Genomic DNA, 268,227 nt, shown 5'->3' on the forward strand with positions numbered 1-268,227 from the left:
GTTTGGCTGCTCATTGGGGCTGCCTTCAATTCTACTAGTCAGAAAAAAGGGATAAACATTATTTAACTATATTAAGGAATTTTGCAGCTTTGCGAGTCCACGGTTTCCCTGCACCCGTGTGAATGGATGTTTTGCATAAACATCCATTCACAGCTTGCATGCAGGGAGGAAATCATTGGATGACTTCCACAGCGCTCGCAGATGTGAGACACGCGCCCTGTGCAGGAAACATCATCGGCCCATTTACATGGGAACGCCCAGCATTTTCATGGGAATGGCCATAAAAAGCTGGGGGTTCCCATGGGCGCAGCCCATCGCCGCCACCCCACGCATGCATGGAGATGTGTTAGCCTACACATTCACTCGCAATCTCGCATGCTACCGACGGGATTCCAGCGAGCATGTGTGGAGGGGGGCACATTCGGCCAGGCAGTGGGCGGCGTTTACCTGTTCGCTAGGCTGCAATTACATGGAGCCTAGCAGACAGATCTGAATCAGGCCCTTTGTTCTAAGCAGTTATTTTACCATGCATGTAGTTTGGGGCAATGACACATGGAGCAAACTCGTGTCACGGTGCCCCTTACAAGGAAGAGTTATGGCCACACAATAGTACCCCCATTTTAAATGACTCCACACAGTAGCACAATCTTATTCACATCGCACAGCAAGTTGTGCCCCTTATTCACATTACCCTAAACAGTAGTGCCCCTTACACATATTGCCCACACTAGTAGAGTTGTTTATACATATACCCACAGTAGTAATGCCCCTTACACACATAATACCCACAGTAGTAGCGCTCCTTACACACATAATGCCAACAGACATAATGCCCACATTAGCAGCAGCGCTTATAAAAAATGTGCCCACAGTTGCAGTGCTGATTACACATATAATGCCCACAGTAGCAGCAGCCCTTACACACATACAGTAGTAGCTCAGCTTACACATATTGGGCACAGTAGTAGCGCCACTTACACATAAAATGCCCACAGTAGTTATGCTGCTTATATACATAATGCCCACAGTAGTAGAGCCCTTTATATACATAATGGCGATAGTAGTAGTGCTGCTTACAAACAATGTCCATGGCTGTCCACAGCAGATGCGCTGATTATGCATAATGGCCACAGATGCCGTAGTAGTAGCGGTGCTTATATATTATGCCCATGATTGCTGACACTAGAAGTGCTGCCTATATAGAACAACCACGGCTACTGAGAGCAGTACTCTCTCACACTATTTACCTCATTCTGGCTGACAGCTCATCCTCTCCTTACTTTCCTCAACCTGCTCCCCTGTAGCTCAGCCCCCTCCATCACGTGTAGCCCTGCCTCATCCGATATGTGTAGCATTTTGATCAGTGCATCCCGCCTCTTTATGGGCCTGAAAAATGTGACTGATGACAGGTGACAGGTAGTTGGGAGCGGGAGGTCTTTTCATGCACCCTCTACAGTTTTTGGCTCCTGGAGCTCGTGCTCCAGTGGGGAGCACTGTATAGTAGAGCAGTATGTGAATAGGTGCCTTATGTAACGCGATCAGCACATACTTGCCTACTTTTGAAAACTAGAATCAGGGAGATTCACAGGGCACCATCAAGGATGTCTGTCATACTTTTCCCAAATGGTTTGCTAGAGCCACATATGGGTGTGTCTATGCTTAAATGCTTGTTGCAAAATATTTCTATGTAACATTAATAAAACAACTATATTTTGGGAAGTTTTGCAAGGATTGATACTAACATTGCTGATACTATTGCAATATGGGTACCTCATTTGCAAATATTTGCTGTGATATTTATTATCTTCTCACTCAGCACAATATCTACAGGGCCTGCTCAAGGCCTACTAGCACCCTGAGTGAGACTTTTTGAAGACCCCCCCCTTCCCCAAACGCTGCGTCCATGCTCCATTACACAAATGCCACACCCCGTGACAGCCATTATACATATGTCACACCGTGATGCCCAGTATACATATGCCACACACTGTGACGCCCATTATACATATGCCACACACCGTGATGCTCCATTATACATATGCCACACACCGTGATGCCCAATATAAATATGCAACACACCGTGATGCTCCATTATACATATGCCGCACACTGTGATGCCCATTATACATATGCGACACACCGTGATGCTCCATTATAAATATGCCACACACCGTGATGCTCCATTATACATATGCCACACACCGTGATGCTCCATTATACATATGCCACACACTGTGATGCCCATTATACATATGCCACACACCGTGATGCTCCATTATACATATGCCACACACCGTGATGCTCCATTATACATATGCCACACACACCTGATGCCCATTATACATATGCCACACACCGTGATGCTCCATTATACATATGCCACACACCGTGACGCCCATTATACATATGCCACACACCGTGACGCCCATTATACATATGCCACACACCGTGACGCCCATTATACATATGCCACACACCGTGACGCCCATTATACATATGCCACACACCGTGACGCCCATTATACATATGCCACACACCGTGACGCCCATTATACATATGCCACACAACATGACGCCCATTATACATATGCCACACACCGTGACGCCCATTATACATATGCCACACACCGTGACGCCCATTATACATATGCCACACACCGTGATGCCCATTATACATATGCCACACAACATGATGCCCATTATACATATGCCACACTGTAATGCCCATTATACAGATATACCACACACTGAGATACCCATTACATATTATGTCACATAAGGGCCGCTTACCTACAGTACATGCTGATTGCTAAGGGATTCTTTCTCAATGCCAGCAGTTACATGCTCGATTCCAGAAGTTACGTGCTCAATGCGAGAGGTTTCCTGCTTGATGGCAAGGGAATTTGTGCCAAGCAGCTAAGATATTAGACCCCTTGCTGCTTCGCAGCTCCACACAATGCTGGCAGGTGGGACGTTGTCCGGCCCCAGCACACTGTGCAATACGCATGATGTAATAAGTGGAGTGGCGCCGCATCTTGACGGCATTACACATGCATACAGCCGCCCACATCCACATCACCATGGAACTGGTGGGTGGGAGGGCTGAGCGGCACTGTGCACAGGTAGGCAGGCCAGTCTGGTTCACCCGTAAAAGCAAATTCTCTCTCGAATGGACAAAACCATGTGCACTGCAGGGGTTGGGATCGTTTGGACTACAGCAAGTTGATCGACAAGCATTGGGTCAACACTGTTAGATCGTAATGGATCTAGGTCGACATGGGACAAGGTCGACATGGGTCTAGGTTGACAGGTCAATAGGTCGACACTGTTGTTTTTTTTTTAACCCAAATGTCGAAACAGTCGACATGAACACAGTTTCCAGTGCACCGCATGCCCTCGCATCGCTCGATTAATTCGCAATTCTTCGGGCACACTATTTTATTCTCCCACTATGCCCTAGTGGATGGTAGGGCATGAAATACTGCCTGTCAGCACATGTCGGCTCAGAAAACCGTGAAAATCCCCATGTCGACCTTTAGACTGTCGACCTAATGCTTTTATTGACCTAAACCCATGTTGACCAAGACCCATGTTGACCAGCTTGCTGTAGACCCAATGACCGTATACCCACTGCAGGGGGGCAGATGTAACATGTGCAGAGAGTTAGATTTGCATACCTCCCAAATTAGCTGCAGCCGGAGTAGGGACGGTGGCTGAAAATTTGGGGGCATGGTCTATACTCGCTCCGCTCCTGTGAGGCCACGCCCCCTATTTTACCACTGTTGGGCATGAATAGACGCTGTGCGCGTCCATTTACCGGCAGTATGGGGGGACTCCCAACTGCCCCCAGACACTGCTGGCCCCGGGAATGTCCCAAAATACTGGGACATTCCCGCAGTAACCGGGACAGTTGGGAGGTATGGATTTGGGTGAGTTATTTTGTTTCTGTGCAGAATAAATACTGGCTGCTTTATTTTTACACTGCTATATATATATATATATGGTACTCTTTACCTAGAAGGGCGCCAGCGATTGAAATCGCGGGCGTCGGGGGTAAAAATCGCGGTCATCGCGGGTAAATCGGGATGCCCGCGATGACCGCGATTTTTCCATAGGGAACAATGATTGACCGCGATTTTACTGTTAAATGCCTCAATGGACCCGATTTGGCCATAGGAATCAATGTTAAATGGGCCACAGAGCCCAAATAGGCACAATTAACCCTTCAATGTCCCCCCCAATTTTCAACGCCACCCCACGATCCACGCCAACCCGAAGCGTGGCGAGCGCAGCGAGCCCGCGAGGGGCGGCGGTACGCGTCCTCCGACCTTTTCATGCCCTACTATCCACTAGGGCGTGGAGTGAGAATAGAATAGTGTGGCGAGCGCAGCGAGCCACGAGCCCGAAGCGTGGCGAGCGCAGCGAGCCCCGCGAGGGGACGCGGATACCTTCACAGGTAGACGCGTCCCCTCGCGGGCTTCACAGGTGTCGGCGTCGCCACGGACACCTGTGAAGCCCGCGAGGGGACGCGTATAACTGTGAAGGTATCCGCGTCCCCTCGCGGGGCTCGCTGCGCTCGCCACACTATTATATTCTCACTCCACGCCCTAGTGGATAGTAGGGCATGAAAAGGTCGGAGGACGCGTACCGCCGCCCCTCGCGGGCTCGCTGCGCTCGCCACGCTTCGGGTTGGCGTGGATCGTGGGGTGCCGTTAAAAATTTGGGGGGACATTTAAGGGTTAATGGGCTCTGTGGCCCATTTAACATTGATTTCTATGGCCAAATCGGGTCCATTGAGCCATTTAACAGTAAAATCGGGTCCATTGCGCCTTTTAACATTGATTCCTATGGTAAATCGGGAGCATCGCGTCGCGGGCATCGCGGGTACATTTATGGCCGGCCGCGACGCGACCGACACGATTTACATGTTTAACATGGGTTTCAATGGGAAATCGCGGGCATCGCGTCGGTCGCGTCGCGGCCAGACATAAATGTACCCGCGATGACCGCCCTACTAAGTAAAGAGTACCATATATATATATATATAATCAGTTTGAAGTACATATCTATATATATATACAGGAAATGTTGTTCGAGCTTAATAATATCAATGGCCCTATTAGATTGACCCATGTGATCGACTCTAAATCAATAAATTTCCTGGACATCACTGTGACCCTCTCCAATGGCACTTTACAGACGAGTGTGTTTCGGAAATCGACAGATCGCAACACTTTGCTTTCTGTAGAAAGTCAGCATCCTCCTACTTTGAAAGAAAATCTCCCCATATCGCAGTATATGAGGGTGATTAGAAATAACACTGTGCCCATAATAATGGAAAGACAACTGGCAGAAATGACGGATAGATTTATCGAACGAGGCTACGCCGAAACCACATTGAAAAGATGTTTACGCAAAGCCAGACATAATATAATGGCAAAACAACTTGCTCCAACACAAATTGAGCAGCAGAAAGCGCCACCCAGGATGATCTATGTGAATAAGTATGACCACACTTCAGCTAACATCCAAAAGAGCATTAAGAAGCATTGGCCAATTGTAGCCACGGATCACACTCTAAAACTCCAAAGATTTGGACCCCCAATGATGGCCTATAAGAAAGGTCCAAACCTAAAAGAGCTTCTCATGCGACCAATGGCCACTCCGAATTTGGAGCAAAACACCACTTGGCTACATTCCAGAAGACCAGGCTGTTTTCGCTGCACAGGGTGCACCACCTGTAACAGTCTGATCTCAGGGACAACATTTCCTCATCCACACTCTGGTAAAGCCATAAAGATTAGACACCGACTCCATTGCCAGATGGACTATGTCGTATATTTATTAAATTGCCCATGCGGACTGGCATATGTCGGGATGACATCTAGGAAATTCCGTGAACGCATGGCCAATCACCGAAAATCAGTGAGAGCAGCTTTAGAGACAGGTAAAGCTGACCTTCCGATACCCCGTCACTTCTTACAAGCCGGCCACCAAGTATCTACACTTCGTTGCCGATTGATAGATTGGATACCACCACCTATCCGCGGAGGGGACCGTGGCTTGCTACTCAAGAAGAGAGAAAGCAGGTGGATCCATCAACTTGGGACACTTGCTCCGAGGGGCCTTAACGAGAACAATCCTTACAATATTTTCTTAAAATAATACCATCATACTATGGACTTTTTTTCAGTGTTGTTCTGCTTTTTTTGTGTGTATATATATATTTTTGTATGTATGTGTATATATGTTTCTTTGTTCCTTTTTTCCCCCCCTTTTTCTCCAGTCTAAACTAAACTAAACTTATCCATATGTATATACTAAATCCTCTTTAGGTTCAATACTGAGGAATTCTCTCATCATTCTTTTTTTTGCAAATATCCCACTTTCCATTTATCTTTGATATATAAAAAAATATTTTTTCTGTCATAGACAGGTTACTAGATCATAGGAAGGTTCTTTTTGAGAATAACTGTCCTTTTCTTATGAATTGTTCCAAAACAAACTAATTATTTATCTTGATTATACCCTTGTAGTGATTGGTTCACAAGAATTCCCTTATTGGGTCTTTTTGAGCTAAAGGAAGAAAGGGGGATAAAAGATATATGTATATGAAGATATATGCAGGAATGTATATATATATACAAATAGTTTCTTATTATAGAAACATGTTCTTTGTGTGTGTATATATATGCGAAAAATATATTTTTTTATTTTTTTACAGCTTACACTGGGATACTAATAACTCTCCCTCTGTAATTAAGATAATAAAGCCAATAAAATAAAATAAAAAATAAATAATAAATAAAAAATGACATAAACAATAAATACATTAATATTATCTTTATTTAAAATAACGTATTTCTCCAGCAATAGTTCAACTAAATATTAGCCAGTAAATTGTCTATAATTATTAAATCTCTAATGAGAGTATTTTCACATTGTTTGAATGATAATACTAGGCTCTTATTTTAATACCGCCCCCAGCTTTTTACTCTGTTATATTAGTCCATTGCTTTAAGGACACTAATATACCCCTTTTTGACATAAAGACCCACAGCGCATATCCAAAACCGTAGTGCTCCTTATATCACCTATATTGTTTAGAGCCACCTAAATATCGTTGCTGAGAAACTTGCTCTCAGAGCGTACACACGGCCCCCGTCAGTGACAGGTAGCCGTGCGTTCCAGCAGTGCGGGTCACCGCACGTCAACTTCCGGTCCCGAACTTCCGGTCCCGGAAGTAGCGCTGTCAGCACGCGGACGCTGCGTCCGTGTGCTGCATTAACACACAGAGTGAATAAATAGCTGGGCCCGGGCAGCATCATGTAGCAGCTGCTCCGGTCACCCAGGGTTTTCCCCTTGACTCCACGTTGATTTCATTGTACCACTGAACTTAAAGTAAGATACCTTTTGTTCTTTTGCATTATTGTGACTATGTGTATATTTATATTTTTTTCTTTTGAAAAAATGTTTCTATGATAAAATTTACTGATAAGTTACCTTCACTGTGTATTGTAGGCCTCTTGAGAAAGATCCCCTCTAGTGGGATCGAAACGTCGGGGCATGTTCTATAAAACACTTGTGAACTTATCTACGTGACACCGTGTGCAAATTGAATAAACTTCAGCTATTTGGATTTTACCAACTTGTTTGGAATTCATATTTTGGAGAGTGCTGGATATTCTACACCTATATAGGTGTAGATACACCCCGGATTATATATATATATATATATATATATATATATATATATAATCAGTTTGAAGTACACACCCCACCCAAATCTAACGCTCTCTGCATGTTACATCTGCCCCAGCTGCAGTGCACATGGTTTTGGCCATTAGAGAGAGAATTTGTGTTTGCAAGTGAACCGGAATCTGGCCTAATATATGTATACATTTATTGCAACAGGTTGCCGATGGGCGCTCCCGTCCCCATTTAAGTAGCATTTTAACTATTTTATGAACCCAGAGCTGGTTTATGAGTTATGTCTGATATTGCGACTGTAGTATACAAACTGCACCCCTGCCATACAGTGTTATTGCAGTTTGTTTTAAAAGTAACATTAAATATATCTAATTATTTAACAGGTATTAAGATTCTTACATATTTCACACAATATCACTTTTCTTTGCAACATTTGGCTGATAGTGTCTGTGTTCATAAATAAAAGGAGATACTAAGCATTCTGTGAGATAACAGCAAAGGTGCAAAATGAGGATGATAGAGACATTTCTCCCATCAATACATCAATAGGAAATACTAAAAGGATTCTGTGCGGGAGAGATTACAGAGCGAAGCCTACGGATGCATGTATAAAAACATGACAGATCAATCTAACTGATTCCTCTTGCTGCCACAGGGATGTGATTTCAGTTAAAAGGAAACAGCCTTATTTCATTTCTTCCTGATACACTTTTAAAGCGACGTATTCATTCAAACAACATAATAAATTGTAAAAAAAAGTATCATCCTGATTTCAACCCATATGGTCGGGCCAAATTTTCCGATGGTGAGCTGTGATTGGCTCACGAGCCAGTGTTGCATTTCAAATGTCTAAGGACCACCAGAGCCCCTGTAGCTGACGCACTGTAGCGGTAGGGGGTATAGGCAGTGGACTCAGCGCACCACACAGGCAGCACAGTGGCTGCTCCCCAAAGGCAGCAACACAGGAAGCCCGCCGTGGCTGCTTTCAGTGAGTGGTCAGCCAGGAGACAGGAGTTTATCAATAAGCACCAACAAAATGTGAATCATGAAGTTTATGCCACACATAGTGATTCTTTAGCAAGGTAGCAGTTTCATTGGTACCAGCAGGGTAACAATGATAGTACATGGGTTACTGCAGCAATGGGTATTTGAAGCAGTACCAGCCTTGAGCGAGCAGCGCCATGCACCATACCAAGATGCACCATTAGGCACTGTTCTCACTGTGGGGCAGCAACGTGCTTCGTCACCTAAATGGTGGCAGTCAGATTTTAAATTCCAAGTGGAAGAGGTGGTGGCTGACCACAATGAGTATGCTCAACTATTGCCCATTTGGCCGATTGACTGGTAGAACCCATATTGGACAGTGATGCTGTCATTTATTTGTGCCTCGAGACAATCTGTTTATACACACACACCTTTATGCATATATTCCAAGAAGATCACCCAGGATTCATTGTGCATGGTGAGCAAGCCTTAGAAATGCCTCCTGCATTCTACAGATATGTGACTGTAAAGGTGCGTACAGACGCATCGATTTGCTTTCGAATCGATTTCTCCTCTCCACCACCTTGCGATTTTGCCTTTGATTTTCACATTCGATCTGCACTTTTGTATTCGATTGGATTTCGATATAGAATTCGATTTCAATTCAAGGTGCAGTGTACACATTTGATTTAGTGGATTGTATTCCATATTTCCTTGCCTGCACAGTCTAGTTTTCTGTTCGATATGGAGAAAATGAGTGCGCATCAAATCGATATCAGTCAAAAAGTGTCCTCAAAAACCATTCGATTTTGATTAGGTTTCAATTCTATTTTGCTTCTATAAGCAAAATCGAATCAAAAACAGGGAAAAATCGAAGCGTGTGTGCACAGCTTAAAGTGGATAATCCTCATCACTCAGTTTATAGTATTGCTGGTCTGGATGGAATGTAATTTACAGGAAAATGTATCCCATAAATTTTCACTTCATTTATTTGTATTAGAAATGTTTAGTTAAAATTGTTGAAATAAGTCGCTCTGCATGAACAAATCTTTCTCCACAATTATGAGTATAAGCAGACCCTGCCATAAAGGGTAATACGTTGGAAATTGTGGACTTTTGAAAATAACCACTTTAAATCAAAATGAGTGATTAAAGAATTCACTGAATACAGAAGTCATTTATCAGCTTCACGCAATCTATCCATTAGAAATAAAGATGGTAATCTATCTAGTGTGAGCTGTTAAATGAACATTTACCATACTGCAGCAATAAGACATTCTGTATTGGCCAGATGTCTTGTCACATCCAGGGACAGCAGCAACAACAGTAACTACCAATATACGAATTAGCATGTATCAATGAGAACACACATATTAATACTAGTAAGCCCGCTCGAAGCAAATGCTTCAAAAGCTAGCCTGCGACCTTGTGATTGCCTCTGTGTTAGTGCATGTGTGAGAGAAAGTGATGTAGTTTCACTTGCTGCCGACAGATGGCAGTGTTTCAGAGACACACAATCAGACACTAGACCTAGAATATATATTTAATATACAAGTGGACAATGTATTTATACTATAATGGGTAAAAACAGGATACATGCATATTGAAGCTGAATGGGCACAAATGACATAATATCCTAAACTTGTTCTATGAACTTTCTAAATAAGGCTGAATCAGGAGCGTTTCGGTAACATGATGATCCAAGTGATAGGTCCAAAGATGTAGGGGGAGAAAGTAGTGTCCAAGTAGTGTAATGAGAAGCTAGAAGGAAAACGCAGGACAACAGTTTTGTTATTAACCCTTTCAGTGGTGGGTTTTCTTTTAGGGAGCCCTCCCCAGTGGGCGAGTTTTTTATGGGGAGCACTCCCTAAAAAAAAAACACCACGGTCTCCCCAGGGTCAGGGCAGCGACGCCCCGGCTCCCCGTTCCTACATGCTGCGACCCGGCTGGTCATAAGCCAGCGCTGCAGGCTGCAATGTAAAAGCCAGGGGGGGTGAGCCAGGGGCGTGACGGAGGGGAGGGAGCCAGGCAGCGCTGAAGCTGCCTGAGTTCAGCAGCGCTGCCCGATGCTAATCACTGGCAATCCCGAGAATTTTCCGGGCTTGCCAGCCTGGGCATTAAGGCATAGCCCAGAAAATTCTCAGGATTGCCAGTGAAGGGGTTAAACCAGGGTGCCTCACTTGAGTGCAAGAGGAGGTACTATAACACTTCAATACAAAAAGATACAATAGTAATATAATAGTATTACATTTAGAATGCAGATCCTGCAGAGAGGACAAATAGTGGGTACACACAGTACAGTTTTGCTTGTGATTCTATCCCATTTCGATTGGTATCAAATGGAATGGTATGCAAAATGCATTCTATTTGACTATATAGTACAGATGTGTAAGATATAGGGGGAGATTCTCTAAGAATCTCCACCCCCCTTCGCAATTATAATTATCGCATATGTTCTAACATATGCGATAATTATAGCAAAGGACAGCTCTTGCGTTAAGAGCTGTCCTTTGCAGTGAGAGTCGCCGGGTCCCAGCAGGTCCCGGCGGCTCCACCCTCCCTCCCACACAGCGCCGGGCTCTCCTCCTCCCTGCACCTGGAAGAGGATCAGTGCAGGGAGGAGGTCACAGGTCCGGGCAGCACAGCTCTGTGCTGTTCGGACACAGGTGAGAGGGGGGCACGATAAGGGGCGGCGGGGGTCCGTGCGGGGCGGCGGGGGGTCGTTGCGGGGTGGCAGTGGGATGCGGTAGAAGCCCATTGGCTTCTATGGGGCATCGCCAGATATTTCTGGCGATGCCCCCCGCCGCGGTATCCCAAAATGCGGTAAAAACCCAGATAACTGGGTTTTTACCGCATTTCTAGCTTAGAGAATCTCCCCCATTGTCTTGCCTGACAAGGCTATATTTCTATTCGATTTACACTACACAGGAGCGCACATTGTGATCGAATCTGCATTGACTGTAGAAAACCCATTCAATACCCATTGGATTTTCTATTTGATTTTCTTCTGTATATACCCTCTAAAACAATTATAAATACAGCCAGCATCTCTGTGTCCCGGCTGGGAGAAGAAATACAGTAGTAGCCATCCTAGCTACAAAACAGGTCGTAGTTAAAAGTTGCAGCTAATTCCCAGTAAGGAATTCACTAGTTAGTACATATCTAAAAAGCAATGTGGTATAATGCTTCCACAATTACAATATGAAGGGGGAAATTTACTAAGATGTGTGCTATACTTCATATGTAATGTTGCTATGGGCAATCAATCAGATCCTGTCTTTCATCTTCTAGAGGGTGCTAAATAAAAAGTAGATTCTGATTGGTTGCCCATAGCAACATCACATGTGAAGTAGAATACACATCTTAGTAAATTTCCCCCAAAGTCTCAAAGGAATCTGTGAAGATTGAGGGCCAAATGTATCAAGATACAAAAAGTGATACAATTGAGAGTGATAAACAGCCATCCAATCTGCTGCTGTCATGTTACAGGCTGGTTTTGAAAAATGACAGGTAGGAGTTGATTGGCCGGGATATATATTATATTGATATTTAATTCATGAACTAAAACCCCATTATTTATTTAATTATTTGTATATTAAGGTGAGTTTGTGTATTATGGTGAGTGCTGGGCCCCCTGTATTTGTATTTACTAGAGTGTGTGGTCACAGGCCACTGCACCCCAACCTTGGAAGTGTGGGAGCTGTTTGCACCCCATTCTTAGGAATGGCGAGTGCGGTGGTACATCTGTATCGCTATATATATATTACACACACACACACACATATACACACATGCATATACTGTAGCTATATATATATATATATATATATATATATATATATACACACACACACACACACACACACACACACACTTAGATTTGGGTTAGTTATTTTGTTTCTGTGCAGGTTAAATACTGGCTGCTTTATTCTTAGACTGCAATATAGATCTCACTTTGAAGTAAAACCCCACCCAAATCTAATTCTCTCTGCACAAATTACATCTGCCCCACCTGCAGTGTACATGGTTTTGTCCATCTAAGAAGGATTTTGTCAGAAAGAGTGAACTAGAATAAGGCCCTTCATTTGACCTTAATTGTAAGAATATATTTTTTTCTGGCACTGTGCTGCATGCCTTTTGTCCACTCCTGCACTTTACTAGCTGCGTCTTTGTGGTGCCCATACACAGGTCCAGGGCCGGTGCTAGGGTGTCTGGCGCCCTCCTGCAAACCATACATTTTGCGCCCTTTCACATTGCCATTGCAAAAAGCTGCAGCCCGATTGTGGGAGCGAATGAAACATGCAATCCTATGCAGGATCTCGGGTGCATGTACATGTATGCATACACCATCTTAGTGCTGTGTCCGCAAAATGTTGCAGGCGATCCGAAAGCAGTACAAAAAGTATATGCAGCACACGCTACTGAGGGGGAAAGGAGGAGAGAGAAGGAGGAGATGAAAGAAGAGGGGCAGAGATAGAGGGGGCGGAGTGTTGAGGGACTGGCAACTGCACTGGCACACCACACCGAGAAGAGGGAAGGAAGGGGAGGCGGTGCTGCTGACTGTTTGTCATTTGATTGACAGCTGACAGGAGCAGGGAGCAATGGGTAGGGGGCGGATCCGGACATGACATGTCATCCAGACATTCACAGACAGCCCTACATGCCTTAGCGCAAGTGTCCGTGAGGAAGAGGGGGCAGGTCGCAGGAGGAGGGCAGTGTGTGCGCGGTGCAGGGAGCTGCTCAGCCTCTTCATACTGCCGTTTGCTGTCAGACAGGCGCTGCGGGCAGCATGCAGGAGGCAGTGACAGTGAGGGCTGAGGCAGCTTTAGCAGAGCAGGGAGGGAGACAGCGCCTTTTCAACATGGCGCCTCCCTGCTTTGCAGGAGCTGCTGAGTGGGTAGCGCCGGCCCTGCACAGGTCCACTTTGGGCAGATTTCACCAGATCCAACGGGTCAGAATAAAATCTTGGGTGAAATCGACCCAAATTAGAGAGGTTTGAGGTCAGGTATCCTATGCACGTTCCCTTGCACATTGGATCAGAGCCTGGAGATCTTATGTGCAGTACGTGAGATGAATCGGAATCGAACAATCAGTGGCACGTGTTAAAAAGCACCCGCAATGTATCACATCCAATTTCCTTTGAACTCCCACCAGCAGCTCCCTGGCAGTATTTTTACATGCGAATTATCGCATGTAAGAAATGGCACCTCAAGTGCCAAGTTGTATGTAGCCCACCCCGGGAGCTGCCAGGGGAGTCAAAGGGAAAAACAGGTCTGACTTGTGCCTCCAACAAGTCGGACCTGTGTATGGCCACCTTTAGACTGACTCTGCAATGGTCCATGGTAGTTAAAGCTGAGCTGGCACCTAGGCATTGCAAATTTGTAGGCAAATCCCTCAAGTATCCCCAAACGTTCTGTTTTCCATATCACACGGCAGGTGCACAGGTGAACTTATCATTCACGGACATATTTTAAAAGATGCACAGGTGAAGCTAATTCACTGGTGACCTGCAAAACGTGCACTGTTGGGAACACTGGAGGATCAGGGTTGGGAACCAATGCTCTATAGCAAACAACGCAAGCAAAACAATCATAATATTATGCAAATTAGGTAACATTGTTATCAAACATAAATGAAAGAGTAAAGAGGTTAGCAACAGTTATTTGACATGGTGTGACTTCAGAACCCCAGCTATCGAAAAACTTCCCCATAACGAAAGTACACTGGCATAAATAAATGTGTAGGATCAGTGCCCACTTGCTGTTCTGGGTTCAGATTGATGTATTATGCACTGAGCTGGATTCCTCCTTTAGCCCATTTGACCATATATAGTCCAGTGGTGTACTCCAGCCATCCGAAGCACAGGTGTTTGTGCTGTCCTAGAGCGCCTTTGCCAAGGGTAATCCCCAGATTATATTTATCAGAAGTGAATTATTGACCCTTGGAGATCCTTTAATTCTAAGCAATGATATCTCAATATAAAGGGCACCCACAAAACATGGTGGTGGTACTTCGAGACTGGAGATGAGAAGTCCTCGTTCATACTATTTATATTACACAAAGTATACACAATAAATCAACTAAACACCAAATGTGGGTCAGTGCTCTGAATAAATATATAAATGTGATTTACATTAATGTAATTATGCAGTTCTCTGCAAGTCATGTCACCTTCACATTTTCTTTAAAATACTACCAAAATCTTTATCATCTCTTTCCAGAACTACTGCAATGTTCTGCTTTCTACCAAATTATCCCCACATCAATCTATTAGAAATATTGCACTAAATGGTGCCAGAAATTTGTGGGTGTAAAATCGGGCTTTACTGGGATTTTTTTTGCCCGATATTGTTTTTTGAAGCAATTCATTGGCAGTATTTTTATATGTCTGGAAATAAAAAAAATGTCATGATCACCAATAGGGTAATTTATGGAATATTTTTTAATCACCTGCCTCTGGGCAATTGTGCTGTCTTTTTTTTTTTTTAAGGGTATTGGATAGCCCATGTGGGATAAATCCTGACAGATCACAAATCACAAAAATGTAAAGTTCTACACATCAAAAAGTTGACACAAGCAAAAGGTCACCATAAATTGGTAACTTTTTTGGGTGTCAGTCCACATGAACATCATATTAGTGTACACTATTGTATTCTCCCTCTATGCCCACTGGGAAGGTAATATACAGTATGAACAAGTTGTTTTGTTTTTAAATCATGAAAAACTCACGTCAACCTTGTTCAAGTAGATCTTTTGCATGTGTCAACATTTTGACCATTTTTGAGGTGTCAAACTTTTGACTGTTGACCCAATGACCACACCCCCACTCATGTGCCCAACCAGTTATGCTGGCAGCCTCTGCAGAAAGTGCATGTGTAGACACAGCATGATGCACCAATATATTTGCAGAAATATTGGATATCAGCTGCGCTGCAAGGCAGACGTAGCTGTTCACAAACATATTGGGGGTACATACATACCTGCTGGCGATACATCAGCTATTCAATTGAACGGATGATATATCGGCTATTGTGTACCCAGCATAAGAGGCATTTTATTGTGCCAAGATACATGGACAGTCGTATCAAACCTTGAAGATATATAAAGTATAAACCAGTCACCACCATTTTACAGGCTATGGCTAAAAAGTGACAGGAGCATCGACTGGTACTTTATCTCTCTTTTTCAAGCTTTTAATACATCTTCCCCACAATTGAAATGGTCAAATGGTCTCCTTGGGATTATTAAAACAGAATCACAAAGCAGGAGCGGAATTGACTACAGCACAGACTAAAGGGAGAAATGTAACAAACAAGGGGAGAAATGGACACATTTCCTATTACACTCAATCAGATTCTAGCTAGCTTTATCAAGTACATTATATAAAGATATGGAGAAGCTGATAGGCTGCTTTTTAGAAACGTTGATGCATCTTGCCAAATAGTGATTAATAGCCCTAAATAAGCTAGAAATCTCATTATCATAGTATTGCCCATTTAATTGCAGGGATCATCTTTCTTCTCTGAACTCCACACATCGGAATTTACACTTCATCTGGAGATTTGTGCAGATTAAGATTTCATAATATTCCATAAAAAAATTGGTGATGCTTCCTGGATCCTTGAGCTATGTAGCCGGTCCTATTTAAGTGGCATTTATTACGTTTTTTTTTTTTTTTTTTAACATAGCACATATATATTATTCCACAGTATTTTACAGAGAATATTTCAGTCATTCAAATCAGTCCCTGTCCCAGTGGGCACACATATCCATAAGGGTTGATTTGTTTGCCAGAAGCCAATTAACCTACCAGTATGGATTTAAAGCTTTGGAAGGAGGGGAGGCTGGAGAAGCCAGATGAAACCCACAAGAAGTCAGAACATATGGGTCATGACTGGGAGTTGAACTCATGACCTCATTGCTGTGAAGAAAGAATAGGTCTCCTTTTGGCTCAGCTGTTATGCGGATTTGTTACGCTACACCAGACCTGACAACTTTCTTTGGACACTTACATCGATGTGCTGTGCCGGGTCAGGGAATCCCTGTTGGCACCAAACACTTCTACAATCCATTGTTACATTATTTAAATAACATTGCCTGTAAATAAATGTTTGTCGAAAGGGGAATAGTATCTAATAGGAACCACTTATACACAAACTTGTAGAGCCAACCTGCCCATACTACACCTGTGTGGATTGCCTTACTGCAATGCAATGCAATGTAATGTGTCTAGATATTTCAAGTTTTTGCCCAATGTTCTGTATATTGAAGTTGATCAAATGTTCTCAGAAAGGAGTTTATTTAAGATGATGTAATAGTATTTGGCGGTGTAATAACATGCCATGTATTTCTTTAGCATCATTAGGGATTCAACAGCAGAACCGCTTTCCTGCAATACAGAGAATCATGAAAATCTATTTGTAGGAAACAAAGCAAGGAGGAGGTTTCACATTCTGCCCGAGAGCCACAGAGGAATGTATTCCAGGACATAAATTAGATTAAATAAGGGCTATTTATATGGTGATGAGGGGACCCCGTTACTTTGGGAGAGTGGGCATTGAACGTCTCTCCTTCAAAGCTCCCTCACACATAGTCACCGGCTCGTGCTCTCTCTCCTGTAACTACATGTTCAGCCTGCAGATTAAATAACCGACAAATGTCCCCATGAGGACATTTTAAGGTTAACTCCCTCCCATCCAGAATGAGACATAAAGGTTTTCTTTATTCTTCAACCTTTTACAAGTGCTAGAGCCAGAACAAGGATATACTGTAGGTCCTCTATGCTCGGTTGAATAGCACAGTACCAGACAACTAATTTCAATATTCAACAGACCATTTATTATTAACTCAATTATAAATTGTTACTGTGGTTTAAACTCTGTAATGGAATTATGATTAGGTGGGAAATGATATGGATATAGCCATTAGGCTGCTAAATAAGATGGCTAGTGTTGCATCTGTGTTTTTGGGATGCAACAGTATGTGATTTGTTACATTATCACAATGATGCTGCTGCAAACTGGGACATTATTAGTTACTTGCAAAGTAGACATTTCCATTTGCTATCACTATATAAATCCACATTAATCGGCTATGCCACAAATCAATAGCATCGCTTACAGTAGGTCAAAAACCAAATTGTTAGAGAACATACTGAAAATGAGTTCTAGTAAAATCATAATATAGGTTTGTTTTGAAAAGCTTTGTTGAATAAAGCCATTTTAATGCAGTAATTATTGTATGGTAAATTCAATGAAGGAAGGTTCTAATCACTACCCATAAAAATACCTATATTGTGTTACCCAGATGTCGCAGATATTACTACTTTGCTTTAATTGATCTCCTTTACCTCCTGACAGCCCTCCCTGATGCCAATTGCATTGTATGCAGATGGAGAGACCATCAGAGGGTATTCTAACCAGAAGATGCTCCATTACACTGGCACAGTGACCTTGTGAAGCCCTTTCTATCTGTAATGCACATCAATCTGTGATGATGTAATGGATTGTTCATGCTCTGTGTATTAGGAAATCCAGAAAACTGTCTGGTGTCATTTCTGCACCGATATAGATCAATTAAAAGCTGGATTCAATTAGCTGCGTTAATTAACCACAAGCTAACTGCTCTGCTAGGGCTATTTAATTACAGCCGACAGGCTATACTTAGGGGGTTATTCAGACCTGATCGCATGACTGCGAATTTGCAGACCAGGCTATTATCAATAAACTGCGCATGCGTACGGATCATAGCGCTCATGTATGAAGCCATCCTGCGTTAAAGTAAAGAGTCTTTGTTAAAAATTGCTGGCCGTATGCAAGTTGATTGAAAGAAAGACGTTTAAGGGTGGTAAACGGCTGTTTTCTGGCAGCGAAAAGGAAAATGCAGGTATGCCCAGGAGACGTGTGAGGTCAGCTCCGGCCCCAATCCAATGGTTTCTATCGCAGCCGCCAAGTCCTGGGCTACACACAGCCTGCACACAGTGGGTAAAAATCATTAGATGACGAGCGGCTTTGCAGCTAAACACTGATTCAGCTAATTTTCACAAGCCCTGCTAAGCTATTCACAGGCTTGCACAGGGCGGAATTTCCCTCGCAGGGGCTTGCCGATCTGAATAACCCATTCAATGCAGGTTTCCATTCAAGCTTGAGTGAAGACTCCAAACGAAAATTCACGTATGTACCCATATTGCAGGTGCTGTAAATGCGTTATTCCATAGCTCAGGGTGCTCTTCCCAGAACCGATCAGTTTGCAGCATATTTGCCATACAAGAAAATTGTAATTGAATAGCAACAGGTGTAAAAAGCCAGCAAATTTGATTCAGCCCATATTAGTTTACCGGCATCAGACATTTGAACTTTGCCTTGATCCTAATCACAGAGTATATTAAAATCTGCATGTATATTCATTGATCCCAATATCATACAGCCATTATGTAATGATTTGCTATAAACAGTATTCTTGTGTGAGCAGTAATTTCACATGCACAGAGGTAAAGCATAAAAGTTCTTAGGTATTACGATGCCTTTATATTTATTGCCTATATCATACATTTTACATTTTAGACAACAGGTTTATACAATTTTGTATAAAAGATGTGACACATCTGTACAAGTTCTGTGAATTATATTAATCAGTGCAGTCAGACAACGGTTTTGTTACCATTTGATTGTAGAATTTGTACGACTAATGCTGGGTACACACCAGGACGACTAGGGCCCGATCCCCTCAATCTAGATCCAATTCCGACCAATTGGATGTAGATTGTGTGGTGATTGGGCCCTTTTCTGTCCTGGTGTGGACCGATACCGATCCGATGCGCGGTCCCGCGGGTCGGTCGGTCGTTATTGAGATCCTACCTGCTGCAGGTAGGATCTCAATGACGACCATACAGCCGGGTGCGGGTCGCCATCAGATCGGACCCGCTCACGGTGCACATCGAGAGCGGGTCGTGCCCCCCCGCGTCACCGTGAGCGGGTCGGACGAGACACTGACGACCCGCTCACGATGTGCATCGTGAGCGGGTCGTCCTGGTGTGTACCCTACATAAGATGCACATTCAAGAAATGAAGATGCTCGATGCAAGCTAAGACATACAGGGCTTAAGTGTGGCGAAGGGCAGCTTGGCATGACTGCCGCAGCAGTGTATGAGGACACATCTGTATCAGCCACTCTGTGTTACATAAAGTGCTTATAGACAACCTACGAAACACAGAGGAGGTGATCATGAAGATCCACTGACTGCACACCCCTAACACCTAGAGGGTTAAACTAGTTACTGCTTGTAATTTCATTTTCCTGCCATTTTAATTTGTCCTTTCCAGATAATATATAATTTTCCTGACTGGCTCCCTAAAACATTAATCCTTCATTTCATGCTTCATGCCACCCCAACCTCAGGTTTAAACTTATATTTTACATTTATTTGCATACTTGCTTTAATTATGCTGTATATATATGTGGTAAGATGGTTTTTTAATTCAAGCATGTTATTTTGTGGCTCCAGAATTATGCTGCTACTAAATCACCTCATATTTGCTATATTCACTTACTTCTCCCTCTGCTGACAGATTAATCATCCACCGCCGTGCTGATCACGTCCCACCTGTTACACGTTTATGGTGATTACCCGGTACTGTAAGATTGATAAAGCAATGGCATTTGCTCAATCACTTTCAGTGTAACCTCTTCCTTTCATTCCACTTTATGAATTCTTTAAGGATCATTTTCCATATATACTAAAGTTTTCCATAATTCACAGGTTTTAGTTTCTGAGGTAAAACGTTATCTTTCTAAGATGCGCTCAGAATACAGTATGCTCAGCCTCCTGTGGATCGTTCTTAAACATGTTTCCCAGACGCGCTAGCCTCTATATGTCAATGTATTAATAGTCACACATGGTTTTTCAGTTGTTTTTTTTTTTTTATTAAAATCAACACGTCTTTGTTTTAACAAAACAATACTGCAACGCTTCCCGCGTCAGCCCCACAACTTTAAGACTGGCAGGATGAAAAAGGGAATATATAAAATATACATATAAAAATACTGCAGTTTCGTTTTTAAAAACCATCAGCACAAACTGAATTAGGTCAGTACAATTTCATGGCAGCATCCTCTCTTCAAACAACTCCCTCCCTTCCCTTCAGTCCCCTGCCTCACTTGCAATGTCACAGATTTAGAAAATGTTAAACATGCGAAGTGTGTAAGGCTGGGGAAGAAGCAGAATAAACAGGAATTTGCAAACAAAGAGAGACACTTGTCAGTCATGTAGGAGCAAAGCCAGAAGTAACAGGTAGCGACGGTTCTGCTTTGGCCCTTTATACCGTTTACAGAATAACTGAGTAAATAGAAGGTTCCTCTTTTATACAATACCATGTTTTGCAACAGTCACATTAGTGTCCATAAGCAATTAAGGGGGGTATTTAAACCCGGGTGAAATTTTCGACAGGCAAAAAAATGGCAGAGGTTCACCTTTTTCAGTATTCAATCACGCGCCTGTTTTGGAGTACATTTTCACCCATGCCTTTTCTTTTTTTGGGGGAGGGGTGGGGGCATAAAAACAGCATGGGTGAAAATAGCCATGAATTCGCCAAAACCTCATGAATTTGCGGAATATCATCGATACGTGCGGTTTTCGCCAATGCTGGGTTTTTCGCCCAGGTGAAAAATCAGCACTGGGATTATGCGAATTGAATTCCTTTGTACTATGTGACCGTCCTCCAAAAATGCTGCATTTCAGAAAAATAAAGTCAGACAGACCAACAAACTAAATCAATGGCAATGCACCTTTCAGTGGTAACAGTGCATATGTAGCAAGAGTAATACACAGAGTTGAACTGTTAGAATAAAATAAGGTAGTTATTCATGGACCACCCTTGGTTACACTTGTGTTCCTATCTCCGTACTTCATTGTAATTCCCGTGGATATCTCAAACAAGTGGTGTCCGCAGCCGACAGGTAATGGATCACAATTCCTCAAAGAAGGCTACTCTGCACTGTGTGCTCTGCAGCGTGAGCTGTTGGGAAACAGAGAACATTAGGAGTTCATAGACATGAATACATTATCTCAGAAGACCAACAGAGAGCGAGTACAGAACCAAACACATTTTGTGACATACAGACCAGGAACCATAATGCCAAGTGTGGACAGTAGCCTTGTAGATTGGTGGCGATAATAGTTCTATAACAGCGTGTGTTAACTAATGTAAATGCCTAACAATGACCTTACACTCTTAAAAGGTGCAGTAATAAATCACTTGTCTCAGAAGTGAGATACATGGGGAATGCTAATGCCAGGACTGTCTGCTAGTGGTGGCATTATAACTGCACTACAAGCCTGTGCTAGTTCTACATCATACAAGTTATACAAGTCTTTACCAGCCTCATCGCTTCTGATTTGTGTTAATCCACCTGCAAGTCAGTATTTACTAGTCCTTCCTTTGTTAGCCAGACAGCGCCACTGATGATAGATCACTGCTATCCATTTATATGGTACTGCATATGCAAGGAATACCACTCTATTGTCTGTCTGAAGATGACAAGGTTAAGTAATATTTGTCAGACTCGATCAAGATTTAGAGAGATTTGAATACAGTTTTGGGCATCGGATGTTAGCCTTGCACAGAATACCAGTAGACAAATAAATAAGGTTTATTTTAGATTTTTCTCTTTTATGTCTGGGCTTGCAAATGCTCACAGACAGTTCCCAATAAATAGTCTGTATAGATCTGTCTCTTGCCAAGTGCTTCTCTGTAGTAAGGTGCTGCAGAACAGACTGGTGCTGAATAAGACAATGCTACTGAGAAGTACAGAGTGGCTGGCTACGATGTCACTCGGAACGACTGTGTGTTTGTTTCTATGGCTATGTATTGAATTATTGACTCAACTAACAAATTAAAAACATCAGGAAACATAACTATGCTCTTACAATAAGAGGCACAAACAGGGCTTTACGGATGGAAAGCAGCGAGAATATAGGAGAGTTACTTTTTTAACAGAAAAACGTGACATTTTAGTTTTGTACAACAAGCAGTCAATATTCCGCTAAAGCACATGCACTAAACACAGAGGACTTTCATGTATAACCCACCCCTATGTTCCTAAAGGCAAACAAATGCATTGATCCTACAAATAAAAATACTAATTTTACCTATACAAGAAACATGTGTTGCTTCATGCACGAAAGAGAATATATATATGTAGCAATGGTAGACACCTGCGCCTTCAGTGTTTACAGAATATATACAATATGTGTATCCTTAAATAATAAAGTGATATGCGTACCATATGATACACTTTGAAATGCTTATAGCAGTATCTATAAGTGTGTGTGTATGTGTGTGTATATATATATATATATATATATATATATATATATATATATATAAATAAATAAATAAAATAAAAAGTGGCACTGAAATTTTAAACATTTGTAAATTAAATTATTTATGTATAGATGAAGTGAAACTAGTCAGCTTTAGGATTTCAGGTTATGAAACAAAATGAATGATTACGGATACAATAAGGGATGGCAGTATTCAAGTTCTTTTTATGACCTAGTGTAAACCCTGGGTATATGCATTATTTATGTGGTAAAGGTTCATGGTGACCTTTGCACGTGTATTGTACTGTACGCAACAAGGACAGAAAACATTTCACACAGCACAAACATTACAGGCATTATGTGGTCTAGGTAAGATGTTTTGTTTTTTTTCTATGACAGAAAATGGATCAGTTGGGATGAATAAGCCTGTATATCAAGCTTACGTTGTCGCAAAATAGAATATGTACAGTGCAACTGAGCTCAATTACAGATTGTACCGGCCTTAAAAAAAAAAAAAAAACAGCAACAAAAAAGAAGGTCAATTGACAGTGCTTACTGGTTTTAGACTTCATAAAATACCCCATTTCTCTATGTGCATTATTTTTAAAAGTTCACCTACAGGACAATATAGGATGCAAAGTTTTCTCTATTCCGATAGAAGATACATTGTTTTGCTTTCCCTTGTAAAAAAAAATGTAATTCAATATATTTTGTCTGTATATAAATGGATTGATTAGACAAAAAAAGACTAATGAAAATGTAATAGCAGTCACCATGTAGCAAATGCAGAGCATTACCACTGAGCAGGTTATGTCACGTTATACTGAAGGTTTCAAAACGAAAAATGATGAATGCAACTTGTCCAAGTTATAGACATTACAAGGAGAGGACATCCACAGAAATTGACAGCTTCCATGCCTTCCTACGTTGTCCATTTACCAATGCCTTCCTTGACCTCAATTAATCTCTGCACATGCCAGATCGGATTAACAGAGACTCCCCCTATGACCTTCATTATACAGGTAATGAAAACATGCTCTGTATTACTAGACTTTGTCATTCTGTAGTCTTCATCATTCTTACATACGCAGTAAGCAATTCGCTGCTTATTTGTCTAATAATGAAAAAGTGGCTATTTTCATCTACTAACTACAGCAACAAATGTGTACTATGGTGACAGGTATACTGCCATTGTCTGTGGCATTCCTCAAGGCACAACAAATCTACCTAATGGACAGACAGCACAGTGTTTCCCTGTGTTCCGATTTGTTAACCTTTACAAACGATTCACATTTACAATTATAAATCGTAGGCTACATTCACAAAAAAATTATATAATATACATTACAAGGTAAAAAAATCTGTGGACAACTGAAGACCATGATGTGTGATAATCAAATAATCAAAGTCGGCACTTCTTGTGCCAATAGCCAGCAGCGGTGAGGAGTTTTAGCACCGATACATACTGATCCCCCAGGAGACCCATTCAGTACAGTGAAGAAAAGAAATAAGACCATCGGCTCTACATAGGGTTTGAATGGGACCCAGGTTATTCACACTGCCCTGTAACCCGGGTCATTCCCAGACAAATCTGGTTAACAACCTGGGTTGAATTCCCGGGTCAGTGGACCTGGGTTAACCCTTTGACACTAAGCCACAACCAGACAAACTTCCAATAACCTGGGATTTTGTGGCGGTGTGTAGGAGAATAAGGCAGTATGTCTGGATATACTATTAACACAAAATATCTAGACTAATGTGGACTTGTTTCAGACTGATATAAAAAACATGTCTAGCGTTGTGGGACAAGATATTACCAGTGTCCACAGGGCAGAGTCTAATTAGCAAATGTACCTGTAGTAACAGAGAGCAGTCTCCAGTCAGCTTTAAACTTTGTAGGTAAAATGTCCTGAGTAAAGCTGGATGAAATAAGTAGATGGTTCCTAAAAAAGTGCTTTTGTAAACACACCCATATGTTCTGGTTGAACATTCACTACAAAAGCAAGGTCATAAATAAGGACTGGTTTTGCCCTGTGGCATTATAACAGCCTACACTCTTCTAGGAAGCCTTTTCACAAGATTTGGTATCCTTTAGACCGCAAGGGATTAGTGAGAATGGAGCTGGTGTTTGGTGGTGAGGCCTGGATGGCAGTCAATGTTCCAATTCATACCAAACGGTGTTGCATGAGGTTGAGGTCAGGGCCCTGTGTAGACAAGCAAAGTTCTTTTATACCAAACACAGCATTCTTGGTGGACCTCACTTTGTGCACGGGAGCATTAACTGATTTTGGAAATGACCTTACTAAATTGTGGCTAAAGTTGGAAGCGCATCATTCTACATAATGTCACTGTATACAGTAGCATTAAGAATTCCCTTAGCTGGAACTATGAACAATAATGGTCTGTGGCTGTATTTCATCCACCAAACTTTATAGTTATCTGTAGCAATCAAACAGTAAGAGTTCTCCTGGCAGGCATTAAATCCAGATGCATCTGTCAGACTACTAGATGCAGAAACCAAATACGTTAACTAATAACCAGTTCTTTTGATAAAGTTGCTTTCAGAAACCCTTTGTAATGCGGTCATGAGTGTTGCAAATGAAAATAATATTTTTCAGCACTCAGCAGTAGTGTTCAGTGAGCTTGCATGGCCTAACATATTGCTTCTTTGCTCAAGCCAGTGATTGTAATAAATACAGGTGGCCAGGGGCATCTCACATAGATTGGAGGTCAGGGAAACCATGCAGTGTATAAGTACTACTTAACACAAGTCTGCCTTCACACATATTGTATTAGCTGAATCTTATACTTAGCCAGAGAAGCGGTTTCTCAGCTGTGCAGAATCTTTGCAACCATGGAAAACGCATACGTTGCAAAAGGAAAATTAATGTTGAAACAAGCAAGTTAGAAATGAAAAAGTATGCATTTTATCTATATCATATCTATTTTCTTGGACAAAAACATAGTTCAACTGAATATACTTAACAAGTATACAGGACCCTGGCATACGTCGGGTTTCTGCGATCTGCCTCCCTTTTTGAACCCAGTCCCACCTAAGACTGTATACTTACATGGGCCCTCTCTAGTTATGGTCTTTCTCAGCACTTTAGCAGTGAGAGCCAATGGTGGGATGAGTGTCCACAGCTCTTAAGGCCCCCAGACAAGTCGGACCTAATTCTCCTGTGAGTCGCCCTGCAGCTCACATACAATTTGGCACTTGATGGGCCATTTTTTACATGTGATAAATAGCTTGTGATTTATCACATGTAACGGGGAGCTGCAGCGGGCGGTGAAAAGCAGGGCACGGGCAGTGGATGCCAGGGCGGGTGGTCATCAACATCTGCAGGACACCGGGGCGTGCAGCGAGTCCTGACCTGGCCAGGCAGTGAATGCAGATATCATCAGGGGGACGGGCAGTGCAGTGGTGGGCATTCGATTTTTAAAATACCCTGTCGAATGACTGGCCACTCTCTGATTGGCTGAGAGCTCTCTCAGTCAGAGAACGGTCAGTCATTTGACAAGTTATTTTAAAAATCGAATGCCCGCCACTGCACTGCCCGTCACGCTGATGATATCTGTGTTCACTGCACGGCCAGGTCATGACTTGGCGCCCGCTGCACGCCCCAGTGTCCTGCAAATAATGATGACCACCCACCCAACAAACTGCTCCCCCAGTCAGGCATATATGCAGGGATAGTGTTGACTGGTTGCCTGGGGAGATATGCAAAGCCATGACACTTTGTGACAAAGGGTATACCTACAAAGAAATTACGAAGAGGTTGGGCAATGAAGTGAGGTGTAAGGGAACTCTGCATAAGGGTTGCAAGCAGTGGATTAATGAAATTAGCCTCAAAAACTGGGAGAAAGATGAATGTAGAACATGTTGACTGGCCCCGCAGGACTGTCAAAGGTCTGCAAGTCATCAAAAAACATAATGAAAACATTTGGTGTCCAAGTTTGTGACCAAACTATAAGAAAAAAAAAAAACTGACAATGGTTTGGCAAGCTAGGACCCAGAGAAAGAAGTTGTAACTAAACCAGAAACAGAAATTTATAGATTGGGCTTTGGCACATATGGAGTGGACAGATTAATCGGACAAGATTATTTGGAGAAACAAGACCATGGGTCCTCAAACTGCGGCCCTCCAGATGTTGTGAAACTACACATCCCAGCATGCCTTGCCACAGTTTTGCTATAAGGGAGTGTTAAAACTGTGGCAAGGCATGCTGGGATTTGTAGTTTCACAACATCTGGAGGGCCGCAGTTTGAGGACCCATGCACAAGACCAAAATCAGCATCTTCAGGAGTGAAACTTGTTTGGCATCCTCCTTGGGAATTGCTTTTGCCTGAGTGTACCACGGCAACTATAAAGCACCTAGTCAGTGTGATGGTGTGGGGCAGCATGGCCAGCCATGGCTGTTGTTGATGGCAATATCCATGCCAAAAACTCAAGGAGTGCTGGGGGCAAAACTGTTGCCGAAAATTCGAGGATTTGTTTGAAAGTGACCCACGGAAGTGTACCTTTCAGCAGGATGGAGCGCAATGGCACACTGCCAAGAGTTCCATGAAGTGGTTATTTGATTACCAAATCACTGTCCTGCCTTGGCCAGGAAACAGTCTGGATTTAAATCTTTGGTCAAGGGTTAAAGTGATGGTATGCCCAAAATATCCAAGTAACCAGAGAGCTAATCGAAGCCATCATCCAGGCCTGGTACCACATGTTTTCACCTGGAGATCTGGGACGTCTGGTTAACTTGATGCCTTGATGAATCAAAGCAGTTCTTAAAATAGAGGCTATCCAACAAAATATACATTTTGTGAAATGCTGAAATTGCATTTTTATTTTTCACCCATAATAAAACCATGGTTTTACTAAAATTTTCGCTGGAAATTTGACAAATGACAAGTAATGATTATACTCGCATATACTGCGAATGGAATAGAAGTGATTAGAATGTAAAAATAATGAATAAAACACAAAATTTCCTAGAAGTGTCCAGAATAAATTCCACTACTGTATATACAGGTATAAATATACACATTGTGCCTGCTTGTCTAAGTTATAGAAGGAACCACAATCACCATTTAAACCAGGCATGTCCAACGCTGGCCCTCCAGATGTTTTGAAACTACACATCCCAGCATGCTTTGCAATAGGTTTTACTATTCTCTAATAGCAACACTGTGGCAAAGCATGCTGGGATGTGTAGTTTCAAAACATCTGGAGGGCCAACGTTGGACATGCCTGATTTAAACTATATTATCTCAATATATTGCTTAATTTAATATTCAGAAGGCATACTGGTAGCAGGCTCAATTTTACACCTTGGGAAAACAATAGGGATGGGGTGTGGGGGGTTGGGTTCTCCTATTTCAGTTCTAAAATACAGTGTTAAATGTCTGCTACTCATGTTCATTTGCAGAATGGTTTGCCCTGGTATAAATGGGTATAACAGTCAGCCCCTTCTCTCTGCACTGTGACAGATCAGCCATGTCACAGCGGGACGGATAAAGGACTGTAAAACGGTCACTGCATACACAACGGACTAGAATCAAGTATAATCAGCAGGTAATGTTACATAATATTGCTGTTGTGAGAACTGATCGCACTGCATACATCCACATCACAGCATGTGGTTATTACACTACAGCGCCTTCTTTAATACGTGCTTTCCCCATTTACTTTCTGTAACATTAACCTCCCATCAAAGGGATTCCCTTAATCTATGCAACTAAAACATCAAGCGAAGTGGTTAACCAATTCTACGGCACATTGGCTGCACTACAGATGTATTATACACGAGCCAAAAATAAATATTTAAGTGGCCAAAACACAGACATGATACATATTTTAGGCAGCTTCTCTGCTCGGGAGCTGAGGTCCATGTGACAGAAATGTGTTACGGATTCTGGAGTGGTTCTTGCAGGCAGCTGGAGCACACACTAGAATCTCAGAGTTTCCACTCTGGTGCACATTGCAATGTGAGCAGGGAAAGCAGGAGAGGGGAGGGGGATTCCCTAGGGGCACCTCCAGCTGCCCCCATTCTCTCTGTCGGCTAGCTTTTGCTCTCGCATCCAATTAGGAGTGATGTGGGGCGGCTGGCTTTCCCTGGAATATGGAACACCTCGTGTGTGAGAAGATGAGGGCGGCGTGATGAGACAGAGCCGTGGTACAGAGGAAAGCCCTGTGAATAAGGGGAGGGGAGTGCACAGATTTATAATGCAGCTCTCGGTACTTCCAGTGCAATGTATAATCCACAGAACCGCTAAATGTGTACATTGGAATCATACTCTAGTACATAATTAATCCTGCATTTATTCAAGCGTAGGATAGGAGCCTCGCTATTTTAGCTAATAATGTACAAATATATGCCGCAACAAAGAAGAAAAAAAAAAAAAAGATAATTAGGAACAGCATTATTTTCTAGGAAGCATCTGAGAGCCCGGAGGGGAAGAGAAGCAGATCAGCGGATTAGAAAGGAGAGAAGCAATGTTAGGACGTGGAAACTTTAGAGGTAACAGATAAAAGAAAATTAGATTAATATGGAAAATATAATGAGATAGGAAACAAGCTCTGTGCTAAATTGTGACAAGCCACCGTAGCAGTGACTGAGCAACAAACAACTAGAACCGTACGAGTATGGACAGAAATACACAGAACAATTAACCAAGACTCAATGAGGGCTGATCTTGGAGCTGCGGAAACAAGTGTTATTAATACAGCAGTGTCTAGGTACAAACAGCAATGCAGAGCCAAAGAAAACAAATCTCTCAGCAGTACTAAGACAAGAGATGCAGGAACACACCGAGAGGGATATTTACAACCCAAAATGATCTTTTATTATATAATGGAGGAATCAGTGGTGTCACTGTAGGGGCTGGGTTTTCCGCAAAGGCTAGCTGCTGCTTCTGCAGTGCAGACACTGCAGGAAATGTGCAGAGAATTGGTCTTGTAAGGACCAGAACTGGCACCGCAGGGAACAGTCTTTAACAAAAGAACAGATGCAGACAGCAGTGCTCATTCCGCAGAGAGCAGGGTAGGTACTGACAACATAGATCACACAAGCTTTAGGAAAAGGGGATGAGTGCAGAGGACACAAGCACATGAACGTAGCAGTGCTAGAATTCAGCGTTAAAACACAGAAGATAACGTGAAGATGTATGCGGCAGTTCTGCCAGGACAGGGGGGTGGGCTGTTGGGAAACAGAGGGAATGCAGCAGTACTGATATGGCAGGGGCTGCAAACAGGTGCAGAGAACACAGTCTGATGACTGCTCGGTGCTGGACCAGTAGCACCATATGTTTTCATACAGCACAAATTTCAACTGTACCTCAGATGTCACTAAAGTCAGGATTGCACATTAAAAACCCTTGACAATAAACTGCAGCTGGTAGAGCGGTCACACCACTTGTAATTCTCATTGCTCTCTAAGTACATTTGAAAAGGTAGGATTCTGCAGAGAAAAGAGTAGATAGAGGGAGCAGTGCTGACAAAGCAGAATAAGGGCTTAGAGGAAGTATATGATGGAAAACTCCTGTGTGGACACCGCATGAAATAATCGAACACAAAAACAAACACTCCAAAAAAAAAAATGAAACCCAAAATAAATGTAAACCAGGTGGCTCATAATATTGCAGGTGTGTGCACATAAAGGAGGTATAAAATCAGGTATCACATAACACCAAATAGTTTGTTAAGATAGGACAAATACTAAATACAACGAAAAAAACCCCACTGACCTTAACTCTAATGGGGGGTACACACTGAGATTTCCACTATCTTTCTATTTGATTTTGCTTATAGAAGTGAAATCGAATGGGCACACAAATGGGTTTTCCACATTCGATCTTGATACACGTTCACGTTTAGTGGAAATCGAAAAGAAAAATAGTCTTGGCAGGCAAGACTAAATAGTAGAAATAGAATCAAATGCCAGATCAGATTGAACGGCATATCGAATCAAAATCGAATCGAATTTCACATCTAACCTTGTGTACCCACTATAAAGCATCATCAATTGCAGTCTGTCTTTTGACTACAGTCATAATAATAATAATAAAGCAAAACAAAAATAGTCTCTAAAGCTGAACACACACTATATGATATCCTCCCTTAGCAACATCGTGAGTGATGTACCACAAACTCCCGGGCAAACGGCACTCTGAACAATACCATTAATTATATCGTCCAGTGACGTCACCCGGCCCCTGCTCAGAACATGAAGTCTTGGTTGATAAAGTAAGATTTTGACTGCATATTCAGACGATGGAGGACATTGTTAACAACATATTGCGTACACATTAGACAATGTTAACAATATAGTTATAGTTCATATAGGTAATTATATATCGCATGGTGAGTACACACCTTTAAGCAAGTTATACCCACGCGGGTAATACCCTTCAGGCCAGCTGCTCTTTCTAGTGTCCCTTACTGGTGACCTGGATAATAATGATCAGTGTCCTTCCATACCATCGAAATGCAACAACATATAGCTGGTCCAACCATGTTTCTTCCACCTACAACTGCTGCTTAACTTTTTATGAAGTTAAAGAAATATACAGTATGGCCTAATTTAGTGGCGACACATTGGCAGACACATTTTCTACGACTTCATCCAAATGCCAACATAAATCCCTTCCCATGGTGTACATCCATGTGTATGAATGTGCATGGACACACTCTCTGACCACTTGTAGACCTTGTAATATCCCCGGTGCTTCTTCAGATGCACCAACCCTATGGAAGGTGTAGAATATTCATCTGAATGTAGCCGCCTACACGAATGATTCAGCATTGCTGTATGCAGTTACTACCTGTATTAGACAGACCATATCCATGTATCAGCTGGTCCACCTCACAGTCACTGCACAGCACTTCTCCAAAGCATTTCTGATACCATGAATTTTAATAGCAACTGTGCCACACTGTATAACAAGTGTCATAGGAGATTTTAGGTACTTTCACTTGTGTGCAGTAGCAAAAACCTGATTCCACACTGAGAACATCAGCAATGCGTGCAACTCTTAACAAGTTTTATTGAATTTGTCTTGTTCATCCTCAAAACCATATGATCTGTCTGGAACGGTTTGTTTCCCTCCCCCCGATTGTAAATGCCCCTCGTAGCGGTTGTAGAAAAAAGGTTGATGCTGAAAGTGTTGTCAGCACATCGCATATAAGCTAAAGGATTCCCGCAGCAAGGACCACCATCTAATCTGTATGATCTAGCTTCCCATACTGTTGGATACTTGCCTTCACATGCACACACAGGTTAGTAACTGTGGGGTTATTTACAGGACAGGCACACACACGTACACAATACCTGCCACACACTATGGATCACGCTCAGATGCAGACAGCTCTCCTCCCCTGACAGGAAAAAAGACAAATGCCAGAGCATGTGAAGATGAATAGATGAGCGTAGATGAGAGAAGCATGGCAGATGTTTTGTTGCAATGTTCTATTCATATCAAGTTACTCTTCATGGGTCTGTCCTAATAGTCAATACATCAACATTGCACATCTATATTCTCTCTCTGTGACATGCAAGCATATTAACAAATATAGGCACTGACCCCCAAACTAAACTTGCCTGTTCAATAATTGAACCCATTTTACCACGGCCAGCTCAGATACCACCACTAACAGTGTTCCTCCACGGAAAGCCCCAGTATGCCTAGGATCACACTCTACAGGTTTAATAACTGTGCAATCTGTTGCACTTTAGACGCTCACCTTTTTGATTGTATTTTGTTTGCTGCCTGCGTTCTCGTGCATTATATCCATCGCACTCTCACGCTCTTTTAACTTAAGGGATTCGATTTCTGTTTTGAGCTCATTCAGCTGCTCTTGCAGGTGGCGGCTCTTTTCCATGTACTCTACCCTGTGGAAACAGAACAGGTACACACATGTAAAATCTCTATCAGTACATAGAAATAGAACAAATACCAATTCCACCAAGCACATGCCGGGTGCCACCAAAATAACTCCATGGTCTAAATTTACCAAAAGAAAAAATATTTATTTTAACAAGTGCTATATTTCACCTATGGAAGTCACATGCCAGCCACACGCGGTGTTCTGAATGGAGAGCTAATGGTTAGTCCAGTCATTTTCTACCTAAACACTGTGCAGTTTACTTTGAAATACGTATCCGGTCGATAGGGTCAACATCATATTGTTGACATGCACAAAGCTCAACAAGAGTTTGGTGCATGCGGTGTCCTATGACGAATGGTAAAGTGAGCTGAAGAAAGCAAGCCATACAGCAGTAGGGACGTGGTATATTAAACAGCCCTATACAGTGTATTTATAATTCATGTTACTATACCAGTTCCAAATATTGATGTGGTAATGTGATGGTGATTAAGATATATAGGTCATCTTGTGTCTCTGTACATGGGCCAGTCATTACAGGAGATCAACGTAGACAGATTACATTAGACTGTATGCAAAAGATAGAAATTATTTAGATATACACCATACTTCTCCACTGTATTGAAGGGAATATATACATATATATGGAGAGATGCGGTCAGGATGCCAGCATTCAATATAAAGAAGCTGGCATCCCGTCTGCCATCAAGACCAACACTAGTACCTTGAAAAGGATCAGGAGGCAGACGCCGGAATACAGACCGGTAAGTATGTGCGGTGGGCTAATGTGCTGCTGTGGAAAGGGGGGGACTTGGGGTTAGGAGGGGAAGGTTAGACTGCAGAGTGGGAGGGTTAGGTGTAGGCACTAGTGGGGAGACTCATGGTTAGGCTGCGGAGAGGGAGGGTAAGATTTAGGCACTGAGAAGTGGGGGTTAGGGTTAAGCTGAGGGTTGCGGGGGTTTAAGGAGGTAGGACTGGGGAGTTATAGTTAGGGGGTGGGGTATGGGGAGGGGGGGCTGGGGTCAGGCTGTGGGGAGTGAGGGTTTTGAGAGGGGAGGGGACGAAGCCTCTTTTGGAACTCTCCATATCAGAGACGCAGGGTCAGTCTTTTGACCGCAAGGATATCGTATGTATCATATATATTGGTGTGACATCCAAAAATAAATGTCTGCTACCTGTGCTGTTATATTACAACATAAAACATGTTTGAAACAATGGGCAATACCACATTAGTAGTTGACATTTTTTTTATAAAAATGCTAACTTTTAATTTAGGCTAAAAAAAAAAGTCTGAAGTTGCCTCATTAACCCTTTGGCTGCCGGGTTGCAGTATATTGTCATTTATCTGAGGAAATACAAGGTGCTAGATGGTGCATGTGCTTTAAATAGTTTAGTTTTTGGTAAGAATGAGGGGACATTTTACATCATTATGATGATACTGTAGCTTCAGAGTATGTGGACTGTTTGGGGTATAAAAGGTATTAAAATGCAGTGCTAGTGAAGTTTTAAGTCTCAGATTAGTTTAGACAAGGGGTCAAACTATTTTGCTCTAGGACCCGATCAGACAATAAAACTAATGACAGGACCCCAGCAAGTGACTGCAGAAGGTCATCACATCACATGTGTAGTCAGCAGACAGCACATACATGGCAGAATTGTGGAGGCACAAAATTATGTGAGGAGTCTAAAATAACAGACAGTCCTTGAATCACTGACTGAGATTAGAAAAGTCATCAGCCTGATTGTCACAACAACATGGAGTCGCAACCCCATGCTGATATGGTCCGGACCCACAGTTTGAGAACCGTTGGTTTAGACTAACATGACAATCCCGACAAGTACTATAAAATAAAAGACCACTGCTAATGTCAAACCTAAGGATATTCCATCTTAACCAAATGCCATTATTGCACATAATCATATGATAGACATACTGTAGTTCATATCTTCATGTGATATGCTATTTATACCCTCACCTCATTCTACAAAAAAAAAAAAATGAAAAAATGTGCCTCCGTTTAGGTCCTATAACAAAAAAGATGGAGTACGGCCAGTCACACACAACACCCTATGGGCACACATACTATGCAAAAGACTACTGTGCTAACCCCGTGTACTGTACAACTTAAACACACGGCACACTAAAATTCTAATAAAAAGCGATTTGCCGAACTTCTGTTCACACACTTACTTTTCTTTCTCAATTTCCATGGATAGGCGTTTCATATCGGTGTCCTTGAAATCATAGGGCAGGCTATCACTGAACATGCTGAAGCTTGGCACATCTACAGGGGGCACAGAACTGCTGCTGGTTCCTGCCGCTTGCTGAAAAGTAATTTTTTTGCTTTAGAACAATTCCATATTTTAGAAAAGAAGAAAACTGTAACAAACCAAAAATGATAAAACAACCCGGACAACAATGATGTTCTGGCCAAAACAATGCTATTCTCACAGCTGTTGAGCAGATGGATGCTTGGTCTAGAAAGGTTTGGCAAAAAGATCATGACCTTTGTAGATCACTGCCATTCTCATATGCCAGGAGATCATGTTATAAACTACCCCTTACTCGCACAGCATCCCTGACATGTATTTAGCACGCGTTGTAAAAAATATTTCTAGGCACAGGGGACATCAGGTTCAGATTCTGGACATAATCATAGGAACGGAACAGGTTTAATGTTATTTGTCAGCGGCCAATAATACCTGGAGAAGAAAGCTTATATTTCCATAACTTGGCACAACTATAATTATCTGGATGTATCCTTTTCATCAATACATTAGTATTCACTTCTATGAACTATCTGTTTCAATTATCCTCACACCTTGACTATTGCTTCATAAAAATAATTTGCAGAATTGTAGAAATGTCTAGGCCTACACCATCTAAACAGTGGCCGGCTATCGAAGGTCACTCGGTGGGAATGTCCCCAAAGGTAATCCCATGGCTCCGGAAGATCCCTGTGGTGAGACATCCCACCCTGACCCCAACACTTTCTTGTTGGGGTAGATACAGATCCCTGCGCTATTTTGACCCGGGTGTGACGCTCCTTACTCCGCTTATTAATAATCCTGAATTCCCTCCAGGATTTGAATTACGAAATCTCTATAGTCGCTTTTCAGTGGAGGTGTCACACCTGGGACAATTGGTGGCTAGATCTGGCCTACGCTCCTTTGAGGAATTGCATAAAGATATTGGTCTCCCGACGGGCCTCTTTTGGTTCTACCTCCAGATTAGACATTATGTCTCCTCCCTTCCGAAACGAAATCAAGGCTGGGATCCAACCCCCTTTGAGTCGCTAATACTCTCTAAGGAGGCCCCGAACCACCTGATTTCTAAATTTTATCAAGTATGCCTTAGTAACCTACCAGACCCAACGCCTGCATACACGAGGGCGTGGCACAAGGAGCTGGGTCAGGATCTGTCGGGAGATCAATGGAGTCAAATATTTAAATTTGTTTTTGCATCCTCCTCCTCAATCCAAACTCTAGAAACCCAATATAAGATACTATCTAGATGGTATAGATGCCCCTCCATACTACACAAAATGAACAGCGCCCTACCCGACCTCTGCTGGAGATGCAACCAACATATTGGCACTCCCCTACATATCTGGTGGGCCTGCCCAGTTATCCAAGACTATTGGCACCAGATTCATACCGTCTCAGAAAAGATAATCAATTCCTCTCTTCCATTTACTCCTGAATTCTGGTTGCTTAATCTTATGGATATGCCCATCTCCCGATACAAGAAATCTCTAATTAGACACCTAATGAATGCGGCTAGGGCAGTCATTCCCTGTCATTGGAGAACTAACAGGGCCCCTCCCATCACGCACTGGTTCCGCAGAATAGACTTATATATGTCCATGGAAGATCTGTCATCCTTTCTGAAAGGTTCTCCCCAGACCTTTACAGCTACTTGGTTGAGCTGGCTCACCTATAAAGAATCATCAGATTACTCTCATCATATGAGACAGGTCGCTGGGTCGTAGAGATCCCTGGGTACAAATCTCCCCCCCCCCCTCCCCTCTATTCTTTACTCTCTTTTTGACACTCTACTCCCTTTTATAAACGGTACATCTTATTATGGGTACCAATTACATTGTCAATGTTTGATTGTTGAACACTACCACATCATACCCTGAAAGACGGACTCAGCACCCTACGCCTGTATTTGTCTGTATTGTTCACTTGAGTGCATTACATTACATTGTTTTATTTCTGAGATGTATTGTGATTTTCTTTAATAAAAATTGATTGCACAAAAAAAAAAAAAATTTGCAAAGTTGAATTACTGCTTTAAAAGACCATTTGAGAGCAGAGCATAAAATACACTTTTGATTGGGAGTGGTATGCGGGCCCAACAGTCAGGATTATCACAGTAAAGATCAGAATCTCGACCGACAATACTCTAAAGGGAGTAGAAGGGCGAGCGCTAAGAAGCCCCTTGCAGGGACTGCACATGCCACAGGTTCTATTCTCCCTCTATGGTGGTCGTGGAACCCCATGGGGAAAAAAAGCCCCTGTCAGATAGGAACCAGACTGTCTGCCTTTAAACAAACAGTTGGGACTCCGATGTCCAGGGCCGGTGCTAGGGTGTCCGGCGCCCTCCTGCAAACGCTATATTTGCGCCCCCCCATATTTAATAAAAGGACAGAACACACAACTAAAGGATGTGGTATCATAAGGAAGGGGCATAATTGGTGGTACAATAGTACCACCAATTCAATTACACCATTAAGTATCACAAAGATGGGGCAGATGGGCATATGCTGGGAAGAGAGGGGAACAGATGTGGGGAGAGAGGGGGGGGGGATAAATGCTGGGGAGTCAGCGGGGAGTGGAGATGCTGTGAAGAGTGAGGGTGGTACATATGTGGGGAGAGGGGGCAGATGGAGGGGAGACTGAGACAGGTGTTGGGAGATGGGGGACAGATAATGGGCAGGGAGAGTGGGGATGGATGATAGGCAGGGAGAGGAGGGGGATAGATACTGGGCAGTGAGAAGAGGGAATAGATACTGAGCAGGGAGAGGGGGGCAGGTACTGGGCAGGGAGATTAGGGGATAGATACTGCCAGGAGGGGGGATATATGCTGGGTAGGGAGAGGGGGGGGGGGGGGGGGGATAGATACTGGACAGGAGGGAGGGGCATATACTGGGCAGGGAGATGAGGGGATAGGTATTGGGCAGGAGGGGGGGGGGCAGATAATGGGCAGAGAAAGGGGCGGGTACTGGGCAGAGAGATGAGGGGATATATACTGGGCAGGAGAGGTGGCAGGTATAGGGCAGGGAAAGGGGGGCAGGTACTGGGTAGGGAGAGATGGGGATAGATACTGCCAGAAGAGGGGGACTCAGATGCTGGACAGTAGAGGGGGGCAGGTACTGGGCAGGGGGATGAGGGGATAGATAATGCCAGGAGGGGGGGTATATGCTGGGATATAAGCACTGGGCAGGGAGATGAAGGGATAGGTACTGGGCAAGGGGGGGGGGGGTAAAGGACAGGGAGAGGGGGTAGGGACTGGGTAGGGAGATGAAGGGATAGATACAGGGCAGGGAGAGGGTGGTACAGATGATGGGCTGAGAGAGAGAGATAGAGAAGCTGCAAAGAGGCAGGAGGTGAAGAGACAGAGGTGGCTAGGGTGCCTACTCACAGAGTCAGAGGGTGCCATGCTGTCAGGTTGATCCTCGATGTTCCAGGGGTCAGGGGAGCATGTGATAGGCTCCTCCAATCAGGGCTCTGCTAATCAGCATGTGCCGAGCTCCTCCAATCACAGCTCGGCACATGCTGTCCTGACACTGATGCAGAGTTCAGGGGGGAGGGGCTCAGCACCGTGCACTGTGGTAGCCTGGAAGGTGAAGGGATACCCCTGCTGATGCTCTCTGATGATGTAAGCCCTCCTGTCCCTACTGCTGCTGCTGTCATCTCTCCCTCTCCTCTGCTGCCAGCGCTGCTGCCTGTCACACACCGTGACAGGTGCAGCAGCAACAGCACCAGCAGTGCACCACATACCCCTGCGCACAGTTGCAGAGTCGCAGAGCAGGGACAGCGCCGCCTACACAGCCTGACGCCTTCCTGCTTTGCAGGCTCTGCTGAGCGGGTAGCGCCGGCCCTGCCGATGTCCGTATACTGAGCGTCGAAATCCAGACTGTCGGGACGTCAACGGCACCCCTTTTTCTTCCCCATTTCCCTTTAGCATTGCATTTGCAAATTCACCAGACATACTGGAATAAGAGACAAACTAAAAAGACAAAATACAAAACTTTCTGGCAAACACTACCAGGAATACCTTATTAGATCGTGATATCAGAGTCCACGGGTAATAACTCAATCTGGGCTACTAAAAGGCCAGTTGTGTCGTTGCTTATCGGGAATATAATTTTGCCTACTTCAGGCAGGCGAAGCAAAATCCCTGAAAGCAGTCCCGTTCTCTAGTTAAAACAGGGCTGCCGCGGTCGAAAACATACAGGTTTCAATAAACATATGTTTTCGGGAGAAGTCATGCTTTCTATTTAGCGATGTAATTTGGATACCCCATTAAAAAACATTGGGAGAAAAGTGTGGAAAACTCCATATTTTTAATCGGGGATCATAGGATAATCCTGTACGCATGGGTCTTCAACCTGTGGCCCTCCAGATGTTGTGAAACTACATGTTCCAACACGCATTGCCACATTTTTTCCTATAAGAGCATGCTAAAATGGTCAGGGCATGTGGAGGGCCACAGGTTGAAGACCTGTGACATAAAGCAATGATATCTAGTCTATAATGATTTATATAAGGTGTACTCTGCTTAGAGGCTTCTACAGATGCAAATAAGGACATGAATGCAAAAGATAGAAAAGTGAAGGAATGGAAAAAAATGATTCCTAACATAATGGGGAATTCAATTCAGCATTATGTTGAATAGTGCTTGGAATAAGTGCCCCTCATTGCACCTAGCACTTACATCAGGAGATACCACACCTAAAGCCAGGGTATTAGTGGTGGCAAAAGCCATTCTTGGTGTCAAGTTCTCAGCACAATATTGTTCGTGTACACAGTAAAGCTGGCCATACATCTACAGATCGATTGTCAGATTGAGCTGGTTGGAACAAAAACCTGGTAATATCTGAATGACAGTTTTTGGCAGTTTTCCAGCATTTCAAAGCAAATGGTCAACCGTCATTTGTTCCCATCCATTACCAAGATTTTGTTCCAACCAGCCAGATCTGACAATCAATCTGTAGATGTATGGCCAGCTTTAGGCCGCAACTAGAAGTGCAACACTAGTTAGTCAGATTAGGCTGCGAGCAGAAACTCACTATTATCGGGTTTATAGCCCGGCTTATTGAAAAGCGTCGGCACTCATCCCAGTCTATTCAACATCACGCGCATCGGGCTGCCCTCATGGGCTCAAGGAAAATCAGTCAAAATCATACACAGCCAATCTCAACGTGTGTATGCACTTTTATAATGCAGTACAGATATTATGGTAAAAATAAATAAATAAAAGAGTTTGAAAGCACTTGTAATTGTCCGGCCTTAGAAAACAAACTGACATTACGAGTTGAGCTCACACATTAAGGTTCCCTATGCAACAAAGTACCGTAAAGGCTGTTTTGTTGGAGATGTCCAGAAGCTTTTGTTTGGCTCTACGTTCAGAGTCACGGGCCTCTTGCAGATCTTGTTTCAGCTGTTCTGCTTCTTTGGATCTTAGGTGGAGAAGGGGAGGGAGACGGGCATTAAAACTACTAAACGCTAATGCAGAACTTTAAGTTCAAAAGTCATCCACACTGAAACTTGCATAGACATGTGCAGGAAAGTGAGCAACGTTTGGCTAGCATAAATCTCGGTGTGCACAGCTCAATATTATGGGCACACATTGCTGAGCATTAAATATCTCCCAACGGGCATATTTATCACAATCTGCACCTCAAACGGGGATGGGGTGTGATAAATTCACAGAGAGATACTTTTGTCTACATTGCAAGAATGTGTAGAAATATTTCATGCAAATTCTCTTACCACACTAATCAGGGTTTTCTTCACTGCCTTTTTTTATGCACCACCGTCAGCTACCCCCTCTCCACTTACCTGCAGCCAGAACTGGTGAGTGTGATAAAGGAGGGTAGCTTGTCATCCGATCCTGTGCTCTGTTGTGACCCTTGGTGTGGTAAAATGAGATGTGGTTTCACAACATCTGAGTTCACTTTTACTGCGATCACAACAGGAGCATAGTGATCAACTGACCGTCTGCTTTGATCTCTAGTCCCTGGATGGTTTTTTTTTGTTAGTAATCACATTGTAGTTTATCAGACACACACATGGCTGATTAAAGCGGCTGGATCCCAACTCGGCCTCAGGGTGGGGTGTGCAGGAGTTGGGTAACCGTAAGGCAGCCCTATTAATGCTATCTGGGAATAGTGTTAGTATCACAGGTTGCTCTATGGTGTGTTTCTACAATTACATTTTTGTAAATTCAGGTAGATCTAATTTCTTATTACAAGTATGGAAAATGCAAACTGGTTATTAAAAATTATCAATTTAAGGGCTTGGAGCAGAATATTAAAAATTTTTTTTTACAATTGCCCAATAATACAAACTGGTGTGGTATATGACCCCGACAGTCAAGATCCCAACGTCGGGATACCGACTGCCCGGACTCAGAGAGCAGAGGAAGTGCAACGAAGCCCCTTGCGGGCTTTCTGCGCACGCCACGCTGTGGGCACAGTGGCTTGCTACACTCTCCACCTATTCTATTCTCCCTCTATGAGGGTCGTGGACCCCCATGAGGGTGAATAGCCGGTGGCAGTTGGGAGCCTGAGTGTCTGGGTTTTAAACAGTCGAGATTCCGACGTCTGTGTAATAACTGTCGGAATCCAGACGGTCTGTCAACCATCCAGCACCCATACAAACAGGTAATAAGAAAACAATGTGAAAAGTGAGTGAAGACAGACTCAAATTTTAGAAAAATAGTTTTGATAAATATGCCCATTAATATCCTCATCGTCCGTGTAAGTCTAATAAAAACAAGAAATATTGGGTGGGAATTCAATTGTTAGCCCGGGTAGTTGTCTCTGCTGCTCACCGGATAGAGCTAGTCAATTTTTGCTCCAATTGGGCACAACCACCTGCTGGCGCCAGCATTTCAGATCGCACTCACTGGGGATGGTGAGCTGAAATGTGTGAAAATGTAACCATTTCAGTGCTCAAACTGGACTTTTTGTGCTGCACCTACTAGTTTTGTCAGGTTTAGCTGCTTTATGCGGCAACAGAGGAAATGTACTTAGGAGCAATATTATCAGATGGCAAAACTTGGAATTTAATGGGGAATTATAATCAAGTGTGATTTGACAAAATCCCAGGTTTTCAATGATTTTTTTGTATGAAGACAAAGTATATATAATGCACCTTGAAATCCCACATTACAAATAAAGAAAAGCTCCAATCGTAACACATTGCACTGCATTCCATCTCTCTCTACAATACCTATTTTTTCTGATGTTATTACTCCTAGGTTCCTTTACTCTGTTTCAGTATTAACACCAACTATCGGGACCAACTCAGGTCAACACACAATACAAGAGGATAATGGTTTAGTTTTCAAGAGAAAATTACCTTCGTTCTGACTCTTCTGCCATCTTTAGCGCTAACATCTCAGTCTCCAGTACCTTCTGCTCCATTAGCCGCTTTTCCTCCTCACCGCGAATGGCTGTGGCTTTAATTCTCTGAATCTCCTGCTCGGCCTCAGCAGCTTTCTGGGCCAGCAGTTTCGCTTCCTCCTCTGTGATTTGTGCTTTCTCTGCGAGAAGGTCAGCAGTTTCTTCCGATCTCATCTGGGCAGTGAATTATATCATGGTCAATAAGGACATGGCATTTCTTTACTAAAAACTTTATTAACATACCAATTTTTAAGTTTAGAACACCACCAGGTTTAAAATGTGCTCATCTAATTTAACACACTCACCAGAGCATCATTGGCCATTTGTGCCTCCTCCTTCAACTGTAACAACCTCCTTTCCATCTCATCTCGCGTCCGTTCTGCTTCCTCTCGCAACTGTTTTTCCCGGGCCAGCCTCTGCCGCTCCATCTGTAAAGGATTCAGTTAAAAGAAACTATATAGAAAGCTATAAATACATTGAACATATTTTTAGATCTATATATAGAGATGATATATCTTGACAGCCCCTGTAGAGCATAATATAGCTCCATTTCGGACACACCGATATCTACACTGCACCCCACACCTTATACTGCCCCTATATTCAATGTACCCCCCACCATATACTGCCCCTATATACACTCACTACACCCCCATAAGCCTCCATATAGTGCTCCCTATACACAGGGCATCCCTCTACGTGAATATACTATGATGCAACCCCAGTTCACTTGCCATCCCAGGACTTGGCCACCAGTACTAGCTACGGTAACCAGGAAATGGATGCTGGAACCCCCACAATGCTTGCAGCAGAGGAATCGGTGACACATGTAGCCTCTTACTAGCAGATGGGGAAAAGGTGTATAAGCCAAGCAAGAAGGGGTGAGACCCTGTGTGGGGTGATCAGTATGGTGAACAGGAGAAGGGGGGGGGGGGGTCAGTGCTGGGGCTGCAGATGATAGGGTGAGGAGCAAGCAGATAACCAGCCCAGCTGCTTTACGTATACTTTGCGCTGTTGGAGCAGTAAGGTCTTGTGCTTCCCCCTCCCACACAGACCATGGCCAGACCCCTAAGGCCAGCTGCTGGTGGGTGTGGTATAACACACGGACAGTCGGAATCCTGACTGCACATCGGGGGGAGTGCAACAAAGCCCCTTGCGGGCTCGTTGTACTCGCCGCCTATTTTAGTCTCCCCACGAGGGAGCAGTCGGGATTCCGACGTCGGGGTAATAACTGTCGGAATCCCGACTGACTGAGTTGTCCGGCACCCCTGCTGGTGGCTACTGTTCTCCTCTACCCCCAGACTGGCCTGGAGCTGTGTAGGGACTGGTGAGCTTACATGTGCCAGTACTGGTGTAAGTAGTGCAGCATATAAATGTTACATTACTCCTCACCTCTATGGTGCGCACCTACACAAACAAACACACACACACACACACCTTCCTGCTCAGCATAAGTGCCCCAGCAGCTTCAGTATGAGTAGCGATGCGTATGTGATCGCATACAGGAGTTTGAGCCAGCCTTTACATACACTGCAACAAGTAGTAAAGGTTGCTTTGAAGACAATTATATGGCAATTACTTTTTTAGATACATTATTTACACTAAAAAGGTGTTATATTTCCCATTTTCCTGTATGAATGAATGGATTTGGATGTGCTCGGCAGGCATGTATTGCTGGATTCCCTGTCTTATGGTACGCAAAATACCAAATCTTTTGTGAGATTATCATCTTTATTCAGTAGGCATACAATTATTGTTCTCCCTTGAATGTATTATTTAACTGTAATTTAATTATAAATAATAGACATACAGTATGCACAAGATTTATTTTACACCAGACAAAAAGTTATTTGCTTATAGAACCATTTCTTCTATTATTCAGCATATATTCCATACACATTGCGGTATGTGTGTGTTACATTTAGACACATACCTAATTATATGATTAATAACTATACTTTTCTCCAGTTAATATAACAGTTTTTTTTCCCCTCAATAAAACTTTACTTGCTTAACCATTTGAGTGCCAAGTGAATTTGTCAAAATAGGTGAGAAAATTGACAAGCAAACATTTTTATTCATCAGAATGACCTGTAATGTTTACCTTCTATAGGAAATATCTTTTTTTTACAAATAATTTTTTATTTGAATTTATATAACAAATGTGGAGGACACTGGCATTTTGAGTGGATATTTTGAACATCTCACAGAGAAGTTGGCGCTCAAAGGGTTAAACCCTATTAAAATACACACAATTCCCTAGTCCTGACAGTTTTGTCCTGATAGTGAAAGAAGGGTGTAAAATGCCACAAAACACAATGCGCCACTAGCTTGGGTGTGCCATTCTGATGTAGAAACACATTTATCTTTCCCTCTCTCTATTGTGTTCAATGACTAAAGGTGCCCAAACACGCTACAATTATTGTACACAATATAGCATCTCAGTCTTGCGATGAGATGAGATCATCTAGTACAAAAAGTATGTGCAGCACAGTTCTTAAATTGCTCACTGGCCTGGTTGAATGCTACAGAGGTTTTACCACCTGAATGAAAACAAAAGTGATCCATCTATTGGGAAGCAGGACCTCTCATAAAGTAACAAAAAGATCATCCATTTTCTAATTTGCCATGTATTTGATGCAGCTCTTAAATGCACCCAATATACGAAGTGATCACACTTGCTCTGATGGTGTATTGTGACAAAACGCCAGAGAATTTTTCTAGCCACTGAAGCATCACCACCAGAGAACACATAATTCACTTGCAAATCCCACATAAAAATCTGCAAGGTATCGACAATACATGCTGGTGGACTATTGGTGCTTAAGACAATTTGTTCCATTGTTTGCTTTAACCAAGGTGACATTATGCCCATACCCAGATGCAGGCATACCTCCACAATTTGCTAGATCATGTCTGGATAAAGGGACCACTGTTTGGAATGCAGTATGTGCTTGTTTAGGTAACTGGACACTGGAATGAATATTGTATTCTGCCCAGTGCCTGGGAGCTCTTGTGTCTCCCTGATGACTGGTGTATACCACAACTGTGGCTTTAAGCTTTTCTTGCACCAGGCAGTATCCCTGAACTATTGTCTACAACAGTGATGGCTAAGCTTGACACGCCAGTTGTTGTTGAACTACACAATCCAGCATACCCTACATCAGTTTTAGCATGGCCAAATAGTAAAACTGTAGCAGGGCATGCTGGGATGTGTAGTTCAACAACAGCTGGAGTGTCAGGGTTAGCCATCACTGGTCTACAACATTGATGAGCAGCTGCTGTGGACCATCAAGAGCAAATAACTACCATTAATCCTGTGAGCGACGCTGTCATTTTTTGGGGATATTTTGAGGATTTCTCACAGCAACATTGGTACTCAAAGGGTTAAGGAAACCATTAATTTATTCTGTTCTATACAACGTAAAATAAGTTTTGAGGGCATTGAGATTAGAAACACTTGGGGAGGGATGTAATAAAATACATCGCCGCCACGATGCTAGCGCATATATAAGCGCATATATATTAACATATGCTCCTAGCATCACAGCACGGTGACAGAGCCCCCCCGCGATACCTGTGATGTAGTGTGCGGGAGGGGGGTCTCAGGGCAGCTTTCCCTGGCGCCTCCTCCCCTGCAGCCAGAAGCGGCTGTGACATACTGCTAGGGGGAGGAGGAGTTTCACGGAGGACGGGGAGGGGGGTAGGTATCTGCGGCAGGCTGTGATAGAAGCAGTGGCCGGGTATTCGTACATTTGAAAATGCGGTAAAACCCCCCCCCAATAAAAAATGGGGTTTTACCGCATTTTTCCCGTAGTACATACCACCCTTGGCCTTTTGAAACAAAAATAGATTTGATAAGGCCCATTCCTTTTGTTTTCCTTGCACTGGGGAGATTACACTCACTAGGAGCCTGGAATGGAAACCACTTGAAATGAAAAGATATTTTCCAGTATGCAAATGTTGCTCTCAACACTTTTCCACAGCCTTGCTTACTTATCATAAAACCAAAATGGCTCTCAGAGACACCAGCTACTCTATATACAGACTTGAGTCTTTATTTTCCTAACCTTGATGCTTAAATGTTGTGGCATAAAACAATTCCATATTAAAAGTATCCACCTTATGTGACAATTTCCATTCATCCTTTGGCAATAGATAGAGTTCATAATGTGGGTGTAACTGAAGGTTTAGTCTATGCATCACAAAGCAAATTACTGTATTGCAGAGATGGATAAACTCTTCTGCTTCTCTTTCACAATGTATTTTGTTACAACGTTAAACAGCATGTTGCCTGTAAAATAAAACAGCCCTGGCAGGATTGCGGGAATGCGTCAGACTTCTGAGGAATCTGATCGTTTTGATGAAGTGCAGATAATGAGTTTTCGGTGATATTAAGGTCTATCTTATGGAGACAAAATAATAAGTACTTAATGGTAAGATCATGATACAAAACCACAGCAAAGGGTGATCCACACTGGCGCTGCCCAGATTATCCAAGCAGCTGTAAAAGGAGACTGTCTCCTAGAAACAAAGCTATAGGGAAAGATGTATGAATAAAAAACCAAGCTGCTGGCAATAACCTGTTTGTGCAAAAACGTATCTGTATACAGAGATGCTCCTCTCTTCTGGACCTACCTTTTTATCAACTGCTAGGACTTCCAACCAGCTCTCCTACCAGCTGGAAATGGAAATGCAGTGTCTCAGCATTGAGTAAGGCAGCATGGCATATGTACATTATACAGCATGGCATTGCAGCAGTGCAGGTATGCAAGGTAATTGCTTATAGACCTAGTCCGAGCAATGGAACTCTACATAAGGAGCATCTACATATCAAATGACATTAAACAAATACTGTACAATGGTGCGGCTGCTAAGAACAATATGCAACCTTTACTAAAATGGTGGGTTAGAGAGAAATGTTGTACATTTTTCAACTACAGATTATGGCAAGTAGTCATGTGTGATAATTTTGTCCCATTTGGATTTTGTCCCCCCAAAAATTAAAATAAATAAATAAATAAAACTGTGCTACCGTGTATTAAGGGGTAAAAAAAAAAAGGCAAGTTTTTCAGTCCTTACAATAATATCAGTGCATCAAGTAGTTTCTATTCAGCAACGATCTAGTTCAAATACTTTATTTTAATCACTGACTATAGCTATACAAATGGCTTGAAAAAGGCCAAAGTAGTGGTTGCACCCTGCTTAATGGCCCACTGTACCCTGAATCCAGAGACCACAGGCCTGCACTTGTCCGCAGCTGAATATTGATGCAGGAACTCTGTGTCAGTCTGCTGTGTCTTTCCAGGGCTCTTCACCATTGTGGGAACCCTGCAGCAGCTGCACCAGTTGACCACAGGATCCTTGTATGATCTGACAACTTTGTGCTGGGAGCCACTTGGAGCTGCTGCTGGCTGCAACTCCCAGACTGAGACCAAGTACAGCCTATCACACAGCAAGATATAGAGCTCCCATTCATTTCAAACAGGTGCCTGAACTATATAGTAACACGTAAAGGGTAGAGGGAGTGGGGCAATCACTTCACAAACCTATTGCAAGTACTACATACTGTTAAAAGAGCCTTGATGTTTTACAATATTATTCAATCTTTTATCATATTTAAGGGTGCTGCCATAGACAGTAGTAATGATCCAATAATAGAAAGAAGGAAAAAGGTCTGTCTATTTGCTGGTGCACCAATTAGATTATTAAAACAGAACTTTTATTATATCTGTTTATAAACTGCAATTCACCTGTACAATGTGGAGAAAAAAAAACACTGATAAGGTAATAAAAATAATGATTAAAACCTTGTTTGTATGTGTATTATTGCTCTGGATTAATAGTTTAATTGCTAAACCCTATAGTAGGGGTCTATATGTTAAACACACTTGTATTATTTGTAGGTTCTGAGGGAGAATTTAGTATAGGTGGTTTTGTATATTTCACTCATATTAACACTGAGAATTTCCTAATTTAAGTAAGGATGATAAAACAAGAAATTCACTGGAGTTCATCTGGAGCTGCTGCTGCTGCTGCTGGCTGTGACTGCCAGACTGTACCGAAGACAGCAGAGTGCAGGCTATGAAACTGCAGCATACGGTATAGAGCACCCATCTGTTTGAAAGGGAGACATTATTCAGAAGGTGCCTGGACTATATAAAAAGAGTCTGCACTCTGTCTGTTACAGCAGTTTACCAAAATACTATACCAGCTGTCTAAGGCCGATAATGAATTACCCGCGATCATTGGTAATGGTGTCGCGGGGGGGCTGGTCAATTAGTCCAGGTAATCCATGGGCCTCAAGCAGGCCAAAAATGGGTCTGTTTCTAGAGAAAAACACAGGTTTCACTGAACTTTTGGAGCAAAAAAATGTTGTGGAAAGTTTTGTTCCTGATATTTCTTTGGAGCTTACTGAATACCTGCCTAAGGATCTATCTTACCTTGTGTGGCTGTGGCCAGGAACATTATACCAGTAGGTCTTACATATGATATTTCTATAAGATTTTATATCGTACCATATAGAATACATAGTTTTGTAAAGGGACTATTCTCTAATTGATGGGAACTGTGTATATCTATATTCAGTGACTGAAATAAAGTATTTGAATTATATTGTTGTTTAAAATAAACTTTTATACAGTTCCTGTGCGACTTGTATACATTTATTGTATTATTGGAATAATTTTAGTGCTGAAAAACTTTGTTACCCCAATAGGAAACGGAAGCACAGGATTTTTTTTTACGTATCGTGGGGAGGGCAGTTTTTGCTTTATTACTACTGAAGCTGTGCCCTTAAGCTATAGATTTGTAAGCTTGCGAGCAGGGCCCTCCTACATTTTGACTGTCTGTAAATACCCTGTTTGTTGTATGACTGTCTCCTTTGTAAAGCGCAACGGAATATGCTGCGCTATATAAGAAACGGTACTTCTTGACTTTCACGGCGCCACTCTAGATAGGACAGATAGGATACTAGATAGGATACGATTTGTATGCGATTTGACATAAGATATCGCATAAGATATAGGATAGGTCAGATAGGACAGATAGGACAGATAGGACAGATAGGATACTAGATAGGATACGATCTGTATGCGATTTGACATAAGATATCGCATAAGATATAGGATAGGATTTACTATCCATTTCATTACCCCACTATCCACTAGGGCGTGGAGTTGATTTTATATAGCGTGGCGAGCGCAGCGAGCCACCGAGCCCGAAGCGTGGCGAGCGCAGCGAGCCCGCGAGGGGCGGCGGTACGCGTCCTCCGACCTTTTCATGCCCTACTATCCACGTCGGCGTGGAGTTGAGAATAGAATAGTGTGGCGAGCGCAGCGAGCCACCGAGGCCCGAAGCGTGGCGAGCGCAGCGAGCCCCGCGAGGGGACGCGTATAACTGTGAAGGTATCCGCGTCCCCTCGCGGGGCTCGCTGCGCTCGCCACGCTTCGGGCCTCGGTGGCTCGCTGCGCTCGCCACACTATTCTATTCTCAACTCCACGCCGACGTGGATAGTAGGGCATGAAAAGGTCGGAGGACGCGTACCGCCGCCCCTCGCGGGCTCGCTGCGCTCGCCACGCTTCGGGCTCGGTGGCTCGCTGCGCTCGCCACGCTATATAAAATCAACTCCACGCCCTAGTGGATAGTGGGGTAATGAAATGGATAGTAAATCTTATCCTATATCTTATGCGATATCTTATGTCAAATCGCATACAAATCGGATCCTATCTAGTATCCTATCTGTCCTATCTGTCCTATCTGTCCTATCTGTCCGATCTGTCCGATCTGTCCGATCTGTCCGATCTGTCCGATCTGTCCGATCTGTCCGATCTGTCCGATCTGTCCGATCTGTCCGATCTGTCCGATCTGTCCGATCTGTCCGATCTGTCCGATCTGTCCGATCTGTCCTATCTTCCTATCTGTCCTATCTAGTGGCGCCGTGAAAGTAAAGAAGTACCTAAGAAACTGTTAATAAATAAATAAACCCTCTGCTATAATGAGATGCTGGCTCTTTCCAGTTTATGTGAAAGGGTAATTATGTGCGTCACCTGCCACTAAGTAAGAATGACCAGATTATAAAATGCACAGTATGATACACAATGCAGATTTCTAAACTCACATTTTCAATGGACATAATTAAAAAAGAAAAAGATTAAAATCAATAGTTTTAAAAACACATGTGCCTTCTATACTTATTCCGGTGCACATAACATGTTACCTCACCTTTTTGCACTCTCCAATCCTCCCACTTTTGCTTAGTTACCTCTTATGTCGCCCATACACGCTGCGATCCCGGCGGTACGATGTGTGCTTTGAGGTGCGCGCTCCCGCGGCACCTCATCGCACAGTACAAAAAGTATGTGCTGCACATAATTTTTGTACTTGCTTTTTATCACATCGCATTGCATGCACAAGGCATGCAATGCGATGTGATGGATGCTATTTAAGCCCACAACGCACGCCGGGATCGCAGCGTGTATGGGCAGCTTTACACTGGCTAAAGTCCCTTCCCTATGTCTTGCGTTAGTCTCCCCAATTTCCAGTACACTGTAAAATCTATGGGCAGGACCCTCCTTCCTCCTGTGCTCTTTACTTAATTCATATTATTTATTAACAGTTTCTTATATAGCCTACACACATATTCCGCAGCACTTTACAGAGAATATTTAAACATTCACATCAGTCCCAGCTTACCATCTACATTCCCTACCACATGTACACGCACACAGATATTGTAATGTTAATTTTGTTGGAAGCAAATTAACCTAACTGTATATTTTTGGATTGTGGGAGGAACCCGGAGGAAACCCACGCAAGCACGGGGAGAATATACAAACCACACACAGTTAGGGCCATGATGGGAATCAAACCCATGACCTTAGTGCTGTGAGGCAGTAATGCTAGCCATTACACCATCCGTGATGCCCCAAATAATTCTTATACAAACTAGTTACTCGCTACACCTCCTTCTTTGACTGTCTGCCCTCTGACTCCATTCTTTTGGTTTCCTCAGATAACCTACAGTAGACCCATTTTCTGCTCCCTCACTAGTAGGTGTCAGATTATGCTGAGTATTTTCATTACAACCCTCGCATCAGTGGCTGCATTGAGGTATCACTAATTTTTCTACTTGTTAACTGTATGGTTTTACCCTTTATGGTCTTATTGTTTTGTCCTGTGTACTGCGCTGCAGACAACTTGAGGTGCCCTACTATTTAAGTTTATTCATAATCATTTAAAAAGATAATAGACATAACATACTTAAATCTAGCAGAAGCTTAACACAGTCCTATAATCTGGTATATTCTTGACTTTGAGCTCAATGGTCATGCATTGCAAGCACCTCATAGCTTAACCATTGTCAAAATATCGTGCCAAGGTGATACATTACACACTATTACAACACTTTTATTTACAAAGATATATATATATCTTAAATGAGTGTTCGTTCTTAGACGAACCCTGGAAATGGCTTCCAGCACTTGCGGCAGGCAGTGGTTGGAGGGGTATTGGTCAACAGTAATTAGGTCGACGGTCAATTGGTCAACCACTATTGAGGGCCAGGCAAAACTGTGATGCCTGAAAAAGGTTGACATGGTCAATATGTTGACAAAGGCAATAGTTCGACATGGGAAAGGTCGACATGAAAAAGGTCGATGTGAAGAAGCTCGACGAGAAAAGGTCGACATGCAAAATGTCGACATGCATTTTTGTGTTTTTTTTTTTTTTTTATATTTTTGGGGGTCTATGCCAACATGGACGCCATATAAGTGTACCGCTTAAAAAAAAAAATGAGACGTTGACCTTTGCCATGTCGACCTATTGCTTGTGTCAACCTTTTAACCATGTCAGCCTAATGCATGTCGAACTTTAGCCTATCGGCCAATAGTGGTCAACCTATCTACCACATACCGGTTGAATTGCAGTCTAGCCAGTGATGGAACGCTGCTGCACAAGTGGTACCATAGCTACATGGCCAGTATTAAACATCCGTTTGGCCATGCTGTACTCCCATTGGAACTTCTGTAGTGGCACACCTCTATATGTGGTTCGCTGAGCAGACTGGTCTTTGGATTGAAACTGTAGATCTGCACAAGATCTGCGTCTCTCTCCTGCACTGATCACTAGCTCCCATTCACTATTACAGGACTTTCATCGGGCTGCTCCCACCCTATGGAATGCCCTTCCACACACAATAAGACTCTCCACTAGCCTCCAAACTTTCAAGCGTTCCCTGAAAACTCACCTCTTCAGGCAAGCCTATTATATTTAAGTTCTATACGCATAACCCTCTAAGGCACTTATGTATTATATATCTTCCCTTCTGGACTTGTAACTTGGTCGGACAGCTATGCTATTACTGGTACCTGTCTTTGTGTCTCCCTCCTATATCCCTATAGATTGTAAGCTTGCAGTAGGGCCCTCTAACCCCCAAATCTGTCTGTTACCCAGTTTGTTGTATTACTGTCTACTATTGTAAAGCGCAACGGAATCTGCTGCGCTATATAAAAGGCCCCCATACATTAGTCCGACTTGTCCTAAGGACAAGTCGGACCTGATTTCCCCGGGAGGGGGACACACGATTAGGCACTGATGTGCCAAGTTTTGCAAAATATTACATTGCATGCGATGTATCATTTGCAACTCCCAGGGAGCTGCAGGAGGAGGGAGCAGGGGGGCAAGGGACATCCAGGTGGGGGGTGGAGGACGCTGCAAGGTGGCTGGGGGGCGCTGCTAGTAGCCCAGAGGCAGCGGACGCTGCGGGGCACACAGGCGGCAGTAACGTAGAGGCAGGCAGGGGGAGCGGGAGCTGTCAGCGCTGGAAAAAAAAAGCCCATACAATGAATGGGCGGCCTATGATTGGCTGAGCGCTCTCTCAGCCAATTGCTGACTGGCTGAGAGAGCGCTCAGCCAGTCACAGTCTGCCCATACAATTGTATGGGCTTTTTTTTTCTCCAGCGCTGACAGCTCCCGGCTCCCCCTGCCTGCCTCTACGTTACTGACGCCTGTGTCCCCCGCAGCGTCAGCTGCCTCTGCGCTACTAGAAGCGTCCCCCACCCCCCCACCGGACGGAGCATTGACAGCTCCCTGCTCTGGTTCCCCCTGCCCATCTCGCTCGCCAGCATCCGCCGCCTCTGTGTCCCCTGCCCGGCTGCACAAAAGATTTAGCAAATCTTATGTGCAGCCGGTCCGACCTCCTGACTCTGACCCGATGCACACGGGACCGCGCATTGGGTCGGACTGGGTGTCTACCTGCGATTTTGCCCGATTTCACTGCCCGATCCATCTGAATCGGGTGAAATCGGGACCAAATCGCATAGTGTATGGGGGCCTTAAGAAACTGTAAATAATTAAATAGATACAGGATTCACTGCGACTAACGGTCACCCAAACAGAAGTTGGGCAACTGACATCAATCCTGGCCAGCATGTTGCTGCATCAAGTCACCCTAGCTTCCCCTCCACCCTCCAGTTATCAAATGGGGCCCTCAACATGCAGAAACCTTGCTCAGACCAAGCTTTTTATTAATAAGTATTAAGTGGATAGATCCTGCGGGATGCCTATTTACTTCTTTAACTGGGCCATGGACACCCTAGTGTCCACCTCCACTACGGCAGGCATGGCAGCAACGCTGTCCTCAGGGATGGGGGAACAAAGGTTGGCCATAGTGGGGCAGATGTATTAAGCCTTAACAAGAGATAAATGCAAGGGTGATAAGGAGAGATAAACGTCCAGCCAATCACCCGCTAACTGCCATGTTACAGGCTGTGTTTGAAAAAAGTCAGTAAGGAGCTGATTGGCTGGACGTTTATCTCTCCTTATCACCCTTGCATTTATCTCTTGTTAAGGCTTAATACATCTGCACCATTGTTCCTTGTCTTCCAGGAACCATCTGGAAGGCAGAAATTCTGCAAACTACTCGCACACAGTGGTTCAGGCCAGTGCTTCCACCTGAAAAGTTGTCCAAAACTCTCCTGTGGTAACAGACCCCTTTTTCTCTAATGGTAGAAGATCATGGTTCTCCAGTGGCCTCTGTTGAGCTCCATAGCATGTCAAAGAAGCAAACACGGTCACTTCTTAGTGCTGCTTATATATTGTTTTGTGCCTTGAAATTTCACCAGACTTTAAAAAGAGAGATTACAGTCCACAAGCAGACAGTCAGATTGTGTCTACATCTGCACTGCCCTCATATTTAGGGGTACATTTATTAAGCAAAGCTTTTCAAATTAGCAGGGCATGATTGAAGGTTCAAGGCACAATAGGCCACTACACATTCCCCATGTAATGTTCATAAACACAAGTGTAAGGGATCTCATGGACTTGCCATCCATACTGCCCATGTGCATGTAACAAAGCTTATACAACTGGCATGTAGGATCTAATGCCTGTGACGTGTGGAGGAGACTTTGGCTTTAGGCAGTCCAGCTGGCACTGTAGCACAATGTACATAAAGTAATAGTTCCACCAGTCAGTTACATTGGCACAGCCATCTGGCAGTCACCTGAAGAACTTCACCCTCACAGTACATCGGATGGGTGACAGGTAAGGAGCAATGATACAAAACACACCTGCTTCTGCTGTACATATTATTGACCTTTTAAATCCAGTGCTTGAAATGCCCAAAACACGGCTTATTAAATATACCCCTTAGTGGTTATCGATAAGGATTACACACACGGGGGCGATAGGGGCTGAAATCGCTGGAAATATGGTCGCCAGCGATGGGAGTGTGCTCCTGTTATCAGCTCCGTTCTAATCGCTGGTCGCAGGAGCTTTCTCCTGCGACCAGCTGATTACCTCTGCGGTACCCTTTCACCAGCGACCATCTCTGGTCGCTGATGAATAGGAGAAACTGATGCTGTGTACACACGGGGGCGATAATCGCTGGGAATATGGTCGTAGGCGACCATATTGCCAGTGATTGGAGTGCGCACCAGCGATAAATCTCCGGGTGCGCACTCACGTTTTCTGCCCCATTGTAATCGCTGGTCGCAGGAGCTAATTACCTCTGCGGCTCCCCCAGCAGAGGTTCCTTTTCATCAGCGACTATCTCTCTGGTCGCTGATGAAAAGGAGACACTGAGCAATATATTGCTCAGCAATCTATTGCAAGCAATATATTGCTAGCAATTTATCTCCCCCGTGTGCACACACCTTAACAGCTGAAAGGTTGAGGAGTACAGTGGTTGTAAGACAATAAATATGGGAAGAGTCTCCAAAATAGGAATATGGGGAATAGATTTTCTACTTGCAGAATAAGCAAATGGAAAATAAACTCAGAAATGTAGTTTTCACCAATTAAATCTGCTTGCGCCCCATGTAAAAAGGTAAATGAGAAACATCTCTGTTCTCCACTTACATGTTAATGAGTAGAGAGATGCAAAGTGCACTTCTCTCCTGATTAGCTGCCAGCTGGTGTGTGAGAAAGATAAACTCTGTAGCCTCCTGCTGTAACAGTGCAAGTAAAGACACATTGTAAAATGAAATCTTAGCAGGTAATCTCTAGGGCTATAATCTTCACCCAAAACATTCTGTCTAAATCGGTTCCTACTGTGCATCCGATAAAAACACATAAGTAACTATGCCATGCAACTTCAAGTGAACACCAGACAATGCTACGTACTAAACTATTTTAGGGCATATTAGGTTGACCCTATTAAGGTGCATTGGGTCGACCACTTAAGGTTGGCAGGCCTTAGGTAGACACCTGAAATAGGTCGACATGGCTAAGGTAGACAGGGTTGGAAGGTTGACACAAGCATTAGGTCGACAATGGCAAGGGCGACATGAGTTTTTCACTTTCTTTTTAGCCAACATGTGCCGACAGGTGGTATTTCATGCCCTACCATCCACAAGGGCATCGAGGGAGAGTGGAAGTGTCCCCAAAGCATAAAGAGTGCCAGGAGACATGCGTGGGGATGCGGAACACTTTGACCGTGTCCATGTTGACCTTTTGACTGTTGTGTTACAAACAAGCTGACAGTGGTCGACCCAATGCCTGTCGACTTTAATGACCCATACACAATTTTAGAAGGTAAAAAAAGGAGCCAGAGAACACACTGTTTTAAAAAGGTACGCACTACAGAACTATCAACTGGAGAAGACTCCCGTCATTGTGGTTTAAACAAATGCCCAAAAGGGAGACGCTTTAACCTAAACTTCAGTATCCGCAATAACCAGATGCTACGAATTGTTTTGGGCCGACCACTGGTTACAGGTCAAGCCAAATGCCAGACAGACAGTCGGTGCCAGTCAGGTTAGAGATTGGCAGAAGTTTTACAACACAGTAAAATAAAATATTTTCCCATTCTCTTTCTACACCCTAGCATACCTCCCAACATGACCCTCTCCTGCTCTGTTTCTGTACTTCCCTTTTAATGCAGGATTGCCATCACGTGTGGTGAACAGGTTAAGCCAGGCATGTCCAAACTATGGTCCTCCAGCTGTTGTGAAACTACAAGTCCCATCATGCCTTGCCACAGTTTTGCTATTAGGGAATGTTAAAACTATGGCATGGCATGCTGGGATGTGTAGTTTTACAATGTAGTTTTACAATTGTAGCTTGATAATTCGTCGACTGTCTTCGACTGTCTTCACTATTGCATAGCCATAAAATAATAATGACAAATGGATATAATCACAGAAAGGCTGTGTTAAAATAGTGCATTATTGAAAGCGATTATTGTAATCCTTGCTGACTGCAAAGATACATAGAACCCACTTAGGCAATGACCATAATGGGTTAAAAACTTTTAAAAACCAGAGCGTTACGAGATACAGGAGATTAGCCACTTAGTATTACTATGTAACAAGAGAGTGTCTAATTACATAAAAATGAGCATTCCCTCTGAAGTAACTCAGGTCATCACACACAGGAAGCCACAATCACATAGGCTCCAGTAGCAATCAATCAAAGGTACAACCAATAGCGGAACTCCATGTCAGGAATAAGAAGTGGGCACAAGCCCACAAGCAAGATGGCGGACTGAGGAAGCCAATGGGCGAAACGCGTACCCGCCACCGCCAGCCACACACGCCTGGTCCTATCTCCTGCTCAGCACTTAGCCAGTGTGAGCACACGCCGCACTATTCAGCCGCCGCATCTCGAACTGCTGTCCCCGGCTGGGGAACAACACGCGGACGCTGTCAGGTAACCACTGCCGCAGCTCAGCTGAGCGTGCGTGCACCTGACTCTACAGAGTCACATTCGGTGGGAGCTTACAGCTCCCTTCCATTTACTTCAGTGATTCACGCTGCAACAAACTATCGGCATTAGCACAACAGTTACAGCTGCATGTGGAGTTCTGTTATTTTGAATTCTTACTGTCAGAACAAATTTCATGTGATTAATGGTGTGGACCTAGTTTACACTGCAGTTGAAGATCTATTAACAGTTGTCCAAACCCCAGTGACACTGCAGTTTTCAAACAGACTTTGATAACTTATGGATATAACCTAAATGTCTGTAGTTATTTCTCATCTCTGCGCAGTGTCCTGATATATATATATATATTGTTGATAGCATTTCTTATGTGTTGAAATCCCAGTGTTAGGACCAATTTCGTGAGATTACATGTACTGATCTATTTTACACTGCAGCTGTGATTTATTAACAGTTGTCCAAGCCCCAGTTACACTATACTGTCCAAGCGGAGCTTGGATAACTTAAGGATATAATTTTAATGTCTATAGCTATTTGTTCATCTCTGTGCAGCGTCCTGATTTATATGTTTGTGAGCAATTAGCTCTATATATGCTCATTCTTTGTGGACAGATTCCACAGTACATAATATATGCATGTATAACCATTGGGCATTATAACGGCAGGTGGATTTAAAGATACAGTGACCTAGACTCCGTTGAAAGTTTCACTGCAATCATCTGTGGACAATAGGAGTAATTAGCTCTCCAAAGGCTTCAATTGTGTGGTTACAGTGGACATTAATGCAGGATATTTATATGTAGACTTACTGTAAACATTTGTATATAATTAGAGCAATTAGCTCTCTAAAGGTTTGGTTTGTGTGGTTACAGTGGATACCAGTGCATGAGACACACGGGGGTATAATCACTGGACACGACCGCAGGGTGTACCTGCAGGCCTCAGTGGGAGTGGCCAGCACTACTCTCACTACACCGCATTTCAATATCTCATTATTCAGTGTGTATATCTCTTATATATTTAGCCAGATCTGTCACTCAACCCCTGTGGAGAACGTTCCTGTGTAGAACAGTTTCACTTTCATGTGTCTGACGTTCCACCCCCTTGACATCACCTCCCCCCGCCCAGCCAGGGCTACAGTACACGCCCACCATCCACCATTACTCCACAGCCACCATCCACCATTACTCCTGCACATCCCTACCCTCTGCCAGGACCCCCGTGACCCCCCCTCCCGCGAATCGCGGGACCCCCGCGACCCCCCCTCCCGCGAATCGCGGGACCCCCGCGAATCGCGGGACCCCCGCGACCCCCCCTCCCGCGAATCGCGGGACCCCCCCTCCCGCGAATCGCGGAACCCCCGTGACCCCCCTCCCGCCATTCGCAGGACCCCGCACCCCCCCTCCCGCGATTCGCGGGACCCCCGCTTTCCACCCTCCCGCGATTCGCGGGACCCCCGCGACCCTCCCTCCCGCGATTCGCGGGACCCCCGCGACCCTCCCTCCCGCGATTCGCGGGACCCCCGCGACCCTCCCTCCCGCGATTCGCGGGACCCCCGCGACCCTCCCTCCCGCGATTCGCGGGACCCCCGCGACCCTCCCTCCCGCGATTCGCGGAACCCCCGTGACCCCCCCTCCCGCCATTCGCAGGACCCCGCACCCCCCCTCCCGCGATTCGCGGGACCCCCGCTTTCCACCCTCCCGCAAGTCGCGGGACTCCCGCGACCCCCCCTCCCGCGATTCGCGGGACCCCCGCGACCACCCCGGTATCCGGACTATTGTTAGACAGCACTTACATCGACAGCCATTACATCGACACCATTAGTTCGACACCTCAATAGGTCGACATGGTTTTAGGTCGACATACCATTAGGTCGACATGTCATTATGTCGACTGCTCATTAGGTCGACAGCTCATTAGGTCGACATGTTTTAGGTCGACACTGCCATTAGGTCGACAGTGTCTATGTCGACAGTCAAAAGGTCGACATGGGTTTTTTCACTGTTTATTGAGCCGACATGTGCCGACAGGCGGTATTTCATGCCCTACTATCCACTAGGGCGTGGTGGGAGAATAAAATAGTGTGCCGAGCGCAGCGAGGCACCGTGCCCAAAGCATAGCGAGCGGCTGCGGTACACTTCAAACTGTGTCCATGTCGACTGTGTCGACATTTCGGCCAAAAAACAGTGAAAAAACCCATGTCGACCTTTTGACTGTCGACATAGACTCTGTCGACCTAATGGCAGTGTCGACCTAAAAACATGTCGACCTAATGAGCTGTCGACCTAATGAGCTGTCGACATAATGACATGTCGACCTAATGGTATGTCGACCTAAAACCATGTCGACCTATTGAGCTGTCGAACTAATGGTGTCGATGTAATGGCTGTCGATGTAAGTGCTGTCTAATATCCGTCCCAGACCCGACCACCCCCTCCCGCGATTCGCTGGACCCCCGCGACCCTCCCGCAAATCGCGGGACCCCAGCGACCCCTCCCTCCCGCGAGCCCCCTCCCGCGATTCGCAGGACCCCTGCATCCTCCCCTCCCGCGATTCGCGGGACCCCTGCGACCCCCCCTCCCGGCATTAAAAGGGCCCCTCGCGACCCCCCCTCCCGCGATTCACGGCACCCCCCCCCCTACTGTGATTTGCAACCCCCCTCCCGCAATTCGCGCCGCCCCCTCCCGCGATTCACGGAACCCTCCGTAGCGCCCCCTCCCGCGATTTGCGGGCCCCCTCGGCACTTCTCGCGATTTGCGACCGCCCCCTAATTCACACATTCGGGGACCCCACCTCCCGCGATTCATGCCCCCCTCACGCAATTCACGGCACCCCCCACACCCCCCTTCCTGCGATTCGCAACCCCCCACGACCCCCCCTTCCGCGATTCACGAAACCCCCCGTAGCGCCCCCTCCCGCGATTTGCGGGCCCCCTCGGCACCTCTCGCGATTTGCGACCGCCCCGTAATTCACACATTCGGGGACCCCCCCTCCCGCGATTCATGCCCCCCTCACGCAATTCACGGCACCCCCCATACCCCCCTTCCTGCGATTCGGAACCCCCCACGACCCCCCCTCCCGCGATTCATGCCCCCTCCCGCGATTCACGGACCCCCGCACCACGCCACTGCGCCCACCCTCCCTTGATTCACGCCCCCCTCATGCAATTCACGGCAACCCCCCACAGCCCCCCTCCTGCGATTCGCAGCCCCCCCACGACCCCCGCCTCCTGCAATTCATGACCCCTCCCGTGATTCACGGACCCCCGCACCACCCCCCCTTGACTCACGGCACCCCACGCGCCCCTCCCGCAATTCACGGACCTCCGCAACCCCCCCTCCCGCAATTCACTAACCCCGACAACCCCCCTCCCGCAATTTGCGGACCCCCCTTCCCACGATTCAAGCCCCCCCCGCGCCCCCCGCCCACGATTTGCGGACCCCCGCCCCCTCCCGCTAACCGCGCATCCCCACACACCACCCCCCCTCCCGCAATTTGCAGACCCCCCAGACCCCCTTCCGGCAATTCCACCCCCCAGCGGACCACCGCGGCCCCCGCTCCCGCATTTCACGTACCCCCGTGACAATGGGGGATCCTGTACCACCACAAGCAGGTACCGCCCCTAGGTGGGAAATCCGGCCCTGGCTGCCGCACTGCAGGTTTCCCCACTGCCCTCTGCAACAGCGCCACAACTTTTATCAATGTCTTGCCCACATACCACTATTATACAGCCTCCTGCTCTCATGCACGCTCACTCCCTCCCAGTGGGAGGAGACGCTCACCCACTGCCGGGAGCTGCATACTGTCCCCCACCCTCCTCCAGTTCTAGGGATGCCCATCGACCATCAATGATTTTCAAATAATCGATGGTTTATGGCCGATGTTGAATACTTTTGCCATCAATGTGGGAGGACACTGCCCTGCCTCCTGTTCTCCTGCCCCGTAACTTCCGCCAGTGGAGACCCGCTCACCCTGTGTTGCCCACATTCCCCTATCATGCTTTACCGCCCAGCCTCCTGCTCTCATGCACCCTAACTCCCACCCAGTCGGAGGAGACACTGACTCCTGTATTTCTGTGCTGCCACGCTGGACCCTCACCCACTGGCAGAAGCTGCACAGTGTCCACCACCCTCTTTAGTCCCCCGTATGCCCACACACCCCTATCACTACCCAGCTTCCTGCTCTCCTGAACCGTAACTTCCACCACTGGGTAATCGCTGACGCTGTGTTGCCCACATACCCCTATCATGCCTCATATCCCAGCCTCCTGCTCTCATGCACCCTAACTCCCACCCAGTAGGAGGAGACACTGACTCAGGGCCACCGTCCGGTACTCCTGTGCTGCCACGCTGGACCCTCACCCACTGCCAGAAGCTGCAATACAGGGCATCTTTCATACAATTCTAACCATATTTCTCACAATACAAATGTTCACAAATTAAGGGGCGTAGCCCCTTACGCCGGTGTGAAGAGCGCCCGTAGGGCGCGATGAATCACCTAGTGTGTGTATATATATATATATATATATATATATATATATATATACATATATACATATATACATACATACATACATATATACATACATACATATACATACATATACATAGAAATCCGCACTCCAGATAATAGTTCATCCAGGTAGTGCTCACTCCAAGGCACTGGACCATCACATAGAATATTTGTAAGGAGGGCACTCACCAATTCGCAATTAAAACTTCATATTTAATCAAACCTTTAAAATATTGAACATCAGGTTGTTGTCAACGTTTCGGTCCGCATTTCAGACCTTCTTCAAGACAGACAAATGCAGAAAGAGATCTTACTCCAATAGAGACCTCATTGGAGTAAGATCTCTTGCTGCATTTGTCTGTCTTGAAGAAGGTCTGAAATGCGGACCGAAACGTTGACAACAACCTGATGTTCAATATTTTAAAGGTTTGATTAAATATGAAGTTTTAATTGCGAATTGGTGAGTGCCCTCCTTACAAATATTCTATATATATATATATATATATATATATATATATATATATATAGAAAAACAGAATATCCAGAGGATATAAATGGCAGCACTCCTGGTAATACTTGTAAAAAAGAGTTTTATTTCACATGTCACCTGACATGAAGTTTAGCATATAATGCTGGGGTACATCTGCAACTGATGGAACTAAGTAGGTACAATAAGACATGGGTCTCAATTCAATGAATGGAACATATTCACCATTATGGCAGTCAAAAAAGAGTTTTATTTCACATGTCACCTGACATGAAGTTTAGCATATAATGCTGGGGTACATCTGCAACTGATGGAACTAAGTAGGTACAATAAGACATGGGTCTCAATTCAATGAATGGAACATATTCACCATTATGGCAGTCAACGGAGCCCGTTTCGGCTTATCCAGCCTTCATCCTGGACTGACCCACACTAAATCAGTGTCCCAGACTCGTATATATAGCAAACAACAATTAGGTTAATTCACACCACACTGTGTAATTTACTCGGACCAATTGCGCTGCTCCGTTACCATGCACATGCACATCGCCACCCACCGGATCTCCAAATATGGAGTATCCGGTTTTCATCCAATCAGAGAGTGCAGGACGTACACACCTCCGTACGTATCACGGAGTTCAATCAGAGAGACAGGGGCGTGCGTCCGATGCGTCCTAGCGTCATCGCGCATCCGCCCAGTCAGCTGTAAGCCGGGACAGCCTCCGTAATGAGGAAGGTTACTCCTCCCATCCGGCCGTGTCCTCCTGACGTACTGTCAGTACAACTCAGCAGCGTTGCCCTGGTAACCCGCTGTCACCAATGTACGCTGCAAAAAGCAAAGCCATCGGGGCCGGGTTGTATCAGGTGTATACTTGCTGCAAGAGGACAACGGTTCAAGTACACATTGAATAACTATAGCCTGGTATCTCGTCGCAGCAGTCAGTCAACACCAGACAGTGTCGACCACCGTGCCGAGTCTCATCAGGAAACAGGACCGCGGTCTGTAACCTATAGGGACCACCTCAGGATCCTCTACATGGGCGTCAAGTGTACATAAAGAAGGGTAGGGGTAATTTGGGAGGCATATGCATTACAATAGTTAAGGAGCCACGCAATTTATATCCAAGAAAACATACATATAAATAATCAAGTGCAAACCAGAAAAAAAGGGGAAAAGAAAGGAGAACAATCAACAGATATTACTGGATATATTTCAAAAAAATGTAGATATCTGTATAGAGGCAATATATCTCATCGCCATATCTCTTAAAGGAGAGACAAGAAATGTATGACAACCGACTTGTGCTACATCATTCATTACTGCACACCAATTTAATGATGTCTTTGGCTCAGGGGAAATGATTTTAAACATATAGACTGAGGACCATCTGTAGTATGAGAGTAAGTGGAGGGACTATAGGAAGGATGACAATGGGAACTCTTCATTTAGGCCAGATGGTGATAGAGATGCAAGTTTCTTTATCCATTGGCATTCTCTTTGGAGAAGAATTTTATGTCTATCACCCCCCCTCCGCAACGGCGGTATATGATCTACCGGGATGTAGAAAAAATCGCGTAGAGAGTGTCCTGCTTCATGGTAGTGACGGGCCACTGGTGGGGTGGCCTGGTCAATACTAATTAAAGCTTTTTTAATTGAGGACCTATGCATTGAGATCCTCTCTGACCATTCTGATGGTCTTGCCGATGTAGATCTTCTTACACGGGCATACAATGGCGTAAATAACGAACTTGGATTCACAATTCAACCGGTGAAATATTTTATATTGTACACCCGTATTTGGATGTGTAAAATGTACTCCCGTGATGACAAAGGGACAGTTCGCACATCCAGTACACTTGTATGATCCGGTTGGTCTTCTTAGCCATGTAGTATTAGAGCTCACCGAAGGGCTAATATCGGAATATGTGATCCGTTGTTTGAGATTAGGACTGCGTCTGAAGCTAAAGAGCGGTAACTGGGTACAGTCAGGTCCAATGACTGGGTCTGTACTTATGATATGCCAGTATTTAGTGACTGCCGCTTTGATCAATTTAGATTTTGTAGAATAGGTTGTTGGAAACACAACTCTGTTGACATTTTTAGGATTTGACCCAGGGTGTAGTAGAGTCTCTCTGTCAAGGTCCAAACACTTTTCTACAGCCGCCGACACTTCCATCTCATTATACCCACGGTCTAGAAATTTTTTAGCCATCAGTTGCAGGTCTTTTTGAAGATCATCTCTCTCGGATGTGATCCGGGTTACTCGGACAAGTTGGGAGAAGGGTAGACCCCTCTTAAGGGGTGCCGGGTGAAAACTTGAAAAATCTAATAAAGTATTTTTGTCCGTCTTTTTTGTAAACACTTTTGTTACATATTTATCATCTTGTACTGACACCGTCACATCGAGGAAGTCCATTGTCATGGGGTGCCAGTTGTATGTAAAACGGATTCGTCCTGGGATGTTGTTTAGAAATTCGACAAATTGTTGCAAAAGGGAGTGGCTACCCGACCAAATCAAAAATAAATCGTCAATATACCTGCAATAAAAAATTATGAATTTGGAAAAGATGGGATTTGACATAATATGTTGCCTTTCATAGCTGTACATAAATAAATTAGCGTAAGATGGGGCCATGTTAGACCCCATCGCTGTCCCAGAAAGCTGCAAATAAAAGGCGTTGTTAAACATAAAGTAATTTTTCCGTAAAATGATGTTCATAAGCAAAATCAGGTAATCGATGGGGGGGCCCATATAGTGTGGGCTTTCGGTTAAAATGGTCCGCACGGCAGCTGTACCTTCCTCGTTAGAGATGTTGGTGTACAGACTGCCGACGTCCATTGTAACTAGGAGACTGTTTTTGGGGGGTTTTCCCACTCCTTTTAGTTTAAGGAGAAAATCAGTTGTATCACGAGTAAAGTATGGTGTTTCAACCACCACCGGTTGTAAATGAAAATCTACATATTGCGACAGTGGTTGACCCAGTGACCCCCTAGCAGAGATAATAGGTCTGCCTGGGGGTGCCACTGGGTCTTTATGAATCTTTGGCAATATGTAGATTAAAGGGATTTTAGGATAATCCTGCGTAAGGAATTTACTGGTGTCCTCATTGATCCATCTATTGGACAATCCCATTTTGATTACAGAATCAATTTCCAATTTATAAGCAGACGTAGGGTCAAATGTTAAACGTTTGTAACAATCCTGTACATTTAACTGTTTCATCACCTCAGTTATATACTGATCCTTATCCAAGATAACAATACCCCCGCCTTTGTCGGCGGGGCGGATTATTATACTGGTGTTATCATGGAGTGAGCGGATTGCCTGGGATTCAGATTTTGAAAGATTATTCCTGACATACTCGTTCTTGGAATTGGCAATTTCATGTTTCACCATCCTAAAAAAGGTGTCAATAGAGGAATTCGTGGTTGGGGGATCAAATGTACTCTCCCCTCGGAAAGGACCTCTCTCACAGGTACCTCCCGTTTTATGCTTTTTAAAAAAATCCATGATATTAAGCTTCCGCTGGAACCTGTAAAGCTCTATTTCAGTATCTATAGGCTTAGGTGAATGTGTCTGCACAAATGTCAAACCCTTTGATAAAATGGTCATTTCGGCGGGAGTGGGTGTATATTTAGAAAGGTTGAATACCACTAGTTCCGTGGTTTGGGATTTAACCCCTTTCCTCTTGTGTCTCCTACCCCCTCGTCTAGTGGGACGTCGCCCTTTCGATTCCGGCTCCGTGTATGTACACGCTCCCGAAAAAAAGGACGCCGTCTACCTCTAGAGGGTTGGTCCGAGTCGCTTTGGGAGGTGTGGGATTCAACGTCCGTATAGTCCCTCCCACCCCCTCGTTTTCTAGTGCCCTCTGCTGTCCGCCAGGGGCGTCTGTTACTTTGGGAATTGAGCCAGGGATAGACCCTAAGCTCTTTGTAATCCTCCTTCACTTTTTTGTATTTTGTTTTCTTGAAGGATAACAATTCGGTCTTAAATTTCTCAACGTCGTCAGTAATTTTAGTCACCCAGTTCCCACCTTCGTCAGCCCTCAGAATATCCAACCCACTTCTCTCACAGTCCTCAATATCGGTCTTAATGACTTCAATCTCGGTGTTTACTTGTTGTACTACCAGTACCAGTAGATCCAAACTGCACTGGTTCAGGATCATACACCACTGTTTGCAAAAGTCGACACTACCCCTGCCAATAGTGGGCTGATTCTTGATGCGGAACCCCCTGGGGATTAGTTTATCCTTGTGATATTGGGAGAGAGTTCTCCCATGGAGTTCCAACTCTACCAATCTTTTGTTAAGTTTCAGGAGGTCTGTGTAGATCTCTTCGGGGTTGTCGACATCAAATGCGAGCGATGATGTGTCTGTGAAGAGGATTTTGGAAATATCCTTTTCCAGGAATCTTTTGGTGCCTGTAAGGTCACCAATGCTTGCCTCCATAACAACACACAGTATTTACAGTGAATCACCAACCAAGTTATACAGCTATATAACGTTTAAGGTTAAGCAGTGAGAAAAAGAAGAAAAAATTGAAAAAATTAAAAAACAAAAAACACAGAAAAAGCAACAAGAAGTGAGAATTTGATCTCACATAGACAATTGGTACGGTGCCACTCCAAAAAATCCAGCGAGAAGATTTTTATATAGAGAAACCTTGAGGGAACAAGCACTCATTACATTTGGTGATATAGTGGGTGCAAATCAGCCTGAAGTATTTATAGAAAAACAGAATATCCAGAGGATATAAATGGCAGCACTCCTGGTAATACTTGTAAAAAAGAGTTTTATTTCACATGTCACCTGACATGAAGTTTAGCATATAATGCTGGGGTACATCTGCAACTGATGGAACTAAGTAGGTACAATAAGACATGGGTCTCAATTCAATGAATGGAACATATTCACCATTATGGCAGTCAAAAAAGAGTTTTATTTCACATGTCACCTGACATGAAGTTTAGCATATAATGCTGGGGTACATCTGCAACTGATGGAACTAAGTAGGTACAATAAGACATGGGTCTCAATTCAATGAATGGAACATATTCACCATTATGGCAGTCAACGGAGCCCGTTTCGGCTTATCCAGCCTTCATCCTGGACTGACCCACACTAAATCAGTGTCCCAGACTCGTATATATAGCAAACAACAATTAGGTTAATTCACACCACACTGTGTAATTTACTCGGACCAATTGCGCTGCTCCGTTACCATGCACATGCACATCGCCACCCACCGGATCTCCAAATATGGAGTATCCGGTTTTCATCCAATCAGAGAGTGCAGGACGTACACACCTCCGTACGTATCACGGAGTTCAATCAGAGAGACAGGGGCGTGCGTCCGATGCGTCCTAGCGTCATCGCGCATCCGCCCAGTCAGCTGTAAGCCGGGACAGCCTCCGTAATGAGGAAGGTTACTCCTCCCATCCGGCCGTGTCCTCCTGACGTACTGTCAGTACAACTCAGCAGCGTTGCCCTGGTAACCCGCTGTCACCAATGTACGCTGCAAAAAGCAAAGCCATCGGGGCCGGGTTGTATCAGGTGTATACTTGCTGCAAGAGGACAACGGTTCAAGTACACATTGAATAACTATAGCCTGGTATCTCGTCGCAGCAGTCAGTCAACACCAGACAGTGTCGACCACCGTGCCGAGTCTCATCAGGAAACAGGACCGCGGTCTGTAACCTATAGGGACCACCTCAGGATCCTCTACATGGGCGTCAAGTGTACATAAAGAAGGGTAGGGGTAATTTGGGAGGCATATGCATTACAATAGTTAAGGAGCCACGCAATTTATATCCAAGAAAACATACATATAAATAATCAAGTGCAAACCAGAAAAAAAGGGGAAAAGAAAGGAGAACAATCAACAGATATTACTGGATATATTTCAAAAAAATGTAGATATCTGTATAGAGGCAATATATCTCATCGCCATATCTCTTAAAGGAGAGACAAGAAATGTATGACAACCGACTTGTGCTACATCATTCATTACTGCACACCAATTTAATGATGTCTTTGGCTCAGGGGAAATGATTTTAAACATATAGACTGAGGACCATCTGTAGTATGAGAGTAAGTGGAGGGACTATAGGAAGGATGACAATGGGAACTCTTCATTTAGGCCAGATGGTGATAGAGATGCAAGTTTCTTTATCCATTGGCATTCTCTTTGGAGAAGAATTTTATGTCTATCACCCCCCCTCCGCAACGGCGGTATATGATCTACCGGGATGTAGAAAAAATCGCGTAGAGAGTGTCCTGCTTCATGGTAGTGACGGGCCACTGGTGGGGTGGCCTGGTCAATACTAATTAAAGCTTTTTTAATTGAGGACCTATGCATTGAGATCCTCTCTTTGACCATTCTGATGGTCTTGCCGATGTAGATCTTCTTACACGGGCATACAATGGCGTAAATAACGAACTTGGATTCACAATTCAACCGGTGAAATATTTTATATTGTACACCCGTATTTGGATGTGTAAAATGTACTCCCGTGATGACAAAGGGACAGTTCGCACATCCAGTACACTTGTATGATCCGGTTGGTCTTCTTAGCCATGTAGTATTAGAGCTCACCGAAGGGCTAATATCGGAATATGTGATCCGTTGTTTGAGATTAGGACTGCGTCTGAAGCTAAAGAGCGGTAACTGGGTACAGTCAGGTCCAATGACTGGGTCTGTACTTATGATATGCCAGTATTTAGTGACTGCCGCTTTGATCAATTTAGATTTTGTAGAATAGGTTGTTGGAAACACAACTCTGTTGACATTTTTAGGATTTGACCCAGGGTGTAGTAGAGTCTCTCTGTCAAGGTCCAAACACTTTTCTACAGCCGCCGACACTTCCATCTCATTATACCCACGGTCTAGAAATTTTTTAGCCATCAGTTGCAGGTCTTTTTGAAGATCATCTCTCTCGGATGTGATCCGGGTTACTCGGACAAGTTGGGAGAAGGGTAGACCCCTCTTAAGGGGTGCCGGGTGAAAACTTGAAAAATCTAATAAAGTATTTTTGTCCGTCTTTTTTGTAAACACTTTTGTTACATATTTATCATCTTGTACTGACACCGTCACATCGAGGAAGTCCATTGTCATGGGGTGCCAGTTGTATGTAAAACGGATTCGTCCTGGGATGTTGTTTAGAAATTCGACAAATTGTTGCAAAAGGGAGTGGCTACCCGACCAAATCAAAAATAAATCGTCAATATACCTGCAATAAAAAATTATGAATTTGGAAAAGATGGGATTTGACATAATATGTTGCCTTTCATAGCTGTACATAAATAAATTAGCGTAAGATGGGGCCATGTTAGACCCCATCGCTGTCCCAGAAAGCTGCAAATAAAAGGCGTTGTTAAACATAAAGTAATTTTTCCGTAAAATGATGTTCATAAGCAAAATCAGGTAATCGATGGGGGGGCCCATATAGTGTGGGCTTTCGGTTAAAATGGTCCGCACGGCAGCTGTACCTTCCTCGTTAGAGATGTTGGTGTACAGACTGCCGACGTCCATTGTAACTAGGAGACTGTTTTTGGGGGGTTTTCCCACTCCTTTTAGTTTAAGGAGAAAATCAGTTGTATCACGAGTAAAGTATGGTGTTTCAACCACCACCGGTTGTAAATGAAAATCTACATATTGCGACAGTGGTTGACCCAGTGACCCCCTAGCAGAGATAATAGGTCTGCCTGGGGGTGCCACTGGGTCTTTATGAATCTTTGGCAATATGTAGATTAAAGGGATTTTAGGATAATCCTGCGTAAGGAATTTACTGGTGTCCTCATTGATCCATCTATTGGACAATCCCATTTTGATTACAGAATCAATTTCCAATTTATAAGCAGACGTAGGGTCAAATGTTAAACGTTTGTAACAATCCTGTACATTTAACTGTTTCATCACCTCAGTTATATACTGATCCTTATCCAAGATAACAATACCCCCGCCTTTGTCGGCGGGGCGGATTATTATACTGGTGTTATCATGGAGTGAGCGGATTGCCTGGGATTCAGATTTTGAAAGATTATTCCTGACATACTCGTTCTTGGAATTGGCAATTTCATGTTTCACCATCCTAAAAAAGGTGTCAATAGAGGAATTCGTGGTTGGGGGATCAAATGTACTCTCCCCTCGGAAAGGACCTCTCTCACAGGTACCTCCCGTTTTATGCTTTTTAAAAAAATCCATGATATTAAGCTTCCGCTGGAACCTGTAAAGCTCTATTTCAGTATCTATAGGCTTAGGTGAATGTGTCTGCACAAATGTCAAACCCTTTGATAAAATGGTCATTTCGGCGGGAGTGGGTGTATATTTAGAAAGGTTGAATACCACTAGTTCCGTGGTTTGGGATTTAACCCCTTTCCTCTTGTGTCTCCTACCCCCTCGTCTAGTGGGACGTCGCCCTTTCGATTCCGGCTCCGTGTATGTACACGCTCCCGAAAAAAAGGACGCCGTCTACCTCTAGAGGGTTGGTCCGAGTCGCTTTGGGAGGTGTGGGATTCAACGTCCGTATAGTCCCTCCCACCCCCTCGTTTTCTAGTGCCCTCTGCTGTCCGCCAGGGGCGTCTGTTACTTTGGGAATTGAGCCAGGGATAGACCCTAAGCTCTTTGTAATCCTCCTTCACTTTTTTGTATTTTGTTTTCTTGAAGGATAACAATTCGGTCTTAAATTTCTCAACGTCGTCAGTAATTTTAGTCACCCAGTTCCCACCTTCGTCAGCCCTCAGAATATCCAACCCACTTCTCTCACAGTCCTCAATATCGGTCTTAATGACTTCAATCTCGGTGTTTACTTGTTGTACTACCAGTACCAGTAGATCCAAACTGCACTGGTTCAGGATCATACACCACTGTTTGCAAAAGTCGACACTACCCCTGCCAATAGTGGGCTGATTCTTGATGCGGAACCCCCTGGGGATTAGTTTATCCTTGTGATATTGGGAGAGAGTTCTCCCATGGAGTTCCAACTCTACCAATCTTTTGTTAAGTTTCAGGAGGTCTGTGTAGATCTCTTCGGGGTTGTCGACATCAAATGCGAGCGATGATGTGTCTGTGAAGAGGATTTTGGAAATATCCTTTTCCAGGAATCTTTTGGTGCCTGTAAGGTCACCAATGCTTGCCTCCATAACAACACACAGTATTTACAGTGAATCACCAACCAAGTTATACAGCTATATAACGTTTAAGGTTAAGCAGTGAGAAAAAGAAGAAAAAATTGAAAAAATTAAAAAACAAAAAACACAGAAAAAGCAACAAGAAGTGAGAATTTGATCTCACATAGACAATTGGTACGGTGCCACTCCAAAAAATCCAGCGAGAAGATTTTTATATAGAGAAACCTTGAGGGAACAAGCACTCATTACATTTGGTGATATAGTGGGTGCAAATCAGCCTGAAGTATTTATAGAAAAACAGAATATCCAGAGGATATAAATGGCAGCACTCCTGGTAATACTTGTAAAAAAGAGTTTTATTTCACATGTCACCTGACATGAAGTTTAGCATATAATGCTGGGGTACATCTGCAACTGATGGAACTAAGTAGGTACAATAAGACATGGGTCTCAATTCAATGAATGGAACATATTCACCATTATGGCAGTCAAAAAAGAGTTTTATTTCACATGTCACCTGACATGAAGTTTAGCATATAATGCTGGGGTACATCTGCAACTGATGGAACTAAGTAGGTACAATAAGACATGGGTCTCAATTCAATGAATGGAACATATTCACCATTATGGCAGTCAACGGAGCCCGTTTCGGCTTATCCAGCCTTCATCCTGGACTGACCCACACTAAATCAGTGTCCCAGACTCGTATATATAGCAAACAACAATTAGGTTAATTCACACCACACTGTGTAATTTACTCGGACCAATTGCGCTGCTCCGTTACCATGCACATGCACATCGCCACCCACCGGATCTCCAAATATGGAGTATCCGGTTTTCATCCAATCAGAGAGTGCAGGACGTACACACCTCCGTACGTATCACGGAGTTCAATCAGAGAGACAGGGGCGTGCGTCCGATGCGTCCTAGCGTCATCGCGCATCCGCCCAGTCAGCTGTAAGCCGGGACAGCCTCCGTAATGAGGAAGGTTACTCCTCCCATCCGGCCGTGTCCTCCTGACGTACTGTCAGTACAACTCAGCAGCGTTGCCCTGGTAACCCGCTGTCACCAATGTACGCTGCAAAAAGCAAAGCCATCGGGGCCGGGTTGTATCAGGTGTATACTTGCTGCAAGAGGACAACGGTTCAAGTACACATTGAATAACTATAGCCTGGTATCTCGTCGCAGCAGTCAGTCAACACCAGACAGTGTCGACCACCGTGCCGAGTCTCATCAGGAAACAGGACCGCGGTCTGTAACCTATAGGGACCACCTCAGGATCCTCTACATGGGCGTCAAGTGTACATAAAGAAGGGTAGGGGTAATTTGGGAGGCATATGCATTACAATAGTTAAGGAGCCACGCAATTTATATCCAAGAAAACATACATATAAATAATCAAGTGCAAACCAGAAAAAAAGGGGAAAAGAAAGGAGAACAATCAACAGATATTACTGGATATATTTCAAAAAAATGTAGATATCTGTATAGAGGCAATATATCTCATCGCCATATCTCTTAAAGGAGAGACAAGAAATGTATGACAACCGACTTGTGCTACATCATTCATTACTGCACACCAATTTAATGATGTCTTTGGCTCAGGGGAAATGATTTTAAACATATAGACTGAGGACCATCTGTAGTATGAGAGTAAGTGGAGGGACTATAGGAAGGATGACAATGGGAACTCTTCATTTAGGCCAGATGGTGATAGAGATGCAAGTTTCTTTATCCATTGGCATTCTCTTTGGAGAAGAATTTTATGTCTATCACCCCCCCTCCGCAACGGCGGTATATGATCTACCGGGATGTAGAAAAAATCGCGTAGAGAGTGTCCTGCTTCATGGTAGTGACGGGCCACTGGTGGGGTGGCCTGGTCAATACTAATTAAAGCTTTTTTAATTGAGGACCTATGCATTGAGATCCTCTCTTTGACCATTCTGATGGTCTTGCCGATGTAGATCTTCTTACACGGGCATACAATGGCGTAAATAACGAACTTGGATTCACAATTCAACCGGTGAAATATTTTATATTGTACACCCGTATTTGGATGTGTAAAATGTACTCCCGTGATGACAAAGGGACAGTTCGCACATCCAGTACACTTGTATGATCCGGTTGGTCTTCTTAGCCATGTAGTATTAGAGCTCACCGAAGGGCTAATATCGGAATATGTGATCCGTTGTTTGAGATTAGGACTGCGTCTGAAGCTAAAGAGCGGTAACTGGGTACAGTCAGGTCCAATGACTGGGTCTGTACTTATGATATGCCAGTATTTAGTGACTGCCGCTTTGATCAATTTAGATTTTGTAGAATAGGTTGTTGGAAACACAACTCTGTTGACATTTTTAGGATTTGACCCAGGGTGTAGTAGAGTCTCTCTGTCAAGGTCCAAACACTTTTCTACAGCCGCCGACACTTCCATCTCATTATACCCACGGTCTAGAAATTTTTTAGCCATCAGTTGCAGGTCTTTTTGAAGATCATCTCTCTCGGATGTGATCCGGGTTACTCGGACAAGTTGGGAGAAGGGTAGACCCCTCTTAAGGGGGTTGTCGACAACCCCGAAGAGATCTACACAGACCTCCTGAAACTTAACAAAAGATTGGTAGAGTTGGAACTCCATGGGAGAACTCTCTCCCAATATCACAAGGATAAACTAATCCCCAGGGGGTTCCGCATCAAGAATCAGCCCACTATTGGCAGGGGTAGTGTCGACTTTTGCAAACAGTGGTGTATGATCCTGAACCAGTGCAGTTTGGATCTACTGGTACTGGTAGTACAACAAGTAAACACCGAGATTGAAGTCATTAAGACCGATATTGAGGACTGTGAGAGAAGTGGGTTGGATATTCTGAGGGCTGACGAAGGTGGGAACTGGGTGACTAAAATTACTGACGACGTTGAGAAATTTAAGACCGAATTGTTATCCTTCAAGAAAACAAAATACAAAAAAGTGAAGGAGGATTACAAAGAGCTTAGGGTCTATCCCTGGCTCAATTCCCAAAGTAACAGACGCCCCTGGCGGACAGCAGAGGGCACTAGAAAACGAGGGGGTGGGAGGGACTATACGGACGTTGAATCCCACACCTCCCAAAGCGACTCGGACCAACCCTCTAGAGGTAGACGGCGTCCTTTTTTTCGGGAGCGTGTACATACACGGAGCCGGAATCGAAAGGGCGACGTCCCACTAGACGAGGGGGTAGGAGACACAAGAGGAAAGGGGTTAAATCCCAAACCACGGAACTAGTGGTATTCAACCTTTCTAAATATACACCCACTCCCGCCGAAATGACCATTTTATCAAAGGGTTTGACATTTGTGCAGACACATTCACCTAAGCCTATAGATACTGAAATAGAGCTTTACAGGTTCCAGCGGAAGCTTAATATCATGGATTTTTTTAAAAAGCATAAAACGGGAGGTACCTGTGAGAGAGGTCCTTTCCGAGGGGAGAGTACATTTGATCCCCCAACCACGAATTCCTCTATTGACACCTTTTTTAGGATGGTGAAACATGAAATTGCCAATTCCAAGAACGAGTATGTCAGGAATAATCTTTCAAAATCTGAATCCCAGGCAATCCGCTCACTCCATGATAACACCAGTATAATAATCCGCCCCGCCGACAAAGGCGGGGGTATTGTTATCTTGGATAAGGATCAGTATATAACTGAGGTGATGAAACAGTTAAATGTACAGGATTGTTACAAACGTTTAACATTTGACCCTACGTCTGCTTATAAATTGGAAATTGATTCTGTAATCAAAATGGGATTGTCCAATAGATGGATCAATGAGGACACCAGTAAATTCCTTACGCAGGATTATCCTAAAATCCCTTTAATCTACATATTGCCAAAGATTCATAAAGACCCAGTGGCACCCCCAGGCAGACCTATTATCTCTGCTAGGGGGTCACTGGGTCAACCACTGTCGCAATATGTAGATTTTCATTTACAACCGGTGGTGGTTGAAACACCATACTTTACTCGTGATACAACTGATTTTCTCCTTAAACTAAAAGGAGTGGGAAAACCCCCCAAAAACAGTCTCCTAGTTACAATGGACGTCGGCAGTCTGTACACCAACATCTCTAACGAGGAAGGTACAGCTGCCGTGCGGACCATTTTAACCGAAAGCCCACACTATATGGGCCCCCCCATCGATTACCTGATTTTGCTTATGAACATCATTTTACGGAAAAATTACTTTATGTTTAACAACGCCTTTTATTTGCAGCTTTCTGGGACAGCGATGGGGTCTAACATGGCCCCATCTTACGCTAATTTATTTATGTACAGCTATGAAAGGCAACATATTATGTCAAATCCCATCTTTTCCAAATTCATAATTTTTTATTGCAGGTATATTGACGATTTATTTTTGATTTGGTCGGGTAGCCACTCCCTTTTGCAACAATTTGTCGAATTTCTAAACAACATCCCAGGACGAATCCGTTTTACATACAACTGGCACCCCATGACAATGGACTTCCTCGATGTGACGGTGTCAGTACAAGATGATAAATATGTAACAAAAGTGTTTACAAAAAAGACGGACAAAAATACTTTATTAGATTTTTCAAGTTTTCACCCGGCACCCCTTAAGAGGGGTCTACCCTTCTCCCAACTTGTCCGAGTAACCCGGATCACATCCGAGAGAGATGATCTTCAAAAAGACCTGCAACTGATGGCTAAAAAATTTCTAGACCGTGGGTATAATGAGATGGAAGTGTCGGCGGCTGTAGAAAAGTGTTTGGACCTTGACAGAGAGACTCTACTACACCCTGGGTCAAATCCTAAAAATGTCAACAGAGTTGTGTTTCCAACAACCTATTCTACAAAATCTAAATTGATCAAAGCGGCAGTCACTAAATACTGGCATATCATAAGTACAGACCCAGTCATTGGACCTGACTGTACCCAGTTACCGCTCTTTAGCTTCAGACGCAGTCCTAATCTCAAACAACGGATCACATATTCCGATATTAGCCCTTCGGTGAGCTCTAATACTACATGGCTAAGAAGACCAACCGGATCATGCAAGTGTACTGGATGTGCGAACTGTCCCTTTGTCATCACGGGAGTACATTTTACACATCCAAATACGGGTGTACAATATAAAATATTTCACCGGTTGAATTGTGAATCCAAGTTCGTTATTTACGCCATTGTATGCCCGTGTAAGAAGATCTACATCGGCAAGACCATCAGAATGGTCAAAGAGAGGATCTCAATGCATAGGTCCTCAATTAAAAAAGCTTTAATTAGTATTGACCAGGCCACCCCACCAGTGGCCCGTCACTACCATGAAGCAGGACACTCTCTACGCGATTTTTTCTACATCCCGGTAGATCATATACCGCCGTTGCGGAGGGGGGGTGATAGACATAAAATTCTTCTCCAAAGAGAATGCCAATGGATAAAGAAACTTGCATCTCTATCACCATCTGGCCTAAATGAAGAGTTCCCATTGTCATCCTTCCTATAGTCCCTCCACTTACTCTCATACTACAGATGGTCCTCAGTCTATATGTTTAAAATCATTTCCCCTGAGCCAAAGACATCATTAAATTGGTGTGCAGTAATGAATGATGTAGCACAAGTCGGTTGTCATACATTTCTTGTCTCTCCTTTAAGAGATATGGCGATGAGATATATTGCCTCTATACAGATATCTACATTTTTTTGAAATATATCCAGTAATATCTGTTGATTGTTCTCCTTTCTTTTCCCCTTTTTTTCTGGTTTGCACTTGATTATTTATATGTATGTTTTCTTGGATATAAATTGCGTGGCTCCTTAACTATTGTAATGCATATGCCTCCCAAATTACCCCTACCCTTCTTTATGTACACTTGACGCCCATGTAGAGGATCCTGAGGTGGTCCCTATAGGTTACAGACCGCGGTCCTGTTTCCTGATGAGACTCGGCACGGTGGTCGACACTGTCTGGTGTTGACTGACTGCTGCGACGAGATACCAGGCTATAGTTATTCAATGTGTACTTGAACCGTTGTCCTCTTGCAGCAAGTATACACCTGATACAACCCGGCCCCGATGGCTTTGCTTTTTGCAGCGTACATTGGTGACAGCGGGTTACCAGGGCAACGCTGCTGAGTTGTACTGACAGTACGTCAGGAGGACACGGCCGGATGGGAGGAGTAACCTTCCTCATTACGGAGGCTGTCCCGGCTTACAGCTGACTGGGCGGATGCGCGATGACGCTAGGACGCATCGGACGCACGCCCCTGTCTCTCTGATTGAACTCCGTGATACGTACGGAGGTGTGTACGTCCTGCACTCTCTGATTGGATGAAAACCGGATACTCCATATTTGGAGATCCGGTGGGTGGCGATGTGCATGTGCATGGTAACGGAGCAGCGCAATTGGTCCGAGTAAATTACACAGTGTGGTGTGAATTAACCTAATTGTTGTTTGCTATATATACGAGTCTGGGACACTGATTTAGTGTGGGTCAGTCCAGGATGAAGGCTGGATAAGCCGAAACGGGCTCCGTTGACTGCCATAATGGTGAATATGTTCCATTCATTGAATTGAGACCCATGTCTTATTGTACCTACTTAGTTCCATCAGTTGCAGATGTACCCCAGCATTATATGCTAAACTTCATGTCAGGTGACATGTGAAATAAAACTCTTTTTTGACTGCCATAATGGTGAATATGTTCCATTCATTGAATTGAGACCCATGTCTTATTGTACCTACTTAGTTCCATCAGTTGCAGATGTACCCCAGCATTATATGCTAAACTTCATGTCAGGTGACATGTGAAATAAAACTCTTTTTTACAAGTATTACCAGGAGTGCTGCCATTTATATCCTCTGGATATTCTGTTTTTCTATAAATACTTCAGGCTGATTTGCACCCACTATATCACCAAATGTAATGAGTGCTTGTTCCCTCAAGGTTTCTCTATATATATATATATATATATATATATATATATATATATATATATATATATATATATATATATATATATATATATATATATATATATATATATATATATATATATTTTAGATAAAATCCAGGAGCTGCAATAGATTATGAGATAATCCGCCATTGTTTCCTATATAAGATTTAACCCATTTGAGGCGTATTGGGGTGAGGTCTACCTGTATAGAGGTTTGGACGTTAACAGGCGTACATCTGGATGTCCAGGGGATGTGATTTTTATATTCCACTTAATATCCAAGCTTTATTAAAGTTCAGCATTTCCATGCCGGTTGAATGTGTCACCCATTCATCTTCCATCTCTCTTTTTCTACCTTTCTTAAAACTCTCTATTCATGTCGGTAGGATATCCATGTGATTGGGACTCTCTCATTAGAGATTCGATGCTTGCAGATCTCTGAAAGCAGAAGTGCCAACCCATGGTAAAACTGACAAACTGTCACTTACCCACCAATTTCATAACACTCTCTCATCCATCCAGCCCAGTGTGTCTCCCTGCAATACTGAAAAGCACCAGGGTGACTCACCGAGCTGTATTGGAAAGCAGAAGTGTATCCCATCATAACTCCCACGGTACAACCAACCAGGCACTCTCATTCGACACTAAGTCTAAGAGGTTACCTATATACCCCACCATAGGCCTGATATCAGCAGCACCCACAAGGGGCCGGTCTAGTAGCCATAGAGGAGACTCCTGGCGAACAAACTGGGTGGTAACTTAGACGGGTGATTGAACAGCAGATGCTTAGGAGCAACCGGTTGTTGGAGTACTTTTCACGGGTGATTATACGTACCTCCTTTAGGTCCACCCACTGGGCTGGGTTACCTTCCTCTTCTAAATAATAGTGACAACAACCCAATGATATTAAGACTGAAGAGCATAAGAGATTGACTGAGCGTGTGTGGCTGAGCGAGCCGTTACTATATTTTTTGCCGAGGCAATTTGAAATAATATAAAATAACAAAATTGTTCTATAAAAATCAAAAAATATATATTGTTTTCAAAAAACAAACTTTAAATAACCAAAAATTAATAACCTGATTATTGTGAAAGGTCACACGAATTAGATGGCCACGTATGATGACAAGCTAGAAGCCTAGCATGTCTTTAAATGTCTGTTGATGTCTTGTCCAAATGTTGTATGTGACCTGTGTCGTATTGAAGGTCAATGACCATGCATTAAATGGCCAACAAACAATGAATGCTCCTAACTTTTTAGAATAAGAAGCCAATAAAAGCTATGTTTTAATAAACTAATCATATCAAATTATTGAACAAAGAGTGCGCCCAAAAAGGCACATTTGTCCTTTTCTGTATGCCTCTTGCATACAACCTCCCCTTTACACAGTTACAAATACTGATGTGTTGGGCGCACCACCAATCCAAGACTACCACTATACAACGGAGTAGTCCAGCATATTAGTTCTCCTAATGGTTCTAGTATATAAAAAATCTAATATGTATTAAGTCTGTGCGGATCCATACCTCCTCTTTTGTGCAATGTGTAGTTTTACAACAGCTGGAGGGCCACAGTTTGTACTTGCCTGGGTTAAGCGATAAGAAAGGTGTTTCATCACAGGTGATGGTAATCCTACATTAAGAGTCCAGAAACAGAGCATTCTGGGAGGTATGCCCTAATCCTCATAGCCACCACTACACCCCACCCTGAATTTCTGGTTATGGTGTAAAACATAGACTGACTCATGATAGACAGTCATATGGTCGACCACTAATGGTAGACAGTCAGAAGGTCAAAAAGTCGCCATGGTTAAAAGGTCGCCATGGTTAAAAGGTCGCCATGGTTAAAAGGTCGCCATGGTTAAAAGGTCGCCATGGTTAAAAGGTCGCCATGGTTAAAAGGTCGCCATGGTTAAAAGGTCGCCATGGTTAAAAGGTCGCCATGAGTTTTTTTATGTTTTTAGGGTGTCTATGTTGACATAGGTCGACATGGACACTGTCTAAGTGTACCGCGCCCACCTGCCATGCTTTGGGCTCGGCACATGTCGGCTGAAAATTTTGTAAAAAAATGCGTCTAACTTTTTCATGTCGACCTTTTGACTATGTTGACCTATTGTGTGTTGACCTTTAAACCCTGTCGTTCTTTTGACTGTCATCCTTGTGACTGTTGACCATTAGTGGTTGACCACATGACTGACTGTCTATCATAAGTCAGTCTATGATCAGTCCGGATACCGAGTTTCTTTGCCAAAAGCTGCCTTGTGTTTGAGTTAGATGATATCCGATAGATCTTGCATATAGGAGGTCAAAGAACATTTTTACTTAAGATAAACCTTGTGAAAATTATGAACAATGTTGACACATGATTCCCCAAGATGCCTTAAGTAGTTATCATTAAACATGATTTTTAAGAACCAAGGGTAAATAAGGTGAGGTGACTAGGGTCAGTAAGTGGAGATTTGCTTTTGTTTTTGAGAATTTGAATTAGGTCTTAAGGTGCCCAGACACGTACCAATTACCCGGTACTTTGTGCTAAAATAGCATCATTGTGCATGCGATGCAATGCTATTTTAGCACAAAAAGTACCGGGTAATTGGTACTTGTATGGGCACCTTTAAACATTGTAATGGTTAAATATTACCTAAATAAGACATCAAGACATGAGCTTGTAATTATTGTAGGGAGATTCAAATAGTGATATTCCATCAGAATTGGGGCGGTGAGCACATAACTAGTGATACAACTTGGAGAATCTTGCTTGCTAAGTTTTGCGAGCAAAAAAAAGCAAGGGTTTTCTGTAAATCTGCCGCTACTGTAATTAAAACTCCTCAGACTATTTTTAAGGTTATAATTTGCAAAACGCCTCCACCTGAGTTTCTCATATTGGTTTTAAGTGCAAGAACTGGAGGAACTTTTTTTTGCCATCTATTGACTACATGACATTGTTGTAACCTCACTGCAGCCAGCCAGAATCCACACCCTAATCAGTAATTGCTCTGGATAAATACAGTAATGCTACAAATAGAATTATAATGGCTCTTAGTACAACAAGGTTAAAAAGTTTGAGCATCTATAAATAATTCCTTTTAAGCACAAAGAAAGAAAAAAAGAAAGCATGAGGTGAAGTATACGGTTAATAAATAGTGACCTCTTGTGGGCAGAGTCAGAATTGCTGAAAAATGCAGTGAAACTTATCTGTATGCTAGTCATGCAGAGTCAAATGGATGAGCGAGCGGAAGGAGATGAGTCAATGGCTCAGGCCGTGCGTGCGTTTGAATGCTAAGTGCTGCAGAGGCGTCACACTGCAACAGCCCGTTCCCTCAGATGGCATTAACATTCTTGTCCGGCTGTATCAACACTTAGTGCAGCTGTCATCACGGGATTGGGTAATTGCGGAGCACATTAAGACGCAGTATACGGAAAGGACTGGACCAGCCATCTAATTGTGAATGTGTGATACCCTGCCGTTAACAAAAGACAGATCGGAGCAAGGGTTAAATGCAGCTACATTATGGAAAGGTGTCTAGAAATCCATCAAATTCCTGAACGGGAAATGCCACAATTTCCTTTTAATGGAGAAATGATGGATCACAAACACAGCATTTCGGTCTCTGCGTGGGTTTTTCATAAGGATCACTGGGTGTTATGAGCTGGAAATATTCTGTCATTCGACTTGATTATGTTAATATTTTTAATGTGAAACATATGGAACCCTGATTCCACTATCTGGAGAATAAGGCCACACAGTTCTTATAAAATCTTCCAAGAGGAAAAAACAAAGTAACCTTATATTACGGTCAAATTACTCTGTAAGCAATTGCTACAATTTTGTCTCTGCGGTTATAGCCACCACTGACAGCAATAGTTGAAAATCAATAACTATTACTCAGAAAGCTCTTCACAACACTGTCACACCTTAAATAAAGCCGAAATATGCCACAAATAGCCCTTCTGCTCTGTATGGGGCTGGTGGCTATCTTCTCCCTTAGCAAAAAGCATTCTGTTGGGTCACCCATTTTAAAAATCTACTGTACATAAGTTACAAATAACCTGTCCTTGCCCAGTGTGCGTCTGCAAACTTCAATTCTTAACCCCTAGACAACGTGTGCGTCCACTTTTTTTTTTGTAACTGCTAAAGCAGGGGTGTGGGTTTTTTGTTATCGAGCCTTGTCCATGGCACAGTTTCTTTCTGGAAATAATGAATACTTTTTTGTGTATGGTCGCTATTTCACTTTTTTTATCAAACGTAGGCAAGAAAAATCGGTTCTGGATTGTGGGCATGAGGGACCTTATATGTAAATGCGTCAGCCGCATTTCTCACCGACATAGAAGTGTGGCGGTGAGATGATATAAATGCATGCAATGCTTTCACCTATTACTCCCTTTCCAGGCCAATTTAAAAAACTTGTCGTCAATGGCTCATTCCCTTCATATGAAAATGGTGTAAACCTGCATTGTTGCAGCTGACAGGTTTCTTAGTACATGAAACATTTTCTTGAGCCCCCTGATGTAGTCATGGAACCTTTACTAGATTAGATCATGGAGATGACCAACCCCAAGCTAGGGATGGACATCAGAAGCCCACCATCAAATGATGGATGGGCAGCCGCCATCTAATCTTTTGATGTGATGGTCACCAACCCAACCATCACATCAAAAGAAATAAATTGCGCAGTGTTACTGGCTGGGGGGTGGGACAATCGGAACATCAAATGTTTATCATTTGATGGCAGCAAACATCGGAATAGTGCATTCAAATTGGAAAAAAAATACCATTGAAACAAAATATTGATGTCCATGCATACCCCAAACTTTGTTTCCTCAACTCCTCCATGGCAGCATACACAATAGTGTTACTCTATCCCTCCTCCACAGTGAGGGAAGGAGAGGACACACACCTGGAGGTGTTGTACAGAACTACAGCTCCCTCCTTCCACATATCTTCAGGTTCTCTACACATTTTAAGATATCTTCTATTAGTAATAAGAGCAGTTATGGATACTACCACAGATGAGTCAAGGAAATATAGTAAACCCCACTTCCATGGGACCATGCACAATATGGATATGCAAACACAGAACTTTCTTAGGATGGGTATAATATATATATATATATATATAGGAACAGGGGAAGAACTGTCACTCAGGTCTTATCTTAGCTGCAAACAGCTGTAGCTTGCTCCGTTGCCATAAGCTAGGAGACTGCACCAGGTACAGCCAACAATGTAGAGAATGGGGAGACAAAGGCACTCTGAGACTTCCAAGGTGAAGCAAACATGGACCACTTTAATCCATATAGAGCAAAGCCTGTCCACGTTTCGGGGGTCAAGCCCCTGTCGTCAGGACAATAAGGCTGGTATATAACCAGCCTTTATCTCCTGACGACAGGGGCTTGACCCCCGAAACGTAGACAGGCTTTGCTCTATATGGATTAAACTGGTCCATGTCTGCTTCACCTAAGAAGTCTCAGAGTGCCTTTGTCTCCTCCCTCGCTCTCTCTCTATATACTTGTGTACAATCACGGCTCCCACAATGTCCATCGCATAGTAAAAAAAAAATCGCATTGCATGCGATTTTTAACAGAAATGCATCCAAATGCATTGAAATTAGTACCAAACATGTTCAATGGCCCCCAAATGTCATTTTTCAGGCTGTACCACCCTAACTATCAACGCAAACCCGAAGCGAGGGGCGGCGGTACGCGTCCTACGACCTTTTCATACCCCCACTATCCACGTCGGCGTGGAGTTGAGAATAGAAAGTGCATACGAGTCCCCTCGCGGGCTTCACAGGTGTCCGCGTCCCCTCGCCACGCTTCGGGCTAGGTGACTCGCTGCGCTCGCCACACTTTCTATTCTCAACTCCACGCCGTCGTGGATAGTGGGGGTATGAAAAGGTCGTAGGACGCGTACCGCCGCCGCTCGCCACGCTTCGGGTTCGCGTTGATAGTGGGGGTGGTACAGCCTGAAAAATAACATTTGGGGGCCATTGAACATGTTTGATACTAATTTCAATGCATTTGGATGCATTTCTGTTAAAAATCGCATGCGATTTTTTTAAAAAAATGCTTAAAAACTGCAAAAATCGCATCCCATCGCATGCCACTACATATGGCATGCGATGGGAGCCGTGAAAGTACACAAGTACCTATATAATTTTGGAAAGGATTTTCAATTAAGTTTTAGTCTTCATCACTTTCTTAACATTTTACTAAATTATCACACAAGTGCCCCTAGGTACGTGTCCAATGGGAAAACTCTGTTCTCAGGACCCCTGACACTCTCAGTTCATGATTTGCAGGTTGCCAATGGATAGTTAAAATGTGACAATTAGTGATACCAGGGCTATTTTTCAGTAGGCTCCAGCAGGAACTGAGGTCCTTATTCTAGATCACTCTTTCTGACAAAATATTTCTTAGATGGACAAAACCATGTGCACTGCAGGTGAGGCAGGTGTTACTTGTGCAGAGGTAATTAGATTTGGGTGGGGTTTTACACCTGCCTCACCTGCAGTGCACATGGTTTTGTCCATCTAAGAAATATTTTGTCAGAAAGAGTGAACTAGAATAAGGGCCTCAGTTCCTGCTGGAGCCTGCTGAAAAATAGCCCTGAGTGATACACAGCGCACCTGCTGGTGACCTGGAAAGCGTGAACTGTGTGGAGTCCTGAGAACAGAGTTCGAGAACCACTGTGCTAGTCAACAGCCCCTTGTGTGCAGTCTCCTACACAGCCTGCTAACAAAGCGGCTGTCATTGGCTGTCACCATAAAATGTTACAGGCTGTATCATTCATACGTACTCACATGTTCTAGGTTATGTATGTAATGTAGCTGCCAGGTCACATACTTATTTTTAACAGTTGGTCTCTTATCCTGTGCCCACTAAGGTGATACTGAATGAGAAGCATCATTCACGCCAGTATAAGCTAGTTTTACACTGCGGTCCAAGTCTGGATTACAACTCATACTCAGAGGCTGACAATTTAGATCTGGTTGAATTGCAATTCCTTAAAAAGCCACGCTCTGCGGGTCAAAAAGGTTTGATATTTTAAAGACTTTTAAAGTCATTAGTAACCAAAATTTTAATCAAAAAAGAGTTCTACAGTTTCAGATCTACCCAATGTTTGAACAATCTCCAGGAATATTGACTGTTCAGTGCCCCCTCTGCTGGGTGTAACATATTGCGGTCATTTTACCTGCAGCTAATCCCACATTTACAGTAGCCCATCGATCAAGTATTTTGATGCAATAATTAATTAAAATGATTTGTATACAGTTTCCGGCATTCCAATGCCTTTGCACATGTATATTTGATTATGGCAATTTGCTCCTAATTGAACTGACCCCATCGTGGCTAATAATGATTTTGGCTAATCTGCACAACCCAGTGATCAGTTAATCGCCGCCCACTCAGAGTGAAATCCTGCCATGTGCAAGCCTGCAAATTGATGTGCAATGCTTGCGAAAAACTTGCGAAAATATCGCAACCCTGCAATTAGCAGAAAGCCCATAAGCAAGCCACTCACCATTGAATTATTTTTCCAGTGTGTGCAGTCTGTGTGTAACCCAGGTCTTGCTTGGCAAGTGAGATTGGAAAGGGAGGATCGAGGCTGGAGCTGACATTTTAGCACTTCCCTTCAAACGCATACGCACATTTGCATTTTCCCCTGACACTCCCAGAAAACGGTCGGTTATCACCCCACAAAAGCCGTCTTTCTGTCAATCAACTTGTGTACAGCCAGCGATGAAACAAGCAGCATGAATTGTATTGCAAGGGGGCCTTATGCATGAGTATTACAAGCTGTATGAATGCACAGATGTTCGATTAAAACAGTGGCTGTGAATTTGCAGTCATGCGATCAGGTCTGAATAACCCCCCTTTGCTTGTTCTGGCAGACGGCATGTACAGTACTTCTCCCACCATGCTGTGGGACTCAACAATTGATATCAGATTATAATTTTTTTTTATTTTAAACATGTTCAAAAAGACCAACAGCATTGCACACTGATTTCATCTCCCTTACATTTAAAGGCAAGGTTGCTATATCTTTTTGCCGCTGACATTATACGATTGAATATTTGCAAGTAAAACTAAATCCTTGTATTTGGCATCTCACATGAGAATGATGTATTCGTTATCTGCATGTGACATCTTGTCAAATTTTGGACTGTTCGTCACCCATAAAAGGTTTTCTTGCTTCTTTTGTTCGTGAAATCAGTTGACTTTGATCTTCTTTATCCTTGTTTGTTGTTAGAAAATTTGCTTCTCATATGCAGTCTGACTGGCACACGGGATGACTTCTATATTGGCCACCATAAGGATGAACGCTGAAGCACATCTCTGCTACTGCCCACAGTGCAAAAATTACTTGGAACTTCAGTTGTCTTTAAGGAACAGTATCCCCATGTACCGTGCTCTAAACACAGCCATATTAAATCTAACCTTGAGTTGGACATGAATGGCTTTTCTTTGAATTTAATTTTCATCCCGCAATCTCTCACCTATTGCAGAATACGATAGCATTCTTGGGCTGAGTAGCCCATTTTTCCTTTTCGGTAAATTACGCCATGTAATAGGATGCCGCCTTAAATCGGGTCCTGAAAACATGACCTGTTATAGGTACATGAGGACTGCAGTTGAAAACTACTGTTCTAGACCACTGCCACATATATTTAGAGATAGGACTGCTCTCACAGCTGACTTTCTTGTTACCTCTTTACAGCTTCTATCCACACCATTGTTATGTAAATCTACATCTTCAAGAGGGATTGCTGTTCCACTTTTGGCTGTATGTTCCAGATCTCAAGCCGCATAATAAGAGAACTAGCACATGAGGGTTAGCCTGCTGTTCCTCAATGATTCCTTTAATAACTCTATTAAGAAGAGATTGCAGAGTCTTCCCGTGACCCCTGAAACAGTACTTCTTCTAATGACTTTGTTTCTCTAGACTCATCAATATCCATTACTTTATAAGATAGCTTTTAACAGATTGTCTATTAAATTCTCAGTGAAATGACACTCCTCTGATGCTGGAACAAAGCCGACATCTTACAATTCAGAAGGAACCTGCTGCACACTGGATCCACACTCCTCAGTCAGCGCTGACTAATGACTGTGACCTTTTGGATTTTAATGGATGCAAATCTTCCTTAGTAGCAAAAGTATCAGCAAAACCCCTTCTGCCGTTTAATAAGTTCAGCCACGTGAGCAGATGGCTAAATCTGCTCTTCAGAACTACAGAAATTCCCTTAAAATCCTACAGGCCATCAGGCAGAATTCAAAGTTTATAACATAACAGCCTCTTCATTTGTGTCAAATGAAGTCGTGTCTTTAGCCTCAGATCTACAATCAATGAATAAAACCGCACAATAGAAATAACTAAATAAAAACAAGGCACTAAAATTCTGCTTTTGGTTAGGGCAGCTATAGATAGTCGACATTCTGCGTGAACTATGTCCGCTGATTTCACTGTAATAGCTTACCGGGTTGTCAGGAAACCCCTTAAGCTTCTTAACTGCCATAGAAACTAGTTGTAGTCATTCCAAAATACTCCCAGCATTCTATGGGCTGACCTATGAATCATAATGCATACTCTTAGAAGTGGAAATTTAGCAGAAGCTTTTAGATAACCCTATCCTAAAAATGCTCTTAATAGATGTCTGAATGATTTAACTATTGAACTTGCACTTTGTTTTGTTAAGGTGCCCATACATGGTTGTATACAATTTGGACTAGATGGCATTGCATAGGTTTTGCAATGCAATGAGATGAGAGGAGATGAGATCTAGTTCAAAAAGTATGTGCAGCACATAATTTTTGAGCTGTGCGATGAGATGTGTGAAGGGAGCGCGCATCTCGTCGCACCCAACAATTGTACCATGTATGGGCACCTGTAAGCAGGGTATCCAACCATCAAAAAACAAACAAAAGACAGCTTTTCACAAGTTAGTAATACATAGCAATAAAAGTCAAAACTCAGATAGCATACCAATGCCATTAGACTACAGGGAGTGTATATACTGAATATATAGGTGCCTTCCCTATTATCCCAGAGACTTGCCTATTTTTCACTATCAGACAAAAAAAGTCAATACATTTGTCTCAAAATTTAGAAATGAAAAAAGGTTGGTAATCCGGAGTTCAATTTTATTTTATCTGTAAACTCTTGGAAGCACTGCTCTGGTTTGAAACCGCGGCAAAATTCTGTTGAACCACTTGCTCTTGCACAGCATTGAGGAATATGTATAATCTGCTTGTTATATCACAAATAGATTATGCTTGACAATGATTATATTTGCCTTTCCAGCCTACAACCCAAGCACTGTTAAAACCATGGTCAAGGAGAAAATTAGTACAACACAGAGTAAACCAGCCAGAGACACCCTTCACCATCATTGCTATACTGGGTATACACTAAATGGTGGGTGTACAGCAAAACGCAACGACAATACATTGTGATGTCTGTGCAAACTACATTGGCTAAGCAGGTCAAAACAAGGTGACCCAAGTACACAATGAGCAATGTGGCCGATACAAGCTTTATCACATTAATCTTCTAAGGCCCCCTATGCGAGGTATCACATGCCTCCCTCGCATGCGATACCCCACCAACTGCCCACTGGGGTCCTGGGTGGCAGGATCGCATACGCATTCCTTTAGCAAACAACGTTTCATATGTAATCCCAGCATTGGCTGCGGGATCTGACAAATCAGAGTTGCAGCTCTTGTGATCTCCGGCTTTGAAACGGAATTGGACGTTAGGAACATATGATTTGGGCACTTTTCACCAGATTTCTCAGCCCGATGAGTTGGAATCAGGTGAAAAGTGTATGGTCACCACAGGCATGCACCCGGCATAAGCCACACTTATTTAACATTGGGGCAGATGTATTAAGCCTGGGGAAGCGATAAAGTGTCCGGTGATGAAGCAGCAGCCAATCAGCTCCCAAGTGAAAATTACAGGCTGGGTTTGAAAAAGAACAGTTACTGTAGGAGGTGATTGGCTGGTGCATTATCACCTTCCACTTTATCAGGCTTAAAACATCTGCACCAATGATACACACCAGGTTATACTGTTATTTGTAACATTAGTGCTTCCTTGCAAGAGTTTACAGGGGTGTGGAACCTCAGGCCAGGGGGCTGTATGCTGCCCCCATAGCTGGTCTGAGTGGCCCTCCCACCCGCCTGGCAGCTTTGCCGGGAGTCAAGTACAGGGGAATTCTCGCGAGAGGTTGGTAGTTCTCGCGAGATTCCTCTCAATCAACAGCAACCGGAGACTGTGAGACCTAGTCAGCGGCAGCCGCCGGAGCGTGGGACGGCTGCAGCAGGGGAATTTATAAGATAAATTTTTACATATGGCCCCCGAAGGATTTTTTCCCCATACAAAACGGCCCTTGGCATAAAAAAGGTTCCCCACCCCTGGTTTACAATCTCACATGACCTATAGTATCTAGGTGACAGAAATAACTCATGATTCACCTGCTTTCTGGCCTTCTCCTCCCGGGCCTGTGCTTTCATTTGCTGCACCTCAAGGGAGTCTGCTTTTCTTCTGCGCATAAACAAGTCATGGTTCCCTATGCAGAGCTGTAGAATCTGGAAACAAAAATCTACAATATAACAGATATCATGAAAAAAGGACATAAACTGAGCAATTTCCACAAGGATTAATTTCATCCTCATACCAGTTCCAATACATAAGGATTTTTATTTTACTCCGATATTGAAGTGTATGTGAGCCCAGAAGCAAATGCAGTGTACTATAATGATCCTAAAGATTTTTGGTTACAGATCTGCAGATAGAAGGTAACTGCTTTCTATGAGTACAGAACAATGGGATCACGCTGCATTAGCCACCTGTGTGGGTGTGGTCAAACTGAACATTGAGGATAATTCAGGCCTGATTGCATGGCCACTAATAGGGACATCCCGCCTATCGAATTTATGTGCATTAACCATGCAAATGGATGAGTTTGACTTGCGAAGACTAGGCAGCCAAGCATATATGTTCAAAACCCCATGTAAGAGGCCCGCCATCCATTGATTTTTCCACTGGGCCCCAGTCATTGCAAGCTAGGCGTGGCACAGACTTACTTGGCGGCTGCAATGAAAACAGGCGTTCATCGATGTCCAGCTTCGCGCCTGCAATAAACAGGCTGCTGTGCGTATTCGCAGCCGTGTGATCAGGTCTGAATCAGGCTCATTGTTTCTGTAGCCCAATGTTAGGACTTTCATTAGGGACACTACTATGATAAAAGTTACCCAATTATACAAAGGCCCTTTAAATTAGGGGCAAACCTTTAAACCAATACAATGTCCAGCAATAAGTTACAAGGGTAGAACCATGAGTAGGAGCCCAATGTTAGGACTTTCATTAGGGACACTACTATGATAAAAGTTACCCAATTATACAAAGGCCCTTTAAATTAGGGGCAAACCTTTAAACCAATACAATGTCCAGCAATAAGTTACAAGGGTAGAACCATGAGTAGGACATCTGCAGGAATAAAGTTCTTGGATAATTGATGTATTGTATTACTGTTATAATTATTATTTATTTGTAACACTGTTTTATGTTCACAAGCGCCACTGGATTATACTATTAGCTACTTCCTTTTCTGCAATGTATTATTTGAGATGTGGTGACATCTCTTTTGGGTTTTTAGTTTTCCTGGGCAGCTTTGCTGCCTATAGAAACCAATACCAACATTCTTTCATGGTTCAGGTCTTTATAGTCCTTGCTTTGTGCACTGGGGCACAGTTACACTGGAATAGAACAGGGCCTTCCCTAAACTGTTGCCACAAAGTTGGAAGCATAGCATTCTTCAAAATGTCTTGGTATGCTGAAGTATTAAGTTTGCCCAAAGCCAGAAAAACAGCCCCATTCCATTACCCCTCCTCCACCAAACTTCACAGTTGGCATAATGCAGTCAGTCATTCTCCCGGGCATCAGCCAAACTCAGACTTGTTTATCGGACTGCCAAACAGAGAACAGCGATTTGTCACTTCAAAGAACATGTTACCACTGCTCCACAGTCTAGTGTTGGTGTGGTGCGCTGTACACCACTCCTTCAGACGGTTGGCATTGAACTTGGTGATGTGAGGCTAGCATGCAGCTGCTCAGTCATGGAAACCCATTCCATTTAAGTTCCCAATGCATATTAATGCAAGTGGAATTTTAGCTATGGAATCAGCATTGGTGATTTTTATGTGCCATACGCATTAGCAGTTGACTCGGCTCTGATTTTACATGGTCTTCCACTTTGTAGCGAAGATGCCGTTTATAACCACTTCCACTTTATAATAATATAATTACTTGCAGTTGTCCATGAAATACCCTGCAGGAATGAAATTTCACAAAACGTTTTATTGCAAAGATGGCATCCTATCACAGTACCACACTTGAAGTTACTGCGCTCTTCAGAATGACCGATTTTCTATCACAAATGGAAACTACATGATGACTAGGTGATTGATATTATACACCTGTGGCAATGAGTGATTGAAACACCTGAATCCAATACTTAACAGATGTGGCCAAATATTATTGTCCATATAGTGTACACCAACACACACACACACACATCTATCTATTTGTCTATGATAGTGCATACACACTAGACCACAGGTTCTCAAACTCAATCCTCAGGACCCCACACAGTGCATGTTTTGCAGGTCTAATAGACTCACAAATAATTAGCTCCACCTGCGGATCTTTTAAAATGTGTCAATGAGTAATGAATGCACCTATTGGGTGACTTGGAAAATGTGAACTGTGTGGGGTCCGAGTTTGAGAACCCCTGCACTAGACATTTTGGACAAAATTGCTGTTAAAGAGGAGAAGATGTGGCAAATGGATCACAGGAGCACGCAATAGTGTGTACACCCTGAATAATGTAGACAATAGGTCATTCCAATTAAGTCTCTCGTAACCAGCTTTTAAGATGGATTTACATTCAATTCTGCATCGGCCACAATGTAGCTTATTTTTAAGAAAGTATAACAAAGCCATTTCCTCTTAAAGAGGCCTCAAGTTAGATAAGGAACACTGAAGGGGCTAGCCAGAATACTAATACTGCTTTCACACTGCAAAACCTGCTTTGACCCGGTTCTTGAAACGTTTCTTTAACCGGGTCAGAGCAAGTTTTACCCCTTTCACATTGCATGTTTTAAACGGTATATTACTGGCTAATTAACATTTTTGTACCCTTTACATTGAACCCGTCGTGAAAGGTACAAAAACGGTAATCCAGTAATATACCCCCTCCTCAGATAGTTTTGCTTTTTGGCCATGGGTAATGTGCTGATATTAGCACTGTGTCCCACTGTCCCCCTTTCCTTCCTCCCTTAAAGCCCAAAACATGCTTTATTGGAACAACTATGGAACAGACTTTGAATGAAAGTATGTAACAATAGGTTTTATGCTCTTCTACGCTCACTAAAGGCCAGTGCTTGGTTTCCTCTGGAACATGCAAACATTTACAAACTAATGCCGTTTGTGAACGGTGCAGCAAAAATACCATAGAATCTGGGGCGCTGACTTATTACATGAATCTGTCCCCGAATGCTCCATAACTTTTTTTATTCAATTTTTCCATTGTGCTTAGCCTTGCATGCCACACCTACATTATCATCCCTGTCTGCAGATGCTTCATGGTATTTTACTTATTTTATTGATCTCTTTAATTCTTATCTACCATTCTGTTTTAATCACCCATGTGTATTGACCCTATATTTACTTTACAAAGTATTTTTGGTACTTGTGTAGTTTCACGGCGGCACTTCCCTGTGGATTGCATTGTATGCAAATATTGCATGTGATTTGCATATGATGCGATTCCTTTCTTACTTTATTCTTAAGAGTCAGGCCATATATTCCATGAAAGGCTGCAACCAAACTTGCAACATTTATAAAATTCTAACAGGGCATATTGTAACAATATACTGAACTCCTATTCACTACCAGCGTGGCCTAACACACAGGGCATATTCAGGGTCCGTCGTTAGCTGATGTAGTTCCGCCTGTTCTAGCTTTTACATCAGCTAGACAAGCGTATTTGGTTTCAGCTTTTCACCAATTAGTGTATTCACAATGAGTACAGGGCGGAACGCCTCCAGGCGTTAAAACACCTATGAGGCGAAAGGGGGCATGTCCAATTCGAGGGGGGGTGGTCATGAGAATGACCAAAAAGGGAACATGCAAACGGGTTTTTGGGGCACACTTAATGATAAAGATGATGTAGTATATGTGAAGAGATGATATGTGGGTGAAATAAGACTTAACTTTTATTAAAGAATAACTCTAAAACAAGGTGATATTTATATTTGATGCAAATAATGCACAAAACAAGACAATATGTATTATATAGAATAGATGTGGAAATATCACAAAATATAAGGTTGTTAACCTGTCAGAAAAGAGAGAGGGTCCTTGACATAATTTGTAAGAGTGGGCGCAATGTTTAAGATGAAAATACAAATATACCTGTAACAAAACGATCCCTGTATTTAAACAGAAATTTGTTCAATTAATATCAATACGTAGCAATTATACAGGGTACAGGTATGTAATAGTGGATGCTTGACACACAAAATACAAGATTTAAGAGATATATATAAATAGGTCTGTCTCCGTCATGTAGTTACAAAGAAAGATTACTACCCAAGAGTGGGAGGTAATAATGAGGGGTCACTACCTGACAGTGAGAGGTAATAGTGAAGATTATAAAGTGTGAAAAGAGCCGAGGCTATAGAGAGATTAGTAAGATTGAGCTGAGTCCAGAAGGTGATCTCCTGCCTGCAACTTGATTACAACACCCGGTATTCCCAAAGAGTCTACCCAAAGGTACTAGCCGGGCCCATCACTGCTTAGCTGCTGAAATCGGGATGGGTTCAGGCGATCCAGTGAGGTATGGTAGTAATATTATTAGCATGCGAGAGGGATACCCGCATTTGAGGCTCAAATGAAAAAAGGTGCTTCTGCTGTCAGTGGCGTCGTCTGTGGTCACCCCTGGTGCTCACCTGCATTGCAGGGGGGATGGATACGGCACCACTGATGAGAGAGCACTGAAGTGAGAAGATATCAGCAAAAAAGATGGGCTGGTGTCAATGGCGCAGTCCCTAACCTCTGCTGTCCATCATCCACCTTTGGGTGTCCAATGATAAATGAGAGGGTCAGGGATTGCTGATCCTGTCCCAGAAAGAGAAGAGAAAATTATATATTGGGGACAGCACAACCAATAATGTTGTTACTGGTAATGTTGTTGTTGGATATGGAATGAGGTTTGCCAAATGTAGCAGGAATTGGTTAATGAAAGTTTTTTCCTTCTTCCGGTTTTGTGTCCTCATTAATGGTGCATCTTAGTCTCCATAGATGTCAGTGAGTGGGAATTTCTGACCGGAGCTATTGTGCCACCTTGAGGAAGTTTATTGCTGGATTGCCCAGTCTGTGTGCTACAAAGACAGTTGGAGCGATTGCTTTCTGCTGTGTATTTAAGAAAGCAGATAATTGGACAGACTGGGTTGTGGGTTCTGTGTAGATGTCCACAGAATATAGGGAGGGGAAAGTGGGGGATAGCTACAGTATTTAAATGCCTAATCACAATCAAGTATGCATGCAATTAAGATCAGGAACTCTTAATAATCACAGTGCTGGTCTCCTGTTAATATACAATTACTGCTGATAAAGAGAGTTAAATCTTATAATAGTAGCGGTATTGTACACAAAAATAGAAGAGTGTAGCAGTGTTTTATACACAGTATCTTGTGATGGTATTGGTCCTTTGAGAAAGCCACAGGCGAAACACGTGTGAGGATACGCCTCTGACACACCCCCAGCCTCCGTCTTCCAAGCCGGTCACTACCTGACATCAGCAGCGGCTCCCGTCATCTGGCGCCGGGTGCCGCATCTCCCAAGCTAAGTACCGTCTCTCCCCTCACTCTCTGTGGGGATTTGGCTGCCTTAGCTTTTCCGCATTGTTTCTCCCACAGACGACTCAGTGATACCCTATATTTTATAGACGGCTCCCGCAACTCAGTTCCAGTAACCGTCATACAGGGTGTCTATTACTATAGTCAGCTTTTAAATGTACTAGCGGCTGCTCTATTTAAGTAGTAATTAAGTACACCTGATCACCTTGTGCCAGCGGCTGCTCTAATTAAGTATTCCTGATCACCTTCGCCGGTAGCTACAGGCAGCAACACTTGATCGCTGCTACTACCTTAAACAGACAGTAATTTTACTTCACAATTGTATGAAACTTTGTGTGCAATACCATCACAAGATACTGTGTATAAAACACTGCTACACTCTTCTATTTTTGTGTACAATACCGCTACTATTATAAGATTTAACTCTCTTTATCAGCAGTAATTGTATATTAACAGGAGACCAGCACTGTGATTATTAAGAGTTCCTGATCTTAATTGCATGCATACTTGATTGTGATTAGGCATTTAAATACTGTAGCTATCCCCCACTTTCCCCTCCCTATATTCTGTGGACATCTACACAGAACCCACAACCCAGTCTGTCCAATTATCTGCTTTCTTAAATACACAGCAGAAAGCAATCGCTCCAACTGTCTTTGTAGCACACAGACTGGGCAATCCAGCAATAAACTTCCTCAAGGTGGCACAATAGCTCCGGTCAGAAATTCCCACTCACTGACATCTATGGAGACTAAGATGCACCATTAATGAGGACACAAAACCGGAAGAAGGAAAAAACTTTCATTAACCAATTCCTGCTACATTTGGCAAACCTCATTCCATATCCAACAACAACATTACCAGTAACAACATTATTGGTTGTGCTGTCCCCAATATATAATTTTCTCTTCTCTTTCTGGGACAGGATCAGCAATCCCTGACCCTCTCATTTATCATTGGACACCCAAAGGTGGATGATGGACAGCAGAGGTTAGGGACTGCGCCATTGACACCAGCCCATCTTTTTTGCTGATATCTTCTCACTTCAGTGCTCTCTCATCAGTGGTGCCGTATCCATCCCCCCTGCAATGCAGGTGAGCACCAGGGGTGACCACAGACGACGCCACTGACAGCAGAAGCACCTTTTTTCATTTGAGCCTCAAATGCGGGTATCCCTCTCGCATGCTAATAATATTACTACCATACCTCACTGGATCGCCTGAACCCATCCCGATTTCAGCAGCTAAGCAGTGATGGGCCCGGCTAGTACCTTTGGGTAGACTCTTTGGGAATACCGGGTGTTGTAATCAAGTTGCAGGCAGGAGATCACCTTCTGGACTCAGCTCAATCTTACTAATCTCTCTATAGCCTCGGCTCTTTTCACACTTTATAATCTTCACTATTACCTCTCACTGTCAGGTAGTGACCCCTCATTATTACCTCCCACTCTTGGATAGTAATCTTTCTTTGTAACTACATGACGGAGACAGACCTATTTATATATATCTCTTAAATCTTGTATTTTGTGTGTCAAGCATCCACTATTACATACCTGTACCCTGTATAATTGCTACGTATTGATATTAATTGAACAAATTTCTGTTTAAATACAGGGATCGTTTTGTTACAGGTATATTTGTATTTTCATCTTAAACATTGCGCCCACTCTTACAAATTATGTCAAGGACCCTCTCTCTTTTCTGACAGGTTAACAACCTTATATTTTGTGATATTTCCACATCTATTCTATATAATACATATTGTCTTGTTTTGTGCATTATTTGCATCAAATATAAATATCACCTTGTTTTAGAGTTATTCTTTAATAAAAGTTAAGTCTTATTTCACCCACATATCATCTCTTCACATATACTACATCATCTTTATCATTAAGTGTGCCCCAAAAACCCGTTTGCATGTTCCCTTTTTGGTCATTCTCATGACCACCCCCCCTCTTGTTGCCTTACAGTTTAAATACTGAACATTCTTGGGAGCACCACCAGCCAAACACTGCCATTATATTACAAAAAAAGAGCAGTAACTACGCTGGGTCTTTCTATCTAATACCCCTGTACAATTGTTACTTAATGTATTTTCCAAACCAGTGCCAATCCTTCTTTCGAAATTCAGGCATGTCCAATTCGCCTGCAGGCCAGTCAAACCCACACTCCTCTGCCATTACCTTTATGGAGAGGTGCTGTGTAGTGGTCTGGTGCTGGGTGAGTGTAAAACTTTATATTTTTCTACAAACTCCCCTGCTTCGTTCATGTAAATGCAGGGGAGTTAACTGGGCACCAGCTGTTTTAATTTTACTGTGTTCCCCCCTCCCTGCTGGGTACAGACCTGTCCCCGGAGTGAAACGCCGTCTGCCCTGCATGATTTCTGCTCACACGCTGGCAGCCAGCCCCCCGGCTGCTGACACAGCGTGACCCGGTCCCGGAGCTCTGATGCAGCTCACCCCAGACACCCAGAGGCTATTACTGCGCTCTGCTGTGTCCCCCCCTCCCTGCTGGGTACAGACTCCGTCTGCCCTGCATGATTTCTGCTCACACGCTGGCAGCCAGCCCCCCGGCTGCTGACACAGCATGACCCGGTCCCGGAGATCTGATGCAGCTCACCCCAGACACCCAGAGGCTATTACTGCGCTCTGCTGTGTGTCCCCCTCCCTGCTGGGTACAGACTCCGTCTAGGTGCAGTCCTATAGACCCATTTCACTACTAAACCAAGATTTAAAATTATTCACTAAACCAGGGGTTCTCAAACTGTGGGTCCTGACCCTAAAGTGGGTCCTGACTTTCTCAGCATGGGGTCACGACTCCATGTTGCTGACCATCAGGCTGATGACTTTTCTAATCTCAGTCAGTGATTCAAGGAGTCTGAAACATCTGTTCAATTGTCTGTTAGTTTAGACTCCACAATGCTGCCATGTATGTGCTGTATGCTGACCACACATGTGATGTGAGTAACTTGATGGGGTCCTGTAATTATTTTTATTTTCTGCTGGGGTCCCAGAGCAAAATAGTTTGAGGACCCCTGCTCTAAACTGATTGCCACTCGACTCCAACTTGTTTTGCAACGTGTCTTACATCCTGCCCAAAATGGGCTTGTTAAGAATAGAACTTCGGTTCATAATTATCGTACAATAAATTACAGCAATTCACAGCTCTAAAAGGCTGAACTGTCCTACCTCTCTAGTACTTAGTTGTGATGCCGATAAGGCATTCGACCGGGTGTCCTGGTCTCATATATTGAGAGTTTTAAAAATCCAACAATACGGGGAGGATTTTATTAGAATATTCCAATTGCTCTATAAACAACCTAAAGCATTCCTCACAATTAATGGCTTAAATACATCTTCTTTCCAACTTCATCGTGGGACATGACAGGGTTGCCCCCTTTCCCCTTTATTATTTAATATAGCTTTAGACCCATTAATCCGTATCTTTATACAAGACACCAACTGGAAAGGCATTAACATAAGCTCTCATACTATCAAAGTTTCAGCCTTTGCAGACGATTTATTAGATTTAGAAGATCCAAAAGCTGCATTTCCCTCTATTAAAAATATTACGAGATGTTAATTTGATCTCGGATTCTTAGTAAATTTTTATAAAATGGAGGCATTAGCGTTGGGAGCAGAGACAACACGGGGATGGGGTAGTTCATTCCCATTTAAATGGGCACGAGAGTATATTATATACCTAGGCTTACGTATACCATCTAATATTATAGATTTATATTCATTAAATTTCACTCATTATATTAATAAGATAATGCGGACTTTGTAAAATGGCAACATCTTCCATTATCATATTTGGGTAGATGCCATTTATATAAAATGATATCATTTCCACGTCTGCTCTACCGAATACAGATGCTTCCGTTTATATTTAAAAAACAAGATGTACACACTATAAATAAAGCATTAACAAAATTCATATGGGCAAACAAACGGCCCCGTATTGCTTTGTTTAAACTAAAACAACCTATATCGATTGGAGGGATTAATCTTCCTTGTCCAGAAGATTACACTTTAGCTGCAAATTATAGGTATGCCCTGGATTGGATAGGGGGAGGTAATAACTATGTTAACCTAATCCACATTTCCAAAATGGAAAACCTGATTAAGTGATACGTAGATGGCATCCCCAGGGGCTTAGCTTGTAAGACTCCTGATGCAGACATCATATGTGGAGCTGCACAGTGATACAGCTGTTTTGGACCAGAGTTCAGGATTATATTAATAAAGAGTTGAATATACCTTTTAAAAGTACTACTGAGTGGGCCTTCTGGAACCATATCAAATGACAGACTATCGCATTATCTAAAGGGATAAAATTGCTACTAGCAAGAGTGGCTGCTACTGCGAAAAAAACAATTTTGCCCTAGTGGATTCAACAAGAAATTATATCTAGGTCTATGATGCTACCTAGGCTATATTATCTATACCAAATGGATTGAGTAGAATGCTCATTGGATGTGGAGTCCCGCTCAACAAAGTTTTTTTCTATTTATTATTTTTCTATTATGTGACCACTTTACCCAATACTACCAAAGAGTATATCCGTAAAATAGTTAGATTAACCACATGGTACAGATGGAGCCGGCCTTAACTTTGCAGGCAACAGACCTTTTCCCGGGTCACCCGCCGCCTCCCCATGTACCCCTCGCCGCCCCCTCTAACCCTGCCCATCTCCCTGAAGCGGAGATGGGCAGGAACCTGCATCGCCACCGTCTAGAGACTGTGGCGTGCGTGCGTGATGCATGCGCGTCCCAGTCGCCGGTGCAAGGGGTCTGGCGAGCGCTGGCCAAAGATAAGACATGCTCCATCTGTATAACACAGAAACCCTCACCAATGGATCCCCACCATTATAAACTGGAAAAAGGGAAAGGAAAATAAGATTTCTTTTTTTTTTTTCTCTCCTTTTTCCTCTCCTTGCTCACTTACATGCGATTAAATCAATATATAGACGCCACATATATAGCACTGTATTGTTTAATTATTGATATTGTATTGATGCAAATGGCTCCTCTTGATATTATAATAGAATGATATGGTGATAAATGTCAATATGTACATTTTGCTTTTATTACATGGTATGTATTAATTCAATAAAATAAATAATTTAAAAAACTATATATGTTTATATTACTTATAAACAGAGATTTTACGATAGAACCAGTATCCCCTTTTAATAGTCCTTTAGTCCCCTCTTTTTGCCTTGATTTCTTCTTTGCATATGTCAAAGTGGGATTGAAATACACAATAAGCACCTAGAGCATGTGGTTCCCAAACTTTTTTGCATCGCGGCACACTAGATTATCAGAATATTTGTCAAGGCACCTCTTGGTGCAAAGTTTGCTACAGAGAATTTCAGAAAACAATATTAAATTAAATAAGTTGTGCTTATAGGTCATCCTCAGGTCCAGTTATGTGGTGAGGGACAGAATTCACTTCTGTTTATCCACATATTTAAAAACTGGAAGCCAGAAGCACTGATCTTGCCTATTACATTGACCATAAATAATTTGAATTGGTTCTGGACAACCAAACCGAGGCACCCCTGCATGTGCTCCGAGGCACCCCAGGCGCACAGTTTGGGAACCACTGACCAAGGGATTTCAAGATTTGTGCCGTCTATTTTCCCCCATTCAATTTTCCACCAGTAATTACATATGTGCCAATTCACAAAAAAATATGTTTTGTGAAAATCATAGCAATGGACTTCTTAAATCATTAAGAAATATGTTAGTTACAGATAAAATATTTAACGAGGAACCTACCAGCTTGTTGACTCGGAGCTTGGAGGAATTAAATTTGAAGATGTCAATCTTCTTATCAAGTGGTTTGATGGTAAACTGTGGGGGGGAGGGAAAAGAAGTAAAGTAATATGTAAAAAGGATCATTCTGCTTTCCAAATCCAATCACATGTACAGGAGCTCTCAGAGCTTCAGGTCTTGTATTAACATTAAAATAAATTACTGCAAAGTACAATGTCAATGTTTTGCTGTCATTTGGAATAGTGATATGCAAAATATTTTATTTGTAGCTACAAGGTGGGTCCAGTTTCTAGATGGACCCTGCCCCATCCAAGCTTCTTTTAGGCTGTATGGAAATAATTGGCCCTGCATTCGAAAAAATAGTTCAATGCTCTTTGCAGACAGGTGTTTTTCCCGAACCACTAAAGGAAGCAATAGTCAGACCACTTCTTAAAAAAACTAATTTAGACCCTGACGGCATGACCAACTACAGGCCAGTATCAAATCTTCCTTTTCTAGGAAAGGTTATTGAGAAAGTGGTTGCAACTCAACTAGAGACCCACCTGTCAACTCATGACATTTATGATCCATTCCAGTCAGGATTTAGGAGAAGACATAGCACAGAAACAGCTCTGGTATATGTGCTCAATGATCTTCTAAATGCAAAGGATAGAGGAGACTGTTCAATCCTAATCCTTCTGGACCTCTCTGCAGCATTTGACACCGTTGACCATGGGATTCTAATTGAGCGCCTAAATAATTTCTGTGGTCTGGGTGGCACAGTCCTTAGCTGGTACAAATCATTTCTCGCTGGCAGGTCACAGAGAGTTGCATCGGGAGTATACTCTTCACCACCAGTGCCGTTGTCTTGTGGTGTCCCACAGGGTTCTATACTATCTCCCATACTTTTTACAGTAGACATGCTTCCACTGGTTCACATAATCATATGTCATGGCCTGGTCTACCACTGCTATGCAGATGATACACAACTGTACCTGTCCTTTGCTCCAGGCACTGATAACACAATAACAACCTTAAATGGCTGCCTAGCTGAGCTCCAGGAGTGGATGAGTGCCAGTTGGCTGAGACTGAACCCAGGTAAAACCGAAGTCCTTATGATAAATCACAGGACAAGACGGCAGTATAGCCAACTGACAGGTCTTACGCTGGGGTGCACAGCACTAAAAAGCTCTGATCATGTGTGGAATCCTGGTGTTTTCTTGATAGTGGCCTGACACTTAAACATTGAGTATCAGAAACAATCAAATACTCATTATCTCATCTGAGAAACATAGCCAGAATCAAGCACTTAATTCCCTCAGAAGACCTGCCTAAAGTCATACATGCTTTTATATCATCACGCCTAGACTACGGCAATGCTCTCTACCTGGGTCTCCCATCAAAAGAATTGCACCGCTTGCAGATGGTACAAAATGCCGCCACCACACTATTAACTAACCAGCCCCGCTCCAGCCACATAACTCTAATTCTGTACTCCCTTCACTGGCTACCTGTTAAATGGCAAATCGTTTTCAAGATTGACTTACTCACTTTCAAGGCCCTACATGAACAGGGCCCAAGGTACCTGCAGCAGCTTCTGATTCCTTACTGTCCTACTTGATCACTACGATCCGTTGAAGAAGGACTACTAACAGTACCCAGAATCTCCCTGAATTCATCTGGGGGTCGATTCTGTAGAATCCTTTAAAAATAGACTAAAGATGTACCTATTTACTCAAGCATTTTACGGATATCTACTGTTAAGCTTGTTTTGTATTTTGAGCTGTAAAGACAATTGTAAAGCACTTTGAGTCCTATTGGGAGAAAAGTGCTATATGAATATTATTATGTTATTTGTGTAGTTTCTACCTTTATAATATTAGATGCTCACGTGCTCTCACTGTAGGAAACAGAAATCGCAAACAAGTAACAGAAATCATGCAGTAGTGATCAGTGTTCTCCCTTGGCTTACACTTTCGGGCAGTTCCCCTGGCAAGAGACGCCCTGCTACCCGGCATTTGCGGACTCCCCTGGCACCCGGCACTCTCACCAATTAGAACTTGTTGCAGGTGGATGCGGATTTTGGATGGACCACCCAATGTGATTGACAAGACCGAGCTACGCCGATGTCAGCATCACATGATCTTCCCATCAGGTGCTCTGTCCGGAATCAGTGTCTACCTGCAACAATTTCTAATTGGGGAGAGTGCCGGATGCATAGAAATGCCCAGGGGAAGCATACTAGAGTTGCCAACTTGCATATTCACAGCACTCTGTGCAGGGAATGCTGCACTTACTTAAGAAAGAAATTGCCTGGCTGCCTTGCTGTGCGCCACTCCACCTCCCCCATCACTGGGTAGTAAGTGACTCACTTAGCTCGCCACCTCTAGTCTCATTCATATACCATTAGCTGCAGGAATGAGGAGATGCAGTGACATCATCTGTTTCTTCTGCTGCATGCAGAGGAGTTTCCTGGCAATTGAAAGGTGTAGGGACTGACAAAGTACCCACATCTGGTGCAGGAGGAGAACTGAGCAGGACAAGTAGCCCAATTGTTAGGAAAAACCTACATAAATAATTATACAAACAAAACTGCCCTGCCAACTAGAGGGAGCATTCTATGGCAAGGCAGTAACGGTGTCCTTGACAGACTATTTGTGCACTTTATTATTGCTTCTTGACGCCACCGGGCTGGAAAAAAATTCTGGGGAGATCACGGATTATATAAACATGCAGGACTCCCAGTTGCTACCTGAGATCATAGCAATGAAGGGGTGACTCACCTCTTTGTCACTGTAAGAAATATTTCGGATTTCATTCCAAGGGAAGGAGGTTTTAGGGGTCAGTCTGTTTTCAGGGTCATAAATATGGAGTCCTAGAGCATCTACCCCAAGCAACAATTCAGTGCCTTTCTTGTTCTAAAGATGGAAACAAAAAGAAAATCTAGACTATATAGAGAACAGGAGGAACAAAAAAAATTGGATATTAACTTCCATTAGCGGATTCCGGCAAAGCTATACATTTATATAGGTAAAATCAGGGAACAGGACAGTGAAAGAATAGAAGTGGAGAAAATTAGCAGCGTATTGATTTATAATAGCTTAGCATGGTCAACTGGATGACTCCAACCATTGGCACATATTCAATGGATATAGAGTGTGCATTTCATATTGGCCTGTGGGTCTAACCTGCCCCCATATAATTACATTTACCCCTTCTGAGACGCATGGCGGCCGGCTGCGCAGACATAAATCACTGGGAAAATGGAATAAAGCCAGTCTACCTCACTGCAACCACTGCCAGAAAGGAGGGTGCCCACACAGAGTCTGCACATGGTACCCCCCTCTTCTCTTATACCACCCCTGACTGCAACCTCCTCCCATATAATTCCACTCTGATCCATCAGTAATGCTGTTGCTCAACTCCTTTTTCTTTCCACCCATACAACCTGCCTTGCTTCATTAGCAGGCACTACAGTGGAACTGCTTCACCTGCAGAGTACAATTCATCATGTCTAAACGGGTTCTCTCCACATCCCTGCCAAACTATCACTCTATTGCTCTCAGCGGCTATGAACAGGACTGTTTCACCCATCAACAAGGGTACAAGTTAAGCCAGCACTAGTGTTAAAGCTATAGTGACTTTATATGCAAAGATGTGTAGCTAATGTACATTTGAATGCACTTTCTAAGGCATTTTATGGTTGTTCCAGTATCAAGCATACCCCCCAAAAATGGTTAAATTATTATGGCCGGTTAGTTATAGGCATTTATTATCACCATCATAGGGAAAGTTTAACCTATATGAAGGGTTATTTAGTATATTTCAGGCATTAGAGCAATCCAAGATAAAAGATCCTACTGTATGCCTATCCGTTCCCAGTCACATCCCATCATTTTCTCACCCTTATGAGGAAGTAATTAACTCCATACATCTCTGTATCTTGTGCTATTTTCAGGTATTCCATTTCAGCCTCATCTCTGTTGAAGATAAAAAAAAAAAAATCACAAAAAGACTAGAATCTAATTCCCAGGAGTACTTATCACACAGCGTCCACATGTGAATAGCTATATAAGCAGTGAACTGTACCTGGTGCGGCCGCGATGCTCTGCATACCAAGCAGTGATCCTCTCTTCCCACATCTCCGGAGTCATCTGATACAGGTTTATTACCTGATTAACGCAAGCAATTAGGAAGAGCGTTAACAACGTGAGAAAAAGTCATCAGCCTTGTGATTCTAGTGCACTTTACTTTCCCCTAGTGTATCAATAGCCAATACGCTTTACAGTATACAAGTCCTGTTTATTGGTCTCGCCCTATTTGGAAATGCAATCATTTACATATATCTTGCAGCTTACATGAATGAAAAAAATTGGGCATGGCATGGATTCGATGGCATTTTTTTTTTTTCAATTTTAATTGAACATATAGAATACAATTCAGCTAATGAAACGTAACTGTCACATAATATAAAAGTCTATTCATCAGTTTAAAAGAGACTGTACATTAAACCTGCAGCATACAGTAGATCAACTTACATTTTTTAAAGGCATGAGTATTAAAAATACTGGTTATATAACTCATCCCTGTGTAAAATAATATGTACATTGTAGTCAAAGTTATTTAAAGAGTTGACTCATACTCACCCTTTTTGGAAGTAGCTCCTCCTCAGCCAAGAATCCACGTTTATGTACAGAGGCATCATAATCGCCATACTAAAAGATAGCAAGGCAAGAAAAGTAAAGTAGCTACTAGACTATGATTACAAGCAGCTAGTGGAATGACTGGGCATTGACATATCTGACATAAGAAAAACCTTTGCCACAGTAAGGTAATCTGAGAACCGCTACCACCAAACCTTAAGAAGCCAAATGTAAACGCGTATATAGGTCACAGCACACTTGTTAGCTCTATCAACTTGCTGGATAGTTCCCAATATCATGGCCAGAGATGGGGGGGGGGGGGGGAACAATCATTCTACAGGAATTACCTTTTTAATGTATAGAACAAAAATACAAAAATATAGAAACTTGATAATAAAGAGATGGTACTGAGAAAAGCTGGTGCGATGTATAACTGACGCTTATTTGATAATTTAACAAACTTGTATGAGACATCCTGTTTTTAAAATTACAACGTATTTACATTAAAGACATTAGATTGCTAGGTGTAAACTTTATAACTCTCTGGGGTATTCAATTAGACGCTACTGTGAAAAACTTTTTTCTTTCCCCACAATTTTATTTTTTATTACCTATAACCAATTATCCCTATAGATTGTAAGCTTGCAGCAGGGACCTCCAACCTCTAAAGCCCTGTACACACGCTTAGATTTGCTTTAGATTTGATGTTAGATTCGATTTTCTATTGGATCTGGCATTAGATCATCCCATTCGATTTGGCATTAGATCTGTACTTTTGCATTCGATTCGATTTCGATTTCACAAGGTAGGCACAATGTACTCATTTGATTTACTGGATCGAATTTGAGATTTCCTTGGCTGCACAGTAGATTTTTCTATTCGATTTTGAGAAAACAGGAGCGCGCATCGAATCGCATGCAGATCGAAAGTGTCCTAAAAAACATTCGATATGGATTCGATTTTGCTTCTATAAAGCAAAATCGAATCGAAAACAGGGAAAAATCTAAGCGTGTGTACACAGCTTATGTCTGTCTGTTTTACCTAGTTTGTCCTTTCAGTGTTATCAACATTTGTAAAGCGCAACCTAATCTGCTGCGCTATATAAGAAACTGTAAATAAATAATAATAAAATCCTGCACATTCGCCAATTCCCTTTTTGTGCAAAAATACATAGGTCCTGCTATGTCACAGACCTACAGAATTTATACAAAAATATTGAAACACCTAGGAAAGGACAAATGATCTGTGTAAGATCCTATTTGTAACAAAGTTCCAGTTGTTTATGAGTACTATATAAATAAAGCTAAGTCATAACCCCCGGGCGACAGTCCTCTGTGCTGAGCGATGGGCTTAAGCACGGTCGCTCAGCACACAATGCGGTACACGCACAAGGCACCCGGCAATCCGGTGTGCTGAGCGTTGCTTTGCAAAGTCACACGATCTAGCAGGAAAGCCAGTGCAAGCATTGGCTTTCCCTGTGGGTGATAGCGACAAGTGGGCCACGCCTTGCCATTGCTGCAGGGTACGCACACAGATCGATCAGTGCTCCATTTCTAAGCAATCTACTCATATCACTTAAAAATGAGACTGAAATCGCCCCATGTGTATGCCCCTTTACAAATAAAGCTATCAAAAAGTCAAAACAAACAAAAAAGTCATATTTTATTTTTATTAATTGCTATTCAATAGCAAAGATATAAAGGAAAGTGAGGAAAGACTGACCAAACCTTCATTACAGAGAAAAAAAAAAAAAAAAAAAAAATATAAATTATTCTATTTGTGGCAAAGGTTAAAGTTATGTGAATGCTTAAAGTACTTTGGGGCAGATGGGTACTTATGTAGTATCTGGGCGCCCGATTTTAAAATCGGGTTGGAAAAATCGCATCCGATATCGCATGCGATGCGATTTTCCATAGGATTCAATGTTAACATAGTCCTGTTCATTTCCCCACTATCCAAGTGGACATAGAGTTGATTTTATAAAGCGTGGCGAGCGGCCGCGGATTACTTAAAATGTTTTCCGCGTCCCCTCGCTGCGCTCGCCACGCTATATAAAATCAACTCTATAGGGGTAATGGTTGTTTATACTGCACTTCTCTCTAGTGATATGGTGCGGCGCTGCTTTTACCTCAGGGGTGTCCCGTACCCCCTTTTGGTCATTTATGGAAAGAAAAGAGGATGGTTCAAGCGCTCCCTGTGTGTGGATTGGAAAAGGCAAAGGGTGGGCTAAAGTGCTGCCTTTGTCTATGTTGAAATGAAGAGCCCGTGTGCAGACAGATGCTGAGAGCCCTTGAGGGAATCAGGGTATCAACGGATCCCTTTTAACCATAAACCCAAGTGGGTTTATGTCTCTCTGCAGGTGTGTGCTGTTGTCCCGGGGCTCCTGTGAGCACAGTCCTGCACTTGGTGCTGCAGAAAGTCTTTTCCTTTGGGGGAAAAAAGGGGGGGGGGGAGGGGGTGCTGCGTGTGTGTGAGGGATAAGCAGGGAGCGGCGTCCCGCTGACCTGCTTCTTACCCTATCGATGTCCGGGAGTGGTGCGGAGATGTTCTGGTGCGCACCCACTCTGGTTGCTCCTTGCGTTGCACCTTAGGCTCCCTTGTGGCTGTATTGGTCCGGTTGGCTTGACTGGGTAGCGCTGCAGCCGCAGAGTCTTACTCCCGGAGCGTGTCCTAGGTGCCTGGCTCCTCTGACTCTGTCCGCGGCATCAGTTCCGGGTATCGGGTCTCGCGAGACCAGCGGCGATGCCCCGGGTGACGTCACTGCCATGTCGGTGCGCTCTAACTCCAGCCGGAGGAGACTATGCCGGGGGATGGTGTTGGGGCACCTTTTGTTTGTGGTGTGTCCTGGCGTCCTACGCGTTTCGGCTTATGCAGCCTTTTCCAATCCACACACAGGCTCTTTTCTTTCCATAAAATCAACTCTATGCCCACTTGGATAGTGGGGAAATGAACAGGACCTTGTTAACATTGAATCCTAGGCAAAAATTGAATCGAATGCGATTCGATTTTGTCGAAAATCGCGTCGAATCGCATCTGATTGTATGCCTTAAGGTAAGGCACACAATCACAACATCGGGCGCCCAGATACTACATAAGTACCGGCAGATGTATTAAATCTGGTGAAGTGATAAAGTGGAAGGACCACTGGGAGTTCTCATCAATGGGAATCCAAGTGTACCATCTTCCCCTCCTTTTACCACTTGGATGCCCTTTGATGAGAACCCCCAGTGGTCTCTGCAATACACCTCAATATCGGTGAGACCCACTGGGCAAAAATTGGGGTTCCGAATTCACCATCCCTGCACAGACTTCACAAGCGGAACCAATTGTCAACACTGTGCTTTTAGTGCCGCTATAAAAAAAAAAACGACTCCTGAATTCTAACAAGCATGAAGTTAGCTACATGTTGTTAATAATAATAATAATAATAATAATAATAATAATAATTATAATTAGCTACATGTTGCTCTTATGTGCAGGAAACTCATGGGCATATGCAAGATTTTACTGGAGTGGGTTCCGCTACACACACACACACACATTTTTCTGTACCAAAACACACATAAAGCATGCATACACACTGCAGTCACAAACACACATAGCATACATACAGCATGTACCCATAGACACACATAGCATACATAAACAGCAACACACATACAGTAACATACATACAAATGTACATAGCATACTTTACATACACACAGCATGCACACACAAACACACAGCAAACATAAATACACCATATCCACAAAATCACACACACAAAACATACAACCCTCTCCCCCCACTCACTACCTCAAACATCAGAGGAGTATACCCGTTTAGCTGCTGATGACAAATCCCTGCCTCCCCCAGCCAGCTCTCACATAGCCACATGAAGCACTGACTGACTGTGAGGAATTGCACATTGCCACTGCAGCTAGCTCCCCCTGTTGTCAGCCCAGTGACAGCCTGTCCGGTCTCTAGGAGAGACAGCTGCCGTAAGCTTCTGTTAAAAATCATCCTACTTTTTGGGGAATAGATAACAATGTTCTCCCCAATTAAATATGAAAAGACCACTTACCTTTGCTTGAACAGCATATGAAGCTAAAAGCACAGAGGCCTCTGGAGGGCAGTATATTTTCTCATCCAAAATCTGCTTTTTTACCTGCATAGAAAGTAGCAGAAGAAAAATATAGAATTCAAATCATTAGTAGTGGGGAGAATAAATAATTAAAAATAATTCAAATAAAAAAAACTTGCAGGACAAAATAGGAGGAAGATGAGCACCTGTAAGAAGAAGAGGTGCTGAGTAATCTCTTGTACTAGCTCTTCCTCTACATTCTCAGGGTAAAACTTGGCTAAAAAGTGGAACGTCACTGGTTCTTCTTTTGGGACATCATGATCCAAGACCTTTAGGAAATGAATACAACATATAGTAATGGAAGAAATAGATACACATGCATTGTATGAATGTCATCTTTATATTACCTTTTTATCCATTTTCAACCATGCTATGGTGTCCTTAATAGTGTATTGTAGGCCAAAAAACCAGGTTTCGCGAAGCCCCAAAGTACGACATACCAAGTCAAAAAGATCTTTACCTTTCCATTTTACCTGTGAATAACAAAAACATTTATAAATAAGTGTTTAAGTCAACAAAAGTTGTATAAGAACTGATACTTTATGGATACATTATACTCAAAATATACGGCCATATTCTACAGAGTGCAACCGTTCTGAAATTGGCCCTTAGCACCAAATGTAGATTACAGCAGATGTTTTTTTGAATCTCTTTTATACAGCATACAATTGTAGCATAACACACATGTACTAAAGCCAGACAGATGTGCTTGCTTTCAACTTTGTGGAATCACAGAAGCTACCACTCTACAAAAGCTTAGGCTGTGAATACCATTTAAAATGGGGGGGGGTCATCAAATTCTAAGGAAAATAACACATGCAGGAACAGACCTTGTTAGGTGTATATAGAAATATGGCTCACAGCCGGCAGTCAGGATGCCGGCATTCACTATACCGACAGCGGCATCCTGACTACCATGGGAGTCTGGTGCCAGAATCAGCAATTAGGATGCTGGAATCATGACTGCCCGGATGCCAAAGATAAGAATGCAGAGGAGAACTACTGGCAGGCCAGGGGTGGGGGTGTTTATATTTAGACACTGTGGGTGGGAGTGTAGGATTCGGCACTTAGAAGGGTGCAATTAGGGATATCCCTGTCAGGATGCAGGCATTCTGACTACTGGTCCTCCATATGTATCCCCTCACAGCATTTAAAAATGTGCAATCTAGAATGAAGTTATTTCATTGCTGCTGGGTACTGTATGTTCCAGGATAAAGCAAGGTCCCCATTATTAAAGTCACCTTTTAAACATTACAGTATTGCATATGTGCAGAAGCCCCGGCATCCTTTTCAGCGAGTCGCAGTGACGGGATCGTTAGTGCTGGATAATCCATTCATATAAAAGTATTCATATATTGAAATACAATCCTGGGTGCTAATATCACATTGAATATGCAATTAATGATGAATGGGCTCTTTAACCATTTGAGGGCCAAGTGAATTTGTCAAAATTGGTATGAAAATTGGCAAGCAAACATTTCTGTTCATCATAATGATCTGTAATGGTTAACTTATATAGGAAATATAATCTTTTTTACACAACATTTTTTATTTGAATTTATATAACAAATGTGAGCGATGCCAGCATTTTTAGCCAATATTTTGCACTCAAAGGTTTAATTTTACACTTGAATGTGCATTATAAAATGAAACACTGAAGCTCCAGCAACATATTCGAGATTCAATCTTATGATCATTTATTTGAACATATAAAGACACACATTTGATGTGGTACACATGAAATTAACTCTCAACTCTCGTGGGTTGTTGTTTACTACCAGACAGGATTGCACTGAATAGGAATTTTCTCTGTCATGGTCATTGGGATCTGAAATTTGGCAGATAGCTGAGGGTAGAAAGGGTCTGCTGGGCATTACTGCAGGTTCTGATTGCTTGCCCTTTCCTTGACTCTAGCCACTATAGTATCAGCCCTGATCTTAAATGTGAATATTACTCTTTAATGTGGGGGCTAAATGGTGAAGTTTAATAAATTATACCCTTTCACACCAGCCAAAATTCCCTGGTTGGCCCCAGGAACAACCCGGGTCTAGTTTCTAAACATTAGGAAGGGGAAGATGTGATCTGATGCCAGATTACAGGCACCGTTAGGGATACCCAGATATACCATACTATAATATTGCGAAGATCCTGGCATCACAGGGCATCTGCCTCTCCCCTCCCTCTCTCTAATTACCTCATCGTAAAGGCCATTTCTAATGACAGTCTCTGCATGGCCCTTGGAATTTGATTCCCGGGTTGGTCCCCGCATTTCTGGTTTGAAATGTATTAATGATATGTGGGAGGAATTGGCTACATTTTAAACAGTTATTAAAACGTGGGTGTTACTGATTTTGGGCCAGTACTTCAAATGCTTGGCAGTCAGGAAAAATACACAAGTACTGCCATTGGCAGTATTCTGTAGCCTTCTGCAATCCTTTTCATTTTGGAAAGCACTTAATTAACGATTTCAGGTTCTTGATTATTTCTAAGTTCTCAATTACACCAGTTCTAAAATTTTATAATAAATGTCATACAAATACAGAGATGCTCCATTTACACGGATTAATTATGGGAACCAGCTGTTTCCTCTATTTGAGCACAATATGGACGATATTGTGGACACAGGCTCTATAAATCAGCACTCAATCGCTACTTTTGATTATGAATTTAGATTTAAAGAAAGATCTAAGAAACTAAGTATCCGCTTTAATCCCCTTGGAGTGCTAAAAATAAAAAACCTATTTCATGCAGGCGCACTATCACGTTAATTTGTAAGCCATATGTTTATGCTCAGATCATCTGTTTATTTTGAGGTTTCAAATTTATTAATTAAGTTAATTGCCAACTGAAGATTCTAATCTGTGTAAACTGAACATTCTCACTCTCTCCCCAGCAGATGGAGCTTTGAGAAATGTATTTAAATGGGGGGAGTAGGGGAACGGTTATATCCTGCATGGCATACTCATTACCATTGTGGTTTTCCATACCTTGGTCATTGCATCAGTTTTGTGAGTGCAGTACAATTTGTTTGTAATTTTTGTCTATTTTAAATTAAAAATATTCTTTGGGGCTTTTGAGAGACAAAACATACAATTTTCTCTAAGTGAATACCTCACAATCAATTTGAGCAATATACTTCAGTATTCAATAAAGGAGGAAGTTTAGCGAAGTTAACAACCATGCAGTTCTGGATTATGGGTATGTGCACTACTCATAATAGTGGTATCCAATTTAAAAAGTAGGCAAGATAAAAAAAAAGCTGAAGGTCCCATGGTGCATGAATTAAAAGAAACAAAAAAAAAAAAATACAGCATCTCTGGTAGCCTATACATCATCTTTACTTTACTGGAGAGGGTACTGCTGGGAGATGTAATTCTCCCAGCTGCTGCCTCCAGGGGAAATACAACTGCACCTAGGGGGTGCTAATACTCACACCTCAAATAACAAATCCCAACTATGTTGCCCATAGCAACCAGAATATATTTCTTTTTTTTCAAGTAGAATCTGATTGGTTGCTATGGGTGACATCCCATATTCAACAGAACTCCAATCTTAGTAAATTTTACCCATTATGGGCCTTATTTTAGTACACTCTTTCTGACAAAATCCTTCTTAGATGGACAAAACCATTTGCACTGCAGGGGGGGCAGATGTAACATGTGCAGAGAGAGAGTTAGATTTGGGTGAGTTATTTTGTTTCTGTGAAGGGAAAATACTGGCTGCTTTATTTTTACACTGCAATATATATATCTCACTTTGAAGTAAAACCCCACCCAAATCTAACTCTCTCTGCACAAGTTACATCTGCCCCACCTGCAGTGCACATGGTTTTGCCCATCTAAGAAGGATTTTGTCAGAAAGAGTGAACTAGAATAAGGCCCTATGTCTCATCCCCCAAGTGAAAACGGAAGTCAACTGGCCTAGACAGGAAAAAGATGCAGAAGAAATAAACACTATGAATAAAAGTGGCACAAACACAAACAAACCTAATAAAAGGGGAATACAAAAATCAATCAAATTATATAAAGGGGATGGTACACAATCAGATGCACATAATCTTAAAGCTGTGTACACACGCTTAGATTTTTCCCTGTTTTCGATTCGATTTTGCTTATAGAAGCAAAATTGAATCCACATCTAATGGTTTTTAGGACACTTTCGATGTGCATTCGATTCGATGCGCGCTCCCGTTTTCTCAAAATAGAATAGAAAAATCTACTGTTCAGCCAAGGAAATCTTGAATTCGATCCAGTAAATCGAATAAGTACATTGTGCCTACATTGTGAAATCAAACTCGAATGCAAAAGTACAGATCTAATGCCAAATCGAATGGGATGATCTAAAGCCAGATCTAATAGAAAATCTAATCTAAAATCAAATCTAAAGCAAATCTAAGCGTGTGTACAGGGCTATAAAGCTATATAAAAAGGAGATTGGAAATGTAAAGTATTCTGTATCTGTTTTATGAAGCTCATACACATTGCACAAATGCATACACCCAACAAGAGAGACTGGATAATAAATGCCAAACCGTGCTACTTACAGAAATGTTATGCAACTTCAAACTGCGTTCTGGGAGCAGTGCATGAAAAAGTGAGAAAACCATCCTGGACCCCCAAAAAAAAGTGGCAGCAGATAACAGGACCTAGTCCTGGCTCTTAGTGGCTATAAGGAAAACACTGTAGGTTTTTCAAATATGTCAAAGGGATGATTTTTAGACTTTTTAGTAATGTTTGAAAAATTATAGCAAGCATTTTGTGGTACAGAAAAATATCAGCACACTCATTTTTCAGAGGTTTTATACTAATTTGTAAAAAGTTGAAACAAAACAAGCATTTTTGGGGAAAAAGTGCATGAAAACAGAAATAGTTTTAATGGTAAAATTCTGCTATTTAAACCACTCCAAGTACATAATTAATAATTGGAGGAAAGAGGGCGGGGGCACCATTGTCACTCAATATGGATTTGTACATAATCCCAATGGTTTACGTACAAATCTAATTGATAAGAGTCTGCACATGTGCAATACCCATATACAGAGCAGGATATGCAATAATGATCACTAGCCCCTGCATGTGGGAGTTGGATTCGTGACTCTCATTGTCTATTACAAAACAGGGATGTGTCCCCCGCATTTGTGGACTTGACTGTTTCTGATTATCGTTTCAGTAAGCTGTGGCCATCGCAACTGATGGTGATCCATTGCTGCAACATCGCACACACCTCATGCTGCATTTCATTCGTAAGATACTGCAAAGCCTCTTTCCTGCCGGCATGCAATAAAGTACCAATTAGAATCAGGCCCAGTGCCTTAACATTTTTACCAAAGAATATGTTCCTAAACTTTCCACCTTCAAAGGGAGTGTGCACAAATGTAAATTTAATTTGCAGTGTGAGTACACTGTAGAAGTGGTGCAGAGGACACAACTTGCACCTAATTGGGAAAGTGCGCTATATAAATTAACCTTACTTACTAATGAAATTGCCCCCTTGTGTACTGTATATTCTTGGGTGCATTTCATGTTTCCACATATCCTCTGGTTGGGACATTCTGGGTCACCCATAGGGTCACCCATATTGCACCAAAAAGTCTAAAAGCATTCATGTTCCCAATGGCTGGTGAGTCAAAGCTCAAGGTTTTATTCAACATCAAAACGGTGTCCAGGATGTTTTTTATATTGTGGTTTACCTTTAAAGCAGTGGGTTTTGCAAGTCTCTGGTAAAATGAACAACATGCAGGGCTTTAAACCTATTATACAGTAAGTGCCTATTTAAATTTTAAGGTGAAAGCCACTCCATCAAAAAAATACCCCTATGTGTGTTCTCTTAACACAACTTGAGACTGTAACACAACATTTGAATCCCAACTATTCAATTGCGGCAGATTTCGCCACTATTGTTGGGAAAAAGCAGCAAAAACACGAGCAATTTCACCCCGAAAGTGTCAAAAACACATGAATCAGTGGCCAATACACCGATCCACGTGTTTATCATCCCCCAAAAAACTAATTATACAAGAAAACAAACAAATCGGCACTAATGGACCACAAATAAACCTTTTAACTTTTTTTTTTCATAGCAACATTATCCATATAAATGCAATGGCGAAGGTATGAGACCCATGACAATCTAAATGTTGGAGCCTGGAAGAGTCAGGAGGAAAAGACATTGGGATACACAGCAAGCTTCTCATTGGACTAAGTCGCTGACTGCAAACAAAGTGATACACCTTAAAATACACACACAAAAATTAAGTTCAGAAGGCCCATCAGCAAAACTCCACCAATATAAGCCACTTTTTCTTATATTAGGTTGTTGTCACTTTCTGCATATTTGAACCATACTGTACATCTGCTTCCTTTTCACTAATGTTATACTATCGTTAGGGCAACACTATTAAGGTCGACATACATTGGGACGTCAGACCTTAGGTCGAAACGGACAGAAGGTAGACATGCCTAAGGTCGACGGGGTCAAAAGGACGACATTGGGCAGGTTGACAGTCAAAATGTCGACATGGGTTTTTCATGGAGTTTTTTTAGCCAACATGTGCCAACAGGCGGTATTCCATGCCCTACCATCCACTAGGGAGAGAGACTATAATAGTGTGCCAAGCGTTGTGAGGCACAGCGAGCCATGCGAGGGGACGTGGTGCACAGATATGGTGTCCATGTCGACCTAATGCTTGTGTCGAAATCAGACATTTCAACCGTTTGTCTGTGTCGACCTTCAGTGGTCAACCCAATGACCCATAACCATTACTAATAGTGCTTAGCAGCATCCAGCATATTTAATGGATGAAATCTATTTCCACAACTCTTGAAGATCATTCAATTAATACCTCTTTTACAACAAAATCCCAGATCCGACCCGGTATTTGGAACACTGTTTCATTCCGGGATTTGCACCGTTTATACAGCGGTGCCGACCTGGAATAATCCCGGGTTGTGCACACGGGTGACATCATCTCCAAGCACTGGGCCAACCCTTGCCGTGCTGGGGGCAAGCCCAGCATCAAGGTAAGCTGCTGGGCTGCCCCCAGCCTCGGTGCACCCCCTGGCCCCATCCACGAGGTGAATGGATGCCGCATACAGGCATCCATTCACCTCCTCCCTGTCTCCGCTATCTGCACAGTACAGCAGACCGCAGCCGAGGCTGTGTGTGCCCCCCACCCAACCTCCATACTGATCACAGGTCCATGCAGTTGGGAGGTTGGGCTCCCCCATTGCAGTAAATGGGATCTGGGTCGGATGACCCGGCATACCCATTTACACTGCCCCCCAGTTTATCAGCAACCCCTTTTACACCGATGCTGACCCTGGTTTTTGCCTCGGTGTAAAAGGGGTATTGGTGTCTTTGAATCATACTTCTGACCCCATTTCTCAGCCCCACCTGAGCAGCAGAAATCTCAGGATTGGAATACTCTTGCCATTAGTCCTCTTGGATGTCACTCCTCTGCTTCCTTTATTCACAGTTAATGGTAAGCTAAATTACAGCCTCTGTCTTCTCCCTCAACAAGCTTTTTATCATAGATCATTATCTTTCTTAATAATGTAATAAAACAAAGAGCTTTAGGATTTGTTCCATATTATTAAATTCTATAGCAGTATGAAGCATATGAAAATTAAATCTACACCAAAAACAAGCATAAGACACTGTTAAAACCACAACAATTAAAAATAAACCAAGAGCAGTTCACTCTTACCTCACAGTTAAACTCCATCTCTGCATCCATTGTAATGATCCTGACAGTGAATGTTTTGGGCTGCTTTCGTTTCAAAGAGGTAAAACTCATTCTTGATGCTATTGCCCCAGCCATCTTAAATTAAGTCTGGAAGATCTTAATCCAATAGAACAAGCTGAGAAGTGCTTTTTTCTTTCTGTTATCGGATATAAAAACAAGCCCCCTCACCCATGCTTTTTTATACTGAAGTATCTATACTAAAGAGAAAAAAAAAAGCACACACTTGGGTCCATCACTGGCAATCCTCTTTGTAAAACATGCCATTTGCTTGTGAGCTTTCAGTTCTGGGGGGGAGGCAGTGCAGCTGTGAATAAAGAAAACACAGTAGATCATTGGCCTATATAGCAGCTTATATCCAAGCCTCCTGACAAAAATATTTGAACAACCATAAACACCTTCCTCGTAGTTATGAATGTGCCACCTTTTTTATGCGGGATGGCATGCGACACCGGGTGCTGCACTGGGCACCACTTGATGCGATGTCCCATCGCATCTGATCGCATAAGTTTATGGGCAGCATAAAGCCCTGTACACATTCATCTTTTTTTTCTGATTTTCTATTCGATTTTGCTTATAGAAGCAAAATCCAATCCTAAACGACATCGAATGGTTTTTGTGTCACTTTCGATCTACATTCGATGCGCCCTCCCGTTTTCACAAAACCGAACAGAAAAATGTACTGTGCAGCCAAGGAAATATCAAATTCGATCTAGTAAATTGAATGTGCACAATGTACCATTAATGTATATCTAATTCGATGTCTAATGCAAAAGTACAGATCTAATGACAAATCGAATGGAAAGCTCTAATGCCAGATCTAATAGAAAACCGAATCTTAAACCCTGTACACACGCTTAGATTTGATGTTAGATTCGATTTTCTATTAGATCTGGCATTAGATCATCCCATTCGATTTGGCATTAGATCTGTACTTTTGCATTCGATTCGATTTCACAATGTAGGCACAATGTACTCATTCGATTTACTTGATCGAATTCGAGATTTCCTTGGCTGCACAGTAGATATTTCGGTACTTGTGAGTTATCTGGACGCCCGATTTTTTGATTGTATGCCTTAAGTTAAGGCATACAATCAGATACGATGCGATGCGATATCGCATCGCATCGCATGCGACCATCGGATGCGATGACCCGATTTTTCCATAGGAATCAATGTTAAAATGATTCCTATGGAAAAAGGGGTCCATTTCATACCCCTACTATCCAAGTGGGCATGGAGTTGGATATAAACCTGTGGCGAGCGTAGCGAGCCACCGAGCCCGAAGCGTGGCGAGCGAAGCGAGCCCCGCGAGGGGACGGTATTCCGTGTCCGCTCGCCACGCTTCGGGCTCGGTGGCTCGCTACGCTCGCCACAGGTTTATATCCAACTCCATGCCCACTTGGATAGTAGGGGTATGAAAAGGACCCCTTTTTCCCATTGAATTCCATGTTAAAATGGACTCAGTCCATTTTAACATTGATTCCTATGGAAAAATCGGGTCATCGCATCGCATCGCATCGCATCCGATGGTCGCATGCGATGCGATGTGCCCGATCCGACCCGATTTTGAAATCGGGCGTCCGGATAACTCACAAGTACCGATATTTCTATTCGATTTTGAGAAACCGGGAGCGCGCATCGAATGCAGATCGAAAGTGTCCTAAAAACCATTGGATGTGGATTCGATTTTGCTTCTATAAGCAAAATCGAAAACAGGGAAAAATCTAAACAGGTGTACACAGCTTAACTTTGAATCAAAAGCAAATCGGTGTGTGTACAGGGCTAGAATCACACAGAAACCAATTACTGCTGCCTAACACCCATAGGGACTAGTGCCTCCCAAAATCCAGAGCGACCCATGCCACCCAACCACCAGAGTCACAGAGGGGCCAGTGCCACCCAACCAACAGGGTCACACACTGGCCAATGGCACCCAACCACCAGAGTAAAGGCACCCATACACCTGCAGACTCAATCTCTTGATCGGTCAACACCAATGATTGTCGATCGGTCATGGAATCATGGAAATTAAGTATGTAAATAAATCCCGATTCCGCGTTCCTGCCAGGATGTCAGGATATTTACACATGTAATATCCCGGATACTACACCGCTGGAGTATGAGCAACTCAACAGATATCCCAGTGCCCACATTAGGAAGAATGCTTGCTTCCACAGGTATATAGGTAATAGTACCACAAACGCCACCCCTAGCCACACATGGATAAATGTTGTCACTTTCTCTTCAAGTGACAGATGGGTCAGTGCTGCCGCTTATAGCCACAGATGGAGTATAGGGACCAGCATCCACCAAGCTCCAGTGCTCATCCCAAAAGTCACAGAGGGAGCAGAGCCATCCCTTATAGTAGCGTTTAGCCCTTTAGTAAATAAGTAAAGAACAGTGGCCCTTGCCCATATTACCAATGGGGCAATGTAGCGCGTTTGAAAAGGAAAGCTAATCACGGTTATAAGCACATAGTGTAACGGGCAGCCTGTACCCGGAGCACCGGGCACGCACAGGTGACTATGCGACAGCGACGCCGGTGACACAACTCACTTCCCGACTGTGCAGCTCCGGCCAGGGAGTCACCGGGACCCTCCGCAGCTCTGTAACGGGGACTACCGGAAGCTGCGAGCCAGCCTGCAACCACCCACACAGCACTTCCCTGCTGCTGCGTGACGCACCGCCTTCTGCCTCAGCCCCTTCCTAGATCCCAGCCAATTCCCGAACTCAGGGAAACCACCAATAGCAGCACGCCTCTCAGCCGCATCCTCCTTCCCTCCGTGTGACTGGGACGCTGCGATTTGCCAGTGGCGGAGAGAGATGTGGTGGTCCTCAGGTTCTGTGCCTTCTGCAACACATCGGAGGGGTCTAAATAAAAATCCCGGACGCTCTTGTTTTTTTTGTAGACGGCTATTCAATAAGTTTCTCCATTGTTTGTGCTATACATTTGTCAATTTTTGAATGTATTATTTACTTGTCCAGGGACACCGGACAGTATTTATCCTGGGGACTATGTAAAAACCGGACCGGACTAACCCCGGACCGGACATCAAAATCTGCAGTCCGGAGCTTGTAGGGTCCGGTCCGGGGGGTGTCCTGTCCAGGGGTGTCTTGTCCGGGGGGGGGGGGGGGTCGGGGTCCCTGTGACATGGGGGAGGCGAGATTACAGCCTCCCCGGGTGGTCCGGACCGTCCGTTTTTTGCTACATGCCCGGACCATACAGGGAGGCTTTATTCTACACCCCCTCCTCATCTACCTGGTGACAGGCAGCCCCCATACCCCCCACACCCACCCCCCCCCCCCCCCGCCCCCACCCCACCCCCCACAGGACGCCCCCGGACAGGACACCCCCGGGCCGGAGGCTACAAGCTACAAAATGCAGAGTTTGATGTCCGGTCCGGAGGTTTTGTGTTGGTCCGGTTTTCACCCATACCCTTTATCCTGTTTAGTAGACAGTTTCATATTTTTGGTTAGCGTTATGCACATACTTTGGTCTTTTACCAGCTGATATTTAGTGGAGTCATTTTAATTCACTGTATGCTTATATCATTTTTTTTGTACTTATATGTTAGTTGGGCACCCACTATAGTAAGTACGCTCATACCGCCACTATCCATGTCGGCATGGAGTTGATTTTATAAGCAGTGGCGTAGCAGAAGCGTGGCGAGTGGACGCGTAAAACTAAGCAAATAGCTTAGTGGGCGCCCAACTAACATATAAGTACCTTTTTTACTAATTACACTGTATTTCTTCTACTGTTGTGTGTGGTTATGTGTGCTGGGATTCCCTTTGGGCCCTCCCTGAAATTCTACTAGAGATGGCCATCGACCATCAAAATCATCGATGGTTTATGGCCAATGTCAACTACTTTTGCCATCAATGAGGGAGAACCAGATGCTTTCCTTCCATTGATGGCACAGCAAAACCACCTTTTGTTTGTTTTTTCAAAGTCCCGGGACATGGAGCATAGCTCCATGTCCCGACACCCGTGAAGCTCCGTCCCACGTTCTAATTGGCCACGAGCCACTCAGTCAAAGAAAATGGATGACCATTTATAGATAAAACTATCGATGGTCATCCATCACTTATTTTATGACTATCAAATGGTTGGTTGCAGTATCATGCGTCTCCATCAATGACCATCCCTAATGGTGACATTATCATTGAGCGCCAACACATACGGCAGAGGGAGGGGCAATGGATCCAACAGTTATTTATGTTTGACTTAAAAAAAATTTAAAAAAGCAAATAAAGCTTTGAAGTATCAGCTAACTTTTGTAGCCTGGAGTGCTTTATTTCCCAGTACCGTCATCCATCTTCATACCTGCAAGCAGTTGCAGAGCTGACTCATGGAAAGCACTGTCATTTATTCATTGATACTGTATTTCCAATTATTCAGCTGTGAGTGCCACTACTCATAACTCTCTTGCTAACTAATTGTGTGTGTGTGGACACATATATTATTCTCGGCAGGTAGGCAGCTTTCCATGATAACAGATTGCCATTTCTTAAGTTACTCACAATAAGGGTACTTCCAGAGAATCCCTAACATAATTCCTCAGCCCCCGCAAGCCTATTGCCCAGGCACTAACTACCACTGGGAAGCAACCTGTCTAGAACACACATATAGCAGGAAGCACCAGGTGCTGCTAAGCAGCCAGTGATTCCCAATACCTCCTAGGAAAACCTGGGTTTGATCTCCCTAGCCCTGCTGCATTTCTAAATCCTGGCCTAGATCTTCCACATTACGATCATGTGCAGTAGCGCACGCAGGGGGGGTTTCCGAGTACCCAGAAACCCCTCCAGGAGTCTAAGGGCCCTAGGCTGAAAGCTGAGGGTCCCCTCTTTCCATGGGTACAAGAATTTTAAAAATCGACCCATGGGAACCGGAGATATCTGACTTCAAAGCAGTGGTCCCCATCCAAGCCTGTTAATTGCTCTTCCCAGTCAGATCTTTCAGGTTCTGTCTGATTTAGAGTTTTTCTGAGGGTATATTCCAAAAGCTGGGGCTCTGCTTCTTTGATGGACATTAGTAGCTTGTCTCTACTGTTCCCAGAACCAGAGATATCAGCCTTCCAGCAGCTGGTTACTGCTCCAGCTCCACACACCTGGTATGTAGTTTTATATGCTCATTGGCAGATTGCTCTGCCTCCTGAACTCTCATCCCCTAGTCCCCAATACCATTTGGTAGGTGGGATTCTCTAGTTTTTAATTCCATTACAATCTAAGAAATCTATTTCCGGGAACTGGAGATATCTGCAGTCAAGCAAGCTGTCCTCCCACCAGAAAATTATGAATAATAAGCCCACTCCACTATACACCCCTCCTCTGCATATTAAACATCCTCTACCACCCTGGAAGTTATGTATCAGGGCCCCTTCATTCAGCCCAATGCCCTCATCTCCCACCCCATCTCCCACCATCTGTGCAGTAAAGGGGTAAGTAGTGGAAATTACTGATCCAGGCCCAGTGGCGTAACTATATATTTTGCGCCCCCCCCGCCAAATTTTTTCGGCGCCCCCCCCCCCCATACTCTTACCTGACGGTCACTGTCCCGTCCAGTCTCCCTCAGTCACCGCTGCGCTGCTGCCCGGCCGCATCTGCGTCACTGTCCCGTCACTCGCTCCCGGCGCCGGCTCCTGCTGATAATGAAAAGTGACTCTTAGAAAATGGCTGCCAAAACTGTCTGCAATACGGGGGCAGCCATTTTCTAAGTGTCACTTTTCATTATCAGCAGGAGCCGGCGCCGGGAGCGAGTGACGGGACAGTGACCGCAGATGCGGCCGGGCAGCAGCGCAGCGGGTAACTATAGCACCGCAGCCCCCCAGGCGCCCATAGTTACTCTGCGCCTCCCCGCCATGGCGGGGGCTGCGGAGGCTTAGTTACGCCCCTGTCCAGGCCCTACATGCTGAGCGGTTGATATAATACCCCCTACCACCTGTGGGACATCAAAGCTTCCCCCACCCCTGCCGCTGGAGGATCGGTAGGGGCCCCAACACATTGCTATGCCCAGGGGCCTACACTGCTGTTGATGCCCCTGTATGTATATATATATATATATATATATGTATATATATATATGTATGTATGTATATATTTATATATATATATATATTTGTTTTTATTATTATTATTTATATACATTTGGTCTATCTATAATACTTTAACTGACCCGGCATATACTGGGTCACCTAAGTGTCCATTTCCGTGCTTTGCTCCGCCCCTCTGGAAACCCCCTTCTGAAAATCCTGCGTTTGCCACTGATGTGGATGTATGCAGTCCCTGCCACACTATATTGTTGCACACACATACAGACATAGGCGAATCTAGGGGGTGGTCCGGGGGTGCACAGGAGTTTTCCCTATAGCCTGGATAACATGGGACCCGCTAATTCCGACCCCCACCCAGTTCAACGGCTGCCATTTCCCCCTTCGGCATCACTGAAGCTGGAGGTCGATCTCAGTCGAACCCAAATCGCTGGGCCTTACATCTGATACCAGGCTGGATCCATGTAGGTTAATTGGTTCCAGGGATATTGAGGTTAAACCGTTTTTTTTCATTTCTTAAATGTAATTTCATGACTGTTTATGTTCTTTGAGGGCAGATTTCTCTGGAACCAAACAGCCCAGTTTCACGGGACCAAAAGCATTCGAAGCCAACTCAAAAGTTTTTCAATATGATACTGGTCTCATGTAAATGGTTCAGTTGGTTTCGAAGATATAGCTGGTTGGTTAAAGAGGGGTAGGGAGGGGGCGTGGCCTGAACGCGAATGGAGTAGGCAGCAGAGTTGCAGAGCTCCGTCTTTAAATCCTGCTAAACCATCCTGTACTGCTGCTGCCGAAGCCCCTGGCCTATCCAACGGGAGTGGAATATCCCACATACCGCTCTGCAGCTCTCCTGTTACCTCTCTGGATGGATCTCAGTGCCGGGCCGGAGGGACTAGCTGCCGCGGCCTGCATACACGCTGGGTCCCGGGAGCGCCGATCAACTGCTCTGCTTAATTGCCACGGTCCTCCTTCCCCGACACTTCTTTCCTGGTTGGTGTGGTGGGCGGGAGTGCAGGCGCCTGCTGCTCTCTGTGATTTGAGTGGTGTGAGCGGGGAGCGCTCCCATCTGGGCTGCACTGCCGCTGTCCACGCGGAGGTGGCTGGCGCCATCTTGCCCGCGTGTCTCCCGCCGCGCAAAGGTCCGCCTTCTCTTATGTCTGGATCTGGGACCACCCATTACCATAATTCTAGATTCGCCTATGCATACAGATGATTGGATTAACAATGGGGCGGGTATGGCGTGTAGACCAGTATAGGTAGCTCAGTTAGCTGCCATCTGATGGATGAATGTCACTTATCCAGTGTGCCATCCAAATGATATGCTCCTTCACCTCTCACAGTCCCCAACTGACACCATGATTACAGCCTTGCAACTGACACCGTGATTACAGATATAGCAGAACTTGGTCAAGTAGTGGAGATTGAAAGGACCTGGGCATTAAAAAGTAAGTTATCCACAGGGAAGGATGACTACACAATACAAAACATAGGGGGGAATAATGACTCAAAAAAACAGGGGGGGGGGTGTTGGAGCAGAGAACAATAATCAAATCATTGGGATGGAGAGGACAATGCAAAACCTCTGAGTGAAGAGGACAATACCTAGAAGTGAGGTATCAGTGAGGCCTGGCAATGTCAGGGATGGTAATGTGCAAGAACTGGCAGTGCCAAGGAATCGGGGTTTGCAGAGCTGGATGAGGACTACACACAATGCAGGATATACCAATGTGGATACTGTTGGGTAGCACAATGCAGGACATACCAATGTGGATGGTGACAGACTGCACAATGTAGGACATACTGGGGGAAATTTACCAACATTCCCGATCACAGCCTATCCCGTGTACGAATATGTACAGCCGAGGGGAAAATCAGTAGCCAAATACAGATGAGATTCATGCAGGTTTCAGTGTTAAAATGAGAAAATATATAGGGGTTACTCTGTATTTTTATAATCAGCATCGGGCTCCAACAGCCAGCAGGGCCATGCCACAGCTGGGGAAAACTTTATGTAAGTTCTCCCAGCCAAACTCACATGCGATCTGGCACTTGATGTGCCCTTTTTTACATACGATAAATCACATACGATTTGCATATAATCCCGGTGCGGTGACATAATAATATAGCGTAATATATAAATAATCATGGTGCGGCAGTAGCAGAGGCGTAGCGAGCCCGGAGCCGGCGGAGCACACGCTCCGGGCGCAGGAAGCTAGCCTGGCGCCGGAGCTGTGCCGGCACCGCCAGCTCGCTCGCCCGCCTCCGCCGTTGCCCTGCCCGCTCCCCAGCGAGAGACGTGCTGCTGCTGCTATCACAACACGTCTCCCGCACGCTGGACCGCTAGCCAATGGGCGCTTGCGGTCCAGAAGCCAATCAACTGGTGGCTGCTGGACCGCGAGCGCCTATTGGCTAGCGGTCCAGCGGGAGATATAAATTTTACATAACAGCAGTGCGCATCTCTCTCCCGGACACAGCGGGGAGTGGGGAGCCAGGAGGAGGGGAGGGAGGGTTGGACGCGACGCAGCGTAGCACAGCAGAGGGGGGAGGGAGGGGTGGACACGATGCAGCACAGCACAGCAGGGGGAGGAGGGGGTGAGGTAAGGTGCACCCTCCCACCCTGCTGCATCCACCCTGCATCACCCGCGCACCCACCCACCCTGCTGCACAAACCCGCCCACCGTGCTGCACAAACCCACCGTGCTGCACAAACCCACCCACCCTGCTGCAAGCAGCCACCCACCCACCCTGCTGCACAAACCCAAATGCTGCACAAACCCACCCACCCTGCTGCAACCACCCACCCACCCAGCTGCACAACCCCACCCTGCTGCACAAACTCACCCACCCTGCTGCAAGCAGCCACCCACCCACCCTGCTGCACAAACCCACCCTGCTACAAGCACACACCCACCCTGCTGCACCCACACACAAACCATCCCACCCTGCTGCACCCACCCACCCTGCGGCACCAACCCGCCCACCCTGCTGCACCCACCGACCCTGTTGCACCCACCCACCCTGCTGCACTAACCCACCCACCCTGCTGCAAGGACAAACCCACCCACCTTGCTGCACCCACCAACCATCCCACCCTGCTGCACCCGCTCACCCTGCGGCACCAACCAACCCTCCCAGCCTGCTGCACCCACCCACCGACCCTACAACCCTGCTGCACCCATCCTCCCACCTTGCTGCACAGAGGCCGGGAGCGGGCCGCTGCACAGTTCTGCACCCCTGGGCAACAAGCAAATTCAGTCCCCCTTGGCATCGAGCATGAACCCCCTTGGCATTGAGCATGAAGCCCCTGGCATTGAGCATCTAGGTAAGTGGCACTTATGTGTCAAATGTGTAAAGGGCATTTTGGTGTGTTATATAGTATGCAATGGGCATTGCGGAGTGTTATATAGTATGTCATGGGCATTGCAGAGTGTTATATAGTATGTAATGGGCATTGCGGAGTGTTATATAGTATGTAATGGGCATTGTGGAGTGTTATATAGTATGTCATGGGCATTGCGGAGTGTTATATAGTATGTCATGGGCATTGCGGAGTGTTATATAGTATGTCATGGGCATTGCGGAGTGTTATATAGTATGTCATGGGCATTGCGGAGTGTTATATAGTATGTAATGGGCATTGCGGAGTGTTATATAGTATGTAATGGGCATTGTGGAGTGTTATATAGTATGTCATGGGCATTGCGGAGTGTTATATAGTATGTCATGGGCATTGCGGAGTGTTATATAGTATGTCATGGGCATTGCGGAGTGTTATATAGTATGTCATGGGCATTGCGGAGTGTTATATAGTATGTCATGGGCATTGCGGAGTTATATAGTATGTCATGGGCATTGCGGAGTGTTATATAGTATGTAATGGGCATTACGGTGTGTTATATAGTATGTCATGGGCATTGTGGAGTGTTATATAGTATATCATGGGCATCATGTGTGGGCTTATGTGTAATTGGAATTACAAAGTTCACTAAAATGTACAATGGGCATTACGGTGTGTGGTATAATGTTGGTCCGTGCCAACTTTTCACTGCGCAGGAGCCTCACCTATGACATATTGGGGGGGCGCAAAACATGCCCTTGCTCCGGGCGCCGTGGTACCTAACTACACCACTGGGCAGTAGTGCACAAACAGTACACAATACATTGCAGCTGCTAAAAAGCAGCGATTAGAATTTATCTTCTGCAGGTCCAAACTCCTGATCCGGTCCGAAACGCACAGGACTGTGCATCGGATCGGATGTCACACACATGCGATTTGGGACAATACTACAATTAATCGGGCCAATGTGCCAGAATCAGGGAAATTGGGCACAAATATGTACAGTATGGGAGCCTTAAGTACTGTAGATACACAGTATAAACTAGCAGATGTGATAACTGTTGCTACAGCAGACCATGTTTAATACAGTACAGTTATACAGAAATCTACAGTACAGTCCTGTATGGACTGAAGACGCTGGGGGTCCCTCCAGATAAGGTCACTCCACCTTCTCTGGAGTGACGAACAGTCCGGGTCCTCCCCAGCATGTGCTGGATCTCCCTGCTGGCCCCCCTGTAGGCTTCAATTTTTTCCTGGTTGCTGGCGAGAGTTTGGTCTCGCCAGTGAACCAATATTTTGCTTGAGCTGTAGTGTCTGTCACGAATGACAGCCATGTAACCAGTGTACCGTAATGTGTACGGCGTCACATGCACATTTGTGCATCCTACGCCGCTGTGGTGGGTGCATGAGTTAATGTTATTATTATGCTGTATTGGCTACGGGCAGCCGTTTGTTTGCATCTGAATACACTCATTTTATTTAAGGATTTACAGAATTGACTTTTTTTTTTTCACTCTCTCCACCTGACCATTGTACATTACAGTTGTCACAGCCCATTTGCCAGAGCTTGTATTGTACTGTACTGTGCAGATGGAGCCGCAGCACTGTTCGTCGAGATTGAGGCACTTGAGCATGTCCCATTCTCGGCGAACGTAGCAGTTACATCTGTACTGTATATCAATACGCTACTGGATTAGTGGAGCATTATCCGCCCAGTGGTGGAGATGTGTATTGCATGCATATTGTATGGTGCGCCTCAATGTGTCTCAGTGCATGTGAGTGTGCTACAAAAGCATACCTCCCAACTGTCACGATTCCGTCGGGACAGTCACGATTTTCGGGTCCTGTCCCGACGTCCCACCCGCGGCAGGCATTGTCCCGCTGCGGGGGGGTGGCAGTTGGGAGACCCCCCAATGTAGTAGAATAGACGCTGTGCGCATGCGCACAGCGTCTATTCTCGTATGAAAATGAGGTCGCGGCTAATTAGCATAAGCCGCGCCCTCATTTGCATACGCCACGCCCCCTTTTCGGGCGCTCGCGCGGCTTCGCCGCGCGAGTGTCCCTATTTCTTAACATGAAAAGTTGGGAGGTATGCAAAAGTGGCATGCCAAAGACCTCGCCAAGGCGTGCTGGGACGATGGTTGAGCGTGGCTCCATCTGTCAATCAGAGTTGATAAGAGAATTTGCAAATTGAGCAATTATCGAATGACTGCACATGAATAACCTATGCATCACACATGCGCAAGCCCAAATAGTGACAGAAAATGCATGTGTATTATATACACAATGTGGTCTGAGGTTGACTTCCAGGAATACGGCATTTGGAGGTGGAAACCTGACATTTTTCTGGGAGTGTCAGAAAAGAAGCCAGGTGTGCCCAGGTGTTTTAAGATGGGGTCTCTGACGTCAGCGCTGCCTCGAACAAATTGTATCAGTCTCAGATTTGTGAAAGGGTTAGAGCTATTCACATTTGCACAGACTGGAGGAAAAAAACATTTGATGGTACAGGAATTACATATGGATTTTCGAGTGATAGCGATCTGCGATAGTTTCCAAATTCTCCCACAAATTTAAACGCGTCGTTTTTTTCTTTCTGTCTGGGCGGTGGCTATCACAAAGCCAGCAATGACTAATGTAGTGATTGATCTATTAAGTCTGAAGCTGGCCATACATCTGCAGATTTATTGTCAGATCTGGCTGGAACAAAAACCTGACAAGATTTAAATGACAGTTTTTCAGTTTTCCAGCATTTTTAAGCAAATGGTCAACTGTTATTTGCTCTGATCTATTACCAGGTTTTTGTTCCAACCAGCCAGATCTGACAATAAATCTGTCTATGTATGGCCAGCTTAACGCTTACAAAACATCCATTCGCAGCCATGCGGGGAACTCAGTGAGCGAGGGGGAACGGACGGCGTTTCAGTGTCCAATGTCGTCTGTGTCAAAATTCGGGACAAAAAAAATGTGAAAAACCACATGTCGACCTTTTGACTGTTGACCTAAGCCATGTCACCCTAATGACCTTGTCGACCTGACCCATGTCAACCTTCCTGCATGTCGGCCTAGACTCATGTCCACCTAATGGTGTCGACCTAATGACTGTTGACCATCATGCTGGTGACCCAATGACCGTATGCCTGGGGCCGTCAGCGGGGGGGAGGAGGCTTTGCATAGCGCAGCGCAATGCAAAGCCTTCCTCAAAGTGATACCAACAGATGAGCGGCTTTCCCAGCAATAATGTGGGATCACGCAGCAGCCATCACCGCTCATCGCTGGGGCATACACACTGGGCGGCTTTGAGCTGAAAGTCGTCCAGTGGCCCTTATTCACATCTGATCGCCGTACAAATTTGTTCTGAAAATGGGAAAAACCATGTGCACTGCAGGTGGGGCAGATGTAACATGTGCAGAGAGAGTTAAATTTGTGTGGGGTGTTTCGAAACTGAAATCTAAATTGCAGTGTAACAATAGAGCAGCTAGTATTTAGCCTGCACAGAAACAAAATAACTCACACAAATCTAACTCTTTCTATACATGTTACATCTGCCCCACCTGCAGTGCACATGGTTTTGCCCATTTTCAGAACAAATTTGTACTGCAATCAGATCTGAATAAGGGCCAGTGTGTATGGGCCTTTAAACTTTAATATGATTACAGTGGGTTTGAAATATTAGGTCAACAGTCTAGGTCAACAGTCGATAGGTTGACCACTATTGGTCGACAGGCAGTCGGTTGACACATTAAAACGGTCGACATGGTCTAGGTTTGCATTGACACAAGGTTGACACATGAAAAGGTTGACAAGTTTTTTTAGTGTGTATGTCGACATCTATATAAGCATGCCGCATTACCTCGCAGGAGCTTGGCACACTATTATATTCCCCTATATGCCCACTTGGATCTTGATGTAAGAACAAGTTGGTTTACAACAAAATCATGACCTTTTCATGAATATGGTCGCTGAGTAACCATATTGCCAGTGATTGGAGTGTGCACCAGCGACAAATCGCCGGGTGCGCGCTCCCGTTTTCAGCCCCTGAATAGTCGCTGGTCGGAGGAACATGCTCCTCCGACCAGCGACATCCCCTGCCTCTTCACCCAGCAGTGTTTAAATTTTCATCTGCGACCATCTCTGGTCGCAGATGAAAACGGGACACGGGGCAATATGATTGCTGAGCAATATATTGCTAGCAATATATTGCCAGCGATCATATTGCCCCGTGTGTACGCACCTTAAGGCTCCTGTGCATCGTTAATGACCCCTCCTGTCTGCTGATCATGCAGGTCAATTTGGCTATAAATCCAACAACCTGCATGTACAACGGGTCCTGTGACATCACTGAACGACATCGCTTACCGATGTCCTTTAGTATGTACACTTAAATCAGCCACCCACGGCCGATATTCATAAATATATCGTCCGCAGCCAGGATCACTTAATGCAGTGGTTCTCGGCCTAGGTCCTCAGGACCCCCAACAGTTCACGTTTTCCAGGTTTCCACACAGAATCACAAGTGAAGTAATTAGCTCCACCTGTGGATCTTTTCAAATGTATCAGTGAATAATGAGTGCACCTGTGCACCTGCAGGGTGACCTGGAAAACGTGAACTGTTAGGGGTCCTGAGGACCGAGGTTGACATTGGCATAATGTGTATGGGGCTTTAATTATATGTTTAGGAAGTAAGTTTATAAGAAAAAGAGAAACATTGGTTAACCCAAAAAAAGAAAATCAATGTTTAGGAGTCGGACTAAAGGCCCCCATACACTATGCGATTTTCGGCCGATTTCACCCGATGTTGGCACTTTGGGCCGATAAATCGGGTGAAATCTGCCAAAAATCGCATGTGTTTGACATCTGATCTGATCTGATGCGCGGTCCCGTGCCCATCGGATCAGATCAGGTGGTCGGACCTGCAGAACATAAGATATATCTGCATCTGACCCATCATGGGCACATCGTGGGTGCTTTTGCACCCATGATGTATCAGATCCGATATATCATATGTTTGGACCCTCCTCCCACCCCCACGCGTACATCACCGGAAGCCGGAAGACAGAAGCCGCTGCAGCGTCTTGTCAGGCTGTCAGTCACAAATGAAGGGACTGGGGGGTGAATTTATGAAGCTTGGAGAAGTGTTATCTATCCCCATAAAGAACGTTATGAGCAAGGTGATAATGGTTCAGCCAATCAGCTCTTACCTGTCAATTTACATATTGTAGCTGATTGGCTGAACCATTATCACCTTGCTCATAACGTTCTTTATGGGGATAGATAACACTTCTCCAAGCTTCATAAATTCACCCCTGGGAGCGCTGAACGCAGTGAGCGGCAAAAGAAGAAGTGGTGCGTCGCCTCTGTGCTGAGCTCCGGCAGAGTACGACACCACCTGATTGCCTGCGCGGCTCTCTGTAAGAATTTAACACAGGAGTCCACAGAGAGCCGCACAGACACCGTACGCTGCTGCAGCTCAGCCCGGAGGTCTCAGCAGGGAGATGGGAGAGAGGAACCACCGCTGCTGCACTGTCCTGAGCAGAAAGTGAGTTCTCTATGTATAAATTACACTGACATCAGGCTTGAGCTCCGGCGGAGTATGGCGCCTGATTGCTTATGCGGCTCTCCATAGACTGTGTTTACATTTTAATAACGCAGGCAATCAGGCGCCGTACTCCACCGGAGCTCAAGCCTGATGTCAGTGTACCGATGTTACCTGCACAGGAGTCCATGGACAGCCGCAGAACCAATCATGAATGTGGCAGGATCCAACCACAGCCAGTTTGCCTCCATGTGTCTTGGAATGTCGAAAAGCCATAATTGGTCTATTCAGTGGGTAGCAAACTGATCCTGTGGACAAAATAGCCACTGCTGGCTTCATAACATTAAGAGTGGCACCAAATGGGTAAACAAATGTCAAGCCCTGTGAATGGTTTCCTCCGCTCTCTTCATCCATTACTGCAGACACGTTCTTCCCAGCCGCTCTACTGACTTCTCTGTTTAACACTCCATTGGAGATAAGAGCCTCCTTGGGGTGGAAATACTTGTAGTAAACATTTCTTACAACGGAATCTGTGTTTACCATAATGCCATACTCCTCAAGAAAAAAGTTGATATTGGTATCATATTTGGCCTCTCCTCCCTCCCCTAGCATCACCAGAATGTCACCACCTTTCTCCAGGAACTGCTTCAGTACTTCCAACTCAACCACTGGAAAAGGGGGCGTGGCCAACACTCCTGGAGACCGGTGTGCACTGCTGTAGCATATACAGAGAGCGCACAGTCAGTGACAGGTGAATTCGTATTTTAAAATACGGTACATCCAATTTGCATCAGATAAATCACATGAGATTCATCTGATGCAAATTGGATGTAAAAAATGGCACATCATGTGTCAAATTGGATGTAGCCTTCCTGGGAAGCTGCCGGGGAAGTTCAAGGGAAATCAGATGCAATTTATAGGTCAGACAAATCTTTCTAGTGTATGGGGGCCTTAAACAATGTTTTGTAACCAATGTTTAACCGATGTTTTCTTTCGATGTCCCATCCCAAGACCAGCACTGCTATCATCCTTGAACGCGCATCCTCGCACATGCGCACTCGAAGCAGCAGCCGCCGCCGCCAGAGCACAGCGGGAGTGCGCACGTCCGACATCGCTCACCTGCAGCCATCTGGGCTGCGTGTATGTGACCCTGCTGGAAACATGCTGGCACGGACCTCTTGTATCTCCGCTTTGCGCCGGTGCTGCGGGGTGAAACGTGGATGTGTGACCGAGGTGACGTGCTGGTAAGATGCCGTGCATGGGGATACCTGTGCCTGCAATGGGTGCAGGTTAAAGCAGTGTGTGCTGCTGGGTGATGCCTGCGCCGTAGGAGATCTTTGACAATTAGCGTAGAACCATTAGGCAGATGTACAGTATGTATATAACTAAATGCTTGCAGGAGAACGTGGTGCAGTGTAATGCACATCCATAGACACTTGTCATAGACCTGCAAGTGTTTGCATTACTATGTCCTAAGGCTGAATATCATAGATTATTGAAAAAACTGTGTTCTATTCATTTGCAAGAAACATTTTTGTTATTGTTTTAGTACAGTAATAACTTATCAGAGGGGAGAAATATTATGAATGGATAGCGGTATATTTATTACCTAATTCTGTTACTAGTTAATCAGTCAGCCTGTGTGTGCAAAACAGTGAACTATCCCCCTCACTTGTTTTGCAGTTTGTTAGAGCTGGTGGTAGAGAAGGTTAAAGGTTGTATTTATTTTCAGAGCAATTACATTTTTGCTGTATCATGGCAGTGAGTATACTGGTAAATCCAGGTTTATGCGGCTATATTTATAGGACTCATTCGTAGCAATACACACTGGCTGATAATTTGATTTATAGCGCTCAGAAGAGCCAAAATGAATGCTATAGGTCAAAAAATCCTACAGTGTGTATGCACCAACTTTTTCAGTAGTGGATTTGCCATACAGTATATACACTGTAGAGACTTTTATTCTCCCCAAGGCCTAAACCACCTGGCACCCCAAAAACCATCTCCTCCCCATCAGTCTCAGAACTAGCTTGAGATCATTATTAATATAGAGTTGTGTTCAACAAGAATTTGACAACCTCAGATTTTTTTTTAGCAGCGCTAAAATAATGTCATTAAAATTTATTTGGACTGATTTTATTTTATTTTTTTCAAATTAAGTATTTATTGAGAATTTCAAAGCATCATAAACATGTTTATGACAACAGTTTAAAGATAATTTTACAAATCAAACAGGTAAGAATAGGGTAGGGATGGGTACAGAAGGGGGGGGGGGGGTTATTGTGGGAACTGGAGTTCTTTACTGAAAGCTAGTATCTATCAGCTTCCGAAGTATTGGACTGATTTGACTTTTATAAGCATTTAATAAGAAAAGATAAAATACAGATGACCGATATGTAAAACCACATTTTTCTCACATATATGTTCACAAGCAAAAGCAAATATGATGCCTAATATTCTCAGTTTGTAGAAATGGACTGTCAGTTCCTAGATATGCTCCAGTAAATAAATGTGGGTGCCAAATTGGTAGGGAATATTTAATTACCGTCCACCATCGTTGCTCCTGGTAACCTCCTATTCTCTGTTTGCAAGCTGGTATGCAGGCTTCACTTAAGGTCCAATTCACCGTAGAGGGAAAAGGGTTGAGCAAGTAGCACCAGGCAAGGTGGCGGAAGATCCCATTCCAAAAGTGATGGGCACTTTGCAGATGATGGCGTCTGGTGCTGGTTCAGATAAGTCTTAAGGTGCCCATACACGTAACAATTATTGTATACAATATTGCATCTTGGTTTTGCTATGAGATGAGATCTAGTACAAAAAAGTAGGTACATCACTAAAGGCCCCCATACACTAGTAAGATTTATCTGACCTGTAAATTGCATCTGATTTCCCTTGAACTTCCCTGGCAGCTTCACAGGAGGCCTACATACAATTTGACACTTGATGTGCCATTTTTTACATCCAATTTGCATCAGATAAATCACATGTGATTTATCTGATGCACAGTGTCATGTGATTACAAAGCCACATGCCCTAGCTTCCCTGATCCTATGCGATTTTGGGACGATTTCATCCGATTTCGGCACTTTGGGCCGATAACCGGGTGAAATCGGCACAAAAACGCAGGTGTGTGATATCTGATCCGATCGGATGCGCGATCCCGTGCGCATCGGATCGGATCAGGGAGGTCGGACGGTCTGCACATAAGATCACGTCCGACCTCCCTGTATGCATATGCCTGCCCGCATATGCATACAGACACCGGGGGAGCAGTGGGGCGGGCAGCAGGTCCCTGAGCGCTTAGCTGGCGGCACCGGCGAGTGCTGACCTGGCCGGGTGGTGTGATCACAGATATCAGCAGCGCTGCGGGACTGGACAGGCAGTGCAGTGGCGGGTATTAGATTTTTAAAATACCTGTCAAATGACTGGCCAGTCTCTGATTGGCTGAGAGCTCTCAGCCAATCAGAGACTGGCCAGTCATTTGACAGGTATTTTAAAAATCTAATACCCGCCACTGCACTGCCCGTCCCGCAGCGCTGCTGATATCTGTGATCACACCACCCGGCCAGGTCAGCACTCGCCGGTGCCGCCAGCTAAGCGCTCAGGGACCTGCTGCCCGCCCCACTGCTCCCCCGGTGTCTGCATGCATATGCCTGTCAGGCGGGCAGGCATATGCATACAGGGAGGTCAGCACTCGCCGGCGCCGCCAGCTAAGCGCTCAGTTACCCGCTGGCCGCTCCACTGCTCCTCCTGATGAGGATCACTGCTGCCCTCCTGCCCCTCACCGCCTGCCCCCTGCTCCTCACCGCCCGCTGCAGCTCCCCGTTACATATGATAAATCGCAAGCGATTTATCACATGTAAAATTTGGCTCATCAAGTGCCGAATTGTATGTGAGCCTCCCAGGGAGCTCCAGGGCGGCTCACAGGAGAATTGGGTCCAACATGTCCTAAGGACAAGTCGGCCTAATGTATGGGGGCCTTTAGCTGTCCCTACGAGTCCACGTCCCCTGTGCCAGGAGACCTGGAGCCGGTTTCTATTTTTTTATCTTATAATAAAGGTTTCACCAGGATGGCAGTTTCTTTAGGTGCAGCGACGCTGAGGCAGCTTTCTTCTCTCAGCGGAGGTGGCCAGAAATAGGTGTATGAAAGGAGCCAGGGGCCAAAAAAGCTAAATTCAGCTTGGGTGCACTGCGCAGTAAAGCATGGTGAGCAGCAATGTGGAACCAGCAGCGCCGCACCCTCCCCTCGCTACAGCCACAATCAGTGTAAAGCTGCCCATACACGGAGCCGTTCGCCGGCATCCGTTCTGTACTATGCGATGCGCGCTCCCGTGCATCACATAGTACGATACAAAAAGTATGTGCTACACATACTTTTTGTACTAGGTACACATCGTATCGGATCGCAGTGCATGCACTAGGGATGCAATCCGATCCGATGTGTGCTGTTTAAGTCCCAAACGGATCCGTTAAACGGACCGTGTATGGGCAGCTTTAGGAATACACTGTGGAAGCCGAGCAGAGTATATCATACCCAGAGCTGAGATCATGATCACACTGCCCCGCTACTGCCTGTACTGCTGTCACAGCTCCTAGTCAGATTGTACAATTATTAGAACATTAGCATGCATCATAATTATTATAATATTTTTCTCAGTAGTAAAATGATGGAAAATGTGTTAACTCTCACAGTTGGCACCAGCTTTCTCAAGCCAATCCATCTATAGGAGGCTATCATTGAAATATATCACTATACACTTCTCACTTTATTGAGAATGTTCAGAGCATTTATTTTCTGACATCCAGCCACAGATGCTCACAGCATCTGAATGCTTTACCTCAAACTGCTGGCAGACTATACCCATCCCGACAGATACTAGCTGTCATCTGCAAACCCCTGGTCCTGGCCTGGTGCCAAGTTCAGTCGGAACAGCTTTTACCTGTCACCTTAGAAGATCTGTCTTCTCCTAGAGAGAAGCTTTGTGAGTCCACTCACTGGCAGGCAGTCTGTTGCGGCCGGAGTGGAGTGGGTGACCCAGGGAGGTGGCAGCAGTAGCAAAGTATACAGCGTGCAGGAGCGGCTGGAGCGTTCATATCGCTGGGGCACCGAGGCGGACTGCAGGCAGTCTGTTGCGCCGGAGTGATCTGAGCCTAGGAGCCGAGTGGGTGACCCAGGGAGCCGCGCAGCAGTCAGTGGCAAAGTATACAGCCGCTGTCACTGCGTGCGGGAGCGGCTGGAGCGGAGGACGCGGCAGCAGGGTGCAGCTGAGTGACAGGTGCACAGTGGAGGGAGCGGCGCCGGTAAGGCTGGGTTCCGACGCGTGAAGTAGGTAATTTCAGACTGTCTGACAGGAAGCTGCGGCGGCTTCCGGCGATGTACGCGTACTGCGGGGGGTGGGAGGAGGACTCCAAACATAGAGATATATCGGATCTGATACATCATGGGTGCAAAAGCACCCACGATGTACCCATGATGGGTCAGATGCCGATATATCTTATGTTCGGCAGGTCCGACCATCTGATCAGATCCGATGCGCACGGGACCGCGCATCAGATCAGATGTCAAACACATGCGATTTTGGGCCGATTTCACCCGATTTATTGGCCCAAAGTGCCAACATCGGATGAAATCGGCCGAAAATCGCATAGTGTATGAGGGCCTTTACTTTCTTCTACGATCCCCATGGCAGCCATGACAGTGGGGATATTCCCCTCCTCCTACAAGATTAGACAGGACTTTTTTCAGGGACCGCCCACCTTGGGTATAATAGCTCACACCTCCCTTCCCTCTGTGTCTTTTTCTCCTGTCTCCGTCTAGATAGGACAGGCAGGGCGTTATTTTACTTTTAAACAGGGCTACCTCTCTATACTGTATGGGATGGCTTCCCGGGAAGAAGGAGAGTTGCGGAGGAGTGGGGCCTCTGAGATAGCTGCCTCCAGCAACTATGCGGAGTAAGGACTGTGCTTAGCGCCAGTTGCTTACAGAAAACCCCAGCAGCATATTGCATACAAAAACCCCTGTGGGTGTATGGCGGCAGTACCTTGTATACTCTGAGCGGTGAGCACGCTGGAGCTGGTGTCAGGCGGCCGTCAGCGCGTGTAGGTTTCCGGCAGGTACCTAGCATGGAAGCTGGGAGCAGACGCTGCGTGCTGCCGGGTGCTGGGACACGTGCGGCGGAAGTGCGCATAGACGTCACTTCCGCCGGCGTTGTGCACCAAGTGTGCAGCCGAATGGTGTCCCCGGAATCGGGGACCCGATATTTTGGTTCCGCATTGCGGAAATCAGCGCTGAAATAGCCAGATTTAAGCGCTGCTGGCTGTGGAAGAGTTAAATCTGTCCTGAATTTAAACGGACATGGATTACAGCTGCTTTGGTGTGATACAGCAGCAGAACCATGGAGGAAAGCCAGCAGCAAGCACCTTCTTCCCAGCAGCCAGACATTGCCCCTTCGAGGTAAGCCCTTTGGTTTTGGGCATTAGTTTGATTTTATTTTACATGATACTAGTTAGGTTTCTGCTTTGTTTTCAGTGTGCCTAAATCACCTGTTCATAAAAAGAGGACAGCTAAGAAGAAATTCCTTACCTGCACCTGCATGAGTTGTGATAAAGCATTTGCCAGTGCCGATAAGAGGACTCTGTGTGAAGACTGTGACAAAATCCCACAGCCTAAGGTGGACAAGTTGGACCAATCAGAAGTCCTTAAAAAACTAATGGATTGGATGCAGAAGTCATTCGTCTCTAAAGAGGAGTTCTTGCAGTCTCAGAAACCCAAGAGGTCTCGGGAGCAGGCTGGAATGCTGACAGAAGGCGGTGGTTCTTCGGAGGAGATAGAACCATTGGAGGCAGAGGACATTGAGGAAGGTGAAATAGAGGAAGACGTGAGATCTTTCAACCTTGAATTGGTGGAGAGTGTGTTGAAAAGCATTTACAAGTCCATGAATTACCCAGAAGTTTCAGACACCACAGCGGATCCACTCTTCGAAGATAGATCGAAGAAAGGAAGAACATTCCCGGTTCACAAAGTAGTCCGTGAGATGATCAATAAGGAATGGGTCAACACGGATAAAAGGATGGCTGGATGAGCGAGAGTGGATAAGATGTATCCTTTCAAGGATGAGGATTTCCTGAAGTGGTGTCTAGTGCCCAAGGTTGATGCAGCGGTGGCAGAGCTGACGTCTAGAACAACCATACCACTGGAAGATGGGGCGGCGTTTAAAGACGCTATGGAAAGGAAGATTGAAAATTCGCTTAGGAAATTGCACCAGACCTCTGCGCTGTCACTTAAATCCAGCGTGGCTATCGCATCGGTGGCAAGAGCAATGAGGCTATGGTCGTCGGAGCTCCATACAGACATAACCGAGAAGATTTCCAAGCAATATCTGCTGAGAAGCTTACAAACCATACAGAAGTCTATCGAATATCTGTGTGAGGCCTCTTTGGACGCGGTGTCGTTCTCGGCTAAGGCGATGGCACAAGGGGTGACGGCCAGGAGGGCGCTCTGGCTCAAGCCCTGGAGTGCGGATGCCAACTCCAAAAATCGTCTAACTGCACTTTGAAGGCGGGTTCTTGTTCGGCTCAAAATTGGATTCGATGATCCAGAGAATTTCGGGGGGAAAATCCGTGAGACTACCCCCAAGATAGGAGGAATAGGTTTCCCATCCCTACGTCTAGCAGGCAAACTTACAGAGAGGCAAGAAGTTATCGGCCCGGACGCCAATACTCCCGTAGGGGGAATCCGAATATGACTCGCCAGTCCTTTCGTCAGCAGTATCGGAGAGGTTCCAAGTTATGACGGTGGTTTAATGGTGAGAGTCGGAGCCCGGTTGTCTCAGTTTTCGGAAATCTGGAAGACATCGATCTCAGACAGATGGGTCATCAAGATTGTGGAAAGGGGCTACCAAATAGAATTTCTAAGGAGGCCTTGGAAGAGCAAATTCGTCAGGTCAAGAGTTCCAGTGAAGAAACTGGAAAAAGAGACTCTCACCTTGAAGATTCTACAGCTTCTACAAATAGGAGCAATAGAACATGTCCCGAAAGACCAAGTAGGTCTGGGGTATTATTCGAATCTCTTCTTAGTGGAGAAGAGTACAGGTGGTTTCAGGACCATCTTGGACCTGAGAGGATTGAATCTCTTTATCAAGAAACTAAAGTTCAAGATGGAAACTATAAATTCTATCCTTATGGGTCTCAGGCAAGAAGACTGGTTAGCGTCCATAGACCTAAAAGACGCTTATTATCACGTACCCGTGTCACTAGAGGACAGAAAGTTTCTCAGGTTCTCGCTTCTCGACCAACATTATCAATTCACATGCCTTCCCTTCGGGCTCAGGACATCGCCGAGAGTGTTCACAAAAGTCTTGGTGACACTTGTGGCAGAACTGAGGAAGCAGGGGATCCAAGTCTGGCCGTATTTGGACGACCTATTGCTGGCAGGAAGATCGGTGAAAGAGGTCCAGATAAATGTCAAGACTACAATAGAATTTCTGCAGGAGCATGGTTGGGTGATCAACCAAGAGAAAAGTCAGCTGCAGCCAACCCAGACAATCAAGTTCCTGGGTGTTCTTATAGACACAGTAAAGTTTTCAGTGAGCTTGTCGGTAGACCGCTGTCTGAAGATACAAAAGCTGGCGAAACTGTTGTTAGCAGAAGAAAGATGCTCCCTGAAGATGGCGCTACAGCTTCTAGGGATGATGACATCGTGTATACATATCATTCCATGGGCCCAGTGGTACATGAGGAAACTACAGTGGCAGTTGCTCCCATTCATGAAGGATCAAACCCACGAGGGGTTCCAGATAGTCCTGAATGCCAAGACGAAGAATTCGTTAAGGTGGTGGAGCTCTGGCTTAAGGACAAGAAGCTCCAGTCTCTCAAACCCAGAATTTGTGGTGATGACGACCGATGCGAGTCTTCAAGGTTGGGGCGCTCACCTCGGGAAAAGCTCGGTTCAAGGGGCTTGGACCATGGAAGAAAGTGCAAGGTCATCGAACGTCAGAGAATTGCTCGCCGTTTGGGAAGCGATCTGTTGCCTACAAGACAAGGTCCGGAATACCAACCTAAGGATCATGTCAGACAATATGACAGTAGTGGCACATATAAACCACCAAGGGGGTACAAGGAGTCTGCCTGTACTGAGAGTGTTGGAAAAGATCATGTCGTGGGCAGTGAACAATCTGCAATCAATCTCGGCCGTGTACATTCCGGGTCCAGAGAATACGGTAGCAGACTTTCTAAGTCGCAAGAGGATTCTGCCAGGAGAATGGGAGTTGGACTCGAAGATTTTCAGTCAAATAGTCGCCAGATTTGGCAAACCCGAGATAGACCTGATGGCTTCGTTCTCCAACAAGAAGGTGAGCAGATTCTGCTCGAAATCCTTTCATCCACAAGCCACGGCACTGGACACATTTTCAGTGAAATGGGAGTTCACTCTGGGATATGTCTTCCCGCCATTTCCCATGATCAGCAGAGTGCTCAAGAAAATCAGAGAGGACCGAGTGAAAGTACTGATAGTGCTCCCATTTTGGCCGAGAAGAGCCTGGTTTACTTCAAATAGCTATTTAAACTACGCCAGCCACGGGAAACACCATGCTTCTGATGAAGGACCCAAAGGTCTGAAATGCATTAAGCTGGTGTTCCCGTGGCTGGATGAATTACCCTTGTTTATGCTAACTGGAGGTCTGGTGAATCCAAATACCATCCTTTGTTTCTCCACTTCGATAAAAGGTTTCCGGAACCCTTTTTTCCATTGGTGGAAGAACAGGTCTGGGTGTAACCTCCCCATCAATTGTCACCGGCTGGTGACTTTATGCTTGTTTTAATCTGGAAAATGTGAGTGTACCAATAAATTGTTCCCCCCTTTGAAAAAGGGTGTTGCACAATTCTTTATCTCTTCCTAGACCACTTGAGAATCTGGGTCAGGAAGTGTGTGTGGATATCGAGGTCTCTGCTTTTATTGAATTTCCTTTTATTGAATTTCCTATCGGCTGGTCCGAAAAAATTGAATTTCCCCTTCAATAAGAGAAATACCATTTTGAGGACTTCCTTTACAATTATAGTGTAAGTCCAAAACCCCAGAAGCGCTGGAATATTGACATATCCCCCCCCTCTACGGTAGCCACCATTGAATTTCCCCTTCAATAAGAGAAATACCATTTTGAGGACTTCCTTTACAATTATAGTGTAAAGGGCCCTACATACGCAGAGATGTGTGCCAGAGATACATCACGGGAGATTCAGCACAAGAGATTTCACTCTTGTGGCTAATTTCAGACAATGAGCCACATACAGAGAGATGTGTGTCAGAGATTCAAATTGGGAGATTCAGCATGGGAGATTTCAAATCTGTCACGACTGTCACGCCGCACATGCCATCAAACTGCACTGTGTATGTGTGTATATATATATATATATATACACACACACACACACACACACATATATATATATATATATATATATATATATATATATATATATATATATATATATATATACATATATATACATATATATATACATATAGATATATATATATAGATATATAGATATATATATATATAGATATATATAGATATATATATAGATATATATATAGATATATATATATATATATATATATATATATATATATATATATATATATATATATATATATATATTAGTGGAGATAGTCCATACATACATTGGTGGAGATATATACATAGTGGTTAGTCCATACATACATTGGTGGAGATATAGTCCCCCACCCCAGGATGGAGATAATTAAGGATATTACGTTGGTGGTATAGTGGGTATAGCCCCCCAAACATTGGTGGCACAGTGGGAAAAAAATAGATATACTTACCGCTACTCTGGAGTCCAGCATCGCGGCTCTGTCCCGCGGCGTCATCAGGAGGGCTGTCTCCGGCGGTGACGTCATCGGCTCGGCGGTGGTCTCCGGCGGTGGTCTCCGGCGGTGCCTGTCATCGGGATCAGCGGCGGTGGTGTCAGGTGCAGCGGCGGCGGCGTTCAGCGGGGCTTCAGTCGCTCAGAACAGCCCTGCTCATCTGCCCGCAGCCACACATGCGGGAGATGAGCAGGAGCTTTCTGAGCGACTGTTCTGTATTGTACAGCCCGTCCGTTCTGAATCTTGGACAGATTCAGAACGGCGGGTGCGCGCATGTAAATCGCTGTGTGGGCTATATACACAGCGATTTACATGCATTTTCAGGCATTTTCTGAGCAATTTAGTAAAATCGCTCAGAAAATGCCTGAAAATTGTGCTGTGTGTGGGGGCCATAAGTCCAAAACCCCAGAAGCGCTGGAATATTGACATATCCCCCCCATCTACGGTAGCCACCATTAAGTCACAAATCTCTGCTCTCAGTGTACTGTTGGACAGAAAACTAGCTGAAGAGAAGCTAGTAAAAAAGTTCTGCAGAGCAATCAAGGGAATACGGCCCCCAAGAAAATCTTTAGTGGCCCCCTGGGATCTGAATTTGGTGCTAAAGGCACTAATGCTACAGCCGTTTGAACCCTTGGAAGACACTTCGGTAAAGTACCTAACATGGAAAGTACTGTTCCTGATAGCTATAACATCAGCGAGGAGGGTGAGCGAGATTCAGGCCCTCTGGATCAAAGAACCGTACCTAGTGATTTTCCCTGACAGGGTTGTGCTGAGAACTCACCCAGACTTCATGCCGAAAGTCATATCAGCGTTCCACTTAAATCAGGAAATATCCTTGCCTAGGTTTTTCCCTGATCCAATTAATGAGGAACAGAAGGCCTATCATACGCTGGATCTGGTGAGAGCAGTTTCAGTGTATCTGGACCGTACAAAGGAGGTCAGAAAGTCTGATCACTTATTCATTATTCCTGAGGGTCCGAAGAAGGGCTCGAGGGCCACGAAACAGACCATTTCAAGGTGGATACGAGAAGTTATCGTATTCGCCTACAAAGATGAAGATAAGAGACCACCTCCAATCATCAAGGCACATTCAACCAGGGCAGTCGCCACGTCATGGGCTAGAAGGGCCAAGGCGTCAGTATCGGAGATCTGTCAAGCCGCTACATGGTCTACCGTCCATACCTTTACTAACCACTATGCCTTGAACGTGTCTACAGCCCACTTTGGGAATCTTGTAATCGAAGAGGCCTTGTCCATAAGATAAGTCTCTTGAATAAATTACTATTGCATTCATATTGGCTCCCTCCCGTTTATTATACAGCTTGGGTATGTCCCACTGTCATGGCTGCCATGGGGATCGTAGAAGAAATATGCGAATTATACTCACCGATAATTCCTTTTCTTCCTAGAGATCCCATGGCAGCCACTTATTTCCCACCCTTTGTGTTAGAATTTTTTTCAGGGACGTTGGTGCGGAGACACTCGAAAGACACAGAGAGAAGGGAGGTGTGAGCTATTATACCCAAGGTGGGCGGTCCCTGAAAAAAGTCCTGTCTAATCTGGTAGGAGGAGGGGAATATCCCCACTGTCATGGCTGCCATGGGATCTCTAGGAAGAAAAGGAATTATCGGTGAGTATAATTCGCATATTTTTGTACTAGATCTCATCTCATCGCAAAACCAAGATGCGATATTGTATACAATAATTGTAACGCGTATGGGCACCTTAAGGTCCAGAATGTAGGCAACAGGCACTGACGCATTTCACCATATCAAAACGGCTTTATCAAAGGTGGATAAACCCCGCTCTCAAATGACCCAGCAAATAATCTGACATTACTTTAAAGAGCTAAAGAAAAGATGTATACTTCAACTTCCATGCATATGACCAGGGCCACCATCCTGGCTTACTCAGCTGGCCATCTGCAGGGAACATTGTGACTGATCCCAGATTGCTACATACAGGAGGTCTCTCTTCTACTGAGAGGTCTCCTGCATGTCATCCTAGAGATCATATGGAAATACAGTTCTGTTTGCACACAACATTGAGCTTCATCCATTTTTGAATAAGACCCTATATGCCTAGTGCTGCAACACTTTTTAGCTAAAAAAAAAAAAGAATAAAATACTGCAGCATTTGAAATCTATTTTTTTTAATGAGTTTATTCATATACAAAAATAAAGAATATTCAATTTGTATTACATGGTTCCAAATAATGCAAACAATTAGACATGTTTTTGGGCTGTGCACAACATACTTATCTATGGGGACCCGACAGGGTGCAGGCATTGAAATGTACATGGACACGACGTGAAAGCTGTTGGGGAAAATGCTGCATTCCGCAGCATGGCTTTTGCTAGAGATTTCCTTAGTCATCCTGCATGTACAGATGATGTAGGACATCGCTAATGACTGGCGCAAGTGCACATCTTCAACTATATAGGGCCTTATTTTGGTACAGTAGTAGATTCTACTAAATAGCAGAATCTGCTACTGATGTCATTCGCATTCTGCGGTTCATTCAGCAATGTGATTGCAATCCAGGAATCACCCACCCTTATCGTTTAAAAATAAATCTAGTGTGTATGCACCTTTTTTACCTTTTGATGAGATTGTGTAAAGTTATAACATCTAATATGTGATAATGGATTAGAGCCCAGTTGTGATTTTTAAATGTTGTAAGGCAAATAACGAACTGTCTCCTAATTGCATAAAACTCCCATATATAACTTCTCATGTCAGGTATTCATCAGATTCCAGTGAGAGCGGCTGGCTTCGGTCCCTTTTTGTGCGGAAGGTGGATCCTCGCAAAGATGCACATTCAACCTTGCTGTCTAAAAAAGAAACCAGTGGCCTGTACAAAATTCAGTGTAAGTCATCCTTGCTTCATTATTAAATTGGGTGGAGATTAAGATTTATAAAAAAAAAAAAAAAAAAGATGATAAAGTTTTTGTGTGTTTGTCACCTAGAGATTGTGTGCCTCTGTTCTGTTTAGGACATATAGGATGCTGAAAGAGTGCCTGGATCCTAATATTTTGCGGTGTTTATTGGTTGACTCTTAAGGCCCCCATAGTATCATATAACCCTTTTTCTAAAATTTCGGGCAGCAGTTTACCGCGGTGGGGGTTGGCAGTTGGAAGTCGCTCTGTCACTTGCTGCTCTGCTTAGCACCTATTCACAGAGGCAGAGGGACAGGTCATGACCAGCAGCTCTCAGAATGCAGGCCATCTGATGATAATGGGCAATGGCCAGTGGGAATGGCATTCCTGTGAAGCCACGCTCTGTTTAAAGAGGGCATGTCCCTTTTACGTGCATCGGTGCGGCTGCCTTGACCTGTACACTGCTTATGCTAAGTATGGCTATGCTGATATTTAAATAGGATTGGATGCAGATATAAAAAATCAGATGTCTGAGAATTTCAGAATGAGCTTTGCCCTAAAGTGACCTGCTGCCTTTTTTATTTACAGTTCATAATGTGAAACCAGAATGCCTGGATGCTTACAACAGACTGACGTGAGTATCCAGGATTGCGCTATGTGTGGGGACTTTTGCTTTAGCGATGTAGGGTCATTTTCTAAGCGATCTAGTCAGATCGCTTAGAAAAAGGGATGAAATTGCCCCGTGTGTAGGCTCCATTAGACTGTATAAACATAAGACCAGGGGCAGTATTCAATGTAAATATTCACGGCGTGCAGCGAATCCTATTTAGGATTCGCTGCACAGTCGCCACTGCCCGCCGTGTTTCGGAGCCTCGCTGTCCCCCCAATTCAATCAGGCGAGTGTGAACCGCCTAAGGACAGCGGCAGGCAGGGAGATGGAAGTCTCCCTGCCTGCCCCAGAATGTATGTGGGGGGGAGGTGGGCTCCCCGGGAGCCAGGCAGCACAGGCTGCCCCCCGGAAGAGCCAGCAGGGGACCAGGTATTCACTGCACCCGATCGTGCATATGTAATGATCGGGTCCACTTAATATATGAATATCTAATGAGCGGCTCTCGGCTCCCGGCCCCCTGCTGGCTGCTCTGTGTAAAAAAAAAAATATATATATATATTTTTTTTTTATTAAATTCATGTGCTATAATAGCATGCCCCTTCTCAGAATAAAATTCCTGATTTTTTTACACCAAATGTAAAACAACAAAAACAACTTTATTTTAAAAGTTCACTTTCCACTTCACCATGAAAAGATGGCGATTTGCTACACGGCGAAAATCACTTAGAAAGACGGCGAGAAGTGCACGTTGAATAGGGTGATTCTCTTTCTGACCCAAAAAAATCACCTTCCAACGCGAAAATAGCACAAATTCGCCGTGAAATAGGGCGAATTATCCTCATTGAATACTGCCCCAGATATCAATGTGTATAACATATGACCATATTATAACACTGCATTTATATCCTTGTAGCCTATATTTCCCTTTACATGTCTTCTGTTATGTACAGAGAGGAGGTGCTACCCAAGCTGCATCAGGACCCAGATTACCCATGTGACCTAGTGGGTAACTGGAATACCTGGTATGGGGAGCAGGACCAAGCAGGTGAGTGCAAGCTTTGTGGGAGGGAATTGACACTTGTTTGATGGTTAATTACTGGTTTTCCTTTCAGTGCATCTATGGCGGTTCTCTGGGGGATATCCTGCACTAATGGACTGTATGAATAAGTTGCGAAATAACAAGGTAATACTATAGATCTCTGAATGAATTTGATAATACAATAATTTGTGTGGGTGTGCACATAACTAGGTGGATGGACTAGTATATATGGTTCATTCCCAATTACAAGTATATAGGTGTCTGTCCTGTTAGAGAGCGTCATCTCGCAGGGGACGTTATAATAAGGTGAGGTGTATGCAGAAATAAGGTTACTATAAACAAGAGGCATAGAAAGTATATCTGTATGGTACTCACAGAACCATTTGCACCGGAATCATTATACATTTCATATATCCAACAATGTCCATGTTGTAATTTTAATCATATGTTAAAATCTTGGTAAAGCAGGCAAAATAGTAAAGTGAAAATGAAGAGAAATAAGTGTGCTGACTCCACTAGAGCATCTATGATCATTTTAGTTTGGTTCCGGATATATGTGGTTAGAGAGTAAAAGTTTTGACCTGAACACTGGAACAGACATATGAGAACATATTCAGGCTCCTCCATTCAGCAGTTGTAACATTCAACTGCAACAGTATCACTTCATTTCTTACACAGAGGCTTCTTTATAGAGATTTGGCTACATAGTAATAACAATTTGCAGCAGACCAATATACAATGTGTCTGCGGTGCACTAAAAACTGCTGCAGCATTTAAAGTCTTCTTTTTGTGGATTACCATTAACCCTGCTGTCAGAGGATGCATTGCTCTGTGCCTATTTACTGAATTAATACCAAAACATAGAGGCTAACATATCACTGTAACCACATTTATCGGGTCATTGGACTAATATAAAATAATCATAGATGCTCTAGTAAAGATAGCACAATTTTTTTATTCTTTAATGTTTTAATACTGTAATCACACTGTTATTTCTCTCTATTTTCACTTTATCACTTTGTCTGCTTTACCAAGATTTGAATATACCTTAATAAAAGTTATGTATTAAATTACAATATAGACATTGTTGGCAACATGAGCATATCGCGCTACATATTTATTTACTTCTTATATTACGTTCTTTCTCCTTACTTCAAGTATATTATCAGCTTGTTCATTCTATATATGCAGTGGACATTTCTTACTTTTGCAGGAATATATGGCTTTCCGTGAGGAACGTAGTCGGATGCTACTGTCCCGCAGAAACCAGCTCCTCCTCGAGTTTAGTTTTTGGAATGAGCCAACACCTCGTAAAGGACCCAACATCTACGAACTGCGCACATACAGACTTAAGGTCAGTTTCATTCTGATAATACATGACATGTTTTAAGTATAATGTAATATTTTTTTGGTACTTGTGTAGTTTCACGGCGCCAGCTCTATGCTATGTTTGAATCCTGGCAGCTGTACGCCCAACGGCTGCCTTACTTCTCTAAGCTACGTTATCAGCGTAGCCCCGGCAGCAGCACTACGCTAAGTCTGTTTGAAGCTACGTTATCAGCTTAGTCCAACGGCTGCCTTACTGCTGTAGTTAATTTGAAGCTACGTTATCAACGTAGCTCATAGGCTGCCTTACTTACTAGTTTCACGGTGGCAGCTTGAACTACGTTGTCAGTGTAGTGACTCCACGACAGCCCAGCGCTGACAGGTCATTGTGGCACTTGTAGTTCCACATAAAAATGTGAAAAACACTAGTAAACCTGTCGACAATGACACTTGTCGACGTAACAGCTGTCGACCTTGTTTATTCCACTATCCACGCCAGCCCGAAGCGCGGTGAGCGGACGCGGTCCTACCAACCTTTTCATACCCCCACTATCCACGTCGGCGCAGAGTTGATTTTATAAAGTGTGGCGAGGGGACGCGGGTAACTTCACATGTATTCCGCATCCCCTTGCAGGGCTCGCCACGCTTCGGGCTCGGTGACTCGCTGCGCTCGCCACACTTTATAAGGTTGACTCCATGCCGATGTGAATAGTGGGGGTATGAAAAGGTCGGTAGGACGCGTACCGCATACCCTTGCGGGGCTCGCTGCACTCGCCATTCTTCGGTCTGCTGTGGATAATGGGGGTGTTTTAGGAACTTATTCACACCTGCCATATCATACACCTGAGACAGTAATAAGAAATGGGTCTGACTCTCACAGAATCTAACAGCTGACTGACTACGCTAACTGCGTACCGCTCAATCTACCAGCTGACTGACTACGCTACGCTGTCTGCAGGAACACTACGCTGCATCTGACAGGGACGCTGGTGACGCTAAGCGGCTGCATGAAAACGCTAGCTAACTACGTAACTGCCGCGCAAACGATATTTATGACTGACTACGCTAGTCGCAGGAACGATACGCCGGTTTTGACTGGGACGCTTGCGCAACTACAGGGACGCTACGTTATAGTCGCGGGAACACTACGCCTGTTTTGACAGGGACACTTACGTGACTACAGGGACACTACGTTATCAGCGTAGCGCCGGCAGCTGTGCTATGCTAACCTGATTCTGAAAGGGACGCTACGCTAACTACGTAACTGGCGCTGTGAAACTACACAAGTACTTTTTATTTATGTTTTTATAGCAATGGACAATTGAGGAGAAAATTGTGCAGGAACGTTCTTATTATTACTTACAACCTATTTGTGTGAATAAGGGACAGGTACATAGTTGTTTTCTGTTCAATCCTCCTAGTTGCTTTCCATGGTTGTTGTCTAAAATATCAGACTCCAAGAATTTGATGACCAGATATTTGGCATGAGAATATGCAGCATTTGGGCATGCTGACCATATACTACAATATATTGCTTTATTCTCACCTATGTTTCACTCTTACCTTCCAGCCAGGAACAATGATTGAATGGGGTAATAACTGGTGAGTTAGAATATTTCAGTAATGCATTTATTTACTTTTACATTTTTATTTTATTTCTGTTGGATTACATTTTTTTTATTTTTTATTGTTACTTACTACAAAAAAGAATTTCCTTTTAGTCCCTTCACATTTTCTGGGTGACCAAAATGGTGCGAGTAGCGATGGATACATAGGGCTCTAATGTGAGGTGTATTGAAGGAGTAATTTGTACTGAAGCTGGTCTGAAGTTCCTAATAAGGAATGGACTTGGGACCTAGCGAACAGGTTAGCGCCACCTCAACAACACCAGCAACCTCCCCCCCCCCACAACCACGCGTTGACTTTGATTTCATACAGAGATGGTCATAAAGGGGGCAGGCACTGACGTTGTGAGCGAATTGCTGGCTGAGTGTGAAACTCACTGAAGGGTTTGACCATGCACAGAAACAGCACCAGCCCAACCCTGCTCATCATACACAGAGCTGGAAACTCCTCCCCCTCTTGGGCTGCCAGTACATGGAGCGATGACAGCAATAGCTTCCAACAGGAAGCCATTCTGTGCAATTCACCAGAGCTACAGTGCTTCTATGGGCTGCTGTCTGCGCAGCCCAGAAGCAATTCTCTACAGTGAGCATGCCCAGACTTCAGTGAGTCACTCAGTGTGATGCAGCTGAAGGAAGGTATGCATTGCTCCAGAGAGGTGCATGGAAGTTTTTTATTTTTGAATAATATTTGTGTGTTGATCTTTATTAAGAGTATCATTTTGTGTTAATAGTTTGTGTTAAAGTTATTAAAAGTGTGCTCTGTATTTGTGTTTGTGTGCATATGAGTACATCATTTATTTACAGTTAATGCACACAAACACTGGTACAGAGCAAATCAAACTAATAACCTGCAAATAATAATGACTGCTTGCAACGAGCAGTACCCAGGAAATAGCAGCCCCCTTTAAGTCTAAAGGCAGGAGCCACCACTGGTTGGGACTCTTACAGGGATGGTTTGGGGCAAATTAAATAGCCATCATTGAGCATTCTTTTGATAGTGTTAATGTTTCTTAACCATGCGATGTAAATGGAGGCCTAACTTACTAGGTGGAACGTGTAAGGCCTGCACTTATTCCTTTGTTCTCATTATGTCACAGTATCTCTACTGAATTGTATTAATGTCATTTTTTTGGTGGGCAGAGGTTGAAAGCTTCCAACCTGAAATAAGTGTTGGCTGTATTTCTTAAGTTATTGTACACAGATTTATAAATGATCTCCAGGACGAGAACAGGGTTAAGAATACATGTGAAAAGGATGTGACTTCTGTACTAAATATATTGAATGCAGATCCCTTGAACATCTGGGCTTTGTCTGATTATTGCTGCAAGGGCATGAATTAACAACAAATCCACTTTTGAATCTTCCTACATTAAGGTCAAATACTCTGCCTAATCTTAACTTGAATACAAACAAGTTTTATAGCAAAATATGCTTTGTACAATGCACTTGCTTCTGTACTATGTCAATTTCCCCAAGAGAACCTGCCATCCGCCTATAGCTTATTAAAAGGACATCTATAGGGTAAATAGCACATTGATGGACAGCAATAGTGTACCTTAATTATGTAATATGCTGAATTGCATGTGTCCATTTATAATCATGTAATAACAATATGCTAAACCTAAAAGAGGAAATAACTCTAGAATAAATTGCTGCTATGCTTTATACAGTAAGTAGATTATGGTGTATTGTTATCTAATATATTTTTCAATAGAGATTTCATCTCTGACAAAAAAAAAATGGGGGTGGTTCGGATTTGATCAGAGGGGATTGAATTTGGCCCCATTCTGATGGGGGGGTTGGGGGTGTCTGCGCATGCACATATTTTAGCATGTGCAGACCCTAGAAGTGAAGGGCTTCAGTGAGTTTCACACTCGCTGAGCTGTTCGCTCCAGACACCGGGCCGGAGCAGGGTAACGCCCAGCATTTTATGGGCGTCCCCTGGGAATGCATGCGGGCAAATGCCTGCTCTGGGTGGGCGGCTAATGTCACATGAGGACAGCGCCTGCCCCCTTTTCGGGGAACAGCAGTGGAAATCGGTCAGTTTTGACTTTTATTTGCGGTCAACTTTTATTTAATGGTCGATGGCCATTGAGTGATTTCTGTCCCCTTTGGCTGCATGCGAGGGGATGTGCTCTTGTTCCCCTCGCATGTTACTGAGAGGATGTGGGCAGGGGGTGGGAGGGCGGGCAGTGCTTACGCGCTCTCTAGACAGTGAAAGAATGCTGCTTAGCGAGCAGATCTGAATCAGGCCCTTTGTGTCTTTGACATCCAGTTTTACTAAATGATTTTTCATTCTTCCTATCTATCTATCTATTTATTGACCTTCATTCCAATAATTATTTTCTATGCCACCAGGGCTCGTGCTATAAGGCATCGCCAGGAAAATCGGGAGGCTGTGGGAGGATTCTTCTCTCAGATTGGAGAGTTATATGTGGTGCATCACCTTTGGGGTAAGTATAATTATGTTTTTGTTGGCTCTATTAACTGTATTCAGTACTGGATGAGGTAAACCAAAGCTTGAACTTCTAGCCCTATATATTTTGTGTTACACTTCACTTGATACATTGTGGAAACCTAGATAAATTGCCCAACAGATAAAGTATACAGTCTATTTTATATTTATTGCCGAAAGCTTAAACTGACCTTAGTTTTTATATATAATGTGTAAGAGGTATGTACTAACCATCCATGAACTTACCAGCTTACAAAGATCTACAGTCCAGAGAAGACACTAGAAAATCCGCATGGACCAAAAGAGGATGGGATGAAAATGTGTATTACACGGGTAAGATGAGTCATCTGAAACTGAGTTTACTAATATTTTCTGAGCAATTCCACCTTACCTTACACTGATTTTTAAAAAGTCATGCAAGGATAGAAGGCTTGAGTGTGTAACAAATGCAAAATTAAATCCTGCTCACAGCCTAAATGAAGATGCTATGTAGAAACAGAATGTAGATGATATTGTATAGATGTACAGAGATTTGCAAATGCTCGCTTAATGTGCTTCAAATAATCTTTGGCAGCCTAATTGTTGATGTGGCCCCTAAATTAGCCACTATATACAGACGCATAGTAACCTAAGTTTGTGAGGTTAACAAAAGACGCAAGTCCATAGAGTTCAACCTATTTAAATAAATTATCCTTTCTCCAGCATTCCCTGAGCCCTTGGATGATATTTACCCTACTGGACCTCTCACTAGTCATTAGAATTAATGGTTCAATCCCCAGTTGTCTCTTTTCGCTAAAAATTGGTCCTATCCTTTATCAAATATGTTAAGTGAATCCAGCCATTACAACCTGTTCTAGAAGATCATTCCAGATCACTAACTGCCATAACTGTGAAGAATCCTTTCCTTCGCTGCATGTGAAATCTCCTTTCCTCCAGCCTTAGGGGATGCCCCTGTTTCCTGTGCATAGACCTCATGGTAAACAAAGCACCTAACCATTCTCTGTATCGGCCCTTGATGCATTTATAGATATTAATCATGTCCCCTCATAAGTACCTTTTTTTCTAATGTAAACATTCCTAGCCTGGCTATCTGTTCCTTGAAGGCCAACACCTCTATCCCCTTAATCAATTTGGTTGGCCTGCCTTCTTTGAACCCACTTCAATTCCATAATATATTTTTTCATTTGTGGTGCTCAGAACTGGACAGGTAGATGTATGAAGCCGTGAAAAGGGAAAAGTGATCAAGTACCTGGTACTTTATCTTCGGCCAGTCGGCTCCTAACTGTCCATTTTTAAACCCAGCTGTAACTTAACTGTGAGGAGTTGATCGGTCGGTGATCAAGTACCAGGCAATTTATCACTTCTCCCTGATCACTGCTTCATACATCTACCCCTGAATTCCAGGTGGGGCCTTACTAATTCTTTATATAGGGGTAATATCACGGTGTGATTCCTAGCCTCAAAATAAGACAAAAAGAACAATATCCAGTCATGTTTGAGTGTGCGGTCACAATATGACAAAAATTCCCTCTCGTGCATATTACTTCCAAGACAATGGATGGTTAAAATGCCTGTAGATAGAATCTCTCCACTCTCACTACTAGTAGTGCTCTCACTACTTACCTAACTACACATTTGCTTTCTTTGCTACTTGCAAGGAGAGTAGATTCCTGCTTACCTATGAAGAATCTGCACAGCAACATCATACAGGAGAAAAGCCTGGAGAAATGAGACGGATTTGTTTTTTAGGAAGATTATCCCCTCCATATTCTTATTTTGTGCAGATGGACAAGTATTTATAACATGACTGTTTACTATTTGTTTTTTTCCTATTGCAGTCCCCCTCGTGCGGAACATGGAGTCTCGAATCATGATTCCACTGAAAATATCCCCTCTTCAGTGACACCACTACAACAATTCGATTTCATTCTTTTCAGATACTGCACAACCTTTAGTGACCTTTACGGCTTAAATGAAGGATGGTTTTGTAGCCGTTTTAATTGGGCTTAGCCCGAAAGTGCTGATGTTCTGGAATAGCAGTGTAGATAATTAGTGCTCTATGTGTCTGTAGTCTCAAATTGAGGTTTTCTTATAGACCATGTATTTCCTTAATTGTACTCAGGGAACAATTTAACTTCTGTCACTGCTTAACTTCATTCCTTGCCTCTGAATGGGACCCCCCCCCCCCCCTTCAGAAAATGAAATCTTTAAATCTGATGTTAGCAAAAGCCTCAGCTCATGTTTTCTTGTAATCCCATAACCTTATGTTCTTAGCATTCTATAGAAAACTCAGTGTAAATAATAATAAAACCTTGTTATGTGTAAGATTTTTTTTATTACTTTGTTACCAGCTATAGGACAGTGTTGTTCAACCTATAAGTGTGAATGATTAACTATGTAAGAATTGGCTGAAGCAGTTGGAAAGAACATCTTGTAATGTATGGGAGCAAGTAGCGATTGACCATTTGCTTCCAAACATTGGAAAACAAAAGTGGTCATTGAGAACAAAAATGGTCTTTCAGACAACTTGTTTAAAGGTTCATACACAATAGGTGTTTTTGCACAGCGATGAAGGAGAAAATAGGCTGAAAATCGCTCAGTGCACACACACTGGAAAGCCGAGCACCCAGTCGATCAAATGCTGTCTGTAGTATATGTAGTACATTGCTTTCACATTTGCTGTATGCAGTATATGGGAGGTCACTGATGCTGTCTGTAGTATATGGGAGGTTACTGATGCCGTGTGTAGTACATTGCTTTCACATTTGCTGTATGCAGTATATGGGAGGTCACTGATGCTGTCTGTAGTACATTGCCATAAAATATTTCAGCATCCCCCATCATCTGTACATGCAGCTCAATGTGACAAAATAGTCAGTAACTGCAGGAACAGAGTGGGGGTGGGTGACTTCCTAAATCTATCACCTTCTGACTGAATTGGAAAGAAAAAAGCAGCAGCATTCCCCCTCTATCTACAGACTGGGACCAGAAATCGGCTCTGGCATGTTGAGCACGCAGGCCCACCAGGGCCGGTGCCACCACTAGGCAGCTCTAGGCATTTAGACAAGATGATCTCAACCCAGATTAGCAAGTCCTGAGCAGACAGTATAGGTTCGGATATGTTGGACAGCTGCTAGTGTTAAGTCCACAAACCCCCTTTTCGCCTCTTCCTAGTGGCGACTTTGTAGTAACAGACAGGAGGGTACCAGAAGGTACCAAGTGGGGGTCGATCCTTAACACCAGCGCTTATAAGGAAAAAGGAAAACAAACACACTTCCCTCAGGAATGAGTAGCGTTCCTCTTCTCCACAAGTAAATAGCCTGGGTTTAAATAACCAGCATCCCGTTCATCACTGCATGCGTCAAATCCCATACACAGTATCCAGTTTCCCTCATGGGAAGAAACAAAAATATATGGTGCAGAACAGACTTTTTATTGGGACACAATATAACATGAAATATAAAAACATCCAGGGGATAGAAAAAGGGTGGAATTTACCGCAGGAGGTGGAGAACCTGATCGAACTGGTTCTCAAATGGGCATGAGTGCGGCGATCAGAACCCGGGTCGGTCACAGCAAACAGTCCCACTGGCAGGCAAGGTTCCCTTCTTTCGTATCCCCTGGTCCGGATAACAACACAGCTACTCCAACGCTCTAGGCATTTGCCTGCAGTGCTGGAGCGGGCAGGGGTGTCCGTGCCGCGGGGGTACCTGCGGCGCTGTCAATGTGTATATAGCGCTATGCGGCGGCGCAGGAAGCGCTTCTGGGTTTGAAAACACTTGCCGCATGCTGATTGGCTCAGATTTAGCCAATCAGCGTGCGGCAAGGGTTTTCAAAATCAGAAGCGCTTCCCGCGCCGCCGCATAGTGCAAGTTATTCTCTATTCACTGCAGGGACCCCGCCGCCGCTAGCAGCTTTATACACAGTGACAGCGCCGCAGGTACCCACGCGGCACGGACACCCCTGCCCGCTCCAGCACTGCAGGGACGCCGACGCCGCCAGTTTTATAATACAGGTACCACACCCCCCCCCCCCCCCCCCGGGCACCGGGGCGCCCCCACCCCGACACGCCTGGGGCGCTCCGGTGCCTTGCACCGGCCCTGAGGCCCACCTGTAGCAGTCGGGACCCCTGCGTGGCAAAAAGGGGATGTGAAAGGAGGCATGGCATCACAAAAAGGAGACATTACACATTATGGAGCACACAGTAATGCCCATTACATATTATGGAACACACCGTTATGCCCATTACCGCACACTGTATTGTCCATTACATATTATGGAACACACCGTTATGCCTATTACCGCACACTGTATTGTCCATTACATATTATGACAAACAAGTAATGCCCATGTTATGCTCTCAGTAATGTTCCTTATACATAATTCCCCCAATTAGTGCACCTTAAACATTTCCCACATAACAGCCTCTCCAGTATTATTAACAGCTCCCTGTCCTCTAATTAAAATTTTTGCGCCCCTCCCTTTATAATATTACATACATATTTGTAGATGGCAGTATTCAGGCAATGTCAGTACACAGCAGAGGCAGCACCCTGAGCCCCTGAAGCTGGAGGAGCAGGGAAAAGATGCAGTCCGGGAACTACAGAGCCATATGCCCGCCCACCGGCTCCGACTCCATCCTAACAGCAGCAGCCGCCGCCAGCAGTGTGCAGGCACACAGGGCTCCCTGTCCCCTCCTCTCATACACCACAGCAGGGATCACTCTGCTCACACTGCAGCCAATCACCAAATCACAGCAGCCCTACACAGAAATCACTATACTGCCTGCCCCGCATCCATCGCCTGCAGCACAGCACTGGGTGGATCAAATGCGCGGCGGTCACGTCATGATGTCAATATGCAAATTACGTGGTCACCCAGCGCTCAGCACAGGAGGCAGTTCTAAATCCTGAACAAATGGCCGGCATTTGCCAGGTGGCCAGTACGGCCCTGGTAGGCCCCATAACAAAAGTTTGTAAGGACCCCCTATTTAGCGACTGATGGTGATAAATGTGAAATGTAAAACATATTACTAAGACAGTAAAGATGGGCCCCCTTCAGCTCTGGGCCCCATAGCAGCTGCACCCCTTGCACCTATGGTAGTTACACCCTTGCATGGACACATAATAAAGGACCCAATTTGGGCTAAGTGACTCGCCTCTAAACACCCAAAGTGCTGCAACATTTTCGTTTTTATCGTGCAGTGTGTGTATAAACTATATCATTAACGATCTGCTATACTCCACTGAATGATATTGTTTTGTAAAATCGCTCCATGTACACAGTTGTTTGTCAGAGAGTTCAAGAGAAATCTTGACAACATTGCATCATTCGCAGTGTCATCCAGTATGTACCCAGCTTAAGATAATGTCTAAACGAAACTTTTTTTTAGCCCTTTGAGTGCCAACATATCTGAGACATGCGCAAAATATTCTTAAAAATGCCAGTGACATTTAAATTTGTTACAGAAATTCAAATACAAAATGTTGCCTATATAAGGTAAATATTATTGGTCATTATGATGAATAAAAATGTTTGCTTTTGCAAATTTCACACCTATTTTGACAAATTCCCTTGGCACTCAAAGGTCTTTTGAATGGGATTCAGTATGAAATCCCGACGGTCAAAATCCCGACATTTAAAATCCCGACAAGGACAAAATCCCGACATATAGAATGTATAGGTAAAACAGTCAACATGACTTTTGCCGACATGGGATTTTTCACAGTTTTTTTACTCGAATGTCGACACAGCGGACATGGACACAGTTACAAGTGAACTGCAGCGCTCGGCACACTATTTTATTCTCCCACCATGCCCTAGTGGATGGTAGGGCATGAAATACCGCCTGTCGCCACATGTCAGGTCAAAAAAACAGTGAAAAAACCCATGTGGACCTGTTGACCGAAAGTCATGTTGACTGTTTTACCTGTACATTCTATATGTCGGTATTTTGACCTTGTCGGGATTTTAAATGTCGGTATTTTGACCTGTGGATTTTGACTGCATACCTTTAAATGCACTCTTCACATGGTGGTTGTGATTGTGTATCACAACTGATTATAAATCTTTTGTCATTTTCACAAATTGCAGTCAATTTATCAAAAATAATAAACCTTGGAACTGTACCACTATTCTAGATTTGTAAAAAGTATTTTGGCATCTTAACATAATAATTGTTTGTAGTTAGGAATGTGGGCTATGCCATAAAAGCAAACCATCCTTTAATTACTACCTTAATCCTTTGAGCGCCAAGTGAATTTGACAAAATAGGTGTAAAAATTGCCAAGTAAACATTTTTATTCATCATAATGACCTGTATTTGTTTACCTTTTTATATAGGAAATATAATCAATTTTTACACAATATTTTGTTATTTGAATCTATATAACAAATGTGAGCAATGCTGACGTTTTGGATCTCTGACAGAGATGTGGGCACTCAAAGGGTTACAGACTCCTCAAGGATTTTGCCCTCTGTTAAATAATCTCATTAAAGCATAAAAGATTTATTTACCAATCTAGATGCAGAGCTTAGCTAAGAGGTCAAAGATCATTCCTACAGTGTTTGTGCCCCAACAGCAATGCTGATTGGCTGCCTGACAGACTGATGTGCTTTACAATGTCAGAATGTGTATTTAAAGCTGACGGTTCTAAAATATCTTATCTAAAATGGCTGCTAAGCAAACATTACAACACCAACAAATATTTGAGCGCACATGCAATAATAACAGTTTGATGTTAAATTTGCAACATTTGGCATTAATACACACCATTGTATACCTACAAACATATGCAATCCTAGTACATAAGCTAACATGTGCAGAGTTAACATTGAAATTACATACTAATATAAACTAAAAGAGTTCAAATCAACTGAACTCATAAATCAGCTCCACACTAACTTCAGACTCCAAAAAGTTTAAATGCTTGTCCAATTTGGCGCCACAGCATCCGCAAAATCATTAAGAGGAATGTAAATATATATAAAACTGTATTTTATTTAAATTATGTTGACCATGTCTAATACAATAAAGTTATGTATTTGTCATAATAGCCAAAATAATCCAATTAAACCAATAATCCGATTAACATAAATAAACACATGCACATACAATTTGTTACTTGCTTTATTTTTTCATTTGCTGCCAACTCAGAATCAGCCCAATAAATTACTTTGTATCTAGATGATGATCTAGGGCCGTCACTAGACTTTTTTGATGCCCTGGGCCAGAAAAACGGTAGCAGGCAGGGAGATGGAAGTCTCCCTGCCTGCCCCAGAACGTATGTGGGGGGGAGGTGGGCTCCCCGGGAGCCAGGCAGCACAAGCTGCCCCCCCGGAAGAGCCAGCAGGGGACCAGGTATTCACTGCACCCGATCGTGCATATGTAATGATCGGGTGCAGTGAATATATGAATATGTAATGAGCTGCTCTCTGCTCCCGGCCCCCTGCTGGCTGCTCTGTGTAAAAAAAAAAAAAAATTAAATATATATTCATGTGCTATAAGCACATGAATAAAAATAGCATGCCCCTTCACAGAATAAAATTCCTGATTTTTTTACACCAAATGTAAAACAACAACAACAACTTTCACTTTCCACTTCACCATGAAAAGATGGCGATTTGCTACACGGTGACACACGGCGAAAATCACTTAGAAAGACGGCGAGAAGTGCACGGTGAATAGGGTGATTCGCTTTCTGACCCAAAAAATCACCTTCCAACGCGAAAATAGCACAAATTCGCTGTGAAATAGGGCGAATTATCCTCATTGAATACTGCCCCATATTCATGCACTCTTGTAACTCTTTATTATTCAGTTACCATACCTTTTATTAAATAACACATTTCATTATACTGCCATACCCAGGGCCGGTGCAAGGTTTTGTTGCACCCTAGGCAAAACTGTTGCCAGCTGCTCCCCCCCCGCTCCCCCCGAACACCCCCACCCCCCCCTTCACAGGCCTGTTGGATTTTATAAAAATTACAATTACGGTATACACTTACTGGCCAAGTCTGCCTGCCTGAACATGGACCACCCTGTTGTCGGGCCCCCGTTACTTCAATCAGCTCCATAGCACCGCTGACACTGCTGCTGCTGAAAGACAGGAAGGCGGCACTGATGACGGCAGTGCCGCCGCTGCTGCTGTTAGGGCAGGGGCGTAACTAACTATTTAGCGCCCCCCTGCCGCACGTGGGGGGGCGCCCCCCCCCCGCCGCACCTAACCTGCCCCCCCCCTTCTTACCCGCGGTCTGCGTCTCGCCCGGCTCTCTGTCGGGACCTTCCTGACGTCACGGTCCCGGCCGGCTCCTGCTGCTACAATGAAAACGGACTCTTAGAAAATGGCTGCCCCCATACTGCAGACAGTAAACTGTCTGCAGTATGGGGGCAGCCATTTTCTAATTGTCAGTTTTCATTGCAGCATGAGCCGGCCGGGACCGTGATGTCAGGAAGGTCCCGTCAGAGAGCCGGGCGAGACACAGACTGCGGGTAACTATAGCCCCGCAGCCCCCCCGGCGGCGCCCCCAATTTCTCTGCGCCCCCGGAGCTATAGTTACGCCACTGTGTTAGGGTGCACTGACTGACAGTTTAAAGGAGGACGCTGCTGCTGCGGAACGGATGGGCGGAACTGATGACGGCGGCCCTGCCTCTGCTTACGTGCCCGCAGACGGTAAAAGACACTGCGCTGCTGCTGCTATGAGATGGATGGGCGATATTGATGACGGAGGACTGGAGCTGCTACTGATAAGGGGTGGGCAGGAGGGTGGCTGAAGGACCGCAGATTGCTGTACAGTATACCTTTCCTCTCTCTCCTAGCCCGGCTTCCCGCTGCCTCCTCCTCTCTCTCTCTCTGCCTACACCGCTGGATATCTGTTTCTGGGTGCTGGGTGAAATATGGATGCCACAAAGATCATTATAATAAAATGTTGGGGAATTAAGTGGCGTCCTCCAGTGGCCTGCGCCCTAGGCAGCTGCCTAAAGCTTCCTAGTGGTAGCTCTGGCCCTGGCCATACCCAGCATTCGAACCTATAACATTTTGCATTCCAGGTGAACACAATATTCATTGAGTGATTTGGTCCTTCTTAAAAACTGAGATTTCTAACTATATGAAGATACTTTAACTTTGTATAAATAATCAGCATTTCAGTTAAGCAGATCTATATAGTGTGTAGCCACGCACCCAATTCCTTACGGGATGCAGTGTAAATCCCGGCGGTCGGGATCCCGGCGTTCAGAATCCCGGCGCTGGAATCCCGATCGCTGAAATCCCAATCGCGGAAATCCCGACACTTTCGGGAATTAAAGTGTGCCGAGCGTAGCGAGCGCAGCGAGCCCGCAAGGGGGGGCGATCCACGTCCCCCCCTTGTCGGGATTTTGGCGATCGGGATTCCAGCGTCGGAATTCTGAACGCCGGGATCCCGACGCCGGGATTTAATACTGAATCCTTCCTTACAGCCACATACTACCGTGTTACCCCGATAATAAGTCAGTCTTATTTTTCAACAAAAAACAACATAGGGCTTATTTTCCGAGTAGGGCTTATTTTAATAACGTGCCCCCAGTCCTTCTTAAACAGCCCCCAGTCCACCTTTAATAACATCCCCCCACTCCTTTTAAACAGCCCCCATTCCTCCTTTCAATAACATGCCCCCAGTCCTTTTAAACAGTCCCCATTCCTCCTTTCAAAAACATAAAGTCCTGCTCACCAATAATAAAGAACTTTTCAGTTCTTCTTGGCTGCACCACTGCTCCCCTGGCTCTCTCTGGCTGCTGCAGCCGTATGAGGTGTGCGGTGACGTCACGCACTGCCTGCAGTGCATCCCTGGGACCGGGAGATGAAACGGCTTCAGTAGAAGCCTGTACAGTTCAACAGGCTGCGGAGGTGAGGGAGTTAGCTGGGGTGGAGAGAGGGTAGAATTTAGGGTGAGATTTAATAGGGTAAGAGATTCAGAAAGTGAGAGATTTGGTAAGAAATCTCCAGTTTATTTAAAGCGGCAATCATTTACACTGTAAAATCAAACTGGTTTTGCAGTGTAAATGATTGCCGCTTTAAAAAAACTGGAGATTTCTTACCAAATCTCTCACTTTTTGAATCTCTCATCCTATTAAGGGGGAGATTTACTAAAGGAAATTTGTAAAAAAATAGGTGTATTTGTATCCAGAAATACACTTATTTTTGACATTTACTATCCCGAAAATACGGCAATTCGTATTCGTATTGGTAGCACATCAATACGAATATGAATTGCAGTATTTTCGGGATAGTAAATGTCAAAAATAAGTGTATTTCTGGATACAATTTTTTTTACAAATTTCCTTTAGTAAATTTCCCCCTTAGTGTCTACATTTTTAGGAAATTTTAATAGGGCTTATTTTCAGGGTAGGGCTTATTTTGGACCAGTGGTCAAAATCAAGGGTAGGGGCTAATTTCGGGGTAGGGGTTATTATCGGGGAAACACGGTACATAGATCTGCTCAGCTGCAATGCTATTTCTTTTCATGAAGTACAAGGTGAGCTTCAAATAGTTCGAATTCTCTAGTGCTCTATAAAAGGTCAAATGGTTCATTAATAGCGGATGGAGTTAAAATCCCGGCGGTGGAAATACCAACGCCGGAATCCCGACCGCCGAAATGGAGAGCCCGCAAGAGGGGGCGATCCACTCCCCCCCATTGCCGGGATTTCGGCAGACGTGATTCAGGCGTCTGTATTCCGACCACCAGGATTTGGTACTGAATCCATTAATAGTGCCTGTATGCAATGACACGGGATGGGTTTGAATCCCTAGTATGTCAGCATCTTGAAATGTATTAAAGGACAGTGTGATTGAATAACAAATAGCTATCAAGTTAAAATCATGAAAGTTGTTTAGGTATTAGAGATATAAGGGGTGGGGGAAGAAGACAGGGACAGTCATTAGATGCTGGGCTGAAAAGAGGAGGGCTATTTCAAGTGAACGTAATAAAAAAAACAAAAATTAACATGCTCCCTGTGACAAGGAATAACATACATTGGTTAAGATAAATTCTTGATCTTTATTTTGTAGCAGGTACACAGTTCACCAGGTAATCACCATAAGCAAGAATGGTTACAGCATTGAAGGATACATGTGTCACAGCATAGAACAAACTCTTCAGAAAGCTCCAGTGGTCCCACACCCCAGCCTATCACTTGGGCAGCTATTCCACCCAGGGCAGCGGAGAGGTATGCCGGGCCCCGGTAAAATGTGGGGGCGTGGTCTAATCACAGGACTCGTGGCCACCTCTCTCTCTCTCTATTAGACCACGCCCACAAAATTTTAAGGTGGGTGAAAAAACACGGTACTTATGTATTATCTGGACTTCCATGTTAAATGCACCCCATTTTTTCATACCCCTACTATCCAACTACGCATGGAGTTGATTTTATATAGTGTGGCGAGCGCAGCGAGCCACCGTGCCCGAAGCGTGGCGAGCGCAGCGAGCCTCGCGAGGGGACACGGTCTCATAAGAAAACCGGGAGCCCAGATATTACATAAGTACCAAAAACACTCTAAAGACGTCCCTCAACGGTACTTGTGTAATATCTGGGCGCCCGATTATTTGATTGTATGCCTTAACTTAAGGCATACAATCAGATGCGCTACCAAATCACATGCGATGCACGCGATTTTCCATAGGATTCAATGTTAAAATGGTCCTGTTCATTTCCCCACTATCCAAGTGGGCATAGAGTTGATTGTATATAGCATGGCGAGCGCAGCGAGCCATCGAGCCCGAAGCGTGGCGAGGGGAAGTGGATTACTTAAAATGTATTCCGCTGCGCTCACCACGCTTCGGGCTCGGTGGCTCGCTGCGCTCGCCACGCTTTATAAAATCAACTCTGTGCCCACTTGGATAGTGGGGAAATGAACAGGACCATTTTAACATTGAATCCTATTGAAAATCACGTCCATCGCATGTAATTTGGTTTCATGCGATGCAATGCTTTTTTTTTCCGACCAATCTCAAAATCGGGCGCCCAGTTATTACACAATTCCCCCCTCACCCCCCCCCCACACACAAACACCTCAGCAGCACACACCTACAGCATGTGCTCTCATGCTGTCAGTGAGATGCTCATGATGAGCTTGCTGTCAGAACAGCACATGCTGTAGGTGTGTGCTGCTGCTGCCGGGAGGGACGAAGGGGGAAGGTATGGGGGGGAGGGGGGGTCGGACCAGGGCCCCTGCTGGGCCCCTCCAGCAAGCCTGGGCCCGGATTAGTACCCGCTTCCCCCCCTTACCATCAAGATCAATGACCCTTTGCCCTGGAAACACTATTATTAGGAAGCCTCAGGTACTGCGTGGTCACATCAATTTTCTTGCTGATGCTGCTCTAATACCTGGACTTAATCTTCCACATTACTTTCATGTGTAAAGATGCTGTCCTTGCCATACTCTTTCCCCTTTGCTTCAAAAACCCTTGGTGAAGCAAACAGCTTTACAGGCTAGCTCCCAAACGCCCACCTAGTTGTGTCATCCGTACATGTACATAGCCCTCCACCACTTTCCAGAGGTCCCTCACCTCGCTCTCTTCCTCCTCCCCTAGCTTCACCATAGGGTTGCTTGGAGGTCCTGGAAATGGAATCTGCACTGAGATGCTGTTTTCCCGGACGATGCCATACCTCAAACTTAAATGGCTACAAGGCCAAAAGCTGGTAAAACGAGCATTCACCTCTCTGTTAGTGTGCATCCATTGTAAGGGTATATGGTCTGTGACCAACAAAAACTTTTTTACCAACAAATAATATTGTAAGGACTACTGCCGACTCTTGCTCTACAGTTGAATACTTGTGCTCTCTGGGCAGTAATTAACGGTTAAGGTAGAGGACCGGCATCTCCTTCATTCAAATCAAGGGTGGTAAGCAGTGTTCCCTCTAAGCTGTGCGCACGTGCGCGCGCACACAACTTGACGAGCGTGCGCACAGACATTACAACAGAGCGCACAAAGCAGCAGTGGTCCCTTTTTGCAGTTGTGGACTCAATTATTGTGTGTTTCACCCATTAACTACATTGTGTGCTGTGTTTTGAATGTTTAAATGTTTAATATCATTTTGAAGTAAAGTTAACACAAATGCTGAACGTCATTTTCCAGTTATATATATGTGACGCACAAAAATGTAAATTTTCTTCCAAAGTTGCACAGCCAAAATCTTTTGCCGCACACAGCCTTCGTAAAATTAGAGGGAACATTGGTGGTAAGATACTGACTCTTGGCTAAATTTCTACCAGCTTATCAACCCAGGGCATAGGGTATGAATCAAAGTGAGAAACTTTATTTAATGTACAGAAGTCATTGCAGAATCTTAAAGCACTGAAGGATTAGGAACTAAAACAATGGGATTTGCTCGCTGGTTGACTCCTCTAAGACCCCTAGGCATAGCCTCTCTTACACCTCATACTATATACCAATGCTCGCTTTTTCTCAGGTATGTGATACGGTCTTTGTTTAATGATCACCAGGGGCTGAACAACCGCCAGTGCAGTTCAAGGGCCCGCTGGGCAGTACTGCCATCTGCCCAAACTTTCAGTTTTTTTTTAATCAGCTGAAGACAGTGGCGTCGGAATAGGAGGGGGGACAAAAGGGCAGCGGGGGGAAGTGGGAGGGCGCACGGAGTGTCATTGGAACTGGCTGTGTGCAGTGTGCGACGGGGTAACTTCCGCCTGCTGCGCTGCTAGTACTACTCCCAGCAGCGCCTGCACTTGTAAGAGCCGCAGATGTAGCTGAGCAGACCTGTGCAAACAGAGTGGAGTGGAGCGGAATGGATATTGAGGGGGGTCAGGATTTGTGCATCTGCAGGAGGCGGTATCAGCACAGCTGAGTGTTGGTGGAACCAGAGAGGATAGCCGCTCACAGCCCAGGTTTGTCCCACATACCCCAATCATCTTCATGATTGCAATCATCGCATTGATCTTGCCTAAAGTCCTGCAATTACATCTTCTCACCCACAGGGTTCCATTAAGCCTCAGACTGTTTCCTGGGGTGGTTCAGCAGCTGAAGTAGCTCTCCCAAATGCCAAGCTTTGGTAGTCTCTTGCCTCTGGCCACTGAGACACCTGAGCGGCTGACTGTTAGTGTCACACAATTGTTTGGGGATGATCAATTGTACCCATTTATATTTACCATTCATCAGTAGTACGTCATAGAGCAATGCTTTTGTTCCATAAGTAGTTTTGGATTTGTTCAAGGTTTTAAATGATTTCCAAACATTCATACTTTCTTTACAATGTGTTGATCTGATTATTTAAAAGCTTCTTAGCTATTTTCTAGATTACACTTTGATGTTTTTTTATTAAAGGATATAATTTAATGTTTATACTTACTTATTTGGCAGGTGAACCAGTGTATCATTTATACTACCAGCAGTTACATAAAATGATGCTAATCATAAAATTATGCTACATTTGCACTTGCATTTTCAGTACAATGGACAGCATACCTTTGTCTACATTTGAAAAAAAGGAACAGAAATAAAATGATATAATCATATAATCCTTTGCAAATTTATATCAATTAAAATTATGTGAATATACTGTATAGTTTACTGTTTGCAAACTAATTTAGAACTGAATCTACTATTCCAGTGATGGCTAACCTTGACACTCCAGCTGTTGTTGAACTACACATCCCAGCATGCTCTGGTACAGTTTTAATATTTGGAAATGCTAAAACTGATGCTGTACTATCACTTTACTATTCAGAGGGTCCATTCACAAACCATGTACAAACATAGCATTTTTAAGAACAACTTTACCTTATGGAGAAATGGAGAAAGGAAGCTTTCTTCAGCATCGTCTCCCTGTTCTTCTTTTTCTTGTACGTTGGTGTTGGTGTGGTGCTGCACTTTGTAAAGTTGTGTCTACATTTTGTTCAGATGCTGTTGTTTGACTTGCGTGATATGTTGGACAAAAAATGGCAGTAATCCTCTTGTCTTTGAAGTGGGGTGTACATATGTGTGGAAGGAGTTGCCGTTAAAATGCTGGGGATGATGTTTGGTTGGTTCGGAATTGGTCACTTGGATTTCTACTGTTATGTGGTGACATTCTACCCAATTGCTCTACAATCATATTTAAGGCAGTAGCCATTAGAACATGTGTGCCAGTTGATTGTCTTATATTTTCTCTGATATCTAGAACAGTGTCAGCAGTACATGCAGTGTTGTTCACTGGTTTATTGCCTCTGCCATTATATTTATTGTGTCCATGGTTTTTTTAGTGTTTTTTTCTTGTCTGTGTACGGAAGCATCTGCTTCTCCCACCTCGATGCCGAAAGTATTAAAAATCAGTAAAATTCATTGATGGTCAATGGGCATCCCTAGGATCAATTTTAAATTGATGTAATATAGGTCTGAATGTGCCATGCATGTGGCAAATCCATCTGGACCAGCACCATTAATAAGAAAAGTTTACAACATGGGCCAGAAACCATAGATGACTTCACATCATACATGTATTTCAAACATTCCCAAAGTAGTCACACATGGCACATGACAGGAGTATTACAGTGCAGAAACATTTAACGTGCCAAAACTGCACCCAAAGCAGTAAACAAGTGCCTCACCCAAAATGGCATCACATGGTATGGTAAACACCCCAAAACTAGGGATGCCCATCGTTGGCGTTGCCATCGATGGCAAAAGTGCAACTGGCCATCGATAGTGTTTAACTATGCAATGGATGACCATCAATGCTTTTTCATATCGATGGTCATCCATTTTCTTTGATTGATTGGTCAATCAATTATTGGGGGTGGCACTTCATGGCAGTCAGGGGCAGAGCTACACTCTGTGTCCCGTCCCTTTGGGGGGAAAAAGCAAAACTAAACTATTTGTTGAAGTTTGACATCGATGGTGGGAAACCATCTGGTTCTCCACCAACGATGACAGAACTACATTGCCCATAAACCAGTGATGTTTTTTAATCATCCATAATCAATGGCCATCACTACTCAAATCCCATGCAGGTACACATGGCACATGACAGGAGCATACATTAGATTGCCGAAATGTTTAAAGTGCCAAAACTGCACCAAAACCTATAAACAAATGTCCCACCCAAAACTGCATCACATGGCATAGCAAACACCACAAAGCCCATGCAGGTCCACATGGCACATGACAGGAGCATACATTACATTGCAGAAACATTCCTAATGTGAAAATAGAATAAACATTGCAAATCATACCATAAACCCATCCCAATGCTAAAACTATGTGAAGCTGAAAATACCATATAGCAAAAACCATACCACCACCACCACCCACAACCAAACTGGGAACACAAATTGACATTTCAGCAAAATGTAGCTTACATTAGGTTCAAATCCAGAATCTGAAAGCCAAGCGCTTCTCCACTGATTTGACATCTAGTCATTTCGTCCAGACAGCGACATTGCAAAAGTTGGATGCAAATACAAACTCGCAAAGAAACTGCGCCAAAAAAAAAAACACTCCACAAAGTAAAGTACATAAAACGACTATTCATTTTTTTAAAAATGGGATTGAATACCCCCTATGTCCAGTGCATGATATTAAAATGTCCTAATTGCGTTGGTATGAGCCTCTCTGCCAAAAAGCATGCTGGTATTTCCACAGAAGAGTGGTCAATAGTGGGAGTTACATATTTGCTATCAATTTGGAGAACATTTTTAAATTAACATTGAAATGTGTGAGTAGATATTGTTACTATAATGTACCCAAATCACATGAAGCAGACTTTAAGGCCAATTTGGCGTTGGTTCTTCCAATGAGTTAGGGTATGAGAAGGCTTTGTGTGACTGTACTAAATGCACTGATAATGACATCTACTTCTGCTAATGCAAGGATGGGGTGGTGCAGCTGCACAGACCCGTGTAACTCTGCATTGAGGTAGCGATGACCATTCGTGAGTTATCCATTAATGGTTCAAACCCATCTGTAATAGAACCATTGATGTTTTCACCCACTGATGGTCACCCCCGCTTTAGTGTTCAAAGAGCTAGCCCAGGGGCAGGGCTTCGTAATTGTAGGGGACTGATCTAGGTTCTGTGTCATGACACTAGGAGGAAAAAATAATTTGATGGTTTTGGAGGTACTTGTTTCCTAGCACGGCGCCTGTCGTGGGTGATTACATACCTTAAGTTAAGGTAACTTAAGGTATGCAATTGACGTGACCGACCCGATATTTGGCTATTTTTAGCCTTTTTTTCTGTTAAAGGAAAAAACGCATTGATCAACGCGATTTTACATAAAGAACAATGTTAAATGGGCCAATGGCCCCGATTTTTTATTGTATAGGTACCCTAATGGGTATTTTGTATGTGAAATGGCCCCCCATTGTTAACGCCACCTCAGTATTGATGCTGACCCGAAACCGTACCACGGCGCACGCCACGCTTCGGGTTGGTGTCAATACTGGGGTGGCGTTAATAATGGGGGGGGCATTTGACCCATGAGGGGGGTATGCAATGAAAATTGGGGTCTGGGGTGCATTTTACATTGACGCGATTTTTTAGGTCCCGATGCATGCAATTAAAATCGCTGGCACCGTGCTAGGAAACAAGTACCGTTTTGGATTATCCATATTGGCAAATATTAGTTACAGTTGGTCATAGACCATCAATTTCAAATCATCGATGGTTATCCCTACATGATACATGGAAAAATCTGCATTTGTTTTCATGTGATCACCTTATGTGTTCATCAGAATCCATTCCTAATCATCAGAGGTGCCCCCGACTACAATACATAGGAGAAAACCCAACTACAGACTCAATACCAAGTGCCACTATTAAATATTTTATAATAAAAATGTCACAATAAATGTATTAAAATACAACTAGACCAATAGACCATAACTGCATCCAACTGACATCTGTTACAGCAATATAGTCCAATTGCGCATGTGCAGGTGTGCTGTACTGCCTGTGAACATTGCTACCCTACATCACCAGTAGTCTGGAAGACCCGATTCGTACTCTATCATCTTCTGGGGCGGAAAACCCAAACCTTCCTCTCACTCAACGCTCTATGGTAGGCTGCGGATGCCCTTACTGAAAGACACTTCCTGGCAGCCCGGTGTGGTGTACAGAAGGCACCGGAAGTAGAAGAGAGATTTCAATCACTGAATAATCTCGTGCGCTGCACTGCACACTGCTGCCGGGACCGTACAGCCACTGGTTCCTGTCACTGCAGAGCCGTTCAGACACGGCCACAGCCCGGGTACGTCATACACAGGCTCTTCTATAATCTGACGCTTGGTGACAGTAAGATATCATGACAGTGTTACGGTGCCATAGCCCATAGGTGTATGAGCGCCAAACCGCATCCCGGTTTAGCAGCCGCTGGATCTCCTGATCAACTACAGTTCCCAGTACAACTTGCCATTTTACGGTTTAAAGCTGTGCTCAGCGAAAACAGCGTAATCTATGTAATGAGCTTCCCACCAGGGGGGTAAAATCTATTAAAATGAATTTATTTGCGTGTGTGAATATATTTATATATATATATATATCTACTTTAAATAACATCAGTGCAGTACTGCACTCCTGCTTTATGCTACATCACCAGGACTGACAAAATCGTTACCCCCACCCTACAGATTATAAGGGGAAGCCACTGACCTGAATGATCTAGCTAGATATAAGTAGTGCTACCCAGGCAGAGAAAGTGGGGTTGGGCAGAGGAGCAGAAGTGGCATCAGGAGAGCCAGACCAGAAGGAGCTGCCCCTTCTGTGTGAACTAAATAGATGCATGAGTAATAGATCAATGTCCTGGTTGATTATTACTGTTTAAGCCCAAACAAACACTGCACCTTCCCCAACCAGCTCTGCTTTCTGGGTAAAGGGAATTGCTGGCGGGTGGCACTACCACTAGTGTTTATTAGCAGATTTGCCACTAGGGAATCCAGTCCTGCGCTGGCCCTAGGAAACTGCCTATGTTGCCTAGCCATAAATCCGCTGCTGGTTCTGAGGCAGTTTGGTTATGAACTTGGGCCAGTTTAGCCTATAGCAGTGGTTCCCAACCTGGGGTACTCTGCAGACCAGTTGGGGGTACTTGAAAATAATATTGGTAATGGCGGAAGATAAAAAAAAGGTTTTTGATGGCAGAAGAAGACCCATTGCTATGGAGAAGAACCATGTTGTGTCACTTATGGTTCTGTCTTCAGTGTCATCAGTGTTTCCTGGTGCTTTTGCCTGACTAGCAATCCACTGGGAGCTGCCCATGCTGCCCTCAGACATCAGCAATCATCTTCCCTGCGCTGACACAGGTGGAGGAAGTAGCGGCATTAATCCTACAGGTGTAAGTGGGAACCCTGGAGACAATACACAACCAGCGGCCAGACAAGGAAGGGCACGATTCCTGTCCGCTACTCCTTAATATAAGGACATGCTTAAGGATAGGCATGCCGCTCACTTCCACTCCACTCATAAGTACTGTCTATATTTTAAATTGAGAGGAGGGGTACTCATCAATGGAAAGCCTAATCAAGGGGTACGGGAGAGAGAAAAGGTTGGGAACCACTGGCCTATAGGGTGGAGGAGAAAGTAGGGTACAGCAACATGAAATTGCATTAATTATAAACCCAAATTATGTGGTGGAATGGGCTCTGATTAGTAGTAATATTTAAATAACTGATTTTTATTTTGTTTTCATTTATATTAAACATAAATTTGATCAGTTCCATCTTTTAAAATGCTGTACTTTTTTTTACCAATAAAATATAAAATATTGTATTCTCTATTAACTTTAACAGTGTTTACAAAGATGTCTTCAGATTCGAAGAAGAGGAAACCAAAAGTGATCCGGAGTGAGGAAGGAAAGAGAAGTCGTCATGAAGAGCAGGTAACCAACTATGACTAAACGGTTTTAGGTATTGGAAATTACTTTTAACATTAGAGATGTAAAAATATAAGCTAATAGCAAAACACGCTTTTAAGATTTTGTAGTTTAACATTTTTACTTTCCTTGCATTATTTTTATTTCCATAAAGGAGGGTAGATATTACAGTGAGGAAGCTGAAGTGGATTTAAGAGATCCAAAGAAAGATTACATCCTTTACAAGGAAACCTGTGAAGATTTGCAGAGGCTTATGGCTGAAATCCAGGATCTTAAAAGCAAGGGCAGCAAAGAAGTGGTGAGTGTTTTGGTGTGGCAGGAATAGAACCTTTTCAGGTTTCTACAGTGTTTTTTAAATCATAGTACTCTTTGGCCGATATCTGTTTACCCGTGATCATCAATAGCAAGTAATTGGCTTTCTGCGAGCTATCCAATAAGCTGGCACGAGCAAGCAAATCGAAGTCCCACAAATCCCTATTTTTAGCAAAAACAGGGCTACAGCGGTCAAAAACATACAGGTTTCGCTGGACCTGTTTTTGGGAGAAAATATGTATTTTATCATGCAATATAATTGGATAGGCTGATCTAAAAGAAAAAAATCTCAGCTAAACATCAAGAAAAATAGTGAAGTTGATTGGGTGTTATTGGATACCCCTTTTTGACTTAGAACACTGACTGGGTTTGGCAGCTTGTTCACTACACATTGCAATTTCTCTGAAAACCTCTGAGAACCCCTGCCATAGGTATATTAGCTGCAGCTTCCTTTTTATCATTGTTCTTGAAACGGGACAGTCAAGATTAGATGTAATAAACCAATGTGTTTGTTTTGCAATCAGCAACTTTTCAAATCAGTGTTTTTTTAATTCAGGTTCAACCAAATATAATGCAGAAGGTCAGTAGTGTTTAACCACCCTATACATGTGGAATTAAGAGCGTGACCACATACCCAATAGTGGTATATCTATCTTATAAAATGGTCCCTGTAAAAAATAGCCCTATATGAGATGATGTAGGGTGAAACAGATACAGAATAGGAAGAAAAATCAGTCCTGTTCATTTTCTTTAAACAGTTCATCATTGCCTTAGTCATCTTTGGTAAGAATTGATGTCCAGGTTCTTTGAGTTCTGTAGTCATTTTTTTTTATGTTTCTGTAAAAAGATGTGTATGTCAGACAGACCAGGGATGTGTTCCTTTTCTGTGAGTAGTGTATGTGAATGATGCTTTTGTATACAGTTGAGGAGTGATACAGCTGTGGCTATGTGATGGGGTTTAGTTGACAGTTGGAAATAGTTCTTATGTGCGATTGTTGGGGGATGCACGATCGTGATCTTTTTTTTGACCAATCATGTTAGTGAAAATTGAACAATTAATTATTTATATCCATCCAATGGTTTATTGAAGAGAAAAGTGCAATATAGGTTTATTGGAAACATATGTATGCAATGATGGATAATTGTTTATAGTTTTTTTTTTTTTTTTTCAAATATAATAATATTTTGCATTTTTCTCTGTAAATACACTTTATGGGAAAAATGATTTGACCACACCTGTTATTGAATTCAATTGTATACCCCCCAGTGACGGTGCCACACGTCGCTATCACCTGACTAGATCTTCACTTCATGCAGTCAAAATCTAGTTATCGCCAGTGTTCTCTAACCAGAGAACCGTGGTCTGCATGTATCGCTCAGCACACATTGCAGTGTGCCGTATCAGTCCACGGGTGCTGCCATGTGTGCCGTATCAGTCCACGGGTGCTGCCATGTGTGCCATATCAGTCCAGGGGTGCTGTCATGTGTGCCGTATCAGTCCAGGGGTGCTGTCATGTGTGCCGTATCAGTCAAATTGTGATTTAAAGTTTTTATGATTTAAAAAAAGAAAAAGTACAGATCCAAAACCCAAAAGAGTGGTTTTGGCAAAACCAATACAGATCCAGATCCAAACCCAAAAAGTGTCCGGTGCACACCCCTAGTTCTAAATGCTGGAACAGATTTTATTAACTACTAGTACTTGTAGGCTAAGTAAATTGTGGTACAATGATGTTGTAATCAACCTTACAGTTAGATATTTTGCAGTTTACTTTGAGTTCTTTTCATCCGCTCTGTTGGTGGTGTTTGCGAGTAAAGGCCCATACACACTGGGCAGTTTTGAGCTGAAAGCGGATAACTTTTTCAGCTGCTTTCAGCTCAAAAGCTGCCCAGTGTGTACAGCCCAGCAATGAATGCTGAATCGCGGTCCCGCATCGTTGTCAGCTGCCGCCGCTTATCTCCTGCTATGAAAAGTCATCCATCCCCAGGAAAACCGCTTACACAGTGCTACATCGCTCAGTGTGTATGCACTGAGTGCTTTTCAGCCCAGCGATTTTTTTTTTTTTTCCTCATCATCCCTGAAAGGGTGAAAGTACTCATGCAATTTTAGCTTGATCCTCTCCTTACTTGTCAACCCATGTTAGGAGAATATAATTGGCAGTTGCAATGATTGGCTATAAAGATAACACATTGTGATTGGCTGAAGTGCATACTACTACTGAGATCGAGTTATTCTGTATTGTGTTATATTTGCCGTATATTTTTCATATGCTGTTATCTAAAACCTTTCAAGAAAGCGTTTTTAGGGAGAAAAACATATAAATACAAATAAACAAGCCACACAGTTATGTAACCAAGCAGTAATATTCTATTCCAGGGGTTCTCAAACTCGGTCCTCAGGACCCCAGTTCACGTTTTGCAGGTCACCCGACAGGTGCATTCATTACAAGATCCACAGGTGGAGCTAATTATTTCACTTGTGATTCTGTGAGGAGATCTGCAAAACATGCACTGTGTGGGGTCCTTGAGAACCTGTGTTGTGGTCTTCCAATTTATTTAATTTTTTTCTTAAGATGACATTAGAATCTTAGGTAACTTTGCTCTCTTTAAGGCTCCAGAGATTGAAGAAAAAAAGGTCCAGAGTTGTGTGCACTTTATGACCCTAAAGAAACTAAACCGCCTTGCTCACATTCGCCTAAAGAAGGCTCGAGACCAAACCCATGAGGTAAATGTCCGTTTTCCCAAACTTCTCCCATACCTTTGCCTTCAGTGTAGATTTTGTCCTGTCGCACCTTATTTTAACTGTTAATGCTTTTTTATTTTTCTCCTTTTACATAGTACTAGAAATGGAACCATAAATCTTGCTTTGTGGTTTTGTTAATGCTTAATGGTGGTGTAGATCCACTATTGCAATTACCAGTTGAGTTGCCTTTTTCCTTTGACCAAACCATACATATCTATTTTTTGTTTGGTTGCGGACCTGTCATTTTGAAGTAATGTAGTTTCGAGTTTACATTTTATTTTTTGAATTTTTTGTATTGGTTTTTGTTTTCTCTTTCAGGCCAAACAGAAGGTGGATGCATATCATCTGCAGCTGCAGAATTTGCTGTATGAAGTCATGCATCTTCAGAAGGAGATCACCAAGTGTCTGGAATTCAAGTAAGATTATGAGGCTTACAGAAATGTCTACCTTCCTCTTTTATGGTTTATTGGTGTTCATGCTGGCTTTCACTTTAAAAGTATTTCATGTGCATATTCTAAATTCAGAGATACAACTTATATCATGAATTATAAATTAGCTTTATGAAAATCGTCATCACATTAAGTTTCTTCAGCTTTACCATGTACATTTGTGGAAGTATTTACCAAGATTTGTAATGTTACGCGTATTTTATACACAGGTCAAAACATGAGGAAATTGATCTGGTGAGTGTGGAAGAATTTTACAGAGAAGCTCCTCCAGGGATCAGCAAGGCAGACATTACTTCCACTGACCCCCACCAGCAAACACTGGCACGTCTGGACTGGGAGCTTGAACAGAGGAAAAGGTTAGACATTTTCTCTAGTAGTTATTGAATTTCAAAATGTAGTTTCTGCTTATTACAAAGAAAATTGATATGTCACATTTCATCTGCCGCGACCTGCCAGCTGGTATTAGAATAGATGAAGGCTTTGACTCCTTCATTGCAAATTGCTTTCCAGTATTTTCTGTCCAGTGTTCTCTACAGCTCAACCCTATCTTTTTCTTGAACATGGGAACCATGGACATTGCATTTTAACACTTATCCAACATTTGATTGATTGCTGGGGACCTTCATTATGTTGATACCCCCAACATTAAATCTTTCTTTAACCCACCTTACTTTCTTCTTCTCTCCCATTTCTGCTACTCTGCACCCCACTATTATTTTCTGCTGGCCACAATTCCACTCCTTCTCTCCACAATCTTAACACACCTTACTATATAAAGAGAATCCTTATATCTGTATCTTACATGGTCGACTTTTCTGTTGATTACTGTTTTTTTGTGTTCCCATGTTTTGTCTAAATTTATTTTTAACACATTTAGGGGGTATTCAGTGTTTACCCTTATCTCCAATCCATGAAAATAGCAGCCATTTCCAAGCAGAATAGAATTTGCGGTACTTGTTTCCTATCTGGGCGCCCACTAAGTTAATTGCGCACCATGCTATTCTCCGTAGAGAAATCGGATCGCATCGCATCGTACACATACACGATATTGAACGATGCGATGCGATGCGATTCGATTTCCCATAGGAAACAATGTTAAATGGCTCAATTTAGCCAAATTATCATAGGAACAATAGTAAATGGGCCAAAAACACCCCTGAACATTGAAATGTCCCCCCAAAAGTAGTTGACGCCACCCCGCCATCAACGTGAACCCGAAGCGTGGCGAGCGCAGCGAGCCCGCGAGGGGCGGCGGTACGCGTCCTCCGACCTTTTCATGCCCTACTATCCACGTCGGCGTGGAGTGAGAATAGAATAGTGTGGCGAGCGCAGCGAGCCACCGAGCCCGAAGCGTGGCGAGCGCAGCGAGCCCCGCGAGGGGACGCGGATACCTTCACAGGTAAACGCGTCCCTTCGCGGGCTTCCCAGGTGTCCGCGTCGCCCGCGAGGGGACGCGTATAACTGTGAAGGTATCCGCGTCCCCTCGCGGGGCTCGCTGCGCTCGCCACGCTTCGGGCTCGGTGGCTCGCTGCGCTCGCCACACTATTCTATTCTCACTCCACGCCGACGTGGATAGTAGGGCATGAAAAGGTCGGAGGACGCGTACCGCCGCCCCTCGCGGGCTCGCTGCGCTCGCCACGCTTCGGGTTCACGTTGATGGCGGGGTGGCGTAAACTACTTTTGGGGGGACATTTCAATGTTCAGGGGTGTTTTTGGCCCATTTACTATTGTTCCTATGAGAATTTGGCTAAATTGAGCCATTTCACATTGTTTCCTATGGGAAATCGGATCGCATCGCATCGTTCAATATCGTGTATGTGTACGATGCGATGCGATCCGATTTCATTACGGTGCCGTACGTAGAAAAACTGGGCGCCCAGATAGGAAACAAGTACCGAATTTGCATTCGATCTATTCTAAATATATATATATATATATATATATATATATATATATATATATATATATATATATATATATATATATATATATATATATATATATTTTTTAGAAAAACACTCAAAAAAATTAAAAAGACTTAAGGTGCCCATACACTGTGCGAGAGTGCTGTGCGATGCGCGTTCCCATCACACAGCACATAAAGTCTGTGCAGCCCATGCTTTTTGAACTAGGTCCTGATCACATCGCATGCGATTTGATCTCATTGAAATCTCACGGTAATATTTGATAGTGTATGGTCACCTTAAAATCCATGAATCCATGTTGTTTTGTGCGAAAACGTCCTCTAACTCGCAAATTTAGTGGCAGTTTCGCCAAATGTAGATTTATTTTCAAAAAGCCGAATCTGTCCCCCCCCCCCCCTTAGTGGGAATTTAATATCTATCAATTTATTGTATACAAGCTGGAGAATCTAGTGATAATGTACCCTTTAATTCGGTGTTCATATACTGTACATATATTTATGTACGGTAGTTGTGTGTGTTTAGTAAGTAGACATGAACACATTGTACAATGAATGTATAACTGTGTATGGGTTTTACTGGTGTGCTTGTGTTGTTACCTCTTTCTTACAAAATAGCTTGTCTGGCCTATAACATGTTCTTAGTATTTTATGCATGAATGACATACTCCAATTCTTCTGTTAGGTTAGCAGAGAAATACAAGGAGAGTTTGGCCAGTAAGGAGAAGATTCTGAAGGAGATAGAAGTCAAGAAGGAATATTTGAGCAGTCTGCAACCACAGCTGCACAGCATTATGCAGGTAATATACTGCAGCAATTTTACCTGAGATGGTCTTTATATCGGGTAACAGGGGAAGGAAGTATAGGCTGTTAATATATTTAGTTGTAATTGATACCCAAGGCACAGTAAATGCAAGGCATAACATAGTGATTCACCTTTTTGTACAAGTTAGCTTAATTTGTCATGGCATTTCTTTGTAATGACAATAGGTGGTCAGTTTTCTTTACCTCTGGACATATATCATAATGACCTGTAGGTGGCACTCTAACTATTACCTCCTAACTACTACCTCCTTGCATTAATTCATCGTCTACTGAGAATACATACGGATGACGACAGACTTGGCACCAAGGAGTAAAATGTGCAGCCCAGGCTCCCCCTCCCCATACCCCCGCACCTGGGCTCTTCAATTTTTTTCCTTTGTGCCTCCAGTATCTTAAGGCCCTATTAGTTTTTATTTTTAAAAGTTATTATTTTTAAAATTTTTGCTCAGGAGCCAGCCCGCGACTGCTGCGTGGCTGCTTCCTGGGACTGGGGCCGGCGCGCTGTCCTTCCAGGCCAGACCTGCTGGACGCTTCTACCGCACACAGAGGATGCCGCATCCAGTCCCAGGTAAGCGGGTCCCCTGACAGACCGTGTGGGGTGGTAGGGACGATGGTGACATATCCGCTTAGCGGCTTAAGTCGCCGGACCCTAGCAGTGGTTCCCTGTTATTTCAGCGCAGTCACTAGCCAATCGGGGAAGCATTTTAGTGCAGGGGCCCTGTATGCGGTCCCTGGAGGATCCAGGAGGAGCCCGGGTTATTCTTCCAGCTCCCCACCTCCAGGCTCAGTGCAGGTGCCTGCTAAGGTCTTCCTGGGGAAGCTTTTTTCCACCCCTCTCAGCATTTGGGCGTCATTGCTCTGCACCGCTGCCAGAGAGAAGCGTGCCCATACCCTCATGCTCCATAGGATCCCTGGCCCAGGTTTGCATCTCTATACCACACTGCTAGTATGTGTATAGAGCTTGGTGTGCCTCTGCTTCTTTTACTGCCTGTGTAAGTGTTACTTTCACTCTTAAACAGAAACTGCCCAGGCTTTGTGCTCCACTTATAACTTTTATCTGTGGGCACATCAGAAGCCTTTTACTTACCAATTTGCCTTTATCTTTTCTTTTATCTGTAGTAGATACGTTGTTGTCTACTAAGGGGTCCACTACAAAGGTTCCTCCTAAGTCCTCACCTAGGGATAAAAATGCTCCTATGCTGTGAGCTTATACGTACACTTCATGTAAAGAGAATTTCTCCTCCCTAGACCAGGATCATACTGGCCTGTGTCACCGTTGCTCTGCTGGGGACTCGGCCAACCGCCCCTCTGGGACTGCCCTGTCGGTGGACCCATCCTGGGCAGCCTTCCTATCCTTAGCTATGAGGGACCTGGCCTCTCAGTTGGCAGCTCCTAGGACACCAGTGCAGGCGATTGCTTCTCCTAATGCTCATCCTGCAGATTATTCCCATGTGCCCTTATCTGAGCCAGCCTGGGTTCAGAGTCTGTCCTCCTCTATGCTGGTATTAGTGCAGGTTTCCAGCTCTTTACAGCATTTACTGGTCCCTCCGGGGCTTGTTGAAGGTTTCTCAGAACCCTAGGCAAAACTTCAACCTACTGCAACCCCCCCCCCCCCCCCCCATACTGCCAACAGAGTACAAGTAGGAGGGGGAAGTTCTGAACGCCTTTCGTTTGTGGATTCTATTCGTGAAGCCTCCACATAATTGGGGGAGGCGGCCTTAGATTCAGCAAGAGCTATCATCTAAGATTTAGGAATCTTTAGGGGAGCACATAGGGTACTCTGGTTGCGAACATAGAATGCTGACACTGACTCCAAGAAGGCCCTAGAAGCCCTTCTTTTTTCTGAGAATGTCTTAATTGGGCTGGAGCTGGACAAAATTGTAGCCACGTCTAATACAACCTTTTTACCATCCGTTCCTTCTGAAAATCTGTCCGCTGTCCATTCGGCCAAGGTTCATCCCCAGCACGTCCAGACCTAGTTACCCAGGTCTACTCTCTTTTCGGGATCTCCTCCAAGTCGTTTCTTCGCCTTCCATGAGATATGGAAAAAGCGTTTGCACTTTCCCAGGCAGTACAGGCCCTACTAGTTGAGCCGGGTACAGAAATTCAGAATGGAATCCCTTCACACCATTATGTAAGCATTGGAACCGGGACTTTGGTGTCCCTGGACATCAAGGATGCATAATTCTATGTGCCACTTCGCTTGGACCAGCAACAGTTTCTACGCTTTGTGATTAAGGACCTCAATTTTCAATTCCACGCCCTTCCCTATCAGACTCTCCACGGCCACTTGAATCTTCAAAAAGATAATGGCAGCCTCCCTTCGTGTTCAGGATGTCCACAAATTACCATATCTAGATGACCTCCTACTCCTGGCACAATCCCAGGAGACTATTTGCCAGAATCTGCAAATGATTCTGGATCTGCTTTATTCCCATAGGTGGCTGGTTAATTGGCGCAAATCTGGTTTAAACCTGTGTCAGTCTGATTCATCTGGGTGCTCATCTGGACTCTTTAACACAGTGAGTTTACCTTCCACAGGAAGAGGCTCTGTCTTTTCAGGCTGTCTTACAGGATTTCCTTAAACACCGCCGATTGTCTATCCACTTTTGCGAGGATCCTAGGAAAGGTGGTTTCTTGTTTCAACATGGTGGAGTTTGAGCAGCGGCACTCTCGTCCTCTGAAGCTGGAGATCCTGGAACTGCTTTCCTTGAACCCTGCAGTCTCAGACCATTCTCTTCCCCAGGGAAGTGTGAATTTGATTCCAATGGTGGCTCCGTACATCGAATCTTCTTCAAGAGCACCCGTTTTCTATCCAAACTTGGCTGGTGATAACCATGGATGCCAGACTACTGGCTGGGGTGCTGTCTTGTGCAGCCACTCCTTCCAGGGCCTGTTGGTCGTGGGAGGAATTCCCGCTCTAAATTAATGTCCTGGTACTCTGGTTCAGAAGAGTGCGGTCAAAGTGCAGACAGACAACGCCACATCAACCATCAAGGAGGCACCAGGAGCCGGCTCATCATGAGGGAGGTGACTTGGATACTAGTTAGTATGGAGTGCCATGTACTTGCCCTCTCCGCCGTCTACATCCCAGTCATAGAAAACTGGAAGGCTGACGTTGGGAGGACATTCAGGTGAAAGAGTGGGCACTCCACCCAGAAGTGTGTTAGGCTCTCGGCGGCCGCTGGGGACACCCAGAGATAGACCTCATGGCCTCCCGATCCAATCAAAAGCTACCTTGCTATAGATCTCGCACAAGGGATCCAGGCACGTTTATAGTGATCGCACTGTCTGCTTCTTGGCCGTTCACACTGGTGTACATGTTTCCTCCAGTGGCCCTTCTGCATCTTCTTTGATGCATCAAACAGAAATCACTGGTGGTCATTCACATAGCCCCCAACTGGCTGAGGAGGGCATGGTACGCGGACTTTCTGTCCTTGTCCATAACCCCTCTATGGTCTCTTCCTTTGTGTCCAGATATCCTCAGCCTAGGGCTGTGTCTTCACCCAGACCTTCGGAGATCCTAAGGGCTAAAGGGTTTTCTCTGGCAGTCATTAGGATCTTTGTCTGTGCGGGTCTATTTTGGAGTTTGGCAAACCTTTTACTCGTGGTGTTCCTCAAGGGGTTTTGACCCACAAGTGTTCCTCCTCACACGGATTTTGGTGTTTGAGCCACTGAATACAGTGGATCTGCATTGGCTTTCTTGGAAGACTCTCTTCCTCTTGACTATAGCATTGGCACGCTGGGTTTCTGACCTCTCTGCCTTGTTACATGTTTCTCCCTAATTGATCTTCCATCCTCATGGGGCAGTGCTTCATATACTCCTTGACCATCTCTTCGAAAGGTGTATCACATTTCCGTGTAACTAAAGAGATCGTGGTTCCAGCCTTTTCTATCTCAGTGGACTAGCAGGATTTTTTTGGGTGTTATCAGGGCGTTGCAAGTATGTTTGCCGGGCTAGAACTGTATGGAAATCTGATTTTTTATTTGTATTGTACGATGCAAAAAAAAGAGGTTGGCTGGCGTCCAAGCAGTTTTTAACGCAGTGGTTGTGCCTTACTGTCAGGCCTACTTGCTAGCTCAGCTATCGGTTCCGGTGTCCACTAGTACTTACTGTACTCGCTCTGTGGTGCCGCCTTGGGTGGCCTGTCAGGGGGCCTCTGCGGAGCAGTTTTGTCATGCACACGCATGGACCTTGGCTCACACTTTTATTAAGTTTTATCAGTTTGACAATTTTGCTTCAACGTTGTGTCCTATCTGCAGCTCCCGAGCGTTCCCTCACGTCTGTTCCAGTGTCCACCATTTGTATGAATGAAAAAAAATGGATTTCTCCTTCATCCACTAGGTGTCACTGGAGTTACACTGGGGGAATAGAAGGCGACCACAGGGAGCATGGGCACTTTAAATAAAAGATTAGAGTGGCTAACTCCTCCCCTTCTACTTCCCCTCCAGGTCAGTCTTAGTTTGTGCCCGAAAGGGAGCGGACACACACTAGTGTGCTCTCAGAGCACATAAGAGATTTTTTAATCATGCATGGTTTTTACACTGCGCAGAGGACAGGCAGATAGCGATACACTATCTGCCTGCTACGTGGGAGCCTGCCGGAGGGAACCGGCCGCCTCCATGGTGGACGCGCCCGGATCCCTGGCTGCTGAGACCACCGTCTCGGGAGGCAACGGGCGCTGCCCACCAAAGCACGCCGCGGTCCTCCCCCAGCCTTACCGCCGACGGCAGGCGAGTTGTAAGTATTCCCTGCCACCGCTGCTAGCGGCGGTGGTCAGGGTGTATTAGGAAATGGCGGCAGCAGAGGGTTTTTCAAGCCTGGCGCCGGAGAAGCGAGAGCTGCCGGGCGGGGGGCGGAGCTACCGCTTGGTACTCCCAGCAGCCCCGGCTATCCCCAGCGCTCTGAGACACGCGCGGCGGCCATCTTTTTTACACTGGCGCCGCTGCGATACAACTGTGGGAAGCTCCTGTACCGCTGCAGCCCCACCAAAGGCTTCAAGTACATCGCTGATCCTGGTGACCGTCCTGCTATAAGCTCTCCCGGTACTGTGAGTTACAGTGGGGGGTTGAGAGCTTAGAGAGAGATAGTTGGGCTGTGTTAAAAACTAAGGGCTATAGCGCTCCCTGGTTACAGACCATAGCGCTGTTCAAACCCTGTGGCAGCTCCTTTCCTTCACTATCTCTCCTATCCAGTCCTTCTACCTGGACTAATCTATACCTACTCTCCCTTGGGTGTGTGTTAGTATGTGGATTTCTGTGACTTATTGAAACAATGGCAGGGGGAAGCTCCAAGAGAATTGCCTGTAAGACTTGCAATGCTAAGTTTACCTCTTCAGCCCCTGGGGATCTTAACTGTGAAAAATGCACTGTTAATCCCTCTGTGTCACAAACCCCAGTGGACCCACCTTTCTGGGCCTCACAACTAACTGAGGTTATGTCCCGTTTATCCTCTGAGTTAACACAGTCTCAGAGAGATAGAGAGACCTCTAGGACACAGCAGAGTGACTTAACCTCTGCAGTTCAGAGCCTCACTAGAGCCTCACCCTTCCTCCTCCAGGCAGCCCCCACCTTTGCAGAGGAGAAGGGCTTCACCATTACACCACTCCCCTGACTCTGACGATATGCCAGACCTAGGGGAGGGAGCATTTGCGCCCCCTGGGGACGACATGCAGGATGTGCAGGATGCACAGGATGTGTTAGGATATGACACACATGACCCTGCTCAACCCTCTCAGGGCATTGAGGACCTTATTCAAATGGTCAAAGTGGCCTGTAATGTGACAGAGGGAGTTGACACCCCTTCCTGTCCTTCCTTTTTTGGGAAAAAGCAAAAGCTGTCCTCCAATTTCCCAGTAGCTGAGGAACTGGATGAGCATGTTACTGAGGCCTGGAAAAGCCCAGACAAACGGTTTCAAGCCCCTAAAAGGTTCTTTCAGAACTATCCACTGCTGCCGGAAGGCCGTAAAAAAGTGGAAATTCCACCGGGGGTGGACTCATCTGTTTCCTGACTGTCCAAAAAGACTGTCCTTCCAGTCCCTGGGGCTACCACCCTTAAGGATGTCTCTGAACGTAGGTTGGAGATGACCTTGAAAAGCATCTTTTCAGCTGCTGGCGTGTTACAGCGTCCGGCGCAGATTGGCTGCTGGGTGAACAAAGCTATAGGTGTATGGGCGTCACAGATCTCGGCTGAGGTGAGTGACGGATCAGAACCAGCTACCATTATGCAGTTGTCTGAACAAATCCAGGATGCTTCGGCTTTCCTAATAGAGGCGTCCTCAGACATTTGTGTGGTGGCGGCTAGAATTTCTGCCTTATCCATTTCAGCCCGCAGAGGCCTCTGGCTGCGACAGTGGCAGGCTGATGCGGAATCTAAAAGGGCGGTGGAATCCATGGCCTTTAACGGTGAGCTCCTGTTCGGTCCAGAACTGGACAGATGGATATCCCAGGCGGGAAGTCACACTTCCTTCCGTCGGCGGCTCCACCCCTGTCTCGCAGAACCTCCCACATGCCTTCCCTTCATGCCTTTCGTCCCTCCAGTAGGTTCAGAGGTAGATCCAGGGGAGGTGCCCCTTCACAGAGAGGAACCAGAGGCCGTGGAAGAGGCGCTTCCACTACCGCTCTGGACCCCAAAGCCACCAAGCCTGCTGCATGACGGTCCACCGTCCCACTTGGGGGATCCCACGGTGGGAGCTCGTTTACGGAACTTCGGCTCCGTGTGGCTCCAGTCCTGCCAGGACGCCTGGGTAAGAGAGCTTGTGACCCTTGGTTACAAGATTCGCTTCAGCATGTCTCCCCCAGACAGGTTTTTCAAGACCGGTCTTCCTCTTCCTCCAGAGAAAGGACAACAGCTTTTGGCCGCCATCGCCAAGCTGCAGGACATGGGAGTAGTGGTTCCGGTCCCCGCGGAACGTACCCGGGGCTACTACTCCAGCCTGTTCCTCGTACCAAAGCCGGATGGCTCGGTACGCCCTATTCTCAACCTGAAGGATCTGAACCCGTACTTGCACGTGGCCAGATTCAAGATGGAGTCCCTACAGTCCGTGATACAGGGTTTGGAAGAAGGAGAGTTCTTGGTATCCATAGATATCAAGGACGCCTACTTGCACATTCCCATTTGGGCCCCGCTCCAGACATATCTGCGGTTCGCAGTGCAGGAGCGGCATTGGCTATTTCAGGCCCTCCCGTTCGGCCTCTCGTCCGCACCTCGGGTCTTCACCATGGTGATGGCGGTCATGATGGAGGTTCTCCGCATGCAGGGGGTTACTATCATCCCCTATTTGGACGACCTTCTGCTGAAGAGTCGTTCAAGGCACACCCTGCTGGAGCATATTCTTCTCACACAGAAGATCCTCACATCACACGGGTGGATCCCTAACTTCGCCAAGTCGCAGCTTCACCCCACTCAGCTTCTCTTGTTTCTGGGGATGATCCTGGACACCAGTCACATGCGGGTGTTCCTACCAGCGGACAAGATTCAGTCCTTACAGGCCTTGGTCAGACTTGTCCTGAGACGGAGACAGGTGTCTGTGCACCAGACTTCTGGGGAGGATGGTATCCACCTTCGAGGCAATACAATACGCCCGGTTTCATTCTCGCCCCTTCCAGCTGTCGCTCCTCCATCAATGGTCGGGCTCTCACCTGCATCTGCAGCAGAGGGTGACCCTGTCCCCACGGGCTCGTCTGTCCCTGCTCTGGTGGCTGAACACCGCCAACCTACAACAGGGAAGGAGGATTGCGATTTGGGATTGGACCCTAATCACCACGGACGCCAGCCTCCGAGGTTGGGGTGCGGTCACCCTGGACCGTCAGTATCAGGGGTTGTGGACACAACAGGAGAGTCTGCTTTCCATCAACGTTCTGGAGCTACGAGCTGTCTATTATGCTCTTCTCCAGGGCAAAGCTGTTCGTGTCCAGTCCGACAACTCCACGACGGTTGCGTACATCAACAAGCAGGGAGGCACCCGCAGTTGCGCAGCCATGAAGGAGGTCAGCAGGATCCTGGTCTGGGCGCAGGCCCATGCCCTGGCCCTGTCAGCCGTGTTCATCTCCGGAGTGGAGAACTGGGAGGCCGACTTTCTAAGTCGGCGGGACGTACATCAAGGAGAGTGGTGCTTGCACCCTCAAGTCTTTCAAAAACTGATACATCGCTGGGGCTGTCCCCAAGTGGACCTGATGGCGTCCCGCCACAACTTCCAACTTCCCCGGTTCTTCGCAAGAACACGAGATCCTCAAGCAGAAGGGGTCGATGCGCTGGTGGCTCCTTGGCCCTTCCAGTATGTGTACCTCTTCCCACCATTCCCGTTGATACCCCGGGTACTTCAACAGATCAGGAGAGAGGGGGTCACGGCTCTGTTGGTGGCTCCAGACTGGCCTCGTCGGTCTTGGTACACCAGTCTGACAGCTCTGCTGATCGACGAGCCGTGGCCCCTGCCGCTTCAGGAAGACCTTCTCAGCCAGGGACCCTTCATTGACCCAGATTTAGGTTGTCTTCATTTGACGGCGTGGCTGCTGAGAGGTCCATCCTGAGGAGGGCAGGTATACCTAGTGCGGTTATACCCACCATGCTTCGTGCTAGGAAGGAGGTCACCTCAGCGCACTACCACAGGATATGGCGCTCTTATGTGGCTTGGTGCGAGAGGCGTGGGGTCTCCACATGCCTGTTCAAGAAGGCGAGACACCTCCTTTTTCTGCAGGAAGGTTTGTCTGCAGGGCTGAGGCTGAATATTTTAAAAGTTCAGGTCTCAGCTCTCTATCTTTTTTCAGAAGAAGTTAGCTTTTCTTCCAGAGGTTTAAACCTTTTTTCAGGGGGTGCTTCGTTTGCAGCCCCCCATTCGTCCTCCAACGGCTCCCTGGGACCTGGACTTGGTGCTGGAGTACCTTCAGTCCTCGGTTTTTGAGCCCTTTAGAGGAGGTGGACCTTCGCTACCTCACGTGGAAGGTCGTACTTTTGCTGGCTCTGGCATCTGCCAGACGTGTATCAGAACTGGGGGCTCTTTCTTGCTGCTCCCCGTTTCTTCAATTTCATCCTGACAGAGCGGAGCTCCGTACCAGCCTGGCCTTCCTCCCAAAGGTGGTATCGGCTTTTCATTTGAACCAGCCCATTGTGGTTCCTGCCTTCCCAGAGGACTCCCCAGAGGCGAGATCCTTGGATGTGGTTAGGGCTCTAAGGATTTATGTAGCCCGCACAGCCTCTATCAGGAAGTCTGATTCGCTGTTTGTGACCTATGACCCTGTGCGTCGTGGATGGCCAGCCTCAAAACAGACGCTGCCCAGGTGGATTCGGTTGACTATACGTCAGGCCTATGTCACCTCTTCACGGACTCCTCCTAGTTGCATTACAGCGCATTCAACCAGGTCGGTGGGGTCCTCTTGGGCGGCTGCCCGAGGGGTTTCTCTACAGCAGCTCTGCCGAGCGGCTACCTGGTCTGGCTGCAGAACCTTTGTTAGGTTCTACAGGTTTGATACCTTTGCGGCTCCTGCTTCAGTGTTTGGCCGCAGGGTGTTAAGGGGTACTCAGCGCTCACCCACCCGGGATTGAGGGCTCTGGGACGTCCCCAGTGTAACTCCAGTGACACCTAGTGGATTAAGGAGAAAGAGGGATTTTGTACTTACCGTAAATCCTTTTCTCCAAGTCCACAGGTGTCACTGGACACCCACCGCAGCGCTGTTCTCCTTAAGTTGCCTTTGGGCTTATATCCTACAAGGACCATTACCTTGGAGTTTCCCTGCTAGGGTTACGTTGGTTATAAAAAGAATACGTTGGTTATGTTAGTATGTTACATTGTCTGTTGACTTTGTATGCTTGAATTTTCAGTGTTTTCTCACTGTCTTTCTTCTTCTTTACTTCTTGTATTGAATGTTGTATGTGGTATTAACCTCCTCTTCGGAAGTGTGTTTTATCTTCCTGCTCCCTTCCGGGCACAACCTTTCTGACTGACCTGGAGGGGAAGTAGAAGGGGAGGATTTAGCCACTCTAATCTTTTATTTAAAGTGCCCATGCTCCCTGTGGTCGCCTTCTATTCCCCCAGTGTAACTCCAGTGACACCTGTGGACTCGGAGAAAAGGATTTACGGTAAGTACAAAATCCCTCTTTTGGTCCTGGAAAATCCTTTTTTTCTGAATCCATGATGGACACTGGACACCCACCTTTACACACCTCTGATTGGCAGTAGGATTGTCTGCACAATTTATGTTGTTTGAATGCCTGTTCTATTCTTTTCTTGCTTTATTCTCTCCCTGTTCTACCCAGAGGCTGACTTGGTACAAACTGAGAGCCTGGGGGCAGGGTATGTGGAGGAGCCTGGGCTGCACTCAAAGATTTCTTTACTCCTTGGTGCCTGTTGCCACAGCTCCACCCACACCCCACTGTTCCAGTGTGCACCACGGATTTAGAAAAAAGGATTTTCCAGGTAAGATTTTTCTGCTGACATCCCAACAGGATGGATTTCACCCAGTATATCGGCCCGGTCTGGCAGAATTGGCCCAAATCAGACCTGCATATAGGCACCTTTAGCTTGCATCTCTGCCTTCTTTCCAGCATGTCAGACCTCTATGATGTCCTTCTGTTCTACCAGTCTGGTCTTTTGAATATTAATTTTGCCTTGGATGCACTTTCAGGGAGATCCTCCTTTGGCTAGTGTTGGCATGGAAGGTGGTGTTCTGTTATTCAGGTCTCTGAGTTGGCAGCTCACCATAAGCGGGTTTCTGGTGTTACTTGATCTAGCAGTATGTATTCTGGTGTTTTTTTCTTGTCCTACTGATTCAGTTAATCCTCACAGGTTTTGAATATTGTCCAGGCACTGTGGGTTCTCTGGCCACATTTGTTTTCTAGTTGGTCTAATGCTCCTTAATAACGCTCACCAGTTCCACCAAGTGTCTGTGGCCTGTTATTCATTGGGCTTCTGTCTCTCAATGTACTCTGTGCCTGATTCACTCCAGGTTGCAGGCTCCTTGGACTGTGATTGTTTCTTGGCCATCATGGCAGGGTTTGAACAACTGTGCTGGGCAACTCCTTGATCTAGAAGCAGTTCTTTCTTCACTATTTTCCAGGTATTTCTTCACTATTTTCCAGGTACCATGCTTTGTGGCCACTAATGCCAGCTTTGGGCTTCTGTGACAACAAAGTAGGAAAGGGAATTAGATTTTGTGCTCTCCATAAAATCAATTCCACCTGGGAAACAAGGTTACCTGCCTGGTTATTTATTGATGGTTGTACTTTTGCATGCTGCAGTGTCTGTTCAGCTTAGATAGATGAATAACAAGTTGCTACAGCAGGTGGACGATTTAAGGCCCATACACACTGGGTGACTTTGAGCTGAAAGTCGCTCAAAGCAGCAGGTTTGAGCGGCTTTCAGCTCAAAGCTGCCCAGTGTGTATGCCCCGGCGGTGAGCGCTGCTGCGCACTCCCGCATTATCGCCAGGAAAGCCACTCATCTGCTGGTTATACCAGCAGATGAGCGGCTTTGAGGACAGCTTTGCATAGCGCTGCACTATGAGAAGCAGTCCTCCCCCCTCCATCGGCGCTGGGCAGGGGGAAAGCCGCTCAGTGTGTATGCAATGAGCGGCCTCCCCCCCCCCCCCCCCCCCCCCCAGCGATGAACGCTATCAACGCTGGGCATAGTCGCCCAGTGTGTATAGACCTTTAGAGGGGTGGAGGAGGGAAGTTCCAGCTCCAGTAGTTTAACTATTTAGTGCCTATTCCTTAGCCTTCTTTCTAAACCTGCAGTTTCCCTGAGAATAAATTATTTACAGTGAATCGAAAAAAATGCTCTTTTTATACAGCTGTTGCCAGAAAATAATTTAGGGTACTTCCTCATCTTTGGGGCCACTGCTTACGCTACAGAACTTGCGTAGGAATCTTTGCGTACCACATCAGCACCCTGTGTCTACGCCACCATCTATTACCTTTAGTAAAGTTGTGGTGAGCGAAGCGGAGCTATCCACTAAGCCTGAAGCGTGGCGAGGAAACGATGATGCTATTCTGAAAACGGCTAACGTAACTGGCGTAAGAGGGGCCGCAAAGATGAGGAAGTGCCTAATTTAGTGCCATTTGTCTGCCCAGGCACTGTCTAATGCTAAATCTATTAATGATGTCAGATATTTGTCAAAATGCAGTAACTGAATGGGGGAAAGAATGTAATACTAGTACATGTTGCGTATCCCTTATCCTAAATGCTAGGGACAAGAAGAATTTTGGATAATGTATTTCGTAATATTTTTATATTTTAATATTTATATATAGTTTTATATTTCAATGTGCAATCCTAAGGTATGTTGTATAAACACATGACTTACACACAACTTTTTTGTGAATGAAACAAAGTTTCAAAACATGAAATTTGTGTACTATCTCAGGGCACTGAATTTAAATGCCAAGCAGTCATTTTCTTGCACATATTTAGTGTCAGTTACATATCATTTCCCAAGTAGTGCCAGTTACAGAAGTGTCCCAGTAGTGCTTATAGCAAAAAATTTTTAAATATATATATATATTCCAGAAACTATGGTTTTCGGAATAATTTGGATAACGGATATTTGGATAAGGTATAATCAACCTGTACTTTAACAAACTTTCAATCTGAAATGCATATTCTCTCCCCAGGCCTCATTACCAGTACAGGAATACCTGTCCATGCCCTTTGACTGCATGCACAAACAGTATGAGATAGCACGTCATCTCCCTGCACCTCTGTATGTGCTGTTTGTGCAGGCCAGCGCCTACAGCCAGGCATGTGGTGAGTAACATTCTTAATTATTTAGTTATCCTTCAAATTTTCTATTGTGGTTTTTCTTTAAGCTTTGTCCAGCCCTGGATACAGAGTCAGAGTTATAACAAACCTCCAAGTATACAAAACTTGAACGAGTTATTTGATGTCCAGTGGGTCCTGCAACATCTTGCACATGTTTGCATCTGTTCCGATTGTTCCTGACTACTAACATTGAGAATCCAGCAATGTCGGTTGTAGTATCCTTATTATCTATTTATATATGTCTAGTGTCTGTGAGTCTCCAAAGCACTGCCATCTGTTTATAGCGAGTGAAACTACATCTCTTTGTCTTACACATGCACAAACAAAGAGGCAAGTGTTTGTGCATGTTTGTACAAGGTAGCAGACTAGTTTTCGAAGCATTAGCTTTGAGTGGGCATACTAGCTGAGGATGTAAATAGCCTGTTTGGCATTAAATCCTTTGGCCCAGTCTACTGCATATCTTCCACATTCCAAGGGGTGCTGATGAGGGTTCTCTACTTTATGTTCTCCTTGCTGGAACCTCAGGAAATAACCAGTCTGGGGGACACTAAACCATGTAGTTGCTTGAGGGATCTGTAGTAGCTGCCACATAATTAGACTAGTACTGTATAACATTTTCAAAGTGCCCATGGAAAGCAGGACACTGACTTTTTATTATGTTCAGTGATCCATATGCTTTTTTCTCTCTGTTTAGGCCTTTATAGTCTGGTATCAACACATTCCTTGCCATGTGGCTCCTGACTGAACTCTCAGGTTGTTTTCCATTTCTATTAGGCTATTTCTAACAGACCCCAGGATCCAGTGTTCCCCAGATGGACTTAGAGAAAAGGATATAATAGAAAGAAAAGAAAAATGTAATCTGAGTTTTTTGGTTCCTCTAGCAATGTCATTAGAGCAGTCGGCTTGAAAGGGTAATGCTGCTCCTCAGCTCTATGGGGATAATTCAAGTGTTTAGTGCATCGGCAGCTCCTAGATGCTGCTTAACGGATCAGTGCAAGTGTTGCTGAATTCGGCCGCACACTGGGCGGGATTCTCTAATATCATATCGCCAGCATTCGCATTGTTAATAATCGCATATACAGTAACATATGCGATTATTAACTCAAAGGCGATGGCCGGCGATGTGCAGCGGGTTCCCCTTCCCTCCCTGCACCCTTACCTGGCTGTAAGGGCTCCGTTTCCTCCTCCCTGCACTCGGAAGAGGTGCAGGGAGGAGGAGGTCACTGGTCCGGGCAGCACAGCAGAAGGCTGCCCGGACACAGGTGAGGGGGGGTGCGCGGGGACGCGAAGAGAGGCCCCTAGGCTTCCATGGGGTTACGCCGTCTAGAACTGGCGTACACCCCCCCCCCCCCCCCCCCCCCCCCCCCGCAGTGAAGCCCCGGCGGTGGGGCTTTGCTGCGTATGAAAATGTGGTAAAAACCCCCGAAAACAGGGTTTTTACGGCATTTTTAGTTTGGTGAACTGTGCCCACAGTCACTGCACTGCTATTACTGTTATGTTATTCTGCCGGTTGTTAGCAATACAAGAAATCCAGGTATGCAGGCATTGGATGATCACAAACGTGTGGTAACCATGTCCTAGGGATTATTTTGGTATAATTTGTGCTAGAATTTCACCATCAGTGGTCACTCCAGCTTAGGGTCCGGGAAGCTGACGTGGATGTTGCCTCGCCCTATTCTAGACATTTCCTACTGTTTATTTTTGAGCACAACATTGGCTAATGTTGAAATGATGGTTCACCAATATGCTACTATAAAATCATAACCCAACCAAGTGTAACATGGTAAGTTTATAGTGCAAGATGTTTGTGCCTTAGTGGTGACATGGTGATGTATCGCTGTGGAGAATGTACTAATGCTGTCAGTATGTACTGCGCTATTACCCCATGTTGCACATATGTATCTTTCAGTCTTCTAGCCACAAGGTCCCCACATTGTCGCTTTGCTGTTCTTCACATATTCTGTCTATTCCCCCTTTCTCTTTACTCATGCCTTGCTTTCTATGTGTCTGTTTTTCCCCTTGCCCTGGTGAAAGCCCATATGAAGAGTTACTCCCAGCCCTATAGGCAGGGTGAGTATACATCTTCTGTTCACCCCCCACCCTGTCAGTTTCACACCTGGTAATATAATTTCTGCTCTGGGATCACGCTGATTACTAGGGTTTACTGAAATGCTGCAGGGAGCATATTAGATGGTTGGCAGATTACTATTGTTCTTTGTGTGAGGATTAGCGAACTATTTTTTTATTTAAAATAAGGTTCATATATTGTTGCTAAGCTTTTAGGTGCAGTGCTGAAAACACTAAGCTTGTTTGTATATGTAATGCATGAAAAAATACTTTTAACATTTTTTCTCCTCTGTATAAGTAATAAGTATATGTCTGCGGTTATTTAACACTTTTATTGCTATAAATACCTGCTAATCTATGTTAATAATTCTCATTCACATCGCTATTGGGTTGATTTGGAAAACACCTTGCCTGGACTTAATACCCCTAAACACAATAGCTGGACATACAGTAGTTGTGTCCGTGTTGATTTTGTCTTTGTATCGTGGTATTCTATACTGGATGCATGTTGCTTGTGTGCTTCTTAGCTGGTTATCATGATTACAGTGCTGAATTCTTTTCCTCCATGTTGTAGACAAGAAGCTTGTGGTCACCATTGAAGGAAGTGTAGAAGAGGCAAAGGCTTTATTTAAACCTCCTGAGGATTCCCAAGGTAATTAAGAAAATCAACAATACTTTTATGTTTAAATTGCGGACACGTACCTTGCTTTACAAAAACCAACAAATGGAGGCACACTGGCGCTTTATAACATGCAACGTTACTTCCCTTTTAGGTGTGGAATACTTCCAATAGTTCCTCAAGGGAATAACAATGTATCCTCATGTGCACATGTTTTTCATGTATATTATATCCATGAATGGCAGGATATGGTCCTCTTACAGAAAGGTATCTTTTCTAGGTCCAAAGGTAGAGAATAAACAATGCGTACCCCAACTCACTCAGAGATATGGATATTAATTCAGGTGTTGGGAAAAACGTGAAACAATTACAAAATTCAGATTTACCCACCTAAACCTGCAGGCATTATCAGTTGGTTTATCTCCTTAAAATGTTCAGTGATAACTTGTTGTTATTGTGTATGTTTATATTTCAGTCAGTTTGCTCTGACTGTGTATTCTAGGAGTCCTTCAGGATAGCGGCCTCTACAGCCACCCACTAAAGTCATGAGGAAATGCAGGGTGCTGAAAAGCACCTTGATTTTAGAAGGTTGGGCCTTAAGAGTAGATATAGAGGCGGAGCCTCAAGCATTCCTAAAAGTTCCAAATATCATGCCTTCCTGGGCTAATTTGGCAGCATGAAAATATTTGGGTAGTTTCTGTTGTCATTGGGGCAGATTTATTAAGCTTGGAGAAGAGATAAACTGGAGATAAAGCGGAGAAAAGGTAAAAGGAGATAAAGCACAGCCAATCAGCTCCCAACTGTCTTTTTCAAACACAGCTGATTGGCTGGTGCTTTATCTTCTTTTACCTTTTCTCCGCTTTATCTCCAGTTTCTCCTTCATCCACCAGGTGTCACTGGAGTTACACTGGGGAATAGAAGGCGACCATAGGGAGCATGGGCACTTTAAAAAAGATTAGAGTGGCTAACTCCTCCCCTTCTACTTCCCCCCCAGGCCAGTCTTAGTTCGTGCCCGAAAGGGAGCGGACACACTTTTGCTCTCAGGAGCACTTAGAAAAGATTTTTTATTTTTTATTTTTTATTTTTTTACATTTGCAGTACAGGCAGATAGCGTTTTACTATCTGCCTGCTTCGTGGGACCTGCCGGAGGGAGCCGCCCGCTGCCCGGGGGTTTGTGTCCGGCTCCCTGGCTGATGAGACCACTGTCTCGGGAGGCAACGGACGCTGCCCTCCAAAGCACGTTGCGGTCCTCCCCCAGCCTGACCGCCGACGGCAGATGCGGGTAAGTAAGCCCGGACGCGCTGTTAGCAGCGGCGTCAGGTTAGAAAATGGCGGCTAGCAGAGGGTTAATTCCTGGCACCGGAAGAGATGGAGCTGCCGGGCGGGGGGCGGTACAAGCGCAGAAACTCCCAGCTGCCCCGGCAAACCCAGCATTTACACACGCGCGGCGGCCATTTTTATTTTTAATACAAGGCACCGCTGCTACACGCTGGAGGCTCTTTGCACCGCTGCAGTCCCACCAAAGGCTTCAAGTGCCTTCTCTTCTCCGGTGACCGTCCTGCTACAAGCTCTCCCGGTACTGTAGTTACAGTGGGGGATTAAGAGCTTAGAGAGACAGTTGGGCTGTGTTCAAAGTGAGGTACTGTATAGCGCTCCCTGGTTATAGACCATAGCGCTGTTTAGACCTGTGGCAGCTCCTCTAACTTCACTGTCTCTCCTTTCCAGTCCTTCTTGCTGGACTGTATCTATACCTACTCTCCCTTGTGTGTGTGGTAGTGTGTAGTGTTTTTTGTGTCTTTTAACAATGGCTGGAGGAAGTGTAAAGAAGATTGTCTGTAAGACATGTAATTCAAAGTTTACTCCTTCCTCTCCTGAGGTGATTTTCTGTGATAAATGTACTGAAAAACCCTCTGAGTCACAAGTCGCTGGGGTCCCACCATTCTGGGCTGCACAGCTTACAGAGGTCATGACTCGTTTGTCCTCTGAACTTACACAATCTCAGAGAGATAGAGAGACAGCCAGAAACCAGCAGAGTGATTTAGCTTCTGCTGTTCAAAGCCTCAGCAAGGCACTGGCCCCACAGGCTGAATCTCGCCCTTCCACATCACAACCTCCTATATTAGAAAGGAGATGGGCCTCTCCTTTTCACCATTCTATAGGATCTGATGAGATGCCTGATCTGGAGGGGGGAGATGCTTTACCTGTGGGGGATGGCACACAGGATGTGCAAGATGAACAAGATATGGGGGTTGCAGACACTCAGGATCCTGTTCAGGCTTCTCAGGGAATTGAGGATCTAATCCAAATGGTTAAGATTGCCTGCAATGTGACGGATGGGATTAAAATACCCTCACGTCCTTCATTTTTTGTAAAGAAGCAAAAGCTGTCTCCTAATTTCCCCTTAGCGGAGGAATTGGATGAGTATGTAACCGATGCCTGGAAATCTCCAGACAAACGGTTTCAGACCCCAAAGAAGTTTTTGCAAAATTATCCTTTACACCCAGAAGGCCGTAAGAAGGTAGAGATTCCACCCACGGTGGACTCTTCTGTATCTAGACTGTCTAAAAAGACTGTTCTCCCTGTACCAGGAGCTACCACCCTTAAGGACATCTCTGACCGTAGGTTGGAAATGACCTTAAAAAACATTTTCTCTGCTGCCGGAGTTCTTCAACGTCCAGCGCAAATTGGATGTTGGGTGAATAAGGCCATTGGGGTTTGGGCGTCGCAGATATCATCTGAGGTACGTGACGGCTCAGATCCGGCAACTATTATGCAGTTGTCGGATCAGATTCAGGAGGCTTCCACTTTTCTTATTGAAGCGTCATCGGATGTGTGTGCGGTGGCAGCCAGGATCTCGGCACTGTCCATTTCAGGCCGTAGAGGTCTCTGGCTTCGCCAGTGGCAAGCCGACGCAGAGTCTAAACGGGCTGTGGAATCCTTGGCTTTTAATGGAGAGCTCTTGTTTGGACCAGAGTTAGATAGGTGGATTTCTCAGGCCACGGGTGGGAAGTCACACTTCCTTCCTTCGGCAGCTCCACCCCCATCCAGGAAGCCCACACAGACGTCTTCCTTTCGGTCCTTTCGCCCCTCTAGAGGTTTCAGAGGACGCTCCAGAGGGGGTGCCCCTTCCCAAAGAGGCTACAGAGGTCGTGGCAGAGGTGCAGCCACGCCCACTGTGGATCCCAAGGCAGCTAAGCCCACAGCATGACGCTCCTCCAACACTTCTGGGGGATCCCAGGGTGGGAGCTCGTCTACGGAACTTCAGTCCCGTATGGCTCCAGTCCTGTCAGGACAGTTGGGTAAGAGATCTGATAACCTTCGGGTACAAGATCAGTTTCAGTCTGTCTCCCCCAAACAGGTTCTTCAAGACAGGTCTACCTCTGCCTCCAGAAAAAGGGCATCAGTTACTGACAGCCATTGCAAAACTGCAGGACATGGGAGTAGTGGTCCCGGTTCCGGTAGATCAGCGTTCCCAGGGCTACTACTCCAGTCTGTTTCTGGTACCGAAGCCGGACGGCTCGGTACGTCCCATTTTAAACTTAAAGAATTTGAACCCGTACTTGTATGTGGTCAAGTTCAAGATGGAATCCCTGCAGTCTGTGATCCAGGGTTTGGAAGAGGGAGAGTTCTTGGCATCAATCGATATCAAGGACGCTTACCTGCACATTCCCATTTGGCCTCCGCACCAGGCATATCTTCGGTTTGCAGTGCAGGATCGCCATTGGCAGTTCCAGGCACTACCGTTTGGCCTCTCATCGGCACCTCGGGTATTCACCAAGGTGATGGCGGTCATGATGGAGGTTCTTCGTACACTGGGAGTTACTATCATACCCTACTTGGACGACCTTCTGTTGAAGAGTCGTTCCCAGGAGACCCTGCTGGAACACATTCGGCTCACGCAGAAGATTCTCACCTCTCACGGGTGGATTCTCAATTTGACAAAATCACACCTTCAACCCACTCAGCGTCTCTTATTTCTGGGAATGATCCTGGATACCAGCCAGATGCGGGTGTTTCTGCCGGCGGACAAGATCCAATCTCTGCAGGTCCTGGTCAGGCTGGTCCTGAGTCGCAGACGAGTGTCGGTCCATCTGTGCACCAGACTATTGGGAAAGATGGTGTCCACATTCGAAGCGATACAGTTCGGCCGTTTTCATTCCCGGCCGTTTCAGCTGTCACTACTCAAGCAGTGGTCGGGGTCTCACTTACACCTGCACCAGATGGTAACTTTGTCCCCTCAAGCTCGTCTGTCCTTACTTTGGTGGCTCAACACCGCCAACCTGAATCAGGGAAGAAGGTTTGCGATTTGGGAATGGACCCTCATCACCACAGATGCCAGCCTCCGAGGCTGGGGAGCGGTCACCCTAGAACGTCAGTTCCAAGGACTTTGGACGACTCAGGAGAGTCTCCTGTCAATCAACGTCCTGGAGCTCAGAGCGGTTTATTACGCTCTTCTCCAGGCCAGGACTCTTCTACAGGGAAAAGCTGTACGGGTGCAATCCGACAACTCAACAACCGTGGCTTACATCAACAAGCAGGGAGGCACCCGCAGTTGTGCAGCCATGAGGGAGGTCAGCAGAATCTTGGTCTGGGCTCAGAACCACTCACTGATCCTGTCAGCCGTGTTCATACCCGGAGTAGAAAACTGGGAGGCAGATTTTCTCAGTCGGCGGGACGTTCATCAAGGGGAGTGGTGCTTGCACCCTCAAATCTTTCAAAAATTGATCCACCGCTGGGGTTGCCCCCAAGTGGACCTGATGGCGTCCCGCCACAACTTTCAGCTTCCCAGGTTCTTCGCAAGGACACGAGACCCTCAGGCAGAAGGGGTGGACGCGCTGGTCGCTCCTTGGCCCTTCCAGTATGTGTATCTCTTTCCTCCTTTCCCTTTGATTCCGCGAGTACTTCAGCGGATCAGGAGAGAGGGTGTCACGGCTCTGTTGGTAGCACCAGACTGGCCACGCCGGTCGTGGTACACCAATCTGACATCTCTACTGATAGACGAGCCGTGGCCCCTGCCAACTCAGGAAGACCTGCTCAGTCAGGGTCCGTTCTTTCACCCAGATTTACGTCGTCTTCATTTGACGGCGTGGCTGCTGAAAGGTCCATCCTGAGAAGAGCGGGCATACCTCGAGCAGTTATACCAACTATGCTTAGAGCTAGGAAAGAGGTCACATCAGCGCACTATCACCGCATATGGCGTTCATATGTGGCTTGGTGTGAGAGACGTGGGGTTTCCACCTGCCTGTTCAAAAAGGCGAGGCTACTTCTGTTCCTACAGGAGGGTTTGACTTCAGGGCTGAGACTGAATACCTTAAAGGTTCAGGTCTCGGCTCTCTCCATATTTTTCCAAAAGAAATTGGCCTTCCTTCCAGAAGTACAAACCTTTTTTCAGGGGGTGCTGCGTTTACAGCCACCCATTCGTCCTCCAACGGCTCCTTGGGACCTGGATCTGGTCCTTAAGTTTTTGCAAACTTCGGTTTTTGAACCTTTGGAGGAAGTGGACCTTCGCTATCTGACGTGGAAGGTAGTGCTTTTGCTGGCTCTGGCTTCAGCCAGACGAGTTTCAGAATTGGGGGCTCTCTCATGTCGACCCCCTTTTCTTCAGTTTCATGCTGACAGAGCGGAGCTCCGTACAAGTCTTACTTTTTTGCCTAAGGTGGTATCGGCTTTTCACTTGAACCAGCCCATTGTGGTTCCTGCCCTTCCAGATGATACACCTGATGCGAGATCTCTGGATGTAGTGAGGGCTCTACGAATCTATGTTAACCGTACAGCCTCCATTAGAAAGTCGGACACTCTATTTGTTACCTACGACCCGATACGTCGTGGATGGCCGGCTTCAAAGCAGACTATTTCTAGGTGGATTCGCTTGACTATCCGTCAGGCTTATGTTTCTTCTTCTCAAACTCCGCCTCAGTGCATCACTGCACATTCAACCAGATCGGTGGGTTCTTCTTGGGCGGCTGCCCGAGGGGTTTCTCTACAACAGCTCTGTCGTGCTGCTACCTGGTCGGGCTGTAGGACTTTCGTCAAGTTCTACAGGTTTGATACCTTTGCGGCCTCTGCATCAGTCTTTGGCCGCAGGGTGTTATGGGGTTCTCAGCGCTCACCCACCCGGGTTGAAGGCTCTGGGACGTCCCCAGTGTAACTCCAGTGACACCTGGTGGATGAAGGAGAAAGAGGGATTTTGTACTTACCAGTAAATCCTTTTCTCCGAGTCCACAGGTGTCACTGGACGCCCGCCCAGCGCTGTTCTCTCCAATTACTTTAAAGTTCCCTGTTAGGGTTCCTTAGGTTTTGTTATTACGTTGTCTGTTGACTATGAACGTTTGAGTTTTCAGTGTTATTCTCACTGTCTCTTGTTTCTTCTTTACTTCTAGTATGGAAGGATGTATGTGGTATTAACCTCCTCTTGGAAGTGTGTTTTATCTTCCTGCTCCCTTCCGGGCACAAACTTTAGGACTGGCCTGGGGGGGAAGTAGAAGGGGAGGAGTTAGCCACTCTAATCTTTTTTAAAGTGCCCATGCTCCCTATGGTCGCCTTCTATTCCCCAGTGTAACTCCAGTGACACCTGTGGACTCGGAGAAAAGGATTTACTGGTAAGTACAAAATCCCTCTTTATCTCTTCTCCAAGCTTAATAAATCTGCCCCATTATGATTTAAAGAGAGTAAACACAGTTGTTTGACAATTAATGGCTTCACCCAACCACTAACCATGAGTGAAAGAAAAGTTTGTGGGTTATCATTCATATTCTCTGACAGATGGCCAGAAAATCATAAAATCTGCTTGGTATGTAAACCTATGAACACAACTGTATGTTTTCTTAGCAAGTCTAGTAATAGGAGGATCAAATGTATGGGGATGCTACAATCTAGAGTAGACCTGTCTATTTCTGGAGAAGGGTAACAAATTTGCTAGAAATTCCACTGGGGACAGCTGTAACTGGCACTACTGAGGACATTATATGTAACTGGCACTACTGAGGACATGATATGTAACTGGCACTAAATATGTGCAAGAAATTGAAGGCTTATCATTCAAATTCAGTGCTGAGATAATACACAAACTTTGTTTTATGTTTTGAAACCTTGTTTCATGCACAAATAAAATATATTTGTATGTTTGATGTGTTCACACAACATAAATGCATTTTGTGCTCACACATGGGACCCGTCCCCAAGATACATCGTTGAAATATGGAATAATCAGTTGTAGAAATGGTTTTGGTCCTGAGCATTTTGGATATGGAATACTCAACTTGTAATTGCGTTTGGTCAGTGGCCAACAGGCACTTGTGTCTAAACTGGCTCATACAATGCCATAGGTCTATATTAAAGATGTACTTGAAGGATGTTGAAATGTAATATTAGTCTAGTAATGATAGCGAGTAAAGTCTTTGTTACATTTCCTTTCTGTCTGTTATACTCACAGATGATGAAAGTGATTCAGATGCTGAAGAGGAGCAAACAACGGTAAGAAAAAAGGTTGTTGTTTTTCTCAACCAATGGAATTACAGCAGTTTATCTCAACATCACAGCAACAAGTATATGGAAATGTAATATCCTCTTATGTATTCCAAATCTAAGGCTATTTTATTATGTCTCAGGACAAACTATATTCCTTACCAAGTAGATGATTAGCACAAGTCCTCAGAAGAAGGGGTTGGCTAATTAAATGTTAAACTACAGAGATGTAATGCAATCTGTACACATAGCTTCACCTTCTAACTTGAATTTTCAATCAAAAGCGTATTTGACTGAAGGAGTTATGCATTGAGGAAATGATATAATAGAATTGTAACTATTTTAAATCTTTTTATCTCTGGTCATCCACAGAGGCCCCCAGTGTCTAGAATGGACTTAGAAAAAGGAGATTTATGTACTAACCACATTATTTTCTTGAAATACATAGGGGACATTGGGGGGTATTCAATCTGAGGGTCACGGCCGTCGAGCTTGCTCGATGGCCGTGACCCAGTCCCGTTCTCGGTCAGCTCGACCGAGAACACGCAGGCGGGATTCAATGTCCCGCCTGCCGGGGACCGAGAAGGGGGCGTTGCCGCGAGTTGCAGCCGGGAAGAGGCGAGCTGCAGCCGGCAGCTCTTCACTTCCCGGCCGTTCTCGGCAGAATGAGCCCGACAGCTAGTGATGTCGGGCTCGTTCTGCCGATAAACCCTGCTCAATGCTGTCGGGAGATGCTCGCCGGGGATTGAGTATCCCCCATAGACTTCTACACTTGCTGTAAGTGGCTGAGTTGGAGTCTGGGCACCAAATGGTTAAATATCTTCATCCAGCCCCGGCTCCCTCTCCCCACTTTTCAGGATAGTGTCGGGATCCATTTTTTTTGTGCCTCAAGGAGCCGACATTGTTTTCCAGGGGGCTGCTTTTAAGTTTTAGTTTCTTTATTTCTGGATTTGTTTTAATATTACGAGCAAGTCAAAGAGCAATAGAACATCCTCAGTGACGCTCCACTGAGCCGCAGCACTGGAGACTGGGTGTGTGTCCTCGGCTGGGATCCAATATCGCACACAATGATAGCCACACTGAGGCTGCTCAGAGCAGACCATAGAAAAGTGACCGCTCCTTGCAAGCACCAAAAAATAATGGATCCTGAGGCTTGGGCTGGTATATAATGGAGAGTGAGCCTGGATTGCTGGGAGAAGAAACTTGACAATTTGGTGCCCAGACTCCAGCTTAGCCACCTATACCTAGTGTAGAAGCATATGTACCCCATGAATTCCAAGAAAAGGATTTAAGTGGTAAGAACATAATATCCTTAGCAGGGGACCTGAGGAGCCTGGGAATTTCTAGATAAACTTCTCTAATCCAATCTACTCATCCTCTGCATAATGATTGGCTGTTTTGGATATCCATTTTTTTTTTTTTAACAAATCAAGCCCAAAAGGCAGAGTATGAGGATGGAGGGGAGAGAAGTACCATGTTTAAAAAAACTCTTCTAGGACCATGCATTACAGAATAGAAGTACTGATGGCTGAAATTGTTGATCAGCCTAAAATCAGCACTGCTCTCCAAGAAAATGGACCTACTGGAAAGTGGTGCCAGTTATGAATCTTTCATAGTTGAGGATATAACCAGGAGAAATGGCGCTTTACAAGCAAGCGATTTGATGTCCTTAGAGTTTCAAATGGCGAAGTGCAAGTTAAGATTAATAATGCCATGGTGTAGGGATGGTCATCGCTAAGCAGATTATAAATAATGGTGTCTTTGAAGCCATCACAATGTGCTTAATTAAGTCATCAGCAATTAACTTTTCTTTGTACTGTATAGCGTAGGATAGACAATGGAAGAAAACACCTGGTTGCTGTAGTTGTACCTTCTTATACTGCGGGATACAGTTTCCATCCTGGCGGTCACAACCCCCACTGTCAGCGGGATCCAGACAGGGTGAAAATGACAGCAAACTTGAAGCTGGAAGTATGTTTTTTTTCAGGGTTAGGCTGCAATGGAGGGGGGAATAGGGTTAGGCTGTGGAAGGGGTGGTTTAGGTTCGCTGACGAATTCTTAAGATTGTTGCCATTTTCAACGTCTGGATCCTGCAGACAGCATTCTGAGAGTAGATATTCTTATAGTCTTTATTCCATATACCTAGTCCTGAATACAAAAAGCAATATTAAGGCTTGAAAATTGCTTAATTTGCAGAGGTCCTATTTTGTATCCATCCATATCATACTTGACAATTTCACAATTTATTATTTATTTTTTTCTGTAGAAGCGGCGACGTCCAACACTTGGGGTACAACTGGACGATAAGAGGAAGGAAATGCTAAAAAGGCATCCACTGTGTGTTTCTCTTATAATAAAGTGCAAAGGTAAGTAAATATTGGCACTGCGTATCAATGTAGAATATATTTTAGATAGTACGAGGAGATTTTTTAATCGCAGTCTTCTTTTTTTGTCTTCATAGATAGTAGCGCTCTACATTTGACTTTCTACTTTCTTATGAACTTCAACATACTCACTGTAAAGGCGAAGGTCACATCAGCGTCTGAATTGGGAAATGCCATCAGTGCAGGGTAAGACATCAGGACAATTCTGAGGGTTCTCCATACTAACGGTCAATGTTAGTAACTTAGGTCTCCTGTAAAAAGCATCACTGAAATCTTTCCTATGTTCTTTAAACTCTCCTTCTCTAGCGATCTGCTGAACCCTGATTCAATTCTCCAGTGCCTCTACCATGGAGATGATGGCAAGAGAACCCCAAATCCAGCCAATCAATACCAGTTTGATAAAGTGGGGTGAGTTGTGTTCCATTATTTTTAATTATTGATTTAGTTGTGAAAAATTCTAATTATTTCCCATGCCATGGCAGAATCTTGGACCTGAGTGACTATATATCAGATCTCGGACACCCTTACCTATGGGTACAGGCAATGGGTGGACTGCATTTCCCTACAGACCAACCGCAGGTAAAGAATATATTGCTGCTAAGCTTAGGATAAAATATTAGCGTTCATTGTTCACTACTAAACAGCGTTTCATAAGCTTATTTCTACAAGTGCTTGGTATTGGTTGGACTCAAACACTCCGGCATCCACTAATGCTACCAAGTGAATTCTTCCGACAGTACCTGGAAAAACACTGCTGAGGCATTTTATTTTACTTTAATTTATGTACATAATTGAAACTAAGCCATAGTAACTAATCAGACTCTTGCGTCATTGTCTTAAATGATCAAATATTGATAAAAGCTTCATTGGTTGCAGAAATTTAGTAGTAGTTATCCACCAAAAAGCAATGTTTGTAAATAAGCCTTTATTATTACAAGGTCAGGTTGCTGCAAGTTACATACCTCTCCAGATTCCATTTCTGAGAATTATTCAGGTCCATTCAGAGGACACCTGTGAAGTGAATACACATGGAAATTTATCAGATACAAATCATCAATATGCAACATGAAGCCAATATTTCTAGCTGTACTTCTGTCTCCACAGCCTGTTGTCCTAGCAGACAACACTCTCAGTGCCAGTCACATGGAGAAGACCATTAAGTTGCTGAAGTCCAGGCTACTGTCTCGGCTCTCTTTGCACAAACAGTTTGCATCTCTGGGTGAGTGTCCTTTTTGTTTTTACCTGGCTCTTTGCTAGACTACATTCTTCAAATATTTTGTAACCCAGTTCTTCATTTTACAGAACATGGCATCATTCCAATCTCTGGAGATTGTCAGAATCTAATCCCTGCCAAGGTCATATCACGTTTAGCTAGGTGGAGCACAATCACATATGAGGATTACCTGGTAAGTGAAGCTTTATTCTATAGGACATCAAGGTTTGTACATCGAAGGAACCGTTTTCTAGGAGATTTAAAACTGTCTTGAAAGTCGTCTTTGGCATACTGCATGTCATGCTTAAGACTAAAATAATGTTCATATTTTAGCTAGTACAGTTAACATTGAAGAGATTAAACATAACATTTAGTTTTAACAACATTGGCTTTTGCACAGAATCCTAAAATTAATCTTCCTTTTGTCCTTAACTAATTGCGTTATGTGACTAAACTTTAACAAAACTAAAAACAACACTGTCTTTGTAAAATTTCTGGTGGTTTCTGCACAGTACCGCATAGGGCCGTATTCAATGCTGCTGGCAAGGGGGTTAAACGGCGAGGATCGCCATAAACAAGCGACCCTCACCATTTAACCCCCGCACAGGCCACTCACCATATTCAGCGTTCTGGGGGAATTTACCCAAACGGGAAGGTTCGCATCTAATGTATTTAGCCGCGGGCCTCGCTGTTTTAGCGGCCTCACACCGTTTCCATGTCACTGTAAAAACTCAGCAAGGTGGAAACAGCGAGTGCGGGGGTGGTCGGTTGAATATTGACACTGCGAGCTATGACAGCGAGCAGTCGGCACTTCTTACTGTCACAGCTTGCAAAAAGCATTGAATACTGCCCATAGGCATTAAACTATAATTTCTTATACCCCTTTTACACCAAAATCCCTGGTCAGACCCTGGTCTTTGAACACGCTAGTTTCCAGGGTTGGACCCAGCTTCCTACCCCATTTACACAGCACTGTGACCCAGGTCGGACCCAGGTCTGCGCCGTTTACACTGAACCTGGGTCAGCCCTGCTTTTCCCTATGGATGACATTAAAAATGTCCATTTTAGGACTGATAAACTGCCATCCAACCTTCCTTCAAGGATTTAAAATAAAAATTAAAAGACACGACTAGTTAGCATTGAAGAATGTTGGTTTGTGTATTTTGTAAAATATTTTTCAAAAAGTTTCATTCGGTGCTCAAGCGCACATAGCGGTATAAAAGTGCAACATCTCCCATGTGCTCCCCCAGCCCCCCCCCCCCCCCCCCCAAAAAAAAATAACAAATGATACTGCATCCAATTATGATTTCTGTGTGCACTGCCCATATCCTTCCTGCTGTATTTTGCCACTGCAGCGCACTGTGGAGAGGCGTCCAGCACTTCTGGTATCCTTTCAGCACTACCTGGATGTCCCAACCTGGGTTGGGACCATTTACACCGCCCACGACCCAGGTCCAACCAGTGTTCAACCCTGGTCAGGACCTGGGTAGGAGACCAGTGTTACTGGACCTGGGTTGGCCCCTTTTACACCAAAGCTGACCTGGGTCCAACCTGGGTTTTTCGTTGGTGTAAAAGGGGTATTATTCAGTGTTCACATCTTCCCTCCATTACAGGTGCTGCCTTATACAAAGGATGTTGTGGATAGTGGACTAGCGCAGGATACAGATCATTATTACTCCCTGATGATCGAGCGAGGAACAGGTAGGAATCATTGCTGCAGAAACATTAGCATCATTGAAAGTAAAAGGGGACCACCAGGACTAGTAGTTCTCTTGTATCTTACGCTGGGCTGATACATTCTATGTGTATTTGTTTAGTAGTTAATGTTGCACTGATTTTTTTCCCAATACCACTATTTGACTTGTGTTCCAGCTAAGCTTCATGGAGCAGTGGTTCTTAACCCAGGATATTGCTCAGTTCCACCATTGTTCAGTCTCTGCCTCAATTGGAAAGGCGAGCGCAGCTCCAGAAATGATGAAAACATCCGGGTAAGCATTTTGGACCAACGACATGGTAAACTGGGGCTTTCATGAAGACTTGAGCATGTACTAAGGAGACTCTGGTCATTTCATGTCATGTCATGTGATCCAGTGCAAAGTACCATTTTCTTTAGTTTTATTCTGTACGCACATTAGTCCTACAGATGTAGTGTACCCTCTTAATTAATACAGTGGTTTCTATTGAACTATGAGCGTATGGACTACAACAGTATCCACATTTAATTAATTGTTGCTGAGCGATCTGTCAGGGCCAGTGTTCTCCAGTGAGAAAAAGGATAGAGAAAGGATTGTCTTTTTTCTTGGCGCACAGTGAAACACTGGCCTTGACCAATTAATATCCAGCAATCTGGATATTAATCACCGGGCAATAGCTACCGCTATGGCCCCTACACACAGAGCGATGTTGGGGCATTTTCTAAATAAACTAGTGAGATTGCTTAGAAAATGCCCTTAAATTGCCCAGGGTGAACGCCTGATCAGACTCCACGCAGATTTTTTCTTTTAATATTGCTGTAATTAAAAAGTAAATACACCTTAAGATGCGGAATTCAATTTAAGTTCAACATGCCGTTCGATTCGATATGCCGATCTGGCATTCGATTAGATTCAAATTCTGTTTCTACTATATAGTCTTGTCTGGCAAGACTATTTTTCTTTTCGATTTCCACTAAACCTGAATGAGCATCGAGATTGAATCCACATCGAATGCTGCTAAAAGCATTCGATGTGCATTCAATTTCCATTTGATTTTGACTATATAGTCAAAAACTGAATGTTCTATATAACCGTATGTACACCGCATAAGTGTTAATGTCCACTAACCTGTGTGGTATGGGTCATTGGGTCGACCCAATTTAGGTCAACCACTGTAGATCAACAGGCCTTAGGTCGACACCTTAAATAGGTTGAAAGGTTTAGAAGGTTGACATGAGTTTTTCACAGGTTTTTTTTTGTCCAGAATGTCGACATGGACACTGCACACTATTATATTCTCCCTCCATGCGATAGTGAATGGTAGGGCATGAAATACCACCTGTCGACACATGTCTGCTAAAGAAAAGGGAAAAACTCATGTTGACCTTTTGACTGTCGACCTAATGCTTGTGTTGACCTTCCAACCCTGTCGACTTTAGACATGCCGACCTATTTCAGGTGTCAACTTAAGGCGAGTTGACCTTCAGTGGTCAACCCAATGCCTGTCGATTTAATGACTGTATCCCATGTCATGTGGTCTGTTAAAGTCAATCCTGTAAAATTGTGAACAAATTATTATTATTTAGTTTTACATTACGTTATTTGTAATAAAAACTTATTCTTTAATAAAAATGTTATTTTAAAACTGAATAGGTTGATGTGGAATGACAAACTGAGGCAGATGTATTAAGCCTGGTGAAGAGATAAAGTGGTAGGTTATAACGCACCAGCCAATCAGCTGTGTTTAAAATGACAGTAGTTGATTGGCTGGTGCATTATGGCCTTCTACTTTATCACTTCGCCAGGCTTAATATATCTGCTTCATTGTCACAATGTTACTTATTGTCCAATTTTCAAGTTTTGTGTTTTGATGCTTGTTTGTAATCATCCATATTTTCTGTCTTCCTTTAAAGGTTATGGAGAGTGAAATAAATGTGCACTACAAGGAACTCTCTGGGCCTTCTCCAGGGTTTCAGATGCTGACAAATCAGATTCAGAGATTGTGCATGCTCCTGGATGTCTATTTGGAAACCGAATGCCATGACAACAGTGTGGAGGGACCGCATGAATTTCCACCCGAGAAGATATGTCTGCGTTTGGTCAGGTGTGTAGGGTATGACAGATGTGTAAATGTTCTGTTTTAATTTACATTATGTTTCTATTGTGCTTCTGATCTGTGCATATCTTTTATACTGATTTGTTCATTTTCTGTTTAGTTTATCTGATTATTTTGTTTGTTTCCACAGGGGACCAAGTCGTATGAAGCCTTTCAAGTATAATTATCCACAAGGGTTCTTCAGCCACCGCTGATAACTTGATTGTCTGCAAATTGCTTCCTTTATGATTTTGTAGTCTGCTTCCTCCAAACATCAAGTCACCCTACTGTGTCATAGATTTGAAATGAAACATTTTCCAACTGTGACTGTGTTTTTAGTATGATATTTTACAGGACAATTCATGTCTATGTATGTTTATTTTTCATTTGGATCTTAGCTTCTCTCCTTGCGATATAGACACTGCACTATAATAAGCAGCAGCTATATTGTTTGTGATGCCAGGCAAATATGTGCTTAGGAATTTGTCATATTTTATTTTTATAGGTTTTGTTAAATTTTTATTTGAATAAAGTGTGCATTTCCATTCAACAGATTGGGATGTATTTTCTCTCTATTTAGGGGGAAATTTAATTTGCAGAGGTATATTACTGTGGCTGATTGATACCCAGGGTTCTACCCAGTTCGCCTTAAAAACTGACACTTTTTTTTTCACCAGCCTGGAGGCCACTAATTTTCCCAATTGCAGCTGCAAAAACACCATGGATGCAGGAAGTTATCCTGGATAAACAAATAAAAAAATGGGCTGCAACTAACTTACCAAATACACAACATTGGTCAAAGATCTCAGAAACAGACCATTTTTTTTTGCCCAAAAAATGAATGAGCACAATCGAATTCTCCCCTAAAGGCCTATACACACTGGGCGATTTTAAACTGAAAGCTGCTCACTTTCGTCATTTGAACTGCTTTCAGCTCAAAAGCTGCCCAGTGTGTACGGGGCAGCGGTGAGCACTGTTGCACACTCTCTCATCATCATGAGCAGCGGGGTGGAAGGCTTTCCATAGTGTCCTACTATGGAAAGTTTTCCACCCCCAAGTAAAATCGCTCAGAAGGGTTGTGCATGCACTAAGTGATTTTCAGTCCAGAGATTTTCCCCATCATCGTTCTCCATACATGCTGGGCAAAATCGCCCAGTGTGGACCTTAAAAAAATAATAATAATAGTAATAAATAAAATTAACAAGCTGCTGTAAAAAATGTGCTTAGTTACAGTTGGCACCAAAATGAAAATTGGTCGTAACAAGCAGTGGATTGTGTATAGAAGAGGAAGAGCCTGTGCAGTTTCATACATAAACACTCTAGTGCCTACGTTCCTCCAGCCCAATCTATACCTTACCCATGGTTACAGTGCCCATAGAAGAAAAAAAAGTGTTTTTTTTTTTTTTTGCAGAAGTGTCTCTCTAGTGCAGGCTTTCCCAACCATGGTCCTCAAGGCACACCAACAGTGCAGGTTTTAGAGATATCCAGGCTTGAGCAAAGGTGACTTAATCAGCACCTGAGTGATTCTGATTAAACCATCTGTGCTGAAACCTGGAGATCACTAAAACATGCACTGTTGGTGTGCCTTGAGGACCGTGGTTGGGAAAGCCTGCTGTAGTGGGTGATTTGTGTAGGTAAATAAATATGCTCATTGGTTAAGTCAAATTGTTTTTGTTTTGTTTGTGTTTATATTTCTTTAGTTACATTCCTGAAATTGTTAATAGTTATTTTGCCCATCTCATGATGTAATGCTTTTGGCCATATACATACATTCAGAAACCACAAGATCAATATAATTCCATACACTCCCCTTTTATATTGCAGTCCCTGAATCAGTCATTTATTTTTGTCACACAGATTCTTCTGGCCATAATCTGTCAGTGGACAAAACATTGGCCCAAGCCAATACTACTTGCTCTTCAGACAATGCAAAAATGCTATAGGCAGTGCTTCACTCCTTGCATGAGATTGCATGATCTACTGTACTTGTACATTATGTTAGTCTATTTGCACTTTAAAAGGGTTATAGGACAGAATGCACTGACCAAATAACTGGTAGGCCTATTTTGTTAAGTAAAACAAGACATGTTTTCCCCCCAGCTCACTGAGTGGTATCAGTAACCAATCTTGAACACTACATGATAATAGAATTCATAGATATTGGTTACATATACCTGCGCAGGTTTATGATATGCCCCCAAGCCACGTCAAGGCTTCTCTGAATATTGGGGGTCCCTAGCGCTATATCTAGGTGCAGGGTGCGGCACCCCAAAAACTATCATAAGCTATAAAGCCCAGTGCGGCACGCCAGTGAGATACTATAGTATTAATAAATATTAGTGATAGGAAGCCGAAGCTATATATAGAGATCAAATTAAAAAAATGAAATGTAATTAAAATAGAAGAGAGATAGTGTTAGTGAGGGAAAAGTGTTAATAGAATGTAAGGGCATGCCGCACTAAAGCCACCCAGCTCAACCAGTCCAGGGGCACCGCACCCCACACCACAGTTACCCTAAATTGGGTCTACGATTAACCAGCAAAGAGCCACATGATAATGGCTCCCTACTTGATATATCTGAACTAAGAGCTACCTACCTTCGTTCAGATATATCAAGTAGGGAGCCATTATCATGTGGCTCTTTGCTGGTTAATTGTAGACCCAATTTAGGGTAACAGTGGTGTGGGGTGCGGTGCCCCTGGACTGGTTGAGCTGGGTGGCTTTAGTGCGGCATGCCCTTACATTCTATTAACACTTTTCACTCACTAACACTATCTCTCTTCTATTTTAATTACATTTCATTTTTTTAATTTTATCTCTATATATATATATATATATATATATATATATATATATATATATATATATATATATATATATATATATATATATAGCTTCGGCTTCCTATCACTAATTATTAACACTATAGTATCTCACTGGCATGCCGTACTGGGCTTTCTAGCTTATGACAGTTTTTGGGGTGCAGCACCCTGCACCTAGATATAGCGCTGGGGACCCCCAATATACAGAGAAGCCTTGACGTGGCTCTGGGGGCATATCATACACCTGCGCTGGTATATGTAACCAATATCTCTGAATTCTATTATCATGTAGTGTTAAGATTGGTAACTAATACCACTCAGTGAGCTGGGGAAAACATGTCTTGTTTTACTTAACCAGTATTAACCCCTCCCTTGCATGCACCTGAGTGGTATTACTGAACTAATTTGAGCATCTACCACTATCTGTATGGAGGCCTATTTTGTTGACAGATGTACGGTTCCCTCCACATTGCCAATGCTGGCAAGTTCTTGTTGGGTAACTCTTTAGTTGGTGTCGGTCTCACTTTTTTGTTCTTACATAATTTTTCCACATCATAAAGTGAACCTTTGTGTCTTTGGGAAAAGGGTAATCCAGGCCTCTATTTATGTTTTTACAACCCAATTTTATTGAGTGTCTGTAAATACAATAAAAAACCTGAAGTTGTTGGCAAAGATAATGGCCTATAAAGAGGTGCACTTTTTTACAAATTCAACTAGTAAAATTCAACATGAAGCAATCATGAATGTAATGAGAAAAACCTAAAGGATAATAAATGAAAGGAAAAAGGTAAAGAATACACAAATTAGGAGAACACAACATAAAAGGGAGAGGGGTGGTGCCAATGTGTTGCCATCATTGATTTATATATCTGAGAATCCTTAAATTCCGTTTATTAAAACCATTTGGAATTTAGATCTGTCAAGAACTGAGAAGATTGTCTGCCAAAACCACTTCTGCATGGACTGGACAAGAGGTGATTTCTAGTGTTTTGGGATCATGACCATGGCAACGTTAATTAGATGTTTGAGAAGTGATTTCTTCTATTTAGATATAATGATAGATGTATAGTTAGTCAAAAGTTTTCTGAAAATGGAGAAAACACCTTGCCAGGGTACTTCCACCAAATATGCACAATGTGCTGAGGTGAGCACCCACAGACATTAGTTACAAATTGGGTAATAACCTATAATACATTAGGGTTGTGGTACCACCAGGAAAATAATTTGTAGTGGGCCTCAACTGACTCACTTAAGTGAATAGTTTTTCCAACTGGGAGTCCTCAACCATGATCTGGCAATCTCTTTATGCCATCTCATAGTGTAGAAAAAAATCCAACAATTGATCTTGAAACCAAAAAGTGAACAGAGATTAAAAAAGAACCTGAACCTACAAATGAGGTCAGTTTTTGGCGCAAGGTGTAGGTTCAGGGATACCAAACTAATATAGTGCCAAATTGGGCATGAGGAAGATCGAGATGTTCCCATAATATAGCAAAATTGCTGAATGCACCCTGGACCATCAGCTGGCCAACATGCAAAGGAGTTCTCTGAAACTGTTGGGGGAAATTAGTCAGTAATTCATTAGAGGTAAGCAGAGACTGTAATGTTAGTGGAATGTGCGAGGATTGGAGACCAGGACAAAATGTCTGTAGGATATAAAGTGATGCAACCACTGCTTGGAAGATGACGCAGTTGACCATGTACAAATTTGGGCTCAATTAGTTGCATAATATTGTAAAATGTCAGGTAGATAGAACCCAATGCAAGATTGCGTTTGCATAAAACCTCCAATTTCAGACTTTCAGGAAATTGACAATATGTTTTGCAAAAGATTTTATGTCCACATTTAGGAGAGAAATCGGGCAGTAGCTGAGCACTGGGTTGGGTATTTAACCTCCTTTGGCAAAACGGTAATATGGGACTCTAATAGGGCCTACACACAGGGCGATTTGAGGGCATTTTCTAAGTGATCTCACTAGATCACTTAGAAAATGCCCCTACATCGCTCCGTGAGTAGGGGCCATAGCGGTGCGCTCGACAATTAATATCGCCAGTGTTCTCAACAGAGAACGCTGGCCCTGCCAGATTGCTCAGCATACAGCGCTGTTAATGCTTTGTGCTGAGCAATCTTGCTAAAATGTTCTAAACAATCTTGCATCGCTCTGAACGCTTCAGCATCTCCCCTTGTGTAGGCCACTTAAGGCTTGTAGGTGAAATGGTTAGGAGTCATACATTTCATTAAAAGCTTGATTCAACATAGGGACCTGCGTTTCACTAAAGCTTTTGTAGGCTGTAGTAAATCTATTTGGCCCAGGACACTGCCTCTCAGGAAGACTTGGCTGCCTCAGCATCTTTGCATTCCATAATGGGGCATTCCAGTGACAATATCACTGCCTTTGGAAATATGAGGAAATTAGTGTCCACTACGTAAGACTTAATTTGAGCAGAGAGACTGGATTTATCAATTTACTATAGGTTGAACATTGAGACAATCTCATTAGAAAAATATACAATTGCTTCCTGATCCATAGTCATCTTAGGGATATAAAGGGTAGAACACAATTTCCTCAGAAGTCTACTCAATTTGTTTCTTTAACAAAAGTACTTGCATTTACTTCTCCTAAATGCTTACTTAACTTGGTCATTAAGTTGAAGTGCCTTGTGGCCTTTTGATATCTCCAGATTTGCAGTCCACACAAACGTTGTACAAATTGAACTGGTTGCAATGCAATTTAAACTAAAAAGATCAAATGGCTAGCTACTCAGTGATTGAGACGCAGTTTAAAGTTTTGTCACGTTGGTACAGATGCCCCATGACGCTTGCCAGAAAGATACCTGGTGTACCTGACACGTGTTGGCGTTGTGCCAATGGCACAGGTTTCCCAATGCATATTTGCTGGGATTGTCCTTCATTTCGCCCTTTTTGGACTAGTTATCTCAATCTCTAGCTTGATAGTTGGTCCTGCCGTCCCCTGCATGCCCTCTTTCTGGCTTCTTAATTTCTTAATGTCAGGTTCCCTATCAACATATAAAAAGTCACTATTACAATTCCTTAACAGCGCCGCCAAAGCGGTCATCCCTGTGAGATGGCGATGTACTACGCCCCCTACCGTAAAGGAGTGGTTTAGTAGGATAACTATGTACATGATTATGGAAGAGATGAGAGTGACACCAGAAAGCCAACACAGGTTCACAGCAACATGGTTGCCATGGCTTGACTTCAAATCTTCCCAGACATACCTAACGATTACAGCTTAGAGTGAGCCCCATAATTGTGGCTGCACACCTAGTCTATACACGCTTATTATTGCAATGAGGACACTCACCCTTTGTAGGGGTTTGTATCATTTTAGAAATGCCACAGGATGCCTCCCTTCCCTCTCCCTTTTTCTTCTTCTCTCCTACTTTCTCTCTTGTCCTCTTTTCCTTTTTTTACTTATATGTTAAAATTTTATCATTTAAGCAGAATTACAATTATACAATAACATATAATATAATATATGTATATAACAGATGGTGAATCCAGTTCATGTTTCCATGGGAAACATGGACTGGATTCACCATCTGTCATATATATATATATATATATATATATATATATATATATATATATATATATATATATATATATATATATATATATATATATATATATATATAATGTTATTGTATAATTGTGGTCAATGGATTGAATTATTTCTTTTTATGATGTATTTGTCTAGAATGTAAGGGATCAATTTTGAATTGTATTTATCACAGTAATTTGACTATTATGATGATTAATGATATGTCTGGGTTTTTTTGCCCACTGAGGAAAAGGGGAAGGAGGTTTCCACCCCCAGTCCTCAGATAGGGTATAAAAACCTTATAAGCTCACATCACCTTCACACCCTGAGGAAGGAGTCCATTTGAAACGCGTTGGTGTGAAGGGAGAAAGCTGACAGGCAGGACCCATACGGACCCCTACCATTGGGTTGCCACAGTGTTTTTTGTCCAGCCTACTCCGGGTGAGAGGGATACATTGTTGTTGTTTTGGGTCTCCTGTTATGCACTCCCACTTTTTAACTTAAATGTTCTTTTAAATTTTTTTAATTTTAAATAAATACTTTTTCTGGAGATTTATCTGGTCTACATCTTGAATCTGATTGACCAGTGAGAAATAAAAGAAACCCTGATGTGTACATAGGGATTATATCCCAGGTCAGTATTATCCATAAAGAGTGAGTTATATGCCCCATGTGACTAGAGTGAAAGATAACTTGATGCGTACATAGGGACTAGTTCCCAGGTCAGTTATATTTTCATTGGCATCCTTTCTCCCACTCTCATTGTTTGGGATGTCTTCTGAAGACTTGCAGTAAAATAAACCTTTATGTGCATGTAGGGACCAACACTAAGGTCAGTGTGGTTCCATTGACTCAAGCATCCAGAATCCTGTTACCATCTGTGGATTCGAACCAGTAGTTTGACCTGCGCTGGGAAACTATCACTTTCTTTTGTTTTACATGTATTTTAGGAGTGGTTCTCCTTGATTGTGACCTAGCAGCAAGTCTACGTGCGCTGTATATACTGAGAATCTAGTCTAGAAGTCCCAATCTAGTTAGTGTTAAAGGTGCCACGACTCAATCAGAAGAGAGTTTAGAAATGTAAAGCACACCCAGCAATGAATACAAATAGAGAATTGAAAATAATAATAAGAGAGAGTATCTAAGAGATGTCCTTCAGTCATTTCAATCTATACCCAATTGAGTAAATAAAAAAAAAAGGAAAAAAAGAATCTTGTTTGCCTGCTGTCTTTCCTAACACATGGGCACTCAAGAACCTCTGGAGCACCAGGCTATAGTAGAATCAATGGGTGAAATTTAATAGGGGTGCCAAGCTAGACAGCTGGTGTTGGCTGTGTGGCTCCCAGGATCACTGGAGTCGGGCTGCATGGTTAGTATCATTAGAATGGCTATGGTGAGAGGGGAGCACTGAACCGAGCTCCGTACCCTAGGGGAGCCATAGCCACTTTGATGAAGTCCAATGGAGCGATATCACACTAGTCCTATACATGGGCAGCTGCAGAGGCTCCAAGGGAACCTGTGGGATGAAACAAGGGACCTCCACGATGGTGCTGGTGTGTCTGTGTTCCCCAATCTAAATTTTGTGGGATTCCCACAATCTGCCCCATATTGCTTTAGGTTCAAAGGCTGTTTGTGTGTCCTTGCCTAGTTGCGAACTGGAGTGGAGCAAGGATTTATTGGTATGCGGAATAATTGATTTAGATTTTTTTTTCATTATCCTATCTTCTATGGGTGAATTCAAACCCTATAATTGTGTTTCTCTACCTCCACGAACAAAAATGTAAATGTTCCGTTCCTTAATCTAACTGTAGCACAGTAGATATATCTTCTATATGTGCAGCCTGAATAGAACTATGTATGGGCTAGTGTGTGGTAATGAGAGCAGAGTATTTAAATCTCTGCTATGGTGCCCAGGACAAAAAGATATACCCCTACTGAGCTTGACCTTTCACTACTGCAGTGGTTTCCAACCCGGGTCCTCAAGTGCCACCAACAGTGCATGTTTTCTAGGTCACCCGGCAGGTGCACAAATTATTCAGACACATTTTAAAAGATCCACAGGTGGAGCTAATTATGTCACCTGTGATTCTGTGAGGAGACCTAGAAAACGTGCACTGTTTGGGGTACTTGAGGACCAGGGTTGGGAACCACTGCACTACTGGCTAATAACTCCCCTCCATGTCTAAACCTTTACATTTTGTTTTTAGGGTATCCGGACAAAATTTTGAGTAGCGTTAAAATACTTACAAGGACCTGTCGGTATCCTGTTTGTTGCGGATCCCTTTCCAACCCAGTAATAAGCATACTGTTTCCCCCCCCCAAATCATTGTAGCGCATCCTTTGTCTTCTGCTATTAGCAACAGTGTTGGGTATATGAATCCCAGGACACATACAACCTGTGGAAACCTTGAATCTCTGCATTACCATATGCCAGGGGTTCCCAAAATGTTTGAGTCACGGCACCCCAAAGCGAAATGTTTTTGCAGCACCCTTAGGCTAGAGGTTTCTCATTGAGAAAGTCAAAAACAAATATTAAGTTAAATAAATTGTGTTTATATCTCATCCTTAAGATCAGTTATGTGGTAATGGACAGGATTCCCTTCTGTTTGTCCACAATTTGACTACTATAATAGACATAAAAAAACAAATTGGTCCTGGATCACCAACCCAGGGCACCCAATATTTATGTATTAGCAGACAAAAGGAAAAAAAAATATTTATGAAGAGATGTCGTAGTTGTTTTGTTTATTTTATTAGGCAATGGATGCATATTTCTCAGGTAACTGCTAGGTATATATTTTGATGTATACAACACAGAATCTGCAGTTAGCTGAAGTGATGACTATTTGTTGCTAAAATGTCCCAATCAATAATAATAGCACTTCAATTAAAGTGTAAAGCTGGGTACACACTATACAATTCGTGGCACTGCTGATATTGTTGATGCCACTTGACGAACTATCTAATGACATATATAGTTAATGATCTTGATGTGTGACATCCCCCCCCCCCCAAAAAAAAAAACAACAACCATGCAGTCGCTGACGATATTGTCAGATTTGACTGCATGTTCAGACAACAACGGGGGGGAGGGGGGGGATTGTTTACGATGCTCAGCATCTTGTTTCGGTTTCTTTGGGGGGGGGGGGGCAGACAACATTCATCAATTTTTTAATTAATGGCTTGGTACCGATTATCTCTCCCAGGGATAATCCTTGGTGACTCCGGTTGGGTCATTGTGACCACAGACATGAGTCATTGATGATTGGGTGCTGTGATTGTGTCATTACATCTTCAGCTCTGAGGCCTTTGGTCACAGTCGGAGACAACTCTGCCAATCAGTGTGCTTGAGCTCCATGCCATCTTTCTGGCTCTCTTAGGAGCCCAGTCCATCCTGGCCAGCCAGTTCTTATTCAGTCTGACATTGCCATGGTGGTGGTTTCTGTAAATCATCAGTGAGGCATAAAGAGTGTTACAGTATTGGTGTAGTCAGACAAAATCTTTTCCTGTGCAAATACCTTTGTTCCGACAGACTTAGTGATGTTCTATCTGGGAGAAGCAGAACCACATTTCTACGAAGGGAAATGTGGTTCTGCTGAAGAAGTCTGCTTCTCCCACATCTCAATCCATATGTGTTCCAAAAGATAGTTTGGAACTCCATTGTGTAACTTTCCATTTCTACTTGTCTTGTAGGGCATGTTTTCTTGATGCACTTATGGCATGGAGCTGATGCATGGATGTCGCCATGTTTGTTCATGACAGCATCCTCTCTATTCATTGTTCTCCTTGCATCAGCTGATCCTGGCAGCCAATCTGGTACCTGTTGCTCCTGCATAATTCCTGTCAGGACTCCAATTGTTTGCCAGAGCATAGTGTTACTGCTGCTTCCAGTATCACATGTCCATTTGTACTTCAGCCATTGTTTATTTACTTTAGTATTTCTACAGGTTCTACAGTATTCTGAAGATTCAGGAACCCAATGGTTTCACAGTGGATGTCATGATAGTTCTGTGGTACTTTCATCTGGGATATTTTTTTATCTACTGACCCCAATGTTGCTGCAGGTTCTGAAGCTCATAAACAATCAACAGGTGACCAAAAAAAACTCCATATAGTTAGGGCCATAGTGGAAATCCAACCATTGATTTTACTTCTGCAAGACAATAATACTAACAATTTCCAGACAGCAAACGCAAGTTGTGGTACGCTGACACTCTCAAAATGTTAGTTCCTGCGTGGTGTATTCACTTCTACCAAACCGGCTACAACATGGTTTGTTTCTACACGAAGACTTTCTTTGTTGGATTTAACAGCCTTGCTTCTGAAAGCTAAAGGTTTTTTATTGCCTGGAAACTGTTTTTTATTTTTATTTTTAATACAATTAACACAAAGTACGGAAACTACATCGTGTGGTATGAACAGAGAAGGGTTTGCACCTCCAAGCAGGGAGTGGTCCTGGAGAGGTAGTGTAACTCATTTCCCTCTGCAACGAATTCCCCCCTCTCCACTCCCCCAATTAAGCTGAGCCAGGAACAGTGGTAGGGTTTTTGGGACCCCTCTGCAAACTATAATTGCTTTTTTGTTAGAATTACTGTGCAGGGACAAAGTGGAGGTTGAACTAGTTCCACATCAACATTGTAGGTGGTGTGTATTCAGCCATGGTTTTGTCTACCAGTAGCAACGTGGGATCTTTAACTGGTATTGTAGACTCCTAAACAGATTTACTTATTGTGTCTGACACACAGATTCTCTGCTTGTTTATTATTATTATTATGAACATAAATGTGGTTGTCCAGTTATAAAGCAGACCATTTGGTCCACTCGGTCATCACTCGAGCCTATTCTAGTGCGGGGCAATTAGAATAGACTCTAGTGCAAAGTGGCCAGCACCACGTCAGACCTCCTGGGCAGTGTGACACGGGGCTTGGTCTGGATAACAGGTCTTTAATGTTGCTACGTGTACACATGTCCACACGTTTGCTTGTTTTTACAGTTTTTATGTTTTTGCCTTTAGGAACACCCACATAAGGGTACAGTACTTCAGTCAGGAAGCCAAAATGTTGCCTTCCTGGGAGTGGTTGTTGAACACCCCATGGTCTAATATCCCCCAGCCTTGTTGCAAGATATAATAACATTAGTGGACACTTACCATTGAATCCATCTCTCTTAAACAGGCCGGTGGTCACTTCGTTCCGTCACTCACGCTGGGTTTTGGTTCTTTACCATCTTTTCCCTACTGGTTTGTTTTATTGTTCTAAAAGTTTTGCTAAGTTATTGCTATTCCTTTCCAGACTCTTTTAAAGAAGTACTGGCTTGCTGGGGTAGCAGTGGATAGGAACTTAAGTATTGTTTTAATGCCACCTCAAGGCCCAACCTGCAATACCGTGGTCCAGTCTGCTTAAGATAAAAGGATTCATTGGTAAGTGACCAGAAATCATATTTTATGTTCTCAAATATCTGAAGACAAAGTGTGTTTCTCTTTGAACCTCAAGTATTGGATTCTGCCCATGTGCATTTTCATTTATGAAATCATTTACATACAGTACAGCTGTAAAAATGGGCTCCTAGATAGTGGGTACAAACTGGCTGGCATTTATTACAAACATTGTCAAACCATATATCTTAGTCCATTTCCACACCAAGGGGTGTAAGTATGCACACTTGCTACACTTGACATGCTGTACCCATAGATTAAATGCTATTGTTTCTTATCTAAACACATATATATTAGTAAGTGCAAATCGAATTTTATCGTTGTGTTGACAAATCAAAGTAAACATTCCTTTTCAGTTCCACATTTAAAAGATCAATAACATTATTTTTGTATAATCATTTTATTAATATATAACTATATATTGCACACATCATTAAGCAAGGTATTTAGGGCTATAATAGTGCATTTTATCTACTTTCAAATCAAATGGGATTATTGCATACCTTACAGCTTGATCCATTTCTCCTGGTATACAATGACTTGGGCCCTCTTTCTCTGCTTAGTTTCCTGCTGCAGTAACCTAGGGTGAATTCATTGATGTGAACTGGTGTTTTTTATTCTCTTTGCTGAAAGGTCATTGTGTACCAGGGAAATGGGCCATGTTCGAAGTTCTGCTGTAGTACTGTAACAGTATCCAGCTAGAACAAAAAGTGCAAGTGTTTTTAAATTATTTGTTTTAGGATTAGATATGTATGGCTGTTTGAATGCACCTGTTTTACTTCCCTGAATTGTCATTTGGTTACATTCATTATTATGCTGAGAAGGCATCTTCAACTATAGGAGTTTTTCAGGTAAGGTGTCTACAGGCAGGTTTGGTTCTTCAGACAGAACACAACTCACTTATATCCGGCTTCTATAGCTCCTGGCTTAAAATAACGGCAATGCCAAATGGGTATGGGTCATTGGGTCGACCGAATTAAGGTCGACATGCATTGGATCAACAACTGGTCAACAGGCCTTAGGCACCTGAAATAGGCTAAGGTCAACAGGGTTGTAAGGCCAACCCAAGCATTAGGTCAACAATGGCAAGGTCGACATGAGTTGTTCACTGTTTTTTTTTGTCCCGAATGTCGACATTGACACGTCAAAATGTACCGCGTCCTCTCTCTGCGCTCGGCACACTAATATATTGTCCATCCACGCCCTAGTGGATGGTAGGGCATGAAATACCGCCTGTTGGCACATTTTGGCTAAAAAAAACATATGAAAAACTTGTGTTGACCTTTTGACTGTCACCCTTGCCATTGTCGACTTAGTGCTTGCGTCAACCTTCCAACTCTGTCGACCTTAGCCAAGTCAACCTATTTCAAGTGTCAACCTTCGGCCTGTTGACCTTCAGTGGTCACGTCGACCTAAATAGGGTCGTCGTAATAATGCACGTCGACCTAAATAGGGTCAACCTAAAGGCTGTATCCCTGCCAAACTCCCTGGATCCTAGCTATTAGAACAGCTGTTGCATGTGTCCATATTTTGTTTCTCCTGGTACAGTAGTACAGTGTTATATCTAGGGGCTGAAATCTGACAAAATTCTAGAAACACTGTAAGATACCGGGATTCTTCTTCAATTTAGTCATTAGCTTTTGCCTAGTCAAAAGGGAAATTATGCTTGTTGTAGGCAAAGCAGTTGGAGCAAAGGGGAGCCTAAAGACATTTTTTTATTCATCAAAATGTTGGCCATAAAATGTAAACTGCAACGGCCTAAGCAGAAATACCTGCATTAATAATAGGAATAAAAACTAGTGATCCTTGGTTTGGACTGTGGAGTTAATTCAAGGATACTGTGTTTACTCTGTAAAGAGAACTTGTGATGTCTAATAAAAGATTACGGCCATTTTGTATGTTTTGGAATTTGAGTTGTTACAGGTATGATGTCTGATGTTTTCAAATGAAAATGAATAATAGCACCAGGTATGGTGTATTTCCATCAAGTGAAAAATAAGATACTTGAGACAACCGGTTATACCAAGCACAGGGCCATTGCCTGTCTACACTTCAAAGACTGGTTAATCATTGAGCTGACTTGGGAATGATTATTAATGGATCTTGAGAAATGCCTACATTAATAATCAAACTTTTATGATGGAGGGAATGGCTCCAAATGTGCTCTGTAACGTTAAACGTTACCAATACGGTTTTCGTTACTTGCTCTTCTTGATGTTTTCCATAATAATCAAACATGTCATCTGGCCCTGTTAATGCTATTGATCAGCATGCCATCTATTGTGAAACCCTTTCTGGAATATTTAACCTTTATTTTACAGCTTAAACTTCCTATAAATTGTTTATGTAGTGGGTCGCAAATGTATTCCCATTTTTTGCACCCACATTTATCATTACAAGAAAACATATAATATAATTGTCACGTTTTCATTGCCCCGTTTGTGAGCTTTGGTATATAACCACTTAAGTGTTTTCTATGTGTTCATTTGTACGTTCTGTGTTCATTTTCTAAATATAGGGATTAACCACTGAACTAGAGATACCCGCAGAGCAGCTGTTGCATCTGATCACCCTAGTAAGTGGCTAACCTATTGTCCATTTTCTGCTCAGCGGTATGGGTTCCCCATATCAAAGCTAAGTCTCTGAGATTGACAGTTCCAGAGTGGTATTTTAGGATCTTATTGCCCTCTTGGTGGTGCCAACCATCCGTTTTCTGTCTTTAATAACCTGGTTTATTTCTCACCTTTTGCTCCCTGAGAGGAACCATTCAATACCTGATCTGTGCCAGAAGACTTCTCACTTTTTTCTGGCTTACTTTTTATACCCTGTGTATCTTGAGATTTTTTTTGTAGTTTTGGACTATGCTCTTTTTCTTTCTTTTCTTTAGGAGGATGTTCTGTGACTGGAGATTTTTCTGTTTTGGGTCCTTGCTCTATTTTTACCACTTTTTCTGATTTCTTAATAGAATCATTTGAAATTAATGTTTTTTCTTCAGCTTTTGCTGGAATCCTTTCTTCAATTTTGGATGATGCCTTTGCTTCATCCTTAATTGGCTCTTTTTCCCCTGCTTTAACTGGTTTCTTCTCTTCTTCCTTAGAAGGTTTCTTATCCTCTGACTTAGCTGGTTTCTTTTCTACTACTGTAGCAGGCTGTTTTTCTTCTGCTTTAGTTGGTTTCTTTTCTTCTTCTTTAGCAGGCTGCTTTACTTCTGCTTTAGCTGGTTTCTTTTCTTCTTCCTTAGCAGGCTGTTTTTCTTCTGCTTTAATTGGTTTCTTTTCTTCTACTTTAGCTGGCTTTTTTTCTTCTTCCTTAATAGGCTGCTTATCATCTGCTTTAGATGGTTTCTTTTCTTCTACTTTAGCTGGCTTCTTTTCTTCTTCTTTAGCAGGCTGCTTAACTTCTGCTTTAGCTGGTTTCTTATCTTCTACTTTAGCTGGCTTCTTTTCTTCTTCCTTAGCAGCCTGCTTAGCTTCAGCTTTAGCTGGTTTCTCTTCTACTTTAGCTGACTTCTCTTCTTCCTTAGTAGGCTGCTTATCTTCTGCTTTTGCTGCTTTCTTTTCTTCTACTTTAGTTGGCTTTTTTTCTTCTTCCTTAGCAGGCTTCTTATCCTCTGCTTTAGCTGGTTTCTTCTCATCTTCTTTTGATGGCTTCTTTTCTTCTTCCTTCACAGGCTCCTTATCCTCTGTTTTAGCTGGTTTTGTCTCTTCCACTTTAGCTGGCTTCTTTTCTTTTTCCTTAGCAGGCTGCTTATCCTCTGCTTTAGCTGGTTTCTTTTCTTCTTCCTTAGCAGATTTCTTATCCTCTACTTTAGCTGACTTCTTTTCTTCTTCCTTAGCAGGCTTATTCTCCTCTGCTTTAGCTTGTTTCTTCTCATCTACTTTCGCTGGCTTCTTTTCTTCTTCCTTCACAGTCTCCTTATCCTCTGCTTTAGCTGGTTTTGTCTCTTCTACTATAGCTGGCTTTGTTTCTTCTTCTTTAGCAGGCTTCTTATCCTCTGCTTTAGCTGGTTTCTTCTCTTCTTCCTTAGTAGGCTTCTTATCTTCAGCTTTAGCTGGTTTCTTTTCTTCTTCCTTAGCAGGCTTCTTATCTTCAGCTTTATCTGGTTTCTTCTCTTCTACTTTAGCAGGCTTAATTTCTTCTTCCTTAGCAGGCTTCTTATCCTCTGCTTTAGCTGGTTTCTTTTCTTCTTCCTTAGCAGGCTTCTTATCCTCTGCTTTAGCTGGTTTCTTTTCTTCTTCCTTAGCAGGCTTCTTATCCTCTGCTTTAGCTGGCTTCTTTTCTTCTACTTTAGCCGGCTTCTTTTCTTCTACTTTAGCCGGCTTCTTTTCTTCTACTTTAGCCGGCTTCTTTTCTTCTTCTTTAGCAGGCTGCTTATCCTCTGCTTTAGCTGGTTTAGTTTCTTCAACCGTAGCTGGCTTTTTTACTTCTTCCTTAGCAGGCTGCTTAGCTTCTTCTTTTGCTGGTTTCTTCTCTTCTACTTTAGCTGGCTTCTTTTCCTCCTTTTTAACTGGCTTGTCTTCTGCTTTGATTGATGTTTTTACATCCGTCTTTATTGGCTCTTTATTTTTTTCCTTTGATGTCTCTATTTCTTTATCTGTAGTGGTTGTTTTTTCTTCCTTATTTTTCACCATCTCTTCCTTTTTTGTTTTATCTTGATTATCATTTTCTTTTTTTAATCCCTCCTCTGGTTTTAGATTATCTTCTTTTTTAGAAGGTTCATGTTTTCCTGTTTTGCTGTCTGGTTTCTTTTCCTCTTTCTTGTCTGTGGCCATTTCTTCATTTTTAGACATTTCTTCATCTTTTCCTGGTCCTATTTTCACCTCTTTCTTGAAAGGTTTTTCAACTTTTTCAGTTGGTTCATCGTTTTCTTTTTCTTTTAATGCCTCTGCCTTTTCTTGTATTTTATCTGGATAACTTTCTTCCTTATTTTTGTCATGCTCTTTTTGTTTGACAACTACTTTGTCGGATTTCTCTAGTAATGCTCCATTCTCAATCTTTCCTGATTTAGCTTTTTCTTTGTTGGCTGATTCTTTCTCTTTTTTATCATTTATTTCCTTGTCGTTTTCTTTTATTCCATGCCCTTTGTCTGCAGTCTTAATTTTCTCCTCATTTATTTTCTTCTTTATTTGTTCTTTTTCTGCTCCACTGTTCTCTTCATTTTCTGTCACCTTTTTAAATTTACTCTCTTTATCACCTCCTTCTTTTTCCTTTGCTTTTTCATTTTCACCTTCCTCTTTCTCCTCTGATTTTTCATTTTCACCTTCATCTTTTTCCTCAACTCCCTCATTTTTATCTCCCTCTTTATCCTCTGTTGTCTCACTTTCACCTCCCCCTTTTTCCTTTGCTTCATCATTTTCATCTTCCGCTATTTCTGTTATATCATTCCCCATTGTTTCCTTGGAGGGTTCTTTTGGTGTCTGCTCTTCTTCTGAGTCAGGTTCCTTTTCAGGAGATGTGATAATTTCCTCTTCCTCTGTTACCTCCTCAGTCACATGGGTTTCCTCGGTCTGTTTCTCCACAATTACAGTTTCTTTGTCTGCCTTCTCCACAATCTTAATTTTTTCTTCCCTTTTCACCTTAATGTGTCTTGGTGTGGTTGGTATCCTTGGTATTCTTTCCTCAAATGGAAATTGATCAAAACTGGTTCCAATTCGACATTCTTCTCCCTCCAGTAGCTTCCTAGGAAAATAGAATACAACATTTCACAATAAATTTTAAATATTTGTTTAAAATTAATGATTTTAAAACAATATTTTCTTAGTTTTAACCTATAAACCCACAGCGTTAGGATATTGTTGAATGGCCACATTTAGAATTGTGCTGCATTTACTCCATATTGATTGACTATAGAACCCTTTATCAATGGATGGGCCATCATTAGCAGGCTTATTTGATACCATAAAATAATAGGGTCACAATTTATTTTCCCCAATATGTCAGGTGTAAGGCTCTCCTACTACAGATAGGATACATTGGCCATGTAATAAATACTAGTTTGCTGTGGTTAATTTTAAATTGATTGTACTCTGCTGCCAATTACTATTTGTTTAAAGGGTACTTGTTTCCTAGAACGGCGCCCACGATTTCCATCCTATGGGCTCCTAAAAATCTCATCGCATCACATCCCCCTGGAATATTGCGGCATGCGATGCATGTGATGCGATACGATGCAATTCGATTTTTAATTGTACAAGCACCCATGCCATGAAATGTGATGGGTGCTTACAATGAGATGTAACCCCCCGCTCGTCTGCCCCCCCTCTCCCGTTCGCTCACCCGCTCCAACAGGGGGGGGATCACCCGCAGTTTACCGCGCTCAAGGGGGGGAGGCGGGTGCGGGCACTCGTTGCAGACTGTGTCTCGGCGCTTGAGTGACTGTCCTGGTGTCCAGCGCACCGGGGGGCGCAGGGAATTGAGGCTGACTGGCTGTTGGGGGCTGGGGCGGCAGCCAGGGATGGGGACTGACTGTCTGTCAGCGGCAGAAAGGTACACGGGCGGGCTCCGGTGGGGGGGGGGAGGGAGGGAATCCGAATAACTCACCTAATAGCTGCTTGTTGTTGCTGCAGTCGATCGCTGATGTTGCAGCTTCTAGTTCAAAGTTCCTCCGGGCTCTCCTCTGCGGTAGCGTAGCTTCCGGCTGCAGCTCACTACCGCCCTCCAGTAGCCGGCGCCCTAGGCAAATGCCTAAACTTGCCTAGTGGTGGCGGCCCTGCACCTCCCCCATCTGTGGGAACCTCCTCCATCCTCCGATGGTCGCCGACCATCGAATGAATGACCGAGGGATCAGGCAGCACCGAATGCTCCAGACCACTCTGACATTTTTCCGTATGAAAGCAGGGATATGGGCGGGCAGCTGACATCCGGCTATGTCATCTGTCTGCCAGGATTTTCAGAAGGGGATTTCCAGAGGGGCGGAGCAAAGCACGGAGATGGACACTTAGGTGACCCAGTATATGTCGGGTCAGTTAAAGTATTATAGATAGACCAAATGTATATAAATAATAATAATAAAAAATTGGGGCCCGTAACGATCATCCAGTGCTAGGGGTGGTGGAAGCTTTAATGTCCCTCAGGTGGTAGGGGGTATTATATCAACCGCTCAGCATGTCTGGCCTGGATCAGTAATTTCCACTAATTACCTCTTTGGCTCTGGGAACAGTAGAGACAAGCTGCTAGTGTCCTTCAAAGGGGGAGAAGTCAGACAGAACCTGAAATATCTGACTGGGAAGAACAATTAATAGGCTTGGATGGGGACCACTACTTTGAAGTCAGATATCTCCAGTACCCAAGGGCCGATTTTTAAAATTCTTGTACCCATGGAAAGAGGGGACCCATAGCTTTCAGCATAGGGGGGGTTCTGGGTACGCAAAACCCCCCCTGCGTGCGCCACTGCTGCCCCCCACACGTGCGTCATGGCCGCATTACCATACGTGCGCCCAACGGTTTCATGGGACCGCCCATGAAACGCATGGCATACGCATATGGTAATGAGCCCAAACAGACTCTCTCCACCCCCTGCTCGGATGGTTCCCTACGATTATTTTCTGCACGGACCACATGCCGTGTTCATACATGTGAGGTGTTCGCACATGCGCAAATACGCCTCTGCACATGTGCAAACACCAAACATCGGCCGTCCTACCACACTCGGAGCCATCCGACTCAATCAGAATAAGGGCCGTGGTTTTGTCCGTTTGAGAAGGAATGTGCCTTTGCGAGTGAACCAGAATAAGAGCCCTAATCCTCAATTTCTGCCAACATGAGGATTATTGGGATAGACACAGTGCTGCCAATCCATGGTGATTTGAAGCCAACACATGTTACATACATCCATGCATAAATGTTCATATGGGGTTACCGGCTTTCCACTGCACAATGTGGTGTGAACTGCAGCCGGAACTGCATTTCATAAGAACATTAGTCAGAGAGTGCAGTTCGCAACTAAACAGTCAGATTGTGTCTACTCTGCCTTTTGTACTGCACATTTAGAAACTTATTGCACAAGCCTAGTAATTGCAATGGAGTCACAGATTCATAATTCAGTTATCCATTCACATAATCTCTATAAGCTGTCAGAAAAATAACATTTCTTATGTCCACATTTGTTCAATGTGCTGCGTGTGATTTTAATGCCACCCCGCCGCTTGTCCAGATGCCCCCGCCTTCCTCACTCGCTGTGCTCCCCACACCGCTTTGAATGGATGTTTTGGAGAAACATATATTCACAGCCTTGGGTGCGGGGACCTTAGTTTTGCATGTGCCCTGCCACTGGCAGCCACATTACTGCCTAATTTCCATCGGAACGCCCAGCGTTTTCATGGAACACCCATGAAAGCCAGGGTGTTTCCATGGAAGCATCCACCCGCCGCCGGCCCATGCCCACATTAGTGGGTGCGAACGGACGTGAACTTGCAGTTTGCCGTGCCAGTTCACATCCATTGCATGCACATGCGTATTAGGAAAACATTGGTCCTCTATGCGAATGCACGGGTGACTGAGAATCAGGCCCTTAATCCCTTACTGACTCTCTATCAGAGGCGGAACTACCATTGGTGCAGCAGGTGCATTGCACCGGGGCCCCTGAGTATTAAGGGGCCCACTGCTGCCACCCACTGGTGCACAGCATATTGTGAACTAGGGTTGGAATGGAGGAGGGGGTCCAAATTGAATTTTGCCCCTGGGCCAACAAATCACAAGTTCCGCCACTGCTCTCTATATATCTGGTATGTTACTACATTCATCGGTCTCCTTATAGTACAAAACTTTAGTTACCTGTAGGCAGCAATTTCAATGTCCAAGGCCATCTTGACATTCAATAAGTCTTGATACTCTCGGATCTGAGCAGCCATTTCCCACTTGGTGTTCCGGAGCTCACTGTCCAGCTGCTGCAGGGTTTCCTGGGAACAATTATAAGACGCTTATTACACTGTGTACATACATACACTACTTTGCTGCTAAAAATAAATATTTATTTTTAATGGTTTCCACTGCTATAAAGTAACAGTCTTTGCCATTTAATATGGGATAATAAATATATTGTAAATATGTAAGATATTTAAATATACTCTATGATGATATTTAAATATACTCTTAGGGCAGTCCCAAATACGGTCCTCAGGTCACACAAATTAACCAAATATGCACATGTGCAAACTTGCCGAGGTGTTCGCTAAATAAGGGGAGGGGGGAGGAATCAGGGGAATGGCCAGTGTTTTATGGGCGTCCCCATTAAAATGCTGGGTGTTCCCTTGCCCACGAAGGTGTGTCGATGCCTGCTTGGGGCGAGCGGATGACAGCTCCGAATTTGGCCATCTCCGGCCAAGATAAAAGTCAGTTTAAATTACTATTATCTATGAACAGGGAAATCATTATTTGATGGTCAGGGACCATCAAATGATTTTTCCCCCTTGCGGCTGCATGCAAAGGCTTTGCGTGGTGGGGTGGTCGGGCGAACATACACAGCCTAACGAACAGGTCTGAATCGTGCCCTTAATTAGTGCCGCAGTCAGTTTGATTAAACCATCTGTGCAGGAGCAGTGATATCCCTAAACCTGGGCTGTTGGGACGCCTAGAACACTGCGTTTGGGAGCTGCTGGCTTTAGGATATCTGAGAATGACAGATAATATATAATCACATTTGTTACAGCACTTCATGTAAGAAATAGTACAAAATAACCTTTCTCATTAATAACCTTAGTCACCCTGCCAACTAACTAATTAAAGTCTGATATTATACTGTAAACAGTACACCATGCATGACTGTAATTAGCTGGCATAATGAGGTGATTTTCCATTTAAAGCAATTCATCTTTAAAACCGACAGGTTCCTTGGGATACATTTACCATTTATTTCAAATCATTATTTGGTCTTTAGTATGCTAGAAAAACTCATCTAGAAACAATTACATTGTGTGATTGTCATAAAATAACATGCAGTCGGTCACATATTTAGGAGTCAATTGTGTACATTATTTTTATCCTGTGTTCCCTCTGATACAAAGTAGGTGCCTTTTCTAGATGAGTGAAAGTATAGCACACACTGGACACGACAGAGGTCATTTTGAAACTGCTATTTTATTTTTTGCGCAAACGCAGCTACTACATCTTCCAGTTGTGGCTTTAGCAACCACTCTCCTATAAGCACCCTTCTTAGTCTTTTATAGGCTCATTCTTTTTAACTTTTAGTTTTTCACTACATTAGCTGATCTGAGCATGGGGGTAACCGGGCCTGTATATTACATGTCACTTTTGTGCGTTTGAGTACATATTTTAATTAAATAAACTTTTTTTCCTTCTCAAAAATCATGCCTGTCAAAGAATAGATGAAGGACGGTTTGTGGTTGGGACTCAGTCGCACAAGGCCACGAGAGTCTCAATATTAACATAGGGGTGACCACCTTGCTAAATAAAGATGGTAGGTCGAATTCCTTAATTGAATTGCAGGGGTGTGCTACCACGGACAAAGGTAAGTATTAATCAAAATAGGACAAGCAGCACTGTATTCACCAGTGTCAATGTTTCATGTTATATTTCACAGTTTTAATATAAACCAAATAAAAGGTATATTTTATGTATTTGTTCTCTTCTCTACTGTACACCACATAGTGACCAACCATTTCTTGTCCTATTCTAAAGAATAGATGAATGCTGTTATAGGTGATGGACCTCACTCTCCATGGCTCTAAGCACAGCACACAAACCTCTTTCTAACTTGGTACCAATAGTTGCATCGCACTAATTGGGATGGCACTAACAAGAATTTTTATATGTCAATTACTCCTCTATATCCGCTCCCTTTTTCTTCCTTCATACTTAAACAAAATTGATAAATGAGGTACCATTTGAAAGATTAAGTTCTCCGCTTCTGACAAATTGTTCTTTACAATTGCACATTGTATTGTTTGTTTAAAAATCCAGCTTAAAAAATTTGTCCGAAGAGTTCTTTCCATGGATGCACGGATTTGGATCAGTTTTGCTCGGCTATTCGGAATGACTACAAAGGAACTGGTGCTTCTTTCATCCTACTACAAACCACAAATCTCGATATCAAATTAATGGTAGATTATTCGCATGCAAAATTTTGGTGCGGGCCATCTAGTGTGTGTGTGTGTGTGTGTGTGTGTTATGTATTAAATGCAAAATTCATTATTTCGATGACCTGTTCGTCTGTGGCAAACTACAACTCTCACCATGGTTTACTATTAAGAAGTAGCAGCAAAGTGTTAACATTTGTCGTACCATAATTGGAAGATTTCCCTGACAATCAGGCCACAAAATAATTGCAGTTCTCCAATTAATAAAAATAAAACACTACACTGGCATTTACCATGTTACCAATTAAAAATTTAAACTAAAAATCAATACAGGTACCATGGCAAGCTTGTATTTGTGGATCTAGAAGAACAAACTTTCCTAGGCAAGCCAACCATGTTTGGAACTGTAGTTAACCCCAAAAATAGATGTGTTTGGGAGATGCTCCAGTTCACTGAAATAAACAGACATTAAAAAAAAAAAAACGGCATACACTGCCCACCCACTTCTGTGACATTACAAGTTGGACTGAACTGAACTAAAATAAAAAATATAAAAAGTTGCCTGGTTGCAAGAAAAGTTGGTGGTTGGAGATTTGAAGGGTTTAAAAAAAGTTGATCTAAAGTTGGTCTGATGTATGGCCAGCATTACTCCAGTGCTACCAACTTATATATCCCCATATAGACAGGACCAGCTTTACCTCCAGATTCTTGCACTTGGTGCACAAGATAGGAACAACTTGTAATCTCAGAACCTTAGGCATGAGCATGCTTACCTGATAAGATGCCATTTCTGCCTGGTGGCGATCCTCCAGATCCATGCATTGTCTTTCTAGGGATTGCTGGGATCCTTTCAAAACCTCTAACTGAGTGATTTGACTCTGCAGCTGATGCCGGAAGCCGGTGATCTCTTCTCCAGCAGAGCGTATAGCTTTGGTATTCACATGGGAGGCATCATTCAGTTTCTCCAACTGCACTGTTAGTAGAATTAACAAATAGATAATATAGCTTACCAATATGATATGGGTAATCATGATGGGTTATGTAAGTCCTATTACTTTATCTATCGGTGTATAATGGGGTAGCTTTCCAATGTTCATTAAAGACAGTGGGGTCAATGGAAGTGATGATAGATATTGTTGTAGTCATGAAGCTACAACCCCAAAAGACATAGTGGTCAAGGCAGTTCAAGATTACCAAATGGGCACCACAAAACACAAAATACTGTATTAAAGTAATGAACCCATTAATGACTTAAAGTGCAGAAACCATAGACATCAGAAACCCATCACAATTCCAGACTGTAGACTGTTGGTTGGTAAAATGATAAACTTATTAAGAGAATTTGCGAGGGGGAACAGGAGATTTTGACTGCCTAGGGGCCTTCACAGGGTTTAATCTACCATTGGGTCAAGGCAATACTATGTTATATGGACATCACTCCTTATAGATGCAGGGGTAGACCCACTAATCTGCTTTACTACTGATCCTATTTACTTGAATGGAGAAAAGATAGGGGAGTTTTAAGGCTAGGGGCATATTAAGGGGTGAGGGTAACCCGACAGTAACCATCACCACCCCACAATGCATAATTGTATTCTTTTTATTTATTGGTTATATTCTTACATATGTTGATAGCAAATTTTGTATAATAATAACAAAAGGTACATACATTTACTAAGTAGGACAGCTTACAGGGGCAATATATGCATATCCTATTAATTTACACTCCATTCCAGATGGCATATGGTACAGTACATTTTGCAGCTACTGGTACAGTTTCAGCTGACAGTACCAACTCAAGCATCCAAGTTCCACCCCGATGCACATGCCTCATTGGGAAATTCACCACTGCTTGGGGCCAGAGTCGCATGCACCTTTCTGGGTTGATAAATCTAACAAATTTAAGGAAACGTTCCATGTGCAGTAAGGAGAATATGCATGTTTGTGTATCTCCAGGTTAGTCAGATGCATCTCAGAAATGGAAATTTCTGGGTGTCAAGAACACAAGGAAGTGACCCATCTTGTGGCAGGGTAATGATCATGTAGCCAGAGTTGTGTCATTTTTCTTCATTTTGCGTATGCCAAGGGGGATGCCTTTTACAGGTGGGTATCTTGCACCTAGTATGTGTTAGACGCCGCACTGGGCTGCCGGGACGTCACGGAGCTTCCGGCTCCGACCTTCCAGGAGCCATTGTACCACTGCTTTCCTCCTTGTCAGTTGCTATTAGCTACATACAGAGGTTGTGTATATTTTGTGTCACCAGTACTCCATTTAGTAGGTTACGCTTTGCCTGGCTAGGGAGGTGTTTCCTAGGCCTCAAGCAGAGGCTATTACAGGTGTTAGCCTGTTCCTTTGTTGTTCACCCTGCACGTGTGCATTCCAGTGTCCACTTGTCTCACACCCCTTTGTTCAAGTTATCCTGTGTCGGTGCTCCTGTGTCGCCCCAGCCTGTTCTCCCTGCCTGCAGCCATACCTTTTGTCTCACCCTGTCTTGTAGGTACCCTGGTTAGATTATAGTCTTAGTGTAGTCTCTCCCTGTCCTCTCACACCAGTAGGATGCTTGGTTCCTCCGGGGTTAAGCCTACACTGCCACCTGTCAATGTAAGTTCTGGCGGCATACTAGTACCGGTAGACAAATTCAGTCTTAAGGGAACAGGGCTGTTATAGGCTAGAAGACTCGCTGGTGTGCTCTGTGGGCTTAGCTCAGGGGGTTCCTGGGTGACTACCCAGAAGACTCCAGGAAGATCCTCCACCGGCATCCAGTCCTTCTATTACTCTCCCAGAAGAATACGGTGGAAATTCCTTGCTCCCAGCAGCTCTTCCATCTCGCCCTCGGTGGTACTTTCCAGATTCCCGTCTCTCTTACGGTGAGCGTAACGTTATGACTGGCCAAAAAAGGAATTGTGCCAGTATGGATCCAGTCCAGCAGTCTGCGGCTCATGCCCTCACCAGGAAAATGCACAATTTAACTCAAAAGCTTCAAGAGCTCACACTCTAGCTGCGTCCAGGCATTCAGAGCCCAAAGTGAATCTTCCAGACAGATTCTCTGGAGATTATTCTTCAATTTTCGTGAGTCGTGTAAACTTTATTTTAAGTTAAGCGATGGGCAGTGGCTTCCGGGTGGAATGATCCAGCCCTTCGCAGTCAATTACGGATCGGCTGTCCGATCAAATCAAGGACAGTTTGGTTCAATACCCTGCTCCTTCTTCCCTTGATGAACTCATGAAACTCGCCATTAGGGTGGACCGTCAGTTTCTGGAATGTTGCAGAGAAAGGGAGTTGAGTTTCACTTTGGCCTGTCTCATTTTTCTCCCTTAGATTCCATCTTGATTCCCGCTAGGGTCTCCTTTGCGGATAAAAATGTCAAATGTCAAAGCGTTCCTAGATTGTGGAGCCGTGGGTAATTTTATGGATGTGGAGTTTGCAGATTCTTTAGAGGTTATTCTGGTTCCTCTAGAGCTGGGGTAGCCAACCCTAGTCCTCGAGAGCTACCAACAGTGCATGTTTTGCAGGTCTCCTCACAGAATCACAAGTGAGCTAATTAGCTCCATCTGTATATCTTTTAAAATGTGTCAGTGATTAATGAGTGCAGCTGTGCAGCAGCTAGGTTGTCTGGAAAATGTGCACTGTTGGTAGCTCTCGTAGGCTAGGGTTGGCTACCACTGCTCTAGAGACACCCATTTCTGTTTGCAATTTGGACGGTCATCCGTTATCCCTGGGTACTATCTCGAAGTGTACTGTCGATCGGGGCTCTCCATTCGGAGGAAGTTTCTTTCTTGTTATTACATTACCCCATGGCTCCTGCTTATCTCTTCCCATCCGACTTAATCAGGCCATACGCTTCTTATTACCACCTCAGTATCAAGACTTCGGGGACGTGTTCTCCAAGAAGTATGCCTACACTCTGCCTCCCCGTCGTCCTTTCGATTGTGCTATTGAATTAGTTCCTAATTCTAGCCTACCTAAAGGCCGCTTGTAGACGCAGGCCATGGATCAATATATCCAGGAGAACCTAGCCAAAGGTTTTATCCGGCCTTCAAAGTCCCGTGTAGGGGCAGGGTTCTTCTTTGTAGAGAACAAGGATGGGTCATTACACCCTTGCATCGACTATAGGGCATTATCAAAATCACCATTAAGAATTCCTACCCATTACCCTTAATCTCGGTTCTCTTTGATCAGGTTCGGGAAGCGGTTGTTTTCTCCAAGATTGACCTCCAAGGGGCATACAACTTTATTAGGATTCATGATGGGGACAAGTGGAAAACTGCGTTCAATACGCATACGTCGCTCTATGAGTACTTGGTTATGTCCTTTGGGTTATCAAATGTCCCAGCAGTTTTCAAGGAATTAATTAATGAAATTCTTCATGAATTTCTTGGTCGCTTCACTGTCGTCTATCTCGATGACATATTGATTTTTTCCAAGAGTCTGGCGGAACATAGACAACATGTCAGGTTGGTTTTGCATAAGCTGTGTGAAAACAATCTGTATGCCAAACTGGAAAAATGCGACTTTGATAGTTACATTATTACCCCAAAAGGGGTTTCCATGGATCCTAGCAAAGTCCAGGCTGTTCTTTCCTGGGCTTGTCCCACCAGCTTAAAAGCCATTCAAAAGTTTTTAGGTTTTTCCAACTACTATCGTAGGTTTGTTCATTCTTTTTCAGATATAGCGGCTCCCATAGTTGAGTTGACCAAGAAAGGAGCGGACCATCAGTGTTGGTCTCCACAGGCCATCGCCGCCTTTGATAAGTTGAAGAAGGCCTTTTGTTCTGCTCCTGTACTGCATCATCCCACTTCTAGATATCCTTTTTTGGTGAAAGTTGATGCTTCTGATGTGGGGGCTGGGGCAGTCCTGTCACAGAAAGATCCATTTGACAATAAAATCCATCCCTGTGCATACCTTTCTCGCAAAATCTCTTCAGCAGAAAGAAAGGTACTTGTTTAGTTTCACAGTGGCAGTTACGCTAAAGCGTCTAAATGATCAGTTTGCCGGCGCTGTACTTAGACTCTATAGCGTCTAAGTAGTAGACGCAAAATTCAGACGCCCCATTTGTTAGCGGTGTACCGGGCTGTCTATTTCTCTGTGGAACTACAAGTGCCACAATGACCTGTCAGAGCTTGGCTGCCGCTGAGTCAATACGCTGACAACGTAGTTCAAGCTGGCACGTGAAACGACACAAATAAGGCAGCTACGCTGATAACGTAGCAACCTGTCAGCGCTGAACTGCCGCGGAGTCACTACGCTGACAGGTCATTTGCTACACTTATAACGTAGCTTTACCGGCGCTGTACTTAGACGCTATAGCGTCTAAGTACTAGACGCACCCTTCAGACACACCCTTTGTTAATGGTGTGCCGGGCTGTCTATTTCTCTGTGGAACTACAAGTGCCACAATGACCTGTCAGCGCTGGGTGCCGCGGAGTCACTATGTTGACAACGTAGTTCAAGCTAGTGCCGTAAAACTACACAAGGAAGTAAGGCAGCCGTTGGACTATGCTGATAACGTAGCTTCAAACAAACTTAGCGTAGCTCTGCTGCAGGCGCTGCGCTGATAACGTTCAATTCAAACTTAGCGTAGAGCTGCCGCCGTGAAACTAAACAAGAAGAAAGGTCCTGGGTTTCAGAAAAATCTCTGCATGCTCCTAGGTTGAAGTCAGCCTTCTTTCAACAATTCACATGGAAACCTGGTGCTGAGGGTTCGTTGTCCCCTCCTCAAGGGGGGTACTGTTAGACGCCGCACTGCGGCGAGTCCCGGTGTCTGCGTCTCGGCAGTGACTGGGCTGCTGGGATGTCTCCGAACTTTCAGGTGCCGTTGCTAGGCACCCGGGACGCCAATCTCCTCCGGCTCCTCCCCTGCCGCAGCGGTTGCCTAGGCGACGGAGGGAAGCCAGGCAGCCGTGAGCAGGGGAAGCAATTAGTCACAGCTGCCTCATTGATTGTGCCGGGGGCTGGCCTGGGGAACGATTGGCTGCAGCTTCCTTTTTAGTTCCTTCTGTGGGACAGCTCAGACGCCGGTTATAGAGTCATGTGCAGGTGAGATACTCTGCAACTCTGTGTTTGTGTCCGGTCCTGTAACTGGAATGTTCTCTTGTTACGAACTTTCTGCCTGGTGTACTCATACTACTACACACAAGTACCACTGCTTTCCTCCTTGTCAGTTGCTATTAGCTACATACAGAGGTTGTGTATATTTTGTGTCACCAGTACTCCATTTAGTACAGGGCTGGGCAACACCGGCCCTCCAGATGTTAATGAACTACACATCCCAGGATGCTTTGCATTCGTTTTGCTATGTGGCCATGCTGAAACTGATGAAAGGCATGCTGGGATGTGTAATTCATCAACATCTGGAGGGCCGGTGTTGCCCAGCCCTGATTTAGTAGGTTACGCTTTGCCTGGCTAGGGAGGTGTTTCCTAGGCCTCAAGCAGAGGCTATTACAGGTGTTAGCATGTTCCTTTGTTGTTCCCCCTGCACGTGTGCAATCCAGTGTCCACTTGTCTTACACCCCTTTGTTCAAGTTATCCTGTGTCGGTGCTCCTATGTCGCCCCAGCCTGTTCTCCCTGCCTGCAGCCATACCTTTTGTCACACCCTGTCTTGTAGTACCCTGGTTAGATTATAGTCTTAGTGTACTCTCTCCCTGTCCTTTCACAACGGTAGGTCGCTTGGTTCTTCCGGGGTTAAGCCTACACTGCCACCTGTCAATGTAAGTCCTGGCGGCATACTAGTACCGGTAGATTAATCCAGTCTTATGGGCTGTTATAGGCTAGAAGGCTCGCTGGTGTGCTCTGTGGGCTTAGTTCACGGGGTTCATGGGTGACTACCCAGAACACTCCAGGAAGATCCTCCACCAGCATCCAGTCCTGCTATTACTCTCCCAGAAGAATACGGTGGAAATTCCTTGCTCCTGGCAGCTCTTCCATCTCGCCCTCGGTGGTACTTTCCAGATTCCCGTCTCTCTTACGGTGAGCGTAACAGTATCAAGTAAGGGAAAATGCAGATACTTTATTAGCTATGTTGGCTCATCTGCAAATGGAAAAACAGTGGGCGGCGCAATGTGTATAAATGAAGATGTGACTATAGCTGCCTTAACAGCCCATAAACAAACTATCTGCATTCCAAATGCGCCCACTTAGCATGCTGCCTGCCACACAGACCCATCAGGCCCATAATAAACAATTTTAAACACATTTAAAAAAAGGATAATATTTGAAAGTTCATACATTATACTACTTAGTAAAAAAGGATTATCACTACAAATACAATAATCAGGTTATGAGCACAGACTACCGGTACAGATTGAAGGCAAGCCCGACTTTATTTTTGCTTCTGACTTTCAACTGCATGTTAAGGCTACTCCTACTGATGACATTGGCGTAATGACAAGCAACAAACATTCACCACAGAAGTAGATTTATCCAATTTGTGTAGAGGAGTTTTAACTGTGAACATAATGTTATAAAAAATTAAAATTTAAACCCCCCTATCTAATTCAAAAATACTTGTGAATATATGATTTGAACTTTTGCGTTACATCCCCTTTCAGTATCACACAACTATAAAAATATATTCAAAGCGCAGCAGCTGTTTTCTACAATAATTTGGGTAGGCCTTGTAGCACATACAGTGCGGCACTGCTGTGCACTCATTGGGGGAAATTGAATAGGATGAGAGATTCAGAAAGTGAGAGATTTGGTAAGAAATCTCCAGTTTTTTTTAAAGCGCAATCATTTACACTTCAAAAAAACAAAAAAAAAAAACAGTTTGATTTTGAAGTGTAAATGATTGCCGCTTTAAGAAAACTGGAGATTTCTTACCAAATCTCTCACTTTCTTATTCTCTCATCCTATTACATTTCACCCATAGTGTTCAATGCAGTACTGCAATGCGCAGCTGTCAACTCAAAGTTCCATCCAATACTGCAATGCTCAGCTGTCAGCTCACAGGAGCAGTTAGTAAATTGGCCACGGCCCGCAAGCTAAGTAGTGGTTGAAACCATGGCCCGACTTTTTGCTGTTCAAATAGTTAAATTAATACAGATTTCAATAGGTGAAATTTCAGCTTTTAGTTCATACCTCCAGAGTAGGGGGTAAATGTAATAGGATGTGAGAATGACCACATTTTTAAAGCGGTAATCATTTTCAAGTCAAAACCAGGTTTGTTTTGCCTTCTAAATGATTGCCGCTTTAAGAATAAGCTATTCTTGAACAAATCCCCAGTACCTCTGGCTTCTCGATCTCTATTACATGTACCCCAAGGTGATAACTATGTATGTGAATTAAACTGAATCAGGCCCTTAGAGAGGTGCTTAAATAGTTTGATATGGCCAATAAAGATAATGTTTTTCATGGGATTTTCTCTAGAAGCAGATACATGGGTTTAGTTACATGGGACATGTATGTTAAAGGGTATTATTGATGGAAAATGAAAGTTCTAGATATGAGTTGCAATTGATTTTTTTTTTTACTAAAATCAATATTTCCACACTCTAACAGCCTCCAATACTTTGCCTATGTCCAACAACAGCTTTCTACACCGTCCTGCAATCTTATGTTCCACATTTTTAAGTCTCAGAGTGGTTTCAGCTACCATAATGTTCCATCCAGTACTGCAATACACAGATATCAGCTCATAGTGTTCCCTCTCTTACTGCAATGCACTGCTGTGAGCTTATAGTGCCCTGTCCGGTCCTGCAGTGCACTATTGTCAGCTTATAGTGCCCTGTCCAGGACTGCAGTGCACTGCTGTCAGCTCATAGTGTTCTGTCCAGTACTGCAATGCACTGCTGTCAGCTTATAGTGTTCCGTACAGTACTGCAATGAACAGATGTTAGCAATCCATCCAGTACTGCAATGCACAGCGGTCAGCTTATAGTTAGTACAGTAATGGAATGCACAGTTAATAAATAGCTCCAGGTAATTCTAGCTTATATATATATATATATATATATATATATATATATATATATATATATATATATATATATATATATATATATATATATATTGGTTACTTCAATTGTTACTTCAAGGACAGAAAATAATATTAGCAAATATTTCCTTTTATCTAAATGTATATGACTAAGTAAAAGCTACACAGTGTGATGTACTGCCTATTACTGCTCAGGAAAGGATGGAGGGGAGAGGAGGGAGGGGAGGTGCATAGACCAATATAGAACCCAACCATGACTCAGGAATTTCATCTACTCAAATGTAACCTCTTCATAACCAGATGGTAACAAAGTCTGCGCTTATTGTTCTTTTCCAAAGCCACTTTTGGTATCACAGACAAAATCATGACTTTCCCGAAACAAGCTGATATGTAAAATACTAGATTTATACATACTGTGAGCAAGAAAATAATAGAAGAGAAACCGTTTCAGTATGGGTTAAACATTTTAAGGGCCGGATGCACTAAGCTTCAAAAGTGATAAAATGGAGAGTGATAAACAACCAGCCAATCAACTCCTACCTGATATTTTTCAAACACAGTGACATGGCAGTTAGGAGGTGATTGGCTGGCTGTTTATCACTCTCCATTTTATCACTTTTGAAGCTTAATGCATCTGGCCCTAAATCATTAAAATTATTTATAATTTGCATCAAGCAGAAGTTTAGATTTCTGTACTACTGTAAATGCGTATTCAGGCACTTTGGGTATCTGTTCTTTGTGGCAATGACAAAAGATCTAGCCAATTTTGGGGTTATTGAGTACATTAGACAGTTTATTTTATATATATATAGATATATATATATATATATCTATATATATATATATATATATATATATATATATGATATGGAAGGAGCGGCACTTTGCAGACTTGTAAAGAAAGTAAAAATCCTTTATTTTGCCCAACGGCGTTTCGAGGTATTTCCCCCCGTCTTCAGGGACTTATAGCACTATAGTGCTATAAGTCCCTGAAGACGGGGGGAAATACCTCGAAACGCCGTTGGGCAAAATAAAGGATTTTTACTTTCTTTACAAGTCTGCAAAGTGCCGCTCCTTCCATATCATATTGTTTGGACCCTACAAAGGTTACCTGAGAAGGCACAGGCAGCAAGACAATTGTGGAGGATCAGCAGAGTGCCGGGCATTCCCCATATATATATATATATATATAGATATATATAGATATATATATATTATTGTTAATTTGTATTTCTCCCTACCCCACTCACCTTGAAACCACTCCTGGGTCTGTAGTTTATTCCGGCCTATGTGGCCTTCCAACTGAGCTCTGATCTCCTTTAAGGCTGATGCCAACTCCAAACCAGATACCTCTTCTAACTGCTGGGTTGTAACTTGGCTCCCTTCTATCTGCCTGAGCATCTCATCCACATCCTCTTGGTGGCTTTTGCAAAGGTGAGTTACTTCATCCTGTAGAGCCTGAACCTTCCTTCCGATCTGATCACTGTCTAGGCTGCAGTCCTGCATATACTGCCTCAGTGCCCTCTCAGCAGTCAGAGCCTCTTCCTTTAATCTTTCCTCTTCTTGTGTCTTCAGCCTCAATAACTCAATATCTTCATTTAGTCGATCCCTTTCCAGTTCTTCCAAACTATTGTCTGAGTTGATTTTCAGGATCTGGTTTCGCATGTCCCTGATCTCCCTTCCATATAACTGCCCAATAGCAGAGATACCAGTTTGCTGTTTCCTAAGGGCTGTTGCTTCTTGTTGTAAGTTGTGGTTCTCTTCTTCTAGCCTCCGAACCTTGTCTATGTAGCCAGCAAACCTTTCATTCAACCCTTGTAAGGCCTCTTTTTCATCCCTTGGCCCATTTGAAGGTTCGGGACTTTCACTGTAAGATGGGGCGCTCCGACGACTCCGAGGTTGTGTTTGGAAACTGCTGCTGCCACTGTGGGTGAGGGAGACAGAGCTGGACCGAAGATAGGCATCTCCTGTGGATCTACGATAAGTAACGGGACCCATTGAGCGTTCCAAGTTAAAGCTGAGCATGGTAAAGTAATAGAAACAGATCGGTGGAGGTAAGAGAGATAAATGGGAGGACCAATTCAGAGAGAAGTCACATGCAGTCAATAAATAATATACAATGAAATAGGTAGATGAAAACAGGCAGAAGGGAATTCAGTGATGACAGTACTTGGTCATGCACAGTGAGAGAATGCTACATAGATGTATGGAGCTGTCCAGGGTCTGTAGGTGTGATGCACACACAGTCAGGGAGATGCAGGGCACTGCGGCAGATAGAGGACAGCATCAGCTTTTATACTGCAGCAAACTTCTCAACTCAGCAAAGCAGAGACACCACCCCTGCATCACACTCATCATCTTACACGCTGACTCGTGAGCACAGCATTCCAGATTGACATCAGAGCACAACATCAGCCCTGTGTGCAGTATCGTGCATACAGAGATGGAGAAAGAGATTGATATTGAGCTCAAATAAATTCTTTACCATTACAATAAAAAAGCAGTGTTTTACGTATTATAATAATAATAAAATGCATGCATTTGCACACAGTACATGTTATCCCATAAGAGAGAAAAGGTAGTGTAAATGGCTCTGCTAAAACCATATAGCTCACACTAAATATTTAATTACACTACAGATTGAAAGTCATGCAGGCAACATAGTAATGATCAATAATTCTTCTCTTAAGCAAGCTGATGACTCCACTAGGTCTAACACACGTATGGTCATAGAGGATGAGATGTTTGTTTCTTAATTGCACAAATATATATAATCAAGACTGCAATAACCAGAAATTATCTGCCATCTAGTAATCTCTTATGTCCCAGTGTTAAGCATACACTTAAACAGCAGTTCGCCTCTGCATTAACCTGTACGGGATACAACATACCGAATATAGCGATGGAAAGAATGACCTCTATTTGTACTGAGGTGGCATAACCTGCTCTTTCAGTTCTACTGCAACTCTACCCTGCACTGTGATTATATAAGACATCTCCTGTCAAGTACTTCACTAGCAGGCCCAGATTTACATTTCCGGAAGCCAGTACTGCAGTGTCAGCAACATGGCCCCAACTTCCACCATGTCACACCTATACAAAATACATACATATAGTATGTCAGCGATTTCTCCTTTCTTGCCGGTATTTGTGCAGCGCTAATCCATGCTTACGGGTATCTGTGCCCCGTTCAGTTACCCTCCTGGCATCTGACATGATCAGATGCATAAAAATAATACAAAATAATAATCATCCTGGGCACAATGGCCACTTCACTGGAGTAGAATTTAAGGTGCACTTTGTGATAGGTGAAAATGGAACTCCACTGGTCCACAATCACTATCACAACATCAGGGATCATGAACACATTGAATACCAACGCTACTGGGAGAGATGTGCAAAATATCTGCTAAAAATGCCAGGGCCGTATTCGAGGAATATAAATCACTTAAGTTATTGCTGGCAAATGACCTGAAGTCAATTAAGTGAAGTTCAGTTATATATTGCGCACCCCCCAAAAAAACGCTGTGAGCAAGGCTGGTATTTTTAACGGATATTTTGCACATCTCTCACAGCATAGTTGACACTCATAGGGTTAAAAAAAGACATGTAGATACCAAAGAAAATGTGAAAAAAATATTGGAACTCGGCAATAGGATAACGGAATTTGAGATGTGCTGGTTCGGATTTACCTGGATCTGAAAACAGGATCTTAGTGGCTATCCAGCTGTAACATGTTTTGGAGCAAAAACATGTGACAGCATATAACCAATAAGATCCCGTTTTGAGATCCGGGTAAATCCGAACATCTGCACATCTCTAAGCGGAATAGTAGTATAAATATTTTGTCAATGGAGACATTATACACACATGCCAGAAGTTCCTGTATTTCTTGTTTTAAAGTGAAACACAGACAACTTAAATGAATTTGCTTAACAAGTTGTGAGGTTCCCAGCCAAAAACATTATCATTATGGGACACATAACCTTTAGATATGCTCAATATATAGTCCACCTACTGTATAACACCATAAACTAAAGTCTACTTACACCACCATAAACACAGAGGGGGGAATTTACTAAGATGTGTATTCTACTTCACATGTGATGTTGCTAAATAAATAAGAAGTAGATAAGAAGTAGATTCTGATTGGTTGCCCATAGCAACACCACATGTAAAGTGCAATACACATCTTAGTAAATTTCCCCCAGAGTCTGTGTGCATACTGTAGTAGGTTTATTTAATGGACATGGTCATTGAGGACCATTATATCCAATATGATAGTCTAAAGGGGGGGGGGGGGGGGGGGGGGGGGTGTAGACAGACAGGGGAGACACAGCAGGCATAGAGCAGTGGGTTAGGATGAGAGCTAGAAGGCTTCAATAAAGAAGTGTATTAAACATTTTGTAGAGAAACAGAGAATCTAATAAGGAAACGGCGCCAAGTTCCAGAGGTATGGAGCAGCCCAGGCAAGGAGGCAGAAATGAAAGGAAGATAAGGAAGCAATTAGTTGGGAGGAGAAACAGCGATCCTGGGATCAGCAAAGTGGGTGTGCGGGAGTTTGAAGGAAGATCAGGTCAGCGAAGTATCTTTTGAATCCACCACAATCGTTAAAAAGTGATATCACTTATACCCCTTTTACACCAAAATCCCTGGTCGGAACCTGGTCTTTGAACACGGGAGTTTCCAGGGTTGGACCCAGCTTCATACCCCATTTACACAGCACTGTGACCCAGGTGTGCACCGTTTACACTGAACCTGGGTCAGCCCTGCTTTTCCCTATGGATGACATTAAAAATGTCCATTTTAGGACTAATAAACTGCCATCCAACCTTCCCTCAATGATTTAAAATAAAAATTAAAAGACATGACAAGTTAGCATTGAAAAATGTTGGTTTGTTTATTTTGTAAAATATTTTTCTAAAAGTTTTATTCAGTGTTCAAGCACACATAGCGGTATAAAAGTGCAGCATCACCCATGTGCTCTCCCCAGCCCCTTCTCCTGCAGCATCAGACCGAATCTCCCATGTGCTCCCCCCAGCCTCCCCCCCCCCCCAAAAAAAAAATATATAAATGATACTGCATCCAATTATGATTTCTGTGTGCACTGCCCGTATCCTTCCTGGCTGCTGTCTTTTGCCACTGCAGCGCACTGTGGAAAGGTATCCAGCACTTCTGGTATCCTTTCAGCACTACCTGGATGTCCCAACCTGGGTTGGGACCATTTACACCGCCTACGACCCAGGTCCAACCAGTGTTCAACCCTGGTCAGGACCTGGGTAGGAGACCAGTGTTACTGGACCTGGGTTGGCGCCTTTTACACCAACGCTGACCTGGGTCCGACCTGGGTCCAACCTGGGTTATTCCTTGGTGTAAAAGGGGTATTAGAAACACTGTATATCTATCTTATAATGTAGTAAGCTTTGTAAACTGTGTGCCTTTTATTTATGTGGGCTCTTGGATATAGAATTTAAAAACAAATTATTTTACTATATTGATGACATCCTCTTCATGGGCGAGATGTACTAAGCCTTGAAAAGTGATAAAATGGAGAGTGATAACCCATTCACCAATCAGCTCCTACCTGACATTTTTTAAACACACCCTGTAGCATGTCAGTTAGGAGCTGATTGGCTGATGGTTTATCACTCTCTATTTTATCACTTTTCAAGCTTAGTACATCTTGCCCCATGGGACAGAATGATGTGTTATAAGGTGTGTTCAGTCCTATTGCTCACAAGAGTTTACGACTCTCCTAGGAAATTCTAATTATTGTACTGATAATGGGAGAAAATCTATGAATGAGCACATATATGCTATGATTGATGCATAGCATGTCTTACATGTATTCCAATAGTAAAGAAAATAGTATTAGAGGTAATCTTTTCCTGGAATTAATGTAGTTAGTATAATGTGTAACAAATATTAAATTGTGAAGAAAAATTAGTTGGCCATTAAATGTTCAAGACGAAACCAGCATGGGCCTTGTGCGGTAGCATGTCATAGACACTAACGGGAGAGTAGAGGTCCTTTGGAATATAGGATATGACCATTTCTCCAGAGAAAAATATTGTAAATTATATATAATGCAAATATATAATAAAGCTTCTTTTTCTTATTATCAGTTTCAGATATGACAGTGTAAAGAAAAGATATATATGGCTAGGTAGCATGGACATTTTAAATCTAATATTCTGGCCAACCATAGTATTTGTATTAGACTCCCAGGGGAAGATGTATGAAGCAGTGATAAGGGAGAACTGATAAAATGCCTGGTACTTTATTACCAGCCAATCAGCTTCTAACTGTACCTTTTTAAACCCAGTCAGGAGCTGATTGGCCGGTGATAAAGTGCCAGCCACTTTATCACTTCTCCTCCCTTATCACTGCTTCATACATCTACCCCCCAGTCCCAGGTCTTTTATTAAGATCTGCACAAAGCTTCTTATGCTGGGTACACACCAGAATGATGCAGATCGTGAGCGGGTCATAAGACAATCTGTGGAGCTCACGACCCGCTCACGTTCTGCATTCGATCCAGGCCCAATCCGATCGCGACCTGTACCCACTAGAATGGTCGCATGCAGATCCTACCTGCTGCAGGTTGGATCTGAGAAACTACCCGCGGGGCTGCGCATTTGATCGGGGTTGGATCAGAAATGGGCCAAAACATGCCCAATTTACATACAATCGGTAGAGATTGTATCTAAATTGGGTCATTTTGGGCGAAATCGTTCTGGTGTGTACCCTACAATAGAGTGAAATGTACTGCATATACAGCTAATTGTTGAACTCCAACAAAGCACACATATGTCTAAGTACTTTTTAATATTTCAGGTATAGTGCAAATGTCGATGGCTTCTGACTTTTGGATGTTTTCTTTCAATCTTGAAATAAAGAACGTTTGCAATAATTTGAAAGGATCAGGCTTTCCAGGCACTTTAACACCTACAGAATCTATTGAACTTTGTTCAGTGATAAAATTCTCATTAATTAATAGCAGGGTTGCCGACCCTCCCGGAATTACCGGGAGTATCCCGAAAATCGGGTCCCCCTCCTGGCCCCCCGGTAGGGTGGGCAACCCTCCCGGAATCAGGGGGACCCCCACTGAGTCCCCCGATCGCGGCATTTAAATGCCGCAATCCGCGGGTCTCAGAGGAGGAGGTGGAGCTAAAATGACACACTCGTGTCATTTTAGCCCCGCCCCCTCCATGGAGATCAGTCATTTAGACTATTTCCCATAATGGGGGCGGGGCTTAATGGCGTCACAGTCAAGCCCTGCCCCCGAACGGGTAATGAAAGTCTCCTCTCCAGGCTTCTCCTGGAGAGGAGAATTTGCTTCAGAAAGCTTTGTTAGTCCGACTTCATGTCCTGATATCATACTCTAGATCTTAAAATGCAGTATTTAAAAAAAAAAAATTACTTTGAGAATGAAAAGGTTAATGGGCCTAATTCACTAATATTCACATGCTAAAAATAATTAGCATTATTCTATTTCCCTCATATAATGACTTAATTATGAACACCTTTACATAGTTGATCAATGGAACTTGCAATGTTCCTCCTTTCTGTGACAATCTTATCTGCTGGTCCACCCTTTCGCCAATATTACATCAAGGCAGTTGATTTAATTATTTTATAAATCAACATGACAGCACCTCCCTTGTTGACTAGTATGGGGACAAGTTGTTCTCCCTTCATGACATTGAGCACAGTACCATACCTCCCAGCATGACCCTCTCCAGGAGGGACAGAATGCTCTGTTTCAGGACTTCTCCCTTAATTATGATTGCCATCACCTGTGTTGAAGAACCTTTCTCATCAATGATCCTGTTTGAAACAGGTGATGGTAATCATACACTGGGCGGGATTCACTAATAACCCCCGCTGCACATCACCAGCATTCACATTGTTAATAATCGCATATGCACTAACATATGCGATTATTAACTCAAATGCGATGGCCGGTGATGTGCAGCGGGTTCCACCCTCCCTGCCTGCACCCTTACATGGCTGTAAGGGCTCCGTTTCCTCCTCCCTGCACTCGGAAGAGGTGCAGGGAGGAGGAGATCACTGGTCCGGGCAGCACAGCAGGAGGCTGCCCGGACATAGGAGAGGGGGGGGGGTGTCGCGGATCGGTGGGGGGTGCGCGGGGCGGTGGGGGACGCAAAAGGAAGCCCATTGGCTTCCATGGGGTTACGCCATCTAGGACTGGCATAACCCCCCGCAGTGAAGCCCCGGCGGTGGGGCTTTGCTGCATATGAAAATGCAGTAAAAACCCCGGCATTTGCGGCATTTTCAGTTTGGTGAATCTCGCCCATTAAGAGGGAAGTCCAGAAACGGAGCATTCTGTCCCTCCTGGCATGGGTCATGTTGGGGAGGTATGCAGTACAGCTGTGAATTCATACTCATGATGAATAAACAAGTAAATTGGGATGGTTATTCACTCTGTTGTTTCATATTGTCCACCCTTCCAGACAGGAAGTAACGCTACCCATCACAATCTTGTAAGAAAAATAGTCTATTTCCCAGTTTTACGAACTTACATACCTCCCAACTTTCATTGGTGGCTAAGCAGTACCTTCCAAAATTTTGGGGCAAGGACTTGCAATGAGGTGGTGTTGCCTTAACATCATACTTGCCTACTTTTGAAAACTAGTTTCAGGGAGATTGTAGTTGGTGGTAGAATTTAGAAAATCGCCACATTGAGGGGGCGTGTCATGCTCCTCCCAAAGGGTGTGTCTAGATCCATGTATGGAGAGATTGTGAACGTGGCACCTAGAAGCGTGGGTGTGTACTGCTACATCTGAGAGGAATCTTTTAAATTGACTGATATCCAAATGTAGATGAGCCCCAAAGCAGTCAGTAAGAGCTACTATACTTGGTAAAGTGCTGGGAAATTGTGCAGATGATTTAATGTAAATGTATCTGTATGTCTCTCAATCCTTTTCCCAAAAAAACATAACAGCGTAATGTGGACTAGGTGAAATGAGGGAGATTGGTAGACTAATGAGGGAGAGAGGGAGATTGCTGCTATTTCAGGGAGTCTCCTGCAGAAGGCAGGAGGGTAGGCAACTATGTTTCACATTGCATCACTTGTGCGAGGCCTCACCTCCCATTTTGGCACTGCTGCCCCTCTGCCTGCGGGGAATAGATGCTGTGCGCATTCGCATAGCGTCTATTCACCGCTGACAAGCTAGTGGCAGCGGAGACTCCCAACTGCCCCCCCCCCCCCCACACACACACACACACTGCCACAGGACACTGCTGGCTCCTGGCGGAACTCAGGAACGTCCCCAAAAATCAGGATGTTCCCGCGGTAAACGGGACAGTTGGGAGGTATGCACTTAGTACATATGGTCCTACCTGAGCTATAGCAGCTGCTGTTATTTATCCTCCTGTTCATTAATACTTAAGTGTCTTCACTCCACCCACTTCCTGGCTATTGCTACAGCCAACCTCTTGCACCCTGGAGGTAAATAAGGCTGTAAAGCTATATAACAAGGCATGATTATTGTAATTTGCACTGTAGTCTAACAAAGGATTGCCTACCCTCACGGAATGACTGGCTGGCTCCCGAAAATCTGTAAAATACCGGTATTTGTGGTTCTTCAGGGAGAAGCCAAAATGATGCAAATTGTGAAATTTTAGCCCCTCCCCTTTCCTGAAGAGCTGCGAATGATGGCATTTAGTTTGCTGGGGTGGGGCTTATTGACATAAAGCTCCGGTCCTGTCCCCCAGAAATGTTGCAGACAGCCTCCTCTCCAGGAGACATGTATAGTAGGCAAGCCTGATCTAACCATGGCAGGGAACAGAAATCTTGGGGCCCAGTACATTGAGATCTCTGGGGCCCCCTACCCCCCACCCCCCCACTTGAGCAACGCATTTTTATTGTTACAAAAAAAAAAAAAGATAATTATTATTCACTTTGTAATATAATATCCTTCTATAGGGCCACCCATCCCAGATTCTCTCCAGACAGTCCGATAGTCTGGAAGTTTGTTAATCCTTGATGGGTGGTGTCTGTGAATTTCACTGTCAGTGATTACATTTTATGATCAACTGGCTGCCTACACACAGCCTGGAGCTGTGCCAATTGCTTACACTCTGATACATTAGTTTGTCCAACAGGGCTCCCTGAGAGTCAATATTGCTATTGTGACTGATGCAGCTGCATGATGTAGATTTGAGTCAGCTGTCTGTATGCTGCACTCTAGGTAGCCATAGCGTTTGGCTCACATATCATTCTCCTGCTTCTGGATGCTGTTTGGAGAGTAGGATGCAGTTCTAATAGTGGGGATAATTATCATAAGCAATGCTAATCAACGGACAGTACCGGATTAACCAATAGGCTGATTAGGCTGCAGCCTAGGGTGCCAGGACTGGGGGGGGGGAGGGGGTTTGGGGGTGCCTTGCAGGTAGGGTGACCAACTCATCCCTTTAATGCAGGACACATATTAATTACACAGGTTCTGTGGCAGTTTAAAACCAGGTGAAATGGAGTCTTGAGGTGTGGCAGTTTAAAACCAGGTGAAAGCCAGCCACAGAACCTGTGTAATTAATATGTGTCCCGGATTAAAGGGATGAGTTGGTCACCCTAATTGCCTAGTGTATGGAGGCCGTTAGTCTCAAATTGTCTCAAAGTAGTAATTTATGTATATTGTATAATTCTGGTTGGGTGACATTATAACAAGGATTCAATGTGGAATTAAAGAAGTAAAGAGGTAAAGGTTAAAGCCAGAGATATAACTGATTAACTTTCACTCATCACTTGACTTTCATTAAAACTGAAAGTTTGACTGCAGGAACCTTCCCCATCTCCACATGGCATTGTTCTCTTAGCACCACTCCTTCCTATGGGAAGGAAATCTGCTTTGTAAAGAGGGAACCCTGTGCCAAGTTATGCAGTGCACATGCGTGAGTCCGGCTATGTAAATTTCACTAATATTAACTAACATCAGAATCAGTAATGGTAATTATAGAAGCCGTTGTCCCCTCTGACATATATTCAATTGTTCTAATAGATTAATATCCACTAATGCAAATCAGGACGAGACATCATAACTAAAGGGGCAATATAGGGGCACTATGGGGAATAGGCTCTCACATGGGAGAAGTTTGTGCTGGAAAACTGTTCCCCTTTCCATTATTTAATCTAAATTGCATAAAATAATATGCTTTAATAACATGTCATTTATGTTAATTGATTAAAGCTATGCACTCATTTGTTATATTCTACAATGTATAACAATTGCTTGTATATAAGAATGTGCATAAACAAGGTCATAGTACATCCTTCTACAGCAGAGTTTAACCGTTTCATCCTAACATAACAATGGAGCATAAATAGAACCTTCTGTATTGTGAAGTGGTAATAGGTAATTACATTCCTGGTTGCACATACTGGTATGCAGAACCTCATTATTAATGCTGTCCCAGCTGGCCACAGGCAGAATACTAATAACTCCTTTGTGACGGTACAAAGTCAATGAATGATTTCTTCACTCCAGGGTAATGCCTTGTGCTCTCGCCAAGTGAATAAAACTTGTTGGCATGTTTCTATTTTAAGTCTCCTGTCTCTACCTACCATTCACACACCCCTCGTCCTCCATGTGCTTTGATGCATAATGCACCTCCTCCCCTAATCTTGCAGCTGTCCTGTTCTCTCACTGCATCACCACTGCAGCATTCTTATCATATAGGCACCCCTCCCTGCATCCTGGTCTCTCAGCCAGCACAAGCTGCACCCACTGTCCTAAAGAAGAACAAGTAGCAGAGACCTACACATCACTTGTCTTTGTCTTATTATATGGTACAGATAGACAATAGTTACCATAATCAAGATTGTGACATATTGCCATCTCTATATAGATGAGCTAAGTACATTATTTACATCCTGTCAGATAAGACAGACTAAGCTTTGTGCAGGATGAAGTGACATTACCTAATAGTACTACTTACTAGTTAGTTTTATTATCAGTATAAACGGCATTCGTTTCAAAATGGCTGCTTGTCATGCACACATAAAGTGTTCTAGGTGAAGATGTTTTTCCAAGTCAATGACAGTGAAAGTGACATTGCAGCAGAAAGATACATATCTAGCATTATCAGCTTGTCAGACATAAGACAAATAGAAGCCACAGCTGCTGTGCCGCTGAACTAACTGAAGTCAGGTAGAAAGAAAAGCCTCCTTGAACCCCATACACACTGGGCGATAAAATGAGTGATATCGCAAATTTTCGTCCTTCTGAGTTATATTGCTTGTTTTATCGCCCAGCGTGTATGCTGCACCCGATGGCCGATGATCGCTCCCGCATGTTGTTGATCCTGTGCATGTGTATGCACTTGCTGATGCCAGCACCCCATTGATATCGGTGGCAGCGGAGATCGTTCAATGTGTATGGACTATAATGTTCCCTCCTCCAACATGCCCATTTCCCCATCCCCACTTCCCCATCTAACTAAAATCAGGAGCTTGCAAGACAGGCTCTGTACATAAAGCTCATCTTAAATCTTGCCAAGTGGTTTCCACTGGTCTAGACCACGTTATTTTGCCTGGAGACAGTTTTTTAAGACATTCTGTTAGTGGAGCAGCTTTAGTGGCAATATCCTGAATGATAACCCACTAGAACGAGAAATGTCCTGAGTTGCAACTTACATTTAGACCAAGATAGAACCACTTCTACCTTACTAGGCTGAGGTTTAACCTGTCCTCTGCCACAATGTACCCCAAATACTTGGCTTCCACCATACCAATGGCACATTTCTTAGGGTTGGCGGTAAACCCAAGCGGACTTTAATACGGCTTCTACCTTTGGTAGGTGTGATTCCCAGTCAGACCTTGTCCCACCTTATCATGATTTTTTAACCTGTGATTCAATTCTATTCTTTATTTTGTAAAACTGTAATGACCATTGCATGTTACGCCACACACTGCAATGCCCATTACATGTAACGCCACACACCACAATGCCCATTATGTGAAACAACACACCGCGATGCCCACTACACATTATGCCACACAACATGATGCCCATTACGTGTTATGTCAGGGCTCAACAAATTCTTTTTAAATAGGGACAGTGCGCGATGTAGGCGCGCGCCAAAAACTTACACCATAATGCCTATTACATGTCACACACCCATTACATATTATACCACATGCTGTAATGCCTATTACACGTCACAAACCCATTACATATTATACCACATACCATAATGCCTGTTACATGTCACACACCAATTACATATTATAAGGCATGCCATAATGCCTATTACATATTATGCCACATAAGTGCAGCTTACCTACATGCTCGTTGCTACGGGTTTCAGACTCATTGCCAGGGGTTGCATGCTCTTTGCCAGGGGCTGCATGCTCTTTGCCAGGGGTTGCATCATGCTCAATGCTAGGATTACTTGCTCATTGCCAAGGGATGAGATGCTTGTTATCACGGAGGAGGTGAGGGTAACTGCGGCAGATAGCCGGACAGAGAAGGTAGAGCAGGCCTGCTATGCTGCTGGTTACGATATGCAGAGCAGTCACAGGCTGATTCTGATACCCTGGCCGGCACGCTATCTGCTGCAAGCGCAGATAGCGTGCTGCTCGTCCATGGCCTGGCTCTCACAGACTATCTCAGAGTCAGACTACAGTAGTCGTCAACTGAGCAGCCAGTGACAGGAACCAGAGCCTGAGCCCCAGCCCAGCCGCCAGAATCATCTCTCACTAAGCCAGCGCCACGGCTAGTGCGGGCAGACATGGACAAACGGCTGCAGCAGAGCACTTAGAGCTGCATAGTCAGCAGTTCCCACTGGACCACCATGGCTAGAAGGTTGCTGGGGCACCTTGAAAAAGCTGATGTAATTCAGCGAAACGCGTCAGTGTTGACCTTCACAGATACCCTTAACCTGGTAATCCATCCCTGGCATGCACTCTGGCAACCACTGATACATGAAAAACCTCTAAGGCGGCTAAAAATTGGCAAAATCTCATCCTGACTGCAGCAAATCCAAGGACGCCATCCATCCTTTCGGGAAGCCCCATAAGGTCTCCATTTCCCTCCAGTGGCTCTATACCATCAGTGCACAACCGCACCATAGTGAGGACGTTTGGACCAAAGGTGGAAAACCCGTTTAAAGATCCTTGGTGAGATACAAATAACATTGCAAAAAGCATTGCCACTCTTTCAAAGCCCATATAAACGGACTCCTACAGCCAGCAAAGCCAATTATAATTCCAGAGAGGGTATCTATTTTAATTGATATGTATTCACATGTACAACTTTTAAGTGTTGCTAATTTTTAAACTTCTATGAATTCTTAATAAATGTGCCACTTTTGTTTAGTCAATCCCTTGTAATTGTGTTTACAATTTAATAATTAGTGCTGCTTCTATATTGGTGTTTTTTTGTATAAGTTTTACTGGTCTACTATAGCCACAGTTAAGCAGCTGCTCCCTGTTATTGGAGAAGCGGCCCATAATACGCGCCTAGTTCACCACAACGTTGGTAACTCCTGTTCTTGCTGGGGCACCATGTAAACCAAATGGCAGCATTTTGTACTGGAATAAGCCCTCTGGGGTAGAGAAGGCTGTTTTTGCCTTAGCAGCTTCTGTCAAAGAAATCTGCCAATATAATTTTGCCATTTCAAGAGATACTGACTCTTGGCTAAACTTACTACCAACTCATCAACCCGGGGCATAGGGTATGAATCAAAGGGAGAAACGATTGAATTTACAGAAGTCATTGCGCAATCTTAATGCACTGGAAGGTTTAGGTACTAAAACAATGGGATAATTCCACTCGCTGGTTGAATCCTCTATGACTTCTTGGCTTACCATCTCTTCCACCTCTTGCTTTACTGCTGCCCACTTTTTCTTGGGTATGCGATACAGCCTTTGTTTAATGACCAACCCGGGTGTAGTCACAACATCATGTTGGATGATCTGTGTCCTTAATGGAATGGCAGAAAGCACATCTTGGTACTGTGCCACCAAATTCACCACTTTCTATTTCTGACCAGGACTAAGTGTGACTTCAATGGATACCTGACATTCTGGAATCTTTTTTTGCTACCAAAGAGATTGACTGTCACTTTCTTTACAAGGTTTCAACAGATTTATATGGTAGATTTGTACCTCTTTCCTTCTACCTTCCTACCGAATGTTGTAATTGACCACTTCCACTTCCTCTATGATCTCGTAAAGGCCCCACCATTGAGCATACATCTTGCTTTCAGTAGGTGGCACAAGCACTAGCACCCTGGTTAAAGGACTGGTTGACTGCAAAGACGTCATATTGACGCTGTTGAGCCCTTTCCAGGTGTCTGTTTAGGAGTGGTGCAATCTGTCTTAGTAGGCCATATAATTGGGACATAAACTGAATGACGTTAGTTTCTTGGCATGGTTGTTGTTCCCTCCCTTCTTTTAACAGATCCAGAATTCCTCTGGGTTGTCTTCCATAGAGGAGATCAAATGGACTACACCCTCTAGAGGATTGGAGTACCTGTTGAACTGCGATCATCAAATAAGATAGTAGTAAATCCCAGTCTTGCTGTTCTTGATGCGATACCCTGCTTCAAGAGTACCTCCGTTGGGTGTAGGGGTTAACTCCCTGGACTGGTTGGTAAGCGACCACCCCATAATGGGCTGCCAACACCAGGGATATTAGGACCCAACACTGACCTTAGGTCCGAGAAAAGCGGGAAGAGAAGGGACCACCGCAGATTGGTGGCTGGGTAGCAGGAATAAATTAAGGAGTAGCCATGCTGGGCGTGAAGGCTGGGAGTGCTGAGTCAGAGAGGTGAGAAGACTAAGCGCTGAGCGGCTGCTGGAGAAGACGTACACCCAGAGAGACCAGCGCCATCCTGCAGCAGTGTCCCTGGTGCACAGTAACCTCAGCGAGGAGTCAAGTCGGGCTTGGGAAAGAGGAGACATGTGCTGAGCAGAGCCGCAAGAGGAGGGCATTGACTGAAGAGGCAGAAGTGTCCGGAGATGGAGCGCACCAGTGAGAAGAGGGGAGTGCACTGAAGTCAGAGAGCACCAGGCCACGTGGTGAAGAGGGAGGCGTGCAGAGAGACACCCACACAGAGAGTGTCCAGCGGTGACCCCAGCACCCAGCAGTAACTGCCGCCAAGCGAGGTCCAGGTGAACGGAAGACCAGTGAGGCCATGTTGGTGATCCCAGTGTGAGTGACTCAGCGGCGCACAACAGGAGATGGCTGCAGGAGAGTGGCCCCAACAGTGATCAGCACTGGGCAGACAGGAGAGCCTGATCCCCACACCAGTGGCAGCACAAAAAGAGTGCTCACTTTCAGACTAGACTTGGCACTATTAAAGGCAGACGGACAGAGCTCACTTTCAATCTCCAGTTTCAGAAACTCGAGAAGTGCTTGTGGTTCTCCAAGTCACAGTATGCAGGGGAGGCTTGCTGGGATGCATAGTTCCACAGCAGAACCCAATGGTTTATTCTAAATTTTACACACAGATCAGCCCGGTACCCACATCCCAGGGGTACTAGGGACAGCCCCAGGATTCAGAAGTCAAACGACTTGTAGTGCACATAATAAAAAAAAGGGGGGCGCTCCCACTTGTGTCTAAATTGTGCAACTTAGGGGACTGAACCATTTTTTTGTGTTGTAGACTACTGAACTCATATTATTGCACTGTCTATGTATGTTATGCCATTTATTGCATTGCCTTCTTCATCGTATCGCTTAACCTTTGTCATTGAGCCATTTATCGCACGATATTACATATAAAATCATTTACTTTTATTCTGTTATGTGGTGATGATGTCATATACTGCCTGTTATTCTGCATAGCGTTATATCTTTCATGCTGTATTACCTTGTTTAACCAAAGTAGTCTCTAGCAGGTAACTACGACTATCCAGTGTATTAAAATTCAGAAATTCAGTGTTTGGGGTTTTGTTTCTTGGGGTTCCTTGTCCTTCTGCCCATTGAGTTCAGGTGACTGGAGCAGCGACCATCCAATTCAACAGCGGCGAGAAGACTCCACGTCTCAAGGTATTGAAACACCGTCTGACACTTTCACATTGAGACACCATCCTCTTTTGTTTACAGGTCTGACTAAATCTTTCTACTAGGCCATCTGTTTGTGGGTAGTAAACTCAGGTAGTTATCCTATCTAATGCTGTGTACACACGGTCCGATTTCCTTTCCGATGTTGACGATATAGTCAACATCGGATCGGCATCGGATCAACATCGGATGCAGATCGCAAGGGTTTTAACCCTTGCGATCCCGATCCGATCCCGATGCGTGTTCACGTATCGGAAGCAAGAAAGTCTTGGCTGCCTTGTCTATATAGTGCAGATCTGCACTATATAGTCAAGATAGGATGCAAATCGGATGTGCCTTAAGATCCTATCCACGATCCTATCTGATCAGATCGTGGATAGGATCTTAAGGCACATCTAACGTGTGTACACACCATAACTTTAACAACTGGTATAAGTCTTTCATAAATTTAGAGACAAAATGGAGTACCTTGGTCAGTTAAAAACTCCTTTGTTATTCCCAGGTGGTATGCAGGATTAGTAGCTCTCTGGCAATAGTGCCAGATTTAATATTACACAGTTGTATAGCCTCTGGGTATTTGGTGGCATAATCTACTACCATAACTATGTATTGATGCCCTCAAGCAGATTTTCCCACTGACCTTATCAGATCCATACTAAATCAAAAGGCACAGAAATGATAGGGAGGGTTATCAGGGAAGCCCTAAACTCTGGCCGAGGTGCAGTTTTGGCACACTGGGCATTTCTGACAATGCCCTTTGACTGCTGCATGGTGCCTCTCCAAAAGAACCTCGACTATATGCATTGGAGAGTTTTATCCTCCCCTAAATGGCCACCCCACGGATATGTGTGTGTGTGCAGCTACCAATACCAACCGCTCAAGTTTTCAGGGAACTAATAACTGGTCTACTCTTTTCACCTGTAAATTGTTTTCCAGAGGAACCACATTGGCAGATATGTAATGGTGATGGTAAGCTCAACGCCAGTGTCAACTAGGGCCAAAATCTCCTGGCATTCCAGCTGTACCACTATACGGAACGGGGTGGACTCTGCTTGGGATATGTTTCCAGCAGCCATGCTAACCATCGGCTGAGTGGTTTTCACCACCTTGCAATACATTGGCTATCCCTGTTTTGGGCAGTCCCACCATACATGTCCTGGGCAGTGGCGGAACTCCCGGAGGCAATGGAGTCATCTGCCGCCGGGCGCTAGTCTTAAAGGGGGCACTGACTCCATTGCCTCCCGATATTCCGTTTCCTTGTTCATTATCTGCAGAGCGGTAGCCTTATTTTATGAAGTGCCCCCCTCCTCTCTGTCACCTGCTGTACTGGGCGGAGAGGGAGCCAGCGAACAGCGATTGACGAGGAGCCGGGAGTCGGGCAGGAGAAGTCGCACTCGCAGCCAGTGCGGGTGAGAGGGAGCATTGAGCACGTCCCCCTGCCGGGTCATCTCCGCCTTCCAGCAGGTGGCCGCGGCAGTCACAGCACACACCAAGCGAGGTCCGGTCTCTGTCCCTTCATCCCCGGCAAGTCCCCTCCCGGCAGACGAGTCACAGTGTCTGACTGGCAGACAGTGTGTGTCCTCATGAGTGTCACATCAGCTGGCTGCCTGCACTGTACAGCCACAGTCTCACAGCACTGCAGCACAGGCAGGTGGAAGCCAGCATGTGAGCTGCTGCCTGCATACGGAGAAGTATCTTGACCCCGTCCTCCGGCGGCAGTAAAACAGCGGGAGGAGCTGTGCGGTGCCCTTGCTTGTGAGTGATCATATAATTGTCAGGCCTGCTGGCACTCACAAAAAAGTGTGTATATACAGTATGTCCATCATGATACATTATCCATACAGAGTATGGATACTGTAGATCATCTTTTTTTCTTCACTGTTCTTCTCTGCTGCATTTTCCTTCTTCTTTAATACTTGTGTGTTATACTGTATGTATTTTTCTACTTTTCACTATCTGCTAAAGTTTTCTAGCCTGTTCTCTATACACATGTCCCATCTCCTTATTCCTTATCTTTTCTTCTCTGCTAAACATTTCTATATAATCTTCCCAGCACTATCTTTGTGGTTATATGTACATTTCCTACCTTTTCTGCTCTGCTATATGCTCCTACTTATACCTGACCCCTATGTAACTATGATACTGTACTGTGTGCTTATCTTTACACAGAGTAGCTACCTGCTTACCCTTTGCAATCTTTACACATGCACTCATTGCTTAGTGCTCATTTACACAGAGTAACCATTTGTGTACTCGTAGCCTTTTGCAATCTCCACATACGCACACACTGTTATGCCGTTTTTTTCTCATAATAGAGATATATACCTACATAGCTACTGTATATATATATATATATATATATATATATATATATATATATATATATATATCCTCCCTTAGTAGACACGGTAAGTCTCCAATATGTATCCTGGGTATAGGGTGGCACTCTGGCGACTTTGAAATAACAGAGACAAATGCCTGTTTGGTTCAACGTTTCAAGAGAATAAAAGTGGAGACTTACCCTGTCTACCAAGGGACCAATCATCTATCTCGTGTATGTATACATAAGTTAGAGAGATATGAATGCCCGCTCGCATCCCCTTGCTAGCTTGTAAGGGGATACATATGAGAAAACATCCCCTCACCTGCGGCTGCCCAGCAGAAAAATCATTCGATATTCATTGACAATTGAACGATTTCTGCATGCGCAAACCCCCCCACCAGCGAAAACAGGGAAAAAGTAAGCTTCTTTAAATCAGGCATGGGGGGGGGGCACCAACATGTATCTTGCCTCCGTGCAACTGATATGAACTTACGCCACTGGTCCTGGGTCACTGAAAACATAGAACACAAAGTGAGCCGGCAGAGCCTTTGTCTTCAATCTGGTTTCTGGGCTTTGGTGCTTGCACAAATCCTGGCCTGGCTTTATTCAATTTCCCAAGGGTCAGGTGTCACTCAATCCCCACTGCCAACTCCTCCAATGTTTTGGGTGTCAGCCAATTGTTGCACTGTGTGATCGAAGACCCACATAGCCTATCCGGCTGTAACCAGGCTTTAGCCAGCCAGGCTAGTTTGGCCAGAGGCATCCAGCCACCAGTGATGAAATTCTTGGGCTTTGATGGGGCCCATCACCCCAATCCTGTTAAGTAGGGGTAAGAGCATGCCTCCATCATATCGACATAGGCTCTCCGTTCCTCCCCTGTGTAACAGGCTGCCAGCCTGTGAGACCATTCCTCCGCAGGCCATTTGAAACGTGAGGCCGTGCGCTCAAATGTGCAAAGCAATGTCTCAATTTCCATCAGCTAGAGTGAGCTTTGGTAATCTCTCCCACTCCTGCCCACTTTTTCTCAATTCCTTTAACTCCTAATGCAGCAGCTGAATCTGAGCTTGCTGTTTTTCAGCCTGAGTTTGGTGCCCTTCATACAACATCTGAATCTGGGTTGGGCCTCAGTGTAAATGGCCCCCTAAAAAATTTCCCTGGTCCTGTGCCCCAGCAATCCTTCACCAGAAATGTTGCAAATTTAACCTGCCAAGCATCTGGGTCCTGTGGTAGTGTAAAATGTCCCGACCCAGATTTTGAAGAGTACTGCTAATTGGAGCTTCTGGAGTGCTGGTGGATGATGTGATCTGTCAGTGCCCCGCAGACAGCGCGGGTGCCGGACGGCTCCCCGACAGTTGGGATTCCGACAGTCATTACTCCGAAGTCGGAATCCCGACTGCTCCCTCATGGGGGTCCACAACCCCCATAGAGAGAGAATAAAATAGATGGTGAGTGCAGCTCGCCACCGTGCCCGCAGTGTGGCGAGCGCAGCGAACCCGCAAGGGGCTTCATTGCGCTCCCCCCGCTGTGCAGTCGGGATTCCGACATCTGAGTAATGACTGTCGGCATTTATACCACACCCGACAGCGCACAGTGGCATGGTAGTACAGAGCCTGCTGCCTGCACCACAGCCAGCAACACAGCCTGCATCATAGCCTGCAGCACCACAGCCTGATCAGCAGCAAGATACACAGACTGACACGCAGCAGACTGAACATTTGCCAGTCCAAAATAATGGGCTGAAGCCTGACCTACAGCAGCATTTCTGGTAACACCAACTGGACTGATGCTGAGATCTGAGACCCATTGCTTATCAGAAGGGAGCAAGAGATTAGATGACAGATGACTGGCACCATTAATGATGCGGTTGTGTACCGTAATATTTGTCAGATGCTGGTGTTGCAGGGAATACACTAGTCAAAGCAATAGGTTGTTAATAAATGATAAGGCTTGTGTAAGCAATATAGTAAGGTGCATGATCAAAATTGCCAGGACTTGGTCCATTATTATTTCTGCTTCAGTGTTTTCGGAAACACAGCACTAGCAAAGTAGCACCAGTAGCACTGTCATCATCATTAGGATCCAGCCAGATGGAGAATAGCCAGGAGATATGTGACACACAGACCTCCCTGCCATCCTCACAGTGCTGCCCAACATCAACAGTGGTGACAACAGTGGTTTGGCTTCATCTCTGAACTCTGACAGCATTCAGGTCATGATAGAGGGGCGAGCCGAGGCAAGCGATGTAAAGGCACAACCAGAAAAAAAAAAAAAAACACCCTCACTATGCTAAAGGACAAACATCTCCGTGAATTGGACTCCATTATGCCACTCAAGGAGGATGCTCGAATGGAGAGTTTTTTTGTAAACTGAGAGACAGATGCAGCGGTCATTTCTCTCCGCTCATCGCCAGTCCACACACACTAGTTGAGTTTAAGCTCAAAGTGGCACGGAATGTGAAAAGTGAGCTACTCAAAATCGCGTAATGTATATGGGGCTTAAGGGATAGGATGGATAGATGGATTGATCAGAAGATATCTTTCTGGTAATGCTTTCCCATAGCATTATTGACAATGACCTGGCTGCAGGGCCATATTTACAGGGGTACAAGCCGTGCAACTGCACAGGACGCCAGCACTTGTCTTACAGAGTCTGTCACTGGAGTGGGACCAGTGGCTTAACAATGCTCCTGCAGACCTGTGGCGGCTTTGTGGAGCCAGGCCAGTGCTGCTGGAGTCTGCAGGGAGGAGACGGAGCTACCCTGGAGGAGCACTCGGAGGGAGGGCAGAGCTACAAGGGAGTCAGAGAGGGGGCAGAGCTACATTGGAGTCAGGGTGGGGGTGGAACTACATAGGAGTCATGGAGGGGGTGGGTCTACCCTGGCCCAGGCTGCTGGTCATGTTGCTGCTGCTGTTATCAGGGAGAAGGAAAGAGACCGCTTCACATCCAGCCAGTGAGACTCCAGTCCCTCTGTTCTTAAGGTAAGAGTAAGTGGAGGGGATCCTGGGTATTTTTCTTGTAAACCTAAGTATGTGAGGTGGGTTAGCATTTGGGTGGGGAAGAGAAGGTTAGGTTTAGGCACTAGCAGGGGACAAAGAGTTAGGCTGCTGGGGGGGGCATCTTAGAATTAGGCTGTGGAAAGGGAGGGCTAGGGTGAGGCAGCATGTCATTGTTACAGAGCACAGGCTGTAGAGTGAGGGAGCGCGCCAGTGTGATATAGTGCAGGGCATGGGAGGACATCAGTTTGATAGAGTGCAGGCCGTAGGGTGAAGGAGTGCGTCAGAGTGATAGAGCGTGTCAGAGTGATAGAGCGCAAGCTGCAGGGTGAGGGACGTCGTCAGTGTGATAGAGCGCAGCCACAAGGTGAAGGAGGGAATCAGTCACTGATTATCAGTGTTATGGAGCGCAGGCCGTAGGGTGAGGTAGGGTGTCAGTGTGATAGAGCACAGGCCGCAGGGTGAGGGAGGGCGTCAGTGTGATAGAGCGCAGCCACAGGGTGAAGGAGGGAATCAGTGTTATGGAGCGCAGGCTGCAGGGTGAGGGAGGATGTTATTGTGATGGAGCGCAGGCCGCAGGGTGAGGAGGGCGTTAGTGTGATGGAGCGCAGGTCGCAGGGTGAGGAGGGCGTTAGTGTGATAGAGCGCAGGCCACAGGGTGAGGGAGGGCGTTAGTGTGATAGAGCGCAGGCCACAGGGTGAGGTATCAGTGTGATAGATTTATTTTTAAAACGTTCCTCACACTGCAAGATCCCTAAACCATATGGAAATATGTTTTTTTTTTTTTATGCTTAATAAATAGCCCCCTATTGCCTTGTTAACGTTATCTTACATAATCCACATTGAGGGAGCGGCATTATCTGGCCCATCCCTAGCTGAATGAAACCACTGGCAGTTAGCATTCCCCTCCTATGTTAACACACCCTTCTAGTATTCCCTCATGAAGACACTGAAATAAGTCTAAAGAGTGACCAGTGCATTCACATATATAAAAAATACTAGTTAAAGGCCCATCAAAATGATGGCTTCTGCAATGTCATTTCAATTTAAGATGGAACAGTTTTTAGCTCACAAACTCTCCACCCCACTCCCAGCCCTATCTGCTCCTACCTCCCATCTCTGTCATTACAGCTCCCTCTCTCCATATCCAGCCGTTTGAAACAGATCAGTGTCCCTACAGAAATTGCTTTCACTTACTTTTTATCTTTTAGCACCCAAAGGAGTAATTTGGTCCATCGACTGGCCACTAGTGGTCACTGGCGATACTACACCTCATAGAGGATAGAAGTAGTTAGCCTTTTACATATATACAATTAGGGCCTGATTCAGACCTGATTGCACAGCTTCAAATTTGCAGTGGCCAGCATTCAGGTATACACAGCCCGGCCAGAGTGAAATCCCACCTTGCGAATAGATAAGCGCGACTTGCAAATCTATTCGCTGTGCAAATATTTCCAAATCCATTTGCAAGCTGCTCACCATCGAATGACTTTCCCAGTGTGTGCAGGAATGTGCAGGCACGCGCAGAAAATGTCCGCTTACCACCCCCAAAGGCCGGCTTCCTGTCAATCACCTTGCATACTGCTAGCGTTAAAAAGAGTAACAGCAATTCATTGCTGGATGGTGTCGTGCACGCACATTGCTGCCCAGATGCATGCGCAGTGTATCGATAATTGGCTGCTGTGTGCACAGCCATGTGGTCAGGTCCGAATTAGGCCCATAGCACAAGATTATCATATTGTATTCTTAAGATGTGTACACACGGTGTAATTTTGATTTGGACTATATTTGCAGTGTTGGTTGTGGTTTAAACGCCACCGGCTGCTCGCACATCGCTCGACGAGTTTCCTGCATGGCTGGAAATGGATGCTTTGTTGCCAAATCATTCGATGATCATCGAATGATTTGGAAGGTGCACGCAAAACGAAGAAACTCTTTGGTGTCTTAGCTTTGCGTGCTCCCTGTACGGGAAGATGGTGGGCAGCTGAAATCCGGCGATGTCAGCTGCCCGCCCCTGGCACCCACATCACCATGCGAGGGGATGTGTTATAAAGACACATCCCCTCGCATGTGCCCGCAGCAGGAAAAATGTTTAGATGATTGCGACCATTAAATGATTTTCCCTGCCTGCACAAATATGTCAGTCTCTACTGACTTTTACTTGCGGGCAGTGGGGCGAAGACAGGGCAGGCGGCTGACCGCTCGCAGTCGGGGTTTGCACATGCCAAACCCTGACCAGGTAGGCAGGGGCCCAATTCGGTTCACTACGAGAATCAGCTCCATTATGTAATAATATGACAAATGCCTCGTATAGTTACATCAAGGGTCAATCGCAGGTCGTCACTATGCTAGAAATTAGGTGCCCACACACGGTACAATTATTGGATGCAATTTGGACTAAATCGCATCACATTGCATATGTTTTGAGATGCAATGAGATGCAATCTAGTACAAAAAGTATGTGCAGCACATGCTTTTTGAGCTGAGCGACGGGATGTGCGTGGGAGCGCGCATCTCATTACACCCGGCAATTGTATGGTGTACCGAATATCTTATGATCCACAACATAATCATGACAATGTACTTGACCAGGACGGATTAATAATGAGACTGACATAACTGCAGCTCCAGGCCTCAATATAGAAACAGGCCCACAAGAATGAAAGATCGGTTATCAATGTTACAGGTGGCCAAGGTCTTGACTCTTTTTTATTTCAACTCATTTTTTTACTCATTCATCAGGATTAAGGGCAGTGGGGAAGGGGAAGCATTGTTGTAATTTGAGAGGGACATTTTTGTAGTACCATTGGACATTTGATAGAGTCTTTCTATTTCCCAGGGCCGACAACAGAATTACACCCCATCAAACGCTATCAACCTCCTCCAGTGCTGGAACATAAACTGGACACACTCCCTTGCCAGGGGGCTGAACTTTATTGCACTGATGTGCTCCCTCAGCCCTCTGCCTGCTATCAAACCAACGCACTCCGTCACCCTGTGGCCTGCGTTCTATCGCACCAACGCGCTCTCTCACCCTGCAGCCTGCGCTCTATCATACCGACACGTTCCCTCACCCTGTGACCTGCACTCTATCACACTCACACTAACGCACTCCCTCACCCTGTGACCTGCACTATATAACACTGCCGCACCCGCTCACCCTGCGCTCTATCACACCTTTGCGCAACCCTCACTCTGTGGCCTGCGTTCCCCCACCCTGCACTCTATCACACTAACGTGCACCCTCACCCCGTAGCCTGTGCTCTATCACACCAACGTGCACCCTCACACTGCGGCCTGCGCTCTATAGCTCTGACATTCCTCCTACCCTCCGTCCCGACCACCGGAGGCCAGTTCTGACCTTCCCTTGCACCCTGTGGCCTAACCCTTACCCCCAGCAGCCTAACCCTAACCCACCCCATATATATACTAACATACACCACTCATCCTTACCTTTGAAACATCCGCAGAGTGCAGGCTTGCTGGGCGAGCCTGGCTGGAACTGCAGCAGCCTCTCCTCTGCCGTACAGCATGCCTGACAGGAAGCAGCAGCAACCACCTATAGCTCTGCCCCCCCTGCTGGGTCCCCTTTAGCTCCACCCCCATCGGGTCCTGTGTAGCCCTGTCCACCCACCGAGCTGGGTGCCAGGGGTGTGGGTAATTGAGATGTTGGCTCGCCAGTTGAGGGGGGGGGAGCAGCAGCCGGCAGAACGACTGAGTGATGGGGGGGGGGGGGGGGGGCCTGCTTTGGGGCCCTTCATATAATAATTTGCATACAAATAGATTGAGTGCTGATCCAGTGTGTATGGGTCATAGGGTCGACACTATGAAGGTCGACATGCATTAGTCCGACCACTAAAGGTCGACAGGGTTTATGTCGACACATGAAAGAAGTCAACATGGCTGATGTCGTCAGGGTCACACAAGCATTAGGTCGACGGGAGCTTTTCACGGGTTATGTCCCGATGTACCATGTCTCCTCGCATGGATTGCTGCGCTCGCCATACTTG

At 44.1% G+C, this 268,227-nt stretch overlaps 4 protein-coding genes and 1 long non-coding RNA gene across 8 annotated transcripts; 2 read left to right on the forward strand and 3 right to left on the reverse strand.

The window, feature by feature from the left end:
- Positions 1 to 20,591: 20,591 nt before the first annotated feature.
- NF2 (NF2, moesin-ezrin-radixin like (MERLIN) tumor suppressor) lies at positions 20,592 to 120,683 on the reverse strand. 2 transcript variants are annotated; one of them, XM_083145337.1, is made up of 18 exons: positions 120,526 to 120,683; positions 117,931 to 118,273; positions 110,573 to 110,698; positions 110,372 to 110,494; positions 110,166 to 110,249; positions 106,103 to 106,171; positions 105,546 to 105,628; positions 105,361 to 105,436; positions 104,240 to 104,374; positions 101,481 to 101,555; positions 90,249 to 90,362; positions 42,838 to 42,960; positions 42,489 to 42,706; positions 40,477 to 40,582; positions 35,083 to 35,216; positions 32,751 to 32,898; positions 32,338 to 32,384; positions 20,592 to 21,706 (listed from the first exon to the last, which is right to left on the reverse strand). In XM_083145337.1, exons 2-17 carry the CDS (start codon positions 118,042 to 118,044, stop codon positions 32,361 to 32,363), a joined length of 1,752 nt encoding a protein of 583 aa, XP_083001463.1. In that variant the 5' UTR covers positions 118,045 to 118,273; positions 120,526 to 120,683; the 3' UTR covers positions 20,592 to 21,706; positions 32,338 to 32,360. The 2 variants fall into 2 exon arrangements, with proteins under 2 accessions (XP_083001463.1, XP_083001462.1); XM_083145336.1 differs by lacking the exon at positions 32,338 to 32,384.
- Positions 43,469 to 49,553, reverse strand: LOC146006852 (uncharacterized). The gene is made up of 2 exons (XR_014444112.1): positions 44,064 to 49,553; positions 43,469 to 43,924 (listed from the first exon to the last, which is right to left on the reverse strand). It is a non-coding gene; the product is annotated as an uncharacterized LOC146006852 (long non-coding RNA).
- Positions 120,684 to 133,869: 13,186 nt separating the features above from the next.
- Positions 133,870 to 156,033, forward strand: NIPSNAP1 (nipsnap homolog 1). Its single transcript, XM_083145338.1, has 10 exons — positions 133,870 to 134,133; positions 146,517 to 146,644; positions 147,242 to 147,287; positions 148,214 to 148,308; positions 148,376 to 148,446; positions 149,516 to 149,656; positions 151,199 to 151,230; positions 153,612 to 153,706; positions 153,958 to 154,041; positions 155,547 to 156,033. Exons 1-10 carry the CDS (start codon positions 133,886 to 133,888, stop codon positions 155,609 to 155,611), a joined length of 1,005 nt encoding a protein of 334 aa, XP_083001464.1. The 5' UTR covers positions 133,870 to 133,885; the 3' UTR covers positions 155,612 to 156,033.
- Positions 156,034 to 171,730: 15,697 nt separating this feature from the next.
- Positions 171,731 to 210,626, forward strand: THOC5 (THO complex subunit 5). 3 transcript variants are annotated; one of them, XM_083145342.1, is made up of 21 exons: positions 171,731 to 171,924; positions 173,459 to 173,547; positions 173,696 to 173,839; positions 176,462 to 176,575; positions 176,912 to 177,009; positions 177,252 to 177,398; positions 179,649 to 179,763; positions 192,393 to 192,525; positions 194,575 to 194,610; positions 195,182 to 195,259; positions 202,659 to 202,699; positions 204,957 to 205,056; positions 205,152 to 205,260; positions 205,381 to 205,482; positions 205,557 to 205,653; positions 206,179 to 206,293; positions 206,377 to 206,480; positions 207,901 to 207,988; positions 208,160 to 208,275; positions 209,895 to 210,085; positions 210,228 to 210,626. In XM_083145342.1, exons 2-21 carry the CDS (start codon positions 173,470 to 173,472, stop codon positions 210,289 to 210,291), a joined length of 2,070 nt encoding a protein of 689 aa, XP_083001468.1. In that variant the 5' UTR covers positions 171,731 to 171,924; positions 173,459 to 173,469; the 3' UTR covers positions 210,292 to 210,626. The 3 variants fall into 3 exon arrangements, with proteins under 3 accessions (XP_083001468.1, XP_083001478.1, XP_083001472.1); XM_083145346.1 differs by having other exon boundaries at positions 171,763 to 171,851; positions 173,458 to 173,547; XM_083145352.1 differs by lacking the exon at positions 194,575 to 194,610 and having other exon boundaries at positions 171,734 to 171,924.
- Positions 210,627 to 219,219: 8,593 nt separating this feature from the next.
- Positions 219,220 to 244,168, reverse strand: NEFH (neurofilament heavy chain). Its single transcript, XM_083145360.1, has 4 exons — positions 243,116 to 244,168; positions 233,705 to 233,904; positions 230,671 to 230,795; positions 219,220 to 227,577 (listed from the first exon to the last, which is right to left on the reverse strand). Exons 1-4 carry the CDS (start codon positions 243,888 to 243,890, stop codon positions 224,631 to 224,633), a joined length of 4,047 nt encoding a protein of 1,348 aa, XP_083001486.1. The 5' UTR covers positions 243,891 to 244,168; the 3' UTR covers positions 219,220 to 224,630.
- Between the last annotated feature and the right edge of the window lie 24,059 nt (positions 244,169 to 268,227).

Source organism: Crinia signifera, chromosome 1, assembly GCF_055691185.1.
Source record: "Crinia signifera chromosome 1, ASM5569118v1, whole genome shotgun sequence".
Taxonomy (NCBI): Eukaryota; Metazoa; Chordata; class Amphibia; order Anura; family Myobatrachidae; genus Crinia; species Crinia signifera.

Excerpts from the sequence above, each read along its gene's own strand:
- THOC5 (XM_083145342.1), top strand. The coding sequence starts at position 173,470 with ATGTCTTCAGATTCGAAGAAGAGGAAACCAAAAGTGATCCGGAGTGAG. Across the intron at positions 205,057-205,151 it reads TCTTATAATAAAGTGCAAAG|ATAGTAGCGCTCTACATTTG; the intron begins GTAAGTAAATAT and ends TTGTCTTCATAG. Across the intron at positions 208,276-209,894 it reads GAAATGATGAAAACATCCGG|GTTATGGAGAGTGAAATAAA; the intron begins GTAAGCATTTTG and ends CTTCCTTTAAAG.
- NIPSNAP1 (XM_083145338.1), top strand. The coding sequence starts at position 133,886 with ATGTCCCATCCCAAGACCAGCACTGCTATCATCCTTGAACGCGCATCC. Across the intron at positions 146,645-147,241 it reads TGGCCTGTACAAAATTCAGT|TTCATAATGTGAAACCAGAA; the intron begins GTAAGTCATCCT and ends TTTTATTTACAG. Across the intron at positions 148,447-149,515 it reads ATAAGTTGCGAAATAACAAG|GAATATATGGCTTTCCGTGA; the intron begins GTAATACTATAG and ends TTACTTTTGCAG.
- NEFH (XM_083145360.1), bottom strand. The coding sequence starts at position 243,890 with ATGCTCAGCTTTAACTTGGAACGCTCAATGGGTCCCGTTACTTATCGT. Across the intron at positions 230,796-233,704 it reads CAGAAATGGCATCTTATCAG|GAAACCCTGCAGCAGCTGGA; the intron begins GTAAGCATGCTC and ends AATTGTTCCCAG. Across the intron at positions 227,578-230,670 it reads ATTGAAATTGCTGCCTACAG|GAAGCTACTGGAGGGAGAAG; the intron begins GTAACTAAAGTT and ends CTATTTTCCTAG.
- NF2 (XM_083145336.1), bottom strand. The coding sequence starts at position 118,044 with ATGGCTGGGGCAATAGCATCAAGAATGAGTTTTACCTCTTTGAAACGA. Across the intron at positions 105,629-106,102 it reads AGGAGCTACTTCCAAAAAGG|GTAATAAACCTGTATCAGAT; the intron begins GTGAGTATGAGT and ends TGCGTTAATCAG. Across the intron at positions 101,556-104,239 it reads TTTCTTACAGTGACAAAGAG|TTTACCATCAAACCACTTGA; the intron begins GTGAGTCACCCC and ends TCCCCCCCACAG.